Source organism: Delphinus delphis, chromosome Y (assembly GCF_949987515.2).
Source record: "Delphinus delphis chromosome Y, mDelDel1.2, whole genome shotgun sequence".
Classification (NCBI taxonomy): domain Eukaryota; kingdom Metazoa; phylum Chordata; class Mammalia; order Artiodactyla; family Delphinidae; genus Delphinus; species Delphinus delphis.
The window spans coordinates 2,655,089-2,943,446 of record NC_082705.1 but is presented as its reverse complement, the minus strand read 5'-3'; the positions used below and the strand labels follow the sequence as shown (position 1 = coordinate 2,943,446).

General features: G+C 38.0%; 2 protein-coding genes and 1 pseudogene across 2 annotated transcripts; 1 reads left to right on the top strand and 2 right to left on the bottom strand.

The window, feature by feature from the left end:
• Positions 1 to 28,887: 28,887 nt before the first annotated feature.
• LOC132419246 (small ribosomal subunit protein uS10 pseudogene) lies at positions 28,888 to 29,216 on the bottom strand (annotated as a pseudogene).
• Positions 29,217 to 77,070: 47,854 nt separating this feature from the next.
• Positions 77,071 to 280,159, bottom strand: LOC132419245 (carbonic anhydrase 5B, mitochondrial-like). The gene is made up of 5 exons (XM_060003236.1): positions 279,525 to 280,159; positions 276,754 to 276,857; positions 275,192 to 275,378; positions 78,656 to 78,906; positions 77,071 to 77,196 (listed from the first exon to the last, which is right to left on the bottom strand). Exons 2-5 carry the CDS (start codon positions 276,781 to 276,783, stop codon positions 77,071 to 77,073), a joined length of 594 nt encoding a protein of 197 aa, XP_059859219.1. The 5' UTR covers positions 276,784 to 276,857; positions 279,525 to 280,159.
• LOC132419225 (thymosin beta-4) lies at positions 90,159 to 92,296 on the top strand. The gene is made up of 3 exons (XM_060003222.1): positions 90,159 to 90,264; positions 91,300 to 91,413; positions 91,853 to 92,296. Exons 2-3 carry the CDS (start codon positions 91,314 to 91,316, stop codon positions 91,885 to 91,887), a joined length of 135 nt encoding a protein of 44 aa, XP_059859205.1. The 5' UTR covers positions 90,159 to 90,264; positions 91,300 to 91,313; the 3' UTR covers positions 91,888 to 92,296.
• Positions 280,160 to 288,358: the final 8,199 nt, after the last annotated feature.

The following is a 288,358-nucleotide window of genomic DNA, read 5'->3' as shown; positions in this document are numbered from 1 at the left end:
ACTACTATGATGAACAGTATGGGGTTTCCTTAAAAAACTAAAAATAGAAATATCATATAACCCAGCAATCCCACTACTGGGTATATACCCTGAGAAAACCATAATTCAAAAAGAGTCATGTACCACACTGCAGCTCTGTTTACAATAGCTAGGACATGGAAGCAACTTAAATGGCCATCAACAGATGAATGGATAAAGAAGATGTGGTACATATATACAATGGAATATTACTCAGCCATAGAAAGAGATGAAATTGAGTTATTTGTAATGAGCTGGATGGAAATAGATGTTATACACAGTGAGGTAAGTCAGAAATTGAAAAAAAATACCGTATGTTAATACATATATATGGAATCTAAAACAAATACTTTTTTTAAAAAGTGGCTCTGAAGAACCTTGGAGTATGACAGGAATAAAGATGCAGATGTAGAGAATGGACCTGAGGACACATGGAGGGTGAAGTGTAAGCTGGGATGATGTGAAAGAGTAGCATTGACATATAGGCACTATAAATCAAAATATATAGCTAGTGCGAAGCAGCAGCATAGCACAGGGAGATCAGCTCGGTGCTTTGTGACCACCTAGAGGGGTGAGATAGGGAGGGTGGGAGGGAGGGAGATGCAAGAGGGAAGAGGTAAGGGAACATATGTATATGTATAACTGATTCACTTTCTTATACAACAGAAAGAAACACAACATTGTAAAGAAAAATATACTCCAATAAAGATATTAAAAAAGAACAAAATGATATCAGTGAGTGACAAGTGACAATTATGCTGCATATGGTGGCAAGCTTTATAGTGGCCAGTGATTTGATATTCTTCAATTGTACAGATGCATCTGTTTGCAGGTTTTAAGTCAGAATCGGACACTTATTTTAGTCCATGCATGGTCCGCCCTGTATTTTATTTACCACTACCATCCTCGCCTCTTTCCCACACTGCACACTTGTCTCAGTCACAGGTTTGGTAAGCCCACAAGTCAACCCAAGCCAAAATGAGTAAAAATCAAATGTCGCTGGAGAGCTTCTTTGAAAAAATGGAAAGACCCAATGTTGAGACAGCAGAAGACTCTAAGACTGCCCACAAAAAGAAAGCTGCATTTAAAAGAAAATACCAAGTATTCTCCTTAAATTACAGGTTCATTGAAATAGGTGATTCACATTCTCCAAGCTGCTTTGTATAATACATGTTGACTGGTTATCGAACAAAGCCATGAAACCTTCAAAACTGCTTTGCTACACAGAGACAAATCACCCTGATTTAAAAGACAAGCCTGTGGAGTTTTTCAAAAGAAAAAAAAGTGAACACAAAGAACAGAAGCAATTATTGAAAGCCACCACTTCATCAAATGTGTCTTCACTGAGAGCAACATTTTTAGTGGTTAACTGCATTGCTAAAGCAAAGAAGCCTTTTACTTTTGGTGAAGAGTGGATCCTGCCTGCTGCTAAGGACATTTGTCATGAACATTTAAGAGAGGCTGAAGTTCAAATGGTGGCACGTGTTCTTCTTTCAGCTCACATCGTAACTAGATGAATTGATGAAATAGCAGAGGATACTGAGGCACAATTGTTAGCATTAATGAGTCACTGTAGTACACAATCCAGGTTGACAAGTCTACTGATGTTGTCAACAAGGCAACAATGCTTGATTTGTGTGATATATTTTTCAGGAGGATGTGCATGAGGATATATTATGTGCACTTTTGTTGCTAACCAACACTACAGCTGCAGAACTATTGAGGCTTTTGAATGATTACATATCAGGAAAACTGATTTGGTCATTTTGTGTCAGTATATGCATGGAGGGAGTGGCTAAGGTGACTAGATGGCTTTCTGGTTTCACTACTCTGGTCAAAGGTCACTTCTGAATGTGAGTCAATGGACTCTGTCATCCTTAAAGAAATGCTGGCTAGCTGAAAAACATCACCTGAACTTAATAACATTTTACAGGATGTGATTAAAATTATCAACCACATTAAATTACTTGCCCATAACTTATGTTATGTGTAGCTCTGTGAGGATGTGGACCCAGAGCACATGTATCTTCTTTTATACTCAGAAGTGAGATGGCTTTCTAAAGGTAGAACACTGGCCAGTTTTTGAGTTATGAGAGCCACTCCAGAGATTATTCTTAGAAAAAAAAAATCACCACTAACAGCACATTTCAGTGACACACAATGAGTCATACAACTTGCTTAATTGTGTAACATATTGAACCTGCTCAACGAACTCAATTTGTCACTTCAGGGGAGAAGGACAACTGTGTTCAAGTCGGTGGATAAAATGCCTGTGTTCAAAGCCAAACTGAAATTATGGTGATGATGAGTGAACACTGAGATTTTTGATGTGTTTCAAACATTAGCAGAAATTTTGGAAGAGGCTAAGCCAGTGTCTTCTTTCTCCCAGCTGTTGAATGATCACCTATCTCAGCTTTCAGAAGAGGTTGAGCACTAATTCCCAAACACAAATGACCCCTGAACTGGGAAGCAATGTATCTTTGACCCATTTTTGAACAAGCCAGGTGAATCAACTTTGTCCATGCAACAAGATGATCAACTTCTTGAGATTGCAAATGATGGGGGCCTTAAAATTACGTTTGAGACAATTTCAAATCTCCATACATTTTTTTTTTTTTTTTTTTTTTTGCGGTACGTGGGCCTCTCACTGTTGTGGCCTCTCCCTTTGCAGAGCACAGGCTCCGGATGCACAGGCTCAGCGGCCATGGCTCACAGGCCCAGCCGCCCCGCGGCATGTGGGATCTTCCCGGATCGGGTCACGAACCCATGTCCCCTGCATCGGCAGGTGGACTCTAACCACTGCGCCACCAGGGAAGCCCTCTCCATACATTTTGGATGAAAGTCAAAGCGGAATATACTGAGAATGCCACAAAAGCACTTAAAAGCTTGCTTCAATTTCCAACATGCTATCTTTGTGAAACAGGATTTTCTGCAGTAACAGCAACTAAGATGAGATTATGGAGTAGACTGGACATAAAAAACACACTTTGTGTGTCACCATCTCCCATCTCCCCCACATGAGACCATCTATTTCCAGGAAAATAAGCTCAGGGCTCCTGCTGATTCTGCATTATGGTGAGTTATATAATTATTTCATTATATATTAAAATGTAATAATAAAAGAAGTAAAGTGCACAATAAATGTAATGCACTTGAGTCATCCCTAAACCATTCCCCACCCCTCCGTGGGAAAATTGTCCACAAAACTGGCCCCTGGTGTGAAAAAGTTGGGGACTGCTGGTTTGTGTCTTCTATTTCCTTACTGGTCTGTTGTCTAAATACTCAATCCATTACTGAAATGAATGTTGTGAATTCTCCAGCTATTATTATTATTATTATCCAGCTACTGTATATTTACTTCTTCTATTCTATTTGATTTTTTAATAACACAGATGTCTTTACTGATATTCTGTTTGGTAAGACATTGTTCTCATGATTTACTTTAGTTCTTTTTCCACTTTATTTATCTGAAAACAATTTTAGAATTGAAAAAATCCTGAAATATAGTTGATTTACAATTAGTTGCAGGTTTACAGCATAGTGATTCAATATTTTTATAGATTATTTTCCATTAAAAGTTTTTAAAGATAATGGTTACAATTCCCTGTGGTGTAAAATATGCCCTGGTTGTTTACTCCTTTTATATGTAGTAGTTTATATCTCTTACTCTCATATCACTCTTTGCCCATCCACTCTCCTCTCCCTCTTTGGCAACCACCAGTCTGTTTTATATATGTGTGTCTGTTTATGTTTTTCATGTGTGGATTTTTTAAAATTACACATGTAATAATTACACATGTAAGTGATACCATACAGTATTTGCCTTCATTTATTTTACTAAGTACAATATTCTCTAGGTCCACCCACATGGCTGCACATGGAAAAAAAATTTTCTATTTTATGACTAATATTCCATTATATGTTTATGTATATGTATCATATCTTCTTCATCCATTTATCTATTGATGAGTTTTTGGGTTGCTTCCATATCTTGGGTACCATAAATAGTGCTGCTATGCTGGTGCATTGGGGCACAAGTATTGTTTCAAACTAGTGTTTTTGGGTTTTACAGATGTAAGTTCTATTTTTAATTTTTTGAGGAACCTCCATACTATTTCCATAGTGATTGCACCAATTTACATTTACATTATGAGTGTAAAAGAGTTCCCTTTTCTCCACATCCTCTCCAATACTGGTTATCTGTAGACTTTTTGTTGATAGCCATTCTGACTGGTGTGAGGAGATACGTCGTTTTGATTTGTATTTCTCTAATTCTCAGTAATGATGAACATCTTTTCATATACCTGTTACCCGCTGGTATGTTATTCTTTGGAAAAACATCTATTCAGGTCTTCTGCCCATTTTTTGATTGGGTTGTTCATTTTTTTGATATTGAGTTGGTTGAGCTGTTTTTCTATTTTGGAGCTGTTTATTTTTAACAACTTGTCTGTCATTTCATTTGCAAATAATTTTCTTATTCTACAGGGTTTTTATTTTGTCTGTGGTTTCCTTTGCTGGCCAAAGGATTTTAATTAGGAGTTTTATTAGGTCCCATTTGTTTATTTTTGCTTTTTTCTTTTGCCTTAGGAGATAGATTTGTAGAAAATATTATGATTTATGTCAAATTTATGTTTACATTTTCTTCTAGGAGTTTTATAATTTCAGGTCTTACATTATGGTCTTTAGTTTGAGTTTGTGTGTGTGCCTGTGTGTGTGTGTGTGTGTGTGTGTGTGTGTGTGTGTGTGGTGTTAGGGAGTGTTGTAATTTCATTCTTTATTATGTAGCTGTCTAGTTTTCCCAGCACCACTGTTGAAGTGACTGTTTTTATTTTTTTTCCATTGTGTATCCTTGGCTTATGTGGCTTTATTTCTGGGCTCTCTAATCTATTCCATCTGTTATTATACTACTGATATCCATTGTTATTTCCCCTCTTTCATTCTCATTTTGTTTATTTCAGTCCTGTCTCTTTTCCTCTTAGTCTGCCTAAAGTTTTATCAGTTTATTTGTCTTCAACAAAAAACTGTTCTTGGTTTCATTGATCATTTTACTGTATTTTTTAACTCAGTTTTACTTATTTTCTTTAACCTTTATTATTTCCTTTCCTCTGTTGTTTGTTTTCTTATTGTTGTTGTCCTTCTTTTCCTAAATATTTTAGGTACAGCTTATGTTGCTTTTTGAGATTTTTTTTTTGTTTTTTGAGGTAGGCCTACATTGCTATAAGCTTTCTGAGAACTGCTTTTGCTGCATCCCACAGATTTTGGAATGTTGTATTTTCCGTTTTCATTTGTCTTGATGTATTTTCTGATTTCTTTGATTTCTTCAATGTCCCATTGTTTTTTTAGCAGCATGTTGTTTAGTTCCCAGGTGTTTGCATTTTGGATGTAATTTCCTGTAGATATCTATTTAGTCCAACTGGCCTATTGTGTCATTTATTGTGTCATTTAAGACCACTGTTGCCTTATTAATTTTCTGTTAGGATGATCTGTCTATTAATGTCAGAGGGGTGTTAAAATTCCCTACTCTTATTGTATTATTGTGAAGTTCTCTCTTTGTGACAATTAGTGTTTGCTTTATATATTTTGGTGCTCTTGTATTGAGTGCATATATCATAACAAGTGTAACACCCTCTTCTTTTATTGGTCATTTTATCATTATATAATGATCATTTTTGTCTTTTGTCATGGACTTTGATTCAAAGTCTAGTTTTTCTCATATGTGTATTGCTACCCTTCCTTTCTTGTCATTTCTGTTTGTACCTTCTTGTAGGCAACATATTGAAAAATATTTTTAATCCAGTCAGACACTTTATGTCTTCTGATTGAAGCATTTAGTCCATTGACATTTTCTTCTTCTTTAAACAATTTTAAATGTTACATTGCATTTGCAGTTATTACAAAATATTGGTTATATTCCCTGTGCTGTGTAATATATCCTAGTAGCTTGTCTTATACCCAATAGTTTCTACCTCCCGCTACCACACTCTTATATTTCCCCTCCCTCCCACTGATAGAAAATAGTTTGTTCTCTACCTATGTGAGTTTGCTTCTTTTTATGGTATTCCTTAGTTTATTGTATTTTTTTTAGATTCCACGTGTAAATTACCTTATTTAGTATTTGTGTTTCTCTACCTTGCATAGTTCATTTAGCATAATGCTCTCCAAATTCCATCTATGTTGCTGCAAATGGCAAAATCTCACTCTTTTGTATTTGAGTCATGTATACATATATATGTGCAATTGTTAAAAATTGCTGCTATGAATATTGTGGTGTATGTATTTTTTTGAATTAGTGTTTTGTTTACTTTTGTTTTTCTCAGATATATACCCAAGAGTGGGGTTGTTGGGTTATATGGTGTTTCTATTTTTAATGTTTTGAGGAAACTTCATACTGTTTTCCACGATGTCTGCACCAATTTACCTTCCCTCTAACAGTATAATAGGGTTCCCTTTCCTCCGCATTCTCACCAACACTTGTTATTTTTGCTCTTTTGCATAACCATTTTGAGAGGTGTGAGGTAATATCTTATTGTGGTTTTGACTTGCATTTAACTGAATTAGAAATGTTGAAATCTTTACTTTGCCTTTTGGTCATCTGCATTTCCTCTTTGGAAAAACGTCTGTTCAGTTCTTCTGCCCAGGTTTATAATTGAGGTTTCTTTTTCTTTCTTCTTTTTTTTTTTTTTTTTTGATTTTATGTTGTATTAGCTGTTTATATATGTTAGATATTGACCAGTTATAGGTCGTATTATTTGTTAAGATTTCTCCCTTTTAGTAGGATGTCTTTTCATTTTGTTGCTGGTTTCCTTTGTTGTGCAAAATCTTTTAAGTTTAATTAGGTCCCATTTGTTTATTTTTTCCCCTTCCCTTTGGGAAACAGATCAAAAAAATAATCCTTTCACTTTTAAATTACTAACATGTATATACTTATTGTCATTTTTGTTTTACTGTGTTATGGTTGTTGTAGTTTCCTTCTCTGTTCATTTCTTTTTCTTTCTACTCATGTGGTTTGAGGATTTTCTTTAATAGTATGCTTGTGTTCCTTTCTTTTTTCTTTTTTGTATGTTTATTAGAGGACTTTGATTTGTGGTTATCCTGGGATTGATATATGTTGATCCATAACTATATCTACTTCACTAAAGTAGATGTAATATATTTACTTGTCACTTAAGCTCAAGTACATTCTACGGGATCTACACTTTTTTACCCTTCTCCCATTTTATGTTTTGATATCATATTTTACATCTTCATGTCAATCCCTGAATTGTAATTATAGTTTCTTTTACACTTTTTGACCTTTTAGCCTATGTGCTTGCTTATTTAAATGATCTTTTATAATATTGTTTTTTATTGTGGTAAAAGTCACCTAATATAAAAAATACTATTTTTATCATATTTTACTGTACAGCTCAGAGACACTAAGTACAGTTACATTGTTGTGCAAATCTCACCATCATCTATCACCGGAATTTTTCACCTTCCTAAACTGAAACTTTGTCCACATTAAACACTAACTCCCTATTTCCCCTCCCATGCCCCCACCCCCAGCTCTGGACATCTACCAATGTACCTTCTGACTTTGTGTATTTAAGTATTCTAGGTACCTCATATAAGGAATCAGACAGTATTTGTCTGCACCTAATGTATATCAGAATGCATTTTTAAGGTTAACTTAATATATGTCCTGCAAACAGATTGTACATTCTTCATCTTTTTATTTCACTGTACTATACAGTGTGCCCTCACTATAGTCATGTACATACGTCAATCACAATCTCCAAATCCATCCCACCCTCTGACCCCCTTGGTGTTCATACTTTTTTTCTCTATGTCTGTGTCTCTATTTCTGTTTTACAAATAAGTTCATCTATGCCACTTTTCCCTAAACTTCACATGCATGCATTATTATAAGATATTTGTTTTTCTCTTTCTGATTTACTTCACTCTGTATGACAGTTTCTAGATCCACTATGTCTCTGCAAATGACATAATTTCATTCCTTCTTATGGCTGAGTAATATTCCAGTGTATGTATGTTCTCCAATTTCTTTATCCATTCCTCTGTTGATGGACAATTAGATTGCTTCCATGTCCTGGCTATTGTATATACTGCTGCAATGAACCATGGGTGTATGTATATTTTCAAAATATGGTTTTGTACAGGTGTATGCCCAGGAGTGGGATTGCTGGATCATATGATAGCTCTATTTTCAGTTGTTTAAGGAAACTCCATACTCTTCTCCATAGTGACTGTACCAATTTACATTCCCACCAAAACTGTAAGAGGGTCCCCTTTTCTTCACATCTTCTCCAGCACTTACTGTTTGTAGTTATTTTGAAAATGGCCATTCTCATCAGTGTGAGGTGATATCTCATTGTGATTTTGATTTGCATTTCTCTAATAATTAGTGATGTTGAGAATATTTTCATGTGCCTCTTGTCCATCTGTATGTTTTCTTTGCAAAAAAATCTATTTAGATTTTCCACCCTAGTTTAGATTGAGTTTGCTTATTTGTTTGTTTGCTTTTGATATTGAGCTGCATGAGCTCTTTGTATATTTTGGAGATTAATCCTCTGTCTTTTGCTTTGCAAATATTTTCTCCTATTCTGAAGGTTGTCTTTTTGTCTTGTTTGTGATTTCCTTTGCTGTACAAAAGATTTTAAGTTTCATTAGGTCCATTTGTTTATTTTTGTTTTTATTTCCATACTCTAGGAGGTGGGTGAAAAAAGATCTTACTGTGATTTACTTCAGAATGTTCTGCCTATTTTCCTCTAAGAGTTTTATAGTGTCTGGCCTTATATTTATGTCTTTAATCCATTTTGAATTTATTTTCCTATATGGTGTTAGGAAGTGATCTAACCTTATTCTTTTACATGTAGCTGTCCAGTTTTCTCAGCACCACTTATTAAAGAGACCATCTTTTCTCCATTGTATATTATTGCCTTCTTTGTAATATATTAGGTGATCATCGGTGTGTAGGTTTATCTCTGGGCTTTCTATGCTGTCCATAGATGTATATTTCTGTTTTTGTGCCAGTACCATACTGTCTTGAATACTGTAAATTTGTAGTATAGTCTGAAGTCAGGAAACCTGATTCCTCCAGCTCTGTTTTTCTTTCTGAAGATTGCTTTGGTTATTAGATGTCTTTTGTGTTTCCATACAAATTGCAAACTTTTTAAAAAATAATTTTGTGGAAAATGACATTGGTAATTTGATAGTGACTGCCTTGAATCTGTAGTTTGCTTTGGATAGTATAGTTATTTTTATAATACTGTGTCTTCTGATCCAAAAAAAATGGTATGTTTCTCCATCTGTTTGTGTCATCTTTGATTTTTTTCATTAGTATTTTATAGTTTTCGGAACACAGAACTTTTGTCTCCATAGGAAGTTTTATTTCTAGTTATTTTATTCTTTTTGTTGCAGTGATAAATGAGAGAGTTTCTTTAATTTCTATTTTTGATTTTTTGTTGCTAGCATATAGGAATACAAGTGATTTCTCTGCACTAATTCTGTATCATGCAAATTTATCAAATTCATTGATTAGCACCAGTAGTTTTCTGGTGGCCTCTTTAGGATTCTCTATGTATAGTATCATGTCCTGTGTAAACAGTCACAGTTTTGCTTCTTCTTTCCAATTTGGATTACTTTTATTTCTTTTTCGTCTCTAATTGCTATGGCTAGGACTTCCAATACTATGTTAAATAATAATGGTGAGAGTGGACATCCTTGTCTTTTTCCTGACCTTAGAAGAAATGTTTTCAGTTTTACACCATTGAGAATGATGTTTGCTGTCAGTTTGTCATATATGACCTTTATTACGTTGAGGTAGGTTCCCTCTATACCCAGTTTCTGGAGAGTTTTTGTCATAAAATGGTGTTGAATTTTGTCAAAATGTTTTTTCTGCACTTACTGAGATGATCATATAATTTTTATTATTCAGTTTGTACATGTGCTCTATCACATCAGTTGATTTATGTATGTTAAAGAATCCTTACATCCTTGGGATAAATCCCACTTTATCATGGTGTATGACCCTTTTAATATATTGAATTCTTTTTGCTAGGGTTTTGTTGAGGATTTTTGTGTCTATGTGCATCAATGATATTCATAGGCAATATTCTTATCTTTGTGATATCTTTGTTTGTTTGTTTTTTTAATCTGGGTGATGGTGGCCTCATAGAATGAGTTGGGAAGTGTTCCCTCCTCTACAATTTTTTGGAAGAGTTTGATAGAATTCTCCTATGTTGCCATCTTGTCCTGAATGTTGTTTGTTGGAAGATTCTTTTTAATTAATTTATTTATTTATTTTTATTTATTTAGTTTTGGCTGCATTGTGTCTTTGTTGCTGCACGTGGACCTTCTCTAGTTGTGGCCAGCAGGAGCTACTCTTTCCTGCAGTGCATGGGTTTCTCATTGTGGTGGCTTCTCTTGTCATGGAACACAGGCTCTAGGTGTGTGGGCTTCAGTCATGGAGGCACTGAGCTCAGTAGTTGTGGCTCACAGGCTCTAGGGTACAGGATCTTTATTTTTTGTCACATGGGCTTAGTTGGTCTGCAGCATGTGGGATATTCACAGGCCAAGGATTGAACCTTCATTGACAAGAGGGTTCTTAACCACTGGGCCACCAGAGAAGTTTCTGCTGTAAGATATTTTTGTGTTACTGCAATATAGTTTATCATGTTTTTGGTAGGATATTTGCTTTAAAATATTGTGTTTGTTTCTGCTGTACAGCAAAGTGATTAGGCCACACTTATGCATATATCCCCTCTTCCTTGGATTTTCTTTCCATTTAGGTCAGCACAGAGCATTGAGTAGAGTTCCCTGTGCTATACATTCTGTTCTCATTAGTTGTCTATAGATGCTGGAAGACTTTTAATCACAGTTTCAATATAATTCCTTGTGACTGGTCTGACTTTATTTTACATTTTTTCTAGTTCGGTCTTGAATGGTTGTACCTTTGTATGAATTTATCCACTATTTCCAGGTTATCCATCTTATTGGCATATAGTTGCTTGTAGTAGTCTCTTATGGTGTTTCGTATTTCTGTGGTGTCAGTTGTAATTTCTCCTTTTCCATTTCTAATTTTATTGACTTGAGTCCTCTCCCTGTTTTTCCTTGATGAGTCTGGCTAAAGGTTTATCAATTTTTTTTATCCTCTCAAAGAAAGAGTTTTTAGTTTCATTGATCTTTGATATTTATTTGATTGTTTGTATTTCATTTCTTTCTTCTCTGATTTTTATGATTTTTTTCCTTCTACTAACTTTGGGCCTTGTTTGTTTTTCTCTAGTTGCTATAGGTGTAAGATTAGGTCATTTATTTGAGATTTTTCTTGTTTCTTGGGTAGGATTCTATTGCTATAAATTTCCCTCTTAGAACTGCTTTTCCTGCATCGCATAGATTTTGGATCATCATGTTTTTCTGTCATTTGTTTCTAGGTATTTTCTGATTTCCTCTTTGATTTCTTCAGTGATTTCTTGGTTGTTTAGTAGCATATTGTTTATCCTCCAGTTCTTTGTGTTTCTTACAGTTTTTTTTTAACCTGTGTTTGATTTATAATCTCATAACATTATGGTCAGAAAAGATGCTTGATGTGATTTCAATTTTCTTAAGTTTACCGAGTTGTTTGGAAAATTAATAAAGTGGTCTTGTTCAGGATTCAGAGGCAGAAGCAGGACTCTGATCTGTGACCCGGCCTGGACTGTGTGCCTTCTTGCACATGTAACAATTGCTGCTAGCAAGTAAAGCAGTACTTATAATAAGACATGGAGTTGGTCTTGAAATTTCTTGAACCCTGGGGACCTTGTAAGCCCCCCAGGGTGTAGAAAATCTTGTGACTCACATGGTGAAACCAACAGCATTGTAAAAGTGAGTCTAGAGCTCCATTTTTGCATGCAAACTGGAATTATAAATGGAAACTCCCAGAACTCCAATCTGAAGTCTCACCCATGGGGTGGATGCACCACCTGGGACCCTTCCCAACTGGGGGTCCAGATTGCTGTCCCTTGGGATTTTCCAGCAGCTGTTTGGATCTGGAAGTAGGTGTCAGCCCAATTCTGTATACCCTGTTATATTTCTCAAATATTCTTATTCCTTTTCTTCTAATGATTGTATATTAAAATTAATCTAAATCATCTTTCATTAAAGAATTGATTAAAGCTGTTTATTTCTGTATAATGAGTGCATATAGAAAATCCAATTAAACTTAAAACCAAAAGCGGGCTTTTGGCAAAACATTAATTGGAATGGTGAGCAGGATTCACAGAGCAAAATGTCTTTCTTTAAAAAGAAGAAAGTTAAAGTTAATCAGGTTTTCATTCCAGGATGGGAGGTGCTCCCTTACAACTCATTAGCAGAAGAATGGATATATCAACTGGACTGTGTGAGAACTAGGAATCTAAATTAAAGTGGGCCAAACCTTTAGAAGTCATTGAATACTTGTGGCTTGTGTCAGTTAAGAAAGGAAAAACGTTCTGTGCTGGGTCAGAACCCCTGATTCCCCTCTTTGACTACCGTAAACTACATGAAACCAAATTAAAAGTGATAAAAAAAGAAACCAAACTGGAGAAAAAGTATACGGTTTGCAAGGGTGTTTGTCCATGTTACAATGTCAAAATTACATGTTAGCTGACTAAGTCTCCACTTTCCAGTTGGTAACAAGAAAAGCTGCTATAAAGGTTACATTAGCTAAATACTGAAATAAACCTAGGAGGTCTCTGTCTGCCTGGGTATATGTGTATGTCTCAGTATGTGTCTTTGTCTTTGGATACTACTGCTAAGGTGAAGTGATAAATGAGCTCTATTTAATTGGCTTAAAGAAAAGTAAACACTTAACAAATCAAACAATTCTAAATACAAGAGAAATTAAGCTAACTAAATTTCAGGTTCACGTGAACTGGGAAATACTTAGTATTAAATTAATATTTGTTTATCTAATTAATATATAGATTCAGTATTAATATTTGTTTATCTAATTAATATAGACATGTCTTTAGGAGTCATCAACGTTAAGTATAATCCTTTTATTGTGCCTAGGTTTAGTATAAGCTAAATAGGATCTTAATATATCTGCTGCAAATTTGTCAGCAAGGAAAGTAACTCAATCTGAAGAAATTTTAAGAAAAGAAAATGCAAATGAGATAAGAGCCTTGGGTGATTGATGTTTACCAATCTACACAGTGCTGATATAAAGGATAGTTCGTGGCTATTTAAAGAAAGAAGGACTTATGTTTTTAGTTTTAAAAAAAGGTAAAAAAATGGAATTATATTTTACTGAGAGAAAAGGAAGTAGGTCTGATTTACAGGTGGCTGTTTCTGAGTGGGAAAATAAAATGATCGATACAGAATATGATAAAAAACTAAATAGTTGTAGAAAGTGGACCCTGAGAAAAGAGTTTTGTGCATGGTATTAGTTTTCTTGAGATGTTGAACTGCCTATGATAATGATTTTATGTTTCTTTACCTCTTAAATGATCTGTTCTATCACATAAGAAGATTTCTGCCTTTGAAATCTTGTATTGTCACTTTGGTAAAGTAAATAAGTATTATTTCACAATGATCTATGAAGATTATTGCACATGTAGATAAAGCTCACTCTGCTTCTACAAAAAATTAATGTCTCATTCTAAGACTTTTGCTGTCCTGTTGTCCTTGTAACAGGACAATGGTATACTCCTAAGTCCGAAAAATTAAAACCAGTCACCAATAGCTGTAAATCAAACAGTCAGGGCTATGGGAAATCCAAGACAGCCACTTGGCATTTCCCAGCTCCCTGCCAAACCTCATTCTTTATTTGACAGGATTAGCCTTCCCTGGCCACAGGGTTAATGCCCTCACAATCAATTTAAAAAAAAGAATATTTCACTAAATATTAAATTCTAGTTTTCTTAATTGAGGTGTGTGTTTACCAGGATTCATTTCCCTGGTAGTTCCTTGTTGTTATGTTTTATTACTAAAAAGTTTAATTGAATTATTCTAAAGCTTATCTCAGTAGTCTATCTTCGGATGGAGATCAGATGCCCCCGTGACCTAAAACAAGGGGACATAGAATTACACTTGTCAATCAACGAACTGTATATGAATTGGAGCTCATGGCAGAAGCAGCAGGGCAAAAGCGTGTCTTTTGGTTTTTGGAGTAGAAAGTTTGCAGAGGTTTGGAAAAATCAAACTACCTTTGATAATCATTTGTTGGCTTGTTATTGGGCGTTAATTGATACTGAACAAATAACTGTGGGTCATACTCTCATATTAAGTCCTCAAGTGCCAATTATGCAATGGATTTTTAGCTCACCAAAGACCCATAGAATGGGGCACAGCAGGAGTCTAGTATAATTAAATGGAAATGATATATACAAGAGGAGACCAAACTGGGTCCACGGGGTGATGCTGTTTTACATGAAAAGGTTTTGAAATTCCAATGGAAAACCTGAAGCCGGAAGTCATGATTAAACCCAAGATAACCTAATGGCCTGTAAAATGGGGAAAGCCCTTGAGTCTTTAACCAAGACAGAAGAGAAACATGCCTGGTTTACAGATGGCTTGGCAATATATATAGGATCTGTTTGTTACTGGAAAGCAGTAGCCTACAATCCATTCACAACAAAACTGTTAACTACTACTAGAGAGGGAAAAGGCAGTCAATTTACTGAACTGTATGCAGTATATCAATTTTGAAACAAGAAAATTTAACAGAATGTTATATTTATAGAAATAATTCATTCAAAGGAGTTGTGGGGAAAATAGCTATGGGTAGATATTTGGGAAACTGTGCAGAAAACTAATGTCTCAGTTTTTCATGTAGACACCCATAATACACCCAATTTGATGGAACGATGGTATAATTCAATTACAGATGAACAAACTCAGAATCAGACAGTGGAATTCGATCCAGATTCCAGGGATCTCAAAGCATTGGCACTTTGGGTGCACCAGAAATGTGGTCATCTGGGAGAAAAATCTACATACATGTGGGCTCAGGATTAAAGTATTTCTTAACCCAGGATTTTGCAATGTCCAATTTTTCACCATGTTAAACATAGGAGCTTTCCACAATTAAAGGACAGCTGACCCACTGCAAACTGCCTGGGCATATATATGCCCATATATGGCACATTGATTATGTTGGTCTATTAATTCGAGATAAAGGAAGTCAATACGTGTGTATTGCTGTGGACACCTATTCTGGATAGTTAGTAGCAATCCCATTTGGAAAAGTCAACCAGACTAATACTATTAAAACATTAGAGGTAATTAATTTATATTATGGTGTTCCACTTCAAATTCAAAGTGACAGTGGGTCACATTTCAAAGGTAAGTTAATACAAGAATTTGCCCAGGAGTACAATATATAATGGATTTTTCATACCCCTTACTACCCTCAAACACCCGGTTTGATTGAAAGAATGAATGGTTTGCTTAAACAGCAATTAATTTAACTTAGAGAGAACTCTTATAAAAAATGGAAAACTAACTTGAATACTGCCTTCAACATTTCAAATACTAGACCTACCGGACAATCAGAAACTTCCCTGATGAGAATGACTATATCAAACTTACAAACTCATAAAATAGAGACTTATCCAGAAACAACTGAATATTGGGTAATTTTGCCTGGAGGATTAGCACATTTTCAAGCCTCTTCTGAGGCTGCAGGATTTAATTTATATTCTATACCTGAACAAAGACTTACTAAAAGGTGAATTTGTGCTGTATCAACTGGTATCAACATAATGATGTCTCCTGTACATTTTGGACTTATTAAAGAACAGTGGAGTCTGGTCCTTAAAGGTATTTGTGTCCACAGGGGAGTTACTGAACCTGATTTTCAAGGAGAAATTTAGGTGCTTTTACAAAATGAAGGAAATAATGATCTGTTTATTAATAAACATGATCAGATTGCCCAACTACTGATTCTTCCATGTGTGATTGGTAAAGTCCAGAAAGGACAACCTCCCACCCTATTAACTGTTAAGGTTGATGGAGATTTTGGATCCATGGATGAAGCACATTCATTTGGAGCTAAAGTCTGGGTGAAACAACCCAACCGTCCCCCTATATCTGCTGATGTAACTGCACAAGGAAAAGATAACACTGTGTTGGTGATGATCCCTAGACAAGAAAAATGGAAATATGTGCCATTAACCCATTGTTATTCTTGTGAATAGATCGTTTTTGGAGTCTTGACTGTGATGTGGATCATCACCTATGCCTTAACCCTAGGATCTATGCTGCAGTCAAACAAAGAACAGAACCCCCATGCCTCAACTCCAGGATATCTGCTACGGTTGAAAAAAAGGAACATGAAAGAAAACATTGAGGAATCTTCCACTGGAAAAACGTGAGCCAGACCCGAACCAAAGATAGCTTCACCTGCCCTGCAAAGGAGGCCTGTCCTCTAATTATGACTTTCTGTGTTCAAAACCTGTCTGTCTGGTCCAGAGTAAACACTGATAACCCATGGGCTAGAGGTTTTATTCCATCTCCTAATTCCTCCTCTCTTGTAGTCAAATTAAGCCCAAGATATGTTAATGTCTACTAATGAATATACATGGAGAAAATCATTTAATGTATGGATACCTAAAATCCATCTGATACTTGTTCCAGACAGCATTACTAAATGCACAGACACCTGGTGCTCATGGACTTTATATCATTATAAGGTTGTTAACACAAGTTCTACGTGTCAATTTCATGTGTTGCCTATCATTTTTGGAAATGAATATTCGTTGCCTCATTTTGCTGGAAATTACTTAGATTTTAATAATCATCCCCATTTATTAACAGACTGTGAAAAGACTATTGAAGCATTGCTTTGTGGCCTGACTTCCCACATCTGGGAACCCTGTTTCTTAGAGAATTCCATTAACTAGTGTGAATGGACTATATTTCCTCAATCCTATAGTATGTTTTTTAAAGTTGCTCCCCAGTTTATATGTATTTTGACACATGACATTAAGACTACTTCTACTTATCAGCTAGGAAACCCTTTTTCAGGATGTCTAGCACATGTAAATCACTTATATTGGAAAGGGACAGCTTACTTCTTTTCCCCCGTACACAAACAGTTGTTGTGGACTCAAATGTTAATTCTTACTTGATCTATTCCCAATATTAGTATGTCCCTTGAATCTCTGAAATGAATATTACAAAAATCAAATTTATTACAAAAATTTGTAGATACACACAGTCATACTTTGTTAGAACACTGTACTGCTACTACTATCTCAGCCAACAAATTAATGGATGTAGGAGTTAACGTACAGAAGCATCCATGGGATGTGGGACTTTTTTCTTACTCAGTCGCCTCAAGCTAAACAATTGCTCTCTGCCTTGTTTAATCCATTTTTTGTACTATTCATTGTACTCATTTAACTGACTTTGGAATTGTTACTTATCTTGAAAAACTGCTTGTGTTATATTGTCTTATTCTTATGCTCTTCAGCCTAAACAATCCTAGAGGCCGAATATTGGGAAAACTAGTAAAATAGTATCGTTCAGGCTTCAGAGGCAGAAGCAGGCCTCTGCCAGACCTGTGACCTTGCCAGGACTGTGTGCCTGCTTGAACACCCAAGAATTGCTGCTAGCGAGTCAAGCAGCGCTTACAAGAAACGGCGTGCATCGTGGAATTTCTTGAGCCCTGGTGACCTGGCCAGTCTTCTGGGGCCTGGAAAATCTTGTGACTCACATGGTGAAATCAACAGCATTGTCACAATTGAACTAGAGCTGCATTTTTGCGTACAAACTGGAGATATCAGTTTGCAGCCTGGAATTATAAACGGAAGCCCCCAGAACTCCAATCTGAAGTCTCATCCATGGGGTGGACACACCACCCAGGACCCTTCCCAACTGGCACTCCGGATTCCTGTTACTCGGGACTTCCCAGCACTGTTTGCATCTAGATGTATGTGTCTGCCTGATTTGGTGATGCATGCCCTGTTATGTTTTCTAATATTCTTATTCCTTTCCTTCTAATGATTGTATATTAAAATTAAACTAAATCACCTTCCATTAAAGTGTTGATTAAAGCTGTTTATATGTATGAAACGATTGTTTATTTTGCCAAGAAATCCAACAAACCTTAAACCTGAAATCAGGCTTTTGGCATAGCACAAGTTTTGATTTATGACCCAACATAGGACCTCTCCTGGAGAATGTTCCAAGTGTACTTGAGAAGAAAGTGTACTCTGCCACTTTTGTGTGGAAGGTCCTATAAATATCAATTAAGTCTATGTGGTCTAATGTGGCATTTAAAGTTTGTGTTTTCTTATTAATTTTCCGTCTGGATGATCTGTTCCTTGGTATAAGGGGGTTTTAAAGTCCCCTACTATGGTGTGTTACTGTCGATTTCCCCTTTTATGGCTGTTAGTATTTGCCTTATGTATTGAGGTGCTCCTATATTGGATGCATAAATATTTACAATTGTTATATCTTCTTCTTGGATTGATCCCTTGATCATTGTGTAGTGTTCTTCTTTGTCTCTTGAAATAGTCTTTATTTTAATGTCTACTTTGTCTGACATGAGAATTGCTACTCCAGCTTTCTTTTGATTTCCATTTGCATGGAATATCTTTTTCCATCCCCTCACTTTCAGTCTGTTTGTGTCCCTAGGTCTGAAGAGGGTCTCTTGTAGACAGCATATGTACAGGTCTTGTGTCTGTATCCATTCAGTCAGTCTATGTCTTTTGGTTGGAGCATTTAATTCATTTACATTTAAGGTAATTGTTGATATATATATTCCTTTTACCATTTTCTTAGTTGTTTTGGGTTTGTCTCTGTAGGTCTTTTTCCTCCCTTGTGCTTCCCACTTAGAGAAGTTTCTTTAGTTCAGCATGGCCAGAGGAGGCCCTCTCGTGTGTGCCGGGCAGGCTGCCGGGACCCATGCCATCCATAGAGGCCTTGCTATGTGGCACTAGTGTTTCCTGGGACCCGCATGGCCAGAGGAGGCCCTGGCAGGGGCAGGGCTTAGGCCCAAGGCCCTAGCAGGCTCACCAGGGCTTGACAGGTAGGTGCTGAGGCGTGTTCCCTCTCCACTTCCTAAGGAGGCCAGGCAGAAGTCAGGGAAGGGCACCACAATAACGTCCCCACCCTTTGTGTTCCACTCAATAATGATGCCCCATGTCCCTGGTAGCCCTGGCCTTCCCCACCAACGTTTCTGATGTGGAACCCCTCCCCCTGCCACCCCAGGCTGTCTCCTCACCACCAACAGTCATCCCCAACTGGGTTCACCCTCAAAACCTCACTTTCCAGCACCCAGCCTTCCTCCCCACCTCCTCCCTGTGGTGTGCAGGACTGCAGCATGGACTATGGGCACAGGTTCCACTCCTTCCCACCCCCCACAGACTGGTTGCCATGCTCCCCTCCAATCCCCTGATCCCCCAAAAGTTCTCCTGTGTCCCCGCCAATACCCCCACCATGGGTGGGATCCCCCAAGTGTGGGAACCTCTCCTCTCCCACAGCTGCACCCAAGGGTGACGGTTCAATCCTGCCTCCACCCCTCTCCCTCTCTCCTTCCTTACCATGCCCCACTCGGTTGAGTGAGGACTCCCTCCATCCCTGTAGTTGTTCATGGACCCCCACCAGTGCCCAGCAGGTGCTCCATGGGAACTCTTCCAATGTCCCCCTGCTGTACCTATGAGGAGACCCAAACTCCACATCCTCCTACTCTGCCACCTTGATTCTGCCTATTTAATAACCTTTGGGCTTCCCTGGTGGCACAGTGGTTAAAAATCCACCTGCCAATGGATGGATTGGGTTCATCCATTGGGGTCAACCCACTGGGGACATGGGTTCAAGACCTGGACCAGGAAGATACCACATGCCACAGATCAACTAAGCCCATGCACCACTACTACTGAGCCTGCAACATAGAGCCCATAAGCCACAACTACTGAGCCCATGTGCAACAACTACTGAAGCCTGCATGCCTAGAACCCATGCTCGGCAACAAGAGAAGCCACTGCAATGAGAAGTCTGCACATCACAATGAAGAGTAACCCCTGCTTGCCACAGCTAGAGAAAGCCTGTGCACAGCAACAAAGACCCAACTTAGCCAAAAATTTTAAAAATAAATAAATAAAATTTATTTTAAAAAATAAAATTAAAAAAATGACCTTTACTCCTCACTATACATAGCCTTTCCTAGTGAGATTTTCACTTTCTTATAAATTCTTACTTCTTTTCCATTTAGAGAGGACCCTTCAACATTTCTTTAAAAGTAGGTTTAGTATTGATGAATTCTTTTACTTTTTTCTTCTCTGAGAAGATTTATATCTCCTACTATCCCAAATGATAATCTAAGTGGACAGAGTGTCCTCAGTTTCAGGTTTTTCCTTTCATCACCTTGAATATGTCATGCCACTCTCTTCTGGTTTGTAATGTCTCTGCTCAGAAATCAACTGACAACTTTATAGGCATTACCTTGTTTATGACTTACTGTTTTTCTCTGGCTGCCTTTAGAATTTTCTGTTTTCAACTTTTGCCAGTTTAATCAGGATATGTCTTGTCGTGGGTTTGTTTGTATTTATCTTCTTTGGCACCCTTTGTGCTTCCCATATTTGGATATCTCTTTCCTTCTCCAGGTTTGGAAAGTTTTCAGAGGTAAGTTTTTCAAATACACAGTCAATGTCCTTCTCTCTCTCCTCTCATTGTGGAACCCCTTTAATGGAACCTTGGAATGCCTTTATCCAAGAGATCTCCTAAATTGCTTTTACTTTTAAAAAATCATTTTTCTTTCTGTTGTTCTGATTAGGTGATTTCTATTATTCTACCTTCCAGGTCACTTATGCATTCTTCTGTATCATTTATTCTGTTATTCATGCCTTCTACTTTTTTTTTTTTTGATTTCAGATATTAAATTATTTATTCCTAATAGGGTAGTTTTTATATTTTCTACTGTTAAAGTGCTCAGTGGTTATATTAATTATTTTCCACAATCAGTTATCATATTTTTAAACATCTTTATTGGAGTATAATTGCTTTAAAATGGTGTGTTAGTTTCTACAGTATTACAACGTGAATCAGATTTACGTACACATATATCCCCTTATCCTCTCCCTCTTGCATCTCCCTCCCACCCTCCTATACCACTCTTCTAGGTAGTCACAAAGCACCGAGCTGATCTCCCTGTCCTATGCCGATGCTTCCCACTAGCTATCTCTTTTAAGTTTGCTAGTGTATAATGTCCATGCCACTCTCTCACTTCGTCCCAGCTTACCCTTCCCCCTCCCCATGTCCTCAAGTCCATTCTCTATGTCTGTCTCTTTATTCCTGTCCTGCCCCTAGCTTCTTCAGAACATATTTTTCTTTTTAGATTCCATACATGTATTTTAGCGTATGGCATTTGTTTTTCCCTTTCTGACTTACTTCACTCTGTATAACAGACTCTAGGTCCATCCACCTCACTACAAATAACTCAATTTTGTTTCTTTTCATGGCTGAGTAATATTCCATTGTATATATGTGCCTCATCTTTATCCGTTCATCTGTAGATGGATAATTAGGTTGATTCCACAACCTTGCTATTGTAACTAGTGCTGTAATGAACATTGTGGTACATGGCTCTTTTTGAATTATACTTTTTTCAGGGTATATGCCCAGTACTAGGACTGCTGGTGATATAGTAGTTCTATTTTTAGCTTATAAGGAAGCTCCACAGTGTTTCCCGTAGTGACTGTATCAATTTATATTCCCAACAACAGTGTAAGAGTGTTCCCTTTTCTCCACATCCTCTGCAGCATTTATTGATTGTAGATTTTTTAATGATGGCCATTCTGACTGGTGGGAGGTGATACCTCATTGTAGTTTTGATTTGCATTTCTCTAATGATTAGTGATGCTGAGCATTCTTTCATGTGTTTGTTGGCGATCTGTATATCTTCTTTGGAGAAATGTCTATTTAGATCTTCTGCTGATTTTTGTTTTGGATTGTTTGTTTTTATTGATATTGAGCTGCATAAGCTGCTTGTATATTAATCCTTTCTCAGTTGCTTCATTTGAAAATATTTTCTCCTATTCAGAGGGTTGTCTTTTTTCTTCTTTATGGTTTCTTTTGCTGTGCAAAACTTTTAAGTTTCAGTAGGTCCCATGTGTTTAGTTTTGTTTTTATTTCCATTTCTTTAGGAGGTGGATCAAAAAGGGACTTGCTCTGAGCAGGTTCTACCTATATTTCCCTCTAAGAGTTTTAGCATATCTGGCCTTTCATTTAGGTCTTTAATCCATTTACAGTTTATGTTTGTGTGTGGTGTTAGGAGGTGTTCTAATTTCATTATTTTACATGTAGACATCCAGTTTTCCCAGCCCCACTTATTGAAGAGTCTCTCTTTTCCACATTGTGAATTCTAGAATCTTTTATCAAAGATAAGGTGACCATATTTGCATGGGTTTATCTCTGGACTTTCTTTCCTGTTCCATTTATCTATATTTCTGTTTTTGTGCCAGTACCACACTGTCCTGATTACTGTAGTTTTGTACTATAATCTGAACTCAGGGAGCCTGAATCCTCCAGCTCTGTTTTTCTTTCTCAAGATTGCTTTGGCTATTTGGCTATTCTTTTGTGTTTCCATACAAATTGTGAAATTTTTGTTCTAGTTCTGTAAAAAATGCCATTGGTAGTTTGATAGGGTTGCATTGAATCTGTAGATTGCTCTGGTTAGTAGAGTCATTTTCACAATGTTGATTCTTCCAATTCAAGAACATGGCATATCTCTCCATCTGTTTGTAACATTTTTAATATGTTTCATCAGACTCTTATAGTTTTCTGCATACAGGTCTATTGTCTCCTTTGGTAGGTTTATTCCTAGATATTTTATTCTTTTTGTTGCAGTGGTAAATAGGAGTGTTTCCTTAATTTCTCCGTCAGATTTTTCATCATAATATATAAGAATGCAAGAGATTTCTGTGCATTAATTTTGTATCCTGCAACTTTATGAAATTCATTGATTGGCTCTAGTATTTTTCTGGGGGCATCTTTAGGATCCTCTGGGTATAGTATAATCTCATCTGCAAACAGTGACAATTTTAATTCTTCTGTTCAGATTTGAATTCATTTTATTTCTGTTTCTTCTCTGACTGCTGTGGCTAAAACTTCCAAAACTCTGTTGAATAATAGTGGTGAGACTGGGCAACCTTGTCTTGTTCCTGATCTTTGAGGAAGTTATTTCTGTTTTTCACCATTGAGAACGATGTTCTCTGTGGTTTTGTCATATATTTCCTTTATAATATTGAGTTAAGTTCTCTATGCCTACTTACTGGAGAGTTTTTATCATAAATGGGTGTTGAATTTTGTTGAAAGCTTTTTCTGCATGTATTGAGACTATCGTATGGTTTTATCCTTCAATTTGTTATTATGGTGTATTACATTGATCACTTATCATTTTTTAACCAATGTTTTTAATTCTTCATATGGTAAATTGTTTATTTCTATTTCATTATTAAGTTTTTCAGTGTTTTTAACCTTGCTGTTTCTATTGTTGGTAGTTCTTTACCTTTTCTTTTTACTTAACATTCTCTACCTCTACTCCTTTACTTTCAACCATTACCTATTGTCATCTTGAATGCGTGTTGGAGCTGTCTCTTTGTGCACATGCCTCTGGTGAGAGGGCTGGACTTGATGTGGATGCCAATCATGACTTTTCTCAGTGTGTACTAAAAGCTGTAATCTTGGTAGAAGGTGAAATGAGATCAAAGAGTGAGAGCTTGCACTTAATGTGAGGTGAGATTTCTCTCTGCTTAGTGACTTTCATCAATCTATTCCTCCATTGTTGGAGAGAAACCCTGAGTGTTGGTATTGAGCTGGCTCTATTCCCTTTAAGTGTATGTTTTTCCCTTTCACTATACTAGGAACATTGTCCCAGGGAATGGGAGTGCTGATGCAGGGGGCGTCCCTGCATCAGCAAATTTTAACAAATTATAACATTTGTTCTCTCTACAGTCAACTCCGTCTCTCTTCTTGAATCTCTAATTTTCTTTCCAAATATTATTTTATTACAGTTTATTTCTATCTATCTGCATGAGTAATAATATTTTGCCTTGTTCTTTCTTTTGTTATCTCTGTTTTTCTCATTTTCTTTCTTCCCTCTTTCTCTTTTATTACCTCTACATTTTTTTCTTAAATTTGGCCCACTTCCCCAATATGTTGCTTTAAAAAAATTTTTTTCCCCAATTTTGTTTCTTGAGTTTTACACTTGCCAGATTTTTCTGGATCTTTTAATAATGAGAGTTAGGAGCTCTGTCTCTTACTTACTATGATATTGCAAATGCTTATCAGGCTAAACATGGATTAGTTTGGTACACAATAAGCAAGTGATGTATTATGTTTTGCATTTTGTTTCTGCTTTCCTAGTTCATCTCTTCTTGTCTGTTTGATATCTCTATTTTAGCTATCTCTGTGGTTTGTCACTTCTTTTTTTTCAGATTAGTATGTTTGCCCGAGGTTGTACTAATGTAGGTGTCTTGTACTTTATTTCCAGTTTGTATTTCCATTTTCTGTCTCTGACTAATTTTCCCTCTGTCTCTGGATTCCATTCTCTCTTGTTCTCTAGTTTCTCCTGTCTAATGTTTCTTTCCCATATTTGCCCTGTTCAAATTATTCTAAGATTAAAAACCCTTGCAGTATCATTTTGGCATTTTCCACCATTCTGTCATTGAAACTCATTTATTTCAGCCTTCTTGTTCTTTTTCCTTTGGTCTTGGTTACCTGCCTCTTTTTGTACTGATGTTTATTCATCTTTTTATTCTCTTACATTTTTAAAATTACTCCCTTCTGATCGTCTCACTGCTGCTGCTTTCTTCATCACGCTGGAGGTTAGATCCTCTTGCTGATTGGTTTTCTTCATGTACTTATATGTACTGTTAAAAGAAGAGATTAAAGTATAACAGCAAGGGTCAGAAGCAGCACTGCATGCTTTTCTTGCTCTTATCTTTCAGCTTCCTACTTTTTATCCAGACTTACAAAATCCTTCAGTAGACAAAATTAGAAACTGGATTTTCAGGGACATAATGTGAAAAATGGCAGAAGAAAACCCATCATCTATATCTGCTGCTACCTCTGAGGAACAAGAACAGTTAATAAACATAAACTTGATAATTCACTCTGCATCTGCTGAGCACCACACAGATGCCTACACTAAAGCCGTCATGACACTGTCAGTTTCATCAGTATCAAGCACAGCACTGGCTCTGTCAAGAAGTTAGTAATCAGAAACTTTAAATGTAATTTAATGATCATTATTTAAAGATTTAGGTTTTGGATCCTCATACCCTATTGCTGCTTTTTAATTGTAAATTCAAAGATATGCAAGTTAACGTTTTTTGAGCTTGGTTAATTTCTTTTTTGTTGTTGTTGTTGTTGCTATTGTTGTTTTTCTCATCTTTATTGGGGTATAATTGCTTTACAATGGTGTGTTAGTTTCTGCTTTATAACAAAGTGACTCACTTATACATATACATATGTTCCTATATCTCTTCCCTCTTGCATCTCCCTCCCTCCCACCCTTCCTATCCCACCTCTCTAGGTGGTCACAAAGCACTGAATTTCTTGAAGAACCTGAAATATCTTTATTTTGGTTCTGGAGACCCGGACCCATCCATGATATAACCATCAAAGTTACTTTATGCTTCAACTCTTTGCTTTCTTCCAAAAAATTAAGGTATCCCTAGATTTTGAAATGCACTTTTAGAATGTTGCTCTTACATTGTCTTCCCTCTTATTAATGAGTGGATCTGTAATATTAATGAAAAGTGGTTTTCAACTGGTAGTCAAAAGGCAACAATTTTAATTTTTGATAACTTATGGAACATACGGAAAAACCATGCACTTGGAGAGATACAAGTAACCAAGATAAATATCCATTACTAACAATAAATGCACTTCAAAATTTCCAAGGTTATATTAATATGATTTATAAAATTATAAAAAAGACTACTGAGTCAATTTTTCCATATAAAATTTGTAAGAACTATCTTATACAAAATACATAGGTATTTTAGCTTGTAAACACCAACATCCTTGGTATCTTGTCAAATATCTAGTTGTTGATTTATATAGTTTAATGGGCATATCCAAACCTTGCATGATATCTTATCTTTGCCATGAGAAAATTTAACTTTTCCAATTTTATTTTATATTTATTAAAATCTTTTGTATTCAGTTCTTTTCTCATTGAAAATTACAATTTCTCATTGTAGAAAACTGTCAGGTATTACAAAAATTTCTGAATAACACCCCAGATCTTCCTAAAACTTTTCAAAATAAAAGTTCTTTACATTGTACACCTGGAGTTTTGTTTTTTCCCTTCTGTTCTTTATCAAAAACCTAGTGCATGCTGAATATATTGTGCTGAAGCTTGACTTTAGATCGTCAAAATGTAAGAAAGCAATCTAACTTTAGGTTAGATTAATATGTTAGTTATGCTAGTTAATATGTTTAATAACAGGAATTTCTAGAATTTATGTAATATACATTATTGTATACAATGAAAATTTGAATTTTCCACATTTTTTGGTAAACTAATATTTATGGGGTAAATATCAGGAAACAGAATGCCTTGGTTTCTTTTATTAGATTACAAAGAAGGGAGAATGTTTGCCACCTTGGTAAATAGAAGTTTCTAGGGTGTGAGGGAGTATATATCTTTACAACATACAGGAAAAGAAAAATGAAATCCTAATTTGAACTTGTTATTCTTGACCTAAGAAATTTACCTAGAAAGAAGTATCAAAATAGCAAATTTTCTTAAAGAAGCATATTTCTGACTTCTTGCTTTGCTTTCTGGAGTGGCTTAGTTTATATAAATAAATATATGTAATATATAATTCATCATATACATTATACATTATTATTATGTGTAAGTATAATGGTTGTAGGAGTTCTTTATTCTGGATACTGGATGCTTGTCAGTAACATGATTAGCAAATAATTTCTGCTATCCTGAGGGTTTTTTGCTTTCTTGATCATATTTTGATGCACAAAATTTTTAATTTAATGAAACCCAAATTGATTTTTTATCACTTGTGCTTTGGTGTCAATGTACAAATGTTCTGCCAGATCCAAGGTCATGAAGAATTACCCCTATGACTTCTTTTGAGTTTTATAAATTTTGTCCTTATATTTAGGCCTTTGATCCATTTTAAGTTATTTTTGGAATATGATATGTGGTGATGGTTCATCTTCATTCTTTGATATGTGGGTATCTAATTGTTAGCACATTTGTTAAGAGACTATTCTTTCTCCACTGAGTGGTCTTGACATCGTGTTTAAAATCAGTTAATCATAGATGTATATGGTGATGTTACATTAAAAACTTTTTTAACATTTTCTCCCAGAACATTTGCTTTCTGCCTCTATGGATTTATCTAATCTGGATATTTCATATAAATGGAATCATATGATATGTGATCTTTTGTGTCTGGCTTTTTTCACTTAGCATAGTTTCAAGATTTTTCATATAGCACTTTCAGTACTTCATTATTTTAGGTAGATAATGTTCTATTTTTTGATACACCACGTTTGCTAACACATTTAATTGATGGGCATTTGGGTTGGCTGATGTGAATAATGCTGCTATGAATATTTATGTATGTGTTTAATTGAACACCTGCTTTTAATGATTTTAAATGATGAGAGGACATTTTGAGTCATGTGGTATCTATATTTAGCTTTTTGAAGAACTGATTTATTATTTTCCACAGAGGCTATTCATATTACTTTCCTGTACATTCCATACAAGGCACACGTGAGGGTCCAATATTTCTGTATCTTGGCCAACACTTAGTATTTTCCTTTTTTTGTTTATTGACATCCTAGCAGATATGAAGTGGTTCTCATTGTGATTTTGATTTGCATTTACTGAATTACTAATGATGTGAAGCATCTTTTCATGAGCTTGTTTCCTTTTTGTGTATTTCCTCTGAAAATATTTATTCAGATCCTTTGTTTACCATCGTGTTAAACTGTATGAGTTCTTTATATATTCCGAACATGAGACTTTTAGGATATATGATTTGCAAAAAATTTCTCTCATTCAATGGGTTCCACTTTCACTTTTCATGAAAATGGTTTTTAAGTTGAAATTTGTCATATAAAATTAGCTGTATGAAAGTGAACAATTTAGTGGCATTAGTACATATACAGTGTTGTGCATTCACTGTCTTTATCAAGCTCCAATTTTTATCACACAAACGGAAATTCTTTACCCATTAAATAGTTCTCATTTACTACTGCATGACCCTCAGCCAGCACTGCTTTGCTTTTCATCTTGAAGGATTTGCTCTTTCGGGATATGTAATGTAAATGGACTTATATGTTGCTTCGTGTCATGTTTTTCTTTCATTAGCATAGTGTTTTTAAGATTCATCTGTGTAGATTTATTTAATGTACCTCATGCTTTCTTATGGCTGAATAAGATTTCAGTACATGGATATACCATAATTTGTTTTCCATCTATCCCTTGATAGACATATCTTTTTTCCATCTTTTGATTATTGTGAACTGCTGATAACATGACTGAATATGTACTTGTTTGAGTCCCTGTTTTCAGTTCTTTTGAGTGTATTCTCAGAAGGGAATTGAGGGATCATACATTAATTTCATGTTTAACTTATTCAGGAACTGCCATACTCTTTTTCTCAGTGACTGCACCATTTTACATTGCCATAGTCAGTGAATAAGGTTCCAGTTTCTCCACACTCACAAACACTTATTATTTTTAGGGGTTTTTTTATTATTATGGTGATGTGAAGTGGTACAGCATGGAGTTTTTGATTTGCATTTTTTAAATAATTAATGACGTTTAGTATATGTACATGTGCCTCTTTGGACGTTTGTATATTTTTTTGAGAAATGTCTATTAAAATCATTGTCTTTTTGTTTAACAACTGATTATCAATTTATTTGAAATGTTGATTTAGACATCTGTAATGATAACTTCAACCTCAGCTCCATACTGACGGAAGTAATTTGCTTAACAATCTCAGAAGGACTGTGCAGGTTAAGAGTCTCTTGTGGATCCTCATCTGGAAAAAAAACCAAGTCTTAGAAGCTTCACCACAAGTTTTCCCTGTAGCTTTTCTCAGGAGTTTGCACCTCTGATTAGGTAAGCACACACGTTCTCCAAAGCTTTCACACTGCAGCTGGTGAGGATGATTTGAATCCAGTGAATCACTGCCTCTAGCTCTACCGCTGGGAGTCTTTCCAGTATCTTTGAAAGCCATGACTGTGGTAGACAGCTCCCTGATTGACTTGTTCCTCAGAGAAAGAGAACCTCAGTGATTCAGGAGCATGAACTTCCTAACACACTGCAAGGCAAGTCAGTTCAATATCCCCTCGATATATCAACAAACAGTGTGGTTTGTTTGTGTGCAATGCACAAGTGACCAGTGAAGAAATGAATGAAGATGACCCACGTCTTTTCTGAACAACAGTGTATTTTCAGCTTTCTAGAACAGACCTTTTATTAAGTAAGTTCTAAAATATATTACATTGGATAAAAACAGTCCCTGCAGAATGGAGGGGTTCTCCCACCTGTACAGAAGCCACCCCCACAAGCATCACTCCAAACAGTCTCACATGGCCTCCCACCTGGCTCTACACGAGCTTCTTGTACTAGCTACCATGCCCAACTGGTAAGGCGAAAGTTCAAATAGTTTGAGTTTCCAAAAATGTTAAACATCAGGCAGTTACTGATTTGAAACTGTCCCCTGGCAGAAATTAAATCCCTTTCATTTTTATACTTTGATAGGTAGGAGTTAGGGAGGATACCTGTTGTCTCAAAGTTGCCAGGAGGAATTTTTTCACTTTTTATTATTATCTTCCTTCCACCTTTTTTTTTTTTCAAGCAGCCACCTCCTCCCCACCATAAATAACCAGTTCCCTCTACTTGCATAGTAGTCTTTTCCTTGTATTTTTTAGTGACAGGTAAATCCCCAGAACCTTAAATTCAATCACTCCATTGTTCTGTGAACTTAACCTTAAAAAGCCAAAGTGAAATCAGGAACCTACTCTGGTTCTGGGATTGGAAAAGTTCAACTCAATAAGGAACTGCAACTGAGTGGTGATAGTCACCTCCGTACATATTTTTAAGGAACATAGTTTTTCAAATGACACTCTCAGTGAAGACTATTATTTGTCCTTCTCAGGGTTTTGTGTGCATGTATGTGCAAGTATATATGTGTATGTGTTCTTGTGTTTTTCACTTTCATCCACCTCAGATACATTGCCTAACCCAGAGACTTAGCACTGGTCACTTACTCTCATCCCCACACTGAAATAAAGTCATAAAGAGTCCACCTTTCCCATAGTCTTTGAGTTTGTGTACTCCTCCACCCCATCCCTGAAGCCTAGTTCAGATCTCCGAGATAATTCACCACCACCTGTGCAATTACTTCTTGAATGAATGTAGCTGTGTGCCAACAACACTGAAATTTACTTTATATAATTTTCACATTATTAAACAGTCATCATTTCACCCACCTGCCCAAACATATAAAAATGCAGTAATTGTTAGTTCATAAACTGTAAAAATAAAAACAAACAGGTACCAGGCTGGATTTCACCTAAAGGTTGTAATTTGTTAATCTCTGATTTAGCCCATAAGCTTCTTGATGACAGAGGCCTATATTTTAATCTTTGCACCGCCAGTGATGAGGAAAGTGCTAGTTGCTTGAAATAGCAGGTGCTTGATAAATACTTCCAGAAGAGTTGTGACAATTTATCATAGTATCTTTAGAGCCACAGAAGACATATTCATATTTGTCCATATTTAAAAACAAATGAAGGAGAGCTGTGAGATTGTATGAGTTATTTTTTTTTCATAGTAGGAACTTTACATTTCAAAAATCTTCAATACCCTTATTATTTGTAATAGGGAAATTGATAAGGGAAATGCTTGATTTAATACTAGCAGACATAGATTTTAATTTATCCTCAATAATATGTTGAGGGTTTTTTCATATTCCTGACTCTAAGTTGGAACAAACACTCCTGTGTCACGGACTCTGCGTGTACTCTCAGTTAACTTTTACCAAATACAAAGAAACACATGGAGGTGTGGCTCTGGCTGGCTATCAGTCATCAGAGATTCGTATTGACCATGCCACTGATGCACTGGCCACAGATGGTTGTTTTAAACTCCCTGTGCAGTTCTCTCACTGCACTCATGCTGTAGAAGCCTTCTGCCAACAGAATGATCCCGTACAAGAAGAAAAATGATGCAGTTCCATAGATGACACACTGCATCAGTTGTATTCTATGAAAAGAAGAAGATCCCAAGTGGCTAAGTTCATGGCATGGTAAACAGATGTTTTTGGCCTCTGGAGGAAGGCCATTAGGGTGACATCCCTTGCCCTACTGATGGCTTCAGTGGGCTCATGGGGCATTGCAGGCAGGCATCCCTGCCCAGTCCACTGCAACCTGGGCCTTTCTTCCAAGGTGGGCAGCCTTCCCAGACAAGAGAGAAGTTTCCTTTGGGCAGGGGCCCAGTTGCAATCTTTTAATACTTAATACATTAGATTCATTTTACATATAAGTAAATGCAGACATTGAGGAGGTAAGTCAGTCATCCAAGGATACAGGGTTAGTGGCAGAATCAGCCTTTAACTCTGTTCCGATGGACGACATGTTCCTTCCACCACATCAAAATACCTCCTAACAAGGCCTACTGCTTTGTGTTATTCTACTGAAACCCTAAGCAAACACTTAGGGGTTCTTTAAGAAGTAAATTGGGCATGTGCTTTTTGCACTGAGATTCTCACTACACAAATCATTGTACGTAAAGTAGGCTTAAAATGCAGAAAGTTAATTCACAATTAACTTTGTCTTAATTAAGAGACAGAGATCCACGTGACTCTTTACAATCTTTAGCAACCCACTGGAATCACTGGGAGCTTTAGAAAATACTGGTAACTGAGTCCTATTCCCAGAGATTATGATGTAATTGGTGTGGGTGGAAGCATGGACATGGGAATTTTTAGAGCTTTCCAGAAGTTTGAGAGCCATTAATCCAGATCATTAATTAAATCAAAACACCTTTCCCCCATTCAGCCATGGTAAGTATTTCTTGGTCTTCTTTGTACATAGATGTCACTCAATTAATGCCTTGTTCTGCTTAATTGCCCCTAACATTCTGCCCCTTATCACTTTTCTCGCTTCTTTGTATGCCATTTATTGACAGATAAAAAGGAGTAAAATTCCCTCCCTAAGGACTCTTCCAATGTGTTTCCATTATAGTTCTATAAAAATTCATTCATGCTTTTTTCAGTCTGGTGAAGTTTCTTATAACTACAACAACAAAAACAAACAACAACAACAAAAAACAAGCATTGTTAATATTTGCCATTCAAAAAGCAAAAAACTCTGAAGGATAGAGAAAGGGAATAATATTTCAAGGCAATATATACATTGCTGCTGAATTTATACAGTTAAGATATCTATGCATGGGAGTTAAGATTCCACTCAGAATGACTGCAGAATGGGAAGACAGAATTTGGGGCTAAACCCCAGGAATTTCCCTTTTTCTGCATAGAAAGATGCCTGGGGATTTATTCTTCTGCCAAAGAGTTAAAATACTGTTCCTATAGAATTTGACTTGGGCTAAGTCTTCAGTGGGTTTCCAAACATCCGAGGGATGGTCATTTCCTGTGAGAAAACCGGAAGGTATCTGTTATTTGGTGTGATGATCGGCAGTGTCAACCTATCACTTTTCCACCATCCCCTATGTCCATGGTTACTGAGTGCAGGGTGTCCTATATCTGCACCTGGCCATTCCCAGGTGGAACTCTATCTCCAGGCAATAACACCCTGAGTTCCAAACAACTGCCAATATCTTCCATTACTTTTCCTTTCTCTCACAAAGCTTTTCTTTATCTACACACAGTAAACTTTAATTAAAGGCAGTAGTTATCTGCCAAGTGAACACACTGTAGTGTTTTTAGTCCCTAATTTTTTTATTGTACTAAAATATTCATAACATATAATTGACTATCTTAAGCATCTGTAAGTGTACAGTTCAGAGGTATTAAGAACATTCACATTGTTGTTCAGTCATCACCACCATCCACTTCCAAAACATTTTCATCTCACAAAACTGAAACTCTATACTCGCTAAACAATTTACTCCCCATTTTCTCACCCTATGCCTCCTGGCAATCACCATTCTATTTTCTGTCTTTATGAATTGGGCTATGTTAAGTTCCTCACATAAGTTGTATCATACAGTATTTATCCTTTTATTACAGACTTATTTCGCTTAGCATTAAAGTCCTCAAGATTCATCCACGTTACAGCATGTCCCATATTTTCCTTCCTTTTTAAAACTGAATAATATGCTATTGTATGCACAAAATACATTTTTCTTATTCATTCACCCATTGAAGCATGTGTGGGTTGCTTCCTTGTTTTAACTATTGTGAATAAGTCTGCTATGAACATGGATATGCAAAAATCTCTTTGAGACCTTGCTTTAGAGTGTATACTCAGAAGTAGAATTGGTAAGTCATATGGTAATTCTACTTTTAATTTTTAAAGGAAGCAACATACTAATTTTCACAGCAGCTATATTCGGTTCCTAGACTATGGTGATGATTCCAAGACTAATGCACTTTTCAAAACTAATCCAAATGTACTTTATTGTGTATAAATTATAGTTTAATCTGACATTTTAAAAAGCAAAAGCAAAAAATCCTCACCAACATTTATTTACTGGTTTTATTTTTCAAATTAGCAATCCTAATTAATGTGAGGAGATATCTCACTATAGTTGTGATTTGCAGTTCCCTAATGATTATTGATGTTGAGCCTCTTTTCATGTGCTTACTGGCCAATTTCTCTTCTTTAGAGAAATGTCTATTCAAATACTTTGTGCATTTTTGATTTAGATTTTTTTCATTGTTGTTGAACTATACATATTGTTGTCTATATATTCTGGATGTTAATCTGTCATCAGATATATAATTCGAAAATATTTTCTCCTATACGTTTTCCTTTTACTCTTTTGATATTATCGTTTGATGCACAATATTTTTAAATTTTCATAAAGTTCAGTTTGTCTATTTTCCCTTTGGTTGCTTATGTCTTTGGTGCTATATACAAGAAATTATTGCCAAATAAATGTGAAAATTTTATGTCTTTTTCTAAAAGTTTTGTTGCTTTATCTCTCACATTTAGGTCATAGATCTATTTTCAGTTAAATTTTGCATATGATGTTAGGTAAGGATCCAACTTCACTTTTTTCAGGTGATTGTCCAGTTGCCCCTACAGAATTTATTGAAAAAAATTGTCTTTTCCCCACTGAATGAATGGTGTTGGCACCCTTATTGAAAATCATTTGACCATATATGAAAGAGTTTATTTCTGGGCTCTCTATTCTATTTCATGTGTCTATATGCCTATCTTTATGCCCATATCACACTGTTTGGGTTGCTGTATTTTTGGAGTAATTTTGAAATCAGGAAGTATGAGTCCTTTGGTTTTTCTCCTATTTTTTTCAGGATTGTTTTGGCTATTTGGGGGTTCTTTGAGATTCCAAATAAATTTTAGAATGAGTTTTCCTGTTTCTGCAAAACAATATATATGTCTTTCAGTTTTTCACATTGATTACATTAAATCTCTAGATCACTTTGGGTAAATAGCTTAACAATAATAAAACGTCCACTCCATGAACACGGAGGTCTTTCAACTTATTTAGTTATTATTTAATTTCTTTCAGAAATGTTTTGCAGTTTTCATTGCACAAGTCTTTAATATCCTTGGTTAATTCTTAAGTATTTTATTTTTTTGGGTACTACTGTAATTAGAATTTTCTTAATTTCCTTTTCAGATTGAATATTGATACTGTATAGAAATGCAACTGATTTTTATGATTTTATGTGGTGACTTGGTATCCTGCCTCTTCACTAATTTGTTTAAATTCTAACAGTTTTGCTTGTGTGTGTGTGTGTGATCTTTAGGGTTATTTATATATAAGATCATATTATCTGTGAACAGAGATAATTTTACTTCTTACTTTCTTATTTAGAGGCTTCTTATTTTTTATTCTTGCCTAGTTGCTCTGTTTAGAACTTCCACTACTATTAATATGTTGAATATAAGTGGTAAAAGCAGGTATCCTCATCTTAGAGGAAGAGCTTTATTTTCACCATTTAGTGTGATGTCTGATGTGGGTTTTTTATTAACACTTTTATTATGATCAGTAGTTTCCTTCTAATCCTACTTTGTTGAGTTTTGTTTTTATTTTCTTTTTTTTTTTTTTTTTTTTGCAGTACGCGGGCCTCTCACTGTTGTGGCCTCTCCCGCTGCAGAGCACAGGCTCCGGACGCGCAGGCCCAGCGGCCATGGCTCACGGACCCAGCCGCTCCACGTCATGTGGGATCTTCCCGGACCGAGGCACGAACCCGCGTCCCCTGCATCGGCAGGCAGACTCTCAACCACTGCGCCACCTGGGAAGCCCGTTTGTTGAGTTTTTGATCATCAAACCATGTTGAATTTTGTCAAATGCTTTTTTTGCATCATTTGAGATGATTGTTTCCCCCCTTTATTATGTCAATGTGGTGAATTACATTGATTGATTTTTTTTATGTTGAATCATGCTTGCCTTCCACAAATAAATCCCACTTGGTCAATATACTGCTGAATTCATTTTGTTGAAAATGCTGACATCAGTCTTCATGAAGGATATTGGTCCGTAGTTTTCCTGTAGTGTTTTTATCTGGCTTTGGTGTCAGAGTAATGCTGGTCTCACCTGATGAGTTAGGGAGTGTTCTCTCTTGGTCAATTTTTCTTATGTTTGAGAAGGATGGGTGTTAGTCTTTTTAGTGTTTGGTGGGATTCACTGGTGAAGAAGTCAGGCCCAGGGCTTTTCTTTTTTAGAAGATTTTTTGTTACAGATTCAATCTCCTTATTAAGTATATTCATATATTCTTTTTCTTTGTGGTTTAGCCCTGGTAAATTTTGTGTTTCTAGGAATTTGTCCATTTGACACAAGTTATCCAATTTGCTGGCATACAACTGCTCATAGTATTCTCTTATAATCATTTTTTATTTCCATAGATTTGGTAGTATTGTCTCCACTTTAAATTTTGACTTTTAATTTTGGATCTTCTGTCCTTTTTCTTAGTTCATTTATCTAAAGGTTTGTCAATTATGCTAATGTATTCAAAGAACCAACTTTTGGTATCATTGATTTTTCTATTCTCTATTTATGTCTTCACTAACCTTATTAATGTCTTCCTTCTGCTAGCTTTGAGTTTAGTTCATTCTTTTTTTCTAGTTCCTTAAGTTATAAAGTTAGGTTGTTGATTTGAGACCTTTACTTGTCTGCAGCTATAAATTTCCTCCTTACCACTGCTTTCACTGCATCCCATAAATTTTAGTGTGTTGTGTTTTCATTTTTGTCTAATTTTTCCTGTGATTCCTTCTTTGATCCATTGGTTGTTAAAGAGTATGTTATTTGGTTTCCACAATTTCTGAATTTTCCAGAGTTTCTGCTGAAAGATCAGCTGTTAACCTTATGGGGATTCTCTTGTGTGTTATTTGTTGTTTTTCCCTTGCTGCTTTTAATATGTTTTCTTTGTATTTAATTTTTGATATTTGATTAATATGTGTCTTGGCATGTTTCTCCTTGGATTTATCCTGTATGGGACTCTCTGTGCTTCCTGGAGTTGATTAACTATTTCCTTTCCCATATTAGGGAAGTTTTCAACTATAATCTCTTCAAATATTTTCTCAGTCCCTTTCTTTTTCTCTTCTTCTTCTGGAACCATTATAATTCGAATGTTGGTGCATTTATTATTGTCCCAGAGGTCTCTGAGACTGTCCTCAGTTCTTTTCATTCTTTTTTCTTTATTCTTCTCTGCAGTAGTTATTTCCACTATTTTATCTTCCAGCTCACTTATCTGTTTTTCTGCCTCAGTTATTCTGTTATTGATTCCTTTTAGAGTATTTTTAATTTCGATTACTGTCTTGTTCATTACTGTTTGTTTGCTCTTTAGGTCTTTTAGGTCCTTGCTAAATGTTTCTTGTATTTATTCTGTTTCTGAGATTTTGGTTCATCTTTACTATCATAACTCTGAATTCTTTTTCAGGAAGTTTGCCTATTTCCTCTTCATTTATTTGGTCATGTAGGTTTATATCTTGCTCTTTGCCTGCAACATATTTCTCATTCTGCCTAGTTTACAGTATTTGAGATATCTTTTCCCTAGACTGCTGGGTAGTTCCTCTTCCTTCTGTTGTCTGCCCCTGGTGTGAGGTTGGTCCAGTGGGTTGTGCAGGCTTCCTGATGGGGAGGACTGTTGCCTAAATTCTGGTGGGTGGAGCTGAGTGTTTTCCATCTGATGAGCAGGGCCATGTCAGGTGGTGTGGTCATGGATTCAGATAGAGGCCTCCATGAGAGCTCTCAGCAATTAATCTTCCCTGGGGCCAGGAATTCTTTAGTGGTCCAGTGTCCTGGACTCGGTTCTCCCACCCCAGAGCCTCAGGCCCAACTTTTGGTCAAGGGACCAAGACTCCATAAGTCTCTCCTCCTGGCAATAAAGGGGATTATAAAACAACAACAAGACTAACAAAACCAGACAAATGGTAAAAATAAAATCAAACTGCAACAGAAACAAGGAAACACACACACAAAAGAAACAAAAACAGAACCTAATAAATCGAAAAGCAAGAGAACAACCAGAAAAAAGAACCCAAGAATGAAATCAAACAATTAAAAGGAAAACTTATAAAAACACAAAACCAAAACAGGTTGCCAACTGAAGAATGAAGCAAAGAAACAAAACAAACCAACAAAAATTATTTAAAAAAAGAAGAAGGGAAAACCAGAAAGGGGAACAAAGACAGAACAACAGAATAGCAACATAGAAATATAAAAAAGATAAAATAGAAAATATATTAAGAAAAAGAAAGACAAAACCCCAGAGAAATTGTAGAAACGAAATCAAACAAAAACAAGGAAACACACACATAAACGAAACAAAAACAGAGCCAAATAAAACAAACAGCAAGAGAACAACAAGACAAACAGAAGAACTCAAAAACGAAGTCAAACAATTAGGATTAAAACTAACAAAAACACATGAGCTAAAAACAAAACCAAAGCAGTGTGCCAGCTGAAGAATAAAGCAAGGAAACAGAACAAACTGATAAGAATGATTTTAAAAATACTAATAAAATAAAATAAAATGGGAAAAAGCACAGGACAACAGAAAAGCAAAGTAGAAATGGAAATATATAAAAAAGGAAAAGTATGTTAAAGAAAAAGAATGGAAAAAAAGAGAAAAGAACACAACAGAAAAGCAAAGAAAAAATAGAAGTATATAAAAATATAAAAAGTATAAAACACGAGATCCCAAAATACTAAATAAAAAAAAAAAAATACTAAAAGAACAACTAGCAAACAAACAAAAGAAAAAACAAAACATAGCCAGAACCAACAACCAAATGAATCAAAACATAATAAAATTAATAGTAATAATTATGTTTCCCTGGAGTCTCTGCTGTAAATGTCCTTGGACACACCATGAGCCACAGCCCATCTCTGCCTCCTGAAGAGGCTCTCCTGCCTCTGGACTGGCTTCTGGACCTGCTGTGGGCCCTGTGGGGACCACTCAGCATCTGATCTGGCCCAGTTCCTGTGTGTGCCGCCCCCAAAGTCCACAGATGCCAGGGCTAGGCCGTTTTAATTTGTGGAAACACTCATTGTCTACTCAGATATTCCATAGACGCAGGGTCTACCTATAGCCGATCATGGGAATTTAATGTGTAGCTTGTACAGCTGATGGAAAGATATTAGATATTCTTCCTTAGTCACCCCATCCCTGGGGTTCAGCTTTGGTTTTTATCCCCACCTCTGCGTGTGGTCCACCCAAGGAGTCTGGTACTGAGGCTGACTTGGAGCGCTTTGTTCTGCCCCAGTGAGGACAGGGCTTAGAGGCAGTATGACTGCTTGGGTCATGGGAGCCCCAGTGGTGTCAAATGTGCAGGGAAGCCAGTGGCCATGGGCATAAGAGTTATGGCCCTAGTGAGGGCCTTTTCTGGCACCTGGAGTAAGGCAGGTGATGGCCAGCCCTGGCCGCATTTTTTCTGGCAGCTGGCAGCAGTCACATGAGGGCCAGCCCCAAGAGGGCTTTTTTTTTTATTGCCCTGCAGCCATCACATGAGGACCAGCCCTGAGTGGGCTTCTTTTATTGTCGTTCCCAGCATGTGGGGAAAGAGATTACAATAGTGGCTGCTTCCCCTGACTATGACTCAGTGGTAGTGCCCTGCTTCCATAGCAGTCTGGTCTTCCTCTGTAGGCATTCCCTGCTGTGGATTTCCTCCCTCCTGTCCCATCAGTCTGTCTCCCCACAGCCAACAGCAGTTCTCACTCTGGGCCTATACTCCAATCCCCACACACAAGCTCCCAGCCCCCTTGTACACCTACGAACACATGTCCCAGTCTGGGGCCTGCAGGGCCACAGTACAGACTGTCTTTGTATTTCTCACTGTGTCCTGTCTGTTGCTGATCAGCCACTTCACCCTCTTCTGACAGCCTCAAATGCTTCTGTTCTGTCTCAATCGATTTCCCCATCAGAGAGGTGGTTTCCCCACTGGAGAGGCAGTTTCCCCAAATTTGGGAATCTCTCCTCTGCTTCAGCTCCCCCAACCCAGGATGCAGATGACATCCTGCTTCCTTTCCTCCTCCTTCTCCCTTATTTTTTCTGTCCTACCCAGCTTTACAGGGACCTTTATAGTCCTTTCCAGTGTCCAAGGTCTTCTGCTAGTTTTCAGCCAGTGTTCTGTGAGAATTGTTGCAACTATAGATGTATTCCTGATGCATCCATGGAGAGAGATGAACTCCACATCCACCTACTCCTCTGCCATCTTGGATCCCCGTGGGGTTTTTTGGCTTTTTTTTTTTTTGATTGTTGTAGGATATCTGTGCTAAGGAACAGCTCAAGGTGTAAAGTTAAGATCTTCTCATGTCTTTTCTGATCCTGTGCCTTTCCCTGGGCTTGTGCGGTCACTTTCTAATTTCCTGCATATATATGGTTGGTTTTGAATGTCTTAGACTTCAGTGCTGGGCCCCAAAAAGGGAAAAGAGAAAAATTAAGCAAGGGGATGGGTAAGCACTGACCTTTTAAATTCCCTGTAAGTCATTTAAGCCAGAGTGAGAGGGAATTAGAACAATGGGAGAAAGTGCAACAGCAATGGCTGCCTGACTCTAATCCACAATTAGAACACAAATCCTTGATACTTGTAGGACAAGGTTGTTTTTGCCCATTCTGGTTGCCAAAGCTGTGTGCAAGGTGCTCCAGGAACCCATGCAGAGCTGCTTATGATAAGAATGGCAAAGGGGCAGTTGCCGCTGTGATAAGAGAGGAAATTGAATGAAGAGTGGAAATTGAATAAAATTGAAATTGTAAGTTTTTCTCTGGAAGTTGTATTCCTTAAATAGGATCCAGAGTTCCAAAATAGCTACATCAGACGGATTCAGCTAACACAAATGTTGTCTAGATGCGGAGACAGATTCCTGGTGTTTCCTACTCCCACTATCTTCCTAGAGTCCTTACTACACTATAGTTTCTTTAAAAAAAAAATTATGAGGTTGTAATTTAAATACACTTTTAAAAGGAAGCAGGTACTTACACCTCGCTCAGCAGGGCGTGGTCACTGGTGTTGGTGGAGAAGTGTTGCTCAAGGACCACCACGGTGCCCTCAAGAGCCACATACCCACAGGCACAGAACAAGGCGACCCCAGAGAAGCAAAGGAAGGTGGCCACCAGGGAGGCGTAGGGGACTCCTCCCAGACACTTGATGCAGCATTCGAAGCAGCCTGGACTCAGAGGGGAGAAAACGCATCTGTTAAGGGCAAAACACCTTCTAACTTTGTGAAGGCCACACATTAACAGAGAAGGCTTGACTCGTCCATCTTCCCATGCATGCTCTATGGATAATAACTCAATGTCCCAAGGACCAGAGGGGGAGCTGTCGTCATCTCACATTCTGTGGGTGAGGACTCGGGGGCTCCAAGAGGAAATATGTAGCTTAATTTGCTCGGGGTGAGTGGCAGAGCAGCCAACTGACAAATAGTTATGGAGTAAGGCACAATTCTACAAGTTCTTGTTTGACCCGGGGTCGGGTGAGGGGCCCCCTGCTCAAGTAGCAGCAAGCAGCAGTCATCCCACTCGCAATGTCAAAAGAACTGCAGTGAGGCTGTGGTTCTATGAAGAAAAGCGACCGTCAAGTTTCCCCCAACCTTAGCCTTCTGGGGTTTCGGGTACCTATTTTTCTCTTTCTGCAGCAGCCAGTGGCTTTCCCCGAGCCTTTAACCTCCCAGAAGAGTCAAATATAGTAATTACACTATTGCTGGGGTCAGAAAAGTGTCAAGGGAATCATTTTGGAAAGGTAGTGGTCATGTTGGTCCCTAGAAGCACCAAGTCACCCAGATCCGCTCAAGTGGGTCCGCTCAAGTTTCATGTCAATATCAGAAATTAGCTCAACTTTTAAATAAAAATGTTCCCCTGGGCCAGGAAGCACAATCAATTTAATCACAGTCCACCCCCACCTCGCCTCCTCAGAAGGAGAGCCTGCTCGGCCTGCACCAGCTGGCCACCGACAAGAGCGACCCCCACCTGTGTCACTTCCTGGAAGTGTAGTAGTTTTTTTCAAGCACGATCCAGTTACCAAAAAAACTGGACGTTTGGAAAAATTGTGTCCTGGAATTTAAATTAGAGTGGAATGTGCCACAACAAACACCCAAGGGACTGTGGCACATTACTTCTTCCCCCTTCCCCTCCAACCACTCGACAGATCGCCATCCCTGCAAAACCGCTGAGATGAGCATGTTGCCGAAGGTAAGTGGGGTGACTCTGAGGAAGAAGGCTGGAGGAGGGAACCCCAGCACCAAGAGACCTGGACACCGGGTGGCTTAACAACGCTGTTCCAGCCACAGGGTCCATCACTCTTTCGGTGCAGTGGGCTTGCCTAGCTATAGGAAAGCACTCCTGGATGTGGAGATAGTGGTGCCGTTCAGAGTGGATGAAGCGCTACATGTGCAAGCTGGACCCCTTTGCTGGCAAATACTCCCCAGCTGCCTCAACCCCACCGCAGTCAAGCTTTGGGACCCAAGCCTACTGAGGCTTCAAGGATGTGACTCCAGGCCAGGTCATTGAAGCCTTAGGGGTATATAGGAGGTATTCCTTTATTTTATTTTTAATTGAATTTTTATTTTATTATGGAACGTAATTTACAGTGTTGTGTTCCTTTGGCTGTACAGACACTTGATTCTGTTATACATGTACATATATCTATTCTCTTTTGGATTCTGTTCCCATGTAGGTTAATCCAGAGTGTTGGGAACAGTTGCCTGAGTTCAGCTTTGGTCCTGGATGGTAACCTGTTTTATATACATTAGTATGCATATGTTAATCCTAACCTCCTAGTTTATGCCTCCCCCGCAACCTTTTCCCTTTGGTACCCATACTTTTGTCTCTACGTCTGTGACTCGGTTTCTGTGTTGTAAAGTATAGTTTATTTGTGTCAAGTTTTAAACCCCACCCATGAGTGATATCCTATGTTATGTGTCTTTCTCTGTCTAACTTACTATCCTGAATGTGATCAAATTCAGGTCCTTCCATGTTGCTGTAGTGGGCATTTTTCATTCTTTTTTATGGCTGTGTAATACTCCATTGTATAGATGTACCACATCTTCTTCTTACATTCATCTGTTGATGGACAGTTTGGCTGCTGCCATATCTGGGCTATCATACACAGCTCTGCAAGGAACAAAAGGGTGCCTGTGGGATTTTGCAAGGATGGGGTTCTATGCATATATGTCCAGGAGGGCCACTGGCTGATCATAGGGTAGTTCTTAGTGTATTTATTTAGGAAACCTCCATACTGTTTTCCATAATGCCAGTTTATATATTAGTGCACAGTGGGCTTGGCCAGCTGTTGGAAGGCACTCCCCAAGGCCTGAGGGGAATACTGGGGGCATTCCTTTATTTTATTTTAATTGAATTTTTATTTTATATTGGAGCATATTTGATGTATAATGTATTTATTTAGCTGTATAGCGTCTTGATTCAGTTATACTTCTACATTTATCTACTCTGTTTTGGATTCAGTTCTGAAATAGGTTATTAGATAGTGTTGGGAACATTTTCTTATTACAGCGTGTTTCCAAGCATTGTAAATTGTGGAGCAGTGAACGTTGGGGCACATGTATCTTTTTCAATTAGAGTTTTCATCTTTTTCATATAGATGTCTAGGAATTGGATTGCTGGATCATATTTTAACTCTGTTTTTAGATTTTTGAAGAAGCTTTATTGTGTTATTTCTAGTGGTGTTACCAATTACTTTCCTACCAAGGCTGTAGGAGATTTCTCTTTCTTCCACACCCTCTTCAGCATTTGTTATTTGTAGAATTTTTAAAGATGACCTTTTTTACTCTTGTGAGATTGTACCTCGTTGTAGTTTTGATTTGCTTTTCTCTAATAATTAGCCCTGTTGAGTACATTTTCATTTGTCAATTGGTCATATGTATGTCTTCTTTGGAGAAATGTCTATTTAGGTCTTCTGGCCATTAAAAACTCCCAGTTCTTATTGACATTTTTCTGCAATTCTCAAGAAGCTCAAAAACAGAGAGGGGGCAGTTGTTATCTAGAAATGAAGGCTGAGACAGTGAGGGAGGAAGGCAGATTCACGCTTGGTTTTGGTCTTTCCTTTCACTTGTTCTTTAAGGATAGAGCCCAGTATGGCTGCCACCATAGGTCCTCATCTTGGTCAGCAGCCTGCACTTTGCATTCACGCATTCTCACCAGCCCCCTTCTCCCTGACTGCTTTTTGTTATCATCATAAGCTTCTGTTTATGAGCAGGAAGCTTTACATGTGACTCAGTGTACCACTGACACATCAAGGTCCAGCCTTCCTCAGGTGCTACGGACTGGCCAAAGCAGGAGGCAGTAGGAAAAGCCCAGCCTTGATAGTAAGAAGAGCTGAGTTTAAATCCTGTTCCATCTCCTTCTGGCTCAGCAACGTCCAGGAAATTAGTACATTCTCTGAGCTTCTGTATTCTCAGGTTAAAAAAGGGATAATCATTTTTTATAAGGTTGTTGTAAATTTAAATAAAGTAATAGAAGTATCATGTCTCATACTGTGTCTGGGATATAATAGATGCTCATAAACAATAGCTATTATTATTATTAATGATCACATCATAGTGCAGTCCCAATAAATGCAGAGGAACTTCTAGGCCCTGGGATATGTGGTATTCTGAAATGTAACCACGTATGCATTTCTACTTGTATTTGCATTTCTTTCCACTAACTTGTTCCCACAAGAATCGAGTAATGAAGGCAGGTATAACTATTACCATTTTGCAAATGAGAAAAACCTGACTCAGGGAAATCTGTCACTTGCCCAAGGTCACAACAAGTCATAAATTGAGAGCTTTGACCCAATTCTTCTGAGTCTTCCCACCATACCAGAATAAACCAATCAAGCATTATCTTATTTCTGATTGAGGAGAGCAGCAGCAATTTTACTAGCAGATTTGAAGCCGTGAAGAAGCAACTTAGGGTTGGGAAGAGAAGGAGGCTGGTTTACTGGGGTGGCACTTGGGGATTACAGAGCCAAAACAGAAGAGAGTGTTCGCCTTGACTTAGCCCAGGGTTTCTCACCCTTCGTGCTCCTGGCATTTGGGACTGGACCATGCTGTGTTCAAACCCACTGACATTGCCCCACTTTCTTTGCACAACTGAGGCAACGGGCATTGTTGAGATCATTGTCTTCTTCCATAAAGTTTCTCCAAGTCTCTGTTACCGAATTTAAGTTCGTGTGCCTGATGCGCAGTGAGGCCAAACAAACCAAAAGGTCAGAGTGTGAAGCAGAGAAAGGTTTATTGGCAGGGCCAAGAAGGAGAATGGGTGTCTTGTGTTCAAAACACCTTGAACTCCCTGATGGTTTTCAGGGAAAAGTTTTTAAAGGCAAAATTTGGCATGAGGGCTTCAGGGCATGTGACTTTTTTTTGGTTGGTGGTAAGGTAAGAGGGTGGTGCTCCAGGAGTCTTCCATTCAGCCTGAAGTTACCATCCTCCACCTGGGTGGGGGCCTTGGTTCCTGCAGAAGAACTCAGAGATATTGTTATTTTTATTCCTCGAGCAGGAGGTCAGATCCTGCTTTAATCCCTGCATTACTGTTTCTTGACTTCTCCTCCTTTGTGTCTGCATTCCCTTACTTGGCTGATTAGTAACTGTTTGAATCTACTCTTTCGTACTCCAGGAAGGTCTAGGAGGCTGAAGCCTTTTTCCTACAAACAAGAAACGGGGGACCTAGAAAGGTTTTTGTGCTCAGGAGGACCCCATATGGTTCTTCTTGGTTTCTACTCCATAAGGCATCTTTAATAAATGTGGCTGACAGGGACTTCCCTGGTGGCGCAGTTGTTAAGAACCCACCTGCCAATGCAGGAGACACTGGTTCAAGCCCTGGTCTGGGAAGATCCCACATGCTGTGGAGCAGCTAAGCCATGTGCCACAACTACTGAAGCCCACGTGCCTAGAGCCCATACTCCACAACAAGAGAAGCCACCACAATGAGAAACCCACACACCACAACAAAGAGTAGCCCCTGCTCTCCACAGCTAGAGAAAGACTGCACGCGGCAACAAAGACCCAACACAGCCAAAAAATAAATAAATAAAAACTTTTAATTAAAATAAAAAATAAATGTGGCTGACAAATGGGCAGGAAATGATATCTGGCAGGTCATCTACACATGAAAGAAGAAAGCATTATCAAGTCCAAGCTCACTCTGCTCACAGCATGACAGACCAGTAAATCCAGAGAGGAGGTGTTGATGCAAGGAATAGAGACTTTATTCGGAAAGCTGGGCATCTGAGAAAATGGCGGACTAATGTCTTAGAGTGCCATCTTAACGGGTCTGGGTGCTTTTCTTTTATAGAACAGAGAGGGGGAGGAGGTGAGAAAGTAAAGTGAAAAGGCCATAGTCTTGCAAAATATCTCCTGGCTTGGCTAGCACTGAGGAGGGAATGTGTTCATTTCTTCTTTTCTGCAGCCATTCACAGGTGGGCAGGGTAAGACTGTCTCCCTGTGAGCTGAACAAAGGTACTTTAGTTTAATATTCAGGCAGAGGGGCAGGGTTCCCCGAGGCAGGCCATTTTGTATGCTTACAGCTATAGATAGCATCCTTTTAGTAACTATAGTAACAAAAGCAATGAAAAGCAAAGGTAAAAGAAAAAGAAATAGGGCTTCCCTGGTGGCTCAGTGGTTGAGCATCTGCCTGCCGATGCAGGGGACATGGGGTCGTGCCCTGGTCCGTGAGGATTGCACATGCCGTGGAGCGGCTGGACCTGTGAGCCATGGCCACTGGGCCTGCGCGTCCAGAGCCCGTGCTCCACAGCGGGAGAGGCCACAACAGTGAGAGGCCCGCATACCGCAAAAAAAAAAAAAAAAAAAGATCCAACATGGAGTCAGATTCTGTTCTTCGCTGTTACAAAAGTACTTGGACCCAAACCAGGGAGCATTCATTAGAAGATGGCTTTCAGATCAAAGGGTAAAGAAATGGGAAGGAAGAGAGGGAGCAAAGTGAAGAATATCATTAGAAGACTGCTTTATGTTTCATTTGCTTTAGAAATGTTTTGGTATGACCAAGCCTTCTATTCTGTTTCACATCAAACTGGAAGTAATCAAAACAGAATCTGTTTAACAACATTATAAAAGTCATTTAAAAATTAGAAGGGGACAAATGCTTTAAAATCTGCTTTGGGACAGATTTATAGTAAGAATAAAACGCAGAGTTAGGAGATCTATGGGCTTAACTTTGGTAGTATATGCATGACCTTGGGCCTGTAATTCTAGACCATTGGTTCTAGAACCTTGAAATGCATCAGCATCACCTGGGCAGCTTTTTAAAATGCAGACAGATGAGCTCCAGCCCCAGAATTTCTGATGATGCTGCAGGTCTGAAGTGGGGCCTGAGAACTTGCATTTCTGACAAGCTTGTAGGTGATGCTGATGCTGCTGATCCACAGATCACACGTGGAGAACCACTGCTGTAGACCACAATGGTTCAAGTGGTCTCATTCTCCTAATTGGAGGAATTTTTGAGTCTTCCTGGCTGGGACCACAAATCAGACCTCCACGATTCAACAACTGAAGAATCAGGGATCTTTTTATTGCTGAATCACTGGGTATTTGCACATTTATAAGACTGCTTTATTATTAAAATGTCAAGGGCCATTAAACTTGCAAGAGGACTTTAGGGAAACTTTAGAGTTGTATTAAGCAAGAACAGAGTTGGGAAGAAGGTGGGGGGCCTTAATCAAAGCATAATCATGAATAAGGGGAGCCCAAGTGGCCCTGAAACTCTACAGAAATCTGCTGCCATTCAAGGCATCAGCCCACTGGGAAACACCAGAAAATGTACAAGGAAGAAGTGATTGCTTTCTTCATCTTACTTATCATGCTTCTTCTCTTTGTGGATGTGGTTGGTTTTGATGAGTGTTTCTCAACCTCTGCACTAGTGATGCCAAAAACTCAGCATCTGTGCACCGGTGCCGAATTGAATCTTGGAGACAGAGTTTCGGGTGAAGTAGAAAAGAATAGCTTTATTGGTTTGCCAGGCAAAGGGGGACACAGCAGGCTCGTGCCCTTCAAAGGCTGTGTGTCCCAACCCAGGAGGATTTGGTGAGGAGGTTTTGGTTTTCATTTTTTGTTTTTTGCGGTACGCGGGCCTCTCACTGCTGTGGCCTCTCCTGCTGTGGAGCACAGGCTCCGGACGCGCAGGTTCAGCGGCCATGGCTCATGGGCCCAGCCGCTCCGCGGCATGTGGGATCTTACCGGACTGGGGGCAAAACCCATGTCCCCTGCATTGGCAGGCAGACTCTCAACCACTGCGCTACCAGGGAAGCCCGTGGTGAGGAGTTTTATAGCAATGGTTCAAGGGCAGGGTGGCTCATAAGGTTCAAGGTGTGTGCAGGGGCTGCACTCCTTTAATCTGGCCTCAAGTGGTGGGGGTGAGGCCTGGATGGGCCTGGGGACGAGGTACAGCCAAGCCTACCCCGCCGCCCATGGTTTTGGCTTTCTTTCCTGGAATACTCACTAAAATGATGATATTTGTGTAGATCTAAAGGCAAACAGAAAAGATAACATGGGAAAAAATGCCCCCGGACAATCATACCACAGTAAGAAGTAAACCTCAACTACACCTTTAAATATAAAAGACATGACATGTTTGAACTTCCTCTTGATTTCATTGACTTATTCATTGACTTCATTTATTCGTAAGGCAGTTTTATTACCAATATCTCCCCTTTTAATTTAAGCCACTTTCCTCTCAGCCCATCTTCAGTGGGGCTGAAACACTGCATAGGAGTCGTTTGTGGGCTCCAAGGTCATTGGGTTGTTAGCCATGTGCTCTCCCTGCTGAAGATGAGAGCTGGGCTGCTCAAGGCCACCATCCATCTAGGACCCATTGTTACCTGAAAACTGGGTTTGCCTTTTGGTGGGTGTTAGACCAAAAGACACAATCAAGCCAAAGATCAGAAGAAGAAAGGATTTATTATTACTTGCAGCATGTAAGCAGAACACCAGGGATCTTTCCCAAAGCAGTGCCTCCCAAACAGCAAAGCTGGGAAGTTTTAAGCTAAGGGTACATGCATATTCATTCATGAAGGGGTTTGAGCAGAGCAGAATTCAGCATAGAATTGGGGCCAAGGTCGACAGAATCCAAGCTTTAGTTGATTGAAGTCAGGAGGGTCAACATCATCATTCCATCCTCCACCTGGGTGGGGACCTTGGTTCCTGCTGAACTCAGAGACTGGATCAGATTGTGATGTGCATCCCTTGAGGAGGAACTAGGACTCTGTTTTATCACTGAACTATTGTTTCTTGACTGCTTTTCCTTTGTTCCTGTATTCCCTCACTTCCCTTAAGATCATTGATTACTGAGACCTGTTTAAGGGCAAGCACTATGGCCAGGCTTAGATCACAAAATGGCTTAGGCCAAATATGGCTTCTCTTATGTCAAGAAAGCCATGCCTGGTTTTCTTTCTCCAGAGACCCCCTACCCTATCCTCTTACACCACTTCAAAGGCTCGTGACCTGTGTAGTCACACAGGGCCCCGAACTTGGAAGGGCCCCCCACTTGGCTTACTGCTTCGTGGTCACCATCTTGAAATTCTTAATTAGTGAACAAGGGGCCGTGCATTTTCATTTTACACTGAATCCTGCAAATGATGTAGCCAGTCCCGCCTTCATCCTTTGTAGAAACGTGATTCTAACTTAAGCCCCCTGGCGCAGTCTTACTATCTATTAAGGACTCTCTGTAAGCATAAGAACCAATTTTTAAAATAAATAACAGCAACAACAACAAAGATGACAATTTTTAAGAAAGGAAACATCTTCTCTGACACTTTCCAAAATAAAGATGTCTAATACTGGCCAGCAGATGTCACTCTTGCTGAGTGACAAGAGGGGATTTTTAACAGGCCAGCTGGTCTTGAAAGATTTTTGAGCCTCCAGGGAGTCAAGTCTTCAAAGAAGTTTGATCTAAGGATGCTTATTATAACATAATGTTTTTTTTTCTGATGAGAATACTACCAAAAACACTGGAAATACACCATCCACCAACTCTAAGAACTGCAAATAATGTATAAAACAAGTTATTAATTCAGTTAAATAAAAAAAATGTAACTAAATGCCACTTCTTCAGCTAGGGGGACGTATTACTTTATTTCTTATTTATTTATTTAGTTTTTCTTTTTGGCTGTGGCACGTGGCATGTGGGATCTTAGTTCCCCGACCAGAGGTCGAGCCCATGCCCCCCGCAGTGGAAGCACGGAGTCCTAACCACTGGACCACCAGGGACACATTATTTTGATACTGGCTTGTCCTTTCAAACTGGTGGTTAACACAGGGGATATGTAATATTATGACTTATGATAAGAAATATAATTTGGTCTCGGTCCCCATTTCTAGTAGAGAGCCACTAAAACCCTTGGAATTTCCTAAGTGAAAAGAGTGATTAAGGTGTCTTTTGTTATGTTGATGAGGTAACTTTTGGAAGCATCTAAGGACGCTGGCAGGTGAAGCGTTGGGGTGAGGGGGCGGCAGGTTACCAGGGGAACCAAGCGGAGGACCAGAGGTTTGGAACTTTCAGTTCCACCCCCCGACCCCGACTTCCAGGGCAGGGCTGGAGGTTGAATCAGTTACCAATGGCCAATGGTTTAATCAATCATGAAGATGTAACAAAGCTTCCATAAAAACCCTAAAGGATGGTGTTCGGAGAGCTTCTGGTTGGTGAACACGGAGAGATTTGGGGAGAGGAGGGTGCTCGCAGAGAACATGGAAGCTCCGTGCTCTTTCCCCATACCTGCCCTCTGAGTGTCTTTCACCTGGCTGTTCGCGAGTTACATCCTTTTATAATCAACCAGTGATCTAGTAAGTAAAATGTTTCTCTGAGTTCTGTGAGCCGCTCTAGCAAATTAATCGAACCCAAGGAGGGGGGCTGGGAGCCTCTGGTTTACAGCCAGTCGGTCAGAAGTACAGGTAACAACCTGGGCTTGCAACTGGCATCTGAAGTGGGAGTAGGGAGGAACTACACAATAGTCTTGTGTGACTGAACCCTTAACCTGTGGGATCTGGGGCTACCTCCGGGTAGATATTGTCAGCATTAAGTTGAATTGTAGGAGGCTCAACTGGTGTCCAAACAATTGCTTGCTGTATGTGTGAGGGAACCCTCTGCCACGTTGAAACTGGGTCTCAGAACACCAAAAGAGCTTAGTAAAGACATTTGCCCAGTGTGTTCCCTTAGTTTCTTGAAGGGTTGGATTTGTTGCCCAAAAAAACTGTCAAATGTTAAAGTCCAGCAGAGAATTGATGCCTTTCATTCTGCGTCTCATAGCAAAAAATGGCAGAATGAATCCAAGGTTTCCCTTGCATGTGTTTACTAATTTGCAGGAAGGTCCCTGCTGAACATATATACCGTGTTCAAGGTACATCATCCCTGTGTAAATAGACAGGGGTGGCGTGAGATGATTCAGTTGCTAGAAAAACTATTTGTTGCTAAGACCAAACTCCATTTTTAGGTAATGGGAACAGTCTACTCAATATTAAAATGTCACTAGCACTAAGGTAACTGTTCATCATAGAAAGACATTCAAATAGCCCTCACAGTCTCTCAGATGAGTTATTTTATGTGGTGAAAGATAGGAAAGCATTCTTTCAACTTTCACCAGAATTCATTAGTGTGTGCAACACTACAAGATCAGCAAAATTGCAGTACATAAAGCAAATACACCTGCAAACAATAATACAAAAGTAACATGGTAATAATGCCTGGGTTTCATTAAAGAAAATGGTCTTGGTTAGTCCATCATGATCCAACAATCCCTAAGCCAGCAGCCTGGGAAGCTAGCCCTCCAAGTTTCTGGGCTTGGACCAATTATCCAAGATGTATGTGCAATGGACATATAATTTATCATATGTTGTTTTGGCAAAGCCAAAATGCTTATGCTTACAAGAAGATGCTCAATACACAACTATATTACATCAGTAAAAGTTGGAAGGCTAATTAAACTACACATAGCCTTACAAAAGCAGACTGTAGGCCTCAGTGTGTACACACACAGAGTGGACTGGTGGGGCTAAGCACCTTCAAAGATCGCCCATTAGTGATCTTCACTTCTACTCTGCATCAGCAGCCCCCTTCCACAGCCCCACTCTGGGTCACGTCTAACTCATCATCGTTCCGCCCAGCCCCTTAAATCTCAATATATCAACCACAGTCTCCTGTCCTTGCATCGTCTCCAGCACACATTCTCTTTGTGCTTATGGATATCCATCTGTCTTCTCCCCATCCAGCAGCCCACTCCTGGCCTGATTTCTCTACCCAGTGCAGAGTACATGGCTGGCCTTGAACATGTTCTCATCAACACAACAAACTTCCTTGTGCCACTGTTCTGCCACCATATGCAATGGGTGAAATTCCAAGCCAGGCTCCACAACCTGCCCTTGCAGTTTACCCCTGCTGAAGGTCATCCCACTACCCCCAGTGGGGCAGCTTGGTTCCCTCACAAAAGGGCCCCAGCTTGTCCCAGAGGACTGGTGGAAACTTTCCTCATGACTGTCTGAGATACTTAACACTCTTCTCAATCCCCCCACTTAACAATCATTAATATTTAATATGTGTTAAATAGATTTAATATTTCCTCTCTAATATTTAATACTCTTCACCATCCAATAAACACTTTTTGGCTAAAGACATCAGTTCCAGGATGGACCTGGTGGCAGGCCAGAGCCAGTCCCCCACACCAAAACCATGCATAGAATGTATAAGGAACTAAGTTATATTGATGCCAAGCAGCAAAAATGTCTTTTAATAGTAGTAGGGTTGCTGCCCTGAGCTCCAGCCTAACATGATCTGAGAAGCAAGGAGTCTAAGTTTCTGGGCCCCTCTGCCCTGCTGGTCTCCTGCTGCACAGGGTCTGCTGGGCCCCCCAGCTTCAGATGCACCTCTGTGAGGAAAACACAGAAGCTGCAACTCCTCACCTACTGTGTCTCCTTGATCCTATGAATAAGCCTCAACTGGCTCGTTTGCTGGTTCTATAGAAAACTAAGTCAAGGAGTCTGAGTGATCAATCTCTGTAATTCTGTTACCTGCCCTGGCCCTGCCACCTGGCCTGGATGAGTTTCCAACCTAATTGAGTACAATGAGGTCTGATGGGAGATCTGCTGGGGGCTTCTAGAAAAGCAGGTTCCTGTCTCAAGAAAGCATTTTAATCTGTGTACACTGCAACAAACTGCCCCAGGGGCAATAAGATTGCTTTGGTAGTTTAAATTTAGTTACTCTCCTGACTGTTCAAATCACTCCCACTCCCATAGATGCTGGACACTTTCCAAACAGGTGAGTCTAAATAATCAACTTCCCTTTTTTAGAAAAAAATTTTATTTATTTATTCTGGCCATACTGCACAGCTTGCAGGATCTCAGTTCCCCGACCAGGGATTGAACCTGGGCCATGACAGTAGAAGCACTGAATCCTAGCCACTAGGCCACCAGGGAACTCCCTCACCTTCACTTTTAGCAGAATCCTGATGCAGTCTTGGATGTATGAAAACTCAGATAGGACCCAAGTCAAGGGTCTGCTAAAGCAATTCCTTTTATATTTGCTTTTCACGTTTTGTTGTTTCCTAATTTTTCTCCAGCAGATCTGCATTATTCTAATTAGACAAAAAGCTACTGTGTGAGAACTAGGTTCACATCTATCCATTAGTCCTTCCACTCTTGTGAGCCTTAGTTCCTCATTGGTAAAATGAGAGGTTTGGACCCTGTGATAGTTAAATTCATTCCAACCCTGACAAACCAGAATTTGGGGAATCTAAGGAAATGGGAGTCAAGACTGAGGAGGGGGCCACTTAAAATAACAGTAATAATGTGGCCACAGATCTGTATATGTTAACATGGAATGACCTCAATGTAAAGTTTTAAAGGAAGGGTGCAGAATACTGCATAGTATTTGTGTATGTACAAAGAGGCTATCTTGAATGATATGAAAGAAATCAGTTACAGTAATTCCTCTGAGTTGGGGATAGGGACCGGCCTGGGGGTCATTTTCTACTCTTTAGTCCACTTGGAATTTTTACCAGCTGAACTATATTGCCTTCTCAAATCAAGAAAAAAGAAGTAGGAAAGTGCCGTAACAACTTTCTGCCATTTGACTTTTTTTTTTAATTAATTAATTATTTATGTATTTATTTTTGGCTGCATTGGGTCTTTGTTGCTATGCGCAGGCTTTCTCTAGTTGCAGCGAGGGGCTACTCTTCGTTGCAGTGCGCAGTCTTCTCACTGCGGTGGCTTCTCTTGTTGCAGAGCTCGGGCTCTAGGTGTGCAGGCTTCAGTAGTTGTGACACATGGGCTCAGTAGTTGTGGTTTCCAGGCTCTAGAGCGCAGGCTCAGTAGTTGTAGTGCTCGGGCTTAGTTGCACCGCGGCATGTGGAATCTTCCCCGACCAGGACTTGGGCCATATCCCCGGAACTGGAAGGCAGATTCTTAATCACTGCGCCACCAGGGAAGTCCCTGCGGTTTAACTTTATAAACATCTAGAGCACTTAATATATGCTAGCTATTTTCTCCGCATCCTCTCCCTTCAGTGTCACCTCAGCTTCCAAATTGGTTATCTCCAATTTACAGATGATTCTGAGAAGTTATATCACTTCTTAGGGTCATTCAACTTGTGAGCCGCAGAGCTAAGATTTGGGCCTGGATCTGTTTGACTCCAGAAAACATGTTTGTATTTCCCACGTGTTTGTACACAGGGAGATGGAGGCCACGGGTTCTAGATGATTTTTACCCAGAGCAATGAAGAGAGCATGCCTGAGTGAGCTGCGGCTGCAGAATGTGTGTAGCAGAGGACTTGTGGGAATCACAAGCTCGGTGTGCTAGGGAGCCCTCGCTTGCTTCTTATTACTCAGGTGGAGCCCAGGCATTGCTACACCTGCTCTCTGCTTTCCCCTCCACATGCCGGAGGCTGCTTCTGAGAATGCCTGTGTTTCTCGGCCTGCAGGCTATTTTTCTGGTGGTGTGAGGATGTTTGACCCCCCGCACGGGCAAGCCAAAGTGTCAGAAAGGGAATGTTCCAGAAGGAGCACTCAGCCAAATGGGCTAGAGGGGCATCGCAGCTCCCTTGCCTCCTGGGTTAGGCGAAGCCGTAGCCTGCCCTATGCTGGCTCCCCGAGGTCCTCGGCAGGATTGAGCCCCAGCTACCCGCTGTGGCTGCTGGTCAACCCCACCCTTTATTGTCTTCCTTCCCTTCCCAGCGGCTCCTCCCTCTACTGCCAAGTTTCCTGAAATCACTTCCCAGAAAAGTGGCTTGTGTTTGCATCCTTGCTTCAGGGACTGCTTCTAGAAACCCCAAACTATGGTGACAGGAAAAGCACCGTAGAGGAATGACTCCGAGAGGAGGGGCCGACATATCATTTTGTATTAGATGAAAACAAGACGCCACTCATTCTCTTTCGTGTGCACATCAGATTTCTTGTCCACAGACCAGCGTGCTCCTGGACTCCGACTCATGATTTTGCGTGGGTAAGCGCAAGAAGCCCACAGTTTGCATCGGAAGGCACAAGGACACGGGGACAGCTCTTGAACCTTTCTCCAGATCACTTATGGCCCGGCCACGGGGTGACCACACGGAGAGCCCTCTCTGTGATGGAGTGTTGGGCTCCAGCGGCTGCCATCCCTGCCGGGGCCAGAGAGAGGCGAAGCGAGGCGAGGCGATGCGAGGGGAGGGGAGGGGAGGGGAGGGGAGGGGAGGGGGGCGAGTCCGCACCACTTTCGCTGGGGCCTTATGCGCAGAGATGGCGCGGGCACGTCGCCTCTCGCCAGCCCTCCTGCCCCGAGGCCAGAGCACCCCGCCTCACCCCACACCCAGCCTCTCCTTGGGCTGCTCCTGGACCCTCACCGCCTGCCTCAGGCTCCGCCAGAAACCTTGCCACCTCTTACGAATTCTGGTAGATTCTTTCTGCTGTTCTTAGCAAAGTATAATCAAACGTGACTGGGAATTGCCTACTTGAGTAACGGAGCAACTCAGAAACAGACAAATGCCCAGCAATCTTGCTCTACTTGCACTCTTCCGGGCGTCATGACCTCCATCTGTGTACGTGTTCAAGGGAAGGAAAGCTACGTGAGGACTTGCACACGTGCAAGGTACCCGAGAGCGTGAGAACTGCTGGCAATTAAGACAGATTGTTTTCAAGTGGATGGCAAAGCTTATGGTGCTATATATTGCTCGTTTTTCATTGGCTCTTACTTGGAATTTGGGTCACATTGAAGTTTGAAAGTGAGACGACAGATAGATTAAACAACGCTTTCCTTATTCCCACTAACTGTGCTCTCGTACGCTAATACCTCCAGACTACATATTAAGCCTGCAATTTTCTATTGGGCCTGTCCCAGATGCTTGGTCTCATCTCGATTCAGATTAATTTGGTTGTTGACTGTTAAGGAGAGCTCTCTCTACTGACCTCACATTTTTCTTCAAGGTAGACCCTTGCAGTTCTCAAAGGCTCAAAGACTTTTGGTATTTTTATCTTCTTGGTCGCTATCTCATCAAACTGTCCACTTGATTACTAATCAGGGGTTTGTCCTTCATAGCACCTTTCTAATTCACATTTCCACCATCTCTGCCTCTTAACATGAGCACAGAAGATGACAGATTTAGCTGGAATCTTGTACTAGCATCCTAGTGGATTTCCTTACTGGAGATGGAGTACTTCCTGAAGAGCTGGGTCATATTAATCTTCAAAACTGCTCGGGAATTCCCTGGCGTTCCAGTGGTTAGGACTCCGTGTTTTTAATGCTGTGGGCCTGGGTTCAATCCCTGGTTGGGGAACTAAGATCCCACATGACTTGTGGTGTGACAAAAACAAAAAAACCCAGAAAACTACTCTTTTAGCAACTTTCAAGTATACAACACATTATTATTTACTGAAGTTACCATGCTGTACATCATATCCCCATGACTTATTTTATAGCTGAAAGTTTGTACATTTTGACTCCTGTCACCAATTTTGCCCACCCCCTACCCCAACCTCTGGCAAGCAACAAGCTGTTCTCCATATCTGAGTTCAGTTTTTTTGGTTTGGGTTTTTTTTTTAATATTCCACCTATAAGTGAGATAATACAGTCTTTGTTTTTTTCTAACATATTTCATTTAGCATAATGCCCTCAAGTTTCATTTATGTCATAAATGGCAAGATTTCCTTCTTTTTATGGCTGAAGAATATTACATTATATATATGTGTGTAGTATGTGTGTGTATGTGCATATATATATATATATATATATGTATATAAAATCACATTTTCTTATCAATTCATCTGTTAGTAGACATGTAGGTTGCTTGCCTGTCTTGGCTATTGTAAATAATTCTACATTGAACACGTGACTGCATACATCTTTTCAAGTTAGTGTTTTCATTTCCTTTGGATAAATACCCAGAAGTAGAATTGCTGGATTATATGGTAACTCTATTTTTAACTTTTTGAGGAATTTCCATACTGTTTTCGATAGTGGCTGCACTAATTTATATTCTCACCAGTGATGCACAAGCGTTCCCTTTTTTCCACATTCTTGCCAACACTTTTTATTTCTTGTCTTTTTGATGATGGTCATTCTAACAGATATCACTTCTAACAGAATTGATATCTCATGGTTTTGATTTGCATTTCCTGATAATTAGTGATATCAAGCAACTTTTCATGCACCTCTTGGCCATCTGGATGCCTTCTTTGGGAAAATGTCTATTCACAACCTCTACCTATTTTTTAATTGTGTTTTGTTGCATTGCTATTGAGTTATATGAAATCTTTTTGTATTTTGGATATTAATCTCTTATCAGAGAAATGATTTGAAAATGTTTTCTGCTGTTCAGTAGGTTGCCTTCTCATTTTGTTGATAGTTTCCTTTGCTGTGCAGAAACTTTTTAGTTTGATGTAGTTCCACTTGTTTTTGATTTTGTGGCCTTTACTTTTGAAGTTAGGCCCCAAAAATCATTGTTAAGACTGATATCCAGGAGTTTGTCACCTGTTTTCTTAGGAAAGTTTTATGGTTCCAGATCTTACATTCAAATTTTTAATTCACTTTGAGTTAATTTTGTGTACGGTGTAAGACAGTGATCAAGTTTCATCTTTTGCCTGTGACCTTCCAGGTTTTCCAATACCATTTGTTGAAGAAACTATCCTTTGCCCATTGTAAATTCTTGGCTCCTTTGTTATAAATTAATTGACCATATATGCATGGGTTTATTTCAGGATTCTTTATTCTGTTCCATTGATTCATCTATCTGTTTTAATGCCTGTATCATACTATTTTGATTACTATAGTTTTGTAATATAGTTTGAAATCAGAACACATAATGCCTCCAGCTTTGTTCTTCTTTCTCAAGATTGCTTTGCCTATTTGGGGTCTTTTATGGTTTCATACAAATTTGGGGATCGTTTATTCTATTTTTGTGAAAATGCCTTTTAGATTCTCTTGATTTCTTCTTTGACCCATTGGCTTACTAGTCCATTGGTTCAGGAGCAAGTTGTTTAATCTCCACATATTTGTGAATTTCCCAGTTTTTTCTTCTTGTAATTGATTTCTAGATACCATTGTGGTCAGAAAAGATGCTTGATATAATTGTTGTTTCCTTATTGATTTTCCATCTGGATGATCTATCCATTGATAAAAGTGGGGTATCAAAGTCCCCTACTATTATTGGATTGCTTTCTATGTCTCCTTTCAGGTCTGTTAATATTTGCTTTATATTTTTATGTGCTCCTGTGTTAAGTGCATAAATATTTACAAATGCTATATTCTCCTGTTGGACTGATGCCTTTATCATTATATCAATATAATGACATTGTTTTGTCTCTTATTACAGTCTTTGTCTCAAAGTCTAGTTTGTCTACAGTCTTTGTCTAAAAGTCTATTTTGTCTGATATAAGTATAGCTACCCCAGCTTTCTTTTGGTTTCCATTTGCATATAATATCGTTTTCCATCCCTTCACTTTCAGTCCAAGTCTTCCCAACAACCTATAAAGCCTTATGTTACCTCTCTAAGCTCCTCACCTACAATCAATCTGCCCCAGCTCAGTCTTCTCCAGCCACACCAACTTTCCTGCTGTTCGACACACTACCATATAGAACATTTTCTTTACTGTTCATATTTTTTTTAATCAAAGTATAGTTGATGTACCATATTATATACATTACAGGTATACAATATAGCAATTCACAGTTTTTAAAAGTTATACCCCATTTATAATTTTTACAAAACATTGGCTATATTCCCTGTGTTGTACAACATATCCTTATAGCTTATTTTTGAAATATTTATATATTTATTTTATTATTTATTTTGGCTGCACCGTGTCTTCATTGCAGCATGAGGGATCCTTTGTTGCAGCATGTGGACTACTTAGTTGCAATATATGCACTTCTCAATTGTGGCATGCAGACTCTTAGTTGTGGCATACATGTGGGATCTTGTTTCCCAACCAGGGATTGAACCTGGGTCCCCTGCATGGGGACCGCAGAGTCTTACCACCCGCATGGGGAGCTCAGAGTCTTACTTAAGCTGTAAGGGAAGTCCCCCTTACAGCTTATTTTATGCATAATAGTTTGTACCTCTTAATCCCTTAACCCTCTATTGCCCCTCCCCTCTTCCCTCTCCCCACTGGTAACCACTAGTTTGTTCTCTGTATCTGTGAGTCTGCTTCTTTTTTGTTATATTCACTAGTTTGTTGTATTTTTTTAGATTCCACATATAAGTGATACAATACAGTATTTTTCTTTCTCTGTCTGACTTATTTCACTTAGCATAATACCCTCCAGATCCATCCATATTGTTGCAAATGGCAAAACTACATTATTTTTTATGGCTGAGTAATATTCCATTGTATACATATATCTTCTTTATCCATTCATCTGTTGATGGACACTTAGGTTGCCTTCCGTATCTTGGCAATTTTAAATAATGCTGCTATGAAGTTTTATAGCAGCATATATCTTTTCATATTAGTGTTTTTGTATTTTTCAGATATATACTCAGCAGTGAAATTGCAGGGTCATATGGTAGTTCTTTGGTTTGTTTTGGGGGTTTTTCGTAGTTCTATTTTTAGTTTTTTGACTAAAAATTAGTTCTATTTTTTAGTTTTTAGTTCTATTTTTAGTTTTTTGTTTTCCCACCAAAGAACTTTTGTTCTAGCTGTTTCCTCTTGTTGCTTAGAATATTCCTGTGGTAGCCTGCCTCCAAGATGGCCCCCAATGAAGCTCACCTGCTGGTATTCATGCCTTCACGTAGTCCTCTTCCATGCTGAGTAGAGCTGACCTGTGTAACCAATAGGATATTGCACCAATGATGGGCTGTGACTTCTGAGGCTAGGTCATAAAGACATTATGACTTCTGTCTTGTCCTCTCTTGGATCCCTGTCTCTGGGGGGGAAACTGGTCACCTAGTCATGCAGATACTCAAGCAGTCCTGTGGTGGGCCCGAATGGTCAGGAACTAAGGCCTCCTGCCAACAGCCAACCATGTGGGTGAGCCCCCTTGGAAGTGAGTCCTCCTTCTCTAGACAAGTCTTTGCATGACTGTAGTCCCAGCTAACATCTTGACTGCAACCTTGAGAGACATCCTGAGTTAATTAAGCTGCTTCTGAATTCCAGACCACAGGAACTATGAGATAATAAATGTTAATTTTTGTTTTTAGCTTCTAAGTTTTGGGGTGATTTGTTTCCCAGCAGTAGTTAATACAGTTCCTCCCCTAGATACTGACTTGGTTAATTCCCTCACCTCTTTCAAATCTTCTCTCAAATCTCACTCATCCAATGAGTTCCACCCTGCTCTCTCTATTGAAATCTGTGCCTCAAATCATGATTCCTCCCTATCCTGCTCTAATTTTCTTTTTCTCATAGCACTTATCACCTTCTAAAATGACATCTAATATACATGTCAATTATGTTTATTTTTGTCTATTCTGTCTCTTATAACACAACTTATTTGAACACAAGGCTCTTTATCTGTTCTATTCACTGATGTAACCCAAAAACCTAGAAAAGTGTCTGGCACTTAGTAAGTGCTCAAGAAATGTTTGATAATCACTCTGATCAAAACCCTTCAGTGGCTCTTCAGGGCCTATAAAATAAGGTCAAAGCTATATAATTTACAAGATCCTCCCCAACAAGACTTCTCTTTCTTCAAGCCTCTCTCTTGCTTTTTGCTTCTTTCCAATACATACCCTTCCCTTCATCCAAACTCACCTGCACACTATCTTGGCCCTTACTTGTATTCGTCACTCACAGTACTCCCAAGACCATCTTGGCATAGGAAAATCTGACCTACCCATTCTGCTCTTGCCTCATCCGTAAAGACGGTCTTGGCTCCTTTCAGTAAAAGAGATTTTTTTTTGTCCTTCTGTGAACTTGCTCAGTGCCTGGAGACCCCCTACGGTTTTACACTTTACTTATATTGACTTTCAAACTAATTATATGTATATGGACTGTGAACATGTTGACAGCAAAGAACCATTCATCATTCTAATTCAATTCAGAAACATTTATTGAACACCTATTAAATGGTAGTCACCTTGATAAGAATTGGGATACAAAAGAAAAGAAAGGGGGTACAAAATGGGTAAGGAAATGCTCCAATCCTCGGTGTTTTGTGCAGAAGAGAGAATGTGGCCATGATGAAAGCAGCAAACAGCAAAGTAAAGTGAACCTGTGAAGGACATGAGAACTGGCAGCTAAAGGAGCAGACAGACAGCCAGAGGCTGGCAGGAAACCATGGAAAGCAGGTGACTCGAGAAAGCAATAATTAACAGTGAGCAAGGCCACAGGGAGGTCAGGGCAGAGGAGGGCTGAAAAGCACCCACTGGGTGGCAGTGAGGAGGTCACCTTTAGTGTGGAAGATTCCATCAAGATGCTCCCTGCTCATATTTCCAGGGCACGCAGGAAGTCTACATTTCCCAGACTTCCTTGCAGTTCAGTTGGGTGGGCCATGTGACTGATTGCTGACCAGTGGGATGAGGGAGGAAGTGATGTATGCCCAGTCATAAAAATTCCTGCACAATCCTTTACTACCTCTCAGCTTGCTGGCTGGAAGAATGAAAAGGATACAGCACAGAACTTCAAGACAGCTCCAAGGTGGGGCCACAGGCTAGAAGGAACCTGGACCTCTGAGTCACCACATAGAGGACAGCTGCCCAAGAGAGCCATTCAGCCTGCATGGGACTATGACAGGGCAAGAAGTAAATGTTTATTATGTCAAGCCCCTGAGAACTGGAGGCTGTTTGTTACTGCAGCCAGTGTTAGTTTTCTTGATATAGTGACATGGTAAAGAAGAATTTTAACAGTGGAGGGAATAGTGACCAGACTGTTGTGGGCTTCGAAATAAAGGGTGGGGGGCAGGGAAGTGGTGATGATCTGGACAATCTCCAGAGTGGAGCTCAGCTATAAAGTGTCATTTGCTGACATTTCCAGCAGCGTAGGGAATTAGTGCTTCAGCTTTGAGGGGTGAAAGTGTAGGTTCTGGCTTGGTGTTGTTTTTTTCATTTTAGTTTTTAAAATTTTTTAAATTTATTCAAGTATAGTTGATTTACAATGTGTTAATTTCTGCCATACAGCAAAGTGATTCAGTTATACACACACATATACATATATGTATATATATATATATTCTTTTTCATATTCTTTTCCATTATGTTATTGGGTATTGAATATAGTTCCCTGTTCTCTACAGTAGTTGCTTGTTGTTTGTCCATTCTATATATAATAGTTTGCATCTGCTAATCCCAAACTCCCAATCCAACTGCCCCCTGACCCCCTCCCCCTTGACAACCAGAAGTCTGTTCTCTACATCTGTGAGTCTGTTTCACAGATAAGTTCACTTGTGTCATATTTTAGATTCCATATATAAGTGAGATCATATGGTATTTGTCTTTCTCTTTCTGACTTCACTTAGTATGATAATCTCTAGGTCCATCCATGTTGCTGCAAATGGCATTATTTCATTCTTTTTCACTTCATGTTTTAAATTTTCATTCTTTTCAAGTATTCCATTGTATATATGTACCACATCTTCTTTATCCATTCATCTGTAGATGGACATTTAGGTTGTTTCCACATCTTGGCTGTTGTGAATAGTGCTGCCATTAAAATAGGGGTGCATGTATCTTTTTGAATTATAAGTTTGTCTGGATAGATGCCGAGGAGTGGGATTGCAGGAGCATATGGCATCTCTATTTTTAGTTTTTTGAGGAACCTCCATACTGTTCTCCATAGTGGCTGTATCAGTTTACATTCCCACCAGCAGTGCAAGAGGGTTCCCTTTTCTCCACACCCTCTCCAGCATTTGTTGTTTGTAGATTTTCTGATGATGCCCATTCTAACTGGTGTGAGGTGACACCTCATTTTAGTTTTGATTTGCATTTCGCTAATAATTAGCAATGTTGAGCAGCTTTTCATGTGCCTGTTGGCCATCTATATGTCTTCTTTAGAGAAATGGCTATTTATGTCTTCTGTCCATTTTTTGATAGGGTTGTTTATGTTGTTGTTGAGTTGTATGAGCTGTCTATATATTTTGGAAATTAAGCCCTTGTCACTTGCATCATTTGCAGATATTTTCTCCTAGTCCGTAGGTTGGCCTTTCGTTTGGTTTATGGTTTCCTTTGCTATACAAAATCTTGTAAGTTTGATTAGGTCTCGTTTGTTTATTTTTTATTTTATTTCTATTGCCTTGGGAGACTGACCTAAGAAAACATTGGTACGATTTGTGTCAGAGAATGTTTTGCCTGTGTTCTCTTCTAGGAGTTTTATGGTGTCATGTCTTATATTTAAGTCTTTATGGCTTGGTGTTCTTAATATATCAATGTAGCAAGAACGTCCTCATTCTTTTTCACAAATGTAGAGCATTCTATTGTGTGAATGTACAATAGTTTGTTAATTAGCTATGTATCATTCATCATTTAAATTGTTTAACATCTTTTGCTGTTTTAAATATGTACCATACATTCTATCAAAATTTTAATATTCTATAATATGTATCTTTACACTTATCAATTTCATAGGCTTCAGATTTTACTATCTGTGCAATGAGAAAATATTGATGGATATGAAGTTAAAGAGAGAAATTATCCCATTTACTTTTTCCAATGAGGTCACCTAGATTGAAAGCAAAGAAAGCAAAGAACCCGAAAATAAGCCAGTGAGAAAGATGCAGAATGACCCAAAAAAGAACAAAAAAAAAGATATAAGTTACTTTTATTAAGAAGTTTAGCTGCATGTCAAAACAGAGAAATAGACTTCTTATTGCAATTCTCAATAATTGTGTTTCTGTCATGAAATAAAGGAGTTTCCCTGAGACTGTCTGAGCTTCTAGAATTTGGAGCACATGCTGCCTTCTACAAATTGCATGGGTGGGCCCTCTCCAGAGAGAGAAGCCAGCTGTGTTCTTTCATCATATGGTTTCCATACTATAGGTGGTCGGTCAGTTTATTAGTTAGCAGACACAGGGTCAATCAACACCTAGAACCTCGTCGTATCAAAACCCCAATTCTGAAAGTTTGAAGACTTACAGTCGGGCTTTTTCCAAGTTCTAAAAGCAATGGAGGGCTGGCAGCAATCCCATGAAAACAATCTACTTAAGTCACCAGAAGAATGTTTAAATGCCTAAATTCTTGCCAGTGTCTATTCAATTCATGCAGGGCATGCTTAACATTTAATTGAAGCCTTGAAGAGAATTGCATGGAGAAGGCTTTGCTGGGATTAGGAGTTGGTGTCCGGCAATAGGGAAGTAGTTCTTCATTTCTTTTACCACTGCACTGTTTTATTTTAGAAAAAAATTTTTTTTAACCCATTGACACATCTGTTGGCCATGTGAAGGTCAAGTCCAGATCAGTATGAATTAGAATAATTTTTCCTCTATCTCAGGAAATTAGGGCCTGGCCTGGTTCAGGTGATGCCATCCTTGGAACATGTAACCAGTTTCCCCTTTTCTAATCAGGTGTGTATGTGGGGACATGGGCTGATTGAGTTCAGCTCAGTCACTTGTCACTCTTGTCAGCCCTGGAAACACAAAGTGTTGATTCCTTACTCTCCACACCCTGACCTGACCCTGAATCCAAGTGGGACCCCAGTTTAGGATCCCGTGGATGACTGACTCATTTATTCAGCTGGCCTCCTGAGGCAAGAAAAGAAATTGATGGCCGCTTTCCTTTCAAAACCTTCACAGCAAGGCAGAGTGAATATTTTTGTTGATGATAATCTATATTAAATCACATTCTATAGAGCTCCTACTTACTAAGCTCTTATTCTAGAAACTTGGGAAGAGAAGAGTGAAATATGCTTGTGTTGTAAGCAAACCAGATCCTATAAATCTTTCTGTCCCACCCCAGGGTCTGAAGGAGGAAAGAGGCCTTCCTGGGTCAAAGGGACCACTAATACGCCTTGTCACAACGGTAGATCAAAAAATAGCTTTACATTCTGGTCCCAAAATATAGTCACTACCCTTCTACCCCCTCTACACCCAGGTAGATAGCAAATAAGCAAAAACTCAACCTACTACTTCAGAAAAGTTACTAGTCTGTTTTCAGTGGTGTTTATCCATTACAGCTTCATCTGAGGACAGAAATAGTGGCTCTTATTGCTACTGTAAGAGAATTTGAAATGCTTATTAAATATTGCTGAAATAACATTAGACCATGTGATAGTTGAGTCACAGCAGTTAAACCAGTTCAATTTCCCGCCATCTCTGTATCAGCTCCTGTTCTGTAAGGGCAGCCAGCAAACTGTGATGCAGAGGTTCTTTGTTCTCTATTTTCCTCTATGATCAGGAACACTTTTAACCATGTGATGGCCTGATATTTTAGGTTATTCTCCTCTGTTTCTTTTTCTTCTTTCTTTTTAAAAATTAATTAATTAAGTTATTTATTTATTTGGCTGCACTTGGTCTTAGTAACAGCGTGCGGGATCTTCGTTGCAGCATGCGGACTCAGTTGAGACATGCGGGATCCAGTTCCCAAACCAGGGACTGAACCCGGGCCCCCTGCATTGTCAGCGCAGAGTCTTAGCCACTGGACCACCAAGGAAGTCCCTCTTTTTCTACTTTCTTGATGGCTCTACCCTTACTCTTCTCTGCACAGGCATCCTTGATTCCCCCAGGGAAGTGATGATACAGGCAAAAGCAACTAAACACAAGTGGCCAAAATTTTGACTTTCAAAAATGCAAACCTGGGGGCTTCCCTGGTGGTGCAGTGATTGAGAGTCCGCCTGCCGATGCAGGGGACACGGGTTCGTGCCCTAGTCCTGGAAGATCCCGCATGCTGCAGAGTGGCTGGGCCAGCGAGCCGTGGCCGCTGAGCCTGTGCATCCGGAGCCTGTGCTCTGCAACGGGAGAGGCCACAACAGTGAGTGGCCCATGTACAGCAAAAAAAAAAAAAAAAAGTGCAGACCTGGGTATGATACAAAGATCTGGAAAAAGGCACAGCAAAGCTGGGTGCACTTGCCCTGTGATCAAACATAGAGAAGATTATCTGGGATGCGGGGGAGGAAGAGAGTCAGAAGTTAATTGAGAATCATTTAGATGCCAGTGGGTCCCTGAGGAAGCCTGTGTTCTTCACCAGCCAAGTCAAGGAAGAGAGGAGGAAATCATTGAAGACAGGCCTAGTTTGGGCATCTTAAGGTGAAAGGGAGGTGTGCTCTGTCCGTGGTTAAAGCCTAGGTGGGCAGGAAGAGCCCAGGGCTCCCTGTATCCAGCTTGCTGTGGGAGCAGAAGAGATGTCAATTTGTTGTGTCTACAGGAAGTGTAAGGCAGCCTCCAAGAGTTTCTCAGAGCCCTGACTTGACCAAGAATGGCAGAATGTTCACCAGTGCCAGGGCGGGTTGTGCTCATGGTACTACCATCCAGTGGACTTCAACAGGCCTTGAAGTTGGAAACAAGGGCAGGCAGGATGGGGACAGGAATGCCCAAGGACCAAAGACCAGAGGAGAATAAGGCCGGCTCAGTGGGTGCCAGGAAGTAGGGCCACAGTGGGAAAATGATCCCTATGTAGAGGCAACACAAGATGGCAGAGTGAGTTTCTATCCGCTAGTAAGAAGGACCCAAGGAGGTTAAATTCCATTACTTGAAGTTTTATTGGTGCTAAGAGTCATACCAGAAATCTAGAAGTACTTAAGTTCCTGGAGAAGACAGATTGGAGCAGATGGGCGACAAAGAGAACTGTCTTCTTTCTAGCCATGCCATAAGCTCTGTTCTGAGGATGAATGACTGATGGCAAGCAACAGCAGAAGGAGAGGAAAGATGCAGAGAACACTTAGAAAGAAGAAAGAGAAGCTAAGAATGAAGCACTTTATGTGTCCCAGACACAGGAGCAAAAAGGGGTGGGAGGAGAAGAAAGAAGTGTGAAAACAGTGAGGAGGAAGCAGGGGGGCAAGGGCATGTGGACCTGTGGGACCTGATTACTTTGAACTCACCCTTAATGCCAGCTCTGAAGAGCTGGGTCGTTTAGATGTTTACACAGAGTGGAGACACATTTTATACCAGGAAAAAGGGAGAGTTCTCAGTGACTAGAGTGTCCATATAATTCATCTTCTAAACTAGGACTCTTTTGAGTGTGAAAGGGAGTGCCAGGTGGGTGAGATGCTGGGACATATGGCTACTCCCTCCAGGCCTGTGAGAGACAAGGAGGTACTGGCCATCTAAGGGAAATGGCTACATATGGGTTCAATTTCAAATTTATTAATTGGCACTTGAGGTTAGATTTGCCCCAGAAATCCACTAATAGCTAGTCAGCTTTCAGTAAAGACTCTCTACCGAAACAAGCAATATACCTTACTCTTGTCATTCTTATCTAAACTGGAAGTTAAGGGAATTCCCTGGCAGTCCAGAGGTTAGGACTCTGTGCTTCCACTGCCGAGAGCACGGTTTCTCACGGTGCGGCCACAAAAAAATTAAGTAAATAAATAAATAGGAAATTGATTTACCATCACTTCCTGAGTTAAGGAAAGTAATTCTCAAAAGCATCCCTTGGGGGAAAAAGGGAGTCATCTTATATTTGAGTTTCTATGAAGTCTTTCATATCACAAGATCATCCCTAAATTATTTTAACAACAAAATATTTTTAGTGGAAGGTATAATAGTCTGAAATGACCTCAGTCGTTACTGATTTGGGATACCTGTAGAAGTCGCTTTACTCATATCAACTCATCATTTCTCTGAAAACACCTATGAGTAGGTATTGATACTATATCACCCATTTTGCAGAGGAGAAAACTGAGGCACAGGAAGGCTCAGTGCCCTGTCCTGGGTCATAGACAGTGGAGTGGGAGAACCAGAGTAGTGCCACAGCAGGCTGGCTCTGAAGCCCCTGAACCATGCTTCCTCTTGCAATCACTGTCAGTGCGTGTTATTGTGAACAAGCCTTTCTAGAAGCTCTTCAAACGCAATGGAATACACCATTAAGTCTGAAGATCACAAATGTCTACCCAGTGAATGAAGAAAACGTGACTGAGAATAAAATGTTCAGTGGCCCCAAGTTACAAGTGGCTGTATCTCAGATCAACTTAGAAGTGTGATGGAAACCTGGAAGATTCCTTTAGGTGATTCCAAAAGTGCTGAAGGCACTGATGAAGACATCAGTATTGGAAGGTGCATGTGGAGAATCTGAATGAAATATCTTTCATAAAATGTGAACAGGGAAAAATTCTAAAAGTAATTGCTTTATATTACATGTGTATTTAAATATTTAAATATATTTAATGGTACTAAATAGGTAGTTCTCAACTGGGGGCAGTGTTGCCCCCTAGAGGACATTTGACAATAATCAGAGACATATTTTGTCATCAGAACATGGTAGGGACAGGGAGGTGCTACTAGAATCTAGTGGGTGAAGGCCAAGGATGCTGCTCAGTGAGCTTCTGCTGTGATTCTCTGTCCCTAAACGCCATAACACTAAGCCTGGAGAATGAACACTTCACAGGGCGGTGATGTCACTTGTGATTGGATATAACCCACAGTTGATGTAGGAAAATGTTTCTCAAACACGTCCTTGACACTAGTTGTATGAAACATTCGTAAAGAATGGCATGTGTGGTCTTATGATTTGGGAAAATACTGTATACCAAATTCTCCCTTGTAGCTTGGCAATGGACACTTTGTGTAAGTCTCGGAGAAGTTCTGGAAAATACTGGAGTTTTGTTTAATCCAAAATTTTCCAAATTTATTTGATCACGGAGCCTTTAAAAATATCCCTAATGGGTAGAGGGCAGCGATGCTTCTCGTGTTGTCATGCTTGACTGTTTACATGCTGAAATGTGTTTTATGAAGAATTAATTTCATTTTATTACTTTCTATATGACTTTAGAGCAGTATACTAGTTTTCTTTGGGGGTGGGGTGGAGGGAGGTATATGAAGGTTATATTGCCTGTGAATTTCATGTGAGGATAGGAAAGTGGGCGCTGTAAACAATCTGTCAGAAGAAGGTATGGCTCCAGGCAGGTGGAGAACCACTGCTGAGCAGCGAGCTTCGGCACAAAGGAGAACGATGGTGCAGGCTACACCCTCCATCACAGATGAGCTCAAAGAAGAGGAGAGAATATGAGCTGTGGAGTCCTGCTGAGGTTGCAGCATCACAGAGCAGAGCTGGAAGCCACCCAATTCCTCGAGCCCCACCTCCCACTTTACAGACAAGGAAACTGAGATCCGCCAGCTAACATGTCTTGACCAAGAGCCCTCTCAGTCGCCATAAAATGAAGGGTCTTCTTGTGCGCTCCTTGAGTGGATGAACAGAAATTTCCTGAAGCAAGTATTGTCTCATCGTATTGTTTCCACAGAATTTACTATGTCGGTTCATGTTCACAAATCCCTGAAGAGCCATAGAATGATAATATGTTAACTATGTTTCCCTGGGACTCCTCCAATCCCTTGAACTACATTTACCCAACCCCCAGAGCACAGACTTGAAATCGTCCCCCTGGAGACTGCACGATAGTTTGGAAAGAGAATTGGCCAAGAAGCCAGGAAATATCAAACCCCCCAAAATCAGCCTGATTCTTAAGGATAACACCTTTTATATTTCTTTAAACATAAAAGGTATTACATACCGCACTTGCCAGACTTTGTTGAAATGAAATGCGACTCTTTCAAACAATCGTATCAACCCTAAAAGGATCAAAGCTTGCCACAACTGAGCATTTTCAAAAGTGAGAAGTCAAGGAGCTCAGAGGCCTGGCTTTTGCCATGGCTGTTCAGGATGCTTGAGTTTGTCACCTCAATTTTCTGTCTTCCCCATTTGTATAATAGGGATGGAAATGTATTTTCAGTTTTTCTTGGGGTTTTTTTGAAGGTAAAGTGATACAAAGTATTGGAAAGCTCTTTTAAGATTTATAAAGCTTCACAAATATAAGGGACTGTGGTTATGACACATGCACGTAGCTTTTTCCACCCTGAAATGAATGTATTTCAGGTGACTTCTGTGTTGGGTCCCAGACTAATTCAGATTCCTAAGTTTGTTCACTGCCAAGTGGTTTCAGAGTGGCTTACTGATTTATCCAAAGCAGTCTGGCTTCCTCCCTGTGGATGAAACCAGCAGAGAAGCCAGATAGTTCTGGAACTTAAATCCAGATGTTTTCATCATGCTTTCCAATATACACTCAACTGCAGTGGTATTTCTTCATTTCCCCAAAGGATCAGGAAATAGAAATGTTTACACATACAGCATTGTATACTCTCAGTCACAGCAAGTATGCACCTTGACTATTTTGACCTGAAGAGATTTCTGGTTGCTTGGAACATGCTTTCCCAGACAGACAGCGATGCTTAGATTCTGGACATTTATTTTTTCTTCTTTCTTTCTTTGTTTTTTTATCTTGTAAAGACCTCCATCCAAGGACCGCCAGGAACACCTATAGTTGACGTGAACCTATAGTAGAACATGTTGAGCTTATTGCTCTTTGCATCAAGGGTGACTGCCCACCATGGGGAACCATTGGGCATTTCATTAAGAGGTTTTTAGAAAGGACTTATTTTAGAATTTGAGTTTGTGTTAGATGACTTGGAGGAGAATTTATGGAAATGGGGTTTTGTTTTAGAGTGGATACTGTGAATAAGTGAGGGTAATTCTATGATTGGGTATTTTAATCTTATTTATAAGGCAGAAGAACTACATTCAGTCCAAAGCTCTAGGTGGTAGACGCAGCAGTCATCATTTTTGCCAGGAGAGGACATGTTTGTGACCTTACGGTGCTCACATCTTGTTCTGTATTCACATGTGATAACAGGATGGTTTTGTTTTTGTCTTGATCCCTCCTGGTCATGGAGTGGCCTTGTCTGACGTTGATGCTCTGTGCAATATTTATGTTCAGGAAAACACCAGGACCGAGGTCTAAGGCAGGCCAGCGTCTAGAAACTTCAAAGCCTAGTTGATAAGGGGCTGCTTTTCTCTTTCTCAATCTTTAGCATGATATACAATATAGATACAAATCCCTACACACAAAAAAAGCATAACTTAATGAACTTTTATAAGATAAACACCCTTGTAATCACCATACAGGTGAAGAACTTGAGCTGTGCCAACCCTCCTGGTGCCTATCTCGGACACAGCCCAAGGGAATAGATGTACTTTCACAGTAATCACTTCCTTGTGTTTCTTTACCATTTTATCACTCAGTGTCTCTCCTTAGACATTGTAGTTTGGTCTTGCTCATTTAAAAAACTTCTTGTGACTTTTGAATCTTTGAATCCATAGATTCCCCTCTATCCCTTTCTTATAATTTATCTATTGAAAAATTGAGGTCATTCGACCCACTCAATATCACAGTGTCTGGATTTTGCTATTTCCTATTCTTGGGCAATTCAACCCTGACCTTGGTTTTCTTTATTCCCTTCTGCTGTAATCTGGATCCAGAGGTCTGAATGGGCTCAAGTTCAGCGTCTTTGGCAAGTCTGTAGGTGGTGTTGTGTTCTTTCCTCAGGAGGTACATTCTGTCTCATTGTCCCTTAAGTTATTTTTATAAGAAAAATGAATGCTGTTTACAGGTGGGAAATACTGACTTAGCACATCCCCAACCCCCCGAGGAGGCCAGCTGTGCTTAGGAATCCCCCCCAGAGGAAACCCAGAAGACAAGGCTGAGGAGGAGTCTTATAGCACAAAGGGCCAGGAATGGAACCTGGGATTGTACTAAATGTCTGTGGATAATTTCCCTTTTCTGTTAGTTTTATATGTAATGTGGAAATGCGTGTCATTCAGAAAAACTTAAAATAGAGCATGGTGACATCTGGCACAGATCACACATGGGTCTAGTTTTCAGCTGCTACCATCAGATTTGGGGATTTGGGGACCCTGCTGTGATCCAGATCAGGACTGTAAAATGTGGTCACGGTGGTTTACCACACCTTGTATTTTGGGCCAAGTTCCTAGTTGGGCTTAACACCACCAGAGTTACCACTTGTAGGGCACTGAAGTGACTTAGTGAGTAAACCCAAATTTAGGGTCTTCTATTGATTTTCAACCATCACACAGCCTAGCTCAAGTGAAACTAGAAGTAGCTGTTGTCAAGCTCGCAATTTGTTCAGGCTCTCACCTTGCCATTAACCTACATTCCTCATCTGTAAGTAATTTAAATTCACCTGACCTTTTGTTTGGAGAAGGTAGCCGAGTCTTGTCAAGGCAGATCACCCCAAACCTCTGCTGGAGAGATCTGTCTCCAAACCCTCCCCGAAGGACTATCTCTCAACCTCTTGAGTTAAGCCTTGGGGTCGAGCACTGGCAAGCAGCTCTGTTCTCTGGGATTTTGTGCAAGAAGCAGGCTGGGAAAAAGAAAACAAGTTTATTTGCAAAGGAGGGACTGATAGCAACAATGACAGAGGACAAGCTGGAGCACAGACACACTTATTTTGAGTGATACAAATCCTCAGGGACCACAGCCTTAGAAACAGAAAGTAGCTAAGAAACATGTACCAAACAGGCCTAGCATTTTATATTTACATGAGCCAAATCATACTCCGTTATCCACATGAAACTCTCTGAGGCTACACTAATAGAGTAGCCACTATCCACATGTGGCAATTTAAATTTCAATTAATTAAAATGAAATAAAGGGCCTTCCCTAGTGGTGCAGTTGTTAAGACTCTGCGCTCCCAATGCAGTGGGCCTGGGTTCTATCCCTGGTTAGGGAACTAGATCCCACATGCCGCAACTGGGAGTTCGCATGCCACGTTAAGGAGCCTGTGAGCCACAACTAAGGAGCCCACAAGCCGCAACTAAGACCCAGTGCTACCAAATAAATAAATAAAATAAAATGAAATAAAATTATTCAGTTTGTGTGTTGTATTAGCAACATTTCAAGTGTTTAGTAGACACAGGTGGCTGATGGTGACCATTTGGACACCCCGGACATATAATATTTGCATCATTGCAGAGAGTTCAGTCGTCCAGTGTGTGTCTAAGTGTGCAGCAAAGTGGTGTTTGTACTCTCTTCTCTTCATTAAATATGCCCCTAGAGTCTTCTTTCTGATCGTTCTCCAAACCCTCTGAGGGCACCTTGCCTATTAAGACCGCTTCTCTGAATGGAGCGAAAGGGAGCTAGGAACAACTAAGCCAGCGGTCACTGTCAAGCAAAACTCATTATTTTCCATTTCTTTTATTCCCAGCCAACCCCCTGCTGCCTTTACCACCTGCTCACAGGGTCTCAGCAGTCCCCAACCAGGTCACATGCTGTTTCCACCAGGACACATTTCACACATGTGAAGGCAGGATTTCCAGAGTGAAGGAGAACTGAACACTTCTGGGATGAGGTTTTAACAGCTTCCCCATGTGTGAGGCCCAGGCCATTCCTCTTGGGACTGATCTCAGATCATATGGTTTCCAATGTTTTGAAGGCAGCTTTGAATACCGCTGGATATTTTATAGGCTGAGGAAATTGGAGCCTCATTTTAGGTATATTATAAAGGATCTCACCAGAGTAAAGAAGAAAATATGTCCAGATTCAAAGCAGTTATTTATAGAATGGTCATTCTCTTATTTTTAAAGGAAATACTTGTACCATATAAAATATGGTGCATATTTTATGGTGCCATATAAAATACATGCCACCACAGTCAGGAAATAGTTAGGAATAAGAAGGAAAAGAAGAATTGATAAAGAGGAATGGCTCCTTTTTAAATGTTATTTTGCGGAGTTCCCTGGTGGTCCAGTGGTTAAGACTCCACGCTCTCAATTCAGGGGGCATGGGTTTGATCCCTGGTCAGGGAGCTAAGATCCCGCATGCCACATGGTACAGCCAAAAAAAAAAAAAGTTATTTTTCTTAAAATACACTTCATATAACATATGTGTGTGTGTGTATGCATGTATGTGTGTTTGTATATATGCAAAAATTGCAAGTTTTTTGTTTGTTTCTGGGCTCCCCATTAATATCAAGAAGATCCTAGAGACAATGATGAATCAGACATCCGTGAGAACACCGGATATCTAGAAAGGATCATCAGTTTGGGTGCAGCTGAGCAAACAACTTGTTATTCCAGATTTAAAAGACATTAAAATAAAATGCCTTTTAAGTGACTCCCTTTTGGGAGACCCTAGATGAAAACCATTTGGAAAAGACACTGACTGAAGTGAACACATAATGGACTCTATTTCCCCCAGTGATAGTTAGCCATATTCTATTTATTTATTCATTTATTAAATTACTGGTTTATTATTTTATTTATTTATTTATTTTTAGCTGTGTTGGGTCTTCTTTGCTGCACACAGGCTTTCTCTATTTGTGGTGAACACGGGCTACTCTTTGTTGCAATACACGGGCTTCTCATTGCGGTGGCTTCTCTTGTTGCGGAGCATGGGCTCTAGGCACGGGCTTCAGTAGCTGTGGCACGTGGGCTCAGTAGCTGTGGCTCACGAGCTCTAGAGCACAGGCTCTGTAGTTGTGGTGCACGGTAGTTGCTCCATGGTATGTGGGATCTTCCTGGACCAGGGCTGAGGGTGGGCCAAAGCTCCAGGGTCTCGGCGAAGGAGAGGAGCTTAACCAAAGTTTGGTTGTCAAGCATTTTGTTCTGATGGATCAGTGGGTACAACAGTTCATTGAATCATTTTTAAGGTAAAAAATGGGAATTTCGAGACTGTGTCTGGCCTTGTCATATGTAACAAGGGTTTGTTCACAAGTCTTATCTAAGTCCTGTGGGGAAAGGTGGTTCTTTGCAGTAAGCCTTTTCCCGGAACACGAAAGCATGGGGTTATTTCTTAACTTTCTGCAGTTTTCCAGGTGCATAGGGCTCAGGCAGAGAACAATGTTGTCATTGGTGAGAGAAGGAACAGGGCATGTTTTTCATGGCATATATACTTTTGTACTTCTGAATTTTATCTACCCAAAAATTAGAAGTTTGTGGACTTCCCTGGTGGTCCAGTCATTAGGACTCTATGCTTCCACTGCAGGGGGCACAGGCTTGATTCCAGATCAGGGAAGGTCTGCATGCCACACGGTGTGGCCAAAAATAACCCAAAAAACAAAACTAAGAAGTTTAAACAAATGCAAAATTTTAAAATAAATTTTAAATGAATAAGTAAAAGATCACAAATTCCAGAAACCTCTTTCCTTGCTACCATTGAGAATTCTTCCAAAATGGCTCTGGATACAGAAAGGAGTCTTGGGGAGTATTTCTTAAAACTTTGGTGAAAGTGCTGAGGTTAGGAACTATCCAGTGTTTTGAATACTCCCTTCTGAATGTCCTCCCTACAGATATGAAGGGCGCTTTGGGCGTGAAGGCGGCACACTGCTGGGTGCAGAAACCACCTCTATCTGTCTCTGGGTTTAATTTCACAGACAGGCATTGTACTCCCCACGAACGTGCTGAGTTTTCTTATCTCTATCTCTCCTACACTAGAACAAATCATGAAACAGGAAGCAAACTGTAGCCCAAATGTATGCAAATAGAGAATTCCTGTTCCTCTGCTGAAAGGGATTTTGCTGAAGCCCAGTGGTTGTCACATGGAGCCCTTGTTAAGCAGAGTGAAGACAATTTTGTAGAGTTGGAGGATTTTCTATCACCACTGGGAACTAATCTTTTTTTTTAATCTTCATTTTCGACCTCAGCCAGAAGTCTCACTATTCCCTTATCAGCGTGCTACTGTTCCATCCTACAGGTGCTTAGGCAGCATTTACACACCCAAAGACGCTGGCCTTGGCAGGACCCAGGTAGTACAGAGCATTTGTTAACTTGATCTGCCTCTTCTGAGCACCAGAAACTTGATTTCAATCACCCGTTAAAGTTCACGAGTCCAATTCTCTTAACAGTACTTAAAAGGGTTCTCTTACTAAAGATAGCATAATAACAGAATAATTAAACCCACTCTCGGGAAATGAACTATCTACAGCTTTCTAGATTAAAAAATATATATTTATTTATTTTTGGTTGCATTGGGTCTTCATTGCTACACACGGGCTTTCTGTAGTTGCAGCGAGCGGGAGTTACTCTTTGTTGTGGTGCGTGGGCTTCTCATTGTGGTGGCTTCTCTTGTTGTGGAGCACGGGCTCTAGGCATGCAGGCTTCAGTAGTTGTGGTGTGCGGGATCAGTAGTTGTGGCTCATGGGCTCTAGAGCACAGCCTCAGTAATTGTGGCACACAGGCTTTGTTGCTCCACAGCATGTGGGATCTTCCCAGACCAGGGCTCGAACCTGTGTCCCCTGCATTGGCAGGATGATTCTTAACCACTGCTCCACCAGGGAAGCCCCTATGCAGCTTTCTAAATACAGTTGTCCCTCAGTATCTGCAGGGGATTCGTTCCAGGACATCCCACCCACATCCCTTTGGCTACCAAGATCCACGGTTGCTCAATAATAGAACGTGAATTAAAATCAGACACCTGGACTTCCCTGGTGGTGCAGTGGTTAAGAATCTGCCTGCCAATTCAGGGGACATGGGTTCGATCCCTGGTCCGGGAAGATCCCACATGCCATGAAGCAACTAAGCCCGTGCGCCACAACTACTGAGCCTGCACTCTAGAGCCCGCATGCAACTACTGAGCCCATGAGCCGCAACTATTGAAGTCCACGTGCTCTAGGGCCCACGTGCCACAACTACTGAAGCCTGCGCAACTAGAGCTGGTGCTCCACAACAAGCAAAGCCACTGCAGTGAGAAGCCCATGCACTGCAACGAAGAGTAGCCCCTGCTCGCCGCAACTAGAGAAAGCCTGTGCACAGCAACGAAGACCCAACTCAGCCAAAAATGAATTAGAATATAAATAAACAAAACATATTATAAAAAGTAAGATAAAGTCAGATACCTGGTGATTACCTAAAAACAATCCACAGTACTGGAACTGCACTTAAATTGACAATTTAGAATGTTATAAACATCACTGAGTGAAAGTAGATACAAAACAAATAAGCAGGCTGTTTGCTGATAGGCTGGAACCCACAGTCTGCAGGAAAACGTGTCCCTTACTCCATCAGCTTCCCCCTCTGGGTCTCACTGGTGCTTGGCGCACAGAGGCTCTGGAGGCTGAAGCTGTCAGGGCAAGCCAGCGCGTAGTAAGGCCCAGCTTTCAGTTCAGGCCCCTGAGTCCTGAGGAGCTTCAGTGCAATAGCTATGTTTTCCAGTTTCTATATTTGATGCTTTGATATCTGAGGCCTTGCTGATGCTAGAGGGATCACCTCTCCCAGGGTTAGTCAATTGCTAGAGAGAACAAACAACAGGGAGCATGCCTTTCATGTACAAACCAACCAATCCAGAGCTCAGACCCCAACGACTTCCTTTTTGGGATTCTTAATACTCTGAGCTACTATTCCTCTGCCCTAGTCACCCCAGGGCCACGTACCAGACAACTGGGGGAAGCCTCTATGCCCAGAGCCTGCTGAAATTATCCAAAGTGGCCAATCCTAAGCCTGCTTATGTTGCCTCACCCATTCCTTCCCATGGAAATACAACAAAGGTTCTGTCCATGTCTTCCCCTGCTCTCTCTGCCTCCTGACCACCCCTGGTGCTTCCCCATGTGGCCGTGCATGGCATGCCATGTCTCCTCTTTTTAGGTATTTGTGAGTATAATAAAATTCTTCCTTCATGATAGCCATTTCCACGTCTGTGTGTCTTACCATACTTGACTAGACTAAAACCTGGGTATCCTTAAAACACTCAGCATCCAGAGTGGACCAAGGCAGGGAGCCTGCAGGAGGCCTGTACCTATGGAACCTGCAGGAGCTCAGAGGTGCTGTGCAGAGTATGGTCCACAGATCTTCAGTCCAGTTCTCCAGGTGCTAGCTGAATGACGTGGCAGGAAAGCACTTAACCTCACTGACCTTTACTTTCTCCATCTAAAAACGGAGATGAGGGTCCACCACAGAGACTTCTATGGGAGATAAATGAAGCACTCAGCAAATGTATAGTCACATCACACTCTTAAATGTTTAGTTCCTTTCCTGAATTTCCCTTAGTTGTTTGCCTTTATCTTTTTACTCCATTTAAAATACATTCTTATCAAATCTCACATTTTAACTGATATTTATTAGTATTATTTGCTTTTATCCTTTTATACCAGTGCCTAAAAATAGAAATGTAATGCAAACCACAGAGGTAATTTTAAAGCTTCTAGGATCTCCATTGAAAAAGTTAAAAAAAAAAAAAACCACACAGGTGAACTTAATTTTGAAAACATTTTATTTTACCAAATATATTCAAAATATTGTCATTTCAACATATAATCAATGTGAAAAGTTACTAAGTCTTGAAAATATGTTGTGTATTTAATACATACAGCACATATCAATTTGGATGCTAACTTTTCATCAGAAATACTTGATTTGTATATTTTACACTTGAAAATGTAGATAACATACCCAAAAGTCAAATTCATAGAAACAAAAGGAAAATGTTCATTGCCAGGGGCTGGAGGGCGGGGAAAAATAAGGAGTTATTATTTAATGGGTACAGAGTTCTGAGGATGGATGGAGGTGACAGTTGCACAACAGTGTGAATGTAGTTAATACTACTGAACCATATACTTAAAAAAAGGCTTAGAGAGTACATTTCATGTTATGTGTATCACACAATGAAAAAAAGAGTCCAGTGGGTCCCGTGCCACTACTAACAAAAGAGGTCCCCTCTCCCATGGAGGCCTCGCGATGTGGCCTGTGCTGACATGAAACTGTCCCTTTAACTCCAGATGAGCCCACAGACAGGTCTGGCTCTCACCTGAGTTATCTGCAGAGTCTTCAAGTTCCACGAGGAAAGAGTACCCGTTATTCCAGACGCGGAGGCAGGTGGTCGGGTCGTAAGAGACGGTGAGTGGTTCTAAGCCAGGATCGTAGACACTGTCCCTCCACCGGTCGTTGATGGGCGACTGGCACTCACCCCCCGGGACCAGGTCCACGCTCTCCCAGAGAGGGTGCACTAGGAGAAAGCACATCGGGTCTGTCCTCGAGATGACACTAGCTGGAATCCCACTGCGGGGATGATATGGTCCCATGTAAGCGTGTGTGCTGGGTTCACCTCTTACGTGAGCCAGCTGTGAGGATTAGGCAGCCATCCTGCAAAGCCTGGGTAGAATGTTAGCATTGCTAAGGCCCCTGGAGTCCTACCACATGAATAGCTATGACACTGTATATATTAAGGTGTACACGCACACTCTGTCCCACACGGGTGCTGATGACATCACTGACGGTGATTTTTCTACCAGAGTCAAGCGCCAGGTCTTTGTGGCAAGTCCCTGATAAATCTCAGGAAACTTCTTATAACAAAGAAAGAGCTATCCACGCATGATGGATGGAACCCACATGTATAATTCGGATGGTCCAGCTCTCTGCCCTTTAGAATCAGCACGGATGGGCAGAACCGAGACCAACAGGAAAGCTGGACAAAATACGAATCAAGATAAATCATTACCAACGACCCTCTGCACCTCACCCCACCACGGAGAATGAGTCTGAGGACTGGCGAAAGTGACAAGGCAGCTGCTGCCCAGTCAGCCCCCGCTGTGCATGGCAGGGTCACTGGCACTCCACTTGTCGTAAAAAACAAGCTTGCCTCTGGTTTCCTCTTACAGAGGAGACGGTTCTCTTCCTGAGATAGCTGCCCAAAGCAGGATCTTAACCTTGGATTTTTTGGTACAAGTGCCCCAGCGGGATAGACACAGAGTGCTCCAAGGCAGTTTCTGGACCAGTGGTTCTCAAAGGAGGGAGCGATTCTGACCCCGGGGGACATTGGGCAATGTCTGGAGACACTCTCGGTGGTCAAAACTGGAGGAGGGTGCTACTGACATCTAGTGGGTAGAGGCCGGGATGCAGCTAAACATCCTACGTATTTAGGCTGGGCCTTCACAGGAAAGAATTACGTGGCCCCAAATATCATTAATGCCAAGGTTGAGAAATCTTGGTCTAGAGCAAAAGACAATAGGCAAACTCAGGGCATTTCCTCTTTTTTCCCCCCCCCGGCTCAAGTTTTTCGTATAATGCGGTAATCTCATCTCTAGAGAGGTCCGAGCCCAACGTTTTGGGTTTTCTCCCTTAGTGTTAAATAACTTCTGAACAACAAGAACTTACTTTAGAGAAGGAGGACTTTCTGTTTCAGAAATCTAAAATGAAAAATGCATATGAATTGGTACAATAGTCATATCGTTATCAGATTAGAATGCAAGTTTCTTGCAGGGAGGAGCCATACCTCCCTCCCTTTTTCTTAAGTCTCAGCTTTTCCATTTGTAAAATGATCATCCTAAAACCAAGGTTATGGGGTTATTGAGATGATTCAATAAAGCAATACACAGTATCTAACATTACAGATGTTAGTTTCTGCAATATCTCTACTTACTGCCCCTGTTGGGTTGCAGACAGGGGTAGGGGGCAAATGAAATGTTAAAAAATAAAACTCATAGCTTTGATATTAAATGGTCAATCTTACTAGCTAAGTGGCTAAGTTACTTCTCTGAGTCCTATTTTTCTTCTCTACAAAACAGGAGACTAACTATACCTTCACAACAGTAATATTTGGGGGATTAAAATGCACATACAACAGTGCCTGGCTCTGACAAACACTCTGTAGATGTATCTGGCACTTGTTTAATATAATAAAATACTGGTTTGATATATGTGACCCAAACTAAAACTATGTTCCTATCTATCTACCTATCTATCTATAGAAAAATAGAAGCACTGAAGTCCAAATGTATATTCACACTCTGCACTCAGGACTGTAAGTAGTTAAGAAGAGGAAGCCATTGTCATGACTGAGTAAATTTAGGTCCTTGGAAGCCACACACTTTCAAATCTAAATGGATCTTTAGATAACAAGAACTAACTAACAGACAAGATGAACAGTCATCATTTACCACTGCCAATGTTACAACAAAACCAGGGATGCCATTTTGTGTTATCACTGAGAAATATTCAAGAATCGATATCATCTTACAGTTCAGAAAATACTGCCCTTAAAAGACTGAATTTTATGGAAGACTGAATTTGGCTTTCTTTTTTCCTACAATACATTTTTCCTTTTGAAGTATGGATTATCTTATGTCTAGCACCTAAAATCATGTCTAAAAGACTATGGACCCAGAATTGAAAGTAAGAAGTTTTGTTTTGTGGTCTTGACTCTGCTAACCAGCTAAATACCCTTGGGCAGGTCATTTAACATTTCCATGCTGAGTTTCAGCCTCTGTGAAATACATGCAGATAAATCTGCATAATGGTGCTTTAAGGATAAAAATGACAGAAAAGATTAGACAATCCTTTGAGAAAGTTAAAAAAAACACCAGATAAATATGAATTACATAAGGAATTAGTAAACCCTAAAATGTAAGATGACCCCTATAAGCTGGTCTTTTTTTTTTTTCCAATAGACATCCAAATGGCTGGTTCATTTGGGTTGGTGCCTAAACACTTTTAAGGTAAGCTACTGTTGTAGACTGGAATTTATGCAAAAGAAAAGATGCAGAAGTAAATGGTAAATTAAACATCAAAAGCAGAGTTATTCAGTTCATTGATTCCCAGGCTGTTTTTAATTCCATTGGTGACTTTCTCTACTTGGCATAGTATAAAACTAGAATTTATGTATCCTTTTCCAGGTGCTTCCACTTGCCCCATGTTTGGCCTTTGTGTGAAAGCACAGCATCCACTTCTTCTTGCTTTGATGGAAACTATGGGATTCTTTCCCTGGGAAGGCTCTAGTGAGGACAGGCATCATAGAGAACTAGAGAAATGGGTAGAGATGCTGGTAAAGACTTGCTCCTTCACTGACCTTGGTATGTGCCAGGTAGTTCTGATGGGCAAGTAAGCTGATCACTGCAGGCATCCCTTAGATAAGAAAAAATAACCTGGCAAAAAGGAAGGGAAGAGAACTGATGTGTGTGATCCTGGAAAAGCTTTATCAAAAGTCCAGGCTCTTGTTCAACTGGTCCAAAAAGATTTTCAGTGAGGAACACAGAGGGACGGACACACACACACACACACACACACACACACACACACACACACACACACACACACACACACACACACGCTGAGGCTGAGGAGCAGAGAATAGAGAAGCAGTTTATTCAGGGCAGAAGCAAAAGGAAACAGAAAAGAGTGCCAGTGTCCTTGGGAGTGGGAGTCACCCCACAGGGTTTTTGGATCCCCTTTGATGTTATTTTTAGCCCTTTGAATGGGTGAGGTCTTTTTGATCCGGGTGTAACATTCATTGAGGGTAGGGTTGAGGTATGGCCTGGATTGCACCAGCTGGCATCAGTCCCCAGTCTTGCACATTTGTTTTATCAACCCAACCGAACATGTACTCTAAGAACTGTTTTCCCTTAAATTTTCCCTTATTGCTCAAGCACCACACGCGGAAGTTCATACAGGGACATAAGCCACCTGTGCATTTTTCTTGCACATGCTCCATGGTTTCCATCGGGGGTCCCCAATCCCCGGGCCCCAGTCCACTACCGCTCTTCAGCCTGTTAGGAACCAGGCCGCACAGCAGGAGTGAGCAGTGGGACAGTGAGTGAAGTTTCATCTGTATTTACAGCCACTTGCCAGAGCTCACATCACTGCCTGAACCATCCCCACACCCCATCCATGAAAAATTGTCTTCCATGAAACCAGTCCTTGGTGCCAAAAATGTTGGGGACCTCTGGTTTCCATGGTCTGAGTTTCTTGCTCAGATGCTACAACGTTTCTGTTTTAGATGCCATTCCTCCATGTGTCATGACATCATAAAGTGCAAAACAAGGAGGTAGTTTTGCGTTCTGCCTAATTCCTATACATGAGGAAGCTGTCCTTGGGTCAACCCCGCGTTTCCTGCCTCACATGCACCTAGGTTCTAAGAAAAGCCTGAGGCACTGGGAGTGCTCAGGGAATGAGAATGAGAAGGCCAGGGTAGACTTCAAACTTGGGAACCTTATGTGAAGTGAAAACATGGGGCTTTGTGTGACTACACAGGTCACAGGACTATGAAACCAGCCTTAGAAAGAGGAAGTTGTCAGCGTTAGCCAAGAGGTTCATCTTGGCATGCTTTGAGATTCCTCTTTAATTTGGCTGGTTGTCTATTACCTGTGGTTTACTTTTCTTATCATACAGTTAGTATTTTCTGCTGATGGTGCAGAGTCATATTCTATGGAAAATCTTTGATGTTCACAGACAAAACACATTAAATATATGAACATTTATTACTTGCTAGTGATGATTTTGCTTCACAATGGAATAACATGTTACAATTGTTAACACAGAAATCCATTGGGAATATGTATTGCTTCCTACTTCAATATATTATTTGACCTCCTATTTTTTAACCATTGTAATATGAATGACTGCTGGAAAAATATTAAAGAAGTAAAAAGTTGTGTAAAACTAGTAATACTCTGGATATAGAACTGTCTATTGCAAGTACATTTTTAGGAGGATGCAAAGAGAGCAGATAGGGTTTCTATAATATAACTTGAAAATTGGGGCAGGCAAATTTTTAATTTATATGATCTAGTATTTTAATAGTTATCTATAAATGTTTTAAAGATGGAAGACCTTGGTGGTTTAATGAGACAGATTGTAACTTTATGCATTGGCCTATAGAAAAAGGCTAAAGTCCTTAGTTTAGGATTAGAAAAGTATGTAATTCTTAAATGAGATGGCTTCTTAGCCAGCTAGTCAGAGTTCAAATTCTGCCTCTGGCTTTCACTGTGTGGGCAGTGACATATGATTTTGGAAATGTATTAATATCTCAAGGATTCCCACATCTGAGATGGAGAAAAATAACAGTGTCTCTATCATAGGGTTGAAGATTAAATGAGGTATTTCATGGGAGGCTCCTTGGTATACAATAAGCATTCAAGAATGTTTCCTAATATTACTGCCATGATTATGGTCATGATTATTGTTCTTTCTATTATTGTTATTATACCACTTGGCCCTGCCTGCCTCTCCACTTTATTACCTGTCAGTTTCTCTTATTCTATGGAAACCCCATTGAAACAAAGCTAGTCCTCACTTCCTCATGTACTTGAAGATTCTCTGGCTTCTTCTTCTTTTTTTTTTTTTTTTGCAGTACACGGGCCTCTCACTGTTGCCATCTCTTCCGTTGCGGAGCACAGGCTCCGGACACGCAGGCTCAGCGGCCACGGGTCACAGGCCTAGCTGCTCCGCGGCATGTGGGATCTTCCCAGACCGGGGCACGAACCCGTGTCCCCTGCATCGGCAGGTGGACTCTCAACCACTGCGCCACCAGGGAAGCCCTCTGGCTTTTAAGTTGCTGTTTCTGTGCATGTAGGCAGAGTAACCAGTTGGAGGGGATGTTGTAGAGGCAAATTCAAGCTGCAGAAGGGAACCGGGTTGAATGAGATCCCCTGTAAAGCTCCTTTTGGCTCCAAGATTCCATCAAATCAGTAAAATCAACAAGAAAGTTGTAATAGAGAAGAACAAATATTACTCCATATTGGATCTGTTTCTTTTATTTATTTATTTACTTTTCTCTGTGTTAGGTCTTTGTTGCTGCGTGTGGGCTGTCTCTAGTTGCAGAGAGTGGGGTCTACTCTTCGTTGTAGTGTGTGGGCTTCTCACTGCGGTGGCTTCTCTTCTGGCAGAGCACAGGCTCTAGGTGCACGGGCTTCAGTAGTTGTGGCTCACAGGCTTAGCTGCTCCACAGCGTGTGGGAATCTTCCCAGACCAGGGCTTGAACCCATGTTCCCTGCATTGGCAGGAAGATTCTTAACCACTGCTCTACCAGGGAAGTCCCTGTTTCTTTAACCTTGGTATTCTATTGCTTTTGCTACAAGTTAAGAATGTTGCCTATAGCCTGAAATATACAGGATAACCCATTCTCAAGGCTCTGACCTTTAAGGGTGTAATGTTTTTCACCCATATGGAGATAAAAAATTGCAGAACAGAGAATATTTGTCTTGTTGGAGGTTTACAAGAACACTGTGACCTAACCTATGTGAACAGATGCAAGAACAAAGGACTCCAACACCAAGAAGTTTGGAACAACCAGCCACATCCCCTCCCCTTTAAGTATAAGAAGGCTGAATTCTAACTCAGGGAAGATGGGTCTTTGGGACAGTAGTCCACCATCTTTCTGATCTGCTGGCTTTCCAAATAAAGTAGCTATTCCTTACCCCAACAACTCATCTCCTGATGTTTTGGCCTCTTGTATGGTGAGCAGAATGAGCTTGGATTCAGTAACAAATTTAGCAGCCCAGGGTCCAACATTCTCGAGAATGTTCTTTGACCCTCCTCTGCTCTCCTGGTACTGCCCCCTCCTTTTTAGCCCCCTAGCTGAGGGAGCCTTCTGTTCCATTGCATAGTGTACAATGTGGAGCCCTCCAAGCTGGGAATCCTGGTAGAAATGGGCCTCCGTGAGCACATCGACTTGGTAGTCAGATGTCGAGCAAGTTGCTTCAATTCTCTGAGCCTCGGTTTCTTCAGCAGTCAAATGGGAGTATTAGTAGCCACTGCACAGGGTGAGAACTGAATCAGATGTTGTACACAAAGGGCTTTAACAGAGGGTCTGATGTACAGCTAGACCACTAAATATCACCTCCCTGTCATCAAGGGGAGACTTGGGCTGGGTCTTTAAGGAGATTTAGATGAACAGGTGGAGCTTGCGGGGTCATAGGGGAAAGTGGGCTGAGGTAGGTGGGGGCAGATGGCAAGAGGCCCTGAAACATGGACAAAGGGACCTGGGCCTGAGAAAGCAAAGAGTCGGGAGCCTTGCTTAGTTCCCATTCCCCCTCCTCTTCTCTGGTCAGTACTCCGCATAAAATGTAATAGGTTAAAAATAACAGGATGAATTTTCCTGAACTCAGATTTCAAGTGCTGTTTCCCCAGCTTTGGAAATAGCTACAAATCTGTCCCTGCCCACCCTGGAAAGCAACATAAAACACAGTGTACCCTGACAATGCTGCCTGGTTCCACTGGGCATGGGCTTCAACGTGGCCACCTTCCAGTGCAGGCCCTCTTGGCATGGTTTTCACGGGGTCTGTGCCCCCCGCAAAGAGAGGAAGGCAGGGCCTGGCCCAGGTGGGCTGTCTACTCATTTTTCACTAGACAGCCCTGAGCCCAGAGTGCACAATGCAACCTGGAGCTGCCTGATCTATAGTTCTTTTGTCCAGCATATGGTAACCCACTTAAGAACTGTAGCTTCTATGATGAAGACATCATCCCTGACATCTGAAATATTAGTACTAAAAGGATTAAATTATCTGGAAATGAAAGCACAGTGGCTAGAGTCACAGACTCAGAGTTGGCCGAGCTGGGGCCAAGGACATTCCTCACCGAAGCCAGTCACTTCCATACCACGCCTTCAATGTTTATTGAGCAACTGCTTTGTATCAGGCATTGTCAGAAACAAAGCAGCCTGTCTCACACTCTTCCTGGAGCACACTCAGGGCAAAGGGGTGAAAACTTTTCTGTACCCTTAACATCAATAATACAGAGTGGCTACTCGCTGAGTTATCACAGCACTGGATTTCTAAGCCTCAGTTTCCCCATCTATAAACCTCTCCTCATGGAAAGGCTGTGGGCATGAAAACAGTCTTAAAACTCCTATTACTTCACCTGACTCTTACAAGGCATCAGCCACTGGGAGGTGCTATTTTCAATTTGCTGGAAAGCTACCAAAATATCTCATTTTACTAGTACTTCTGAGAAATAGCTAATGTAAAAAACATATAAAAGTTTAGTTAATACCAAACCCTGAAAGAACAACTCTTAGTCCATATTAGATCTTTCACTTTTAGTTTAAACTTTGTGCTTTGTTGCCTGTGCTTTGTAAAAGAATGTTGTCTACAGACTGAAATATACAGGATAGGTTATTCCCAAAGCTCTCACAGCTAAGGGTCCATTCAAAGGATGTGAGATCAAAAGTTGCAGAACAGAGAACAACAATTATCTTGTTGGAATTTTACAGGAATATCATGACCTGACCTACATGGACAGCTGTAAGAACAACGAATTCCAACACCAGGAGGTTTGCAACAACCAAACATGCCCCTCCCTCATCTTGCCTTTAAAACTGTTTTGCTGAAGTCTTTAGGAGAAATCAAGGTTTTGGGGGCATGAGCAACCTGACTCCTTGTATGGCCCTGCAATATATCTTTCTCTGCTCCAAAGTCCAGTGTTTCATTATTGTTTGGCCTCACTGTGCGTTGGACGCATGAACTTGCATTCAGTTACAATAATAATAATGACAATAATAATGATAATAATAATTTTTTAAAATGCTTACTATTATGTGATTTCCAAGCATTTCAGCCTCCCAACAACACTGTGTGGTACATACTAAAATTATCCCATTTCACAGATGAGAAAATTCCAGCACAGAAATATTAACAGGCCAGAGTCACACATGTCTTAAGAATATTGCCTGGAAAAAAAAAAAAAAGTATATTGCCTGAGTTTGCATTTGCTTCCATTTGCCTCCTGCTACCCCTTCCACTCTCTCTAGATTCCCGACAAGTTGGCAAGTCAAGTCCAACAATGTAGACTCTTCTTTTCACCAGTTGCCTTCCTCTCTTTCCCTTCCTTTCTATCCATATCTAAACACAGCAGAAGGCTGCTTTTTACAAAACTAAAAAAATTCTCTAAGCATTTGCAAATTTCTATTCATTAGTCCCCTTTAGATACACTGTTCTGCAAAGCATAACCCTTTCTAAGAAAAAGACCTTGGGTAACTAAACAAAGAACAAAGCGGTTTTGCTTTTTTTTTTTTTTTTTGCTTACCCCCCCTCCCCCACAAGTCTACAAGGATTAAGCCAAAACCTGATGCTATCAATGACTAACAGTGCACTCTGGGAGGAAATTAAGTTGATAACTGGATACTCTGTGCTTTCCACAGAAGGCCTCTTAGATAGTAAAGATGTATACCTCACGCAGAATTTTAATAAATGCAGGTTCTTAAATACATAGGAAAGCACCAAAATCATTACCTTGAGTTATCTGTTCTTTGTGTTTGCCAGTAGTCTTTTACCAAGATGCATGACTGTACATATTCCTAGACAAAAATCACACATACACTGGCTCTCCCCAACCTCCAGAGCAGCTTCTCAGAGCTCCTATGCAGTTATCTCTTAGGCTCTAGTCCTGAGAAAGACCGTGAATGAAACAAACTAACAACTCATGCTGTATGTTTTCCTTTAAATGGAGAGGAAGAAGCAGCAATGAGTTGGTAGTGGTATTCTTTTCTAAACAGGAAACATTGGAGGAAAGAAGTGATATTTGACAGGCTCTGATTGACAGAAAGAAAAATAGAGAAACTACAGAGATGGGGTCAGTAAAATGCAGCTGTCAGTTGAAACCCACCAAAAATCCACCCTGCCACATCTTCTGTTTCTCAAATGAAGTGGACCCTCACACCAATCTCCTAGGATGGGGTCAGGGAGACATGTAACTAGAGAGGTGACATCCTGCACAAAAAGTCTTTTTGCCTGCACAAAAAGTCCAGTATCCCCACTTGTGAACTGGGGAACCAGACAGTAACCTGCCCCTACCCCCCTCTCCCTCTCCACTGAAGAAGGAAGGCCAGTGGAGGAAAAAATGGGGAGGTTTGAGGTGCTCCTGCAGTGGCTTTTAAGTGCTATATAACAACAGACTCTAATCCCAAGTGAGACAAAAGCCTCTGCCATAAACATGGTTAGCAACGAGTTTCTGGAAATATTTTCTGAGGATGCAGGGAGGGAGGAGTATTGTGCATACTACTTTACCTTAAAACAACAACCTGGTTCATTTTCCTTTCACAGGCCATGTGCAGCGTGGCCCACCCCGGCATGGTATGCATGGTATTTGCAAGTAATTTCAGCTGTAAGAAGAGGAGTCCCTAGTATTCACAGAGTCAGGTGCCATTTTGAAAACTGCTCCTCTCTACCTAGAGCTCCCAAATTTCCGGATGTAACTTAGAAGTGCACTTCAAAATGGAATCCTGCTCTTTCTGTCTTACTTCACTCTGTATGACAGACTCTAGGTCCATCTAGTCTCTACAAATGACCCAATTTTGTTCCTTTTTATGGCTGAGTAAGGTTCCATTATATATAATGTACCATATCTTCTTTATCCATTCCTCTGTTGATGGACATTTAAGTTGCTTCCATGACCTGGCTATTGTAAATACTGCTGCAGTGAACATTGGGGTGCATGTGTCTTTTTGAATTACGGTTTTCTCAGGGTATATGCCCAGTAGTGGGATTGCTGGGTCACATGGTAGCTCTATTTTTAGTTTTTTAAGAAACCTCTGGATATATGTACACATACAGCTGATTCACATCGTTGTACAGCAGAAACTAAGATAACATTGTAAAGCAACTATACCCCAAGGGGAAAAATAAAATGGTATTGTGCTCCAAAAACTCCATTCAAAATATAGAGTTTGATTTTTAAATTCAACCTTCAGAGTTTTAGGCATAATGGAATTGCAGTCTCTGGCCTTCAAAACCAGCCTCCTTAGCAATTCACAATTTAGGAAAGTAATGAACAGGAAAGTGAAAAAACTTCCTCCTCATCAGGCAGGAAGTAAGTAGCATAGCTTGAACCTGACTGACTTTTTCTAAGGGAGAGGTGTTGTACTCTATAAACTCCAGATAAATTAACAACGAATCAGCAGCTATTAGTTATTTGGTTTCGGTGCTCACCAAAATTGTAGCGATAAAAAAATTTGCATGCTACGGTAATAAAGGTTTTTTTTCTTAATCATTTATGGTGGTTTACTTCCCACGCAAGTCTAGGAGGATGCCAGCGAAGAGACAAAGAGGGCCGGGGTGGGGCGTAGGGCTTCCACTGGCCTGAAAGCTGAAATCACGGGAATCGCACCGCTGCAGTGGGCGAGGGCCTGAGGCGAGGGACACCGCACCCTGGCTTGGGGATGTCTGCAACGGACAAAGGCAGCTTCGCAGTAAAGGAATGCCAGTCCCCCTAGGTACCACCCAGGCCTTTAGTTATCACGCTCCGGTCCCCAAGAACAGGTTTGCGCGGCTGCTGCAAAAACCCATGATGACAGAACAGACATACAGGGCTGGGGACATACATTATGAAGGAAGTGTTGCAGGGTGGGTTTTGCGCGTTTTATTTTTCCGCCCTCGCTGCGGTTAGGTGCGTGGGTGGACGCGGGGTGTGGGTCCCCAACGCCAGCCAGGCCCAGGACGCCGTTCCGGAGACGCTGCGCGAAGAAGTTAAGCACGCCGGCGGTGACGTCACCTCATTTACATAGGAGCGCGCATATAGCGGCGCCAGCCGGGCCCCGCCCGGCACTCGGCGGCGACTACTGCGGAGGCCGGACCTTGTTCGCTTGTAGCTCGCTCCGGTGAGCCCTGGGGCCCCTGCCACTTTGCTCCCCTTCCCGCCCCGCGCCCTCATTGCTGAAGCCGAGCACGAGTCGTCTTCCCGGGAAAGGCTGCCCCTGGGGAGCTTGGGGGTGCTAGACCCTTCCAGATGCTGGGTAACGGGGTCGGGAACTCGGTGATTTTTTTTTTTTTTTTAATATTTAAAAACTTGGCAGTTTTGCTGTGGCAGCTCCGATGGGAACATTTTTTTCTTTCCTCCCCCAAAAGCATTCTGCATGCCTCGTAGGCGATGATGAATCAGGAGCAGCAAGATCCTTTGTTCCCGCTCACACCCACCCAAGCCCGGAGCTCCACAATGACATTTTTTCTCTCTCCTCCTATGGCTTTATGGGCTGTATCTGTTAAGGTTTAAGGCGGCTGGGCTATAATATGAAATGTTTAAAACGCCCTTCTTGCAGGGGGATGTGTGCAGAGCTGCGGAGTGGCTCCTAAATGCAGATCAGCGTTGATCTAGAGGGTGTGGGGGGCAGCTTTGTGTGCGGCTGGCTACATTGTTGAGCGAAAGGAAGGAAGCGGGTAGGGCGGTGGTCGGTGGCGCCCGGCAGCAGCTGCCGCCTTTGTGAGCAGAGAAGAAAGCAGGACGGCTCGCATCTTTGGGGAAGAGGCCACGTATAGAAAACGGAAACATTTTGTGCAGCCTTGGCTTCATTTTAAGAAATCTACGTCGATTTTCTTCCCCTTAAACTTGAAATGGTTTCACTTTTCTGTAATGTTGAAACGCTGCAAGTAACTAACCCACAGTGGTTAACTTCACTGTTCCGAAAGATTTGGCCTCCTAGTGTGGGCGATCTTCCCAATTTGACCCCCCGCGTTTTGAAATACTAAAGGCGGGGAGGGAGGCTCTCATTTTTTCCTGTAGAAAGAGTATGATCTTTAGCCCTGAATGAAAGCGGAAGGAGTCAAAGTGGGTTTTCCGGCAGGAGACAGGAGGGCAGAGGCTTGTTTCTGAGTCGGGAGGCCTGCCCTCAACCTCCCTCTTGGCTTTGTACCTGCAGCTTCCTCTGCAGCCATGTCTGACAAACCCGATATGGCTGAGATTGAGAAATTCGATAAGTCGAAACTGAAGAAAACAGAAACGAAAGAGAAAAATCCACTGCCTTCACAAGAAAGTAAGCCTCCCTCCCACCCCCGTTCTTTAGAAAAGGCCGAGCGGGAGTGGCGGGGTGGGTAGGAGAGGATGGGAGGGGCTGGGAGAATTGGGGTGGGTGCAGGGAGTGCGGGGGAGGAGCTGACAGTTTTTTGATTCACGCGGCATGGAAAGGTTAATTGAAAATTGCCTTGCAGTCAACAAACACGGGGCTTTAATAATCTAATAATTGAGTGTTTAATATACCATATTAATATGCAAATACCTTTATCCTTTTCTCTGTTCAAATGTTGTATATCACATAAATATTTCATAGTGGAATGCCTATTTGTGCTTGTAGAAATTTGATGAGGAGAGATGTGTTTAAACGAAAGTACTGAAATCCTATGCTCGGCTATACTGAATTCGCACCTCCAGCCCCCTCCATCTTTTGTTTTTGTCTTTTTCTTTTCCGGTCGCAGCGATTGAACAGGAGAAGCAAGCAGGCGAGTCGTAATAAGGCGTGAGCCTCCCATATGCACTGTACATTCCACGAGCATTGCCTTCTTATTTTAATTCTTTTAGCTGTTTAACTTTGTAAGATGCAAAGAGGTTGGATTAAGATTTAATGACTGTGCTGCCCCTTTTCACATCAAAGAATGGAGGAGAACTACTGACAACAAAGGCCGCGCCTGCCTCTCCCATCCGCCTGTCTGGCTGGGAGGAAAAGAACTTGCATGTTGGTGAAGGAGGAGGCTGGGTGGGACGACAGTGAAATTTAGAGTAAAGAGCAAGGTGGTCCAAGGTGTCTTGCGGGCTGTAAAATGCAGTTAAATCAGAGTGCCATTTTTTTTTGTTGTTGTTCAAATGATTTTAATTATTGGAATGCACAATTTTTTAACATGCAAATAAAGTTTTAAAACCTACCTCGTGTGGCTGGTGTCTGGAAGGCTTATTCCCAGATTAAATCTATGCAAAGGGGCCTGCCTCTTGGCCTCACTGGGGAAAAATAAATGACAGACATCTGGTGATCTAGGTAAATTACGTTATATCATAGAAAAGGGTTTCACCTGGGTATGTGAAATCCCTTGTCTAGACTAGCTAGTTGGTACATCATTTTCATAGGCTGAATTCATGTGAGGTGTATTAAAGACTTCTTAAAAATATATTTACAATCTTGGTTTTGATAAGGCAACACTTTCTATAACGAAAAAAACGAAATGGGAATATATATAGCAAAGTATTTCTGGTATCAAATTGAACTTGGTTATTTTACCAGTTACTGGCTTTGATACAAATAGAATTCAAGCAGTCTTACTAGATAAAAAAATGGGTGGAAACTGCATTTTTAACAGAGTCTTAAAAAGGAAGTTAGTATTTGTGATTCCTCATTGTGTAACGGCTCACTTTCTATTAGAATTCAACATTTAAATTTTCTTATACAGTGAAAAATACATATACCATTAATGAATATGATTTTAGGATAATTAAGTACTGTTAATTCAAATAAATTAAAATATTTGGATTTTTAAACGGGTACCAGTAGCATTGTGCTAAGTTTAATTCAACATGAATTAATTGGCTCATTTCCAGGTTTTTATTGTCTGATAATCCTCAATTTGAAATGCTTTCAATGATAGGAAAAGGAAAGCCTTTGTGTTTAGTCATTTTAATGTGCAGGAAAAGAAGGAAGTAAATTACCTTTTTTTTTCTAATAGTCTTAACACTATTAATCCTTAATGGATTCCGAGGTTCTCTAACAAAAACAACTGAATTTTTAAATGAAAGTTTATGCAAAATCTCAAATTTACAATGTAAATATCCAGGAAGGTAAACTTTTCACCCAAGAATTGACATATGAAAACATCTTTCTTGGGCTTCCCTGGTGGCACAGTGGTTAAGAATCTGCCTGCCAATGCAGGGGACACAGGTTCAAGTCGTGGTCCTGGAAGATCCCACATGCCGTGGAGTGACGAAGCCTGTGCGCCACAACTACTGAACCTGCGCTCTAGAACCTGCGAGCCCCAACTACTGAGCACATGTGCCACAACTACTGAAGCCCATTCACCTAGAACCCGTGCTCTGCAACGAGAAGCCACTGCAATGAGAAGCCCGAGCACCTTAACTAGAGAAAGCCCGCACGCAGCAACGAAGACCCAACACAGCCAGAAGTAAAATAAAATAATAAATTTTTAGAATAATAATAAAATGTCTTACTTGAAGTTGGGGTGGGAATGAGGGTGGGGGATAAAGGTGAGTGCAAATTGTTGATTATTCAACTGGTTGATTTCATTTCCTTTGCTAAACACATTTTGAGAAATGCACAGGAAACCATTTAAACTGGTTTAGGTAATCAACCAGACCATCAACTAGAAGCCTTGATCTGCGTTGCAAGGGAAGGGATGGTGGCTGCAAAACCTGAAGTGCCACATCCTGCTTGATGAGAAAAGACAAGGACAGTGAGCACAAAGTTCAGGGAACTTTCTCAAGCTGAAGCCTGGCCCTCCAGCCCTGCATTTTCTCTTCTTGCCTCTAAGGAAGGGTGTGGCAAAATGAAAATGTGCAAGGCACAAAGATAAACCAAACCCAGGTAGGTTTTTGCTGTGTGCATTTTTCAAACAAGGCAAAGATTGTAAGAAATTACCACACAGAAATTAACATACCATTGTAAAGCAATTATACTCCAATACAGATGTTTAAAAAAAAAATTACCACAAATCCAGTATCCTCAATTTAAAGTAAGTGGATACCTAGAGGAGCAGGATTATTCATGAGATCAAGTAAAGGCAAAGAAGGCCTTTTTTCGTTTGGAGGGCAAATTATTGAATTTTGGCTACTTGATATGTGGGTTGGGGAATCCAAAGTTTCTGCCTAAATCAGATTTGCTTTGTATTCTTAATTTTGCACATGGCAGGTGAAGGTGGAGTGGGGAAACTACATTTTAAAATTTAATGTGAGGAGAAACCATTGTTTTGTTCTGTTTTCTTTCCCCAGGAGTGTGAGATAATTTTGCCACTTGTGGGTATTTATGAATCAGTATGGGAATTTATTGCCGTGGTATTTAGGAGATTGCAGTGAACACTCTTTCTTACAGACAGAAAGGGGACAAGAGGTTTACCATTAAAATGAAGGGTCATCATTGGATTCTCATAACCATTAGATTCTCCCCACACCTTTGTGAGTCAGGTAACGTCTCCTAAATGCATGAGGAGGATCTATTCATTTCCCTCAAAGAACCAGCTAACTCAAGACAGAATATTTTCTCTTACTTCTAAATGAATGGTTCCAAATTCATACTTTGGAAAGAACAGTTCATTTTGGGAATAATATTAGCCCCCAAATAAAGGTAAAGTATCCTGAGCCTTAGCACAGAATTTAAGCTCAAAATACACTACTTAGTTAGGATAACAGAACAGGTCACCCCCAGATATGCCACTTTTTGATATATTGACTATTTTGAACTGTAGACACACTAAAAACAGCAAATACAGTGAGAGGCTTTCACTGACATCCCCTCAGCTGCCTAAAGACAGATCCTCCAAAAAGGATACAATTGTTATCAACACATTCTTACTCCCACCCCAGGGAGTTTCATTAACTAAGGGAGATCGACTCTTCATCACAGAAGAGACTAGAAGACAATAGTACACTCAAAGTTGTCACGAACTATGCTACCTCTCATCTATTATTTTAAAAATCACTCTCCCCTGAGAGACCTATATCCTCTCCCCTTTCCTTATTAATGTGGTATTTAATCCTTGGTTCCTTATTAATGTGGTATTTAATCCTTGGTTCCAAAGTTACCCACTTTTCCTGGTTGTTATACATGTATATATGTTAATATATTTCTATTTTATTTTTCTCTTTTTAATCTCTTTACTACCATGTTCTCAGAAGAGAATTCCAAAGAGTAGAGAAGAAATCTATTTTTCTCCCTTATATTAACCTTGAAAGTACTTATTGCTTGATTACTCTAGCAGCCCTCACTCTGCCCCAGGAGGGCACAAGAAAAATGTATTCTTCCCTCTCCCTCCCCAGACACAAAAGTTCTCAATTTTAGATTTCATTTCCAAGAGTGACTTACACTGTAATCTAAGAGAATTAAACTCAGCAAATTGGGGTTCCAATACATTTTATTTACGTATAATGAGATGAGATTTATGGATGTCAGTATTCTAGTAAAAAATTACGTAATTTTCTGCTTCTGAGGTCCTGACATTGCCTGACTCCAGCCCATCCAAAGACTGGTTGCTTTAACTCAGGACCCGAGTGTCCTGTCAATAAATTCCTCTCACGTTAGCTAGCTGGAATTGGTGTATATTGTCTGTCACCTCTCAGTCACTTGCAATATGCTTTTTTGTCTTTTTTTGGAATTTTATGTCCTTTTATTTATTTATTTTTTAACATCTTTATTGGAGTATAATTACTTTACAATGGTAGGTTTCTGCTTTATAACAAATTGAATCAGCTATACATACACATATATGCCCATATCTCCTCCCTCTTGCGTCTCCCACCCACCCTCCCTATCCCACCCCTCTAGGTGGTCACAAAGCACCCAGCTGATCTCCCTGTGCTATGCGGCTGCTTCCCACTAGCTATCTGTTTTACATTTGGTAGTATATATATGTCAATGCCACTATCTCACTTCATCCCTGCTTACCATTCCCCCTCCCCATGTCCTCAAGTCCATTCTCTACGTCTGCGTTTTTATACCTGTCCTGCCCCTAAGTTCTTCAGAACCACTTTTTTTTTTTTTTTAGATTCCATATATATGTGTTAGCATACGGTATTTGTTTTTCTTTCTGACTTACTTCACTGTGTATGACAGTCTGTAGGTCTATCCACCTCACTACAAATAACTCAATTTCGTTTCATTTTATGGCTAATATTCCATTGTATATATGTGCCACATTTTCTTTATACATTCATCTGTCGATGGACACTTAGGTTGCTTCCATGTCCTGGCTATTGTAAATAGAGCTGCAGTGAACATTGTGGTACATGACTGTTTTTGAATTATGGTTTTCTCAGGGTTTATGCCCAGTAGTGGGATTGCTGGGTCACATGGTAGTTCTATTTTTAGTTTTCTAAGGAACCTCCATCCTGTTCTCCATAGTGGCTGTATCAATTTATATTCCCACCAACAGTGCAAGAGGGTTCCCTTTTCTCCATACCCTCTCCGGCATTTATTGTTTGTAGATTTTTTTGATGATGGCCATTCTGACTGGTGTGAGGTAATACCTGTTTGTGATTTTTTATGTCAAGTTCTTTCCTGCCTCCATGCCCTACATATGAAAAGGAGTAAAAGAGAACAGGATTTGCAGAGAGACCCTCAGGATAGCTAAGCTCTATCAAGGAGTCTGTAAAGTCCCCCAAAAGAGTACATAAGTGATAGAGAAGAGAGTAATTACAGAAATAAATGAGAGACAAAAAGATCTAGGCAATACAACAAAATGTCCTAGATGAGAAAATATTTTCCCAGTCAATGAAAGGGCCTACTGAACAAAGCTAATGTTGTTCCTACATGGTAAATATTTATTTAACTGTCATTATTTAAAGCACTTAATCTTTTCAGGTAAAGTTTATCCATGGTGTTAGATTCATGCCAAGTAAGTCTTTCTGTTACAAGTCAGAGTTTAAGAACTCAAATGCATAAAGGCTAATGACAATTGATTAATGGTCAAAAATCGTATCTCTAAGTAAATTGACCTGAACAACTACTGCCCCAAAGGGTGGTAGTACAGGTTCCCTGCTGGTTCAATATCCACACTCAATGTCCACAGATAAAGTTTTATTGGTACACTCCCAAATGCATTCACTTGAAAAATGTCTATGACTGCTCTTGTGCTAAAATGGCAGAGTTCAGTAGCTGCAATAGAGAGCAAATGGCCTGCAAAGCTGAAAATATTTACTAACTCTTTATAGAACAAGTTTTCTGCCCTCTAATTTATACAAAGCTATTTTCAGAAGGAGAATTTAGGCACAGCATGAAATGTTTAGACACACAAATTACCACAGTGAATTGATATGGAACATAAACCTAATGTTTCATGTGATATTTCTAATGTATAAGCTGGGAAAGTGAAAATATGGAGATTAAAGTAAAAAAACAGACATCAAGAACCTAAACTTTGAGCATCAGGAAAGGGCATAGAATAGAACAAATGTTTGAAGGCATGTATTTACAGTTGTCATGTTTCCTTTCTGTATTAGCATGTTACTCTTTCTGAAAGTGGAGGTATGCAACCAGAAGGCAATCGTTAACCTTTCCTGTTTGACTAATGGATGAAGGATACTCAGCTTTGATACCAGTCTGAGTAGGCTGTGATGAGTGTAACTTTTTTTTTTTTTTTTTTGCGGTACGCGGGCTTCTCACCGTTGTGGCCTCTCCCGTTGCGGAGCACAGGCTCCGGATGCGCAGGCTCAGCGGCCATGGCTCACGGGCCCAACCGCTCCGCGGCATGCGGGATCTTCCCGGACCGGGGCACGAACCCGTGTCCCCTGCATCGGCAGGCGGACTCTCAACCACTGCGTCACCAGGGAAGCCCGAGTGTAAGTTTTGATAGCTAATATCTTAAACACACTTTGGAGATCCCATGAAAAGGCTGAGTATGTGTCTATATGTTAATGACCCCCTAGAGGTGCTGTGGTCAGGTTCACTTTTTAGTTTGGACATATTTCAGTCCAGTTGAGATGGGATAACATTTTCAGTATTGTTATTGAAGAGAATGGTCAGTGGTGGAGGAGAGACATGGGTAAGAAAAATAGTTACCCTTTGTAATTTCCAGTTTGCATATGTGTATGTGTCTGTGTGTATCTAATGTTTTATTTTGAAAGTCTCTTATTATAGAAATTCATATATACAATTTATAAATATATAATAAAGATACATCTTTGTATATATTTGTGTTCTTAAACATTTATTGATAACTATTATATGTGGTAATGAAAGATTTGGATATTTCTCATCTTAAGTTTTTTATTGCTACATAAGAAATTGCAACAAACTTAGGATCACAAAACAACACGTTCATAATGTCATAGTTTCTTTCTGTTAGAAGTCCAATGATGGCTCATTGGGTGCTTTGTTCAGTGTCGCACAAGGCTAAATTAAGGTATTGACTGGGTTTACATTCTCATCTGGAATCTCATTTTTCTTCCAAGTTTCTGTGGTTCTTTGCAGAATTCATTTCTTTGAAGCTGTAGAGCTCATTGTGGCTTGCTACTTCAAGCTCAGCAAGAGAAATTCTCTGTGATTCAGAGAAGAACTTAAGCCCTTTTATAGAATGCCCAGCTGATTAAATCAGTCCCACCTAAGATATTCTTCCTTTTGATAACTTAACTGATTGGAACTTCGGTTATGTCTTCAAAATTCCTTGCCATAATATAATACAATCAGGGCATGACAGCTTTATTATATAACCTAATCGTGGCATAACACCAGGTAACAAAAATCATAGATGTCACTATAGAATTTTGCCTATTTTACTTCTGCTCAAGTAAAGCATGCATTCCAGAGTCAGAGGGTGCTAACTCTGAATCTTAGCTCTCCCACCTACAAGTTCTTTGACTAAACAAGTAACTTAATCTTTCTATGCTTTATTTCCTTTAACTGTAGACTCAAGATTATTCTAGCACCTACTTCTTTAGCCTAGTGCTAAAATTAAATTGAATAATATTTATAAAGGATATAGTACACTGGCAAATAGCAAGTGGGGAGTAAATGACATATTCATTTTCAGACAATAGAAAAATGATGTTGAACAGCTCCAGAATTTTAATCACTGGATCTTCAAAAAGAAAGGCAAGAGGGGAAAAACTAAGAACATGTTATCCCTGATGTTATAATAGAAAGGGCTTACTTTGGTGGTGATTTAGAATAAGCTAATTTAATACATAGTGCATTAACACAAAGTGAGACACTATAGGTGAAAGTCTCTACCTTCAATAACTATTATTTGAGTTTAAATCTGGACAGCAATACCTGCTTAATAATTGTCTTTGGATAAATTGAGTGATTAGTTTCTTTAAAAAGTCAAATCACTTGTTAAAGCAAATAATTTCTTCCCCGTTGCTGTTACCCACAGAGCTATTTGAACATGGCAAATACTTAATGTGCCCACATGACCCTTCCTTTCTATTCTAATTGAGGATGAGATCTATTATTATGAAACCAAGAGAGAAAGTCTAACTGTAAGAACATTTGCCAAAGATCTTGATGAAGTTGTGTAGCAAATGGAGGAATACAAATATGAAATCCAGGATTCATAGTTTCTGTACTGAAGAATAGTTCTTATCTACCTCCTAGTCTCAAGCTAAAAGCCTATTATTAAGCCTTTCTCTGAAGAGAAGAAGGACAAAAACAATATCCACAAAACAAGAAGAGCCTCCCCAAACACCACTCTAAATCTTGCCCTTGGAAGTAAAGTCAAACAGCTTCCACTTATTACAGACTTCCTAATATGTGGAAAAACCACAACCCCACGTTACCTCATGCTTACAACAATGGGCAGACAGAAACCACAAGGTGTGGGCTTTTGTCTTTCTCCTATATTGGCTTCTTATTCTCCAGAATGGCTTCTAGCCTGGTAACAGGGAGAGTGCCTGCTGGCTGAGGAACACTCTGCAGAGTGGCTGGTATGGCTGTGGGTGGTGTCTGGGGAGCGTGGGAAAGGAAAATTCCTGGGAGCCAGGGCTGTGCTGTAGGTCTAGTAACTCAGCCATCCTGGAAATCTTGACATGCCTGGTGCTTTGGGATCCTTGGACTTCCTATCAGAGTAAAACAAAGAGCTAACCATTCAAAGCTTTCTGTAAGAGATTGTGAGAAATGGGATGGGGAAAGAGTTCAACCTACATTCTGAATCTCATTTTTAAGTGATAGTAAGACATCTCTGAATTGAGAGGGGAAGTCTGCATTCTGACACTGATATGCTTCTGACACCAACTGCAAGTTCAAGGGCTTCCCAAGACTAGTTTCAGTAATTCGCTAGAACAATTTACTGAATTTACAAAGCTATTATAATTACAGTTATACTTTATTTCAGTGAAAGAATACAGATTAAAATCTGTATTTTAATACAGATTTTAATGGATACGTGGGGTAGAATCCAGGAAAAAGTTGTCCTTACCAAAGAGAGATTTGTTCTTGCCTTTGGTTATTAGGGGATAATCTCTAAACTGTTAAAATGTGCTGCCTATCAGGCATGTCTTTTTTTACCTGGAGCATTGAGCAGTCAAATAGTAACAATGTGGTTTGGGGTTAGGTCTTTGTGTCACATGACATCAGCAGGGTCTCTTGACAGGATGTAGACTTCAGAGTGAGATCATACCACCGTGATGAAACCCTAAAAGAAATCTCTGGACACCAAAGCTCAGTTGAGCTTCCTGTTTGACAAAATTCTTTGCGTATTGTCACACATCAGTATCTGGAAAGTAATTAACTTGTCCATGACTCCACTGGGAGAGCACAACTGGAAGCTTGGCAATTTAGAATTCTCCTCGAATTATTATTACTAAGAGAAATAATTAATCGACGGGGTGCTGATTCAATTTTAGTCTTATATTTCTGGATTGTTGGAGCTACTTAAGCAGCTGGCCCGTAGGTGGACTCCTTAGAGCACATTTGAACACCTTACAGAGAGGTACATTTTACCCAAGGCTGTACCATCTTTCTGGCTCTGAGAGTCCCTGGAATGCTGGTGAAAGGATGCTAAGTCAACCCTCCACATCACTTATGTGTTTCCATGAAAGATATAATAAACCATGTTTCTCTATACTGTCTGAAGATGGGTCATGTGGCAGGGTCTCTCTTGACAAAGGCGGCCAGGAAGTGACTCTCTCCTCCCCAGAGACAGAATTCTCAAATTGCTTTTTTTCTGCTCAGTAAGGGTTAAAGGAAGTGAAAACTGTCATACTCTTCTGCATGCTGTCTTTTCAGACAGAGCAGAAAAGACCACCCATACGTTCTTCTAAATGTTTGTTAAGAAATGATTGAAAATAGCATGCAAAAAATTGTATCTGTATTTGCTTCTTCTTCTTTATCTATGAAATGAAAGCAAAAAGTGACATAGTATTTGCATTTGAAACTGCAGTACTATTAAAGCTGTGTCTACTGGCTCAACAAGTACACAATACTCTAGAAGCATGAGCCCTTCCCAGAAGCCAACTCAGCCATTTCTTAAGTATGAAAAGAACTGGGGCATGTGGTAAAATACAATGTTAAAAATTGTATTTTACAATTATAACAAGAGTTTTCTCTGTACTCATACTGTACTCTTATGTGCATGTGATTTTTTAAAAACAACAGCATGAAGTAGAGTGATTAAAAGAATCTGCTACAGAATGTGAAACCAAACACTTTTCCATTTCCTTTTACAATTTTGAAGAGCTTTATTCCCTTTTTCTTTACTACACTACCTGAGGCATTTTAAAATCTAAGCAGGTATGAACTCTGTGGGAAATTGAAGCTGTATTTTATTCAGCTTTATGTCCCAGACAGCCAGGAGTGGTAGTACTAGGATTTGATAAATAAAAACCATTCTTTCTTTAATTGGTGCATTTTCTTTACTTAGGATAATATCAAATTTGAATTAGAGGCAAATACGGGGTGGCTAGTATTATTTGTCTGGTTTTAAGCTAGGGAGAAGTTCAAAAAACATTATTCTTCTCTTTTTTCTTTTTTCTATAAACTGGGAGATTTAGTTAGAAAATCTATCTTCAGCTACCATGGTGGCTTGACAGCCCTAGTTTTCTGTTACTTCCTGTTGTTTGCCTTTCCATGGCCTATTATGGCTAAACATTACAGAGAATCCCCTAAAACGTGAGGATTGATTTCATCAAACTATCTCTGGCATGAATATGACTATGTTTTCCTTATCTCAGAACTGGAAAATTAAGACCCAGAAGTTGTTAAGATACTTCTCTTTCCCAAGATATTTATTCTGCATATACATACAGTATTTGCATTCAGAAATTAAAAAGAAAAAACAAAACACAGATTTCTGTTTCTTTTGGTTTGAAAAGCCTTCACATAAATTTTGATGATTTTTATTTCCTCCAAACCTTAGCTTTATTGCCAGATTCTACTAACTAAATTCCAATTATAAAACTAAGTAAACCATCTAACTTTGTGATCAGGGCAGGGCATAAAGGAATTACCTAAGTAATTAAAATCTTATATTTTAATAACTGAGCCTTTTATGGCCTTTCTCCTCTGTTAAAATTGCTTGATGTCTCCTTGCTTGAATTTTTAGTTTATTCTGTTTTTAGCAATATTACTCAATCAAAAAAAGAAAAAAGGCAACAACTTTTTTAACTTTAAAATTTTTGTGACCTCCCACAAGAAACTATGATTATAAATTAGAAAGGGAAGAATCTTGCAGCTAAAGAATTATATTCATTTAATTTGCAAAATACAGTCGTATTATAGTTCTTTAAGTGCCCAGAAGTCTAAGTCCCAGAGGTAAAAAACTGTTAAAAACAATCATTTAAAAACTTGTTAAAATGGAAGAAAAACTTTATTCAAGACTATGACAGTAGGAAACAGAGATTGAGCTCAACCCCAAACACTCAGGGACAGGTGTGGATTAATAGCCAAGGATATGAAGGGTTAGCAGATGGAAAATTATTTAGAAGAACTTGATTAGTCATCAAGGTTAGGAGAATTCTTGCTAAACTGGCCTAACAGAATTCTTGCTAAAGTCAGGCCAAGGACTTTCATATCAAGGGAAGGGGAAAAAGAACTTGATAATATATATGAAGGGTGGGATTTCTTTCTCACTGACTTAGCAGGATGCTTGCTAAGATTGGGCTATGTAAGCTCAGTAAGGGCAGGGGTGTAGACCTAGTTGAGAAGACGACTGAGAGGAGTCTCACTAAAATTTGATCAAGAGAGTCTTTTTCAGAACCTCTCGTTGCTATCATTCAGCCTCTTAGATTCTTCCTTCATTGTTTTAAAATTGCCTTCAAATGTTTAGATTTAAGGGAAGAAAATTTGCCCAACTATTTATCTCACAGTACTGACTACACAGTAATAATTCAAGAATTACTAGCTCATTTACACTTTGTTCATTGTCTTGATTCTTTTTTTGTCTGAAAAGAATACAATAGGTGTGCAAATATATAATGGGAATATTAGAAGGAGAAGAATGAGAGAAGGAACAGATAATATATTTGGAGAAATAATGACTGAGAATCTCAGATACCAAAACACAGGTCCAGTAATCTCATGGAACACCAAGCAGAATAAACTTCCAAAAAGCTACATCTAGGGATTTAATATTAAAATTGCAAAAATTTAAAAAGAAAAGAAAAAATATTGAACAAAGGGCAAAATACCTTACCTATAGCAGAGCAAACAATATAATTTCATCCAGCTTCTCCGAAGAAACCAAGCAAGTGAGAAAAAAATAGGATTTGAATATATAAAGTGTTGAGAGAGAAACAACACACCAATCTAGATTTCTGTATCTTGAAAACAATTCACCAAAGTTTAGGAGAAATAAATATTCTCAGAAAAACAAAAAGTAAAAGAATTCATTAACAGTATATTAGCTTTGTAATGTATGTTTTTTGTTTTGTTTTGTTTTGCGGTACGCAGCCCTCTCACTGTTGTGGCCTCTCCCACTGCGGAGCACAGGCTCCTCACGCGCAGGCTCAGTGGCCATGGCTCACAGGCCTAGCTGCTGAGCGGCATGTGGGATCTTCCCGGACCGGGGCCTGAACCCATGTCCCCTGCATCAGCAGGCGGACTCTCAACCACTGTGCCACCAGGGAAGCCCTGCAGTGTATGTTTTTAAAAAAATTATCTAAAGAGAGGAAGAATGATATAGGTCAGAAACTACATAAAGAAATAAATAGCATCAGACAAAAAATAATGAAGATAAAATAAAATTTTCTATTTTTCTAAAAATCTAAAAAATGATAGTTTGTTCAAAATAATACTAACAAAAACGTATTTACTGTGTATGATGACATTTACATGCTTGGGTATGCTTAGGTAAGATAGCAATGATACAAGGGATACTAGGTAGCCATTAGGAATATTTGGTTATTATAAGGTATCAAAATACCCACATCATCTATTGTAACAAATGTGCTACTTAACTTTGCTATGAACTTAAAACTACTCTACAAAACAAAATCTATTCTTTAGAAAACAACACAAGACATTACAACAGAATTTTTTCCTTTTTTGGCCATTCTTGTATTTCCACATTTGGAACAATTTGTGTCAAGCTATTCCACTGACTTCTTCATGTCTTATAAAAAATGAAGAGTGTGTTAAGACATCATTTTATAGGCCTGAAAGCTTTGTATCTTGCTTCTTAAAAAAGCTGGTACTATCTGTGTAGCACTCTTAAAGTTTTCTGCAGATAGCATAGGAGGAAGAAAATTCATTTTTCTTTTTAAATAATAGATTTTGGAACATGTCTGTGATAAATATAGATAGGATACATCTAGCAAATGTAAAATTATCATCAGTTTTGTAAAGGTACGGAAAGAAAACAACATATAGATTTGACTTTAACAGAAGTCAAATCTTATGGAGAAAGTAACATATAATCTAACAGTAGATAGAAATGAATGAAGAAGCATAGCTAGAGAACCAGAAAATAATTAAGAATTTTTAAAATTGATGATTTTTCTCTAGAGCTTAGAATAGTTTGGCAACTTTTTAATAATAAATACTCAGTGGTTTTCCCATGAAGCTTTAGACATGGGAAAGACTGATTCCAGCATAACAGACCACTATGTGTGCCTGGGAGTGTTCTAGGTCTTGGAGATACATAATAATAAAACACACAAAGTTTCTGCACCCAATGAGCTTGCAGGGACACTGAGAGACAGAGAGACACACACACAACACACACACACACACACACACACACATACACACACGCACACACATATGTAATATGCTAAATGTATTGAGAAATGCTTTCGAAAAAAGAGAAATAGGGCAAAGGACATGAAGAGAGGATTGGGGGTAGGGATCCTTATATTTTATGCAAGTCATGATCATCAAGATCTTTAATTTAGTCACCATTCTTTCTCTGCACAGATGAAGAAACGGGGGCACTAAGAGATGGCCCAAGGGTCCCCAGCTGGCTAGTGCCCACTAGGAATAAAACCCAGCTGTTATGACGCAAAACCAGTTCTCTTCCCTTTTTCTTCACCTTTGGCTTGCCCCCAGTTGGAAATGAGTTGCTGCCATCAGATTTTCAAGTTTATTATTTCTTCTCTTTGCAATCTATTTATACTGATTTTCTTATGAGTACAAAATCAATTCCCCTAATGACAGCAATAATAGTACTTAAGATGTAGGAAGGGTTAATTTACCAGTTGGTGACTTCAGAGTTGTCTACAGCTGGTCTAGCTGACTCTGTGGCTGTTAAGCATTCATGACACTGCCTAGCACTCTTCACCGTGAGGTGACACATTGAGGAAGAGTGCATTGCTTCTCTAACATTAATATACATGCGAGTCAGCTGGGGATCTTGTGTAAATGCATTGTTGAGAGTCTCTGCTTGGGCCACCCTGAAGGAAAGAGTGACATGAATGAGGACGCAGTTTGGACAGATTGCAGAACCACTCTGGCGAGCAGACCTACTCACATGCTCCATTAAGAATCTGCTTCTGTTACTCTTTACATGTGTGCATACTTGCAACCTTGCTACAAAGTTTGCTGTCAACAACTTCAACTGATACTGCATATGTGAATGCATGTCTTGGGCACTCAGCTTCTCAGGAGGGAAATTCCCCCATACCCGCTCTACTGTGATCTGGCTGAACTTGGGAGAACTGGCTCCCCAAGCCTTTTTTGCAAGCTCAGTTTCTTTTAGAGGAAGATGTTTATGATAAGAGAAAATTAAAATGGCATCTCTATGTGGATAAAGGTTGAACAGTTCCATTTATTCTCATGGAGGCAAAATCAGTTCTGATGGGTATAAGATTTTACAGCTATATGGGGCTTTATTTCCATCTGAGACTTTGGACCATTTAGTCTGTGTTCATTAAGAGCCATTGAGGGATGTGAGGATGGGGTGTTTACTGGGTAGTAGATATCTGACTTTGGATTTCTAGGCATCTGCCAAAATCTTATAGGCTGCCTGACTCCTTCTATGGTCAAGACTTGTCACCGCCAGGGAAAATGGCCAGTCACTCTGGAAGAGTTGGACTCTCCCTGACACTCTCAGTAAGGAAGGACAAATGGAATGCTCTGAGCCACCAACTGATAGCCCTGAAGGTAGAATTTCACTCTGTGTAGTTTTGTTCAAAGTGGAACTAAAAGGGTAGCAGGTAGAGGTGAACCTCCTTTATCAGTTACTAGCATGCTTGTCTATGGCTCAGATAAGTTATCAGAGGAAAACAAAGACTAGTTTCCTGGTCAATGTCAGCTCCAACCTGTAACAGCCTCCCAGTCTTGGGGAAGGAAACAGTAAAAGCAAATACCCTCTTACTCATCACCAAATCTCAAACCATTCCAATATCTCAAGGATGAGGCTTCTAGGAGTAAAATGTACCTAGATCAAGTGGGATTTAGCCCACAAATGCCAGGATTAATAAATCACATTAGTAGAATGAAGGAAAATAAACACATGATCATTTAAGTTGACACAGAAAAGGCATTTGACTAAATCTAACAAACTTACATGATAAAAACTCTGAAAAAGCTAAAAATAGAGGAAAAATTCTTCACCATGCTAACAGGTCTTTATAAGAACCCCACAGCTAAAATCTCTTTTTATTTTTATTATTTAATTGGAGTATAGTTGCTTTACAATGTTGTGTTAGTTTCTGCTATACAATGAAGTTAATCAGCTATACATATACATATATCCCCTCCCTCTTGGACCTCCCTCCCACCCCACCCCCATGCCACCCATCTAGGTCATCATAGAGCACTGAGCTGAGCTCCACAGCACTAGCTATCTATTTTACACATGGTAGTGTATTTATGTCAAACCTACAAATCTTAATGGTGAAAAACTGAAAGCTTTTCCCCTAAGATCAAGAAAAAGACATGGATGTACTGGAAGTCAACATTGTTCTGGAAGTTATAGTCAGGGTTATTAGACAAGAAAAAAGAATGAAAGCATCCAAATTAGAAAAGAATAGGTACAACTATGTCTATTTGCATATTACATGATTCTACATGTAGAAAATGCCAAAGAATCCAAAAGAAAGATACTAGAGGTAATAAATAAATTCATTAATGTTGAGACCAAAAATCACATGGAAAAAAAATTTGCTCTTTGTTTATACCAGTGATGAAAAATCTAGAAAAAAATTAAGAAACCAGTTAAAATATCTTAAAGTATCTTAAAAATTTAAATGTGTAGGAACACATGTAACCATGGGAAAGAGAGACTTGTCCACAAAAAAATACCCCCAAAATTGCTGAAAGGAATTAAAGAAGATCAAGTAAATGGAAAAAAATCCCATTCTATAAATAGGAAAACATTATTTTGGCAATATATGCATTTATTTATTAATTTTTAAAGTAAAATATGTATTTAATTTTGCTCCATGTCTTTTTCATGATTTGATAGTTCATTTCTTTTTACTGCTGAATAATATTCTACTGTATGGACGTGCCACAGTTTATTTACCCATTCACCTACTGAATGACATCTTGCTTGTTTAAAGATTTGGCAAATGTAAATAAAACTACTATAAACACCTGTGTGGAGGTATTTTATGAAAATAAGTCTTCAGCTCATTTGGGTAAACACCAAGGAGTGAGATTGCTGAATGTGATGATACAAGTAAGTATAGTTTTGTAAGAACCCACCAACCTGTCTTCCAAAGTAGCTGTACCATTTTCCATTCCCACTAGTAATGAATGAAGTTCCTGCTACTTCACATCTTCACCAGCATTTGCTGTTGTTAGTGTTTTGAGTTTTGGCTATTTTCATATGTGAGTGGTAATATCTTCTGGTTGTTTAATTTGCAATCCCTAATAACATATGATGTTCAATGTCTTTTCATGTGCTTATTTACAATCTGTATATCTTAGTTAGGTGCCTGTTCAGTTCTTCTGGCCACTTTTTAGTTAGTAACTACAGAAAAGCACAAAGCTGTAAAGCCAGATGGCCTCACTTGACTCTGAGAAGGTTACTTAATGTTTCAAAGTTTCATTTTCTTCATTTATAAAATGGAAGAGAAAAAGTCCTGCCTTGAGGATGGCTAAAAAGATCATGAGAAGAAGTGTATAGGCAGTGTCAGCTCTGTAGCAGCTGCTTAATTAGAGGGACCTACTTATTTCTCCTCAAATTCTGTTTCTTCCAAGTCCTTTACAGTAGCCCCTAAATAGCTTTGCTCCTGGCCATGTAAAAATGAGGCTTTCCTCAGAGTTCTCAATGGAAAACTCAGGGAAGCTGCTCAGTATGTGGCCATGAATAATCCCAGACCCTTGCTGGTTTATCAGATCACTCTGATAGTGGGTCAAGGCAGTAGAAACTGTCCTCACGATTATCTGGTATGAGAGAGTGGTGAATTAAGTTAAAAATTATCAATTAAAATTTTATATGTTTATAAAACACTTCTTGTATATGTAATACTTTGTCAAATGCTATAGAATAACACACACACACACACACACACACATACACACACACACACACAGAAAAGGGAAATATGCAGACACCAGGCAAAAAATAATAGGATGTGGCTTGGACCTCAAAATGACCAGTCCTTTTTTTTAATTCCATGGAAGATTCCAAATGTTATTAACATAACAAGTACAACAACTACAATAGCCAATATGTTCTGTACTGTATGCCAGCCATTGTACTAGGTGCTTGGCCCACATGACCTGACCAATGCTCTTAATAACCATTTGAGACTTCTATTGTCATTCTAATTCTAGACTTGAGAAAGTTGAGCTTTGGAGAAGTAAACTCATTCAAGAAACCTAAATCTAACTCCAACTTTCTTTTCTCTATTACACACTACCTCAGCTGAAAGGAGATGCTTAGGATATTGGAACTGGATGGTACTTGCCATTTGGTCCAACCTGTACTTCCTAAGGTTATGAGAGAAAATATTTCTGTGCTGAGATGGAAAGTGGTTGCTGACTTAGTTGGTGAAATGTGGGAAATGGTCAGCCTTGAGAGCAAGCTGCAGACATGCCAGGCATACCGCCGCTGCTCGAAGGGACTGTGCCTACTTGTTCCCCTCCTTGTTTCATTCCATGGGAGATAAATTACCAGGGCCCAGAGATCAGAAAGAATGTAAAATGAGACAAGCAAAGCTGTCTCCCCCCTGCACGTTCAGGTTATTTTGGATGATTCTGGGCTTATGGGTTTCCTCCCAGGGAAGTTAACCTTGAGCCGAGACAGTCTGTAGATGATGTAAACCACCATCTGGCAACCAACCTCCCTTTTTCTAGTCTATATAATCTGCAACTGTAGCATAATAAAATTTGCCTTGCAACCATCAGTTGTCTTGGTCCTTCTGACCCCATTCGTCGGTGCTATTTCAGTTCCTTACCCCACCCCTTCTGACCCTGGGCGGTGAAATCCTTTCTCCAGCTGGTCTGCGGCAGTGAAAGGCTATGAATGGTGGGAAAGAGGCCTTCTTGGAAAGCCTGGTCATTGTTTTCCTCTTAGAAATGCTGAAAACTGTAGATAAATAGTTCCACAGATTCTGGAATATGTTGAAGACCTACAGACTATCTGAAAAGAGTGATATTTAACCACACCATGAGCTTGCATCAGAAAAAGACTTCAAAGATTTAAATACCAGGCTGTGAAAAGTTAAGATAATATGCAATAAATTAAGACAATAGAGTAACTGACCCTTTAACGATGAATCTCCCAAGTCTTCAACATGAACTTTGTTCAGAAGAAATGCACACAGGAGAAGTTGCTGTGCTAGTTGCCCTTGCCAGTGCCCTGTACCCCATCATACCAGGAAAGGATCCTGCTTTCCTTATGTCTCCCAGGCATGATGCTCAAAGGTGAACATTTGAAACTGTCCCACATTCCCCTGCAAAAGGAACTTGGTAGCCACCTTCCCTGGAGTCCACAATGTAGGCAACATGTTATAGTTTGCTGGCCTACAAAGCCTGCCCCAAATTCTGCAACCCTCCAAACCTGAGGTTAAGGGGAATAAAGGAGGTTTGTTCTCATTTTTGCCTTTTTTTACTCCCTTATACCCTGCATCCCAGCGTGAAAAATGAGGCTATGGTTTCCCGTCCAGTGTGGTCAATGGGCAGAAGGTAAGGACAGGGCTTTGTGATGTAGTCAAAGTTTGGGAGAAGAGTCCAGAATGCCACCTGCCGTGATGAAATCAGCCAGAGGTCATAATACTCAGGGACACTCTTCAGAGCACCTATCTACTGCATGTGCAGACCTAACCACAGTATCACTCATTATAAGAAGAATACAATACAAATAGGTTATAATGTATTCCATCAAGCTTGAAATGTTGTTTCCCAATCGTTGGCTGACCTTCCACACAAAACTGCTGAAGAAACAGTTTCCATGGCATTTGTGGCAAAGTTATAACTACAAGAAAGATATAAAGCTAATTTAAGCCTACCATGGTGGCTTCTTTGACTCCAGGCACTTCAGTGACAACAAATATGTGCTAAAGGGCCCATATGTGTTTGTGCCTTTCATCTGTTTTAATCTCCAGACAAGCAAAGAGCATACACCAGAATTAAGGATATGCTGCGATGATATTACATGTGAAAACATAATTCTTGATTAGAAAATTAGAAAAATATAGCTTGATTGTGTCTGCAAAAGCCAGTGCTGTGTCACTGCATGGTAGAGATCATTCACTTGTGTAATGTGGAGGAACCAATAGTGCTGCTTCCACATTGTAGCCCAAAATACTGCAGTCCCCAGCTGTTATGAAACATTGCTGAGCTTCAAAACAGGAAGTACAATACACCGCCGGTAAATAAAGCTCTTCCTTCCCTCTTAGCAGGCTTCAGAACTTCCTTATCCTCAGTTCCAAATCCTTTAACAGATGTTTACTTGTGAGTTTAGATTTTCCTCTCCCTCTCTGAACTCCTCTAGGGGTCAAACAGTATGAATTGGGTTTCTATCATTTACCTCTCATTTTGTTAAAAAGTAAACAGAGGAATAAGCAATGATATTTGCATTGTTTACCTGAAAACCTTGACATCACAGGAAATAGGACTGTTTGACCTTATGTGTCTTGATCCTCTAAATATTTTGAGCTGGAATCTATTATCAACATTACTTTTTCCTTGAGTGAGAATTTCCCTTTAAATTTATCGCTGACACATCCTGTTGTTGTTGTTCAACAACAACAAAAACTAAACTGGTATCCTTAATCAGGCAATAATATTTTGTATATGAATCTCTGCACACATACTACAGAGTGTAAAACACAGCTTGATCTATAAATAGATTAACAACTACAATTCATGCTAGGCAAATGGGGTAAAAGTACTCATTTGCTCATTATCCAATTTGAGGAGAGAAGCAAAGGAGGTTCTTGAAAGACATTGCAGCTAATACATATTTCATTATTTTGTCTGAGAGTATGATGATAACTCCAGAATCCTATTGATAGGTATATTAGTTTTGTATTGCTGTTGTAACAAATAACCACAAAATAAGCAACTTAAAAAACACACACAAATTAATCACCTTATAATATCTATAGATCACAAATCAGACATGGATCTCTTTGGGCTAATATCAAGGTATTGGCAGAGTAGTATGCCTACTCCAGAAGGAAAAATCTATGCTTTTGCCCTTTTGCAGCTTCTAGAGACTATGTGCAGTTTTTGGCTCATGGCCCTTTTTTCCATGTTCAAAGTCAGCAAGAGCAAATCAAGTCCTTTCCGTGCTGCCATTTCTTTGGTTCTCTTACATGGTCACATATTCCTCTTCCACTTTTAAGGACTTGTGTGGTTACATTAGACCAACCCAGATACCCCAGGATAATTTTCCTGTTTTAAGATCATGTAATTAGTAAACAATTCCATCTGCACTTTAATTCCCTTTGCCATGTAAAGTAACATATTTACAGGTTCTAGAGATCAGGATGTGTTCTTTGAGGGAGGGGAATCTACAATAACAGGCAAATATATAAAATATATATAAAAATATATTTTTATAGAATTATAAGTCTCATTCTCTACTGCAGTAAGACTCTTACATTTACTAGAGATTGAAAAGCAGATAAATGTTCCTTTACAATACATTACATAATATGAAAAATATTGAGTACTACTATTCACAGCAATGTTTCTGGCATCTTCATGTTTTTCAGGTTCTTACTAGGGCCCTAAAAGATATGCAGGGACAATATTAATATTCACATTTACAGACTAAAAAAATTGAGGCTCAGAAAATTTAAGGATCATTCAACTATTCAGCTGCATTCAGAAATAAAAGACACACTTTTTCCTATTTTTCACCCTCTAGGCTCTCACCCAGGGAGGGCTGCCCAACTCACCATCTTCTCTTGCCTTTAAGTTAAACCCAGCTTCCTGGTGAGTCCTGAAGCTAAACAGTGGCATCATGACAGGTCTCCCAGTCTGAGCTCGTCCTTGGTAGGAGTACTCCCCACTCCCACCTCCACTAAAAGTCTGGCTTATCTGGTAAGCCTGTGCACAACCAGAGTTTTGAGTTTTGAGTTAGGCTAGAGTGATATGTAGGAGAAGAGTGCTATCGACTGATTTGTATCTCCCCAGTTCAGTGTGCCTATATTTGGAGACAGAATGTTTAGAAAGTGATTAAGGTTAAATGAGGTCATAAAGATAGAGTCCTGATCTTCTAGGTTTAATAACCTTAGAACACAAACCAGAGAGCTAGTTTCTACTCTTCCAGTGAATATATTCACAAAAAAAGTAGTTACATGAGCCGTCAATTAAATAGTAGCTTCCTACAAGCCAAGAGAAGACACTTCAGAATAAAATCTACCTTCTGGTACTTTGATCTTGGACTACACAGCTCCCAGTATTCTGAGAAATAAATGTTGTTCTATAAACCAACTAGGCTGTAGTATTTCGTTACAACAACCAAACCCTACTGATACAAAAAGCATTGATCCTACTTCACAGGTTTCTTTGCAACACTTATAGGAGAACTGAAATCAAACTTTGAAAATGGAAAGCAGAACTTCAATACACTTTGATTGAATACTATCAAAAATCCTTTAGATCAACATTGCCATTTCTTCTACATCAGTGGATGACCTTTTGGTGAGCCCTGCTTTTAACTCTGTGTTTAGTCACTCCCTGTGACACCTATGATCTTTTCTGATCTTTGTAGCCAACACATGTTATTTTCCATTTTGTTGATGATAACCATCCTAATGAGTATTAACTGGTAACTAATTATGATTCGGTTTGCATTTCTATGAGAACTAGTGATGTTAACTGTTTTTTCATGGTTGCAACACCTTGTTCAAAATTACTTCAACATATATGGGAGAGATTATTTCTGAACTCTTAATTCTATACCATCACTCTCAATGTTCATGTTTATGCTAGTACCAAACTCTTTTGATTAATGTGGATTTGTGTAAATTTTTAATTCAAGAAGTATTAGTCCTTCAAATTTATTCTTTTTCAGTATTATTTTAGCTTTTAGGAGCCAATTTCAATTTCATGTAAATTTCATTTTTTACCTTTTTCTTTTCAACAAAACAATGTTATTGAAATTTCAAAGGGGTTAACTATTCATTTTTTATAAGACATGAAAAAGTCATAGGAATAGTTTGAGACAAATCATTGCAACTGTGGAAATTCAGGAATGACCAAAAAAGAAAAAAGTCCTCTGTAATCGTGTCATATGTTGCTTTATAAAGAGTAGATTTTATTTTGTAGAGTAGCTTTAAGTTCATGGTAAAATTGAGCAGCACATTTTTTACAATATACCACCTATACTGACACATGATAATCACCCAAAGTCCATAGTTTACATTAGGGTTCACTCTTGGCATTGTACATTTTTGAAAAATATGTAATGGCATGTATCCACATTTATAGTGATCCACCTATTCATCTCTCCTCCGTCTCATCTCCTGGAAACCACTGGTCATTGTACTGCTTTCATATTTTTTTTTCCTTTCCCAGAATGTCCTATAGCTGGAATTATACAATATGTAGGCTTTCAGATTGGCTTCTTTCACCTAGTAATGTGCAGTTAAGTTTCCTCCATATCTTTTCATGGTTTGATTGCTCATTTCTTTTTATCGATGAATAATATTCCATTGTCTGGATGAACCACATTTTATTTTTTTGTTCACCTACTGAAGAGCATCTTGGTTGCTTCCAAGTTTAATGAACATGAATAAAGATTCCATAAATATCAATGTGCAAGTTTTTGTGTGGACGTAAGTATTCAACTCCATTGAGTAAATACCAAGGAGCGTGACTGGAGGATCATATTGAAAATTTTACAAGACACTGCTAAGCGGTCTTCCAAAGTAGCCATACCATTTTGCGCTTCTACCAACAATGAAGGATAATTCCCCTTGCTCCACGTCTTCACCAGTTTTTGGTGTTGTCAATTTGGGGTAGTTTTGCCATTCTAATGGGTGTGTAGTGATATCTCACTGTTTTATTCATCGGCAAATCCCTAATGACATAGGATGTAGAGTATCTTTTCATATGTGTATTTGCCATCTGTTTTTGTTCTTTGATGAGGTATCCATTCAGATCTGAGATTTATATTTCCATTGGAACTGTTGTCAGGTATTAAGCTTTCATGTCCACCTGAAAAAGAAAGGAGAGAGAGTAGTCACCATAGTCTCCTCTTCCAACTGTAGCAATTAAGCCAGAGAGCATTAAGTGGGCAGAATATGTTACAAAAACTCAAAGCTCATCACATTACATTGGTAAATGTCACATTTCAGGCCTGGTTATAAACTTGGACCCAGGAATGCGTGTATATTGCTAATTCCATGTGTTCACATATTCAATTTTGAGGGGAGGAGAGATGACAAAGCAGAATAGATGGAAAGTTCAGCCAAGCAAAAATATCTTGCTCAAAAATGGATGAAACAGGGCCTCCAATCCACAGCCAAAGAAGGCTGGACACTTTCCCCAGGTGCAAAATGTTTTTGTATTTAAGTTTGGATAGGTATAAGGGAGAAGTGTGAGAAGACAGTCTCTGTAACTAGTGGAAGATAACCCTGTCTGCCTGCCTTGGGTAGTTTCACTCTAACATGATCTGGCACCCATCCGAGGCAGTCTAAACTTTCTGAGAAACTTGATTTTCTGTTCCTACTGCCTTAGCCAAACTAGGACTGAGGTGACTGAGGCAAAGGAGCAAGGGGTAGGGATTAAATTAGGAGTAGGGGGTGGAAACTGTTTACTCTGATATGCTTAACAATTCCTCCAACAGCAAACTTTAATCATGATTCTTAAGAATCTTTTGGGAAGACAAGTTATTTATTGTTTATTTTTTAATTAACAAACTTTATTTTTTAGAACACTTTTATGTTCACAACAAAATTGAGCAGAATGTACATAGAGTTTTGATATCTCCCTACCCCCTCATACATATCCCACCTCTTCCCCATCAAAAGCCGTCATCAGAGTGTTACATTTTTTAGAGTGGAAAAGTCTACACTGACACATCATCATCACAGAAAAACAATAGTTTACATTGGGGTTCACTCTGGTGTTTGCTCAGTCTATGTGTTTTGACAAATGTCTAATGACACGTGTGCACAATTACAATATCATTCACAAGCATTTCACTGTCTAAAATTTCTCTGTGTTCTACCCATTCATCCATCCCTCCTGTTTAACCCCTGGAAATGACAGAGATTTTTATTGTTTCCAAAGTTTTGCCTTTTCCAGAAACATCAGTATGTAACCTTTTCAGATTGGCTTCTTTAATTCAGTAATATGCATTAAAATTTTCCTCCATGTATTTTCATGGCTTGATGGCTCATTTCTTTTCAGTGCTGAATAATATTCCATTGTCTGGAATATAAAAATCATGGTTTGTTTATCCATTCTCCTAGTGAATGACATTTGCTTGCTTCTAAGTTTTGGCAATTATGAATAAACCTGCTGTAAACATCCATGTAGGTTTCTGAGTGGATATAAACTTTCAACTCATTTGGGTAAACACCAAAGAGTGTGATTGCCGAAACTTCTTCCAAAGAGGCTGTGACATTCTGCATTTCCACCAGCAATGAATGAGAGTTCCTGTTGCTCTACATCCTCACCAGCATTTACTGTTGCCAATGTTTGGGGTTTTTGCTGTTATAATAGTTATGTAGTGGTATCTCTCTCTCTCTTTTTTTTGTATTGAAATTCCCTAATGACATATGATGTTGAACATCTTTTCATATACTTACTTGACATCTGTCTAACCCAACATCTGTAGATTTAAAGAATCATGTACCACAATGTTCATTGCATCTCTATTTACAATAGCCAGGACACAGAAGTAACCTAAGTGTCCATCGACAGATGAATGGATAAAGAAGGTGTGGCACATATATACAATGGAATATTACTCAGCCATAAAAAGAAACAAAATTGAGTTGTTTGTAGTGCGGTGGATAGACCTAGAATCTGTCATACAGAGTGAAGTCAGAAAGAGAAAGACAACTACTGTATGCTAACACATATATATGGAATCTAAAATAAAAATGGCTCTGGAGAACCTAGGGGCAGGACAGCAATAAAGATGCAGACATTGAGAATGGACTTGAGGACACAGGGTGGGGGAAGGATAAACTGGGACGAAGTGAGAGAGTGGCATGGACATATATACACTACCAATTGTAAAATAGATAGCTAGTGGGAAGCAGCCGCATAGCACAGGGAGATCAGCTTGGTGCTTTGTGGCCACCTAGAGGGGTGGGATAGGGAAGGTGGGAGGAACACGCAAGAGGGAGGGGATATGGGGATGTATGCACACATATAGCTGGGGATATATATATACATATACATATAGCTGATTCACTTTGTTATACAGCAGAAGCTAACACAACAATGCAAAGCAATTATACTCCAATAACGATATTTAAAAAAATGGGTTGTTGTTTTCTCACTTTTGTGTTTTAAGCATTCCTTGTACATTTTGGGTATAATTTCACCCTTGAAAGTTTGGTAGTATTCAGCAGTGGAACACTCAGGCCCTGGTGTTTGCTGTTCTAGAAAGTTATTAATTATTTATTCAGTTTCTTAATAAATATAGACCTATTCTGATGGTCTGTTTTCTTCTTGCATCAGTTTTGGCAGACTTCTCTTTCAAGGAATTTGTCCATTTCATCTAGATTGTCAAAATTATAGTCATAAAGGTACTCATAGTATTTCTTTATTGTCTTTTCAATGTCTGTTGGAATCTGTATTGATGTTCCTTCTTTCATTTCTGTTATTAGTAATTTGTGTCTCTCTGTTTCATGTAAGCCTGGCTAGAGGCATATGAATTTTATGAAATCTGGCAAAGAGTCAGCTTTTCATTTTTAAAAATTTTCTCTATTGATTTTCTGTTTTAAATTTCACTGATTTATGTTCTAACTTTTGAATCATTTCCTTCCTTCAGATTACTTTGGATTTAATTTACCCTTCTTTTTCTTGTTTCTTTGGTGTAAGCTTTGATTATTGACTTTAGATCTTCTGTTCTAATACATGCATTCAGTGCCATAAAGTTACCTCTAAACATTGCTTTTGCTGCATCCCACAAGTTTTGATAAGTTGTATTTTAATTTTCATTTAGTTCAAAATATTTTACAGTTGCTCTTGCAATTTCTTATTTGGCCATTTGTTATTTACAGATATGTTATTTAATCTCCAAATAGTTTTGGATTTTCAGGTGTCTTTCTGTTCTTAATTTCTGGTTTAATTCCATTGTGGTCTGAGAGTAGACATTGTATGATTTCTATTCTTTTAAATTTGTTGAGGTCAGTTTTGTGACCCAAAATGTGGTCTATCTTGGTTGTTTATATGAGTTTGTGAAAAATGTGTCTTCTGCTCTTGTGGGATAGATTAATCTATATCCATTATATCCAGTTGGTTGATGGTACAGCTGCGTTCAACTGCATCCTTATTAATTTTCTGCCTACTGGATCTTCGCATTTCTAATAGATGGGTGTTGAAGTCTCCAACCATGATAGCAAATGCATCCCTTTCTCTTCTATTAGTTTTTGCCTTACATACTCAGACCATGTTTTGTTAGGTAATAAACATTAAGGATTTTTATGGCTCTTCGGAAAACTGACTTCTTTATCCCTAATAACTTTCTTTGCTTTGAAGTCTGCTCTCTCTGTCTGAAATTAATATGACTTTTGCTTTCTTTTGATGAGTGTTAGCATGGCATGTCTTTCTCCAATGCTTTAGTTTTAAACAATTAAAATCTGTACATTTAAATTGTATTTCTATAGAGAATATGTTGTGGGGTCTAGCTTTTTGCCCCACTCTGATGATGTCTGTCTTTTAATTGGTGTATTTAGACTATTGTTGCTTAAAGTGACTATTGACAAAATTGGATTAATAGCTGCTCTATTTGTCACTATTTTCAAACTTGTGGTCCTTGTTCTTGTTTCCTATATTTTTCTACCACATTTTTTCTGCCTTTTCTGGATTTAATTGAGTATTTTATATGTTTGCTTTTTTCCTTCTTTCTTAATATATCAGTTATACTGCCACTTGGACCATTTTGGTCATCTAAGACCACTCCTCTTACCCTAACATGGGTTCCTTTCTTTGCTACAGATCCAACTGTACCCTGGAAAGCACAACTTCAGCTTCTAACTTAATTGCTGCAGCTTGTGTAATTTATCTTGATAAGATTATTGTATTCCTGAGTCTGAAGCAATTTTCCCCAGTAAGTAAGCCCATCTTATATGTAGGCATTATGTTTAAGAATAATTATTCAGTTAATAATTCTATGCTATCTCATTTTTCTTTAAAAGAATACCAAATAAAGGAAGACTTATCTCTTTAAATGTTTGATGAGATGTAAAATGAAGACAAATGTGGATTGCAGTCTTCTTATTTGGTACAATTGCCTAAAAACAAACCAAAAAAGAATTCTACAATGTTGGACGGGTACAAGCCTTTCTTTTAAGAACACCAAGTGTCCAGGTTACAAATCCCTGAAGAAATTCTTTTTCTTAACTATCAGGAGAGTTGATTAATTTCTTTTTCCTGGTTCAAATATTTGTGAGCTACCTCACAGAAGGAAATAACTCAATATACCAATATCAGGATCAGACTGAGGTGTAATCTTTAGGTCTTTTCTGAGTCTGTGATTTGTTTTGGCTTGTGTAATGACTTTCTAAATTCATTTATATTTGCAGTTGATTTAAAAAGTTCTGTTGCTTAAATACCTGGCTCCTAGAAAACTAAAAAGGGAAAAACCCTTTAAATCCTCTGGAAATTGCTTCACTTTGAGGGAATAATGTACAACAGTGGGGGGAAGGAGTTCCAACAATGACTTCTGCCATCTGTGTTTGCGCCTCGGTGATCAGCAGTGTCATTCAGAGGTCAGAACACAGATCCTTGATAATACAGGACAAACTTCTGATACCTGTGTGCAAATTACTCCAGGAATATGTACAGGGCTGCCAGTTGCAGGATTAGGTAGTGAGTACTTAGCAAACAGCTGAAATTGACAAAAATTGTGCATCAAATCAACAAAAAGAGCTGCATATTTTAGCAAATTTAACTAGATTCTAAAGGAAATTCACATAGAAATGTAATATCAATGCATCATTATTTTTTGTGTTAATATCTATACTTCATAAGACACAAAATCTCATTTAATTTGGAGTTAAAGATTTCAATTTAAAAACTTCCTCTATTTATTTATCTCCTTTATTTATAAGAACTGGGAGAAGATACTTTGGATTGAAAGTTAAGTATAGCAGGTGGTGGAACATAAAATATTTTCTACTGAGAGAAGTTTTAAATAAATAGTTTTACCTTTTTGGTGAGCCTGGGGGAATTTAAAAACCTCTTTCCACAGTTTCACTTTTTAGATCTGACTGACATTAAGGTGCAAGGCCTTAGTGGTGCTTGTGGGAGGTCCAAGTAGCAGGTTTAATATGTAGTATAAGACAACTAGATTTATTACAAGGGGACTGAAATACTGAAGAAAGAAGCAAAGAGAAAAGAAAAGACAACAATTAAAAATAGATCTCCACCAGAAATATTTTTGTATACAAAAAGGAAGTGGACTTCAGAAAGCCAGGTCACAGACTTTTGCACAGAGATCTTGCACACAGAGATATGTGATTAAAAAATAGTATTATGAGCTTAAGTTTGTTACGTTTTATAAATAGGGTGTTTCTATAATTTGGTTCTATACTGTAGCACAGATCCTGCTATCTAAGACAATATCTTTATGTCCCACAAGCAAAAAAAAAAAATGTATGTTTTTTATGTGTATCTGATTATCTGAAACATAAGGGAATGGATCAGGTGTCTAACGTTTGGTATGGAATGCTGATATGAGAGCTCTTGAGCACAAAGTTGGACACTGAAGAATTTCTCCACATCAGTTAACATGCTCTCTTTGGGCTTAGGAGAATATTTTCAAGAATCTACATCCCAGTGTCCTGGAATCCACTTGGACACACCATTCATATGGATTCCATATGAGGAGAGGAAAACTCCAGAAGCAGATGGGAGTGGGATTCATTGTCAGTGTTGTAATTTCAGAGATTGCAAAAATAGCATGAACCAATATTGGCAATTGTCCTGCTACAGAGTACTCCATTCATAGTCACATAGAAAACACTGTATTTCAGAGGCAGATCTAGCTAGTTCAGGGACCCACCAAGACATGGGACTTAAGAAACCAAACAGATACTCACATCTTGTAATAAAGAGCAGAATTTTGCTTGAGGACAAAAGAAAAATCACTTTTAAAAAATTTGATATAAAGGAAGTTGATATGACCACTTTCATAAATTTAGATTCCTCAAATGTTAACACAGGGAGATTTAGATGGAGGTTAAGTGATGGTGTAAGGCCGGCATCACACTTAGGATTTTTCATAAGTAATTGGAGCATAAACCAAGCAAAAAATATCCAAGGATATTTTTTTCTAAGTTCTAAAATATCTAAGTTCTTCTTAGAGTTCCTTTAATAAACAATGGTGCTGCTCAAATATTCTCCTAATCCAAGTGTAGACAAAATTTCTGGAGATACTTTTGGTTGTCATAACTGTGGGAAGTAGAGGATTTGATACTAGCATCCCTGAGTAGATACCATAGATGCTACTGGGAATCCTCCAGTGTATAGCCCAATCCCCTCAGAAAGAACAATATTAACTAAATTTTTCATAGAACCAAGATTGAAAAATCCTTATACTAACAAATGTCCTAAACATAAACCCATTTGAAACCATCCTTAACTGATCAAATGAACCAGAATAACAGTTTTTTTTTTTTTTTTTTTTTGGTCTGTGTTGGGTCTTCACTGCTGCATGTGGACTTTCCCTAATTGTGGTGAGTGGGGGCTACTCTTCATTGTGGTGCACAGATTTCTCATTGTGGCGGCTTCTGTTGAGGAGCACAGGCTCTAGGGCACGTGGACTTCAGTAGTTGCAACATACAGGCTCAGTAGTGTGGTGCACGGGCTTAGTTGCTCCATGGAATGTGAGATCTTCCCTGACCAGGGCTCGAACCCATGTTCCCTGCATTGGTGGGTGGATTCTTAACCACTGCATCACCAGGGAATTTCTCACAATAGCAGTTTGATAAAACAAAATATAACAAGTAACCTCAGTTAGAAATCTATTCTCCCTCTTTCTAACCCCACAAAAAATTGTTGAATGAATGTAGGTATGACTTTTAAAAAAGAGACTCTGCAAGAAATTTTCTTAAATATGTTTCACTGTAATATCTGCCATTCTCCAGGTGCTATTTTGTGCCCCCAAATTATTGAAAACACTGTAATAATTAAAATGTACCTGCATTAGTGCCTCTTGGCTAAACGTATTGAAATACATGTGAGGAGAAACACATAACAAGCCTTAAAAAAAAATCTAGCTTGTTTGATTATCACTCTACAGTTTAAGGAGAAAGATTGGAATTTATGCTAAAAATGCCTTTAAATGCAGTATATATAAATATTCAAGCCCACTAAAATAATACCTCTTCTAATAGCTCTGGACTTCTTGTTCTTTTGATTTCTTGTCGAGGAAAGGAAACTGTGCTCAAGGTATTCTAATTCTAGTCTGGAGAGTTTTGTGCAAAGAGAATTAGTCACATTCAATGTGAGACTTGGGGTTTAAGACAATCACTGCCCACCACTTATTCATGTGACATGGATCTTCAGTTTCTTCAGCTCTAAAACAAAGGTCCTAGGGTCCTTCCAATGATAGTAATAATAGCACAAAAATAAATTACAGGCTGACCTTGATATTTCTATCAAACACTAAATGTCTGTGTAATCATTTTTACCAATTCATAAGTCACTAAGTGATCATATCGTAAAACCAAGATTTGCTTATTAATAAAGCAAGATTTGCTTTATTAATTAATAAAGAAAAGAATAATTGATGTACCAACCATAGAAAGATTGCAGAAAAGACCCTCTCACCCTCATCAGAATAAATGAAACCAGATACCTATGACAGAGGTTTGATCATTTACTAAGCATCCAATCCATTTGTTATTCTGTAAAGGTTGGTGTTAGGTATTAGTATAATTGGTGGTCATTCTTGCGTTGCATATGGCCTTGGAAACTCCTCTATAATACCTCTATCTTAATATTAGTCTGATAGTACTGATAGTACCTCTATCTTAAAATCAGTCTGAATGTTAGTGTTAACCAGGATTTTCCAAGCAAATCTGTATGCAAAATAGATGGCCTATAGAGAAATAGAGAAGTGGTGCATATGCTTCTAGAAGTATATGATTGCCTCTTACTAGCTGAGATCAAGAGAAAACACAAGGCAACAGCACAAAAATCACTTTGTGTTTTTATTTCTTCTATAGGAAGTCTCTTATTGAAAGCCACAGAGCCTATAGGCAGCTTGCAGAGAAGAATGCGATCCACACTGTGCCAAGAATTTTTCAAGGAAAGCCAAGGGTTTGTTTGTTTCTCAGCCAGGGCTATTCCTCTGCTTATACCGCCCCGCCCCCCCCCCCCCCCCCCCACCGACACACACCCAGAGCACTTGACTGCCAAGATTATTCTTTAGCAGCTGGTTTCAATTATTTCAGGGATCGCTTTACAGTCTTTGGTTTACTCAAGACTTTGTCTTGTCTTTTCTTCTCTTTGGGCTTGAATTTAAATGGAACATAAAAACCAAAGGCAATGATTTCCAAACTCATTTTATCTATTCATTCATCTCTTTGTTTTTACCTCAGCAATAGTTTAGGAAGAAAGAGATTAATATGATGACAGAAGTACAGTTTAGAAAACTTTTACCTCGTGGCTGTAGCTATATAATTGAGCGTAGCCTATAGAGAATGCTCTATAAATGATGCAAAAGGTGTTTTTGTTTGTTTGGTTTTACTTAATAATGCAAGTGTAACCTGCTTGCAAAACTTGTGGACTTCATCTGGACTTCATCTTTGGGCCTGTCAGATTCACCATTTACGTGTGTTCAGTAGAGATAAATACCAGCAACTGGCATTGAGACCAGATTCTTAAGAAAAGGCAGCTAAAAGCTATTCTCCTTTAGCTTCATTTCCCAGGAGGGCTCACTCAGCTGCCTTAGTAGAGCGGGTATCTTCCTTCTCTAAGTGGTCATTTTGGAAGTTTGAGGGATTGTGGCTCAAGAGAAAATTACTCAATCTGAGGAATTCTTTAAGAGCCACATAGAAAAGGCCCCAGACCCAGGCCTCTCCTTAGCTGCATCCAGTTTGCGGTGTTTTTCATGGTTGCAATCAGAAAAAATAAATACAGTGTGAGAAATCAAACGACTTTTGTCCAAGTGGCAAAAGGACAGTGTCTAACTTAACACTAGAGTTAGACAGAAGCCAGAAAGGGTGTCTGGTGTGAAAGTTTCTGGCTGCAAGATCTACCTGACTGTTGCCCTCAAAGTGCGACTATCACATATTTGCAGGAACCCCCAGAAGCTTCCTGTTTCATGTGTCTCCTGAGAAGGATTGCATAGTACAGTACAAGTTACATTGCCTGTGTGCTGTTTCCAAGCTAGGAGAAAGAAGAACTTGTACTTTGTATTTTAAGATATTTATGAATACTTTCCATCAATAAGTCTCTCCATTATTGCACAGATACCACAAGACAATACAGAGGAGATTGTAGATCCAGCTTAGCCATTCCATCGAGGCCTTAAGGAGGAGTTGGGACATCTCCAAGGTTAAAAGCAGTGCAGTTTGGCAGGGGCACCTCCAAGGAATCTTGGGGCTGAGATAAGGGAACATGATTGACCTACGGTGAGATGCTTCTCCAAGATGGAGTCAGTGGGATTGGCATGGGTATGTTGGTTTGTGAGGCTAGAAGGCTGGCAGCCTTTCTTGCTGAGACTGGTACTTACCAATTCTCCTCCAGGGTAAACAACACTGCAGTGAACATCTGTTCATAGATTTTACACTGTATCTCTGAATATTGGCCAAACATAGGACCCTGGAAATAAAAATTTCAAGATCAAAAGGTATAAATACTTTTGAGGCTGTTAATGCCCATTGTCAGAGTGCCCTCCAAAATGGCTATACCAGTTTACAGTCACATAAGGTTTTCTTTATCATGAAAAGATCCTCAGTACTGAGGACTAATAGCACCCATGCCATGTCTCAAGTGAGAGTGAAAAGCACAGACAAGCTCCCTATCTGGAATTTCAAGATCCAAGAGGAAAACTGATTGGAGGTACAGCTGAGGGTACTTCCCGAGGTTGCTCTAGAAGGAAATGACCCCTCCAGGACCATTTTGGCAGAATGACTGACCTTTCCCAAAGTGACCAGCATAAAATGCCCTCAACTTGAACATGAAAAAGACATATACTTCATCCAAAAGTTCCCTTAGGTCCTCCAAACCCACACTTCTGTATTCAAGTCAGGGTTTGTGACAAGGTAGCCAATGAGGGTTTGAGGTTTCAGTAAGGAGAGGGCGCATGCAAAAGTGATTAGCTCTTGCACAAAGGGAAGTGAATGTACAAGTTGACCTTTGAGGTAATTCAGTTGGTGCACACCATGCAGTGAGCAGCTCAGGGTGAACCGATTCTGGCCCTCTTCTGCTTCTGGCTGGAACTGACATCATCATTGTTTTTCCCCTGGGGATAATATCCATTGTCTTCCCAAGGGATACTTGTGGCTGAATTGGTGCTTATCAAAGGTTTGGGAGAGAGGACTGACAGTGTGTGCAAATGATTGATAGGGAGCCCCAGCCCACAGTGTAGCTATCTAAGAGGCCTTGGGTTGCTCACAGAACGAGGCTGGGGTTAATAGCTTTCATCCTTCCAGAGTTCCTGGGGTGATTGTGCAAGAGACTCGTGATCTGATCACAAGAGCAAAGAGAGTGCCTCTGTTGCTGATAACAAAGAATTACACAAGGCCTGGAACAAACACCAGAGTTTTAAAACACTTGGTGGCAATTCAAGCTGCAAAGCATTTTATCATCTCAGGCCATCACTGAGAGGGGCCCCTGAAGCTACCCCTTCCACATCCTTTTACAGGCACCGGCCTTTTGATGGGGCTCTGAAAACCCCCTGAGCTGTAGCTGCCTTAGCAGAGTGTTTAAACTGGTCTGCTTACAACAGGACAAATTGGTAGGGTGGCAAGAAAGAAAAGTGAAATTCAATCCAATGCTGGGACGGAAAGTTCTTTAGACTCAAATGTTGCTGACACTGGGGTGTGGCTTCTTCACTAATTAAGTTCTGTCAAACCAGGGTTGAAAATGTCAGCCCCTATTCAGGGCTTGGCTCTTCCAGCAGCCAATAGTGGTGGACCTGGGACTCTGCTTGAAATAATGAAGAGCAAGTTTGAAACACCATACAGCTGATTTCAAGATTTCCTCAGGCAGACGTTGAAAACACAATGTTCTCTTTTTGGGGCAATGTGAAGGGCCAATCTCAAGTGAGGTTTCGCAGCATGTTCTGCCCATATTTGGCTGTAATCTTGATGCATTCAGCTTGTAATACATGTGAAAAGCAAAGCCTTGAGAAGGGTTTTCTCTCTACTTGTTGTGAAACAAGTCCTATCTTGATGTTTTTGGGGCTTCCTGTGAATATACTTTGTAATAATAACAATTTGAAAATGTTTCAACTGTAACTCCTGGCTTTACATGAAAATACATGAAAAACAGTAATTAATTTTCTCTTGTGAAACAAAAAACCAGAAGGAGTTTATAAGATTAGGAAGATATTGGAGAACATAGAATGCCACAAGCTTTATTGTATTTTATCTGTAAAAAATAAGTTTAGGCTATTGGTTTCTCAGAGATTAAGATTCCAGGAAATAAATATATACTTCGTAAATATTGCTGAGGCGGATGATCAAGTCTTGAAGAAATGCAAGACACAATATGATAAGCTTTATTGTATATTCTCATTGTGATAAAAAATACTTAAAATTTACCATTTTAACCATGTTTAAGTGTACAGTCCAATAGCACTAAGTAACACAATTCTTTGCAATCATTATCACTATTACCAGAACTTTTCCATCATTCCTAAACTGAAACTCTATATCCATTAAACAATAGCTGCCCATTACTCCCTTCACCCAATCCCCAGATAACCTCTACTTTTTGTCTTCATGAATTTGTCTGTTATAGATCCGTAACAGTCCAATCATACAATACTTGTCCTTTTCTGTCTGACATTTCACTTAGCATAATGTTTTTGAGATTCATCCATATTGTATAAGAATTTATTCTTTTTTTGGCTGAATAATATTTTATTGTGTGTATAGACCATATTTGGTTTATCTAGTCAACTGTTGACGAACACCTTTGTTATTTTCACCTTTTGGTCGTTGTGAATAATGCTACTAGCAACATTGGTATGGAAGTGTTTGTTAAAATTCCTGCTTCACTTCTTTTGGGTATATAACAGTTACTGGAATTGCTAGTAATTCTTTCAAACCATGTGTATTTTAAAAATTTTATTTTATTGTACTAAAATTATATAACATAAAACTTACCATTTTAATAACTTTATATATAGAGTTTAATAGATTTAACTCCATTCACATTGCTGGGCACATCATCACTATTCATTTCCAGAATATTTCATCATCCCCAAACTGTGTACCAGTTAAACAATAAGTCCTCATTAGTTCCTCTCCCTAGCCACTGGTAGCAACTTTTCTACTTTTGTTCTTAAATTTGACTGCTTTAAGTATCTCACGTGAGCAGAATCATATATTCGTCCTTTTATTGCTGGCATATTTCACTTAGCATAATATTCTCAAGTTTGATTCATGTTATAGCATATGTCAGAATTTCATTCCTTTTTTAGGCTGAATAATATTCCATCTATTACATCTATTTTGTTTATCTGTCAATCAACTTTTAGATGTTTCCAACCTTGGCTATTGTGGATAATGTTGCTATGAACACTGCTGTACAAATATTTGTTCTATACCCTGTTTTAATTGCTTTTAGGTGTATACTACATAGGAGTGGAATGGCTGGGGCAATGTTAATTCTATGCTAAATTTTTTCACAAACTACCATATTGCTTCTCATAGCAGCTGTACTGACTGACAGTGCAAAATGTTCTAATTTCTCTACAACCTTGCCAAAATTTCTTATTTTCTGGTGTTTCCCTTCTGTCTCTCTTTCTACCCCTGTCTCTTTTTGTCTCTCTGTCTGTCTCTGTTTGTCTTAATCTCTCTCTCTCATAATACCCATGCTAATGTTGTGAAGTGGTATCTCACTGTGGTTCATATTTGAATTTCCCTTGGTTTAATGATGCTGAACATCTTTTTATTTCTTATTGGCCATTTGTACATTTTCTCTGGAGAAATGTCTATTCAAGTCCTTTGCCCAACAGCATTGTTTGTTTTTCTGTTGTTGAGTTGTAAGAGTTCTTTGTATAGTCTAGCTATTAATCACTTATTAGATATAGGATTTACCAATATTTTCTTCCATTCTGTAATGTCTTTTCACTCTCTTGATAGTCATTTTATGTACAAAGATTTAATTTTGATGCAATACAATTTATCTGCTTTTTCTTTTGTTGCCTCTGCTTTTGTCATTATATTTATGAAATCTGTCAAATGTAATTTCTTAACTTTTTGCCTATGCTTTTCCTGAAAATTTTATACTTTTACTTTTGTTTAGGTCTTTGATTCACTTTAAGTGATTTTTTTTGTCTGTCAGTCCATAAACAGAGACATCCTTTCATTTATTTATGTCTTCTTTAGTCTCTTTCAGCAATAATTTGAACTGTTCAAAACCCGAGACTTTAGTCTTTTAGTGAGTTTATTCCAAAGTATTTTATTCTTTTTGATGTTTTAACAAACGAAATTGCTTTCTTAATTCCTTTTTGGATCTTTCATTGCAATTGTATAGAAATGTAATTGATTTTTGCATATTCATTTTTTTTGTCCTGCAACTGTGCTCAATTTTCTTTTTATTAGTGTCAACATTTTGTTTTTCAATCTTTGGTGTGTTCCACCCAAAGGATTTGAAGATTTTACCATCTGCAAACAAAAACTCTTACATTTTCCTTTCCAATTTGAATGTATTTCATTTTTTTATCTTTTGACTAAATATTCTGGTAGAACTTCCAATAGTATAGAAATAGTTAAACACAAATATCAAAAGCTGGCATCCTTTTTTTTCTCAGATCTTAGGGGGAAATCTTTCAATCTTTCACCATTGATTATTGGACTATCTGAGGATTTTCCATATGGTACTTATTATTCTGAGAGAGATTCCTTCTATTTCTAGTTTGTAGAGTGTTTTTTTTTTTTTTATCATGAAAGGATGTGGATTTTCCCAAATGCTTTTTTTTTGCATTAATTGATATGAGTTTTTGAGGTTTTTCCCCTTTATCCTGCCAATGTGACTTTTACATTGATTGGTTTTCATATATTAGGCCTTTCATTGAGGAATTAGTTCACCTGGTCATTGTGTATAAACTTTTTAATATTCTGATTAATTTGGCTTACTGAGATGTTGTTGAGGATTTTGCAACAATATTCATCAGGGATATGGGTCTGTTGTTTTATTCTCTTCTTGTGTCTTTGGTGTCAGGGTAATGCTGGCCTGAAAGAATGAGTTTGGAAGTATGATCTCTTTGTTCATTTTTGAAGGAATTTGAGAATTGTTGGTGATAATTCCTAAAATGTTTGGTAAATTTTACTAAATGTTTGGTAGTATATCCACCTGGGTACAGGACACTTTTTGTAGAGAATTTTTTTTATTGTAACACCATCTTTATTTAAAATATGATGCTAAACTTTCTCTTTTTGTGCTATATTTATTTTTGTTGTTGAAGTATAGTTGATTTACAATATTTCTTAATTTCAGGTATACAACATAGTGATTCAGTATTTTTATAGATCATTCTCCATTTAAAGATATTAAAAAATAATGGCTGTACTTCCCTGTACTATACAATTTATCCTTGTTGATTATTTATTTTATACAGTGGTTTGGATCTCTTAATCCCCTACCCCTAACTTGCCCATTCCTTCTTCCCTCTCCCCTCTGGTACCCACTAGTTCATTCCCTATATCTGTGAGTCTTTTTGTTTTTGTTGTAATATTCACCAGTTTGTTTTATTTATTTAGATTCCATATATAAGTAATACCATACAGTATTTGTCTTTCTCTGTCTAACTTATTTTAGTAAACATAATACTCTCCAGGTCCATTAATGTTGTTGCAAATGGCACCATTACATTCTTTATGCTGAGTAGTATTCCATTGTATATATATACCACATCTTCTTTATCCATTCATTTGTTGATGGACACTTAGCTTGCTTCCATGTCTTAGCTACTGTAAATAATGCTGCTATGAACACTGAGGTGCAGGTATCTTTTTGAATTAGTGTTTTCATTTTCTTTGGATGTATACACAGAGGTGAAATTGCTGGATCATATGGTAACTCTATTTTTAGTTTTTTTGAAGAACTTCCACCCACCAATTTTAACCCCATCAACAGTGTTTAAGGATTCCCCTTTCTCTACATCCTAACCATTTTTATTTGTAGACTTTTTGATGATGGTCATTCTGATTGGTGTGAGGTAATATACCTCTCTGTGGATTTAATCTGCATTTATCTAGTAATTAGCAATGTTGAGCATCTTTTCATGTACCTGTAGGCCATCTGTATATCTTAATTGGAGAAATGTCTATTTAGTTCTTCTGCCCATTTTTTGACTGGGTTATTTGGGGTTTTTTGATATTGAGGTGTATGAGCTGTTTATATATTTCAGAAATTAAGCCCTTGTCATTCACATCATTTGCAAATAGTTTCTCCCATTTTATAGGTTGTCTTTTTGTTTTGTTTATCATTTCCTTTGCTGTGCAAAAGCTTATAACTCTGATTAGGTCTCATTGTTTATTTTTGCTTTTATTTATGTTGGCTTGGGAGACTAACTGCAGAAAACATTGCTTCAATTTATGTGAAAGAATGTTGGTGTCATGTCATATTCAAGTCTTTAAGCCATTTTAAGTTTATGTTGGTGTCATGTCTTATATTCAAGTCTTTAAGCCCTTTTAAGTTTATTTTTGTATAGAGTATTAGAGGGTGTTCTAATTTCATTCCTTTACATGTGGCTGTCCAGTTTTCACAACACTACTTAGTGAAGAGACTGTATTTTCTCCATTTTGTATTCTCACTCCTTTGTCAAAGATTAATTAGCCATAGGTATGTGGGTTTATTTCTGGGCTCTCTATTCTGTTTTTGTGCCAACACTATGCAGTTTTGATTATGGTAGCTTTATAATATTGTCTGAAGTCTGGGAGGGTCATGCTTCCACGTTTGTTGTTTTTCTTCAGGATTTTTGACAATTCTGGGTCTTTTGTGGTTCCATATAAATTTTATGATTATTTGTTCTACTTCTGTGAAAAATGTCATTGGTAATTGACAGGGATTGTGTTAAATCAAGAGATTGCTTTGGGTATTATGGCTATTATATTAATATTAATTCTTGCAATCCAAGAGCATGGGATATCTTTCCATTTCTTTGAATCATCTTCAGTTTTATCAATGTTTTGTAGTCTCAGTGTATAGTCCTTAACTTCCTTGGTCAGGCTTATTCCTAGGGGTTTTGTTGTTGTTGTTGTTTGTTTTGTTTTGTTTTGTTTTGAGGCAATTTTAAAAGAGATTTTTTTTTTAATCTCTTTCAGGTATTTCCTTGTTAGTGTGTAGAAATGCAAAAGATATCTGTATGTTACTCTTGTATTGTGCTTCATTGCTGAATTTGTTTATCAGTTCTAGTCATGTTATGTGCAGTCTTTAGGTTTTCCTCTATATAGTATCATATAATGACATATAATATAATGACAGTTTTACCTCTTCCCTTCTAATTTGGACTTTTTATATCCTTTTCTTGTCTGATTGCTGTGGCTAGGACTTCCAATACTATTTTGAATAGAAGTGGTGAGAGTGGGCACACTTGTCTCATTACAGATTTTAGCAGGAGGGCTTTCAGCTTTTCATCATTGAGTATTATTTAGGCTGTGGGTTTGTCATAAATGGCTTTTATTATGCTGAGGTATGTTCCCTCTACACTCATTTTGGTGAGAGTTTTTATCATGAATGGATGTTGTATTTTATCAAATGTTTTTTCTGCATCTGTTGAGGAGATCATGTGGTTTTTTTGTCTTTCCTTTTGTTGATGTAGTTTATAGCATTACTTGATTTGTGTATGTTGAACCATTCTTGTGATCCTGGAGATAAATCCAACTTGATCATGATGTACGATCATTTTCATGTGTTGTTGGATTTTCTTTACTAATATTTTGTTGAGGATTTTTGCATCTATATTCATCAAAGATATTGACCTGTAATTTTCTTCTTTGATAGTGTCTTTGTATGGTTTTTGTATCAGGGTGATGGTGGCTTCACAGAATAACTTTGGGAGTGTTCCCTCCTTTTCAGTCTTTTGGAAGAGCTTGAGAAGAATTGGTATAAGTTATTGTTTGTTTATTTGGTATAATTCCCTAGTGAAGCCATCGATTCTGGAGTTTTTCAGGGAGTTTTTTTGTTTTTTCTTGTTTGTTTTTTGTTTTCAGATTCTATTTTATTTCTAATGATCGATATTTTCATATTACCTATTTCTTCTTGATTTAGTTTGGTGAGTTATATGTTTCTAGAAACTTGTCCATGTTTTCTAAGTTGTCCAATCTATGGCATATAATTGTTCATAGTACTCTTTTATGATTATTTGTATTTCTGAGGTTTCAGTTGTTATTTCTCCTCTCTCATTTCTTATTTTGTTATTTGGGTGTTTTATTTTTCTTTTTGGTGAGCCTCCCCAGAGATTTGTAGATTTTGTTTATCATTTCAAAAAAACCAGTTCTTGGTTTGAATTGTTTTCTTAATACCTTTTTCTGATTGTTTGCTGTTAGTGTGTAGAAATGCAACATTTATTGGTATATTGATTTTGTATCCTGCAACTTTACTGATTTCTTTTGTTAGTTTTGACAGTTTCTGCTGGAATGTTTTGGGTTTTCTATGTAAAAATTCTGTCCAAAAAAAAAAAAATCACCGCTTTATTTCTTCTATTCCAGTTTAGTTGCTTTATATTTCTCTTTCTTGTCTGATTGCTGTGGTTAGAACATCCAGTACTATGTTTAGTAAAAGTGGCAAAGGTGGGCATACTTTTTCCTGATCTCAGCTTTCAGCTTTTCACTGTTGAGTACGATGTTAGCAGTGGACATTTCATATATGGCCTTCAGTATGTTGACGTACATTCTATCTATACTGAATTTGTTGAGAGTTTTTAGCATAAATGGATGTTGAATTTATTCTAAAGATTTTTCTATACTATTGGGATGATCATTTTCCTTTGGTTAATGTGGTAAAATCACATCAACTGATTTTCAGATTGAACTATTCTTGTGTCCATGATTCCACTTGATCATGATGAATAATCTTTTTAATATGTTGTTAAATTTACTTTGTTAATATAGTGTTGAGAATTTTTGCATTTATGTTCATCAGGGATATTGGCCTGTACTTTTCCATTCTGTGGTGTTCTTGTCTGCATTTGGTCAGGGTAATGCTTGTCTCAAAAAGTGAGTTTGAATGTGTTCACTTCTCTATTTTTTGGAAGAGTTTGAGAAAGATTGGTATTAATTTTTCTTTGAATGTTTGTTAGAATTCATCAATGAAGTCATCTGTCCTAGACTTTTATTTGAGGGAAGGTTTTTGTTAATGAGTCAGTCTTCTTGCTTGTAATTGGTCTGTTCATATTGGCACCTTTTTATGATTCAGTCTTGGAAGGTTGCATGTTTCTAGGAATTTATTCATGTCTTGTAGCCTATTTGTTAGCATATATTCTTCATAGTAGTTGCTTATGATTCTTTGTTTTCTGTGATTTCAGTCGTAATTTGTTCTCCTTAATTTCTGATTTTATATTTTGGGCTCTCTTCTTTTTTTCTTGGTCAGTCAACATTATTTATCTTTTCAAAGAATCAGCTGTTAGTTTCATTGATATCTTCTATTTATTTGTTAGTATCTAACTTATTTTTGGCTGTGTCAGGTCTTGGTTGCAGCACACAGGATCTTCTCTGAGGCATGCAGGCTCTTTGTCGTGGTGCAAGTTGTGGTGTGAGGGTTTTCTCTTCTCTAGTCATGATGTGCAGGCTGCAGAGCACATGGGCTCTGTAGTTTGTGGCATGCAGGCTCTATTTGAGGTGCGTGAGCTCAGTAGTTGTGGCACTTGGGCTTAGTTGCCCCACAGCATGTGGGATCTTAGTTCCCTGACCAGGAATTGAACCCACATCCCCTGCATTGTAAGGTGGGTTCTTTACCACTGGAACACCAGGGAAGTTCCAGTCTCTGATATATTTATTTCTGCTTTGATCTTTGTTGTCTCCTTTCTTCTACTATTTTTGGTATTAGGTGATTTCCATTTTTCTAATTTTTTGATGTGTAAAGTTAGGTTGTTTATTGGAGATCTTTTCATTTTTTGAAGTAGGTATCTATCTTTATAAATATCCATCTTAGAACTGCTTTATCTATATTCCACAAGGTATGTTGTATATCCTCTTTTATTTGTGTCAACATATTTTTTTATCTCTTTTGATTTCTTATGTACTGATTAGTTTTTCAGTAGTGTGTTGTTTAATCTCCACATATTTTTGAATTTTTGAGCCTTGTTCTACTTAATTTGTTTTTAAGTAGAAAATAGTCATTCAAATGTAGTCAGAAAGAATGCTTGATAAGATTTAATCTTCTTAAATTTAAGGCTTGTTTTGTTGCCTTGTATTATTGTCTGTCCCGAAGAATGCTTCTTGTGCACTGAAAAAAAAACCTGTGTTCTGTGTTTTTTGGATAGTGTGAGGCAGAGGAAGAGTGCAGGGGTGACATCCACTGGCCTCTGTCTTTAGAGAGTCCCTAAGTTAAGTCCCTAGATGAGCGAAACCAGAAGCCTTTCCCTCACATGAGATCTCCAGGAAAAGCAAATAGGCCTCTTACAGAAAGACAAAGTGCCTCAGTCTGCTCTCTCTCTCTCTGTTGTGCCATGGCCTGGGTATTGTAGCTGTTTGAGAACCATTTCTCTGTTTGTTACAGACCATTGGGACGTCCAGGCATAAGCCCTGCTGGCCACCGAGTGAGGTGACTCAGAAATGTCCTCTGGGTGGCAGCTAAAAAAATAAGAGGTCAGATGAGATCTAAGCTCCTTCCTGTAAGATGCTGTATCCTGAGTGAGGCAGAAAAGCGTAAAAGGAAAACATCCATTGGCCTCCATACCCTGAGAGCACGTCAGTAGCCCTCTAGATGTGTGTCAAGCCATTATCCTGACCCTCAGGCTGAAATTCTGGGATAAGGAAATTGGCTTCTTTTTCAGAAAGATTAGGTGTGTGTTTCAATCTGTTTTCTGTTCAGTGCCCTGGGAGTGGTGGGGGTCTACCAAAAACTGTCTCTCTGATTGTTATAGTCTTGAGGGACCCAGGAATGCAAGCCATTCTGGCTTCTAGAATCAAGGGCCATTCCTTGGGTATCAGCTGTAAAAACAGGAGCACTGGATGTATATAAAAGCTTTCTTCCAGGAGATACTGATACTCTGGAGCACAGTTGAGGGAGATCTCAAGGTAGCACCCAATTTTGAAATGTCTGTTACAGTGTGTGTTTACTTAGAAGCCTGTCGCTCAGGCCACAGCTATGAAGATAAATTAATAGGCCTCTTTCACAGATAGACTGGGCCCTCAGTCTGTGCTTTTCTTGTGCCTTGCAGTTGGTAGCCAGTTAAGAACTTTTTCTCCATTTACTATAGTCCTGTTGGATTCATGAACACAAGCCTCTCTGGTCACCAGATCCAGGTGATCTATAGGTGACATAGATCCCCTGTAGGGGCAGCCACAAAAAAGGGCACCATTGAAGGGAATAACCTTTCTGGAAGACACCTGTGACCTGGAGCGAGGCATTATACCCCTAAATGTATGTTAAAGTAGAAGTCTGCCTCTCGGGCCAGTGTTTTAAGGTAAGCAAATAGACCTCTTTCACAGGAAGTGTGGGCATCTTTAAATCTACTGCCTCTGTGATAGACTCTGTGGTGAATGAGTCTTAGTCCTTTAAGAATTATTTCTCAACATGATAAAGACTAAATATGAAAAACCCACAGCTAACATCAAACTCAATAGTGAAAAACTAGAGACTTTTCCCCTAAGATCATAGAAAAGACAAGGGCAACTACTTTCACCACTTCTAACATAGTTCTAGCCAGAGAAAGTAGGCAAGAAATAAAAATATTAGGCACTCAAATTGGAAAGAAAGAAGTATAGCTATTTCTGTTTGCAGAAGGCATGATCTTATATAAAGAAAACCCTAAAGGTTCCACAAAATAAATGACTCAGAAAGTTTGCAAGATAAAAAATAAATAATAAAAATCAGTAATAATTCTATATACTGGCCATTAGAATTCTGAAAAGAAAATTACGAAAGAATATTATTTTGTCCAGTATCTTTTAAAACAGTGAAAAGAATAAAGGAGAAAAAAACCGTGCATCTCTACAATCTTTTAAAATTACATAAGTCCATTTACTGTTGTTTTTCTACATGGATTTGAATTATAACTTGCTTTCACTGTGAAGACATTTTATCAAGAATAAATTCGTACAGGTTTACAAAAATCTGTGAAGGCTTTATTTTAAATTATTTTTTTAAAGCAATAGTTCAACTGCATATAGAATTCTTATTTGACAGTTTTTTTTTGTTGTTGTCAAGCATTTTGAATATATTATCCCACTGACTTCTGGCCTCCACTGTTTATGCTGAGAAGCAAATGTTCATCTTATTGACTTGTCATGCAAACAAGAAGCCATTTTTCTCTTGCTCCTTTCAAATTTTTCTCTTTGTCTTTGACTATGATAGGCCTGTTTGTGGATCTCTTTATCTTCCTTATAGTTCATTTACCTTCCTGGATGTTTAGGTTATTGTTTATGAATAAAATGAAAAATTTTCATCCATATTTCTCATTTCTGTGTCTCTTTCTTGTGATATTCATTTCCCTGAATCTCCCTTCATTTTTCTTCATCATTTTCTCTCTGTTCTTAATGTTGTACAATCTCTATAGATCTATATATTCAAGGTGATTTATTCTTTCATCTACCACTTCAAATTTTCTGTTCAGCCCATCTAGTGAGTTTTAGATTTCAGTCATAGTTGTTTCCAACTCCACAATTTTTACTTAATCTTTTAAAATAATTTGTATATATTAACTGATATTCTCTATTGGATATGATATTGCCATTATACCTTTCTTTACTTCTTTAATAATGATTTCTGAACAAGTTAATACTAGAAACTTAAGTTCCTTTTCTGATAAATATGACATGTGGTCTCTCTCCCATGCAGTTTTTGTAGCCTGCTTTTTCCACCCTTTTTATATATCATACTTTCCTGTTTCTTTGCATGCTTTATAATTTTATTTTTGTTATGTTTATCTTTTCTAAGGAAGTAAAATCATTTGCAATTTAATGGACAAACATCATTGGTAATTTCATCTACAAATTAATATCCAGCATCCTACATCCTACAGTCCAGGTTTTAATCCATGGTAAATAGTAAATCAAACAAAGATGCACTTCCACAGATAATTAAATACCCTTAAAATAGTTTGGTAAACAGTGCTTTAGAATGACTTTGAAAGGACATACAGTCATCCTTTTGTTTATTTCCAATTATTTATAACTTATTTTTTCAAAATGCCACATATACGGAAGGCATAACATTTTTCAGAATGCCACACATAAAGCATTCTGGGTAAAGTTCAGTGGAAGAGAGTTTTATGGATCTTGGTCTGTGAAAGTCCCTTATAATTCTCCCCAAAGTTCTATGCCTGAAAATCTTCAGCAACCAAAGAAAAACCTTGATATTTCAATATATAGAAGGGTCTGTCTTTCCATTGGCAAACTTTGACAATGCACCCAAGGCAGAGATGGTCCCTTCTTGGCCCAGCAGTTTACTAGATTGTAGGCAGCAATCTGCCAGGGACCATGTGTCAATGTTCTATAGTAATTTGAAGTTTTGAGAGATGTGACTGCCACAGCTGGCCACAGCTCCCCAGTCAACATTTTGTTAGCCGCAAATACTTTAAACGTTGCAGTGAACAAAACCAAAAGCCCCCACAGGCCACCTCAAGCAGAGGAAACCACAGACATACTATCTGCCTTCCCCAGCTTGAGTTGACCCAATTAAGTTTTCAGAATTTGAAGTCCTGTGACCTTAGCAAAGATTCAGCATGCAGTGCTGACTGAGCAGGCAGGCACAGAACTGCAGTTTTTGACACAGGCTATACCAGTTCTGAGTCTGTTTTCCCACCTGTATAGTGGGGATGAGACAATTTAACTTATCTATACTACAGAATTGTTTAAAGATGAACAAAAATTGCATGTTATAAGGACTTTTTATAATAAGAGTAGTTATTATTAAAAGCATGGATGCCAGCCGAGATGCATGCTTTATATATATTAACTCAAATCCCATAAAAAGCCACACAGCTGTTGGTTATTAGGTATGTATATGACAAATACTGTTATTTGCATATCAATCCCCTCTTACAGTTTGGAGTAGATATTTGACTTGATATGGGAGTAAGACCTAAGTAGAAGTCTTGTTGGGACACTGGTAAGCTCTGAAATGCTTTTATTCCCCTCAGAAAAGGAGAATGAGACAGTTAATGGGCCTTTAACCTATTTTCTTCCCATATTCCTTCTGCCTTGAATGTAGAACACATAAATGTAACCCTGAAAGTGAGAGAAAAGCCAAGAGAACTGCAGAAACGTAGGTCTAGCCATACAGGGTGGAACTTTTGAATGAACATGGATAACTCCATATCTCCTGTTATGGTAGAGAATAAAGGCCTTTAACTTAAAGCCACTCTTAATGGGTTTTGGTTTCTTGTCACTGAATACAATACTAAGTTATGCAATGTTCTTAAAGCAATAAAAGGACTATTCCTGCAAGTGTTTGATTAGTTACTTAATGCCATCTTCTTTATGAAAGCCCAGGGTTCTTAACTCTAGTCTCTGGCTTTTCTCATCAAACAAAAGTGGCCTCTATAAACAAATAAACAGAAGATTTAATAATTGTGGTGTTCCAAAGACAATGATATTTCAAGAACAAAGCACGACCCTGCCTGAAAAAGTTTCAGCGTTACATCCCCTACTGGACTCTTAATCTCCCTCCCCACCATGTTGCCATGGTTATGAAATTCCTGAGCCCACCTGGGCGACACCCACCTGGGCAATGGGACCTGTCCCAAATAAGCAAAGACATCTGGCCTGCCCCACTCCCACCCTACACAAGGAAGGTATATGTGCCTCGACCAATCAGTAACTGAAATTTTCACCTAGGAGCATTCCTTTGTTTTCTGGCTATAAAAACTGATCAATAATAGCACATGTTCAGGCTAGACTCTCCCAGATGACTAGGAAGTCGGTCCGCTGTTCTGGCAGCAACCCTTCCCTCTAATAAATTCTATCTTCTTTACATTCTGCCTTGTGTCTGGAAATTCTTTTCCAACCTGCATTCAGACGAGGCAATAACTATCTTCCAGTGGTCAAAAAAACAAAATAAAGCATATGTTGATTTTCAAAAATAAATTTGGTCCTTGACATATAAAAACTGCTTCTAAACACTTAGTCAGATATTTCTTTAAATTATAGAAATATTTTTGAATTAAATATGTACAAACTTATTACTTAATTTATCACATCAGACATTTGTACCTGCTAAATGCCTGGCTTGGGGAATATAAATAAAAATAAGACATATGGCATTCATTTGGTCACATTGTTTGGAGCTGCTGTCATATATTGACTTCTGTTGACTTATCCTCAATTCACAGACTACTTAAGCCTAAACATGACTAAGACAACTCAAGTTTCAGATGAGGAAATTGAATCTTATACACATGAAAAGAAGATTAAGACTCGATCTCAGGCATTTGTAGTAAAACTAGTAGTCCTAACACTCTCTAAATTATATTCCTCACACATAGACACACTGTTTCAGGGTTAAAAGCCTTGTTGGGAGAATACTCAATACTTAGAAGAAAAATAACCTGGTTATTAGCAAGTATTTACAAGCATACTCAGTTTGAAGGAGTCTCCTAGGATTTTTAACATTTCATCCCTCAAATACCTCAATGTCACCTAGTGACATTTTGCACGTGAAAAATTGTGGCTCTGTTTACCTCACAGTTTAGCAATTTGCTTAGATTATACATTAAAAAAAAATAAGCTTAGGTCATATACAGAAAAATATATAACCTAAGCAAATTATAGAGCTTCATAATATCATAAATTACCACCAGGAAATCCTTTCAACTGAGGTAACTAAATGGGCATGCATTGGGGGGCTAGGTGGGTATCTGGAGGGCTGGACGAAATCACAATGTATTGTTTACATATAATATTTATTTTACTCCAAATTATATACATGAATGACTACCTAGTTTGAAAAAAAATCTTTGACCACTGTGGTTTACTTTGTCTCTGGACTCTGTGAATACCTAATTGTTGTGAAGATATTTGGAGGTGACTTGGAAGGCAAATTGGCATGACACTGACTCTGGAGTCAAATTGACCTACCAATCCCAATTTTGCTGACCTTTGGCAAGTCATTTAGGCTTTTGTAGTCTCAATTTCATCATCTATAAAGTGGGATGACGATAGTATACTTAGGACTTTATAGGATAACCCATTTAAGTTAATACAGTACTTGAAATATGCTAAGCACTCATAGATTTTAACTAATTTATCAGGGCCTTTTTGTACCTTTTACTCAACAACAAATAGAAAACAAATAAATTTTAAAATGAGAAATGGATTTAAATAGATATTTCTCCAAAGAAGATATACAAATGGCAATAAGTATATTTGGAAAAAAAGGAAACTAAGTGTTGGTAAGGATGTGGAGATATTGGAATCATCATACATTGTTGATGGGAAATGGAAATGATGCACACACTTTGGAAAATGGTATAGTACTTCTTCAGAAAAGGAAACATTGAATTAATATATGACTGCAGATGCTGGGTAGAGGATAATGCTAAGAGAGAAGTTAATTCTAACAGACAAATATTAATTTGAAAATTACCACATATAAGTGAGAATTTAAAGAAAGAGAAAATATTTTAAAATACCAAACATAATAAAATAATTGATCTAAAAACTTAAATAGAGATTTCAACAGCAGACTAGATCAAGTGTAAGAAAGAGATCAATAAAGTCAAATAGGGCAGCAAAGGTCATTCAACAAGAGGGACAGACAGAATGAGATGTGGAAAAAGAAGTAAGAGAATACAAATATTGGATGATATAAAAAATATGGAACCTTACAAAAACAAACTCATAAATACAGAGACTTGATTCGTAATTGCCAGGGGAGGGGAGGGAAGTTATGTATGTAGATGGAAATGGGTCAAGGTGGTCAAAAGTTAAAATCTGTGATAATGTTATATGTAAATTAGGGCTCAATTACAGTGTAAAAATATTAAAAAATGAAAAAGAGTGTAGATAGCTTAAGGGCTTATGGCATACCACAAATTGGACAATATATGCTTTATAACAGTCCTAGAAGAAGAAGACAGAGACCACATTTTTCATTGCAAACTATATTACAAATCTATAATAATCAGAAACAGTATGGTATTGGCATAAAAACAGACACACAGATCAACAGAACAGAATTAAAACTCAGAACTAAATCCACATACATACAGTCAACTAATATTTGACAAGGTGCTAATTATATAAATGGGGAAAGGGTAATCTCTTCAATATACAGTGTTGGAAAACATGAAAAATAAATCTGAATTCCTTTCTTACACCATACACAAAAAATTAACTCAATATAGATTAAAAACTTAAATGTAAAACCTGAAACTCCTAGAAGAAAGCAAAGGTAGTTATTTTTTGTCATTGAACTTGATAATAATTTTTTGGGTTTGAAACTAAAAGCAAAGGCAACAAAAGCAAAACTAAACAAATGGGGGCACATCAAAGTAAAAAGCTTCTGTATGGCAAAGGAAATGATCAATAAAATTAAAAAGTAACCTCCTAAATGAGAGAAAATCATATTTACAAATCATACATCTGATAAAAGATTAATACCTAAAATATGTAAATAACTAATACAATTCAATAACAATAAAACAATCAATATCATTAAAAAATGGGCACAGAAACTACATTTCTCCAAAGAAGACATACAGATGCCCAACAGTTACATGAAATGTTGCTCATCATTACTAATCATCAGAAAAATTAAAATCAAGAAACAATGAGATACTTAGCTTACGCCTGTTAAAACAGCTATCATCAAAAAGTCAAGAGGTAACAGGTATTAACGAGGATCTGGAGAAAAGGTAATCCTTGTACACTCTTGGTGGGAGTAGAAAGTGGTGCAGCCACAATGAAAAACACTATGAAGTTTCCTCAAAAAATTAAAAATAGAATTACCACATGATCCAACAATCCCACTACTGGGTATATATCAAAAGTAATGAAAACAAAATATTGAAGAGTTATCTGCACTCCCATATTCATTGCAATACCAGTTACAATAGCTAAGATATGAAAGCAACCTGTGTCTATTTCTTTAAAAAATGGATAAAGATGTAGTATATATACAACTGAACCTTGAACAACATGGTTTGGATCTGCACCAGTCCACTGATGAGAGGTGTAATTTTTTTTCTTTTTTCAATAAATACATAATACAGTACTACACAATCCATGGTTTGTTGAATCTGAGGTTGCAAAACCACACATGCAGAGAACCAACTATAAAGTTATACTTGTATTTTTGACTTCACTTGCAAGAATGTAGATGGACTTAGATGGTATTGTGCTAGGTGAAATAAATCAGACAGAGAATTCAAATACTGTATGATATCAGTTATATGAGGAATCTAAAAAATAAAAAAATCAAACTCAAGGAAACAGAGGTAAGAAAAGCGATTGCCAAGGTCTTGGTAGTTGAAGAAATAGGGAGAGGTTGGTAAAAGTTATAAACTTCAGCTGTAAGATGAATAGTATATGCGGATCTAAAGTATACCATGGTGACTAAAGGTGATAATCCTGTACTGTATACTGTTTTTTTGAAATTTTGTTAGAGAGTAGAACTTAAACATCATGAAAAAGAAAAAAGGGGACAAATATGTCAGGATTGTGAGGATGGGTGTGTCAATTAATTGGATGTGGGAAATTCTTTTACAATGTATATGTATATCAAAGAATCATGATGTACACTTTACATATTTTACAACTTTGTCAGTTATAACAAGTAAAGCTAAAAAAAGAATAACATAATAAACAACAACGAATAAATTAAAATGAAGATTAAAAATGTTTTCATATTTTGTTATGTATTATTTGTGTGAAAATTATTATAAACTATAAACTTATTACAGTACAGTACTATATAGCCAGTTGTGTCAGTTGGGTACCTAGTCTAACTTTGTTGAACTTATGAACAATTGGACTTATTAACGTGCCCTTGGAACTGAACTTGTTCATATGCAGGGGACTTACTGTATTCATTGGCTCTCCTAGGTCTCCAGCTTGCTGATTGCAGATCAAGAGCCTTTTCAACCTCCATAAATTCCTTCCAATAAATGTCTTTATACATACATATGTATAAAGATATTAGTATCAAATATATTTATATTTTATAGAGAAGAAAAATTCATCCCTAGAGAAGGACTTTCACTTTATCAGCACAATGAGGAAATGATTTTTTTGTTTCATCTGCTTAATGAATTCCATTTTTCTTAAAAGAACAAAAGAATATTTTTAATATAAAAACATACCAGATATTAGATAGCAGTAAGAAAAGGACTGAGAAAAATTCAATTAAAGGTTTGTATTGGCTAAAAAATTCTAGTTTGGCACTTGCCTAGTGGTGTGTAGAGAAAACAGTCTATCTCCAGTAGCTACCGAAAGGAAACAAACACAAGAAAGAAATGGAAGCCTCAAAATGCTAATATCTCTTCAGAGACTTGGAGCCCTTTTCCAGAAGCCTGTGCTTCTCTTTGTAGTCTGGTTGCTATGGCTCTGTCTTCAATATTGCAAAATGCTGTCAGATAGACTCCAGTAAGTGGTTCAATGAAAGAGTTGATAACCAGGGAGGCTCTTACAGATCCCTATCTTTCAGGCTCCCCTCCCAGCCCCAAGCTTTCTGATTAAGCCTTTACACCCACCTTCTCTGGCTTCTGGAGCTGCCAGTGATTAAAGCAACACAGGAAAAAAATCAAAGAAAATGCCACTAGGAACACATTAGCCAGTTCGTGCTGAGGTTCCCAGGGGCTCCATGGAATGGGAATGCCAAACTGAAAGTGGGCTGAATTTAGAGGTCTAAGGTTAGACCTCGCAAATCTTCTACCTGGATAGCACATGGGGCAGGTTAAGATGTGGCTGTAGAGTCTCCCTCTTCAGGTGAATTGACCTCATGGTGATTGACATGAATGCTCATATTTAAAGGAGGCTATTTGCTGGGGAGAGGAATGCAGGGAGATTTTGCAAAAGCTTTCAGACAAATAAATGGTGGCAACCCACCCTCTCTCTCCCTATCTACGAATGGACCTGGAACTATCTATGCCTTGGCCTCTTTCCCTTCCTTCTCCGTGGAAGAGGGGTTCCCCTTCCATTTGATGAGACTCCAAGGAGCCTCCCTGTCTCTGTAAATCAGCTTTATTGAAGTATAACTTATATACAACAAATGGCATCCATTTAAAGTGTACAATTTGTTGAGCTTTGGCACCATGAAACCACTGCCACAAACAAGGTACAGATCTACTTTCTGTCATTCTATGTTAGTTTGCTTTTTCTAGAATATCATGTAAATGGCATCAGGCAGCCTCCTCCTCTTGGGTGTCTGGGCTTTTTCACTCAGGATAATGATTCTGAGAAACATCCACGTCATTGTGTGTAGCAGTGGGTCATGCCTTTTGCTTACTGAGTTGTATTTTGTTGTATGGATGCACCACTTTTTGCTTATCCACTTTCATGGTGGATTGCTCGTTCCTAACTTGTGGCTCTTGTTTCTTTTCTATCTTTAATTGCTTCCTTTCTTCTGCCCGTACCCCTATAACACAGAGATATGCTCAAGTCTCTACCATCTTTAAAAAACACTCTCTGGCCCCAGCACTCTTATGTGCTCAGTGTCAGAACATGGATGAGATGGGCTTTTCTGGGGTATTTTGAGGATTCCTAGTTATAATCCAAATAAATCAGTCAGGCAAATTCAAGTGGTCTGTCACAGTCTTAGACAAGCCATCCTTTGCAGACATGGTTTATCAAACTGGCACAACTTCTCAGGGCTGGCCTACTGTCTCTACATGTGGCTGCTTTAGACTGGGATTCCCTTGGGTTAACTTTCTTCCTCTTTCTGGGCCAAATATCCATTCTGTGCCTCAGTTTTGCTCTTAGAAATCAGGGAGGATCTTTACCTATAATTATTTAAAATTAATGAATCAAGTAAAAGTCAAAGAATATTGATTTGGGCAGGAAAAGACAGTGACTATATTTTGAGTATCTCTATCTTGTCTTTACATGCACTTTAGAAACACTTGTAATTAGAATCAAGGATAACCACTTGTTTTAAATCATTCAGTACAGGACAAGTTATATCACTAAAATTTAAGTGTGAACTGGCATTATGTGGTGCCATGATATACACTACATAACGTGTGAATATGGCATTAGGGATATACAGAATGATTTAAGGTAAAATTGGTGAACTGCCACGTCCTGGTACAATGACTAGTGCATAGAGGGTACTAAACAAATATCAAAGGACTGAGTCCCCTCCACAGTGAGGCAGACAGGTGGGCTAGATGCTGTGTCACCCTTACCCGTCTAGGTCTTTGTTGGGCACTGGGTTGGCAACGAGACCTGGGGGCTGCATCAGACTGAACAAGAGAAGGTGGGATGATGAGAACGAGGTGTTCCCACAACCCCAGAAGGAAATGGTTGTAGTGACCGTGAGAGGCCAACCAGAATTCTCTGATAGCATTTGAAATCACAGCCTTTGCAGTAAGAGGTGACAGGACTCACGGCTGTGGGACTCTTGACGACAAGTCATTAAGCCTCCCTGGGCTTCAGTGTTAGCATGTGTGAAATGGGTGAACCAGCGCTCAACTCCAGTGTTGCTTACGAACAACATGAAATGATGGGTGACTGCCCATGCCCAGACTACTGTAGGTATTTAGAGGCAGTGACGATGGTGATGTTAATATTTCAAGGAGGTCTCTTTTTTGTTGTGTTTCTGTGGTAGAATAATGGCCTCCAAAGACGTCCATGTCTTAATCCCTGAACCCTGTGAATATGTCACTTCACATGACAAAAGGGCTTTTGCAGATTGGTTAAATTAAGGATCTTGAGGTGGGAAGATTATCCTGGATTAACCTCATGGGCTCATTGTAATCAAAGGCTTCTTATAAAAGGGAGGCAGAGAGAGATTGGAAGATGTGATATTTTGAAGAACGAAGAAGGGGCCATGAGCCAAGGAATGCCAGTGGCCTCTAGAAACTCAAGAAGGCAAGGAGATGGAGCCTCCTCTAGACCTCCAGAGGAAACCATCCTTGCTGACACCTTGATTTTAGCCCAGTGAGGGCCAAGTCAGGCTTTGGACCTCCAGAATCGGAAGAGAAGAAATGTGTGCTGTTTTAGGCCACTAAGTCTGTGGTAATTTGTTACAGTAGCCTCAGGAAACTCACGCAGTCTTTAAGATAAAGTCAGTGTGATTAGCAAGGATTTCAATTCCTTAATCTTTGGTCATCACCATTAACGGGTTCCCAGGGCAGATACATAGAAAGGACATTCCAAAAAGTGGATGAAGTTTTCTACTAATTATAGCCATGACCCCACACCTCTGAGTGGGAACTCTAGCTTTGGAAATCTTTCCCAGGCCCTCAGTGGTCCTAAAGGAACTGAGGAATCTTGAAAATGACATTTAAGTCAATTTGTGAAACATTAGTGTTTCAAAAGCTGTGTTTTGTTTACAGCTTTAACTTTGAATTTTCACCTGCTGAGAATTGGGTCATTTAAATTAAGATACTTGAGAGAGAAATGATTTTTTGTTTTACCACATTCTCTGGAAGTTATAGTTTAAGTTAATATATTGCTGCATCTTTATTCTGAATAGTACTCCAGGTACAAAGCTTTTGGTGGAATCTAGAATACTATTTAATGTAACTCAGTCCTTGGTGGTGGGAAAATTGATTTGGATGTATTTCATAGAATGAATCTGAGGCAGGAGATAGATGGGCTCCAAACTAGACATTTACAACCAGCCTCCTCTTTGCATTTCCTCAGGAAGGAGGCAGGTGGGCTCTAGGCTAGATATTTACAATCAGCCTACTGTTTGCACTGTGAGATGGAAATAACAACAGGGACAGGAAAAATAGCTGGACTTTTTTTCCTGTGGTCACTTTAAGATAACAGTTACGGCAGGGACAGAGGGGCTAAACCCTGTTTGAGTAATAGATCAAGAAGTTATATATTTCCCATCCTTGGGGCAAGGGAGACACTACACATGCCCAGAAAGGCCCCTTGGAGCCTTTGAAAGGAGGGGGCACCACCCCATAATAAGTGTGGACATACATCCTCAGGACTCTGTTGTGCGTTCCATATTAGTAAAAAGCTGTGCATATTGGGGAGACTCCTAGGGTCAGTCAGGTTTGAAAAAAGAAACAAGAAAATTGGCTAAAGGTAAACAAAGACCCAAAAGAACTATCCTACACAATAAGTGATTTAAATCACCTCTTTACTGCCACTCCTTATCAGAGGGGATGCCCATGCACTTTCTCTCCAGGTGTATATTTCTGCCTATGTCAGTCAAATAATCAACTGCTTTTCTCTGTGTTCTCCCACTTGTGCTTGTCTTTAATAAAAATCTTTGTACCTTTTTTTACCTTTTTGCCTCCTTGAGAAATTCATTTTTCAATGGGGGCACGGCCAGGGGAATTTTGTTTCTAGCCCCTGGTGGACTAATGGCTAGCGTTCCTGGTTTTCATCCAGGCCACCTGGGTTCAATTCCTGGACAGGGAACTAAGATCTCACTTCATGCCAGCATTCACTGCTGTCTCTCTGAGATCAAATCCTGGATGCTTTTCACAGAAAATATTACACATGAGTAGGAGTCTGTTGATTTCCATATACATAATTTCTTGCTCATCTAGTTAATATCCTAAATACCTATCATAAAGCCTTTTATATTTTATTAACTTCTTGAGATGTTCAAGAAGTCGTGTGCCAAAAATAAACTTTTTCATCAAAAATTTTTAAGAAATGTAACTGAATAACACATGTTTAATATTAAGAAAGCTAACACCCATACTAGCATGGTCACTTAGTTTTTTCCTAATAGTCTTTAAACTATATTTTCTTGATTGTATTTTGCCTGCTCTCAAAGATAGTTGACTATATTTATGTGAGCCTATATCTGAGCTCTCTGTTCTGTTTGATCTATTTGTCTGTTCTTTTATTAATGACCCACTGTCCTGATTACTGTAGCTTATATTAAGTCTTGATTCAGATAGTGTCAGTCCTCCAACTCTATTTTTATCCTTCAGTGTTATGTTGGCTATTCTGTGTCTTTTACCTCTCAATATAAACTTTATCAACTTTATCAGTTTGTTTATATTCACAATATAACTTGCTGGAATTTTGACTGAGGTTCCATTGGACTTACAGATGAAATAGACTGACACCTTGACAATATTGAGTCTTCCTTTCCATTGTATTACATTTGCTCCTTTGTCAAAAATCAGTGACTATTAGCCCTTTGATTTTTTTATCAGAATTTTGTAAATACTCTTACATAGATTTTGTAATATTCTGTTAGATTTATTCCTAGTAAATTTAACTAGTTTAAGTTTAGTGCTAATATAAATAGTATTGTGGGGTTTTTCTTGAGGGGGTTATAGTTGATTTACAATGTTGTGTTAGTTTCAGGTGTACAGCAAAGTGAATCAGTTATACATATACATATATCCACACTTTTTAAGATTCTTTTCCATATAGGTAATTACAGAGTAATGAGTAGAGTTCCCTGTGCAATACAGTAGGTCCTTATAAGTTATCTATTTTATATATAGTAGGGTATCCCAATACCCAATTTATCTCTCCCCCCATTTTCTGCTTGGCAATCATAAGATTGTTTTTTTTTCTATATCAGTGACTCTGTTTCTTAAGTAAGTACATTTGATATCACGTATATGTGGACTCTAATAAAAAATTGTACAAGTATTGTGTTTTTAATTTTCCAAATTTTACTTGTTCAGTGTTGGTATTTAGGAAAACTATTTACCTTTGTATATTAACCTTGTATCCGGCAATCTTGCTATAATTCCTTATTAATTCCAGAAATTTTTGGTAAGTTTTTAAGAATTTCAACATAGTCATGTAACCTGTAAACAATTTTTTTAATATTGCAATCTGTGTTCCTTCTATTTATTTACTTTTCTTGTCTTGTTGCATCAGCAAAGACTTCCAGTGTGATGTTGAAAAAGGATGATGAGGGGACTTCCTTGGTGGCGCAGTGGTGAAGAATCTGCCTGCCAATGCAGGGGACACAGGTTCGAGCCCTGGTTAGGGAAGATCCCACATGCCGCAGAGCAACTAAGCCTGCGAGCCACAACTACTGAAGCCCAGGTGCCTAGAGCCCGAGCTCTGCAACAAGAAGCCACTGCAATGAGAAGCCTGTGCACTGCAATGAAGAGTAGCCCCCTTTGCTGCCACCAGAGAAAGCCCACATGCAGCAACAAAGGCCCAATGCAGCCAAAACTAAATAAAGATAAAATTAAAAAAATAATAAATAGAGTGATGAGAGGGATATTCTTGTCCTGTTCCTGATCTTACTGAGAAAACTTCTAGTCTCTCACCACTAAGTATGATATTAGTTATAGGGTTGTTGTAGATAATCTTCATTAAGTTGAGAAAGTTTCATTCTCTTCCTAGTATACTAAAAGTTGTTTTTTAGAAATGTGTATTGGATTTTTTAAAGTGCCTTTCTGCATCTTTTGACATGACCATGTGACTTTTTAACTTGTCAGTGTAATGGATTACATTAATTTATTTTCAAATATTGAACCAGCCTTGCATACCTGGGTTAAAACACACCTGGTTGTTGTGTCACACACACATATATATATACATTTACATTGTTAAATTTTATTTGCTAATATTCTGTTGAGGATTTTTGTGTATTTATTTATAAAATATATTGGTACACAGTTTATTTTTTTGGTAATGTCTTGTCTGGTTTTAAAATAGGGACAATATTTGCCTTACATAATGAGTTAGGAAGTAATTCATCTGCTTCTATCCACTGAAAGAGATTGTACCCACTTGGGTACAGAAAACCCATTTGGGTCTGCTGTTTTCTGTTTGGAAAAGTTATTAATTATTAATTCAATTTCTTTAATAGATATAGGCCTATTCAGATTGCTGATTTGTTCTTATGTGAGGTTTAATGGATTGTGTCTTCCAAAGAATTAGTCCATTTCACCTACGTTACCAAATTTGAGGGCATAGAGTTTTTCATAATATTCATTTATAATTATAATGGTTTTAATGACTACAGAATCTGAAGCAATGTTCTCTTTCATTTCTGATATTAGTAAATTGGTCTTCTCTTTTTTCTTAGCTAGTTAACCTAGAGATTTGTCAATTTTATTGATCTTTCCAAGTTTTTATTTCTGTTCCAGTTTTTATTATTCCTTTCTTGTCATTGTTTACTTTGAATTTAATTTGCTCTTTTTTTCTATTTTCCTAACGTGGAAACTTAGATGATTGATTTCAGATCTTCTTTTCTAATGCATGCACTCAATCCTATAAATTTCCCTCTAAACACAGCTTTTACCACATTCCATGAATTTTGATTTCTTGACTTCTGATATTGATATCTACTTTCGTGGACATATTTGCTTGATATATTTGGGGGTTCTGTTGCTTGGGGCACTTTTTTATAATTATTATATATTTGGATAAATTTATTATTTTATTAGTATAAAATGTTTTTCTTTGTCTCTTGTAACAGTTTTTAACATGAAGTTTATGCTTTCTAATATTATAGTGTTCCAGCTTTCTTTTTGTTGACATACTCACATAATATTTATTTCATTCATTTACTTTCAACTTATTGTATCTTTGAGACAGAAATACACCTCCTGTAGGCAGCATATGAATCATATTTTATATTTATTCTGCCACTCAGTGTCTTTTGATTGAAGATATTAATCCATTTATATTTAAGATGTTACTGATACAGAAGAACTTACTTTTGCCATTTTGCTATTTTGTTGGTATGTCTTATACTGTTCTTGACACCTCATTTCCTCCCTTACTGCCTTTTTGGGAGTTTGGTTGATTATTTGCAGTAACATGTTTTGATTTCCTTTTGATTCCCTTTGGTGTTTTTTTAGATTTGATGGAAGTATGGTTAACATGGGGATTACACTTAACATTTATAACAGTATAGTTTAAATTGACCCCAACTTATCTTTAATAGTGTACAAAAATCTGTTTCTATATAACTCTGTCCCTCTTCTTTATGTTGTTCTTGTCACAAATTCTATATTTATTTATTGTTTATTCAATAACATGATTTGTTGGGGTTTTTCTTAATTTAAAAATGTTGTAGGAAGTGAAAAGTGGAATTACAAACTAAAAGTACAGTAATATTGGTTTTTATTTTTACACATGCAGTTATTTTGGGAGATGTTATTTTTTCAAGAGTTTTCAATTTACTGAGTATAGTTCCATAATTTCAACTGAAGAACTACCTTTGACATTTTTAAGTGATATATCTAGTTGTAACAAACTCCCTCCAATTTTTTTATGACAATGTCTTAATTTCTCCCTAGATTTTGGAGGACAAAACTTTTGTTATATAAAGTCCTTCATTGCCATATTTTCTTTCAGTACTTCTAATGTCATTGTGCTACCTTCTGGCCTACTTTGTTTCTGATGAGAAATCAGCAGTTAATCTTATTGAAAATCCCTTATTCTTGGTGAGTCACTTATCTCTTCTTCTTTTAAGATTCTCTTTTTGTCTTTCCATAATTTTATTATAATTTGATCTCTTCAGTTTGATCCCTTTTATTTACCTGACTTGAAAAGCTTGGATGTATATATTCCTGCCTTTCATAAAATTTGTAAGTGTTTTGGCCATTTTTTTTTTTGCGGTACGCGGGCCTCTCACTGTTGTGGCCTCTCCCATCGGGGAGCACAGGCTCTGGAAGCGCAGGCTCAGTGGCCATGGCTCACGGGCCCAGCTGCTCTGCGGCATGTGAGATCTTCTCGGACCCGGGCACGAAGTGTTCCCTGCATCGGCAGGCGGACTCTCAACCACTGCGCCACCAAGGAAGCCCTTGGCCGTTATTTTTTTAAATATTCTTTCTATTCTTCTTTCTCTCTCTTCTATGACTCCAATGAAGGAAATTCTAGTTTGCTTAACAAACTGATGCCTATATATCCTTTAGGCTCTGTGACCTTTTCTTCATTTCTCTTCTGTGCTCCTCAGACTGAACAATTTCACTTGGCCTATTTTCAAGTTTATTGATCCTCTCTTCTGCCCACTAAATCCACTACTGAACCCTTCTAATGTTGTTTTTATTTTCACATAGTTATTGTATTTTCACACCTAGATTATTCTTGATTTTGGTTTTATAATTTCTATTTTTATTGGTACTCTCATTTTTATACATTATTTTTCTCAATTTCTTTAGGTTTTTTTCTTCATGTTTTTCTTTAGCTACTTGAATATATTTAGGACAGTTATTTCAAAGTCTCTGTAAGTTAAAAGCTGGTTACCTCTAGGACACTGTCTATTTTGTTCCTTTGAATGGTTCACACATTCCTGTTTCTTTGTCTGCTTTGTAATTTTGTGTTAAAAATTAGACATTCAGGTAATATAATCTGAAAATCAAATTCTCAGCCTCCACCAGAGCTTGCTGTTCTTCCAATTGTTGAAGTCTGCAGTATCCTATTTTTCCCAGTGATTTTTTTAGAGAATGATTCCTTGTTGTGTGTGGTTAATGAAGTCTCTGTTTTTAGGTTGTGTTCATTTGTGTTTCAACTGAGATTTTCTTAAAAACCAGAATTTCTTAAAACTCACCCAAAGCCCAAAATTTCTCTCAATCTTTGCTGGTTGGCTTTGTGATGGGAGCCTTCTTCAATATTTAGTTAATGAGCTTATGGATAAACTCAAGATGAAAATTTAAGTGTTTTTAAGGTCTTATTCTGGATATAAAGTCTTATTCTAGCTTCCTAAATTTCTTTATAACACAGGTGTTCTGAAAGCTCTAATTGTAAAACAGCTTACTCTCTGCCCTTTCCTCTTTGACCTTATATGGGTCATTGCATCTTCCAACTATAATTTTTTGCCTTAACCATCTGTGGATTATTTATCCACCTTCACATATTTTGAAATGGCTGACACTTTTCTGCCCTGAGTGAGTTCTGAGCTAGGCAAACAAATGAATGACATGTGTTGGTCCTTTCTATAATTCAGAGACAGGTAAAATAAAACATGTACGTAACCTGTGAATAATATTGGCTCTGCTCCCTTTGGAATCAGGGACCAGCATTCCACAGTATGAACATGGATTAATGTCTCCAAGTCTACCCCTAAGCCACTGAAGAATGATGCAAGTGCAAATACAAAATTGCAAAGTTTTGTGCATATTAAAATTGCTTTTTAGGACTTCCCTTATGGCCCAGTGGTAAAGAATTTGCCTTCCGATGCAGAGAATGCAGGTTCAATCTCTGGTCAGGGAACTAAGATCTCACATACTGTGGGGCAACTGAACCCATAACTACTGAGATTGCAGGCCTCAATTAGAGAGCTTGTGTGCCACAAAATACAGAGCACACGTCCTCTGGAGCCTGTGTGCCAAAACTAGAGAGAGAGAGAGAGAAAAAATAAAACACACACACCATAGCTAGATAGAGAAGCCCACTTGCCACAACTAGAGAGAAACCCACATGCCACAATGAAGAGCCCACATGCCTCAACTAAGATCCAATGCAGTCAAAACATAAAATAAATAAATATTTTGAAAATTGCTTTTTTCTTGATTCAGGATTTACTTTGTCACTGTAAGCCTTTGAGTCTTTTCCACAGTTCTGACAAAATTGGTTCTGATAGTTTTTGCTTGTCTTTTGATACTTCTGTGAGATAATAGGGAGCTTCACTGGCCTACTCAACCATTTTGTTGACCCTCAGATGATTTTTAAAGGAAATTTTTTTCTGTTTCTCATCTTCCTGCAGAATTTTGCACTCTACCCTATTATTAGAATCCTTATCCCTCCTCACATTTATCCAATCCTCCATTCAGGATAACAGAAGGGCTTGAATTCCTACTCTAAGAAGCTACTTCAGTGATGGTAAGACTTCAGTAAGCATCAGAGTCACCTTCAGGGCTTGTTAAAGCATTGATTCCTGTGCCCCATTCACATGTAATCTGAGCCTGTGTGTCTGGATTCAGATCCATGAAACTGTGTTTTGCACAAGTACCCACATGATGTTGATGTTACTGGCTCATTGATCACACTTTGAATGGTATTGATGTAGTTCTCAAACCCTGTATTTGAATAGCAACCTCAAAATCCTTTAGTCCAGCTATTCTCAAACCAGAAGTGATTTTCCCCTCAGGGGATACTTGTCAATGTCTGGAGACATTTTGGTTGCCATCACTGAGGGAGTTGTGTTGCTGTTGGGGTCAAGATTGGCAACCCATGTGCCAAAAAAGACCTTTTCAAGTTGTCTTGTTTGATCTTTACAATGTTCTAAAATACAATGTAATGAGGTATTTTATAATATAATTGGCTTAATATTTGGTGTCTTACACCAAGTTTGCACGTGCTTTTTTTAAATTTCCTACCTGGGTCCTGAAGTCATCTGAATCTGCAAACTTCTGATCTCATCCAAGTTCTTTATTTACAGGAGAGAAGGGGGTAGTGACATGAGCCAAACAACTTATTCAAGGTTAAATAGTGGAAGTACACATGGAATCCAAGTTTGTAATGGTTACCACAACTTCAGTGTGAATCATACCCATGTTGTATACTCTCATACAATTAGATATTTTCCTATTCTTTATTCATGCATCTATCCTCTCAGCACACTGTTTTTCCACTTCTTAATAGTAGAATTGGACATATGTCATATTTGACATATTACATTTACTTGACACCCCTTTAAATGCTTAGAGAGAAATGATACAGCAACAAGTTCTACATTTGAAATACCAAATGAAGTTTAGAATTTGTACTACACAAGATAGCTTCCACCACAAAGAATAATCTAGGTCCAAATGTCAATAGTAACAAGATGCTGTGTACTAGGGCAATTTAAAATCTATGCTGTATTTAGCATAATCATAGCAACAACAGACCTCAGACCCAGTCAAAATCCTGAAGAGATTAACACGAACTCCTGACACTAAAGGCTTAGCATAAAGAAAGTGTACCTATTTCCAAGCATAATGCTATTAACCTTAGTCTCCTTCTGTGCTACAGCAAATGCCCAATTTTCAACAACAACAAAAACACAAAGCATATAAAAAGACAAAAAAAAAAACCCCAAAATGCAATCCCAAAAGACAAAGTAATCAACAGAATCAGATACAGATATGACACAGACATTGGAACTACCTGATAGGGAATTTAAAATAACTAGGATTAATAATTAATTAAAAGTTCTAGTGGACAAAATAGACAACAAGATAGATAATTTCAGCAGACAGATGGAAACCATACAAAAAATCAAGGGAAAATGTTAGAAATGAAAAACACTGTAAGAGATAAAGAATTCTTTTGACAGGATCATTAGCAGAATGGTCACAATATAAGAAAGAATCACTGAACTTAACTATATGTCATAGAAGTATCCAAACTGAAATTCAAACAGACAAAAAGAGTGAAAAAGAAAACAGAACATCCAAAAGCTGTAGGACAATGTGAAAGTACTAACATGTACACATTTATAAAGTCACAAAGAAAAGAGAATGAGAAAGGGTCAATAGAAATATTTGAAATTCAATGTTGGAAGATTTTCTGGGGATACAAAAGTGGGGTATTTGATAAAAAATGAGGCATTGGGTGTCATGGCAGCTTTCCTGGGAAAACAGTCACTTGAAATCTGAGCAGAAGAGAACTGGGCAAAGTATGTGTATATGTTTTGGAGTTCCTAGAAGAGGGGAAATCATAAGTTAATGCCTGAAGAAAATACAGAATATAATTCCTTGGCAAAACCAAAATATTCAATTATGAACAAATCATATTCTGTAAGGTAGAAATATTGTAAGAAATAAGGTTAGAATTCATCAGAATGGGTTACAACAGGATTGTCAAACTTTATTCAGGGACAAATAGTAAATATTTTAGACTATGAGAGTCATATGATCCCTGTTACAACTACTCAGCTCTGCTTTGTAGCAGGAAAGGAACTAAAGACCATACAGAAATGAGTGTGGCTACAGCTGTGTTCTAATGAAATTTTATTTACAAAACCAGGTGGAACACTGAATTTGGCCTATAGACCATAGTTTGCAGACCTGACTTAGAAAAACATGATGAACATCCAGCCTTCAGGGTCCCAAAGATAAATATGTCATATGCCCTTATCTGACTTTAAAAAATGTTATAACGATTAATATCAAATATATACAAAAGTATAAAGAATATTAAAATAAACTTCTAGGTACTCTTCATTCAACTTAACAATTTTTAATGTATGACCAATCCTGTTTTTGTAAGAGCCCACTCATTTTCCCTCACCTGTGTTATTTTGAAGGAAATAGTAGGTGACATTTGTAAATATTATCAAGATCCAAATAAGTTCATGTATTATAATTAATAACTCTTTTAACTGTATTCTGATCTACATATTTCCTTTCCATATCATGTTTCTCCTTGCAATTTATCTGTTAAAAAAATCTACTTATGAAATTTGAAATAGGTTTTTGAGGTCTCACATGTGTTTTGAGCCATAATTAGAAATTTATTTTGTAACTAATCCTCCAACTCTGCCACCTGCAGTTTTCCCAAATGTAAAAAGCCAAATCATAGCATGGGACTGAGGAGAAAATATGAAGACCACCAATATTTCTTTGATCATCGTGAAGTCAGGAATGAAAGTGGATCAGTTTGAACTACTGGGGGAATCTCCTGGAAAGCAGAGCTTTATTTTGGGTGTGAAAGAGCCTGATGCAGGAAACTCAGTCAACATCACCCATCCTAATTGCCAAAAATGGTATTTGTTCCAACAAGATTCTTGAAGTCCCAGGAGGTGAGCCAATTATGTTGATCAAAAAGCATTATTCTTGTTAACAATTTATACCACTGATGGGCTTGTCCTTTTGCAGATCTGGGGACATCCCTAGAGCTGCTTCTCCCCTAAGAGTGTTTTGTTCTAGTATCATTCCATGCACAACCTCACAATAAGCTCATCCTCTTCCTTACATTAATAAAATACAAATGAATGCAGTTTATTAAAAATTCCCAATAGAAGGAAAATTATATAACTTGTTCCCATATGAAAAGTTATAACCCTATAGGTTCCAGATAAAACTGAAGTTAAGATCTGAGACACTGATATCTGAAAAATTCTTGCTGGATTTCTGAAACCTTTAACACGAATACTGCAAAATATGCAATTTTCTTTCCTAAGGACCTTTGGATAGTGTAAGAGAATTTAAAGGAAATTGAGCTCATTTTCCAGAAAAATGGTAGTAAATAAGACTTGCATGTTCTTAAGGAGAGGCAAGCCAGGGAGAAGAGAAGGGTGGTTCTTCATTTCTTCATATACTTCATGTCTCTTAATTTTTGTATTTTATTCTTCATATCTTTTTATTATACCTGGGTTTTTCTGTGGCCCAAACTGCCTGGTAAGATACCACCAAAACCACACTTTCCCTGCCATCAAGGAAGTTACTCCTGCCAGATTCAACTACATACTAGGAATCCTGGGAAAGGAACTTGAGAAATTGAAACCTACATCATGAATTGTCAACAGAAAATGTAATTGCTATGATTCCCAATTATTCACCAGATGGCTCACATTTCCCAAAGTCCCCTTGTTAGTTACTTTTTGATATTTCTTTGAATTTTTTTTTCAGTCATCTTCCTCTACTGTAAATTTTATTATTTAGAGAAAAATCAAATCTGCTTTATAAGCATTGTAAGTCTTTTCAATTCTATCCCCAAACTAATATAGACTGTCCCTGGTTCCACCACTTTGGTTTGGATCTGCTGAAGGAGTCTTACAACTAGACTCTTTAAAATGGACAATTGTAATCCTGAGTTCCAGCTACATATCCTTGTCTCTTCATAATTTAATTAATTTGTTAATTGTTAAATTAAACAATTTAATTCTATAACTCTCTTGGAACTGGCCAACTTCTGTCCACTAATAATCAAACTAGGCCCAAACTGGATGTCCTCAGATGACACTGAACTCAAATTGACCCTTTGTGTCTACTCCTGTCTTAATCCCAGTACTGAACCTTGGTCATTGCTGAACTGCAAGAATGTATGCATGCAAAATTTGAGTGCATACATTCCCCCCACATTTTCCTGGCAGTTGTTTTCCCATTTTGGTGGAAGGAGATCAATTTTGTGAATGGAAATGCATATATACTTTCACTAAATCTAAGAGTGACATATAATTTCTTTCATTTGAACCTCCAGATGGATTTTGTAAAAGTCATTAAATACCACCAGAAATGAAAGCTTCATTTCCTAGGAGAATAAATATATCTACACACACACAGACACACACACGTGCAAGTAAGTACATGTATGGGAAAGGGATTACGTTAGTGAAATATTAAACCAAGTGTCAGGGTCCATTTGCCCATTCTTGTTAGGATTAAACTGAAAGCTGTTTATCTCCTGCGAGTCGCACAGGGATACATCTTGGCTTTACTTCTGAAATAAATTTTTGGCACAGTTTCATTGTTTGGGATACAGGATCCAAAACCAAAAAAAGAAACCAAAAAAAAAGTCTTTAAGCAGTATACAAAAATTATGGTCCTCAGATCTTTATCTATCCTGGTATTTTGAAAACTTGCTTTAAAAGAAATAACATAGGCCAGCAGTAGAAGGACAGGAAGGAAGGGGAGGCTGAGAGAACAGCCAGGAAGCTGGGACTAGCAGCTGCTCTGTTTTTCTGAGCAGGAGGAATAAAATTAGACAAGAGTTACGAATGCACTAGTGTAAAATAACAGCATGTCTGAGCAGGGCAGGGTGGTAGCGAGTCCATTTGCTTGTGGGTAAAGGACAATTAAAATCAGTTCATGAAAAGTTCATCAAGAGGAATAGAGTGAAGGTACTCAGAATGAGTACATTTATTTTTCTATGAAATAATGTGGAAAATCGGGATGCACAATTAAAAAGAACTATGCAGATGTAGAAATAATGTCTGGTTACAATATGTACGAAAAAACAGAAACAGAAAGCTTAGTTCAATGGATATAAAATCAAGCTGGAAGAAAATTCACAAAATATAAATGAGTATTGTGAATAGTGGAATTATGCTAATTTATTTTTCTTTTAATTTTACTTTTATGAATTTTCTAAATTTTCTTTTGTTAGCCTGTATGGAAAAGAATATTGAAATTATTCTTAAATTAATTAATGAAAGTGAAAATCCCATACATTCATCTGTAATAATACTTGTCAGGTAGGACAATTGTCAATCATTATGTTGGTGGTAACATGGCTATGTTGCTTAATATTTTATCTAGGTAGCCATATGGAGAAAAGTTAACATTTTAGCAGATGGTACCAGAATTCCTTTGTAGGGGAGACTTGACTTTCCTGAAAAATTGAAAAGAAGGTTTGCCAAGTCCACTGTAGTTAGTCCCAAGGCCTCAGTACTGATATGGTGCTCATTTCATATTAAAGAAGCGAGAGAGAGGAGCAGTGAGGCAAAAGCTTTGTGAGACTTGTATTAGTCAGTGTTCTCCAGAGAAACAGAAATGATAGGATATATATATATATGTATGTATATATATGTATATATATGTGTGTGTGTGTGTATAAATGTATATATTTCTATTCCCCCTCTTTGTGTGTGTGTATATATATATATATATATATACACATATATCACATACATATACAGAAGGAGGTATTCCATATATATCTATATTTAGATATATTTATGTATATATGCATATATATTCATATATAAACATATATAATGAGAGAGAGAAATTTATTTTAAGGAAGGAGTTCACATAGTTGTAGAGGTGGGCAAGTCCAAAATCTGCAGTACAGGACTGCAGGCTGGAGACCTAGAAAAGAGCTGATGTTACAGCTCAAGTCTGAAGATACTCTAGAGGCAAAATTCCCTCTTCCTCAGAGAATCTCAGCCTTTGCTTTCTTTAGTCTTTCAACTGATAGGATAAGGCCAATCTACGTTATGGAGGGCAATCTGCTTCACTCAGTCTACTGATTTGTACATAATTACACCTAAAAAATACCTTAACAGCAACATCTAGGCTGGTATCTTACCAGATAACTTGGCACCATGGACGGGTAAGTTAGTCATAAAATTATCACGGTGCTGGAGCTGGGGAAATGAGTAGTCATTAAGGCTGGGGATCGAGGAAGACATTTAAAGGAAAACATAGACCTACAGCATATTTTTGAAGTAAGTATAACTGGAATCCCTAATCTTTAGCAAAATTTTTACTTCCTATGTTTGACTAGATTTCACTGAGACATTGATAAAGGGGTAAGTTTCTCATCAAGGTTAACTCACAGCTGTAGCTAGGTTAGCCTGTGTAGGTAGGGATCTGACTGAGATCTGACTCACATGTCCCTTCAAAATATGATCATAGTCCATTGGTACTGTGCCTATCATTTGTCTTTATCTTTGCTCATTCACCACTACCACTAAGTTGGGTGTTGTTTACTTGAAATAAATAGGCTGCCAGATATTTCTCCAGCAAAGTTGTGTTTATTCATGATCATGAAAGAGTTGCAATAACTGTATCTGCTATCATGATGGGTGAGTCACCCACAGCAAAGGAAGGAGAACATTTTGATAGAGAGGATTTCTTGGCTGAGTCCTTGCGAAGAAAAAAGAAGAGCCTCTTCTTCCTATTGGGCTGTGCTATTGTCACAGGGTATGAAAGTTCCCTGCTGCTCTCCCAACTTCATTTAATTGAGGTTTCTATTTGTTTATTTTTCACAGAATTTACTGCTTTGCTCACCACCTTCCCTTGCTAGGGTAACTCCCTGTCCTTATGTGCTTCATAGTACATGCATTGCAAAATAACAAGTGTTTCAAGAGCTATTTCACTACCTCAAGTTGCATTTCATACACAAGATGACCTTAGAAGTTAGCTCTTGGATATCATGTTGTGTGTTTCATCTTGTTGCAACTTCATCCCTTGCTTTTTTCAAGTGCCAAGTGAGAAACATAAGTTACCCATCATGGCCCCAAATTAGTCAGATTCTGAGTGGCTGTGACAATAACCGGGTACTTTTTAAGAGACAGCAGTTGACCAAGGCCTTGGAAAACACTCCAAACAGGTTGCTCAGACCTGCCTGTAGGAGTGAATGTAGTCATTACCAAGCAAGGAAGAATGTCCCATAGCCCATTCTAGACAGCCAGGAATCTTCCTCTCTTAGTTTGTATATTAATCTGCCAGTCAATTCAGGCATAGCACAACTTTATCCAGTAACCTGATGCCTTCCAGGGCTGAGGTGTGCTGAGTGTCGTGATGGTCAGGATAGCCCTAGAAAGAAAGAGTTTACCATGGTAGGTACCCCAGACAAGACAAGTAGTTAGAGTTAGTAATGCTCCTCTCGAGGTAAGTTTCCTTGCAGGGCTTTCTGCCCTGGGGTTCCCTGTTGACTCTGAATAATTTAGTTCAGTCCCTTGTTTCAGTAGGACTCCCTGAGGCAGTCAGTTTTGTTTGTCTTTCACTCATTTTATCAGCCTCATGAATGTAGAGGGCATCGCAAGATGCTCTGCATGGAAACTACAGGAACTGAGGCCATTCTCTGCTGTCTAATAATTGGCAATATAAGCTGTTATCATAGGCTCAGCAGTCAGCCTGGATCCAAAGCTTTTATAGCAGCTTGCAAAGGTAACATTGGGAGTTTGTCTTCAGGATGAGGGAAGAAAACTTTAAGGAGAAGTTCTGAAAAACAAAGATCATTAAGGTCCCCTGCCCTCTCACATGTCTTCTCTGGTGCTCAGGTTTTAGTTTAGTTTTGTTTTTTTTTTATCTTAACAGTGTGTTAAATATGGTAATTGGAATTTCACATTTAAAAAAAATCATACTTTACTTTTATCTAAATTTTTCATCTGGAAAGATTGCACAAGAGCAACAAAATTACTTTTAAGAAAAATACTTTAAAATAACTTTTGAATTGCAGTATAGTTGCTTTACAACATTGTGTTGGTTTAGGTATACAGCAAAGTGGTTAGTTGTATATTTTTTTTCATATTTATTCTATTAAAGGTTATTAGAAGATATTGAATATAATTCCCTGTGCTATATAGTAAATCATTATTACTTATCTATTTTTTGTACAGTAGTTTGTATCTGTTAATCCCACACCCCTAATTTAACCCTCCCTTCCACCCCTACTCTCCCCTTTGGTACCATAAGTTTGTTTTCTGTGTCTGTGAGTCTGTTTTATATATAGATTCATCTGTATTATTTTTTAGATTCCACATATAAGTGATATCAAATAATATTTGTCTTGCTCTGTCTGACTTACTTCTATAATATTCACTAATATTTTCTAGGTCCATCCATGTTGTTGCAAATGGCAATCTTGCATTCTTTTTATGGCTGAGTAATATTTTATATATATATTTATATATATATCTCATATTCTTTATCCATTCATCTGTCGATGGACATTGGGTTGGGTTTTGACTATTGTAAATAGTGCTGTTATGAACATTGAGATGCATGTATCTTTTCTAATTAGACTTTTTGTCTTTTCCAGGTATATGCCCAGGAGTGGGATTGCTGGATCATATGGAAATTCTATTTTTAGTTTTTTAAGGAACCCCCATACAGTTTTCCACAGTGGCCATACCAGTTTACAGTCCCACTGATAACTGTAAAAAGGTCTTCAGGGAAGCCCTGAAGACCTTTTTTGTGAAGCGAAATTGAAAAGAAGAATGAAGGCCTGGGACATCCAACCCTGGCAGTCAAAACTGTGCCTGTCCTGTTTGCTAAAATCCATACTTTGCCTCAAAAATACTGTGTATCGGGCTTCCCTGGTGGCTGAGAGTCCGCCTGCCGATGCAGGGGACACGGGTTCGTGCCCCGGTCCAGGAAAATCCCACATGCCGCGGAGCGGCTGGGCCCGTGAGCCATGGCCGCTGAGCCTGCATGTCCGGAGCCTGTGCTCCGCAATGGGAGAGGCCACAACAGTGAGAGGCCCGTGTACTGCAAAATAAAATACTGTGTATCATAGAAATATGTACAATCTTAATTCTCATTGTATTTAAATGTAGATTTTATTCTGATATAGAAAGAATCCAGGTTTAAAAAATATCAAAGAGTTAAAAAAATACTTTTCCATTATGGTGTTCCACATCAGTGTCACTTAAGAAAAAATTTCTTAGTTTTTGATGTAAAGGGGAGGAAGAAGTTGTGTGAATTATGTTAAGTTAAAGGTAATTTAACATAGTTCAAGAAATGAGTCTATAAAACTAACTTAAAATTTTTCCTAATTTTTGAAATGGCAATTCTATACAAAATCCAGCCTAAGAAAATGCATCAAAATTCATCAGAGCTCTATAAACAAAAACAAGCATTGCAGCACTATTAGCAATACAAAATAAATTAAAAATAGATATACCCCACTCATCCAATAAGAGGAATTCATTAAGCACTATGAATAGCCACTTTAATGTATTAAAGCTATGAAGAGCTATGCTAATTTGGGAAATGTTTCTGCTTTAAGAATAAGTGAAACAATCAGGAAATTAAAAACTAGGTAGACAATGTAATTCCAAACTGTAAAAAGTGTATGTGAATCAAAAATATAAAGGAAATACATCAGTTATTAAAGTGGCTGACTCTGGATGTTGATTGTTTTCTTCTTTCTGCTTTTCTTTACTTCCCATGTACTTCTGCAACAATGCTAAGCTTAAAACACATGGTTAAAACAAAAAAGAGATCTAGAGTATAAGCCCAGAATATGAGCATCTGATCCCAGCCATCAATTATTTTACAGTTGTTTTGGAATAAATGTTAACCTCTACACTTCTCTTTTCTTCTTCTAATTATGGAATATCAAATTTAGCTTGGATATTCAGTTTTTGAAGTACCCAGGTCTTTTTCTCTTATACCTGTTTTTAGATTATTTCAAAGGTTAAATGAGGTGATTTTCATGATTGAAATAATATACAGCAGGGACTAGGGTAGTGCTAGAAGTTATGAATGCAAAGGAGATGACATTTCCAGTATTAACACAATTTGTTGAAAGACTGCTAAGTGCAAGGGAAACATCTATAGATACTAATAGATTGCCTTTACATTAAATTTCTACTTTAATTATTTGTCTTTTTTCTTGTGTTCCTATGGATAATGGTACTGACTATGAGCTTGAACTTTCTACAGTTTATAAAATTATAGAAAATGCTATAATTGTATTTTAGAGGCACAATATTATTTGAATAGGCATCTCATTATTATTCAGATATATTTTAATATTAACAGGGCTCAAAATCTTTGAATGATGCATAGTTTCCTAACATTAGTCATCATATTTAGTGTAGGGGGTTGATTGTGGACATTCTGTTAGTTTCTTTTGGTAAATTAAATTGGATTGTATTTTCCCATGCTGTGGATTTTCACAGTCTCTGTGTTCACTGAAATCCAAAATCTACTTATGTGGTGGCTGAAAAATGTGTGATTTCTTTGATATTTATTCCTTTAAGTCATAAAATCTAATTCATCTGAAGTTAAGAGTGGTTATACTGGGACATCCCTGGTGTCAAAGTGGTTAAGAATCCACCTGCCAATGCAGGGGACATGAGTTCGATCCCTGGTCTGGGAAAACCCCACATGCCGCGGGGCAACTAAGCCCCTGCGCCACAGCTACTGAGCCTGCGCTCTAGAGCCTGTGAGCCACAACTACTGAGCCCACGAGCCACGACTACTGAAGCCCACGCGCCTAGAGTCCGTGCTCCGCAACAAGAGAAGCCACCGCAATGAGAAGCCCGCACACCACGACGAAGAGTACCCCCACTCGCCACAGCTAGAGAAAGCTCAGGTGCAGCAACGAAGACCCAATGCAGCCATAAATAAATACATTTAATTTAAAAATAAGAGTGGTTATACTAACTGATTTGTTTCTAACAAAAAGAATGTGGTAAAAGTGACTGATGGTATGTGACTTATGAGACTTATCATGTCCTTCTCTTTGCTCTCTTTCATAGCTCACTCCTAGGGTAAACAAGAGACCCTATGGAGGGTACACAAGGCAAGGAATAAGGTCCTCCTGCCAACAGGAAAGTGAGTTAGACACCTTGAAAATAAATACAGTAACTCTGTTAAGTCTTCAGACGTCTGCTGTCATGGTGACATAATACCTGCAATCTCATGAAACTCTGAGCCAGAATTACTTATCTAAGCTGCTCCAAGATTCCTAACCCAGAGACAGAATGACGTAGCAAATGCTTATTGCTTTGAACCACTAAGTTTTAAAGTTATTTGTTCAGCTTATCATGAACTTTATAATTAGAAAACTATCTTGAAAGGTTTTAAATGTAAGATGTGTAACCCTAAGGAAACAGACTCTGTCTTCATGTAGCTTATAACTGAATTCCATTAACTGACCACAAGAGAAGAGGAGAATCAGTAAAACATGTTTGAAGTTGAGAAAGACATTTACTGTCACTTAATCTCAGTTTCTGAAATGGAGAGTAATACCTACTTTAAGATTTGTAGTGAAGTTGAAAAGTAATATTAAATGAAGTACCTGACATGGGGTTACTACTCCATAAATGCTTGCTATTATTATAGCGGTAAATTTTCAACACTGAGTTGTTTTTTGTGACTTTATATTAGAATCCCTGCATAATGCCAGAAATGTTTAATTATTGTACACGTATGGGAGGCAGCATTTCACTTATAGTTTTTTGTTTGTTTGTTTGTTTGTCTGCATTGCGTCTTCCTTGTTGCATGCGGGATTTCTCTAGTTGTGATGAGTGAGGGCTACTCTTCATTGCAGTGCGCGGGCTTCTCATGATGGTGACTTCTCTTGTTACAGAGCACGGGCTCTAGGCACATGGGCTTCAGTAGTTGCAGCATACGGGCTCAGTAGTTACAGCATGTGGGCTCAATAGTTGTGGCTTGCGGGCTCTAGAGCTCAGGCTCAGTAGTTGTGGCACACAGGCATAATTGCTCTGCGGCATGTGGGATCTTCCTGGACCAGAGATTGAACCTGTGTCCTCTGCATTGGCAGGTGGATTCTTAACCACTGAGCCACTGGGTAAGTCCCTTCAGTTATAGTTTTGAAAAAGTAGAAACTTTACTAGAAAAACTCCGTTGTCTTTCAAAATGACTTTTGTAAAAATCTCTTAGGGAAATTAAAGTGCCATGTTTTAGATTTGATTCTGTGCCCATCAACTGGTAGCTATAAACATGTATTTTCATTACTAATAATTAAAAAATTAATAGACATTAATAAATGTATTAATATAAATATCCCACATCATTATACCAACATACAAAATTCTACCACACATGGATGGAAGGTGGATTAATATTTCTTATTCTGGATCAACCACATGTGTAATGTGTTATTCCAAGGCAATCCTTTTATTGTTTAGATGCATAATTATGCATCATTATATTATTTAATCCAGAATTCCATGGGTTCCCCTTTCCTTAATTACATTATTTGCTTTAACTCCATTGCATCAATTATGTTGATTCCTTAAGTGATTGACACCAGGGGAACTGACTCACTTTGTTTATCCTCATCTGCTCTGATATGATGGGAATAATCAAGAGAAGAAGCTCAGAACCTAAAGTTTAGGTAGATGAGCAGCAATTTTAAGAGCCCAAATCTAGGTAATTGATATATAAGGTGAAATAACTAGATGCCTAGGAACAAGCCAGTTATTTCTCATCAGAGCAGCTCCCCCTCACTGCCAATTTCATTATATGCATAATTGTATTTCCTGGATTACTCTGTTGTTATGACAGCCATCACTGTATATCACCCAAAAATCTGGCAGTGAAATGTACTAGGAGAATAGCATACATTTTTCATATTTTTCCAGGTTCATTTTTTTCATGGTTTCATGTAGCAGTCCAACATGAAACACTGATTTGAGCAGAAAAAATCACAAGACATATTCTCCCCCTTTGAGATAGAGAAACAGTTTTTGTGACTGAAATAGCAATTCACCATCAAATGGAGTTAATACACTGCAAACCATCAGACTCTCTTTCAAAGAAGGGAAAGGGATTGCTCTCAGCGGTCCTCTGTGGAGCTCACGTGCATCACTTGCTCCTGACATAAGCAGAATCAGCCTTCAGATTTCAAACTGAAGGGAGTTTGAAATGTGGGGAGATTTCAAGTGAGGGGTGATATTTCTGCACCTTTTCCACAAGGAATAGGTAAATGTTGAAATTCACGTGCTGTTGTCTATTAAATTCACGAAGTAAATTTGGGGGCTCCTGACTGAAGACCAGTTGCCCCACCCCCTCTCTTCTTAGAGCAGTTACTAGTTGGGCTTTGATGAGACAACTATTCTAATTATCAGAATTGCTGGCATTCAGAAGTCTGAAGACTGCAGTTAAATACAGAACACTAAAACTAAATTTAAAACATTTAATAATCTAAGTCATTAAGAATTAATAATATGATTCTCTAATTCAATAACTTCACTAACGATACCTCCTAAAAAGAATTTAGTGTTAAGAGTTCATAGCAAGTGGAAAGATATTCATCCATTTATTTTGTTTAATTTGTAATAATAGTCCTTATTCTCTATGGAAAGAGAACACAAGTGAACATTCTGTAACAAATGGAAGTGAGACACAGAAGTGTCCCATTGTTTAGTAAATTGCTGAACTAGTGTGAATTTTAGCAATTATTTCCTAAATGCAAAGTACATTTTTTACAATATCAAAATTATCTATACATATTAATCCCTGTTTAACAATACCCATTGCTAAAACTAGAATATAATGTTAACAATTAGCAAAGAATTTCAAGATTTGAGGTTTTATATCTGTATTTTTGGGACTTTCCTGGTGGCGCAGTGGTTAAGAATCCACCTGCCAATGCAGGGGACACGGGTTCAATCCCTGGTCCAGGAAGATCCCACATGCCACGGAGCAACTGAGCCCGTGTACCACAACTGCTGAAGCAAACGTACCTAAAGCCTGTGCTCCACAAGAAGAGAAGCCATCACAATCAGAAGCCCACACACCACAACAAAGAATAGCCTACACTTGCTGCAACTAGAGAAAGTCTGTGCACAACAATGAAGTCCTAATTCAGCCAAAAATTAATTAATTAATTTTTAAAAGTCTGCATTTTCAACACTGCAGATAATCTCCTGATTGCAACACACTCCTTAATATTTTTTTTAGTGGAAAATCATTCCAATAGACTGGACAAACTTTCTAAAATGAATGATTTTTTTTTATCATTACAGTCCTAGGATAAAACTGATGAGTTTTGGAAATGGAAAGAAAATAAAGATGAAATGAATTAAATTATCTTTGAATCCAAAAGTAAAATAGAATGACATGGCATTCAATTTATTTTGCTTCATGTCAACTACTTGGCCTCTCAATGGTCTCATTAAGAACATATTCCAGGCTCGAAGGGAAGATGGCGGAAGAGTAAGACGCGGAGATCATCTTCCTCTCCACAGATACACCAGAAATACATCTACACGTGGAACAACTCCTGCAGAACACCTACTGAAGGCTGGCAGAAGACCTCAGACCTCCCAAAAGGCAAGAAACTCCCCACGTACCTGGGTAGGGCAAAAGGAAAAAAGAATAAACAGAGACAAAAGAATAGGGACGGCACCTGCACCAGTGGGAGGGAGCTGTGAAGGAGGAAAAGTTTCCACACACTAGGAAGCCCCTTCGCGGGCGGAGACTGCGGGAGGCGGAGGGGGGAGCTTCGAAGCCGCGGAGGAGTGCACAGCAACGGGTGCGGAGGGCAAAGCGGGGAGATTCCCGCACAGAGGATCGGTGCCGACCGGCACTCACCAGCCCGAGAGGCTTGTCTGCTCACCCGCCGGGACGGGCGGGGCTGCGAGCTGAGGCTCTGAGGCTAGGGTTTCGGTTTCGGACGGAGCGCAGGGAGAGGACTGGGGTTGGCGGCTTGAACATAGCCTGAAGGGGTTAGTGCACCACAGCTAGCCGGGAGGGAGTCCGGGAAAAAGCCGGCACCTGCCGAAGAGGCAAGAGACTTTTTCTTCCCTCTTTGTTTCCTGGTGCGTGAGGAGAGGGGTTTAAGAACGCTGCTTAAAGGAACTCCAGAGACGGGCGCGAGCCGCGGCTAAAAGCGCGAACCCCAGTGACGGGCGCGAGCCGTGGCTGAAAGCGCGGACCCCAGAGACGGGCGCGAGCCGCGGCTGAAAGCGCGGACTCCAGAGACGGGCGCGAGCCGCGGCTGAAAGCGCGGACCCCAGAGCCGGGCGCGAGCCGCGGCTGAGGGCGCGGACCCCAGAGACGGGCGCGAGCAGCGGCTGAGGGCGCGGACCCCAGAGACGGGCGCGAGCCGCGGCTGAGGGCGCGGACCCCAGAGACGGGCGCGAGCCGCGGCTGAGGGCGCTGACTCCAGAGACGGGCGCAAGCCGCGGCTGGAGGCGCGGACCCCAAGGCGGGCGGGAGACGTTGGGGCTGCTGCTGCCGCCACCAAGGGGCCTGTGCGCGAGCGCAGGTCGCTCTCCACTCCCCTCCTCCGCGGAGCCTGTGCAGCCCGCCACTGCCTGGTTCCCGGGATCCGGAGACGACTTCCCCGGGAGAGCGCACGGCGGGCCTCGGGCTGGTGCAGAGTCACGCCGGACTTTGCCGCCGCAGGCCCGCCCCGCATTCCGTGCCCCTCCCTCCCCGCCGCCGGCCTCCGTACGCCAGAACCCCCGAATCAGCGGCTCCTTTAACCCCGTCCTGTCTGAGCAAAAAACAGACGCCCTCCAGCGACCTACACGCAGAGGCAGGGCCAAATCCAAAGCTGAGCCCCTGGGAGCTGTGAGAACAAAGAAGAGAAAGGGAAATCTCTCCCAGCAGCCTCAGAAGCAGCGGATTAAAGCTCCACAATCAACTTGATGTACCCTGCATCTGTGGAATACATGAATAGACAGCCAATCATCCCAAATTAAGGAGGTGGACTTTGGGAGCAAGATCTATGATTTTTCTCCCTATTCCTCTTTTTGTGAATGTGTATGTGTATGCTTCTGTGTGAGATCTTGTCTGTATAGTCTTGCTTCCACCATTTGTCCTAGGTTCTATCCGTCCATGGTTTTTTCTTAAAATTTTTTTTCTTAATAATCAATTTTAATTTTAAGAACGTTATTATACTTTACCTTCGTCCTTTCTTTCTTTCTTTCTTTCCTTCCTTCCTTCCCTCCTTTAGACAACGAATCATCCCAAATTGAGGAGGTGGTCTCTGACAGCAAGATTTATGATTTTTCCCCCTTTACCTCTTTTTGTGAGGGTGTATGTGTACGCTTCTGTGTAAGACTTTGTCTGTACAGCTTTGCTTCCAACATTTGTCCTAAGGTTCTATCCGTCCTTTTTTTTTTTTTTTTTTTTTTCTCTAATTAAGAATTTTTTAATTCAATAACTTTATTATACTCTATTTTATTTTTACTGTATCTTCTTTCTGTTTTCCCTTCTTTCCCTCCTTCCTTCCTTCCTCCCTCCCTCCTTTCGTCCTTCTTGCCTTCTTTCCTTCCTTGCTTCTTTCTTTCTTCCTTCCTTCCTTCCTTCCTTCCCTCCTTCCTTCCCTCCTTTAGACAACGAATTATCCCAAATTGAGGAGGTGGTCTCTGACAGCAAGATTTATGATTTTTCCCCCTTTACCTCTTTTTGTGAGGGTGTATGTGTACGCTTCTGTGTAAGACTTTGTCTGTACAGCTTTGCTTCCAACATTTGTCCTAAGGTTCTATCCGTCCTTTTTTTTTTTGTTCTAATTAAGAATTTTTTAATTCAATAACTTTATTATACTTTATTTTATTTTTACTGTATCTTCTTTCTTTTTGTTTTTACTTCTTTCCCTCCTTCCTTCCTCCCTCCCTCCCTCCCTCCTTTCGTTCCTTCTTGCCTTCTTTCCTTCTTTGCTTCTTTCTTTCTTTCTTCCTTCCTTCCTTCCTTCCCTCCTTCCTTCCCTCCTTTCCTTCTTTCTTTCCTCATATGTCTACTAATTCCCTCTACTTTTTCTCCCTTTTATTCTGAGCCGTGTGGATGAAAGGCTCTTGGTGCTCCAGCCAGGAGGCAGGGCTCTCCCTCTGAGGTAGGAGAGCCAACTTCAAGACACTGGTTCACAAGAGACCTCCCAGCTCCAGATAATATCAAACGGCGAAAATCTCCCAGAGACCTCCATCTTAACACCAGCACCCAGCTTCACTCAACGACCAGCAAGCCACAGTGCTGGACAACCTGTGCCAAACAACTAGCAAAACAGGAACACAACCCCACCCATTAGCAGAGAGGCTGCCTAAAATCATAATAAGGCCACAGACACCCCAAAACACACCACCAGACGTGAACCTGCCCACTAGAGAGACAAGATCCAGCCTCTTCCACCACAACACAGGCACTAGTCCCCTCCACCAGGAAGCCTACACAACCCACTGAACCAACCTTAGCCACTGGAGACAGACATCAAAAACAGGAGGAACTACGAACCTGCAGCCTGCAAAAAGGAGACCCCAAACACAGTAAGATAAGCAAAATGAGAAAACAGAAAAACACACAGCAGATAAAGGAGCAAGATAAAAATGCACCAGACCTAACAAATGAAGAGGAAATAGGCAGTCTACCTGAAAAAGAATTCAGAATAATGATAGTAAGGTTGATCCGAAATCTTGGAGATAGAATGGACAATAGAATGGACAAAATGCAAGAATCAGTTAACAAGGACCTAGAAGAAATAAAGATGAAACAAGCAATGATGAACAACACAATAAATGAAATTAAAAATACTCTAGATGGGATCAATAGCAGAATAACTGAGGCAGAAGAACGGATAAGTGACCTGGAAGATAAAATAGTGGAAATAACTACTGCAGAGCAGAATAAAGAAAAAAGAATGAAAAGAACTGAGGACAGTCTCAGAGACCTCTGGGACAACATTAAACGCACCAACATTCGAATTATAGGGGTTCCAGAAGAAGAAGAGAAAAAGAAAGGGACTGAGAAAATATTTGAAGAGATTATAGTTGAAAACTTCCCTAATATGGGAAAGGAAATAGTTAATCAAGTCCAGGAAGCACAGAGAGTCCCATACAGGATAAATACAAGGAGAAATACGCCAAGACACATATTAATCAAACTGTCAAAAATTAAATACAAAGAAAGCATATTAAAAGCAGCAAGGGAAAAACAACAAATAACACATAAGGGAATCCCCATAAGGTTAACAGCTGATCTTTCAGCAGAAACCCTACAAGCCAGAAGGGAGTGGCAGGACATACTGAAAGTGATGAAGGAGAAAAACCTGCAACCAAGACTACTCTACCCAGCAAGGATCTCATTCAGATTTGATGGAGAAATAAAAACCTTTACAGACAAGCAAAAGCTGAGAGAGTTCAGCACCACCAAACCAGCTTTACAACAAATGCTAAAGGATCTTCTCTAGGCAAGAAACATAAGAGAAGGAAAAGACCTATAATAACGAACCCAAAACAATATAGAAAATGGGAATAGGAACATACATATCGATAATTACCTTAAATGTAAATGGACTAAATGTTCCCACCAAAAGACACAGATTAGCTGAATGGATACAAAAACAAGACCCTTACATATGCTGTCTACAAGAGACCCACTTCAGACCTAGAGACACATACAGACTAAAAGTAAGGGGATGGAAAAAGATATTCCATGCAAATGGAAACCAAAAGAAAGCTGGAGTAGCAATTCTCATATCAGACAAAATAGACTTTAAAATAAGGACTATTAAAAGAGACAAAGAAGGACACTACATAATGATCAAGGGATCGATCCAAGAAGAAGATATAACAATTGTAAATATTTATGCACCCAACATAGGAGCACCTCAATACATAAGGCAAATACTAACAGCCATAAAAGGGGAAATTGACAGTAACACATTCATAGTAGGGGACTTAAACACCCCACTTTCACCCATGGACAGATCATCCAAAATGAAAATAAATAAGGAAACACAAGCTTTAAATGATACATTAAACAAGATGGACTTAATTGATATTTATAGGACACTCCATCCAAAAACAACAGAATACACATTTTTCTCAAGTGCTCACGGAACATTCTCCAGGATAGATCATATCTTGGGTCACAAATCAAGCCTTGGCAAATTTAAGAAAATTGAAATTGTATCAAGTATCTTTTCTGACCACAACGCCATGAGACTAGATATCAATTACAGGAAAAGATCTGTAAAAAATACAAACACATGGAGGCTAAACAATACACTACTTAATAATGAAGTGATCACTGAAGAAATCAAAGAGGAAATCAAAAAATACCTAGAAACAAATGACAATGGAGACACAACGACCCAAAACCTGTGGGATGCAGCAAAAGCAGTTCTAAGGGGGAAGTTTATAGCAATACAAGCCCACCTTAAGAAGCAGGAGACATCTAGAATAAACAACCTAACCTTGCACCTCAAGCAATTAGAGAAAGAAGAACAAAAAAACCCCAAAGCTAGCAGAAGGAAAGAAATCATAAAAATCAGATCAGAAATAAATGAAAAAGAAATGAAGGAAACAATAGCAAAGATCAATGAAACTAAAAGCTGGTTCTTTGAGAAGATAAACAAAATAGATAAACCACTAGCCAGACTTATCAAGAAAAAAAGGGAGAAGACTCAAATCAATAGAATTAGAAATGAAAAAGGAGAGGTAACAACTGACACTGCAGAAATAAAAGAGATCATGAGAGATTACTACAAGCAACTCTATGCCAATAAAATGGACAATCTGGAAGAAATGGGCAAATTCTTAGAAATGCACAACCTGCCAAGACTGAATCAGGAAGAAATAGAAAATATGAACAGACCAATCACAAGCACTGAAATTGAAACTGTGATTAAAAATCTTCCAACAAAGAAAAGCCCAGGACCAGATGGCTTCACAGGCGAATTCTATCAAACATTTAGAGAAGAGCTAACACCTATCCTTCTCAAACTCTTCCAAAATATAGCAGAGGGAGGAACACTCCCAAACTCATTCTACGAGGCCACCATCACCTTGATACCAAAACCAGGCAAGGATGTCACAAAGAAAGAAAACTACAGACCAATATCACTGATGAACATAGATGCAAAAATCCTCAACAAAATACTAGCAAACAGAATCCAACAGCACATTAAAAGGATCATACACCATGATCAGGTGGGGTTTGTTCCAGGAATGCAAGGATTCTTCAATATACGCAAATCTATCAATGTGATAAACCATATTAACAAACTGAAGGAGAAAAACCATATGATCATCTCAATAGATGCAGAGAAAGCTTTTGACAAAATTCAACACCCATTTATGATAAAAACCCTGCAGAAAGTAGGCATAGAGGGAACTTTCCTCAACATAATAAAGGCCATATACGACAAGCCCACAGCAAACATCATCCTCAATGGTGAAAAACTGAAAGCATTTCCACTAAGATCAGGAACAAGACAAGGGTGCCCACTCTCACCACTCTTATTCAACATAGTTTTGGAAGTTTTAGCCACAGCAATCAGAGAAGAGAAGGAAATAAAAGGAATCCAAATCGGAAAAGAAGAAGTAAAGCTGTCACTGTTTGCAGATGACATGATCCTATACATAGAGAAGCCTAAAGATGCTACCAGAAAACTACTAGAGCTAATCAATGAATTTGGTAAAGTAGCAGGATACAAAATTAATGCACAGAAATCTCTGGCATTCCTATATACTAATGATGAAAAATCTGAAAGTGAAATCAAGAAAACACTCCCATTTACCATTGCAACAAAAAGAATAAAATATCTAGGAATAAACCTACCTAAGGAGACAAAAGACCTGTATGCAGAAAACTATAAGACACTGATGAAAGAAATTAAAGATGATACAAAAGGAAGGAGAGATATACCATGTTCTTGGATTGGAAGAATCAACATTGTGAAAATGACTCTACTACCCAAAGCAATCTATAGATTCAATGCAATCCCTATCAAACTACCACTGGCATTTTTCACAGAACTAGAACAAAAAATTTCGCAATTTGTATGGAAACACAAAAGACCCCGAATAGCCAAAGCAATCTTGAGAACAAAAAAAGGAACTGGAGGAATCAGGCTCCCTGACTTCAGACTATACTACAAAGCTACAGTTATCAAGACAGTATGGTACTGGCACAAAAACAGAAAGATAGATCAATGGAACAGGATAGAAAGCCCAGAGATAAACCCATGCACATATGGACACCTTATCTTTGATAAAGGTGGCAGGAATGTACAGTGGAAAAAGGACAGCCTCTTCAATAAATGGTGCTGGGAAAACTGGACAGGTACATGTAAAAGAATGAAATTAGAACACTCCCTAACACCATACACAAAAATAAGCTCAAAATGGATTAAAGACCTAAATATAAGGCCAGAAACTATCAAACTATTAGAGGAAAACATAGGCAGAACACTCTATGACATAAATCACAGCAAGATTCTTTCTGACCCACCCCCTAGAGTAATGGAAATAAAAACAAAAATAAACAAATGGGACCTAATGAAACTTCAAAGCTTTTGCACAGCAAAGGAAACCATAAACAAGACCAAAAGACAACCCTCAGAATGGGAGAAAATATTTGCAAATGAAGCAACTGACAAAGGATTAATCTCCAAAATTTACAAGCAGCTCATGCAGCTCAACAACAACAAAAAACCAAACAACCCAATCCAAAAATGGGCAGAAGACCTAAATAGACATTTCTCCAAAGAAGATATACAGACTGCCAACAAACACATGAAAGAATGCTCAACATCATTAATCATTAGAGAAATGCAAATCAAAACTACAATGAGATATCATCTCACACCAGTCAGAATGGCCATCATCAATAAATCTAGAAACAATAAATGCTGGAGAGGGTGTGGAGAAAAGGGAACCCTCTTGCACTGCTGGTGGGAATGTGAATTGGTTCAGCCACTATGGAGAACAGTATGGAGGTTCCTTAAAAAACTACAAATAGAACTACCATATGACCCAGCAATCCCACTACTGGGCATATACCGTGAGAAAACCGAAATTCAAAAAGAGTCATGTACCAAAATGTTCATCGCAGCTCTATTTACTATAGCCCGGAGATGGAAACAACCTAAGTGCCCATCATCGGATGAATGGATAAAGAAGATGTGGCACATATATACAATGGAATATTACTCAGCCATAAAAAGAAACGAAATTGAGCTATTTGTAATGAGGTGGATAGACCTAGAGTCTGTCATACACAGTGAAGTAAGTCAGAACGAAAAAGACAAATACAGTATGCTAACACATATATATGGAATTTAAGAAAAAAAAAAATGTCATGAAGAACCTAGGGGTAAGGCAGGAATAAAGACGCAGACCTCCTAGAGAACGGACTTGAGGTTATGGGGAGGGGGAAGGGTGAGCTGTGACGGGGCGAGAGAGAGTCATGGACATATACACACTAACAAACGTAGTAAGGTAGATAGCTAGAGGGAAGCAGCCGCATGGCACGGGGATATTGGCTCGGTGCTCTGTGACAGCCTGGAGGGGTGGGATAGGGAGGGTGGGAGGGAGGGAGACGCAAGAGGGAAGAGATATGGGAACATATGTATATGTATAACTGATTCACTTTGTTATAAAGCAGAAACTAACACACCATTGTAAAGTAATTATACCCCAATAAAGATGTTAATAAAAAAAAAAAAAAAAAAAAAAAAAGAACATATTCCAAACTAGAGGTCCTAGAAAATTAAACTGGTTCATAGCAAGTTTGGAAATCTTACCCAGAGTAAAATCAGGGATGTATTATATTGGAAATAGCCAGAGAAAACTGCCCACTTTCTATAGCATTAGTTATTTGGCCTCCCTTGTAAGGAGTTACATCAACCACAAGCCGCAAGTAAGCAGTTCTACATTACTAGTTAGTCTATTAAACTAAGGACTGTATTTTGATAGCAGGGCATCCAACTGTAACTCCAAATTGTAGTGGATGAGTCGTGCCACCTGCAGTTATTGTCCTTTCTCAGGCCTTCATTCAAACAGTTCCCTTCACTTATGAGGAAAAATGGACATTGCTGTACTGTGCTCCAAATTTATATATATATAAATATCTTAAATGCCAAACTTCTCATTCTCTTATGTTTGTACTGTCCAAAACAGAAATCATTAGTCATATGTGGCTATTAAAAATTTAATCAATTAACATTAAATAAATTTTCTTATTTGCACTGTGAACTTTTCAAGTGCTTAATATCTCCATATAGCTAATGGCTACCATGGTGGACAGCATAGATTAGAACATTTTTAATTACAGCTGCAACCTCCTAGATGTCATTGTAATAAATAAAGTACAAGGAATAAGAAGTAACCAAAAACACAATAAATGCTGGAGAGGGTGTGGGGAAAACTGAACCCTCTTGTACTGTTGGTGGGAATGTAAATTGATACAGCCACTACGGAGAACAGTGTGGAGGTTCCTTAAAAAACTACAAATAGTATTACCATATGACCCAGCAATTCCACTACTGGGCATATACCCTGAGAAAACCATAATTCAAAAAGAGTCATGTACCAAAATGTTCACTGCAGCTCTATTTACAATAGCCAGAAGATAGAAGCAACCTAAGTATCCATCATCGGATGAATGGATAAAGAAGATGTAGTACATATACACAATGGAATATTACTCAGTCATAAAAAGAAATGAAATTGAGTTATTTGTAATGAGGTGGATGGACCTAGAGTCTGTCATACAGAATGAAGTAAGTCAGAAAGAGAAAAACAAATACCATATGCTAACATGTATATAAGGAATCTAAGAAATAAAAAAAGAAGGTCATGAAGAACCTAGGGGTAAGAGGGGAATAAAGACGCAGACCTACTAGAGAATGGACTTGAGGACACGGGGAAAGTTCTGGATCTGACATCCACCTCCTCTGCATTAATGAACACCTTCATTCAGCTTCCCCGGGGGAGGACCAGCTACTGCCTCCATCTGGACAGATGCAACAAAGAGAAGCTGGGCTGAGAGCCTGTGTGCTGCTTTAGGTTTACATAACTTTTAGAAAGTCAGATGCCTAGTAAAGAATAAAACAACTAAAAACCAAAGCCATGTGCGCTGAGGACTTGTATTTCCAAAGGTCCCAGGGGACAGCCGATGAAAACCCTGAACTTCCGAGCTGTACCTGGCTGCCCAGAGAATTTGCAGACAACAAAGACCTCTGATTTTTTCCCCCAAGCTCTTAGCTTTATGTGGAACCAGGGTAAGAAGTTTCCCTTTTGTGTCTCTAGACAATTAAAAGATGATGTAGGCAATGTGTTTTGATCTCTCAGCAAAACTATGAAATGTTTTTTCTTCTGTTGAAATATCTTTTCAAATAACATTTCAACATATTAATAAGGGCAAATGCAGAATCTGTGTTTTTTCCACCTTAAAAAAATACAAAAACAACTGCTCTTTTCTGCTTCATTAAGCTAAACAGACTTGACAGAAGGCTGGCCTTTCCTGCTACTGAGTAATCCCATGTAATATGAATACAGCCACCAAAGGACTAATATTTGCTAATTATCTCCCTCAACTAGCTTTCCTGTTAACCATTTTTAACTTGGGTTTCCCCTGGTGGGTAGGAAACACTGTATGGTGTGGCTGACCAGAGAGGCCCTCTGTAATCCCCGGTCACTTGATAGGCAAAGCGCGAACCTTATCTTTGTCCGGCAGGTTTTAGGAGCCCCAGTGAGAAATAGAGTAAGCCAGAAGGCAGGGCACAGGACGAAGAGGGGGGCAGAGTTTTGGCAGAAGACTCCATGAGAGACACAGAATGGAGTCACATGGGCCGGGGGGCAGGTTAGGGTGTTGAAAACAGCACCCTCTCTTCATGCTAGTAGTTCTCAGCTCGGGCTGCACGTTAGAATTACCTGGAGAACTTTTACAAGGCACGATGCCTGGGCTGGGCCCCACCCTCAAAGTTTCTTGTTTAGTTGGCCCAGGGAAGGATGTAGGCATTGGGTATTTAAAAGTTTCCCAAGTTACTTTAAGAACACAAGGGTTGAGCAGCACTCTCCTGGACCATGGTTTCTCATGCTCTCCATTATGGACATTTGGGATAGATCATTCTTTGATGTGGTACTGTCGTGCAAACTGTAGGCTATTTAGCAGTGTCCCTGGCCTCCATTCACTAAGTGCCAGTACTATCAACAACCTTTATTTGTGATAACCAAAAACTAAATCCCACAGACATTTCCACATATACCTGTGAGTCAAAATTTCTCTCTTCCTCCCTTTCTTTCCCTCTCTTCCCCACCTTTTCTCCATTTCTCTCCCTGTCTTCCTCCATTCTTCCCTCTACTTTTCTTCCATTCTCCCTCCCTCCCTTTCTCCTTTTCTTCTTGTTCTCTCCCTTACTCCTTCCCTTGCTTCCTAGCTCCATTGGTTTCTCTCTGTCTCTCTCCATACACACAAACACACACACACACACGCACACACACACACCACTGAGATTCACCATCTTGGGCACTTGTGTTCAAATAGTAACCACACAAAGAGTACCCTGGGGTTTGGAGTTTCAGTTCTTGACGTCAAAGAGAAATCTAAGAAATGAAAGAGCTGTTTAATTTTCCATCCTCAGCCTAGAGAAGGGATTGGTCCTATGATCCATAAGTGTATACTTAAATATCTTTCCTCTGGTTTATATTAAAGGCTAAATTGTTTCTACAGAATTTATTGTCTGTATTTGAATTCACAAATCCATGGCCAGAATTATGTCTATAATATTATAAACCTATCTTTGATAGATGAGAGAGACAAATTCTTCTCTCTTTAATCTAGCTAATTGTTTTTTCCCTATAGGTAACCTCTTTCCCTCTACACTGCCAGAGAGATAGTTTTCTAGCCCTGTGCTGTCTACTAATCATAGTAGTTAGTCACTAGCCATATGTGATTTGTGAGATTTAAGCAAATTAATGCAAGTAAATAAAACTTAACAACTTAGTTCCTCAGTCACACTAGCTACATTTCAGTTGCTTAGTCACATATAACTAGTGGCTACAATATTTAAGTGTCCTCTATTTTTCACTTGACAAACTCCTACTCATCTTTCAGATTCAGTCCAAGTGTCTCTCCACCTCCTCTCTTCTCTCAGTCCTTTGAATCCCAAATAGCTGTTTCATTTTCTGCTGCCCTGAGACTTACATACTTTATTAAATTCCTGTCTAAAAACTATACACTTGTAACATTTGATCATTAACTGTTGTTTACCCCTCTGTTTCGTATACCTAACTTGCAGTTCCTCAATGTCAAGGAATAACTATTCTTTGCATCCTGAAGCTGGAAAAGTACAGGTAGTCACATATCAAATGAAATAATCAGCCAATAAATGAGATGGCTTGATTGAACATATATAACACCATGGAATTCCAACGTTCTATACTGCCATTAAGTTGACTGCATCTCTTCAGCATAAGGAAACTTGCTCTTTATTTTCTGAGTACAATGAGCATATCAGTCAGTAGAGGGCTCTTTATTATAATAGAAGATAAATTCATTTAAAGGTTGTATCTAATGGGCTGCTAATCATAAAGAGTAAGAAAGAAAATAAAGAGGAAGTTTATCGTTCTCTTATTTAGACTTTCTGACTTATAATTAAACAAAAATATCCAAAGAGAAATAAGATATAACTGGAAAAAAAAAGAACTAGCATAATATTATAGGTACCTAATATTTCTTCCCTAGATTATTCTTGAATTTATCTAAATAGTTTTTGTCTGCATTAGTAAATCCACAGTTGTATCTTACAACTTTCTCTGCCTCTAAGTGATGAATATCGTGTCCAGCTCCTTGTTGTTATACCTGTAAAATAATCAAGATAAAAATAAACAGAAAAAAATAAAATAAAATAAACAGAAAACAGATGGCTAGACCAGGGGAGTGGGGAGAGTGGTGTATGAAACATCACAGAAACATAAATATTAGTTAAATTACTATTTAAGAATTTATTCACTTTTTATTGCTGGTATAATACACAATAATAAATTACATGACTTGAAACAACACACATTTATTATCTTAAAATTCTGCAAGTCTCACTTCAAATTGTCAGTAGGGCCACATTCCTTCTACTATGCAGAAAATTTGTTCCCTTGCCATTACCAGCTTCTAAAGACCACCTCCATTCTTTGCTTCATGATCTCTTCCTCTGTTTTCAAAGCCAGCAACATCAGATGAACTTCCTCCCATACTGCCATCTCTCTGTTCTCGATCTGACCCTTTTTCTACAGCTTTCTCTGATCATGCCTTGGAAAATCTCCATGTTTAAGGACTCGTATAATTAGATGGTTTGCCCCAGCTAATTCAACTTAATCTCTCCATCTCAAGGTCAGTACCCTTAATCACTTCAGGAAAGTCCCTTTCACCAAGTAAAGTAACATGTTCACAGGTTCCATGGATTATGTTGTAGACTTTTGAAGTCCTTTTTTTTTTTTTTTGTCTTTTGAGATTACATTGTAGATCTTTGAGGACCATTATTCTACCTACCACAAAGAGTCACCCATAGAAATTAGAAATACATAGAGAAAATATTCTATATGGCCCTGGTTGAAAGAGCACATAAAACACTGGCTTATACTGGTTTTCCCCCCTTAAATGGACTGTTGATTAATCAAATTGAAACAGCACTGGCTTAAACTTGTTTTGCTTCCTTAAAGAGGTTGCTGATTGATCAAACCTGGAGTTATTTTACATAGACAGCCCTGTGCAGGCACAGGACGAGAACCCAGGTCTCCGGGATGACCCTGGAACCATGAATCTTCAGTCTCAAAGAATAGAAATGCTACCAGAGCTCTTCACAAAGCAAGAAGTCTTTCAATAAGGAAAACCTGGCTTCCAGCAGAGTGAGTAGCTTGTATGGACTGGTTCAAGACTAGGCAATCAGCTTCCAAGTTCAAAATTCCCGCAGTCCCTTAAATTTCACACAAAACCCTGCATTCCTGGATCCAGAGACAGATGAGCACTGCCTCCTGTCTCCTTGCGGGTCGACCTCACAATAGAGCTCTTTCTTTTCTCAAAAGCTGGTGACATAGTTTTGGCTTTTACAGGCATCAGGTAGTGAGTGCTTGATCGTAATAATTTTGATGACCTTGAAGAGACTTTTATCTTGTGACCCCCCTGCCCACTGGCATGGCATGGGTCCTCACTAACAAGCTAAGTGGCCTCCTAGATGAACTTGTCTAGAGGTTTGTTTGTCAACTTTCTGCATCCCAGCCACGGCACTCCAGGTGCCTCAGCACTATTTTCACTTCTGAGAGAAGAAAGAGGACCTGAATCAAGACACTGGATAAATGACGTAGTTAATACATGCTTGTTACTAAATTGTATGAACCTCATGAAGATTATGGGTTAGAGTTCTACCTCAGAGTAATTTTGCTTGGGTTAGAGTCCTGAAATTTGGGTCCGAGTTTGGTTAGAATCCCACCCTAGGGAAACAGTATAAAAGGTTAGAACTGCTGAGCTTTTCAAAATGTCACGTTAGAGTTCTGAACCATGGGCTAAAGTCTCAGAGTCTTTGATTTCTTTGTCCATTTTTGTCTATGTCTGATTGTTTTATTTGTTAGGATTGGCTAATAAGGGTTTGCTCTTGGATGGCTGTAGCAAAACTTTATTAAACTTGATATTTATGAGGGTCCTCTGACTCAAGAGATAAAATACTAGAAATCTTGCCTCACAAAGGTATCAGATTTTTTCACCCATGACATGTAGTGGTCTCATAGGAGTCCATCCCAGAAGAACATACCCTGTTCCTGGGTTAGAGGAACTTCCACCCATGACACCTCCTTGAAGTCATTTTGCACTGGTCATCCTGAGAGAAATCTTTTAAAATTAAGATGTAATAGTATATGTGACTGCAGTCCCTTGGGATGTATTCTTCAAAATTGGTCCATGTTTAGGTAAGAGCCTATGAAAACAAAGAAAGTTATTTTCTTTTGTAACATTACCTAGCCCCAATGTTGTCTGGAGTTGGGGGAAATGGCCCAAGAATTGGTCTTGAAATTATAATACCATTTTATAATTATACTTATTTTGCAAAAGTAAGGAGAAATGGAACAAAATCTTTTATCGCAATCATTTATGTCTTTAATGACTTTATACTGGAATAAGAATTTGCAAAATACATGTAAAATTTTGGTTCAGAGGGAAGAACCTGAGAAAAAGTCTGTCTTGCCTCAGCTAGAGTCTAATGTTGATCTCCACTTATTACGTTTGGTTCCTCCTTCAGTGCCTCCCACAGTTTCCCACTGTATGAAGAGAGAATTCCTGCAAGTAGTGCTGAAGCTTTCACCAACAAACCTCCTAGGGCCACAGGTCCAGCCCTAGCCCTCTGCCCTTCCTTACCATACAGTCAAAATGGATCTGTCTCCCCTCCTTGTACCTACAAGGGTACTCAGTTTGGTCCAGAGGACACTCTGCCTGAGGCAGGGCAATATCCATTGAGATAAGTTCCTACATGTCTAGATGACCAGGGTCAACACAAGGAATTTTTATATATGCACTTCCCCTTTCCTACCTCTGAACTATATAATTGGAAGTATAAACATGCTATTCTACCAAGATAATCCTAAAAAGATGGAAACCTGTACCTTCTGAGCTATGCTATTACAATTGGGAGGAAGCCTTGGTGCCTGGACAGAGTTTTACTACTACTGAGTTAGACTTCTTGGCTCTTTTGGCCTCCCTCCAGTGCAACCATCTGTCCTTACTTTGGTAAAATTCTGTCCAGGTACCAAGCCTTCCAATTTAAAGAAATTCATTGAAGAGGCATGTGAAGAGACATATAAAAGCCTCTGATAACCACCTTTCTTAAAGGTCAATTAATCAGACCTGGTCAACCCCCATATAACACTCCAGTCATGCTGGTACAAAAAACTGGGACTTGTTATTACTGTTTTGTGCACCATTTGAGAGCCATTAAACAAATTGTAGGGGATATACATTAAGTGGTGCCAAATTCTTAAACTTTGCTTACAACTTCATCTCGAGACTTTGGGTAGTTACAGTCTGGGATTAAAAGATGCTTTTTACTGCATATCATTAAGTCCTTGGGTCTCAGAAACTGTTTGTCTTTGAATGGAATGATCCAAAGACTAATATAAAATAAAAATATTGTTGGATAGTATTTCCACAAGGTTTTAAGGATGATACACTACCTTCTGGGAACAGTTTGTCAAAGACTTAGTGGACCTCTAATTAAATTAGGGAGTTTTAATCCAATACATGAATAACAAGCTAACTGGTAGCAGAACTAAGGTAGCTTCAGACCAAAAAACAATGCTCACTTTAAACTCCCTGCCAAACTGGAGATATAAAGTCTTCAAGGCAAAAGAGTACAGTTCTCAAATAACTAAGAATTTCCATGATTTCAATTATCAAAATAACAAGGAAATGTACTGCTTAATTTAAGGGAAGTATGAGTAATGGTGGCTGTACCCACTACCCGAAGGCAATAGCAAGGATTCTTAGGAATGTCTGGTTTTTGTTGTATTTGGATTCCTCACTTTGGACTCATAGCCAAACCCCTATTTGAGGCTCGTAAAGAAAATAATAATGAGTCATTAAACTGGATTTTGGAATGTCATAAGGCCAATACTGGTCTCCCAGATATTAGAAATCCGTGTGTTTGAAAGTGTGAGTGTGAATCTTGCAATGCTAAATTAGAATTTAGGTACTTCCAAAAGGCCTGTAGCTTGCTTTTCCAAACAACTGGACATCACATCTCAAGGATGGCCAGTTTGCCTCTGGGCTGTAACTGCAACTTGTGACCTTTTACAAGAGACTGAAAAATTTACCCTGGGCCAGCCTACTACTGTGCATATGCACACTCCACATTGTGTTCTACCTTTACTTGAACAAAAGCATGGCTATTGGCTTGTTTTGGGGAGGCTGTGTAAATGCCAGGCCATAATACCTTACAGCTAGAATCTAAAATTAAAGATGGTATCCGCTCTAAACCCAGCCACTCTGCTCCCCAGTATGACAGAAGAGTCCATTCATGATTGTATGCAAATAATTAATGATGTATGTTCTAGCAGACTTGGCAATATAGGATAACAGCAAGGTACTATCTGGGAAGTGAGTCTTGGTAACACAGACCTTCATTAGCAAAACTAGAATTTAATATTCAGTGAAACATATATTTTTTTTCCATTGTGAGGGTATTAACCCCACAGCCAGGAAAGGCTTTATCCCACCAAATAAAAAGTGAGGCTTGTCAGGAAACCGGAAAAAGGTAAGCAGCCATTTTGGATTTTTCCATAGCCCTATTTGATTGACAGCTTTTGTTTACCCATTTTAAATTCCCTGATTTAGAACTAGACTGTTGCTGTATTTTAAGGACATCAAGATGGCAAAAGTCTGGCAATGAGGGGTTAATTTTTGTAGAAGCAGAATGAACTTTATCTACATACACCATACTCTATATAGATCATTGTGAAATACTACTTATTTACTCAACCAGAGTTACAAAAGTATTTTAAAAGCAAATGTAAATCACTTAAATGTAAGGTAATTCACACAGTCTGTTATCAAAAGCGGCTTCCAAGAAAACTCTGTTCTCTTAACAGAGAGTGAGAATTAAATTCCAGTCTGGTACCAGCTTACTGTTAATAACAAAATTTATTTACCTAATTAATTTTAATTCAATCATAGAAAGCCCTTTTTATAAATCTCGAAGAGTTAACATTTTTTGCAAAGGCAGTTCAACATCTTAAGTAAACTTGAACCATGTATAAAACTCTTCTCTTGGGGTCCATTTTCCACAAACCTTTTTATCATTTTCTGTATGTATCACTTTATTTTCCCATTCAGAAACAGGCACCTGTAAGTCAGTCCTAATTCCCTTTCCCTTAATAAAATGTATCCCATTCCTCATACCTTTTTTACTAAAAACATACATCCTACTTTTCTTAAGCAACCATGAACTGTCTTTTTTTTTTTTTTTTTTTTTTTTTTGCCGTACGCCGGCCTCTCACCTTTGCGGCCCCTCCTATTGCGGAGCACAGGCTCCGGACGCGCAGGCTCAGCGGCCATGGCTCACGGGCCCAGCCGCTCCGCGGCATGTGGGATCTTCCTGGACCAGAGCGCGAACCCGTGTCCCCTACATCAGCAGGCGGACACTCAACCACTGCGCCACCAGGGAAGCCCATGAACTGTTCTTTATATCAGCACTCCATAGATTGGTAAACATAAATCCAAATAATAAATTCTTGAAAAATGTGCTTTCTTACGGAAATATCTGTGTGGCACCAAACACATGTATTAATAGTTCCAAACCTTTTGTTTGTCTGTAAAAGGAAGCCAATATTCAGTAATTAATGTTTCAGTATCTTATTTTATTTGGAAATAGCCTAGTTATTTAATAAACTTCCATCCTTTAACTTAATTTAGCACAGCTCTAAATTTTCAAGTTGTCAAATATCTGGAGAGATTATTCTTAAATAGACATTCCTAAAACATAACTATTCCTAAATATTCACTGAAAGCTATCTTCTTTGCATTTTTTTTCCTTAAAAAGTTTCTTCATATCAAGATACCTTCCTTATTGACAAATTTGCAACAGATATAATAAGATCTTATTTAGCATAATTAAACCTAGGCAAATAAAAGTATTATGCTTAATGTTGATAACTCTAAAGACATGCCTATATTAATTAGTTCAACAAACATTAATACCAGGTATTAATTTAATATTGACTATTTCCTAGTTCACATGAACCTGAAATTTATTTAGTTTAGTTTTTCTTGTATTTAGAATGGTTTGATTTTTATGTGCTTACTTTTCCTTTAAGCCAATTAAATAGAGCTCATTTACAAATTAACCTCAGCAACATTATCCAAAGACAAAGACAAATACTGAGACATACATATATCCAGACAGAGATCACATAGTTTTCACTTGAGATTTAAAGTGTCTCTTGCCCCCCACCCCCTTTTTTTCCCTTGGCTTGAATTTCTACTAATGAACCCAAGGCTGAAGTCTCAGGCAAAGTGGGCTGTGTTTGTAGCTCAAGGACATAAGAGTTAATTTCAATTTTTCCTACGCATATTTTTGTTCTCTCAGAGTCAGAATTCTGAAAAATATATTTTAACAAGCTAGCATTTTCTAATGGCACCTGCAAAAGAACTGGTTTTGCAATTAAAAAATAAGTTTTATTTTAACCAATTGTCTCCAGAGTCTAAAGAATACTGTGGCCATACTGTCCAAAATCATCTCTCTCTTTCTGTGGTCATGGTTTTATAGCTAAAATTTAGACCAGATAGTGCTCAAATTGGCCCTCACAACAGGGGCAAATAGGCTGATAAAATGATAAAATATTGTTGCAGCAGGGACTGTCCCTCTGATGAGGTGGGGTCTTAGTTTGATCAGAAGAATCTGAAGGAGTAAAGGAACTTGCAGGAGTGGGGGAAGATTGGTTCACCACAGCCCCCTCACCCACAGAGTTAGGAGAAGTTAGAAGAGGAGAGTTTAGAATATCAGGAGAGTTAAACTCAGTCCATTTTCCCATCCTGTGGCAATAAAAATCTAATTGTATTATAATCTAGAAACCCATTTTCAGGCCATTTTTCAATCCCTTAATTTAAATAAAGTCCAGGCAATGTTGCAGCAGGACCTAAGTTTTTCCTTTCTCAGCCCATCTGGCTTAGAAAAGGGATCCTCCCATGTTGAGCAACCTGCAACCCAGAACAGCACTCCTAGAAATGAAGTCCAGAGTCCCAGAAACATTACCAGGAGGCACCTGAAGGAGTTTCAGGGTGCCCTCTGAATTTCCTTCAAATCCTGTGCTTGATGTGATTTTGAGCATCCTCTATTCCCTCATTGATCTCTGACCAGATGTGCCGGGTTGACCCAGTCCCTTGTGTGAGGGGTCCTGATAGGGGATGTTTGCATTCCCAGGGCTCTGCTTAAGGTGAGAATTGGAATCAGCTTGAAAGTGGCCAGCCCAGGGACTTACCTGGTGGTCCAGTGGTTAATACCCTGCACTCCCAATGCAGGGGAAGGTTACTTTTATTTTATTTCCATTACTCTAGGAGTTGGATCAAAAAAGAACTTGCTGTGATTTATGTCATAGAGTGTTCTGCCTATGTTTTCCTCTAAGAGTTTTATAGTGTCTGGACTTACATTAAGGTCTTTAATCCATTTTGAGTTTATTTTTGTATATCGTGGTAGGGAGTGTTCTAATTTCACTCTTTTACACATAGCTGTCCAGTTTTCCCAGCACCACTTATTGAAGAGGCTGTCTTTTCTACATTGTATATTCTTGCCTCCTTTATCAAAGATAAGGTGACCATATGTGCATTGGTTTATCTCTGAGTTTTCTATCCTGTTCCATTGATCTATATTTCTGCTTTTGTGCCAGTTCCATACTGTCTTGATTACTGTAGCTTTGTAGTATAATCTGAAGTCAGGGAGTTTGATTCCTCCAGCTCTGTTTTTCTTTCTCAGGTTTGCTTTGGCTATTCACAGTCTTTTGTGTTTCCATACACATGCTGCAGGGGGAAGATTAAACAGAAGAAGAACCCCAAGTCTATTGCCCTGTTTGTTTGGTGGCTAAGGTAAAATTGGGAATCTTCTGACGATTTTATCTGACACAGGCAACAACAAGTTTGGCAGTGGTGGGAACACAGTTTAGGAATGAGGTCCAGAAAATCCTTCCCTGAAAGGGTGTGGAGATGTGAAGTGAGAAAGAGACCTTGTTGTGTGAGTAAAGTAGGAAAGAAGAGCGTAGTAGAGGGTTCCATATGGGACAGAGAGAGATAGAGAGAAAGAGAGAGACCCCTTGGGCTTCTTCACTGAGCAGACTGAGATCGTGCCCTGCAGGTCTTGAAAAGAGGACAAAGCAATGAGCAAGACAAAGAGGGCAAGAGCAAGAGTCAGGGGCCTCAAGCTGCAGCTGGGTGAAGCCCATGATTTACCTTGAATTCCAGGTTTCAGAACCAAATGTGATCTTGGGTGGCCTCAGTCTGCAGCAGCTTGAAGCAAGATTTCATTTGGTTCCCTGGCCAGAGATTGAAGTCAGGCTGTGGCAGTGAGAGTGCTGAATCCTAGCCACTAGACCATGAGGGACAGTGGTCAGTGACAAGACCCTGAACCATTGGCTTTGTATAAATGAATTCCCACAAAGATATAGAAGGTAGTGAAGCAAGTGAAGTGTTTATTAGGAGGCAAAAGGGTATTTATAGATAGATACACAGGCAGACTGAGAGAGAGAGTTGCACCCTCGTTGTAGTTTGAATCGTTTTATAGGACATTTCTACCAGGTTTCCTCTGGACAGTCATCTTGCTTTGCTGGGCTCTGAGTTCATATTTCATTCATTTCAGGGTCCTCCCCTGTGTGCGTGTGCATCTCTTAGCCAAGACGGATTCCACTGAAGAGGGCTGTCGGTAGGTCAACATCACCTCTACGGGGTGGCATCCCCTCCTTTTTGACCTCAGAGGAGTCTCTCTGTGCATGTGTAGTCAGGAAGGTCTCCTGACCTTAAGAATGAGATATATGTAGTCTCTTTATCTTTTATCTGGGCAGGGCTCTCCTCCTCCCTGCTCCTGCCATTACTGTTATCTTAAAAAGTGTCCAGAGGAGGTAACGTCCAACTATTTACCCTATTCCTGTTGTTATTTTTATCTGGAAGTGTAAACAGGAGGCTGGCTGTATATGTCTAACCATCTATCTCCTGCCTCAGTGTTCTTAGAACTGACATCCATGTGCAAAAACCAACACATAAAAATAGTACTTTGAGGAGGTCCTGTGTATCTGTGACAACAGGGAGTTTCCTTATTCACTTGCTGTTGTTTAAGTTGACAACTTCTCCATTGTATATCTTTGCCTCCTTTGTTTGTCATAGATTAGTTGACCATAGGTGCGTGGGTTTATCTCTGGGCTTTCTATCTTTTTCCATTGATCTATGTTTCTGTTTTTGTGTCCATACCATATTGTCTTGATTACTGTAGCTCTGTAGTATAGTCTGAAGTCAGGGAATTTGATTCTTCCAGCTCCATTTTTTTTTCCTTCAAGACTGCTTTTGCTATTCGGGGTCTTTTGTGTCTCCATACAAATTTTAAGATGATTTGTTCTAGTTCTGCAAAAATTCCATTGGTAATTTGATAGGGATTGCATTGAATCTGTAGATTGCTTTGGGTAGTATAGTAATTTTCACAATATTAATTCTTCCAATCCAAGAACATGGTATATCTCTCCATCTGTTAGTGTCATCTTTTATTTCTTTCATCAGTGTCTTATAGTTTCCTGAGTACAGGTCTTTTGTCTCCCTAGGTAGGTTTATTACTAGGTATTTTATTCTTTTTGTTGCAATGGTAAATGGTATAATTTCTCTTTCAGATTGTTCATCATTAATGTATAGGAATGCAAGAGATTTCTGTGAATTAATTTTGTATCCTGCAACTTTACCAAATTCTTTGATTAGCTCTAGTAGTTTTCTGGTGGCATTTTTAGTATTCTTTATGTATAGTATCATGTTATCTGCAAACAGTGACATTTTTACTTCTTCTTTTCTGATTTATATTCCTTTTATTTCTTTTTCTTCTCTGATTGCCATGGCTAGAACTTCCAAAACTATGTTGAATTATAGTGGTGAGAGTGGACATCCTTGTCTTGTTCCTGATCTTAGAGGAAATGCTTTCAGTTTTTCACCATTGAGAATGATGTTTGCTGTGGGTTTGTTGTATATGGCCTTTATTATATTGAGGTAGGTTCCCTCTATGCCCACTTTCTGGAGAGCTTTTATCATAAATCGGTGTTGAATTTTGTCAAAAGATTTTTCTGCATCTATTGAAATGATCATATGGTTTTTATTCTTCAGTTTGTTAATATGGTGTATCACATTGATTGATTTGCGTATATTGAAGAATCCTTGCATTCCTGAGGTAAATCCCACTTGATCATGGTGTATGATCCTTTTAATGTGCTGTTGGATTCTGTTTGCTAGTATTTTGTTGAGGATTTTTGCATCTATGTTCACCATTGATATTGGTCTGTAGTTTTCTTTCTTTGTAACCTCTTTGGTTTTGGTGTCAGGGTGATCATGGCCTCGTAGAATGAGTTTGGGAGAGTTCCTCCCTCTGCTATATTTTGGAAGGGCTTGAGAATGATACATGTTAGCTCTTCTCTAAAGGTTTGATAGAATTCACCTGTAAAGTCATCTGGTCCTGGGCTTTTGTTTGCTGGAATATTTTAATCACAGTTTCAATTTCAGTGTTTGTGAATCATCTGTTCATATTTTCTGTTTCTTCCTGGTTCAGTGTTGGAAGGTTGTGGTTTTTAAAGAATTTTTCCATTTCTTCCAGGTTGTCCATTTTAGTGGCATACAATTTCTTGTAGTAATCTCTCATGATCCTTTGTATTTATGCAGTGTTAGTTTTTACTTCTCATTTTTCATTTCTAATTCTGTTGATTTGAGTCTTTTCCCTTTTTTTCGTGATGACTCTGGCTAATGGATTATCAATTTTTTTTATCTTCTCAAAGAACCAAAGTTTTATTGATTTGGGAGATTGTTTCCTTTATTTCTTTTTCATTTATTTCTGATCTGATCTTTACGATTTCTTTCCTTCTTGAAATTTGTGGGTTTTTTGTTCTTCTTTCACTAATTGCTTTATGGTAAGTTTAGGTTATTTATTCGAGACTTTTCTTGTTTCTTGAGGTAGGATGTTATTGCTATAAACTTCCATCTTAGAACTGCTTTTGCTGCATCCCATAGGTTTTGGGTCATCATGTTTTCATTGTCATTTTTTTCTAGGTATTTTTTTTAATTTACTCTTTGATTTCTTCAGTGATCTCTCAGTTATTTAGTAGCATATTGTTTAGTGTCCCTGTGTTTGTATATTTTTTACAGTTTTTTTTCCTATAACTGTTATCTAGTCTCATAGCATTGTGGTTGGAAAATATACTTGATACGATTTCAATTTTCTTAAGTTTACCAAGGCTTGATTTGTGACCCAAGATATGTCTGTCCTAGAGAATGTTCCACAAGCACTTGAGAAGAAAGTGTATTCTGTTGTTTTTGGAGGGAATGTCCTATAAATATCAATTAAGTCCATCTGGTCTAATGTTTCATTTAAACCTTGTGTTTCCCTATTTATTTTCATTTTGGATGATCTGTCCATTGGTGAAAGTGGGGTGCTGAAGTCCCCTACTATTATTGTGTTACTGTTGATTTCCCCTTTCATGGCTGTTAGCATTTGCCTTATGTATTGAGGTGTTCCTATGTTGGGTACATAAATATTTACAATTGTTATATCTTCTTCTTGGATTGATCCCTGGATCATTATGTAGTGTCCTTCTTTGTCTCTTGTAATAGTCTTTATTTTAAATTCTATTTTTTCTGATATGAGAATTGCCACTCCAGCTTTCTTTGATTCCCATTTACATGAAATATTTTTTCCATCCCCTCACTTTCAGTTTGTGTGTGTTCCTAGGTCTGAAGTGAGTCTCTTGTAGACAGCATATATATGGGTCTTGTTTTTGCATCCATTCAGCCAGTGTGTGTCTTTTGGTTGGAACATTTAATCCATTTACATTTAACGTAATTATGGGTATATACATTCCTATTACCATTTTCTTAACTCTTTTGGGTGTATTTTTTAAAAGTTTTTTAAAATAACATTTATTTCTTAAAAGTTAACATGTGCATAAATAGGAAACCAAAGAACACAAGAAGCAAAAACAAAGTCACCCATCTTCACAAGTAGTTTACCATTTGATATGTCCTTTTAGGTCTCACTTGTGTATTTTAACAAAACTAAGCATCCATTTTTACATAATTAAGATCATACAGTTATGTATCATGGTTTTTCACACATTGTGAATATTTACCATTTCAAAGTCCCAAAGCTATGAGTATTTTGATAACCAAAAATACACTACACCAACTCAATCTGGAAGGGAAAAAAACATCCTTTCTTGGTGACAAAAATTTCAGAAAAGACCAAAATGGCAACAGGCCTCTGGATAAACATATTGGCAGAGTAATGATTAAAATACTACATTCCCTTAATGTTCAATTTAAATGAAACATAAAGCAACAGAGTACACAAAGTATAATTCTTTTAAGAGGATTCATTATCCAATCTAAACTATTAAAGTATTAGCAAGGAGGTATGTTTTCATTGAATTACTTAAAAATGTATTCCTATAGTACAGCTAAGAGATGCACACACATCAATGGTTATCATCAAAATATAAACAGGAACACATCCACATACTTCCCTCCCTTTTATACTTCCTTCTGCCCCTCTGCTGGCAACCTAATGAACAAGACCTTGTGTATATTTCTCAAAGATGGTTTAACAATTCCATGTCCAAGATGTTTCTTTTTTTTATCAATTATAAATTCCCTTTTGTTGGTTTTAGGAAAGGCTGTGTCTTCTGGGAGGGTCTATGTTAATCCACCTCTTGGAGCTAGATGTAATTCTGTACTTAGTAGCTGATATGCTGGAGGAGGCATAAGAGGAAGGGTGAAGTGAAGGGCTCTTGGCTAATATCTCCATATCTGGAAAACAGTTTTAGGTTATATCCATAGGTCTAAATGTGCATGTTTGTAAAGTACCAATGCTTATTATGGAGAGGTTTATTCATTATTTTACAGCACCTCTGCTTTTTAGGAGTCCTGAGGTGACAATGTATGATAAAAAGCTAGTGAATTAACAAATTTGTAAATATTTTTGTTATAACTTGGGTTTATTTTTGTAGGTCTTTTCCTTCTTTTGTGTTTCCTGCTGAGAGAATTTCCTTTAGCATTTATTGTAAAGCTGGTTTGGTGGTGCTGAATTCTCTCAACTTTTGCTTGTCTGTTAAGATTTTAATTTTTCCTTTGAAACTGAATTAGATCCTTGCTGGGTAGAGTAAACTTGGTTGTAGGTTTTTCCCTTTCATCACTTTAAATATGTCCTGCCACTCCCTTCTGGCCTGCAGAGTTTCTGCTGAAAGATCAGCTGTTAACCTTATGGGGATTCCCTTGCATGTTATTTGTTGCTTTTCACTTGCTGCTTTTAATATTTTTTCTTTGTATTTAATTTTTGATAGTTTGATTAATATATGTCTTGGCGTATTTCTCCTTGGATTTATCCTGTATGGGACTCTCTGCGCTTCCTGAGCTTGATTGTTTCCTTTCCCATATTAGTGAAATTTCAACTATAATCTCTTCAAATATTTTCTCAGACCCTTTCTTTTTCTCTTTTTCTTCTGGGACCCCTATAATTCAAATGTTGGTGTGTTTAATGTTGTCCCAGATGTCTCTGAGACTGTCCTCAATTCTTTTATTCTATTTTCTTTATTCTGCTCTGTGGCAGTTATTTCCACTATTTTATCTTGCAGGTAACTTATCTGTTCTTCTGCCTCAGTTATTCTGCTACTGATTCCTTCTAGAGAATTCTTAATTTCATTTATTGTGTTGTTCATCATTGTTTGTTTGCTCTTTAGTTCTAGGTCCTTGTTAAACCTTTCTTGTATTTTCTCCATTCTATTTCCAAGATTTTGGATGATCTTTACTATCATTATTCTGAATTCTTTTTCAGGTAGACTGCCTCTTCATTTGTTTAGTCTGGTGAGTTTTTACCTTGCTCCTTCATCTGCTGATTTTTCTCTGTCTTCTCATTTTGTTTAACTTACTGTGTTTGGGGGGTCTCCTTTTACAGGCTTCATGTTTGTAATTCCCTTTGTTTTTGGTGTCTGTCCCCATTGAGTGAGGTTGGTTCAGTGGCTTGTGTAGGCTTCCTGGTTGAGGGGACTGGTGCCTGTGTTCTGGTGGGTGGGGCTGGATCTGGTCTTTCTGGTGGGCAGGACCCTGTCTGATGGTGTGTTTTGGGGTGTCTGTGAACTTAGTATGACTTTAGGCAGACTCTCTGCTAATGGGTGGGGTTGTGTTCCTGTCTTCCTAGTTATTTGGCATGGGGCATCCAGCACTGGAGCTTGCTGACCATTGGGGGGAACTGGGTCTTAGCATGGAGACAGAGATCTCTGAGAGAGCTCTTGCTGACTGATATTACATGGGGCCAGGTAGTCTCTGGTGGGCCAGTGTCCTGGATTTGGCTCTTCCACCTCAGAGGCTCAGGCCTGACACCCAGCTGAAGCACCAAGACCCTGCCAGTCACATGGCTCAGAAGAAAAGGAAGGAAAAAAAGAAAAAATAATAAAATAAATTAATTAATAAATAAAGAGAGCAACAAAACCAACAAACAAATCCACCAATGATAACAAGCACTAAAGACTAAACTAGAATAAACATAAAAATCAGAAACAAATCAGTCACAGAAAACAAACCCCAAGTCGGCAGTTGCTCCCAAAGTACACCTCCTTAGTTTTGGGAACATTCATTGTCTGTTCAGGTATTCCACAGGTGCAGGGTTAATCAAGTTAATTGTGGGGATTTAATCCACTGCCCCTTATGCTACACAGAGAAATTTCCCTTTCTCTTCTTTGTTCACCCAGCTCCTGGGATTCAGCTTTGTTTTTGGCCCTGCATCTGTGTATAGGTTGCCCTCAGGCATCTCTTCCCTGCCCAGACAGGAGGGGGTTAAAGCAGTGGCTGATTAGGGCTGTCTCGCTCACTCAGGCTGGGGAGAGGGTGGGGTACGATGGTCATAATTGGAATGTGGTGGAAGCCTATGGTGGCAGAGGCTGACATGACATTTCAACAGCCTGAGGTGTGCTGTGTGTTCTCCCGTGGAAGTTGTCCCTGGATCTCAGGACCCTGAAAGTGGTGTGCTGCACAGGCTCCTGGGGGAATGGCGATAGTGACCTGTGCTTGTACACAGGATTCTTGGTAGAAGAAGCAACAGCGTTAGCATTTCATGTCCGTCTCTGGGATCTGAGCTGATAGCCGTACCTTGTGCCCCTCTATGGAGCTCGTTTAGGCAGTGCTCTGAATCCCCTCTCCTTGAACACCCCAGAATAATCATCTCTTGCCTCTTTGGCAGGTCCAGACATTTTCCTTGACTCCCTCCTGGCTAGCTGTGACGCACTAGTCCCCTTCAGGCTGTCTTCACACAGCCAACCCCAGTCTTCTCCCTGTGATCTGAACTCCGAAGCCCAAGCCTCAACTTCCTATCCCTATCTGCCCTGGGGGGTGAGCAGACAAGCATCTCAAGTTGGTGAGTGCTGTTTGGCACCAATCCTCTGTGCAGGAATCTCTCCACTTTGCCCTTTTCACCCCGTTGCTGCGCTCTCCTCTGTGGCCCTGAGGCTTCCCCCTTGCCCACCCCCATCCCCACCAGTGAAGGGGCTTCCTAGTGTGTGTAAAGTTCTCCTCCTTCAGAGCTCCCTCCTAGATGTGCAGGTACCATCCCTATTCTTTTGTCTCTGTTTTTTCTTTTCTCTTTTACCCTACCCAGGTACATGGGAATTTTATTACCTTTTGGGAAGTCTGAGGTCTCTGCCAGCATTAAGTAGGTGTTCTGTAGGAGTTGTTCCACACGTAGATGTATTTCTGACGTATTTCTGGGGAGGGAGGTGATCTCCACATCTTACTCCTCCACCGTCTTGAAGGCCTCCCCCCATAAATTTTTGTATACATCTCTGAATATTTCCTTGTGAATATAGACTGTTTTAAGTTTGTCTTTACCCATTGCCAGATTTCCCTCCATAAAGACTGCTCCAGGTTTATTCCCCATGTGCAACCTACAAGTGTACTGATTCTGGATACTGCATGCCAATTTGAGGGATTAAAAATGTTATTTATCTATTAATGGAGATTTATAGGATATTGGTCATTATTCTTATATGTCACTTTTCATGTCTCTGTGAACATTCAGTCATTTTATTGTTTTTGTTTTTGGTTTTTTTGTACTCTACAGCAGTACATTGCAAAGTCGTATAGTTAGAATTAAAGAGCATACCCACAGAGCTCAAAGTGTGTTCATTAGTGTAATGCATTGTTAAATATATTATCAGAGCTTTTTCATCACAACAGCAGAAACACTGCACCAGATAAACAATGACTCTAAGTTTTACACTCCTCCAAACATTGGTAACTTCTAATCTATATTTGGTCTCTATAAAATTGTTTATTCTAAATATTTCATAGAAATAAAAAAAATTCTGGAAATGTATAGTGATGATGCTTACACAACTTTGTAACCGTACTTAATAGCACTAAATTTTACACTTAAAAATGTAAGTCATGTTATGAATAATTAAAATACATAATTAAAAACAAAAACAAAAGGAATGTCTATATCAAGCAGAACAAATGCTTTAATCCATGTATATAAACCTATTTGTTTTTAGTCACCAGTAACTTATTTTTAAATGTCTTAAACCTTGCCTAGAGTATAAATTAATTTTTTTGGTTGGTACATAATTTCACACATATACACTAAGTTATTTGATCATTTCAAATTCCATCTGTTGTGGTCAACTGGGAAGTATTGATGGGTTAGGAAACTTGCTCGTTTGTCTGTTTAGAATAAGAGCTCATATCATGAGATCTACCCTTTTTAAATTTTAAGTGTACATTACAGTATTGTTAATTATAGGTATAATGTTGTACAGCACATCTCTAGAACCTATTTATATTCCATAACCAAAACTTTATATCCATTGAATAACAGCTCCCCATTTCATACACCCCTCAGCCCTTGGCATCACCATGTTACTCTCTGTTTCTATGAATTTGACTATTTCAGATACATGCTATAAATGGAATTACAAAATATACTTCTACAATTGACTTATTTATATTGGATATTTTGTGGAAGATCCTTAAGGTTTATCCATGTTGCACATATGGGAGGATTTCCTTCTTTTTTAAAGATTGAATAATACTCTATGTATACACAAAATTTTCTTTATCCATTCATCCACTGATGGAAATTTTTTTCTGCATCTTTTCTATTGGGAATAATAGTGTAATGAACATAAGAGTGCGGATATTTCTTCAAGATTCTGATTTCAAATCTCTTGGATAAATATTAAAAGGTGGTGTTGCTGAAACACTATATTCAATATTTTGAGGACCACCCATATTATCTCCCATAGTTGCTGCACTATATTACAATCTCACCAGCAGTTCACAAAGGTTCCAGTTTTACTACATGTTCACCAATTCTTGCTAAGATATGTATATCTTATATATACATATAAAAGGCATAAGGTGATAACTCATTGAGATTTTAATATACATTTCCTTGACCATTAGTGACATTGAGCATACTTTCCATATTGCTGTTGGCCATTTGTACGTATTCTTTGCCAACAGGTTTATTCAGGTAATTTGTTCAATTTTTTAAAATTGGAGTATAGTTGCTTTACAGTGTTGTGTTAGTTTCTTCTATACAATGAAGTGAATCAGCTATATGTATACATATACCTCTTCCCACCCTCCCTCATCCCACCCAGCTAGGTCACCACAGTGTACAGAGCTGAATTCCCTGCACTATACATCAGGTTCCCACTAGCTATCTGCTTTACACATGGTAGTGTATATATGTCAACCCTAATCTCCCAATTCATCCCACCCCCCCAACCCCCATGTCCACACATCTGTTCTCTACATCTGAATCTCTATTCCTGCCCTGCAAATAAGTTCATCCCTACCATTTTTCTAGATCCCATATATATACATTAATATATGATACTTGTTTTTCTCTTTCGGATTTTGCTATTAAATTATAGATTTTTCTTACATATTTTTAATATTAACCCTCTATGAGATAAATGATTGAAATTATTTATTCCATTCCAGAGGTCTACTTTTAACCCTGTTGATTGTTTCATTTACTTTGCAGAGCTTTTTAAAGTTTGATGTAATCCCATTTGTTGATTTCTCCTTTTGTTGCTTGAACTTTTAGTGTCATATTTAAGAAATAATTGTCAACAATAATGTCATGAAGCTTTAGATTTTCTTAGAGTTTTACAGTTTTAGGTCTATGTTTAACTCTTTAATTGATTTTAAATTGATTTTTGTGTACAAGTAAGATGCGTCCAGTTGCATTTCTTTTTGTGTGCATATCCAGTTTTCATAGCACCATTTGTTTGTTGAAGAAACTATTTCTTCCCCACTGTTTATTCTTAGCACCTTGGTTAAAAATTTGTTGGCCCTGTATGTGTGTATTTTTCCTGGGGTTTCTAAATGTGTTACTAGTATATGTTTTACTTTATGCCAGTACCATGCTGTTTTGATTACTATAGTCTTGTAATATATTTTCAAATCAGGATATATGATGCCTCTTGTTTTGTTCTTCTTTATCAAGATTGTTTTAGTTATTTAGGGTCCTTTGTGATTCAACATAAATTTTATTCAATTTCTATTTCTCTATCAAATGCCATTAGAATTTTGCTAGGTTTGCATTAAATCTGTAGATCACTTTGTGTAGTATGGACATTTTAGCAAAATAAATCTTCCAATCTATGAACATGGATTTTTTTAAAAAATTTATTATGCCTTGAATTTCTTTCATTAATATTTTTCAGTGTATAAATATTTCTTTTTTTGGCTAACTGTATTTCTAAATATTTTACTATTTTTGATGCTATTGTAAATGGGATTATATTCTAAATTTTTTGAATAATTCACTGGTAGTTTATAGAAATGTAACTAAATTTTTGTATGCTTATTTTGTATCCTTCAACACTTCTGAAATTTTTTATTCTAACACTGTATGTGTATAATCTTTGGGATTTCTACATATTAGATTATGACATCTGTGAACAGAGATAATTTTGCTTCTTCTTTTCCAATATAAATGACTTTTACTTCTATTTCTTACCTAATTATTCTGGTTTGTAAAACAAATTGTACACATACCCTTACATGTCTTCTAAGAAAATATTCCTAAAACAATTTACCTTCACAATGAAAAGCTTTTTATCTCACCTAGTACATATTGTCCATACTGACTCTTCAAACATTTTTGCCTTATTACTATTTTTTAAATAATCAGTATTTAATGCAATTCTTTATAAAATATAAATATACTCTGTAAAGTATCACATATTTGAATATCATAAAAACATCAAATTATGACAAAAGTTTGTAAACACTATCAAGTTTTGTACTTATCATGTGACAATAATAGTTTATAGTCCAAAATTTAAATTCATGGTTGAGTGTCTAATAGGAAGTATCTCATAATTAGTATTAAAATATGTTTATTTCATAGGCTTCTTTTACAACTAGACAACATTTTCTAGAAGTCTTTCTTACAGATATGCCAGTTCAAGATACAAGGAAACAAACTGGGATTATTTATTAATTGAGGAAAAGATAATTATAGTATAAGCATTTGGTGTTCAATGGAATAAACAATATTTACATATATTAACTTGAAAAGAAATTACAAACATGAACTCACATTACAGAAACATGAGTATGTGCTTGAAAAACATACACAAGTCTAAAAATGCATTTATTTATATGTATTCATATACATAGACACAACACTCCAAACAGTTAATGATGTTTACTTCTGTTCATAAGATTTGTTGGAAACTTGCAATGAAAATATTTTACTTTATGACAACAAAACATTTGTTTAAGATCCTTCTCTGTCAGTCATGTAAAATCTAGCTGATAAAATTGGTGATTTCCATTTATTTTCAATCATTCCATCAATGATAGACAGTATGTCAGGAAATCCGAATATCTGCTCTTGACTAAAGTAGAGATATAGGCTTCTGGGAGAGTAGAAGGGTCTAGATACTTTGTCACATCCAGGAGGAAGCAACCCCAGTCAGTTAGGGTTTCCACAGAATCCAGCATAAGATGGATTCTTTCTGGCTCTGACCAAGTACTCTGCTCTGTGTCAGGTGCAACAGAGACTAGGCCTAGAGTATCACACAAGTTCTCACAGAATATGTTGTTTTCACAAGGAGTTTACAGCTACCTAGAGAATCCAGAAATAAATAAAGTCATTCAATCATCATTATGCACTATAGGACAAAGAACCAAAACAGAAGGTAGGATTCTATTAAAATCAGAGAGAAAACAAGGATCCTTACTAACATTACATTAACTAGTACAGTCCTAAGGCTGATATAAGAGCATTGCCAGTGGAAATGAGAATACCAATAGATTTATTTGGAGATGATGTAATTGTCTATCAGGAAATCCCAAGATAATTAAAACTTGGTTACCTTTACAGGAGTTTAATAAAGTGACTGTTTTAGGATAAATACACCAAAGTAACCAGCTTTCCTCTTCTCTAAATAATCACAAGATATTTGAGGTGTTCAGTGAAAACTACTCTAACTTATATTCCAATATAACTTTAATTTTAAAATGATCTATGTGAATAAAATTACAAATTTAACTCTTCTATTGGGAGAGATTTTTTCCCAATTAACATATTAAGCATCTTTGCTAAAGCATAGCATAAATTTTTAAAGTTATACTAGTGGATCCTGGTTCAATACTTCTTTTATAAATTAATGTGTATAGTTAATTGTTCTACTTTTAGTGTGTAGGTACACACACACATACACTTTATATTATTACAAAACTACAGAAATGAAAAAGCATGGCACTAGACATAAACTATATTTTTTCATTGATACAAAAAGTGATTTTAGAAAAATAATCCCAATATATATTAAAAGATAATGTGTGAAAAGATATTATAAAGGAAGCATGATAAATCAGAAGTGAAGAGACTATTCATCCAAGAGTAAGAAAAAATTGGCTACAAAGGGAAAGGTACATTTAAGTCTTATCCATGCAGGTTTAAAGGAAACAACTTTATGGATGAAATCCCCAGAGGACAGTGTTTTGGCTGCAATTAATAAAATGCAATTGCTTCTAAGAAATAACTATAAAACATTTTTAAAAATAGTGGAGAAAATATTGCCACTTTATCATTTTTGGAACAAGGAAAGATAAAATTTCAGGATAAATCAGGGAGACGTGATAAAAGGAATAAGATCTGACTACAAAAAATATATATACTTATGTCAAAAAGCACACCCAGTATCAAGATTAAGATGGCAGAGTAGGAGGACATGGAACTCACCACCTCCTATGAACATATCAAAAATACACCTACATTTACAGCAATTCTCAATGAAAACTGACTGCAGACTGTTAGAAAGCTAACTGCAGCCTTGGTATAACCAAGATTGGAAGAAAGGTCTACACAGAATTGGGCAGGATGGAAAGAGGAGCAACTGGGTGATGACCTGTGCCCTTGGGAGAACATTAAGAATAGGAGGAGGACCCTCCCTGGGGAGTGGCCTGTTTAAGCCACATATTGTGCACCAAGCCCTAGGGTCTGACACTGGGAGAAAGAAAACCTGTGAGACTAACAGGAGGGCTATAGAAATACCTGAACTCAGCTTGTGAAGAATGTGCATACAATTTTCTTATTCACAAAAGAAGGTGGAGAAAGCAAATTAAAACTGCCCAGAACTCTGGCTGGTTTCCCCCAATCACCCAGACTCTCACCTCGTCAGGATCCACTTGCTTTACAGTGCAGCTCCACACTACAGCAAGGGCTGCCACAGCCACGGGAAATATTCAGCTATGAGAGACTGTGCCAGTTCAGATCCAGAGTGGTATCTGAAGAGGGCAGGAGCAGAATTACTGACATTTACATAGGTAGCACATCAGAAATCATCCAGATCTCTGACAGCCCATGTCCAGAACCATGCCTCTTTGCTCCAGAGCTTCTCCTCTCTAAGGTGAAGGTACCAGTACTGGGAGGGGAGAGAGCATATACTTAGAGGGAACAGACTCAGCTGGGATCCTAACCTAAGAGCTTTTGCACCATCGATTTGAGACCCACTCTCCACCACCATGAATGCTATAGAGAGACACTTTCATACAAGGACATCACTTCAAGACCACCATAAGTAACTGTTTCACCTATAATCATAGAGACAGAGGAAATTAAGCAAAATGAGAAGAGAGGAATTTGTTTCAATTGAAAGAACAAGAGAAAACCCTGAAAAATAAACAAATGAAACAAATAATTTATCAACTAAAGATGCTAAAGCATTAGTAATAAGAATGTTAACTGAATTTGGGGAAAAAACAGATGAACACAGTGTGCACAAGTGATCTGGAAGATACAGTAGTAAAATTCACCCAATCAGAACAGCACAAAGAAAAAGTTTTTTTAAAAAAAGAGAAGAGTTTGGGGGATCTCTGGGACATCAAGCATACCAATATTCACATTATAGGGGTTCAGAAGAAGAATAGAGGGAGAAAGAGGTTGAAAGTACATTTGATGGAATTATGGTGAAAAACTTACCAAATCTGGAGAAGGAAAGAGATATCCAGGTATAGAAATCACAGAGGGAGCTAAACAACATGAATGTAAGTAGACTCACACTGAGACATATCATAATTAAAATGGCAAAGTTAAAGAAAAAAATTAAAGGTAGCAAGAGAAAAATGAAGAGTGATAATCAAGGATATCCATAAGGATATCAGTTAATTTTTCTGCAGAAAACTAACAGGGTAGAAGGTAGTAACATGATATATTCAAAGTGCTCAGGAGGAAAAACTTGCAACCTAGGATACTCTACCCAGCAAGATTATCATTTAGAATAGAAGGAGAGAGAAAGAATTCCTCAGACAAGTGAAAATGTAAATTATAGACCAACCCTAAAAGAAATGTTAAAGTTTCTTCGATATGTGGAAAAGAAAAGTCTGTAATCAGAAGCAAGAATCTATATGAAAGGAAAACTCTCACTAGTAAAGACAAATATATATTAAAGACTAAGGATCAACCATTTTATAAATTATCATGAAGATTAAAAGACAAAAAAATTGTAAAATCAACTATAACTATAATAAAGAGTAAAGGAATAAACATGAAAATGTAAAATATAACATCAAAAACACAAAATATGGGGTAGGGTAGTAAAAAATGGAAACCTTTCAGAATATGTTTGTTTAGAATATGTTTGCCAGATTAAAATAAGGAGATATAGGTCAACATACATAAACCCCACAGTAACCACAAATCAAAAACCTACAGTAAGTACACAAAAATGAAAAATGAACACAAGCATTACCATTAAAGAAAATCATTAAACCAAAAAGGAAGTAACTAAAAGAAGAAGACAAAAACAGAAAGAACTACAGAAACAACCGGAAAATAAGTAACAAAATAGCAATAAGTGCATACCTATCAATAATCATTTTAGTGTCAATGGACTAAATGCTCCAATCAAAAGACATAGGGTGAATGATTGGATAAAAAACAAGACCCATCTATATGCTGCCTATAGTCATTAACACACACCAAAAGTGAGAGGATAGAAAGATACTATATGTAAATGGAAATGACAAGAAATTCTGGGTAACAATACTAATATTAGACAAAATAGACTTTCAAACAAATTCTGTAACAAAAGACAAGGAAGGGTATTATAAAATGATAAAGGGATCAGTACAGGAAGGGAATACTATGCTCTTTAACATAGTTGCACCCAATACAGGAGCACCTAAATATATAAAGCAAATATTATCAGACATAAAGGAAGAAATTGACATAACACAATAATAATTGGAGACTTCAACAACTAACTGACCTCAATGGACAGATAATCCAGAGAGAATATCAGTAAGAAAAACAGTGTTCTTAAATGAACCATAGATCAGTTGAACTTAATAGATATCTACAGAATATTCCATCCCAAAACAATAGAATTCACATTCTTTTCAAGTGCACAGGGAATGTTCTTCATGCTAGATCACATGCTAGACCATAAAACAAGTCTCAATGAATTTAAGAGGATAGTAGTTACATCAAGCATTTTTTTTTTACCACAATGATATGAAACTAGAAATCAGAAAGAAATATGGGAAAATCAGAAACACATGAATACTAGAGAAGATGCTATTAAAAAACCAAGGATTCAATGAAGAAATCAAAGAGGAAAACAGAAAATACCTCAAGCAAATGAAAATGTAATGTAATTCTCCAAAATCTATGCAAATTAGGATACTTGGAATGCAGTGCAAAAATCTATGCAATCTAGGATACTTGGAATGCAATGAAGCCAAAGAACTTCTAAGAGGGAAGTTTATAGTGGCACCACCCTTTCTCAAGAAATAAGAAAAATCTCAAAGAAACAACCTAACCTACCATCTAAAGGAATTAGAAGAAGAAGAAGAAAAAAAAGAACAAAGTGAAAAGTCAGGATAGGAAGGACATAATGTAGGTCAGAGAGGAAATAAAGACAAAAACCAAACCAAACAAAAACAACAACAACAAAAACACAATAGAAAAGATCAGTGCAACTAAGAGCTGGTTTACCAAAATGATTTTAAAAAATAACAAAACTTTAGCCACTCTCATCAAGGAGAGGACACAACAAAACAAAATAAAATATGAAAGAGGAGAAGTAACAATTAGTATCACAGCAATACAAAAATATCATGAGAAAATACTTTGAATAGTTATATGACAAAAAATTGGACAACCTAGAAAAAATGGACCAACGTTTAGAATCATACAAACTTCCAAGACTAAATTAGAAAGAAAGACACAATCTGAACAAATCAAACACTAGTAGTGAAATTGAATTTGTAATTTAAAAACTCCTAAAAAACAAAAGTCCAGCAACAAATGGCTTCAAGGGGAATTCTAACAAACATGTAAAGAAGAGCTAATACCTATCCCTCTCAAACTATTCCAAAAATTTGAAGAGGAGGGAACATCTTCATTTACCTGAAGAAAACAAAAAACATTAATTCAAAAAGAAACATACATCCCAATGTTGATAGAAACATTATTTACAACAGCCAAGGTATGGAATCGACCTACATGTTCATCAACAGATAAACATGTAAAGAAATATGTGGTATAGGAATACAATGGAATATTACTCAGACATAAAAAAGAATGAAATTCTGCCATATGCAACAATGAGAATGGACCTAGACGATTTTATGCTTAATGAAATATGTCAGATAGAGAAAGACAAACACTCTATCACCTATTATTGGAAATAATTTTTTGTTTGTTTTAAAAATAAAACAAACAAATATAAAAAAATGCTAACAGACTCACAGATATAGAAAACACACTAGAGGCTATCCCTGGGGAGAGGGAGAAGGAGAGGGGAAAGATTGGGGTAGCAGAGTAAGTGGTACAGACTACTATGTATAAAATAAATAAGAAAATACAATAGAAGATGGGGAAACAGAGTCATTATTTTGTAATGATGATAATGTGTAATCAATGAAAATATTGAACAATATGTTGTACACCTGAAACTAATATTATAAATCAACTATAATACAATAAAAAATAAGCATCAAAGTTTTAAAAATTTAAAATGGTAAAAGTAGTCTGAAAAACAGCTTCAAGCAGAAAGCCAGTGTGCCACACATTAACATAAAAATAAAAAAGAAAAACCTTAAGCTTATAGAACACCAAAAATCATGCTCTCCAAAGTTAGAATAGAAGCCAAGTCTTATACTATGTAAAAAAATGTTTATCCTCACTGGCTTTTTAAAAAATGGAAATTACCGTTATCTAGCAATTTTTCATCTACTAAGATACAAATACAATTTAAAAGATAATTTAAATGCTGGCAGAAAGATAAATAATTGCAATCCAAAAAAACTAAAAACCAAAACCAAAATTTGGCTGTATAATCAAGGAGGCTGAAATATTCGTTCTAGTTAACATAAAAGTGTTACCTTTAAAAATTATTTTAAGAAAATATTCAAATACATGGACAAAGACACTTGTGTAAGAATAACAATTCGATTGAAATAGCAAAACAATGGAAACAATGATTATAATACATTGTTTCCAAAAATGAGTATATTATATTGATTATTATTTTGTACCTAATCAATACAATATTACATTATATCTCATATATAATACAATGTATCTCATAATAAAAGAGTTAAATAAAATGCAGCATAGTCATGATGTAGCTACTGCAATTTTTTTAAATTGAAAAATAGTTGCTGTACAATATTATATTTTACAGGTGTACAATATAGTGATTCACATTTTTTTTTTTTTTTGCAGTACACGGGCCTCTCACTGTTGTGGCCTCTCCCATTGTGGAGCACAGGCTCAGGACATGCAGGCTCAACGGCCATGGCTCACAGGCCCAGCCGCTCCACAGCATGTGGGATCTTCCCAGACCGGGGCATGAACCCATATCCCCTGCATTAGCAGACAGACTCTCAACCACTGCACCACCAGGGAAACCAGTGATTCACAATTTTAAAAGGATATACTCCATTTATAGTTATTATAGAATATTGGCTATACTCCCCATGTTGTACAATATGTTGTTGTAGCTTATTTTATACCTCATGGGTTGTACCTCTTAACCCACTACAGTGTGTTTATTTCTGGACTCCATTCTGTTTCACTGGCATATATGTCTGTTTTTTGTTCCAGTTCCAACTCTTTTGATTACTGTAGCTTTGTAGTATAGTCTGAAGACAAGGAGCATGATTCCTCCAACTCTGTTCCTCTTTCTCAAGATTTTTTTTTGCTATTCAAGGCCTTTTATGTTTCCATACAAATTTTTGTTCTAGCTCTGTGAAAAATGCTATTCGAATTTTGATGGGGATTGTATTGGGATTACCTTGGGTAGTATGATCATTTTAACAAAATTGATTCTTCCAATCCAACAGAGTATACCTCTCCAACTCTTTCTGTTTACTTCTATTTCTTTTATCAGTGTGTTATAGTTTACTGAGTACATGTCTTCTACCTCTTATGTAGGTTTATTCCTAGGTATTTTATTCTTCTTTATGCTTTTGTTTATTCCTAGGTATTTTAGGGATGATAATGGGATTGTCTCTTCAATTTCTGTAATAGTTTGCTGTTACTGTTTAGAAACACAACAGATTTTGTAAATTAATTTTGTATCCTGCAACTTTACTGAATTCATTGATTAGCTCTAGTAGTTTTCTGCTGGCATCTCTAGGATTTTCTATGTATAGCAGAATCATGTCATCTGCATTTTTTTCCTTGTAGTTGATGTCTACTCTCATTGTGTTATGGTCTGAAAACATGTTTTATATGATCTCAATTTTCTTAAGTTTACTGAGGCTTGTTTTGTGACCTATCCTGGAGAATGAATGTTCCATGTGCCCTTGGGAAAAAAAATGTGTATTCTGTGGCTTTTGGATGAAGTGCTCTACATATATCAATTAAGTCCATTTAGTCTAATGTCTCATTTAAGGCCTGTGTTTCCTACTGATTTTCTGTCTGGTTGATCCGTCCGTTTGTGTATGTGGGGTGTTAAAGTCCCCCACTACTATTGTCTTACTGTCAATTTCTCCTTTTTATGTTTGTTAACATTTGCCTTAAATATTGAGGTGCTGCTATGTTAATCACATATATATTTGCTATTATATTATATCTTCATGTACTGATCCCTTGACCATTAGGTAGTGTCCTTCTTTGTCTCTTGTAACAATCTTTATTTGAAAGTCTATTTTGTCTGATATAAGTACTGCTACTCCAGCTTTCTTTTGATTTTCATTTGCATGGAATAGCTATTTCCATCTCCTCACTTTGTGTCCTAGATCTGAAGTGAATCTCTTTTAGGCACCATATATACATGACTTGCTTTTGTATAATTTTGCCACTCTATGTCTTTTGTTTGGAGGATTTAGTCCATTTACTTTTTTTTTTTTTGACTTTTTTTTTTTTAACATCTGTATTAGGGTATAATTGCTTTACAATGGTGTGTTAGTTTCTGCTTTATAACAAAGTGAATCAGTTATACATACACATATGTTCCCATATCTCTTCCCTCTTGCATCTTCCTCCCTCCCACCCTCCCAATCCCACCCCTCCAGGTGGTCACAAAGCACCGAGCCAATATCCTTGTGTCATGCGGCTGCTTCCCCCTAGCTATCTACCTTATGTTTGGTAGTATATATATGTCCATGACTCTCTCTCACCCTGTCACAGCTCACCCTTCCCCCTCCCTATATCCTCAAGTCCATTCTCCAGTAGGTCTGTGTCTTTATTCCTGTCTTACTCCTGGGTTCTTCATGACATTTTTTTCTTAAATTCCATATATATATGTTAGCATACGGTATTTGTCTTTCTCTTTCTGACTTACTTCACTCTGTATGACAGACTCTACGTCTATCCACCTCATTACAAATAGCTCAATTTCATTTCTTTTTAAGGCTGAGTAATATTCCATTGTATATATGTGCCACATCTTCTTTATCCATTCATCTGATGTTGGGCACTTAGGTTGTTTCCATCTCTGGGCTATTGTAAATAGAGCTGCAATGAATATTTTGGTACACGACTCTTTTTGAATTTTGGTTTTCTCAGGGTGTACGCCCAGTAGTGGGATTGCTGGGTCATATGGTAGTTCTATTTGTAGTTTTTTAAGGAACCTCCATACTGTTCTCCATAGTGGCTGAACCAATTCACATTCCCACCAGCAGTGCAAGAGCATTCCCTTTTCTCCACACCCTCTTCAGCATTTATTGTTTCTAGATTTTTTCATGATGGCCATTCTGACTGGTGTGAGATGATATCTCATTGTAGTTTTGACTTGCATTTCTCTAATGATTAATGATGTTGAGCATTCTTTCATGTGTTTGTTGGCAGTCTGTATATCTTCTTTGGAGAAATGTCTATTTAGGTCTTCTGCCCATTTTTGGATTAGGTTGTTTGTTTTTTTGCTATTGAGCTGCATGAGCTGCTTGTAAATTTTGGAAATTAATCCTTTGTCAGTTGCTTCATTTGCAAATATTTTCTCCCATTCTGAGGGTTGTCTTTTGATATTCTTTATGGTTTCCTTTGCTGTGCAAAAGCTTTGAAGTTTCATTAGGTTCCATTTGTTTATTTTTGTTTTTATTTCCATTTCTCTAGGAGGTGGGTCAAAAAGGATCTTGCTGTGATTTATGTCATAGAGTGTTCTGCCTATGTTTTCCTCTAATAGTTTTATACTTTCTGGACTTACATTTAGGTCTTTAATCCATTTTGAGCTTATTTTTGTGTATGGTGTTAGGGAGTGATCTAATCTCATACTTTTACATGTACCTGTCCAGTTTTCCCAGCACCACTTATTGAGGAGGCTGTCCTTTCTCCACTGTACATTCCTGCCACCTTTATCAAAGATAAGGTGTCCATATGTGCGTAGGTTTATCTCTGGACTTTCTATCCTGTTCCATTGATCTATCTTTCTGTTTTTGTGTCAGTACCATACTGTCTTGATTACTGTAACTTTGTAGTATAGTCTGAAGTTACGGAGCCTGATTCCTCCAGCTCTGCTTTTCGTTCTCAAGATTGCTTTGGCTATTTGGGGTCTTTTGTGTTTCCATACAAATTGCGAAATTTTTTGTTCTAGTTCTGTGAAAAATGCCAGTGGTAGTTTGATAGGGATTGCATTGAATCTGTAGATTGCTTTGGGTAGTAGAGTCATTTTCACAATGTTGATTCTTCCAATCCAAGAACATGGTATATCTCTCCATCTATTTTTATCATCTTTAATTTCTTTCATCAGTGTCTTATAATTTTCTGCATAAAGGTCTTTTGTTTCCTTAGGTAGGTTTATTCCTAGATATTTTATTCGTTTTGTTGCAATGGTAAATGGGAGTGTTTTCTTGATTTCACTTTCAGATTTTTCATCATTAATATATAGGAATGCCAGAGATTTCTGTGCATTAATTTTGTATCCTGCTACTTTACCAAATTCATTGATTAGCTCTAGTAGTTTTCTGGTAGCAAACCAGAATTTAGGATTCTCTATGTATAGTACCATGTCATCTGCAAACAGTGACAGCTTTACTTCTTCTTTTCTGATTTGGATTCCTTTTATTTCCTTTTCTTCTCTGATTGCTGTGGCTAAAACTTCCAAAACTATGTTGAATAAGAGTGGTGAGAGTGGGCAACCTTGTCTTTTGCCTGATCTTAGTGGAAATGCTTTCAGTTTTTCACTATTGAGGATGATGTTGGCTGTGGGCTTGTCATATATGGCCTTTATTATGTTGAGGAAGGTTCCCTCTATGCCTACTTTCTGCAGGGTTTTTATCATAAATGGGTGTTGAATTTTGTCAAAAACTTTCTCTGCATCTATTGAGATGATCATATGTTTTTTCTCCTTCAATTTGTTAATATGGTTTATCACATTGATAGATTTGCGTATATTGAAGAATCCTTGCATTCCTGGAATAAACCTCACTTGATCATGGTGTATGATCCTTTTAATGTGCTCTTGGATTCTGTTTGCTAGTATTTTGTTGAGGATTTTTGCCTCTATGTTCATCAGTGATATTGGCCTGTAGTTTTCTTTCTTTGTGACATCCTTGTCTGGTTTTGGTATCAAGGTGATGGTGGCCTCGTAGAAGGAATTTGGGAGTGTTCCTGCATGTGCTATATTTTGGAAGAGTTTGAGAAGGATAGGTGTTAACTCTTCTCTAAATGTTTCATAGAATTCGCCTGTGAAGCCATCTGGTCCTGGGCTTTTGTTTGTTGGAAGTTTTTTTTGGTTTTTGTTTTTTTACGGTACGCGAGCCTCTCACTGTTGTGGCCTCTTCCATTGCAGAGCACAGTCTCCAGACGTGCAGGCTCAGCAACCATGACTCACGGGCCTAGACACTCTGCGGCATGTGGGATCTTCCCGTACTGGGACACGAATCTGTGTCCCCTGCATCGGCAGGCAGACTCTCAACCACTGCTCCACCAGGGAAGCCCTGTTGGAAGATTTGTAATCACAGTTTCAATTTCAACACTTGTGATTGGTCTGTTCATATTTTCTACTTCTTCCTGATTCAGCCTGGCAGGTTGTGCATTTCTAAGAATTTGTCCATTTCTTTCAGATTGTCCATTTTATTGGCATAGAGTTGCTTGTAGTAATCTCTCATGATCTTTTTTATTTCTGCAGTGTCAGTTGTTACTTCTCCTTTTTCTTTTCTAATTCTATTGATTTGAGTCTTCTCCCTTTTTTTCTTGATGGGTCTGGCTAATGGTTTATCTATTTTTTTATCTTCTCAAAGAACCACCTTTTAGTTTTATTGATCTTTGCTATTGTTTCCTTCATTTCTTTTTCATTTATTTCTGATCTGATTTTTATGATTTCTTTCCTTCTGCTAACTTTGGGGTTCTTTTGTTCTTCTTTCTCTAATTGCTTGAGGTGCAAGGTTAGGTTGTTTATTCGAGATGTTTCCTGCTTCTTAAGGTGGGCTTGTATTGCTATAAACTTCCCTCTTAGAACTGCTTTTGCTGCATCTCATAGGTTTTGGGTCGTTGTGTCTCCATTGTCATTAGTCCATTTACTTTTAAGGTAATTATCAAAATGTATGTTCTTATTGTCATTTATTAATTGTTTTGGATTGATTTTTTTTAGGTCTATTTTCTTTCTTTCTTTTTTCTTTTTTTTTCTTCTCGTGATTTGATGACTATCTTTAGTGTTCTGTTTGAATTCCTGTTCCTTTTTTGTGTCTATATCTACTATAACTTGTTGGGTTTTTGTTACCATGAGGTTTTTATATAGCAGTTTATATACACATGATTGTTTTAAGTTACTCATCTCTTATTTGTAAATGCATTTAAAAAAATCTGCATTTGTACTCTTTTTCCCTCATGATGACTGTTTTTGGTATCATAGCCTACATCTAATTGTTTTTTATATCCCTTAACTGCTTATTGTGGATACAGATGATTTTACTACTTTTATCTTTTAAAGTTCTTACTAACTTTGTGTGTGGCTGATTTCATAACTTTACTGTATGTTTGCCTTTACCAGTGATATTCTTCATTTTGCAATTTTCTTATTTCTAGTTTTCTTTTTCACCTACAAGTGTTCCATTTGTTGTAAAGCTGGTTTGGTTGTGTTAAACTGTCTTAGCTTTTGCTTTTCTGTAAAGCTATTTATTTGTCCATCAAATCTGAAGGACAGCCTTTTTGGGGAGGTGGCCCTGGGCTAGTGCTGGGTCACTGGTGGGTGGAGCCAGGCTGTTCTTGCCCCCTGATAGGAGAAGCCAGGTCCTGGGTTTAATGATGGACTACTGGTAGGCAGAGCCATGTCCTGGAGTCTGGCTATAGGGCCCAGGGATGCCTGAGTTGGTGTCAGGTCCCTGCTGGGGGTGATCCAGTATCTGACACAGTCGGGTATGGGATCAGTGTTACCCCAAAGTTTGTGTTGGCCTGTTAGTGTGAAGGGTTGGGACCCAACTGGTCCAAGGATAGAGTTTGGCCTGCTGTTGGTGGGCTTGGTCTGCAAGCTGTGGGACTGTGGTTTTCTTGCTTCTGGTGTCTGGTCCCTTGTGGGTGAGGATGGTCTAGAGTCCAGTGGGAGTTTCTTGGAAGGCAGGGCCAATGCAATGACTACTCACTGATTGGTAGAGATAGGCCTTAGTTCTCTGGGTGGGTAAGGCCGTGTGTAGAGGCCTGTCTAGAGACAGCTACAGGCTCAGAAAGTCTTAAGGCAGCTGGTATGCTGATGGGTGAGGCTAAGTCCCTGCCCAGCTAGTTGTGTGTCCTAAGGCACTCCAGCACTTGTATCTACAGGCTGCTGGGTGCGTCCAGTCTTGGCACTAATGAGGTAGAGGAAGGAACCCAAGATGGTGGCTGCCAGCAGTGATGTCCACACCACAGAGTGCTTCCAAATATGGCTTTAGCCAGTGATATATGACCAGGGTGAGCTGCAACTTCCCCTTGCCTCTCCAAGACCAGCAGATAGCTCTGGCTCAGGCTGCTATCAAATTGCTGCTTTTGTCCTGGGTCTTGGTGTGTATGGGATTTTGCATGCACCCTTTAAAACTGAAGTCTCTATTTCTCCCAGTCCTTTAGCGCTCCTGAATTTAAGCCCTGATGGCTTTCAAAGGTAAATGCTCTGGGGGCTCATCTTGCCAGTATAGAATCCCCAGGATGGGAAGCCTGACATGGGGCTCAGAAATCACTCCTGTGGGAGAATCTCTGCAATATTATTATTCTCCAGTTTGTGGATCTCCCACCCAGGGGAATGGGACTTGATTACATTGTAAGTCTGTCTCTCCTACCTATCTCATTGTGGTTCCTTCTTTATGTCTTTCATTGTAGATCTTGTCTGGTGTGTTCTGATATTATTCTTTGATGGTCGTTCTGCAAATAGTTGTGGTTCTGGAGTGCTTGTGAGAGGAAGTGAGCTCAGGGTCTTTCTACTCTGCCACCTTGGCCACACTCCTCAATCCATTATTGAGGGTGCCATATTAATGTCCCCAAAATGTTATTGTATTATTGTTTACTTCTTCTTTTAGTTCTCTTAGTGTTTGCTTTATATATTTAGGTGTGATTTATCTACTGCAAAAAATTTTAATAAACAATGTTTTAATGATATAAAAAAGCTTGTGATATCCGAAGCAAAAAAGAGAGCTATATATGCAACATGTATACAATGATCTCACAATGTACAGTAAAGGTTATATAGTATGATTGCATTTTGCTTGTATAGGCATAAAATTTCTATGAGAAAGCAATGTCAAACATGTATTCTTATGTCTTGTTGGCCATTTGTATGTCTTCTTTGGAGAAATGTCTATTCAAGTCCTTAGCCTTTCTCTAATTTAGTTAATAAGTTTTTTTTGTTTGATTAGGGGGAGTGCTATTGAGCCATAGAAGTTCCTTAAACAGGCATACAAATGACCAATAAGAAAGTGAAAAAATGCTCAGTATCTCTAGTCATCAGAAAAATGCATGTCAAAGCACACTGAGATGTCACATCACACCAGTTAAAATGGGTATTACTGTTTTAAAAAGCAGAAAACAAACAACTTGTATGCTGTGGGAATTCAAAATGGTTTAGCCTCTATGAAAAATATTATGTAAGTTCCTCAAATTTTTAAAATATATTACCATGTGACTCACTGATCCCACTTCTATGTATATATTCCAAAGATTGAAATCAGGATCTCAAAGAGATATTAACATTCTCAGGTTCATAGCAGCATTATGACCATAGATAGAATGGATAAAAAACTATGACATACAGGTGCAATAGAATACTATTCAACCTTAAAAAAGAAGGATATCTGGTCATATCTGACAATATTGGTAAATTTATTTTTTTACTGTTGTGGCCTCTCCCGTTGCGGAGCACAGTCTCCGGACGCGCAGGCTCAGTGGCCATGGCTCACGGGCCCAGCTGCTCCACAGCATGTGGGATCTTCCCGGACTAGGGCACGAACCCATGTCCCCTACATCGGCAGGTGGACTCTCAATCACTGGGCCACCAGGGAAGCCCCCAATATTGGTAAGGACATTATGCTTGGTCATATAAACCAGGCACATAGAGACAAAGACTGTGTATTTCCACTTGTATGTAGAATTTAAATAGTCAAACTCATAGAAGCAGAGAGTAGAATGGAGGTTTCTACTCTCTTGGTCTAGGGTTGGGTGGGAGAGGAAATGATGAATTACTAACCAACAAAGTTTTTATTATGCAAGATGAATAATTTTAGAGATCTGGTGTATAACATTACATTTACAGTCAACAACAATGCACAATGTACATTAAAATGTTTTAAGAAGATAGATATTATGTTGTGTTCTTACCAAAATAATTTTTTGAAATGTTTATAATGATGTATATAAAATTTTAATTGTGGTTATATTTAAGTCTTGAGAAAATGACTGTCACTTTATTTACCTTTTTAAATTTTTTTGTTTTGCTTTATTTCTTTATATTTTTTCCAAAATTCCTATTTCCAAAATGTTTCTAAAGAATAGTATTTTTATGATTAAAAGATATATATCATACTATATATAAAAGGTCTATAAACATATTTTGACAAATTTTATATATTGTGTGATATATAATGTATTATTTATATGTAGATATACATAGTTTTTCCTAATATACACAGTCAAAAATATTCTGATAGAGCTCAGAGAAGGAGACCTCAAGGTAGTTTGATATTACCAGTGGTTGTTGATGTGGTGTGCCTGCTAGATGGAGACAGGCTAGGCATTGGCTCTTCAGTAAGATTATGGACAGCAGGGAATTGTGAAAGAACAGCATATACTCTGGCAGAGGCACAGAACTCCTAGAAAGATTCAGTATCATGTATTTATTGTCTTCTGTGGCAGGGGCCAGAAATGAGAAACACACGAGAAAGAGAAGGGATAGAGCAGGGGACATGGGTGAGAGTGAGTGAATCTGGATCACTTCAGGACTCCTTATGCCCTGGCCAGAACTCACCTAAGCAGATGTCCTCCAAGTTCACTTTATTACTCTGTGCATAGTAAACAGTCTTGCAGAGAATAAATATACAAAATATGATTATTTGGGGAAAAATTAATAAACAAAGCCAAAACTTTATATAAACTGTCCAGAGAAAAATAACAAAGGTGCAAATAAGTTATTCTAGAATATTTTTAAAGAAACATAACAGTGGTTATAGTAGAAATTTTAAAACTCAAGAAAATAGCATAAAGTTCTAATAAATTTGATAACAGATAAAATAGTTTTCTTAAAGATGTAAGTCTTAGAATTTTCACAGGAAAAATAAGAATGAATAAACCAATAGCTCTTAAAGTAAATAAGTAGATAGCCAATATCAGTCCACCCTTCCTAATTCCATTAAAAAGATCCAATTCCCAAGGAAATTTTACCACAGTTATAAGGAAGAGATAGCACTCATTTTTTACAACAGAAAAAGAAGAAAAACTCCCTAATACTAAAATTGGGTAAGTTCAGTACAAGTACAGATAATTTTAAATCAATCTCATTTATGCACTGTGCAGCATGAACCATAAAGTTTATAGTAGAAAATAAAATCTCAAGTACAGTTTCTCCCATCACACTGATTAAATAGTTTAATTTTAAAAATTCTATCAATGTCATATATCATGTTAAAGCAGTATAAAAACCATATTTTTTTAATTTGCAAAAAATAAATCAACAAATGTCAGCACTACCTGTGATAAGAACACTTAATAGATTAGGAATAGAAAAGAATTTCCTTAACCTGACAAAATATATCTGTTACAACACTTAACAGACATACTTTATGGCAAAACTTTGGAATCATTCTCATCTATATCAGGACTAACAGGATACTCATTGGTCAAATTTTATTAGAGTTTCTAGGCAAGTCAAAAAAGTAAGAGTTCTGAAGTTTTTTTTTTTTTTTAAAGAAAATAGAATAGTCCTTATTTATAAACAATATGGTTACTCCATAGAAATTGTATGAGAATCTAAAACAAACTTTTATATAGATAAAAAAGTTTGGCAATGTGCTGTATACAAAATGAACACAAAGGGATTTTAGGATCCCTCCAGAAAGTAATAACCAATTAGAAAATATTTTAGAATAAAGTTCTTACTTACCATAATAATAAAAACTGTAAAATACCTAACAGTGAATATACAAATTATACAAGGTTATAAAGTGGCAAGTCCATCAGTCTGGCAAAATGGAGAAAAGGGAAATTTAATACCTCTTTCATGTAAGTAAAAATTAATAAATTATGCTGGAATGGAATATCTCACTCTACTTCTGTGGATCTGTAAGCTAGAGAAATTCTCTAACAGGTGCACAGAAATAACTCCAATTTTCTTTGCAGAAAAAAAAAGTTTTAATGGTGAAAAATGGAAGTTAACATAACTGTTCATCAACAGCAGAACAAGTAAATATGTTGTGGTATGCTCAACCATAGAATATAGAGCAGTTCAAGAGAGAGAACTACAACAACATGAGTAAAATATAAACAACAAATGAAATGATAAGATGTTGAATGATACTTAACTATGATGTCATTTTCAAAACTATAATATGGCTATTGATAAAAACATGTATGATGATAGTACAAAATTAGCAGAAGATTGATAATGGAAGGGGGTTGCAGCTATTCTGGCAGAAAAAGGGTATAATTAGGTGTACATGGAGAAGGTCAAAAAAGTCAACATCTGATACAATTGAAAATTTTGTATGAATATCTGTTATATAACTATATTAATAAATGTTTGAAATATTTTTGTAATAAAAATGGGACAGATGAGAGAATAAAATTATTTTGGTCAATAGAAAACTTCTGGGAGGAATCGTATTTTCCCTAGAACATTTTCCATTACTTGTGTTCTGTAACAATACCTATCCTTTGATCTCATAGTCTATAATATGGACAATTTTTACTCCTCACTATTACTTTTAGTAAAAATGACATTTGTAGAAAACTTTATTTTTCATTGTGGTAAGATGTTTTTAATTTAAAATTTATTATTTTAACCATTTTTAATTGTACAGTCTGTAGCATTAAGAACATATACTATTATGCAACCAACACCATGATCCATCTCCAGACCTTTTGTCTTCTCCGACTGAAATTCTGTACTCATAAAACAATAAGGCCGGGCTTCCCTGGTGGCGCAGTGGTGGAGAGTCTGCCTGCCGATGCAGGGGACACGGGTTCGTGCCCCGGTCCGGGAAGATCCCACATACCGCGGAGCGGCTGGGCCCGTGAGCCATGGCCGCTGAGCCTGCGCATCCAGAGCCTGTGCTCTGCAACAGGAGAGGCCACAACAGTGAGAGGCCCACGTATCGCAAAAAAAAAATTAAAAAAAAAAAAAAAAACAATAAGGCCCATTCTCCCCTGCCCCAATCCCTGGTAATCATTATTATATTTCTGTCTCTATGAATTTTACTACTCTAGGTACCTCATATAAGTGGAGTCGTGCAACATTTGACTTTTTGTCTCTATTTCACTTAAAACAATGTCTCTGTACCATGTGTAAGAATTTCCTTTTGAATAGCTGAATAATAATGCATTGTATGGATACACTACCTTTTGTATATCCACTCATCTGTTGATGTATACTTGGTTTGTTTCCACCTTTTGACTGTAATGAATAATACAGCTATGAACATTTGTGTACAAACTTCTGTTTGAGATCCTGTTTTCAATTATTTTCACGTATACTCAGAAGTGGAATTGCTGTACATTATGGTAATTTTATATTTAAGAGTTTGAGGACTGCCAAACTGTTTTTCTCAGCAGCTATGATTCTTTTACATTCCCACCATCAATGTATCAGTTGCAATTTCTCCACATTCTTATATCAGTTATTTCCTTTTCTTTTTTCATTTTTATAACCATGCTAATTGGTGTGAAGTGATATCTTATTCTGATTTGCTTTTCCTTAATATTTTGTATTTATTGGTGTACAAATCTTTTGTTCTTTTGTCAAGTTTATTTCTCAGTATTTTATTATTTCTGATATTATCTTAAATGGAATTGTTTTCTTAATTTGTATTTCAGAGTGTTCATTGTTACTATTTTGTTTTAATTTTATTAGAGTATAGGTAATTTACAATGTTAGGTCAGTTTCAGGTGGCAGCAAAGTAAATCAGTTACGCATACACATGTATCCAATTTTGTTTTAGATTCTTTTCCCATATAGGCCATTACAGAGTACTGAGTAGAGTTCCCTGTGCTTTAAGTAGGTTCTTTTTAGTGATCTATTTTATATACGGTAGTGTGTATATGTCAATCCTAATTTCCCAATTTATCCCCCCCCCATTTTTCCCTGGTAACCACAAGTTTGTTTTCTACGTCTGTGACGCTACTTCTGTTTTTTAAGTAAATTCATTTTTACCCTTTTTTTAGATCCCACATATAAGAGATATCATATGATATTTGTCTTTCTTTGTCTGACCTACTTCACTCAGTATGACAATTTCTAGGTCCATCCATATTGCTGCAAATGGCATTATTTTGTTCATTTTTTTGGCCGAGTAATATTCCATTGTATATATGGGCCATTTCTTCTTTATCCATTCATCTGTTGTTGGACATTTAGGCTGATTCCTTGTCCTGCCTATTGTAAATAGTGCTGCAGTGAACACTGGGGTGCATGTATTTTTTTGAATTATGATTTTTTCTGGGTATATGCCTAGGAGTGAGATTGCTGGGTCATATGGTAGTTCTATTTGTAGTTTTTTACGGAATCTCCATACTGCCTCCATAGTGGCTATACCAATTTACATTCCCACCAACAATGTAGGAGGGTTCCCTTCTTTTCACACCCTTTCCAGCACTTATTGTTTGTAGAAATTTTGAAGATGGCCATTATGACTGCTGTGAGGTGATACCTTATTGTAGTTTTAATTTGCATTTCTCTAATAACTAGTAATGTTGAGTATCTTTTCTTATGCTTTTTGGCAATGTACATGTCTTCTTTAGAGAAATGTCTATTTAGGTCTTCTGCCCAACTTTGGATTGGGTTTTTTTTTTTTTTTCTTATTGAGCTCTATGTGCTATTTGTAAATTTTGGAGATTAATTCCTTGTCAGTTTCTTCATTGGCAAATATTTTCTCCCATCTGAGCATTGTCTTTTCATCTGGTTTCCTTTGCTCTGCAAAAGCTTTTAAGTTTAATTAGATCCCCTTTGTTTATTTTTGTTTTTATTTTCATCACTCTAGGAGGTGGCGCAAAAAAGATCTTGCAGTGGTTTATATCAAAGTGTGTTCTTCCTGTGTTTCCTTTAAGAGTTTTATAGTGTCTGGGCTTACATTTATATCTTTAGCTCATTTTGAGTTTATTTTTGTGTAAGGGAGTTTATTAAGTTTATTATGGTGTAAGAGAGTGTTCTAATTTCATTATTTTACATGTAGCTGTCAAGTTTTCCCAACACCATTTACTGAAGAGACTGTCTTTACTCCATTGTATATCCTTGACTCCTTTGTCTTAGATTAGGTGACAATAGGTGTGTGAGTTTATCTCTGGGCTTTCTCTCCTGTTCCATTGACCTATATTTCTGTTTTTGTGCCAGTACCATACTGTCTTGATTACTGTAGCTTTGTAGTATAGTCTGAAAACAAGGAGCCTGATTCCTCCAGCTCTGTTTTTCTTTATCAAGTTTGCTTTGGCTATTCTGGGTCTTTTGTGTTTCCATACAAACTGCAATTTCTTTGTTCTAGTTCTGTGAAAAATGCCATTGGTAATTTGATAGGGATTGCATTGAATCTGTAGATTGCTTTGGGTAGTATAGTCATTTTCACAATATCAATTCTTCCAATCAAGAACATGGTATATCTCTCCATCTGTTAGTGTCATCTTTTATTTCTTTCATCAGTGTCTTATAGTTTCCTGAGTACAGGTCTTTTGCCTCCTTAGGTAGATTAATTGCTAGGTATGTTATTCTTTTTGTTACAATGGTAAATGGGATTGTTTCCTTATTTCACTCTGATCTTTTGTTGTTAGTGCATAGGAATGCAAGAAATTTCTGTGCATTAATTTTGTATCCTGCAACTTCACCACATTCATTGAGGAGCTCTAGAAGTTTTCAGGTAGCAATGTCAGGATTTTCTATGTATTTTTTATAGTATCATGTCATCTGCAAACCACGACAGTTTTACTTCTTTTCTGATTTGGATTTGTTTTATTTCTTTTTCTTCTCTCCTTGCCATGGCTAGGATCTCCAAATGTATGTTAAATAAGAGTGGAGAGAATGGACATCCTTGTCTTCTTCCTGATCTTAGAGGAAATGCTTTCAGTTTTTCACCATTGAGAATGATGTTTGCTGTGGGTTTGTCATATTTGGCTTTTTATTATGTTGAGGTAGCTTCCCTTCATGTTGACCTTCTGGAGAGTTTTTATCCTAAATTGGTATTGAATTTTGTCACACCTTTTTCTGCAACTATTTAGATGATCATATGGTTTTTATTCTTCAGTTTGTTGATGTGGTGTATCACACTGATTGGTTTGTGGATATTGAAAAATTCTTGTATCACTAGATTAATCCCAATTGATCATGGTGTATGATCCTTTTAATGTGTTGTTAGATTTCTTTTGCAAGTATTTTATTGAGTATTTTTTTGTCTATGTTCAACAGTGATATTGGCCCATAATTTTCTCTTTTTTTGTGTGATATATTTCTCTGGTTTTGGTATCAGGATGATGGTGGTCTTGTAGAATGATCTTGGGAGTGTTCCTTCCTCTGCAATTTTTTGGAAGAGTTTGAGAAGGATAGGTGTTAGCTTTTTCTCTACATGTTTGATAGAATTCACCTGGGAAACCAACTGGTCCTGGACTTTGGTTTGTTGGAAGATTTTTAATCGCAGTTTCAATTTCATTACTTGTGATTGGTCTGTTCATATTTTCTATTTTTTCCTGATTCAGTCTTGGAAAGTTGTACCTTTCTAAATATTTGTCCAGTTCTTCCAGACTGTCCATTTTATTGGCATCTAGTTGCTTGTAGTAGTCTCCTATGATCCTTTGTATTTCTGTGGTGCCAGTTGTAACTTCTACTTTTTCATTTCTAATTTTATTGATTTGAGTTCTCTCCCTTTGTTTCTTGATGAGTCTGGCTAAAGGTTTATCCAGTTTGCTTATCTTCTCAAAGAATGAGCTTTTCGTTTTATTGATCTTTGCTATTGTTTTCTTCCTTTCATTTATTTCTGCTCTGACCTTTATTATTTCTTTCCTTCTACTAACTTTGGCTTTTGCTCATTCTTCTTTCTCTAGTTGCTTGGCATGTAAGGTTAGGTAGTTTATTTAAGATTTATCTTGTTTCTTGAGATAAGGTTGTGTTGTTATAAACTTCCCTCTTAGAAACTGCTTTTGCTGCATTCCATAGGTTTTGGATCATTTTGTTTTCGTCATTTGTCTCTAAGGTTATTTTTTTAATTTCCTTTTTGACTTCTTCAGTGATCCATTGATTTTTTAGTAACATATTGTTTAGCTTCCATGTGTTTGTGTTTTTTACAGTTTTTCTCCTGTAACTGATTTCTAATCTCATAGCATTGTGTTTGGAAAAGATGCTTGATATGATTTTAATTTTCTTAAATTTACTGAGATTCAATTTGTGACCCAAGATAAGATCTATACTGGAGAATGTTCCATGTGCACCTAGGAAGAAAGTGTATTCTCCTGCTTTCAGATGGAATGTCCTATAAATATTAAGTTTATCTGGTCTAATGTGTCATTTAAGGCTTGTGTTTCCTTATTTATTTTCTATCTGGATGATCTGTCCATTGGTGTAAGTGAATTGTTAATGTCCCCCACTATTTTTACTGTCAATTTCCCCTTTTACGGCTAGCATTTGCCTTATATATTGAGTGCATATATATTTATAATTGTTATGTATTCTTCTTGCATTGATCCCTTGATCATTATGTAGTGTCCTTCCTTCTCTCTTGTAAAACACTTTATTTAAAAGTATACTTTGTCTGATATGAGTATTGCTACTCCAGCTTTCTTTTCATTTCTGGTTGCATGCAATGTTTTTTTCCATCCCCTCAATTTCAGTCTTTATGTGTCCCGAGGTCTGAGACTGGTCTCTTTTAGATAGCATTTATACAGGTCTTGTTTTTGTATCCATTCAGCCAGTCTATGTCTTTTGGTTTGAGGATTTAATACATTTAGGGTAATTATCTGTATGTATATTCCTATTGCCATTTTCTTAATTGTTTTGAGTTTGTTTTTGTCAGTCTTTTTTCTTCCCTTCGTCTTTTGATCTCTTCTCTGTTTCCTTCCTAGAGCAGTTCCTTTAGCATTTGTTGTAAAGCTGGTTTGGTGATGTTAATTCTCTTAGCTTTAGCTTGTCTGTGATGCTTTTGATTTCTCCATCAAATCTGAATGAGAACCTTGTTGTGTAAAGTATTCTTGATTGTAGGTTTTTCCCTCTCATCACTTTAAATATATCATGCCATTCTCTTCTGGCTTGCAGAGTTTCTGCTGAAAAATCAGCTAATAACCCTATGCAGATTCCCTTGTTTGTTATTTATTGCTTTTCCCTTGTTGCTTTTAATATTTTTTCTTTGTATTTAATTTTTTTAGTTCGATTAATATGTGTCTCAGTGTGTTCCTTCTTCAGTTTTTCCTGTATGGGATTCTCTCCATTTCCTGGATTTGGGTGCCTATTTCCCTTTCCATTTTAGAGAATTTTTCATCTATAAACACTTCAAATATTTTCTCATGTTTCTCTTTTTCTTTTTCTCCTGGGACTCCTGTAATTTGAATGTTGGCATGTTTAATGTTGACCCAGTGGTCTCTGAGACTGTCCTCATTTCTTTTTATTCTTTTTTCTTTATTTTTTCCATGGCAGAGATTTCCACCATTCTGTCTTCCAGTTTACTTATCCATTCTTTGCCTCAGTTATTTTGTTATTGATTCCTTCTGGTGTACTTTTCATTTCAGTTATTGTGTTGTTCATCTGTGTTTGTTTATTCTTTAGTTCTTGTAGGTTTTTGTTGAACTTTTCTTGTATCTTCTTGATCCATGCCTCCATTCATTTTCCAAGATCTTGGATCATCTTTACTATCATTACTCTGAAATATTTTTCAGGTAGGTTTCTTAACTCATCTTCATTTAGTTGTTCTTATAGGTTTTTACCTTGCTCCTTCATCTGCAATATATTTCTTTGTCATCTCATTTCATCATACTTACTATGTTTGTGGTCTCCTTTCTGCAGGCTGAAGGATTATCATTCTTCTTGTTTCTGGTATTTGCCCCTTGTGAGTGAGGCAGGTCCAGAGGCTTGTGCCATTATCCTCTTGATAGGGCCTTTGACTGGTGTTGTGGCAAACAGAACCTGCCCTGGATATTGAGTGGGGGCTTCCCTTTTCTTTGTGGTTGTCACTGCCCTGTCAGGAGTGGGGTCTGCTCCCTAGGTGTTGGAGTAGAGACCCCAGATCTGTTTCTTAGCTGTGTTTCTGATCTGCAGCACAAGGTTTGTGGGATCAGAGCACTCCCACTGAGGATGAAGCCATTAAGTTTTTTTTTCCTCAGGAGATGTTCACCTGTGAATGTGCTCTATTATGTCCCCTTTTGCCCATTGTGTGGGCTCACAAAGTACACTGTTGTTGGCACTGCTCTCAGTTCTGCCTTATCTGTGGGTATAATGGCAATTGGCCCTGGTGACTCTCAGATGTTGTTTTCACTAGGCCACCAGCACAGACCCACTAATGTCAGGTCCCAGGACTGCAGTAATCATGCACCTGGACCTGCTGTGGGAGCTATGGAGGCAGTTCAGACTCTGGCCTGGCCCAACCCCTGCATGTATGTGCCCACAGAACCCACAGCTGCTAAAGCCAGACTTGTCTCAGCTGCAATAGCACTTTTTATCTGTTTGAATGTTTTGCTGGCCCTGAATTTAGGAAGCTGTCAGTGGAGGTGTAACTCTGCAGTTCACACAGCCACGAGGAGAGGTTTCAGCTCTTCTTCCTCACACAGCCACTGGGGCTCAGCTGTGATTTCAGCCCTTCCTCTGGGTGGATTCCCTAGTAGGGGGAGCTATCCGTGCCCTCTGGGGACAGTGCAGGCAGGTCCCAGAACCCGATGATGGATTTCTTAGTGGGGAGGGAGCACTGTCACTATTTTTAAATGAAACTGATTTTTACTTGTTAATTTTATATTCTGCATTTTTGCTGAATTGTATAATTGTTCTAATAGGTTGGGTGGGGGAATTTATATTTTCTGTATATAAAAATTATAAACAGAGGTGATTTTACTTCTTCCTTTCCAATTTGGATGCATTTTAATATCTTTTCTTGCCTAATTTATATGGCTAGAACTTCCAATAGTATATTGGATAGAAGTGGGCATTCTTGTCTTGTTCTTAGAGGAAAAGTTTTCAGTATTTCAGTGTTAGATATGATGTGGGCTTTTCATACATGCCATTTATTATGTTGAAGTAGTTTCCTTCTATTCCTGGTTTATTGATTGATTTTATCATGAAAGGCTGATGACTTTGGTCAATTGCTTTTGTGTTTTTTCTTCATCCTTTTACTGTGGTGTATTATACCAATTTTCTGTTATTAAACAATTCTTATATTCCAGGAATAAATCCCACTACATTTTGATGTATAATCTTTTAACTTGTTGCTAGGAGGAGTTTTGATTCAAAAATCACAAGAGATGTTGATATGAGTTGTCTTTTTCTTACTGTGCCTTTATCTGGTTTTGCTCTCTGGATAATCCTGGCCTCAAAGAATCAGATAGGAATTGTTCCCTCAAATTTAATTATTTGAAAAAGTTTGAAAATATTTCCAATAATGATTGGTGTTAATGTTTGATAAGAATTCACCTGTGAAATCACCTTTTCCAAAATTTTGTTAAGAATATTTTGATTACTGTTTCAATAACAGTATTAGTTAGAGTACTAGTCATATCTTCTATTTCTCCATGATTTAGTCTTGTTAGGTTGTGTGTGTCTAGGAATTTGTTTATTTCATATATGATATGCAATTTTTTGGCATACAAATATTCATAGTTTTCTCTTATGTCTCTTTATTTCTGTAAAATCGATTGTAATATTTCTGATTCTATTTCTGATTATAGCAATTTGAATTTCTGTTTTCTTAGCTAAATATTTTCTAATTTTGTTGAACTTTTTGAAGAGTTAGTTCTTTAATTAACTCATGTCTTTGTTGACTTTATTTTTTAAATTTTTTTTTATCTCTGCTCTAATCTTTATTATTTTGCTTCTGCTAGCTTTGAGTTAATTTGTTCTTTTTCAATCCCTTAAGATATAAAGTGAAATAGTTGATATCTTATTATTTTTTAAATGGGTTTACAGCTCTTAGCTCTCTTAAATTTCTCTCTTAGTCCTATTTTCACCCCATCCCATAAACTTTGTATGTTTTGTTTTCATTTATATTTGTCTTGAGATATTCTCTAATCTCCTCATTTGTTTGCTTCTTTAACCCATTTGTAGTCTAAGGGTGTGTTTACTTTCCACATATTTGTGGATTTCTGAGATTTTTTTCACTATTTTTAGTTTCCTTTTTTGTGATCTGGAATTATATTTAGTATGATTTCAATCTTTTTAAATTTCCTAACATATAGGTATTTTATGGCCTAATATAATGTTCCAAGTGCACTTGAAAAAAATGTTTATTTTGCTATCCTTTAATGGAGTATTCTGTATCATTAGAAACAATCAGTTTATATTATTGTTCATGTCTCCTCTTCCCTTACTGATATTCTTTCTGATTGTTCTGCCCATTATTGAAAGTTAAATATTGAAGTGTCCTATTAGTCTTATCAAACTTTTTTTTTTTTGCTTTTAATTGTGTCAATGTTTGCTTCTCGTACTTAGAAGTTCTGAAGTTTGGTACATGTATGTTTATAATTATTTTATCTCTTTGATGAATTAACCCTTTCATTGATATATAGTGCCCTTTTTGTCACTTATAATAGTTTTTGGGTTAAAGCCTATTTTGTTTATACTACTATAGCCACTTCTGCTCTCTTTTGGTTATGATTTGTTTGGACTATCTTTTTCCTATTTTCATTTTCAACCTATTTACGTTCTTAGATCTAAAGTGAATCTCTTGTAGATAGTATGCAGCGGAAGCTAGGGATTTTTTTCCCCCTAATCACCCAATCTATGTCTTTTGACTTGGGATTTTAATCAATTTATATTTAAAGTAATTGAATTAATTTAAATTATTGAGAGGAAGGCACTAATTAGCGCTATTTTGTTTTAAATTTTGAATGTCTTAGAGCTTCTTTTGTCTCTCAGTTCCCCTCCCCCCACCTTCTGCCCTACTGTGTTTAGTTGATTTTTTTATAGTAACATATTTTTATTTTATTTTTAGTTCTTTTATATTCTACAGCTATTTTCTTTTTGGTTACTATGGGAACCTAGTAAGACATCCAAAAGTTAAAAGAATTTACTTTAAACTGATAACAATTAACTTCAGTCCCATGCAAAACTCTACTGCTTTATTATTCCACCCCAATTTTATATTATTACAAATTACATTTTTCATATACTGTATACTCATTAACATAGATTTGTAACTATTTTTATGCTTTTGGCTTTTTTAACCCAGTAGAAGAATGAAAAGTAGAGTTAAAAGCCAGACTTATAATAAGGCTAGTTTTATATTTGTCCATGCATTTATCTTCAGTAGACAAATTTTTTTGTGTGGCTTTTGATTAGTTTCTAACATACTTTGATTTGAACCTGAAGGACTCTCTCTACTATCTCAGTAGTATGGAACTATGTCAGCTTTTGTTTATTTGGGAATATCTTCATTTCTTCCACATTCGAATGACATATTTGCCTGATATAGAATTCTTGGTTGACAATTATTTTTTCTTTCTTCTAACACTTTAAATATAAAAGTCCACTGCCATCTCTCCTTCAAGGTCTCTCCTAAACAATCCACTGATAATCTTATTGAGGATTTTTATGTGACTAACTGCTTTTCTCTTACTGGTTTAAAGATTCTTTGTCTTTGTTTTTGGTAGTATGATTATAATGTGACTTGGTGTGGTTTTCTTTAGAATGATCCCACTAGAAGAATGCTGAACTTCTTGAATTGTGTGTGTGTGTGTGTGTGTGTGTGTATAATAAATTTTATATCATTTATCAAATTTGGTAAGCTTTTTTTCATTGTTTCCTCAAATAAAATGTCTGATTTTTTTCTCTGGGACTCATAATGCATATTTTGGTTTGTTTGATGACGTCTCATGAGTCCCATAGGCTCTGTTCACTTTTTGTCATTCTTTTTTCTTCTCAGACTCAGTAACTTCAAATATCCTCTCTTTGAGTTCATTAATTACTTCTACTTTATCTAGTGTGCTGTGGAATATCTCTAGTGAACTTGCTAATTCAGTTATTGTATTTTTCTGCTCCAGAATTTCTGAGCAGTTCCTTTTTATGCTTTCCATCTCTTTGTTGACATTCTCATTTTTGTACAGATCTAGTTTTCATGATTTTGTTTATTTGAGTTTTCCTTAGCTATTTTGAACAAATTTAAGATATGCAACTTGGTTGCTTCCATATCTTAGCCATTGTAAATAATGTTGCTATGAACATTGGGGTTCATGTATCTTTTTGAATTAACGTCTTTGTTTTTTTTCAAATATATACCAGGAGTGGAATACTACCCAAGGCAATCTACAGATTCAGTGCAGTACCTATCTATTTCTGATAGCATTTTTCACAGAACTAGAACAAATAATTCTAAAATTTTATGGAAACTCAAAATGCCCCAAATAACCAAAACAACTTTGAGAAAAAAGAACAGAGGTGGAGGAATCATGCTCCCTGACTTCAGACTTATACTACAAAGCTTCAGTAATCAAAATAGTATGGTACTGGCACAAAAACAGAAATTTAGATAAATGAAACAGGACAGAGAGCCCAGAAATAAATCCACACACTTATGGTCAATTAATCTACAACAAAGGAGGCAGGAATGTACAGTGAAAAAAAACCAGTCTCTTCAATACATGGTGTTGGGAAAACTGGACAGCTACATTTAAAAGAATGAAGTTAGAACATTCCCTATATCAAAATTCTGACAAGGTTAAAGGCAAATTATCTCAATACAAGATATTTTTATGTCTCATGATTACCGATATTCTAATGGGTAACTTGTTTTCTTATATCAATACATGCAGTGGGAAAAGGCTATAACAGTGCCAGGGACACCATAGTCAGTTACCTAAATATTGAAAATCAAGTGGTTTGTGCTATATGTAAGGCCCACAGAATGACTTGTCTAGATTCTCTCTACACTGCTGTTGTGAATTTTATTACCCTCATTGACTGGAACCTACAAAACACAAAGTAACAAACAGGTTAGAGTGTCATATTTTTATGCTGGATCCCAATTATACACTACGATTTCTATAATTGTTATGGACTCATGAGTACTACCTAAAAATGTGCAGAATTTAAAGGTCAAAACCTTAGTTAGAGACAAAATCATCCTTTGCAGAATTCTGGCAAATATTCAATGGTCAGTACTATGGTACAATGTGGGGACTTACCTGGATACTTGCAAATCCCCTAGTCAACATCACTTTTTTTTTTTTTTTTGCTGTACACGGGCCTCTCACTGTTGTGGCCTCTCCGATGCGCAGGCTCAGCGGCCATGGCTCACGGGCCCAGCCGCTCTGTGGCATGTGGGATCTTCCCGGACCGGGGCACGAACCCATGTCCCCTGAATCGGCAGGTGGACTCTCAACCACTGCGCCACCAGGGAAGCCCCAACATCACTTTTTGATACAAGAATTCATAACATCTTATGGTCACTAATACTGATAAAAACACTATTATTTCACACCTGAATACTTTCACAAAAATGTGACATGAACATGTCTCAAGTTTACCACCATCAATTTCATCAGAAATCTGCAATCAGATAATCTGGGCAATGAAAAAATGTATATCATCACTTATCTACACACTAGCAAAGTCCCACATTCACTCCCAATGTGTGATTCACCGTAATTTCTTAAATAGACTTGCAAGACATATGGGGGCAGTAACAGTGATGCACATATTTCCATCTACCTGGACACTCGACTTATCACATGTCCATTATCATGAAAACAGACAGGAACCCTGAACTCTACCTTTGCTCTTGCATAATTTCAAGGAAAAAACCCCTAATTAGAGTCAAGTTCATTCTTTATGAGACACCTAGGAAATCCTATAGTCAATAATGAGTTGATGGACAATATGATACTGCCAAGACATGTACAAGACACATAATTAATAGCACTGCTAGATTCATGTTCCCTTAAATGAGAAACTATTAAAATACTTGTTGACTGCTATTGGAATAGATAAGTAATTTCTACCTGACTACCTGTAAAACACACGAGTAACCTGGGAATTCAAGGCACCATTGTATTTACCTGGTTATCTGAAAAACAGAAAGCCTGTTTTGAGGAAATGGCCCATATCACCATAATACCTGAAAACCAGCCATTCTCCTGTTACTAGTCTTGTTAGTTTGACGATAATCTCTTGACCAAACACTTCTTTTCTGGTCACAACTATAGTTAAAGACTGATATTTCTACCAGGACACAAGCAAAAGTCATGAACACAACTATCATTAGAAGAACTATCAACTCTACCACTATATTTGTGGTTTCTTGGATAATGCCATAATTCTTGAAACCATCATCTCTTCATCACAAAATCCTATTATCACGGATGCAGAAGAAGCCTCATGGAAAAATATCTACATGCCTGCAAATCCCTCATTTCTAAGAGGGTTATACAAAAAGTTAGGGCACAAAGCACTCACATAGTAAGTAGTATAGATAGAGACCCTACCATTTCTTACTGGCTTACTTGGGAAAAAAACAGTATCAACAATTGGCAGCAACATCAGCATAACTAATCTAAATATATCTAAATCAGAGGTCAGTACTGTGGTTAAGACACACATCATTTCTTACATTGATAGATACCAGAAAAGTCCCAGGTTGACTAAAATTGTTAGTCAAAAATTTTAGTCACTACTGTGTCTTGATTAGAATCTGAAGACCACATGCAAACAAATGTAGTAAAGGGCTCAGCTTCTACCTGAAATCCTACAACAACCAAGAGACAGCATCATTATGTGATCCCTAAACTCTATTTGTACACTTGTGGAATTCTAAGGTCAACTGCCTCAGTAGGGACACAATTATATCCTGACTGGGCACCTAGAAAATTTTCATGTCAATGTTGATGTGAAGTATAACACAGTTACTACTTGATTACCTGCATAACAATCAGTCACTACTAGAATTAAACATACATTCCCCCCCAAAAAACAAACAAAGAAACAAACAAAAAAAATACATTCCCTCTAAAGAGAAATCCCTTAATTGCATGCTATGTGATTTTGGTAGTGACCAAAAAAAAAAAAAAAAATCTTACCTAAACACCTAAAGCATGGTATTATGTTTCTTTTATGCATTCAGGTAAGAAAAGATAGTAGACATCTCTTAGTCACTGCATATCATCTCTAAAATAGGAATAATTAAAACTTCATAATTATTGCCATTATTATGTCCTGCAATATTCTTACTTTAATGTCAGAAATTAAAAGCAAACAAACAAAAATAGCAGAATTCTGATACCAGCAGTATTAACCTAGATAATTGAAAACGGTGCAGATAGTAATGTATAAATATACACATCATCTCTTTTCTAAATACAAGCAAAATTGCTAATGGCATACATTGTTAGTTTTACCATCATCATCACATTGGAAATGGAAAATTTTAAAACTTATTTGACATCCATGGTTAGAGATACATCAGTTTGGAAAACTTCAGTATCCCATGGCCACTATCATTCCTTCAGAACCCATACAATCTTCCTGAAAATTTAAAATATGCCAGGGGGATACCAGACATAATTACCTTTGAATGAATACCTTTTAAAGAACTCCACATAGCTGGTTATTTAACAATTAGATGGTCTGTTCTGGGATTGAGGAAAACACCATCACTTTCCTGGATACAATTAAAGTCTCATGTTGATTATGATGATATAGTTCATAGGAATCTCTTGATGGAATCTGAAAAACATATGAGGTAAACTAGTCACAAACCTGGAACCTACATACTCCCAATGCCATTTAGGGAACTATCAAAATTTACCGGAAACTTGTAGAACTCCAAGGACAAAACATATTTTGAGAGACCCTCATCTCTTGCTTTGTCACTAGAGAAATTCATGGTCACTCCATGGTCAGGAGATCATGATCAGCGACTTGGATATCTACAAATGAGGTCTCTAGTGCCATTGAATGTGTTTGTCTAAATAAGAAATATTTATAGTCTCATCATAGTAATATTAATGGGGAAAACTTTATTCCTTATGAATACCTTCAACAAACACCAGTACTACAAAAGGTTGGGACATAATAATTACTTTCCTAGATGTATGAAAATTAAGTCTGTACTGTAGATTTGGCCCATCTCTTCCCTTACTAAATAGCAGCTTATCCCAGAAATAACTTTTTCTAGATTCATAATAATCTCTTAAATTAAATATGGAAAAACACGTGGTGGCAAGCATGATTACTAACATATATTCTTCTGCTTGGACATCTGAAAAATCTCATGGGTACCACCACTGTTATGTGAACCATCAACTTTACATGGATATTTCCAAATTTCCAAGCAAACACAAGAGTGAAAGCATCATCACTTGATGACCATCTACAAAAAATCCTTGGTCAGTATTGTGGTTACAAACAGTTAGGGAAGTCACCTGGAAACCTGCAAATCTCTCAAATGTTAACATAATTAAAGACTAATTTCACCCCCCCAAAAAAATCTGTTGTCTTATGGTTACCACCATTGGAATGAGTAGCTTGGTTTCTTACCTCAGTACCTGAAGTGAAAAGGGCAAAGGAATATCATCATCAGTTACCTTTATCTAAAAATTATATGGTCTGTACTGTGGCTAAGCCTCACACACTTACATGAATACTGTGAGATTCTTCCCTCACTATCATCAACTTCATTAACATAATTTCATCAGAACCTGCAAAAATCATTGTAATACACATATTTACTGCCTCACATTTTAAAATCTGAACTCAACACTATTCTAATGTCTTTTATCTTTTATCTACAGTTTCATGAACACAATCTGAAAAATCTGTTCAAACTTAAGGTCAATAGTGTTTTTTCTAGTTAGAGGAAAAAAATAATCTCTTACAAAATACCTGCAAAACTGGTGATTGCAAACAGCATGATACCTTACCTGGATACCTGCAGATTCTGAAGTCCATCACTGGGTTCAACACAACTTGTTTTAAAACAAGAATTAAGAAGAATTTCTTTTGTTTTTCATGTTTTTTGGTGTGTCATATCTTAGAAATCACTGTCAACACCCAATGTCATGTTTTCCCCTATGTTTTCTTCCAGAAGTATTACAGTTTCAGGTCTTTCATTTAGGTCCTTCGTCCATCTTGAATTGATTTTACTGTATGATGTAAGATAAGGGTCAAATTTCTTTTTTTTTTTTTCTTGGATGTGGACATCTAGGTTTTATAATGTTGAATATATTTCTTTTTCTACTGTGTATTCTTGGTACCTGTATATGTGTGGATTTATTTCTGGGCTCTATTCTGTCCCACTGTTCTATATGTCTGTATTTATGTGAGAACTATACTATTTTAACTATTATAGCTTTGTAATATGTTTGAAAATCAAAACATTTGATGTCTCTAGTTTTATTCTTTCTCAAGATTGTTTTGACTTAAATTATAGTAAAATTCTATTCCTGTAAAATAGGATTTCTTTTTTTAAAACAAAATCACAAAACATTTTATTAAAAACTTAAAAATAGGGCTTCCCTGGTGGCGCAGTGGTTGAGAGTCTGCCTGCTGATGCAGGGGACACAGGTTCATGCCCTGGTCCGGGAAGATCCCACATGCCGCAGAATGGCTGTGCCCGTGAGCCATGGCCGCAAACTTAAAAATAATTCTCACAAGATTGGAAAGCCAGTAAATAGTCAAAAAATTCAAGACACAGAGAAGTATGTTAAGTTAGGTAGCTTTGAGTAAATAGAGAGGTAAGAAAGATGTGTGTGTGTGTGTGTGTGTGTGTGTGTGCGTGTGCGTGTGTGGGTGATTGTTAGTACATTTATGGCTTCTAGCTGTTAATCTTTTTGTTCTATTAATGATAGTTGAAAAATCTAATTTGTGTTTATATGTAGCTGGAAAGACTCAAATGAATCTTATGCTAAGTAGTCTAAAAACTAAAATTATTTACTGAGGTGTGCTATGTAGGTGGAGAACAAAAAGAATACAAAAGTTTTTTCTTGTTTTGCATTTGATGCAAAAAATACTCAAATGTTTATAAATTCATGAATTACATTTTTAATACACACCTGCCAATGAAACACACTGCTTTACATGTGTAATAAGGTTGTCTGCTGGAGTTCTCAAGATCATAAAGCACAGTCACACCATCTGAACTACCTGATAACATGCTAATAATAAAAAAGTTCACTTTAATTTATCATTTTATATAGTTCATTTATGACTACATATTTCTGAAAATTACTGATCTACAAACTCAAATTTATTATGCCCATAAATAAAGAGTAAATCTTCATTAGTATAGACTGAAATTAACTAAAAATTTTAATCTATTATTTGTGGAAGAATGAATATAGAAAGATTCAATCTGTGATCAGTGAGAATTAATCTTCATGATTCCAAAAAGAAAGGACAGAAACAAGATGGCAAAAGATACTTCTTAATTAAGAAAGTGAAATATTACAAAGTCATAAAATAGGATTTTAAATAGAGCTTTCTTTGAATCTATAGATCACTGTATGTAGAGTACACATTTTTTTTTTAACATCTTTATTGTGGTATAATTGCTTTACAATGGTGTGTTAGTTTCTGCTTTATAACAAAGTGAATCAGTTATACATATACATATGTTCCCATATCTCTTCCCTCTTGCGTCTCCCTCCCTTCCACCCTCCCTACCCCACCCCTCCAGGCAGTCACAAAGCACCGAGCCGATATCCCTGTGCCATGCGGCTGCTTCCCACTAGCTATCTACCTTACGTTTGTTAGTGTTTATATGTCCATGACTCTCTCTCGCCCTATCACAGCTCACCCTTCCCCCTCCCCATATCCTCCAGTCTGTTCTCCAGTAGGTCTATTTCTTCATTCCTGTCTTACCCCTAGGTTCTTCATGACATTTTTGTTTCTTCTTAAATTCCATATATATGTGTTAGCATACGGTATTTGTCTTTTTCTTTCTGACTTACTTCACTCTGTATGACAGACTCTAGGTCTATCCACCTCATTACAAATAGCTCAATTTCGTTTCTTTTTATAGCTGAGTAATATTCCATTGTATATATGTGCCACATCTTCTTTATCCATTCATCCGATGATGGGCACTTAGGTTGTTTCCATCTCTGGGCTATTGTAAATAGAGCTGCAATGAACATTTTGGTACATGACTCTTTTTGAATTTTGGTTTTCTCAGGGTATATGCCCAGTAGTGGGATTGCTGGGTCATATGCCCAGTAGTGGGATTGCTGGGTCATAGTTCTATTTGCAGTTTTTTAAGAAACCTCCATACTGTTCTCCATAGTGGCTGAACCAATTCACATTCCCACCAGCAGTGCAAGAGTGTTCCCTTTTCTCCACACCCTCTCCAGCATTTATTGTTTCTAGATTTTTTGATGATGGCCATTCTGACTGGTGTGAGATGATATCTCATTGTAGTTTTGATTTGCATTTCTCTAATGATTAATGATGTTGAGCATTCTTTCATGTGTTTGTTGGCAGTCTGTATATCTTCTTTGGAGAATTGTCTATTTAGGTCTTCTGCCCATTTTTGGATTGGGTTGTTTGATTTTTTGTTTGAGCTGCATGAGCTGCTTGTAAATTTTGGAGATTAATCCTTTATCAGTTGCTTCATTTGCAAATATTTTCTCCCATTCTGAGGGTTGCCTTTTGGTCTTCTTTATGGTTTCCTTTGCTGTGCAAAAGCTTTGAAGTTTCATTAGGTTCCATTTGTTTATTTTTGTTTTTATTTCCATTACTCTAGGAGGTGGGTCAAAAAGGATCTTGCTGTGATTTATGTCATAGAGTATTCTGCCTATGTTTTCCTCTAAGAGTTTGATAGTTTCTGACCTTACATTTAGGTCTTTAATCCATTTTGAGTTTATTTTTGTGTATGGTGTTAGGGACTGATCTAGTCTCATACTTTTACATGTATCTGTTCAGTTTTCCCAGCACCACTTATTGAGGAGGCTGTCCTTTCTCCACTGTACATTCCTGTCACCTTTATCAAAGATAAGGTGTCCATATTTGTGGGGGTTTCCCTCTGGGCTTTCTATCCTTTTCCATTGATCTATCTTTCTGTTTTTGTGCCAGTACCATAGTCTCTTGATTACTGTAGCTTTGTAGTATAGTCTGAAGTCAGGGAGCCTGATTCCTCCAGCTCCGCTCTTCGTTCTCAAGATTGCTTTGGCTATTGGGGGTGTTTTGTATTTCCATACAAATTGTGAAATTTTTTGTTCTAGTTCTGTGAAAAATGCCAGTGGTAGTTTGATAGGGATTGCATTGAATCTGTAGATTGCTTTGGGTAGTAGAGTCATTTTCACAATGTTGATTCTTCCAATCCAAGAACATGGTATATCTCTCCTTCCTTTTGTATCATCTTTAATTTCTTTCATCAGTGTCTTATAATTTTCTGCATACAGGTCTTTTGTCTCCTTAGGTAGGTTTATTCCTAGATATTTTATTCTTTTTGTTGCAGTGGTAAATGGGAGTGTTTTCTTGATTTCAATTTCAGATTTTTCATCATTAGTATATAGGAATGCCAGAGATTTCTGTGCATTAATTTTGTATCCTGCTACTTTACCAAATTCATTGATTAGCTCTAGTAGTTTTCTGGTAGCATCTTTAGGATTCTCTATGTATAGTACCATGTCATCTGCAAACAGTGACAGCTTTACTTCTTCTTGTCCGATTTGGATTCCTTTTATTTCCTTTTCTTCTCTGATTGCTGTGGCTAAAACTTCCAAAACTATGTTGAATAAGAGTGGTGAGAGTGGGCAACCTTGTCTTTTGCCTGATCTTAGTGGAAATGCTTTCAGTTTTTCACCATTGAGGATGATGTTGGCTGTGGGCTTGTCATATATGGCCTTTATTATGTTGAGGAAGGTTCCCTCTATGCCTACTTTCTGCAGGGTTTTTATCATAAATGGGTGTTGAATTTTGTCAAAAGCTTTCTCTGCATCTATTGAGGTGATCATATGGTTTTTTCCTTCAATTTGTTAATATGGTTTATCACATTGATAGATTTGCATATACTGAAGAATCCTTGCATTCCTGGAACAAACCCCACTTGATCATGGTGTATGATCCTTTTAATGTGCTCTTGGATTCTGTTTGCTAGTATTTTGTTGAGGATTTTTGCATCTATGTTCATCAGTGATATTGGCCTGTAGTTTTCTTTCTTTGTGACATCCTTGTCTGGTTTTGGTATCAAGGTGATGGTGGCCTTGTAGAAGGAATTTGGCAGTGTTCCTGCATGTGCTATATTTTGGAAGAGTTTGAGAAGGATAGGTGTTAACTCTTCTCTAAATGTTTCACAGAATTCGCCTGTGAAGCCATCTGGTCCTGGGCTTTTGTTTGTTGGAAGATTTTTAATCACAGTTTCAATTTCAGTGCTTTTGATTGGTCTGTTCATATTTTCTATTTCTTCCTCATTCAGTCTGGCAGGTTGTGCATTTCTAAGAATTTGTCCATTTCTTTCAGATTGTCCATTTTATTGGCATAGAATTGCTTGTAGTAATCTCTCATGATCATTTTTATTTCTGCAGTGTCCGTTGTTACTTCTTTTTCATTTCTAATTCTATTGATTTGAGTCTTCTCCCTTTTTTTCTTGATGAGTCTGGGTAATGGTTTATCTATTTTGTTTATTTTGTCAAAGAACCACCTTTTAGTTTTATTGATCTTTGCTATTGTTTCCTTCATTTCTTTTTCATTTATTTCTGACCTGATTTTTATGATTTCTTTCCTTCTGCTAGCTTTGGGGTTTTTTTGTTCTTCTTTCTCTAATTGCTTGAGTTGCAAGGTTAGGCTGTTTATTCGAGATGTTTCCTGCTTCTTAAGGTGGGCTTGTATTGCTATAAACTTCCCCCTTAGAACTGCTTTTGCTGCATCCCATAGGTTTTGGGTCATTGTGTCTCCATTGTCATTTGTTTCTAGGTATTTTTTTATTTCCTCTTTGATTTCTTCAGTGATCACTTCATTATTAAGTAGTGTATTGTTTAGCCTCCATGTTTTTGTATTTTTTACAGATTTTTCCTGTAATTGATATCTTGTCTCATGGCGTTGTGGGTGGAAAAGATACTTGATACAATTTCAATTATCTTAAATTTACCGAGGCTTGATTTGTGACCCAAGATATGATCTATCCTGGAGAATGTTCCATGAGCACTTGAGAAAAATGTGTATTCTGTTGCTTTGGATGGATGTCCTATAAATATCAATTAAGCCCATCTTGTTTAATGTATCATTTAAAGCTTGTGTTTCCTTATTTATTTTCATTTTGGATGATCTGTCCATTGGTGAAAGTGGGGTGTTAAAGTCCCCTACTATGAATGCATTACTGTCAATTTCCCCTATTATGACTGTTAGTATTTGCCTTATGTATTGATGTGCTCCTATGTTGGGTGCATAAATATTTATAATTGTTATATCTTCTTCTTGTATCAATCCCTTGATCATTATGTAATGTCTTTCTTTGTCTCTTCTAATAGTCCTTATTTTAAAGTCTATTTTGTGTGATATGAGAATTGCTACTCCAGCTTTGTTTTGGTTTCCATTTGCATGGATTATCTTTTGCCATACCCTTACTTTCAGTCTGTATGTGTCTCTAGGTCTGAAGTGGGTCTCATGTAGACAGCATATATAAGGGTCTTGTTTTTGTATCCATTCAGCCAATCTGTGTCTTTTGGTGGGAGCATTTAGTCCATTTACATTTAAGGTAATTATCGATATGTATGTTCCTATTCCCATTTTCTAAATTGTTTTGGGTTCGTTATTATAGGTCTTTTCCTTCTCTTGTGTTTCTTGTCTGGAGAAGTTTCTTTAGCATTTGTTGTAAAGCTGGTTTGGTGGTGCTGAACTCTCTCAGCTTTTGCTTGTCTGTAAAGGTTTTTATTTCTCCATCAAATCTGAATGAGATCCTTGCTGGGTAGAGTAGTCTTGGTTGCAGGTTTTTCTCCTTCATCACTTTCAGTATGTCCTGCCACTCCCTTCTGGCTTGTAGGGTTTCTGCTGAGAAATCAGACTGTTAACCTTATGGGGATTCCCTTGTGTGTTATTTGTTGTTTTTCCCTTGCTGCTTTTAATACGCTTTCTTTGTATTTAAATTTTGACAGTTTGATTAATATGTGTCTTGGCGTATGGGTTTATCCTGGATGGGACTCTGTGCTTCCTGGATGTGATTAACTATTTCCTTTCCCATATTAGGGAAGTTTTCAACTATAATCTCTTCAAATATATTCACAGTCCATTTCTTCTTCTCTTCTTCTTCTGGAACCCCTATAATTCAAATGTTGGTGTGTTTAATATTGTCCCAGATGTCTCTGAGACTGTCCTCAGTTCTTTTCATTCTTTTTTCTTTATTCTGCTCTGCAGTGGTTATTTCCACTATTTTATCTTCCAGGTCACTTATCCGTTCTTCTGCCTCAGTTATTCTGCTATTGATCCCATCTAAAGTACTTTTAATTTCATTTATTATGTTGTTCATCGTTGCTTGTTTCATCTTTATTTCTTCTAGGTCCTTGTTAACTGTTTCTTGCATTTTGTCCATTCTATTTCCAAGATTTTGGATCATCCTTACTATCATTATTCTGAATTCTTTTTCAGGTACACTGCCTATTTCCTCTTCATTTGTTAGGTCTGGTGCATTTTTACCTTGCTCCTTTATCTGCTGTGTGTTTTTCTGTCTTCTCATTTTGCTTATCTTACTGTGTTTGAGGTCTCCTTTTTGCAGGCTGCAGGTTCATAGTTCCTGCTGTTTTTGATGTCTGTCTCCAGTTGCTCAGGTTGGTTCAGTGGGTTGTGTAGGCTTCCTGGTGGAGGGGACTAGTGCCTGTGTTGTGGTGGATGAGGCTGGATCTTGTCTCTCTAGTGGGCAGGTTCACGTCTGGTGGTGTGTGTTGGGGTGTCTGTGGCCTTATTATGATTTTAGGCAGCCTCTCTGCTAATGGGTGGGGTTGTGTTCCTGTCTTGCTAGTTGTTTGGCATAGGTTGTCCAGCACTGTAGCTTGCTGGTCGTTGAGTGAAGCTGGGTGCTGGTGTTAAGATGGAGGTCTCTGGGAGATTTTCGCTGTTTGATATTATGTGGAGCTGGGAGGTCTCTTGTTGACCAGTGTCCTGAAGTTGGCTCTCCTACCTCAGAGGCAGAGCCCTGACTCCTAGCTGGAGCACCACGAGTCTTTCATCCACACGGCTCAGAGTAAAAGGGAGAAAAAGTAGAGAGAATCAGTAGAATTATGAAGAAAGAAAGAAAGAAAGGAGGGAAGGAAGGAAGGAAGAAAGAAAGAAAGAAGCAAAGAAGGAAAGAAAGCAACAAGGAAAGAAAGGAGGGAGGAGGGAGGGAGGAAGGAAGGAAGGAGGGACAGAAGGAAAAAAACAGAAAGAAAGAAGATACAGTAAAATAAAATAAAGTATAATAAAAACATTTATTTAGAAAAAAAAAAAAGGGACGGATAGAACCTTAGGACAAATGTTGGAAGCAAAGCTATACAGACAAAATCTTACACAGAAGCATACACATACACCCTCACAAAAAGAGGTAAAGGGGAAAAAATCATAAATCTTGCTCTCAGAGACCACCTCTCAATTTGGGATGATTCGTTGTCTAAAGGAGGGAAAGAAAGAAAGAAAGAAAGAAAGAAAGAAAGAAAGAAAGAAAGAAAGAAAGAAAGAAAGAAAGAAAGAAAGAAAGAAAGAAAGAAAAGAGAAAGAAGGTAAAGTATAATAGTTATTAAAATTAATTATTAAGAAAAAAATTTTTTTAAAAAACCATAGACGGAGAGAACCCTAGGACAAATGGTGGAAGCAAAACTATACAGACAAGATCTCACACAGAAGCATACACATACACATTCACAAAAAGAGGAAAAGCGGAAAAAAATCATAGATCTTGCTCTCGAAGCCCACCTCTTCAATTTGGGATGACTCGTTGTCTATTCATGTATTCCACGGATGCAGGGTACATCAAGTTGATTGTGGAGCTTTAATCCGCTGCTTCTGAGGCTGCTGGGAGAGATTTCCCTTTCTCTTCTTTGTTCTCACAGCTCCTGGGGCTCAGCTTTGGATTTGGCCCTGCCTCTGCGTGTAGGTCGCTGGAGGGAGTCTGTTTTTTGCTCAGACAGGATGGGGTTAAAAGAGCCGCTGATTCGGGGGCTCTGGCGCACTCAGGCAGGCGGGGAGGGAGGGGCACGGAGTGCGGGGCGGGCCTGCGGCGGCAGAGGCCGGTGTGACGTTGCACCAACCTGAGGCCCGTCGTGCGTTCTCCCGGGGAATTTGTCCCTGGATCCCGGGAACCAGGCAGTGGCGGGCTGCACAGGCTCCGCGGAAGAGGGGTGTGGATAATGACCTGTGCTCGCACACAGGCCCCTTGGTGGCGGCAGCAGCAGCCTTAGCGTCTCCCGCCCGTCCCTGGGGGCCGTGCTTTTAGTCGCGGCTCGCGCGCGTCTCTGGGGTTCGCGCTTTTAGCCGTGGCTCGCGCCTGTCTCTGGAGTTCCTTTAAGCAGCGCTCTTAAACCCCTCTCCTCGCGCACCAGGAAACAAAGAGGAAAGAAAAAGTCTCTTGCCTCTTCGTCAGGTGCAGACTTTTCCCCGGACTCCCTCCCGGCTAGCCGTGGTGCACTAACCCCTTCAGGCTATGTTCATGCCGCCAACACCAGTCCTCTCCCTGCGCTCCTACCGAAACCGAAACCCGAGCCTCAGCGCGCAGCCCCGCCAGCCCGGGCTGGTGAGTGACGGTTGGCACCGATCCTCTGTGCGGGAATCTCCCCGCTTTGCCCTCCGCACCCGTTGCTGTGCACTCCTCCGCGGCTTCGAAGCTCCCCCCTCCGCCTCCCGCAGTCTCCGCCCGCGAAGTGGCTTACTAGTGTGTGGAAACTTTTCCTCCTTCACAGCTCCCTCCCACTGGTGCAGGTGCACGTCCCTATTCTTTTGTCTCTGTTTTTTCTTTTTTTTTTTTCTTTTGCCCTACCCAGGTACGTGGGGGGTTTCTTGCCTTTTGGGAGGTCTGAGGTCTTCTGCCAGCCTTCAGTAGGTGTTCTGTAGGAGTTGTTCCACGTGTAGATGTATTTCTGGTGTATTGTGGGGAGGAAGGTGATCTCCACGTCTTACTCTTCTGCCATCCTCAAGGTCCCCCTGGGCTGTATTTTGAAGGTAGAGTTGGTAGGACTTGCCGATGGATTGAATGTCTAGAATAGACATTTTAACAATATTAATTCTAAAAAAAATAAGTGGGACTAAATCAAACTAAAATTTTGTACAGTGGGAAAACAAGAGTGAAAATATAACCTGTGGAATTAAAGAAAATATTTGAAAACTGTATATTTGATAGGAGGTTAATTTACAAAATTTAGAAGGAAAACTATAACTTAATAGAAAAATATTTTTTTCTAAATGGACAAGGGTTTTGAAATGACATTTCTCCAAGGAAGATAAGTATTTGGAAAAGATACTTAACATTACTAATCATCAAGAGAATGCAAATTGAAACTAGTATGAGATTCCACCTGACACCTATTAGAATGGCTATTAACAAAAAGATAAAACGTAACAAGTGTTGGTGAGGATGTGGAGGATTTGAACTCTGTATACACTTTATGGGAATGCAAAATGGTGCAGCTGCTATGGTATGTCGAGTCCCAAGAAATTTTAACTACAATTACCATATGATCCAGCAAGCCTAATTTTGATATTTATCCAAAAGAATTGAAATCAGGATCTCAAAGATATATTGGTGCCTCATGTTTATTTCAGCTTTATTCACAATAGGCAAGATGTAGTAACATGATTGTTCATTGATAAGTGAAAGTATAAGTAAAATGTGGTATATACTCACAACAGAATATTATTTAGCCTTAAAAAGAAAGGAAATCCTGAGATGAGTGACAATATGGATGAGCCTGGAGGGTATAAGGCTATGTGTCCAGTCATACAAGGACAAAGATTGCCTGACTTCACTGATAATGAAATACCCAAAATCTCACTCACATAAATAGAGAGTAGAATAGTGGTTGCCAGGAGCTAGTGGAAGGGGGGGAAATGAGGAGTTGCTATTCAAGAGGTAAAACATTGTTATGCAAGATAAACAAGTTCTAGACATGTACTGTACAACCTTGTGCCTATAGTTAACAAAACTGTACTGTACACTTATATATTTGTTAAGAGGATAGAGCTTATGTTAACTGTTCTTAATCTTCACAGACACACACACATACACACATACAAAGTTCTTCAGGCAGAAGGAAAATTATATAGGTCAAAAACCCAATTTTACACAAAAGAGGAATATTGACAAAGAAATAAATAAAATTAAGTCTTTTTGCCTTAAAAAATTATAAAAATCTTGTGGTTACTAATATTGCAAGGGACACTGCATTTCTTATCTGAGTATTTGTAAACAAAACAAAACAAACTAAACATGGCATGAACAAATGTCATGGACACCATCATCAATGTCTTAGAAATCTCTAATTAGAAGATACTGAGGGTGAATAAAGCTCACACAATCTCTTCTGTGAATACCAGCAAAGAGCCATGTTTGCTACCATTATTAGATTTACCAGCAGCTTGACAAAAACCTGCAAGAACATATGGAGGTGAGGTACGAGATAGATGGGCACCTGGGCTGGACAGCTGGTGTTTCTTTGTCAAGTGGAGTAAAATTGAAGCTTGGTTCTCACCCAGACACTCCAAGGACAAAGCTAGTGGCAGAAGCTCAGCTCTGCTGAAGTAAAGAGATAAGATGACCACTCCCGAGGTCAAGGAAAACTTCCCTGTCTGCACATGTGCAGGAAGGCCCCTTGGGGGGTCAAAAAGAGAGGGGACGCCACCCCATAATAAGAGTGGGCATGCACCCACAGGCCTCTGCAGTGGGATCCATCTTAGCAAAAATTGTGCACCCATGTCGGGGAGGGTTCTGGAACAGTCAGGTGTGAAAAAAGAAACAAGATAATTGACCAAATGTAAACAGAGACCCAGGAGGACTGTCCTATATAAGTGATTTAAATAACCTCTTTACTGCAGCTCTTCCTCATTAGAGAGGATGCCCATGCACTTTCTCTCTTAGAGTATGTTTCTGCCTTGCTTCAGTCTTAAATAAATAAACTGCTTCTCTGTGTGCTCTCTCACTTGTGCTGTGTCTCTAATAATAAATATTGTACCTGTTTCACAGTTTTTGCCTCCTTGAAACATTCTTGCTTTAAAATAGGGGAAAGAGCTAGGGCAACTTTTCTTCTAGCCTCTAGCCCCTGGTGACCGACGGGTGAGGATTCCTGGTTTTCATTCAGGCTACCCAATTCAATTCCAGGACAGGGAACTGAGATCTCTCTTCAGGGCTCCTCACTGCTATCTCTCAGGGATTAGAAACAACCATGATAGGGCCCACAGTTTCATCTACCTGGACTCCGGCAATATCCCATGACCAAGTAACATTATTATATGAACTATGAACTCTAGCTGGTATTTGCAGAATCCAAGGTTAATGCCTAGTTAGAATCAGACTCATTCTTTACAGGACAACTAGAAAAATCCCATGGTCAATACTGAATTGAAAGATAACCTATTTTTTAACAAGCACATCTGTACAACCATTAGTCAGTGGCAGTTGTTTAATCCACATTTCCTCTAAATAAGAAAATGTTAAAACACATGCTGGCTCCTATTAGTATAAAATATAATGCTTGCATTAAATATCTGTAAAGAAAAACATGATTAGTAGAAGAGTTTGGAACAGCATACTTACCTTCTTAGACATCTGAAAATCAGATCTTCACTGAAATACCAAGTGTCTAGAAATCATCAAATCTACCTAGATATTTGCAGATTTCCAAAGTAACACTATGGTTAGCGTCATCTGCATATGGCTATATACAAAAACCCATTGGTCAGTACTTTGTTATGAACAACAAAAGAGCTTACCTAGATACCTGGAGTTTATTCAAACTCTAACAGGATTAAAGCCAGATAACATCAAAGCAAGAAATTTGCAAGTCTTTTGGTTACCACTCCTGATATAGAAACATTGTTTTCTTAACTCAGTAATCGCAAAAACAGGTATATGTAACAGAGGTATATTATCACAGTTATAAATACACTTCATATGTATATATATTTCTCACCCATTTACCAGAGCAAATCTTTTTATACTATGTAAAATTTTTGCTGTGGTATTTGTGGCAACTTAAAATTTTCTATCAGTAACTTAAACTTTAAATTTCATGGCGTTCTTGCTCACCAGTTTCTTTGAAAACTAAGATAATGTCAGGGCAGTGAAGCAGCACCTAAAGCTCCTCTTTTTAGATCCACAGTGCGGGAGTCAATATTACTGAAATTCTGCGTTTTTTAAGATTGTCCATAGAGTAGTCTAAAAAGCCTGAAACAATGAAGTTTTGTGGGGTTTTTTGTTTTTTCGTTTTATTTTGTTTTGCTTTGTTTTGCTTGTTTTTTATGTTTGGGGAGATCTCAGCTTAACACTTCTTTATTTCTGTTTGCATTCCTAGTTTTATGAAATCTTCCCAATAATATACCAAAATTTAAATGGAGCACTTATAAATCTAAAATCAATACATCACTAGGAATCTCTTCTTTTTTAAAGGAAATATTGTATTTCTTCCTGATGATTCATAACTTTTAATTACTTCCACTTACCAAATCTGCCAATGAAGCCATCACCCAAGAGAAACAATATCATTGTCACAACTAAAGCCCCAATAAGATAATAAACTATCCCTGACAATGTTATTTTGCTTTGTAAGAACTTCATACCTTCCCTACTCTGTTTTTTGAGTTACTGGTGAAAAAAATTACCATTTTTTGATGGTAATGATCTTTTTACATACATAGAATAAATTCAAATGTAACTGTATTCTCATTGCAGGGAATTAAATATGTTTTAGAATCATCATAGTATGATACCAACTGGGTTTTTATATCCAAAACTCATGGGGACACATTCATCTGGGGCATTCTCTTTCTATTTTGACTTAACTAGAGAAAATCGTTTATGGTCATATTTATTGGTAATGTGGCAAAAGAGTAACTTAAGATTTTGTCTTTCTGTATTTATTAACATCTATCTGGTGATAATACCTTATTTTAGGCTGACCCAATATTTTGCTGGTAATGGTATTTTGTGGTGTTGTTATTAAAGCTTTGGCTGTAGCATGAGCTAGTCTAGAATTTTTGCTCTATTTTACTTTCTTTTTCTTCCTCATTTTTTTTTTCAGAAAGATATTGCTGTGATTCAAAGGGAATGGCCAAACATGTCACAAAGTACTAATATAATGGAATACTGTGCAACAATTAAACTATAATAACCTTTGAAAATATTGATTAGTGCACTAAAAAGCCTATAAAATAATGATGCCTGGAGATAAAGGATAAAAATGTGGTATGCATAATATAAATCCAGTTATATTTTAAATGCATTACACATGTAAAAAAGTTGCAAAGAATTACACTGAAATAATAATTGCCGAACAATAATTACACCATTATTTCTGATGGTAGAATAATGGATGATTTTTACATTCTTCTATAGATGTTTTATAGCTTGTGTTTTCTACAAAACAAAAAACAGAAAACCCCACAAAAAACCATATCTGCATTATTAGCCTGAAAAGACCAAAAGCTGTCTTTTAAGCTTCACTGTATTCCACTCATGACTCCTTTTTTAGAAAAAAACAATGTTGTCCAGGGGACTGCTTGAGGATTAAGTGGGAAAAGATCTATTCCTTCAGTTAACTCTATTTTCACAATTTTATCTGTACCCCTAAATTTGCAGATACCTTTATTATTACTTATATTTATTCCCACAACACTTAATAGGCCTCCAGCAAGCAGCTGTCAGGGCAAATCATTGACTTGTCAGCTATGTGGAGTAGGATTTCAAGACTTATGAAGCCTTATGAAAAAGGATCAAGGGAGAAGCATGAACTCTGTAATACAAAAATTAATAAAATAATACAAAAATGAGATAATTAGGATCCTGGCTTAGCCCTGGAAATAGGCTGTAGGAGCCAATTTCTCAAATTACAGCGAGGTTTCTAAAGTATAGTTTAGAATAAATTTGCTTGACAATAAACAACTGTAATGCACAGAATTAGCAAGAAGCTCATTTTGTCAATTAAAAGATCACTGGAATTTGATACAGTAGATATGAAGTCTGGTTCAAATCATAAAGCAAAATCTCAGTATCTGAAAATTGTATTTAATTTAATTTAACCAATAACTCAGCAAAATATTATGATGTAGAATGCAATTTTAGTTGAAAAGGTCTTATGAAAGAGTCAGTGGCTGTAGGCAGTAATCAATATATCTGATTATCATGGACTAGTAACACTTAAATTTCAGCATTCCTGCTTCCAGTTACATACTGGTCATGCTTCCTGAGTTTGGAGAAGTAATCACTCCTGTACTCAATAAAATTAAAATGTTGAGCAAACTTAAAAACAATAATTTTTCTTGGAAAAACAGATAATTGAGGTCACAGGGCAGATCACCACCCCTAAAACTTGTAAATTCAAGAATTACAGCACACTAGGAGCCATTAAATCCAGTAAGTGGTAGGAACACCTAAACTGTAGTTTACAAATCACTGGAGGCTGAATGTAGACTAGTCTGATAATTTAAAAACTCACCTGACCTGGTATTTAGGTTTTGTCTCCAGGTGGCCAATCAGATTCTCATGTTGAAGATCAGGGAAAGAAACAAACAAAAAAACTCTGCTCAGGCAGAGGGAGAGAAAAGAAAACCAGAGCATTGCTCTATACTTTATAACAAAGGTTATCCTCAGGACAAGCCACCAGAAGCTTATCTGATAATTGAGAGCCCTGGGGGAAAGGAATTAGGCAACACAGGCCTCTATACCCTTCCTGATTTTACTTGAAGAGAGAAAAAACAATAGCATGTTAAAAACAAAAAAGATCTAAGAAACACTTCTTAAGGTGACATCCCAGGATATCATGCCTACTGAGAAAAACTGAACTTTAATCATAAGATTATAGAAAACTTCCCCTCCCCAATGTCTTATTACTACAGCAAGAGGGGTTCAGGATAGTAAGTGGATCACAACTTAGAGACATTCCAGACAAATACCATACTTAAGATGATGTTCTGAAGATAGCCTTATGACAACAATGAAGGAAAAAAAGAAAACTATAAGAAACTGAAGCCAGTGGCACTTCAAGCCCAGAAACTAGCCAAGTTAACAGAAACCCCACACTAAAAGCCTAAGTTCATATTACTAGATACATCATGTCTGACTTTCAACAAAAAAATACAAGGCATGCTAAAAGAAAGAAAAAAAATGTAGTCTAAAAAGACAAGCCAGTCATCAGAATCAGATTCAGTTGGGAATCTAATGCAACTTCATTAGCAATTAAAGAGCTCAAATGAGGAAAGGAGACACATGTAAAAACAGATGGGTAGTGTTGAAACTTTAGAACATGTTTTGGGACTTAATAGAGCATAGGTTCTTTTGTCACAGTGCAGAAAGAATTCAGCAAGAGGAAGAGTGACAGGTCAAGAAAGAGTTAGTATATTATGCTTATGAGATTTACAAGCAGGCAGGAGAGAAGGTGCTGCCCTGAGAACTTAGTGGGCTACAGTTTTATAATCAAAGGAAAAGTGCGGAGGGAGAGAAGACCACCTTCTTCCTCATTCTTGAGTAGATATTACATTTTCATCGTCAGTCTCTCCTCCACATTAGGTGGGGGAGTTTTCGTGCCCCTACATGGTCAAGCTGGGACTGTCATGGTGCTTCTGCTATCAGCAGAAGTGTGGTAACATATACTAAAGTATAATAAATCATTTCAGGTTTCAGGATAAGATCACCTTTTCCCTATATTTTTGTTTTTAGCACATGCAGAGAAGCATGTCTTAGAAATCATTAATTTACTGAGTTCACTGGGCAGAACATGGGTCTCATTCCACCATTGTTTTATTGTTTGGGGGCATGTCTTATGTTTCTGTTGCATGGTTTTGTGGCCAAGCAAACCTGCTTTCTTGAGTGATCACTAACTTAGAGGGTCTCCCATAATTTTTTCTCTACTTATAATTCCTTAGTGGGATTAACTGTTTAATCACCTGCTTTGTCACTTTACTCCATCTCTATGAGTGTAAGCTGGAAGAGAGAAACTCTAAGAGGAGTCAAAAGAAATGTTAAAAATCAAAAGCATTGTAACAAAAATTTAAAATATCATTGATGTCTCATCAGTAGACAGGGCACAGCTAAGAAAAAAACAGGGACTGGAGGATATGGCAACACAAACTTTTCAGACAGAAATACTAAGAAAAAACTATGAAAACATAAGAGAATATACAAAACAATAAAACTATTTTAAAAGATATACCATATACATCATGTGAATACCAAAAAGGAAAAAAAGAGAAAAAGGAGAAGAAGAAAATTTTAAAGTAATATTGGTTAAACATTTTTAAAATTATTGACAGATACCAAGTTCTCCAAGTCAGTAAAAAATCTACACCTGGCATATTATATTTAAACTGCAGAAAAATAAAGATAAAGAAAAAAGTTAGAAAGAAGCTAGAGGAAGAAAGATCCTCTTACCTATTCAGGCAAAAAAGAGAATGAAGTGAAACGTTTAAAGTTGAAAGGAAAAACGATTAAAAAACCCCACCACTTACTGGATTTATTTTGTCATCACAGTCACCATCCCTCCACCCCACCTTTATAGAACATTAACTGATAATAGATTTGTGTTGGCTGAAAAAAAAATGCACAAGCTACAGGTTGAAAATTATGTTTTATTCAGTGGAATTTCTGAGTACATAAGCCCAAAAGACAGACTCTCAGCTCTGAGAGACTGGAGCTAAGGAAGGAACCAGGATACACAGCAGCTTTTGCAACAAAAAACTAAGTAGTCAAAACCTCAAAAGATTTCAAAGAAAACCGGACATCTCAAATTAATGAAGTCAATGCCTTTCTATGTATGGGAAGATGCAAGGATCTGGGCTCATAGAAATCATTTCTTTGATATACACGTTAGCTCTTTAGGGCCATTATCCTGCTTTTCTCCATCCTGAGTCCCCTCAGGGTGCACAGCAGGGGGTGGCTGCAGTGATTGATGGCTTGTTGGCCACAACACTCTTTGTTTGCTGATAGGCAGGAGACAGTCTTCAGCCACAACTGTAATATATTTTAAATGTACCCTGATGCGATTTGGTACACATGTACACCATGAAGGAATTCTCACATGAGTTTAACATTTCACATACTAACTTTTTTTTTCTTTTTTTTGGTGAAAACACTTAGTTCTATTCTGTTAGCAAATTTTAATTATACAAAACAGTATTATCAAATATACTCACTATGTTATATATTAGATCCTCATATCTTATTCACCTTATAACTAAAAATTTGTAATCTTTACCATCCTCTCTCCCTTTCCTCCACCTTTCACCTCTAGCAACCACCTCTCTATTCTTTGTCTCTATGAGTTCAACTGTCTTTCTTTATTTTAGATCCCACATACAAAATATATAAGGCAACATGTGTCTTTCTCTGTTTGGCTTATTTAAGTTGGCATAGTATCCTCCAGCTTCATCCATGTTATCACAATTGGCAGGATTTCCTTCCCTTTTAAGGCTGAATAATATTTCATTGTATTTATATAGCACATTTTCTTCATCCATTCATCAATTAACAGGTATTTAAGTTGTTTCCATACCTTGGTTATTGTGAATAATGTTATGAAAAACAGAAGAATAAAGACATCTCTTCAAGATAATGATTTATTCCCAGAGGTGGGATTGATGGTTCATAAGGTAATTTTATTTTAATATTTTGAGGAACCTTCACACTGTTCTCCATAGTGCCTGCACCTGTTTACATTCCCACCAACAGCACACAAGGATTTCCTTTACTTCACATCCTCACCAACATTTATCTCTTGTATTTATGCTAATGGACATCCTAAGAGATATGAGATGATGTCTCATGTTGGTTTTGCATGGTATTTTCCTGATAATTAGTGACATTGGGCACTTTTTCATGTATCTGTTGGCCATTTGTATGTCTTTGGAAAAATGTCTATTCAGATCTTCTGCCCAGTTTTTAATTGATTTGTTCGTTTTTTTGCTATTGAATTTATGAGTTCTTTATGTATTTTCCATATTAATTTCTTATCAGATACAAGATTTGCAAACCTTTTCTCCCATTCTGTAGGTTGGCTTTTTATTTCATTGATAATTTTCTTTGTTTTGCATCAAGGTTGGTTTTTTGTTTTTGTTTTTATATATAGCGTCACTTATTTATTTTTACTTTTGCTGTGTTTGCTTTGGTTGTCAAATCCAAGAAAGCATTGTCAAGACCAATGTCAAAGAACTCTTCCCATGTTTCCTCTAGCAGTTTTATGGTTTGAGAAATTATGTTCAATTCTTTAGTCCATTCTGAGTAATTTTTGTATATATTTAAGATAGGAGTCCAGTTTTATGTTTTTGTCTGTGTATATCCAGTTTTCCTAACACAATTTATTTAAGAGACTATTATTTCCCTATTGAATTCTAGGTACCAATATCAAAAATTAATTGACTAGGGCTTCCCTGGTGGTGCAGTGGTTGAGAGTCCACCTGCTGATGCAGGGGATACGGGTTCGTGCCCCGGTCCGGGAAGATCCCACATGCCGTGGAGCGGCTGGGCCCGTGAGCCATGGCCGCTGAGCCTGCACATCTGGAGCCTGTGCTCCGCAACGGGAGAGGACACAACAGTGAGAGGCCCACATACCGCAAAAAAAAAAAAAAAAAAAAAAAAAATTAATTGACCATATAATCCTGGTTTATTCTGGACTCTCCATTCCATTCCACTGATCTATATGTGAGTTTTTATGCCAATATATATTTTTTATTACTACAGCTTTGTAATATCGTTTGAAATAAGAAACTATAATACCTCCAGCTTTATACTTCTTGCTCAAGATTGCTTTGGCTATTTGGGATCTTTTGTGGTGCCATAAAAATAGATTGTGTTTTCTATTTCTGTGGAAAATGCCATTGAAGTTTTGATAACATTAACTCTGTAGGTTACTTAGGGTAGTATGGACATTTTCAGAATATTAGTTCTTCCAACTTATGTACATGGAATACCTTTCCATTTATTTGTTTCTTCAATTTCTGTCATCAGTGTCTTACAGTTTTCAGTATACAGCATTTTCTCCTCCATAGTTAAATTTATTCTTAGGTATTTTATTTATTTTTTTGATGTTATAGCAAATGGAATTATCTTAATTGATCTTTCTAATAAGAGCATTGTTCATTGTTAGTGTATAGAAGTACAACGAATTTTTTATATGATCTTATCCTACAACTTAACTAAATTCGTTTCTTAGTTCTAACAGTTTTTGGTCAAGTCTTTAGGATTTTCTAAATACAATATCATATCTACAAAGGGTGACAATTTTACTTATTCCTTTCTGATTTGGATGCCCTTTCTTTTCTTTTCTTTTCTTTTTTCTCCTTTATTACTGATTTATTTTTGCTTGTTAGGACTTCCAGTACTATGTTGAATAGAACTGTGGGAGTGGGCATTCTTGTCTTTTTTTCTGATCTTAGAAGAAAAGCTTTCAGCTTTTTATCCTTGAGTATGGTATTGGTCATGGGCTTGTCATATATGGCCTTTGTTATGTTGTGGTACATCCCCTCTATATCTAATTGGTTGAGTGTTTTTATCATGAAAAGATGTTGAATTTTTTCAAAAGCTTTTTTTGCATCTATTGAGATAACTACATAATTTTCATCCTTCTTTTAACTAATGTGGTGTATTACAGTGACTGAAATGTGTATGTTGAATCACTCTTGTATCCCAGAGATAAATCCCACTTGATCATAGTGAATGACCCTTTTAATGTTCTGTCAAATTAAGTTTGCTGGTATTTTGTTGAAAAATTTTTATCTATGTTCATCAAGGACACTCACTTGTGATTTTCTTTTCTTATAGTGTCCTGTCTGGCTTTGTTATCAGAGTAATATTGCCTCATAAATTGTTTGGCCTTATATATAAATATAGCAATGTTCTCTCCTCTTCAGAATTTTGGAAGTGTTTGAGAGGACTGGTATTAATTTTTCTTTAAATATTTGGCAGAGTTTTCTATGGAAGCTAGTTGGTCCTGGTCTTTTCTGTGATGGGAGGTTTTTTACTATTGACTTAATCTCCCTACATGTAATTGGTCTGTTCAGATTTTTTATTTATTCATGATTCAGTCATCATAGGTTTTTTTCTAAGAATTTATCCATTTTTCTAGGTTTTCCAATTTGCTGGCAAATAATTGTTGACAGTGGTTTTTAATGACCCTTAGTACTTCTGGGTTATCAATTTCTTGTCTTTCATTTTTTTGTATCTTCTATTTGAGTCTTCTTCTTATCTTAGTTTTTCTAGGTAAAGTTTTGTTGATTTTGTTTATCCTTTCACAAAATCAGCTCTTAATTGCATTGACCTTTTCTGTTGTCTTTTTAGACTGTATTCCATTTATTTCTGTCTGATTGTTTCTTCTGCTTATTTTTCTCTTCTCTTTCTAGTTCCTTGAAGTATAAATGTAGGTTGTTTATTTAAGGTTTTTTCCTTAATATATACATTAATTATAATAAACTTTCCTCTTAGAAATGCTTTTGCTGTATCCCATAAGTTTTGGATATTGTGTTTTCTTTTGTATTTGTAGCAAGATATTTTTTTTACTTCCCTTTTGACTTCTTTCTGGACTCATTAGTTATTCAAAAACATTTTTAATCTCCACATATTTGTAAATGTGTCAGTCTTCTTCCTATAGTTGATTTTAGTTTCATAACATTGTGTTCAAAAAAGATAGTTAATATACTTTCAATCTTATTAAATTCGTTAAGACTTGTTTTGTGACCTAACATATAGCCTATCCTGGAGAATATTTCATATGCCCTTGAGAATACTGGATGCAAAATTATTTATAACTGTCATACTCTCTTGGTGATTTGACACTTTGTTATTATATAAAGACTTCCCTCTCTTCTTCTTTCCTCCTTTCTTCCTTGCTCTAGCTCCAGGAACTCTTAAGTAAAATGCCACCACTGAACTCTTGAAGAATATGTTTTTTCAAGGGTGGAATTTCCTACCAAGGAAACAGGAAAATGCCGTTGGCAATAAGCTGAAGGCTTATTCTGATTTACTCCATTTGGCATGATTTTAATGAGTAACAACTTACACACATGTGTAGGCCACACCAACATGGAGTAGATTTATAGTGTTTGAAAATACAAGTACAAGTTAGTCCAGATCCAAGCACTTAGCCTCATATTAGTCAAAACTATAGTATCAAAAATAAACAACAGGAAAAAAGATATTACTTCTGTTGAATTTAGTTGGAAACACATTCCAATTTCAGTGTAGCTAGACTTCACTGAAAGGTTTTTCCTGCAAGTTGAGTTTCAACTTATTATTACTATTTGGATTCTTTGTATATATGTGTAGTTTCAGATATCTTAGTATGGTTGCTACTACTGTTCTTTTATGGTTGGATACCAGGACTCATTTCTGAGTGAGTAAGTGACAACCAAAATGATGACAATTCAGTCCTTGTGAGCCCAGGACCCGAGCAAAAAATGTTATTTGATGCACATTTAAAGGAATTCTAGGAAAAAGCAAACAAACATAACAAAGGAATCTTTAACTTATACAATATATTCTCTACTAGTTATCCCCAAAACGAGGCTAAACTCCTCACTTTCCCAGATACTGAAAATGCAAAGTAAAACTTCTGAACTTTCCATGTTTAGTAAGGCCAGGAGGCATGGGAGTCAAAGACATGCCTTCATTAGCATTGTATGCCTGAAAAATTCTTCAAGTGCATCTGCAAATGACTCAGCAGAGTTTTCTGGAACAGCTAAGGATAGACTGCTTTCTTCAGGAAATTATTTATTTGGTTGCTACATAATACTGTATATTAATTCAAACTCATAACAAGTGAAGCTATTTTGGAAAAATTTTAGCAGCTTGAAAGCTTCACCAACCCATGACCTAATAAGGAAAGAAGTGCCACAGTTCTATGCAACTCATTACTTGAGAGGAAGAAAATAATATTAATCAAGATGTTGCTATAAAATCTTTGATCATATTGTATAGATTTAAGACTTGAAAGATAAATATTATAGGAAAAAAAAGAAGTTGGCTGAAAATTTGAATAAGCCCTTGATATTTAACAGTATCAGATATGTCCAATATGATTCCCAATATATTGATAAGGGCATCCAAAAGCAAAATATAGTCCAAATAGACATCATATGACTTAAGAATATCTTTCTTCATCTTCTAAATTTGCATATGCATACATATGTATTTGCATATTGTAGGAGTGGAAAAACTTTTCCTTTTCCTTTTCTATGTCTATTCCATCCATCTATGACGGATGGAAAAGTTAAATTAACACAAGACAGATTAACAGGGCCAAAATATCCGATTTTAATTTCTTAGGTATGTATGCATGGAAGTTTTACAAAACTGTGAGAGTCAAAGAGATAGCCAGATGAATGAGACTTACATAGTACTGTGAGCTAAGAAAAGAGTTTGAGGTTTGGAGCTTCTAAATGGAGGGAGGCAAATTTTGAGAAGGTGTGGGGAGGAAGTATATTGTAAATAAAACTTACCCTGTTACATGTATAAGAGTCTCCTTGGGGTAAAAAAAAAGTTATATCTGGGAGTAGCTCTCTTTCTGGTATAGATATCTTTTGTAATGGAAATTTTCTTTTTAAATGTGTTAGATTTCCTATGGAAAAAAGGAAATTTATACTTTATTTTAGGCTCATAAGGCAGAAATATAGAGTCTTCTGGGTCCCAATTGCCTTCAGGTCAAACTAATCCAGATGCCAAAGTGACATATTATGCAGTAGCATGTTGTGAATGCCTTCATTTCCCTCACCTGAAACTTCCCTGGAAGTTTCACATATTGAAACCTGACCTGGCAACTGTGGAGAGAAGCATTGAGTTAGTAGCTGGGTGGTAAGAGATCTGCAAAAAGAAAATGAACAAAGATTAGAATGAGAAAAAATAAAGATCAGAGAGGAAATAAATAAGATAGAGATCAAAAACAATACCACAAACTATATATGGTTGGTAGAATTCTACAATTGAAAAACAACTTTCCAAAATTTCTGGGATGCAAGAAGGGCAGTTCCAAGAGGGCAGTTTATAACAATACAGGTGTTCCTCAAGAAACAAGAAAAATCTTGAACAAACACCCTAACCTACTACTTAAAAAAATTAGAAAAGAAAAAATAAATCCCAAAGTCAGCAGAAAATGGAAATAACAAAGATCAGAGAGGAAATAAATGAGATAGAGATAAAAAACAATAGAAGAGATCAATGAAACAAAGAATTGGCTTTATGAAAAGATAAACAAAATTCAGAAACCTTTGGCCAGGCTCACCAAAAAGAAAAGAGAAGGCACAAATAAACAAATTAAGAAATGAAAGAGAAGAAATAACAATGATACCACAGAGATACAAAAAATCATAAGAGAATACTATGAAGAGTTATATGCCATCAAATTGGACAAAGTAGAACAAGGAACACTTTTCTAGAAACGTACAAACTGCCAAGATGGAATCAAGTAGAAACACTTTGAATGGACCAATCACTAGAAGTGAAGTTGAATTCAATTTAAAAAAAAAAAAAAAAAAAACCTCCAAGCAAATTAATTCCAAAATGGGACAGCTTCACAGGGAAATTCTACCAAAGAGGTAAAGAAGAGCTAATATCAATCCTTCTGAAACTATTCCAAAAATTGAAGAGAATAGAACACATCCAAATTCATTCTACAAGGCCATTGTTACTCTGATGCCAAAACTAGACAAAGACATAGCAAAAGTAAAATTATAGGCCAAAATCTTTGATGACTATAGATGCAAAAATCCTCAACAAAATATTAGCAGATTAATCCAATGATATATAAAGGAATCATAAACATGTCAAGTCAGATTTATTTCATGGTTACAAGGGTTGTTTAACATTCATAGATGAATCAGTGTGATTCACCACATTAACAAAAGCAAGGATTAAAATCACACAATCATCTCAATAGATGCAGAAAAAGGATTTTTTAAAAATTTAACATCCATTTATGATAAAAACTCTCATCAAAGTGTGTATAGATGGCACTTATCTCAACATAATAAAAGCCATTTATGACCCCGCAGCCAACATAATACTCAACAGTAAAAAACTGAGAAATTAAGCATAGTGTGGGGTAGATAAGTTTGACTTTCCATGATCCCCTTGTATGAAGTGAAGATATTATATCCACATTTTGGGTGGTAAAGAGCAGCAAAAGCAGAGGTGGGACCACTATGTAAAAGTGACTGTGATATAGTTAGGTGTAGGACTGGGAATGACATGATTAGAGGGAGGGAGACATGAGGAAGGAGTACTATAAAAATGGTGAATACAGTAAATAACACATCCTCAAAGACCATGGGAGAAAATGGTATTTCTTCCTTTATCCCATTTCTTGCTTCTGTTAAAACGAGGGTAGTATGGCTGCTTCAACTGAAAGAGGGAAAAATAGACTGATAGAAAAATAAATACAATTAAGTACTGATATTAAAACTTCCTAACTGAATAAGACTACTTGACAACTTCAGTAAATTACTGCACTCAATTTGTGTGTTGTATTATTTCCAAAAAGCAATAGACCTGGGCATATTTACTCCATTATTTTTTAAAAACCCAGTGTATTTCTTAAATACACTTCCTGCTGTAGTTATTGTAATTTGGTGCTCTGCTAAGTGTTACTGAAATGTTGGAGAATGGTGGTTGAGAATGGGTTGGAATGTGGGTTTGTGTGTGAAGACTAGAGACCAGTGCATGGAGGAGTGTATCTGCCCACACTCCTTGCGATTTACACTTGCACAGTCCCCCTACCTCCCTTTGGGTTTCCTCAGTGAGCTCAGTCTCACAGGGGAACACAGGGTGCCAGTGTAGAATATGTCACAGACTTCTCCCTCCTAAAGGTTATGGGAGGTTGCTCACTGCTGGAGAGCTCTTTCTGGAGCCAGAGTGCTTCTCTGGTACATGCAGTCTACAGTGGGCAGGGCTGGCTTGGACCACAGAAGAGAGCTATCAGGCAAAAAGCTGAGGTGCTGGCATCTGTAATTCAGTTTAGAGGGCACTAGGGGTACAGTTGGGCCCCAGTGACCTGGAAACCCCATATGCTTACCTTCACCTCCCCACTTTCTCAGCCAAGGACTGAGACTGTGGCTAGGATGAGGGAAAAGTTTACTGCCCCTTAATGAAAAAACTTTAGAAAGCTAGTTTGGAAGCATACCACCCATTAAGTCATTGTTCTTATACAAACATGTTTTTGGAGTTCTTAAAACATTTATAAAGTGTCTCAGAACTGAATTTCTTTGTGACTTGGGTTTGACTTAATTCTGCCTGTACTCAGGGGTTTATGTCCAGAATGTCCTCCTCATTATCCTAATGACCCTTTGGTAGTCTGTCTTTGAATAGGGTGGAGCACATTTCAGAATTTGAAGCATTTGTTCTAGGATTTTCTGGCACAAAAAAGTATGCAATGGATACTACAAAATTAAATTAATAAAAGAAAATGGGCCAAGGCATGCCTGCAAAATCTCAGTCTTTCTTCTTATTCTTTATCTGATAAAAGTTCAGTTATCTAAACAAAGGAAAGTATGGACTGGATCACATTTGTATCACATTATAAAATTACAGACCAAATGAAAAAATGTAATGGACAGACCAAACTGCATAGGAAACCTATTTGCTTCTTCACTTCTGTTCATCTAAGTGTAATTCTTAGTCACCCTTGTGAGAAATTTTTAAACATAGAAGCTCTTAGATTCATTGGTGGAAACTTATCAAGAGCTAAAACAGTCAGACATTTGGTCACTCCAAAAAAACCAGAAAATTGACTAGTGATGTCAGTAAGTTGGTGGAAAAGAAAGCCTCAGGCCCTGGAAGACACCAACTTAACAACAATATATGGACCAATTTAACTTTGTGAAAATTCCAGAAACCAACTAAGAAGTTGCAACATAGCACATGAAAACAAACCCAAGAAGACCTGCATCAAGGTGAGTAAGAAAGCTTATAACATTTACCCACAATAACCCCTTCCTACCTACACAGTGTGCTGCATTTGGGAGAAAACTTCCATCTCTTGTCTTCTTTCATGGGAGGATAAGAAAAGAGTAGAATATGCATCCAACATTCTACATTTGGGAACTGGTTTCTGTCTCACCTATACTGGAGCACTGAAGGGAACAGCAGTATACTTTGGACACCTGGAGGTCACCAAGAACAAAGGTGAACAAGGGTTTGATATAGCACCAGAGAATCTGCAGTACCACAAACACACACTAGGACAGTAAGAAATTATGCACTGTCATAAAGAAATATGGGACAGACCTCTTTAACTGGGAAATTAAATGCACAAGCACAGAGATAATATATCCTAGAAAAAGTCTGAGAACCCCCAGAATCTCTTAATTGATAAAGTTCTTCCCCTTTATGAAGCCAGTCCATTAAGACTGGGAGAAATGGCTGTTTTGTCAATGCCCAAATCTCAATAAAAGATTACAAAACATAAAAAGAAACAGGGAAATATGGGCAAATCAAAGAAACAAAATAAAACCAGAGAATGGCCCTAAAATTGAGATTAATAATTACCTGAAAAAGTTCAAAATACGCATCTTAAAGATGCTCATGAGGTAAAAGAGAATACAAATAGACAACTAAATAAAATTAAAGCATTGATGCAGGGATAAAATGAGACTATTGAAAAGAGATCAGAGGTATAAAATGAGCCAAACAAATTTTGTAGCTGAAGAATATAATAGAATTGAAAAATACACTATAGTAGTTAAAGAACAGACTGGATCAAGCAGAAGACATAATGAGCGAATGTGAAAACAAGTCATTTGAAATTATTGAATCAAACCAGCAAAAAGAATATAAGAATGAAGTGAAGAGATTATAAGAGACATGGACACCATAAAGCAGATATCAAGAATATAATCTAAAAATAATATAACTAAAAGAATTACAGAAAACAATGAACAAAATGACAATATTAATTCCTTCCCTATCAATATTATTCAGCCTTCAAATAGGCTATCCTGTATCTTAGAGTTCTACAAAGAAACTGAACAAATAAGATTTATATATATCGAGATTTAGATATTGATATTTAGAAACAGATTATGAGTCAATTACATGAGAGATTGGCTCATGTAATTACAGAAGCTGAAAAGTCCATGATCTATTATCTGCAGGCTGAAGGCCCAGGAAAGCTGTGGTGTAGTTCTAGTCCAAAAACAAAGGCCTGAGAAACAGGTGAGGCTATGGTGAAGATTTAGGTGTTAGTTCTAATGTCCAGCACCCAGGAGTATTGATGTCTGTGGACAGAAGAATATGTCTGAGGGCCAGCTCAAGCAAAAAGCAAATTTATCCTTCCTCCATCTTTTTGTTCTACTCCAGCCTTCAGGTGACTAACCTCTTCCAGAAACACCCTCACAGACACAACCAGAGTAATGTTTTCTCAGCTCTCTGGACATACCTTAGCCCAGTCAAGTTGACACAAAAAATTAACCATCACATCCTGTCACATATTTCAACATAGATAAACTTTGAAGACATTATGCTAAGTGAAATAAATCAATTACAAAAATAAATAAATAAATTCTGTATGATTGCACTTATATGAGAAAATTAATTTAGTCAAACTCAGAAAAAGTGTGGTATAAGTGCCTGGCACTAAGCTTTTTGATTATAATGTAAGTGCCCGATTTTAAGCTTTTGATTGCTCAGGCATCTATTTCAAAAAACATCTATCTTAAATAAACATAATGCCAGCTATATGACACAACTACTGCCAAAACAACCAGATATGAATTTAGGCTATCTCCACCCATGAAATTTGTCTTTTAGAAAACCCTAGTAACTGACCCTGCTTCTCCCCTCCTTCCAATTCCCACTCCTATGCTTTAAAATAGCCCACAAGGGAAGAACCAACAAAACCTTAGACACTTCACCCTTGATTCCCAATAAAGGCAGAGCTACATGTCCCCACACACTCTCTCTCATTACCTGTGACTTCACTGTGTAGCCCCTGGCATGCTGTGTACCCTGCAGGATCTGAGTAATAAATCTTGTCCTTCAAAATTCCCTACAGTTTTTTGCTGAAGTGTGTCCTGAGATCTTAATAAGAACCACAAGAGGTGGTCCAGCCACAACATGGCCGCAGTGGGGGCAATGGCTGTGGTGGCCCTGGTAGAAGTAATAGGGGCTCGAGTGTGTCAGGCATTCCTAGCCAATAACATTGCTATCAATAGACTGTAACTAAAGTAACGAACAGAAAATAGAATAGTGGTTGCTAGGGGCAGAGGTGAGGGGGGAAACAGAGAGTTATTCCATAGATACTGATTTTTGTTTTTCCAAGATGAAAAGATGCTAGAGATTTGCTGCATTATAATCTGAATATAGTTAACACTACTATACACTTCAAAATGGTAGAGGTGGGGCTTCCCTGGTGGCGCAGTGGTTGAGAGTCCGCCTGCCGATGCAGGGGACACGGGTTCGTGCCCCGGTCCGGGAAGATCCCACATGCTGTGGAGCGGCTGGGCCCGTGAGCCATGGCCGCTGAGCCTGCGCGTCCGGAGCCTGTGCTCCGCAACGGGAGAGGCCACAGCAGTGAGAGGCCTGCGTACCACAAAAAAAAAAAAAAAAAAAAAAAAATGGTAGAGGTGATAAATTGTGTGTTTCCAGTTAATGGCTTAGCTCTAAGAAAATCATTTGGCCTGTTTGAGCTTTGATATCTTCATATGTTAAATGTAACTATAACTATGTCAGAGAGTTTTTGGGAATTAAATGACAGTGTTCAAAAGAATGGAGAGGAACCACAGTGTTTAACCAGTTAAATCTGGTTAAACACAAACTTTGGAAATGTGCTTCAAATCCCAGTTATGCCACTTAAAAAAATTATGTGGCCTAGGTTTGTTTACCTCTCTGTCTCAGTTCCTTATCTGTAAAGTGTCCATAGTAAGAGTACCTTTCTCAAAAATTTATTGAGGGACTTCTATGGTGGTCCAGTGGTAAACAGTCCACCTTGCAATGCAGGGGAAGCGGGTATGATCCCTGGTCAGAGAACTAAGATCCTACGTGTCTCGGGGAACTAAGCCTGCGTGCTCAACTACTGAGCTCACACGCCTCAACTAGGAAAAGAAAACCCACACACCAAAACTAGAGAAAAGCCCACGCAGCACAACAAAGAGCCCATGCACAGCAACAAGATATCCCACATGCCTCAACGAAGATGCCAAATGCTGCAACTAAGACCCGATGCAGCCAAAAATAAAATAAAAACAAACTTATTGAGATGCATAAATGAGGTTTTAAATGTAAAGTGGTGTCCTACATTGCCTGACACATGATATGTGCTACAGAGGACTCATTATTTGCTTTTGCAATGCTTAACACAGGGATGGTCTGTAGGTGAAATTTAATCAGTGTCGATGTTCTTTTCCACCCCTAGATAGGCTAAGGAATTTGCCAAGTAGACTTTTCTCTCTTCTTCTAGCACTTTCTTCCTTCCTCCTTATCCCTCTACACAATTTCTATGACAGCCTACTAGTAAAATTCCTAAGGAACACACTTCTGAGATTCTTGCTTGCTTGATTGTCACAAACTGCTCAAACACATTGCCTGCCAATGCCAATTACCTTCTTCTAACTGAAAATTACTTCATTGAAACTCCTCTTCAGTCTGAGGAGGAAGCTGGATTAGGCTGTTCTTTGCACATAAATAGGACCAGGAATCAGTGAACTCATAGGCTGGCAAGAGACCCAGGATGGGCCTGCTGGGAATAGATTAATTGTGCCACTTAAGTTTACCTTTCAGGAATTGGAACCAGTAATATAGAAAAAATCTGCCAGTTTGAGGTGCAGAAAGACAGCTGAGGTGATCTGTGGAGACTAGCTGAGTTGTGTTAGTGTTATAGAACTTGAATGAAGACCCCAGGGCTGGGAGAGCAGCCTGAATTCTAGAATACTCCTCCACCTGCAGGCTCTGAGACAGAGAACTATTTCAGCATCTGTGACCCTCCATTTCCCTTACCTGTGCCAGGGGCATTCCAATACCCAACCTCTCTTATTTTAGTAGTCTGAAGGAGCATTTGTTTCTTGCATCCAAAAGACTCTGTTAAAAGAAATTGAGGGCTTCAAAGCAAATCTGCTGAGACATGACCTGAGAGGATTTATCTCTAGGGGAACAGATGAAGGCTCTGTGTAATACTCTGATTTCTCCTAAGCAAATTCTAAGACACCAAGTTATGAATTTAGGTTTTTCCAAAAGAGATAATCAGCAATCTCCCAGCCCGTAACATCCAGATGGTAGCTGTAGGGAAGGAATTCTGCAGACAGCTCAGGCCATATCTGTGCATGGGTACTGCTTATGAATGACAGTCATACTGAAGACACTGTCTGACCTGAGTGTCCTTCCTTTATTTGAGGTTGTGGGGATTAATGATCTCTTTTACTGGGCAGTGGAGTCCCTTTGATATATGGTCCTTGTCCATGAAAGAGTGGTAATTAGACTCCCCCTCCATTAAAATGCAGGGCCTTATGGTTTCCTGGAGACCTTAGGGTCCAGCTGGGTTTGGATCTCAGCTCTATAACTCACGGCTGAGCATGTTACTTATATTTGTAAACTTTAGTATCCTCATCTGTCAAGTGATAAAAAGATCTTCCATTCAAGTTTCATGTGAAAATTAAATAAGAATTATTTTAAAAGTAAAGTGTTTAATAAAATCACAGGAAATGTAATAAGTTTTTTAAGGTCCAGGAGGCCATATAAAGGAAAATGGAATTTCCTATTTGAGTAATTAAACAGCCTTGGGTTGGACCAACACAGAGCTGAACTATTTATTAGCATAGATATTAGTAAAATGAGATTTTTTGTGGAGTTAACATCACATTGCTCCTTTCTGATAAATATGTGGTACAATTATTTGGTTTGTGAAGAAATTACATATTGTTTGTTCATTGCTTTATCAGAAGGATCTTGCCAATAGAAGATCTGCATTAGAATTTTAAGAACTGGGTGTTTCCCTGACTATTCCACTGCATCCTTGCTGACATGGCAGTGACATTTCACCCATTTTTGTTTCACAGCATTAGCCCTTGTGTCTTTAGAACTGACTTAGCATCTCTGAACCTTTGGGATGTCCAGGCATCAGAGATGAATCCATCGAAGACAGCCCATGACCTCTTGAAGGCCTAACTATCAGGATCATCCCATCAGTGATAGACAGAAGGACACATGCACATCCATTCAGCCTTTGACCATCCTCGTGTCTCCAGCGAAGAAGAAACTGAGAAGGCTGCCTGGGCGATCTGAACAGTTGTCCATAACAAATTGGTTGGAAATGGGGTTCCTGACAAGTAGGAAGAAAGCCAGCAGCTGACTCAGATGGGAAGGCTGCCGGGTGTGTAAATGGTCAGTCATCATTCTCGTCTTGCTGTATAGCCTCAAAAAGATGAATCACTCCAGGCTACCCGGCTCTCCTGCGAGGTGTCCTCTTGGGTGATACCCCTGTGCCTCATTCTGAGCTCTGTTCTCCACTCTCACATTTCCTGCATTGACTCTGCAACAAACTTGAGGTCTTTCTCTGGGATCAATTTCATCAGAAGAGGAGAGGGTGGAAGAAGAGGAAGAAGAAAACCCTGCACACTGATATATTCCATGTTCTTTTTAGAAGAACAGGAGAATGTATGTGCATTTCAGGATTCAGATTCCTATAACCAATTACCAATGAAACATTACATAACTAAATTCCAAAGCATAAATGCTCTATTTTGAGTGACAGTAAATAGAGCAGTCAATACATAGTTATTGTTCTCCTTGAAGAAAAGATTGTGTCTGTAATTTCTCTATTGTTTATTATCTCTACACAAATTGTTTTCAATGGGGCTCTGAAAGGGAAGTTCTGTAACCCTATCCCTAATTTCCTTGAACTTCTCCCACAGCAATTCCAATTTAGGAAGACCAATTGTTTTTTACTGTGATAAGTTGTTCAAGTGTTGCTCAGTTGAATTTATGCTATTTAACATGGTGTTAACTTCCACTCCACCACTTCACCCCAAGTATTCAATAAAATAATTTTTAAAGATTTGAACTTACATCAATATTCTCCTGAGTGTTGTAGATAAAAATACTTTCAAATTACTAAAATCAGAGAATATTAGGGTTGAAAGGAGCTAATTTAATGTTGTTGTTTAAAGAAACTGAAAAATCATCTAATAAATAGAGGATAAGAACCCTCATTTGTAATCCCAAAAGTTGCAGTCTTGTCATTAAGTTGTTATTTCCTATGGAATTTACAGTCAACTTAAGCATCACTTAACACTACTTGTTAAGTGATAGCTTCCCAAGATGTTCCTTTTCTCACTAAATTTAACTGTAAGTAATTTGGGGGGAGGAGTGTTTGTTTTCTTGTTCTAGCAGCTGTTTACAGAACACTCAGAGTGGAAAACTAAAAAGTGTGGGAGGACTTTGCAGGCATAAATTCAAATTCTGTCTCAGCCTGGATCATCAACATTATTTAACTCTGAATTATCCTGACCTTTGGATATGTATAATTAGGCTGTCTTCTGGGAACATTGGTGTCTCATATTTCTGGGGACAGGTGTCTCCACCACCTTTTATCATTAATAAAATTTAATGATAAATACCTATATTTATAGGAATTTAGAAGCAGTCTTTGAATTTGGGTAATATAAAGCATCCCCCTCTTTCTCAGCCATTAATTGGCTGAATAAGTCAATATTCCTGTGTTATCTTCTCCCTACAGCAGGAATATGTCTGGTTTACCCATTGCTATATCTGTTACTGAGCCAAATTTGGGTTTGTTCACCCATATGCCCTACTGACACCAGGTTGTACTGAAGGAAAGTGCAGCATTTATTGCAAGTGCCAAGCAAGAAGTATGGACACCTGATACTCAAAAGACCCAAACTGCCCATTGGGTTTCAGGAAAGCATTTTTAAAGGACAGGTAAGGGAGGGGTGTCCCAGGGTATTTGATCAGCTTGTGCACAATTCTCTGGCTGATGGTGAGGTAACAAGATGGTGTCCCAGGGGTTAACATTGTCAATCCCCAGGCTCCAGGAGAGCTGGCTTATGGCATGTTAGGAATCCTGGTGGGTATGAAAATTTGTGATGAAGCAGGACTCTTATGGTGCCTTCCTGGGACAAATCCCACCCATGTCCTGCATGGGGTCAATAATCTCACCATGCAAGCCTGTTTATTCCCTGAAGTAGGCAGACTGTCAGACCTCCAGAGGGTGGCTGGATCCCTGCAGAAGTGGCTTTAAGGATAGTTATTCTTCCGGAAAGTACACCACGTCTGTGTCTAGTTTGGCTTTTCAGTTTCCTGGACTCATTTTTTTGAATAGAGGGAGCAAAACCTAGCTAAATACTACAGCTCAATCAAACCTCACTGCTGAATCGCCATTTCAAATGGTTTATATCATTGAACTCCCCCAACTCTCAGGAATTTCCCTTGGTTCACTGTAGAGGGTAGCTCTTTGAGCCCAGGAGAATTCTCACATTTTGCTGTTAAACAGCTGTTTCCAGAGGTCTATTATCCTCACACCCACACAAGACTAGAAATAGCAGAGTGTGATTCCCCTTACAGTCTGTGCTTTCAAAGGCACAGTTTGCTCAGTCCTTTCTTTCCATCTTTTTCATTTTCCTTTTTGGTAAACAAGGGAGTAGGCTATTCTGCTTAGTTAGTTACAAGTTATTTTCAAAATGCTTAATTTTTATAGAGTACCTTTTATTAAACAGCTAGCTCTCTGGCAAAAACAAGATTGTATTATGAATTTAGAATCATATTAGAGACACCCAGGGCTTATTCATGAAGATTTGTGGTATACTAGGACCTAGTTACCACAGTTTCTGCTTCTTTTGAAAGCTTTTTCTTTCAATCCTTACCCTTCCCTCCTCTTTCCCTCCTTCCCTTCCCTCCTCTTTCCTCTTTTTTTCTTTACTTCTTTTTTTTGTAAAGCAATTTTTTTATTATGGAGAGACACACATATATTTATAAAAGTTTTCCATTTTAACTATTTTTAAGTGTGAAATTTAGTGCTCTAACTACGTTCACAGTTAGCCAGCTAGTACCAGTATCTCCTTTCATAGCATTTTCAATCAACCAAACAGAAACTCTGCAATCGTTAAGAAATAATATTCCATTTTCCAGCCTCTGGTAATATGGAATCAACCTTCTTTCTCTATAAATTTCCCTATACACTTAAGTCTTGAACAAAACAGGGGTTAGGGGTGCAGACACTCCATGCACTTGAAAATCTGCCTATAACTTTAATGTCTGCTTTGCATACTAGGTTGTGAAGTACTGTAGTATGTACTTACTGAAAAAAAATCTGAGTATAAATGCACCCTCACAGTTCAAACCACTGTTGCTCAAGTGTCAACTATATAGCTATTTTATATCAGTGGACTCACACAATATTTGTTCTATGTCTATCCTATTTTTCTTAGCATAACATTTTCAAGGTTCATCCATATTGAAGCATGTATAAGAACTATACTACCTTTTATAACAGAATAATATTCCATGGTATAGATACAGCACATTTTTTTAATACATCTGCCAATGGACAGTTGGGTTGTTCCTACTTTTTGGCTATTGTGAATAGTGCTGCAGTGACATCAGCAAACAAGTATCTGTTTGAATCCTTGTTTCCAAATCTTTCAAGTCTATTGTTAGGGCTGGAATTGTTGGGTAACGTGTTAATTCTATGTTTAGAGGAACTGCCAAGCTGCTTTCCTGTGGTGCACTGGGGCTGCAACATTTTACCTTCCCAATAGTGCTATATGAAGTTTCCAGTTAACTACTTTCTTGTCAACACTAATTATTTTATTTTATTATAGCCTTTTAGGTGACTGTGAAGTGTTATCTCATTATGGTTTTGATTTATATTTTCTAAATGACTAATGATTTTAATATGCTCTTAGCCTTTTTACATCTTCTCTGGAGATATGATTATTCAAAATAATCATTTTAAAATGTTTGTCCTTTTGTTGTTGAAGTTTAAGAGTTTTAATGTATTCTGGACATTTATCTTTTATCAGATTTGCAAGTATTTTCTGCCATCCGGTAGGCTGTCTTTTTATTTTTTTTGAAAGTATCCTTTAATGCAGAAAAGTTTTATATTCTCATGAAGTCCAATTTGTCACTTTTTTCTTTTATTATTTCACCTTTGGTATCATATGTAAGAATCCATTGCAGAAACCAAGGTCATGAAGATTTATCCCTATATTTTCTTCTGATAATTTTATAAATTTAGCTCTTCTATTTAGATTATCCAATTTGAATTGATTTTTATATATGGTGTGATATAGGTGTTCAACGTCACTCTTTTGTATAAGGAAATCTAATTGTCCCAGCACCATTTGTTGAAGACATTATTCTTCCCACATTGAATTGATTAGGTAACTTTGTTAAAAACTAATTGGACATTGGACATATCAGTTTATTTCTGGGTGTTCAATTCTATTACATTTTTGTATAATTTTATTTGTATACCTATAACACTCTGCTTTATCAAATTTTTATAGTAAGTTTTGAAATCATGAAGTGTACATCTTCCAAAGTTTTCTTTTCCAAGTTGTTTTGGTTGTTCAGGACCCCTGGCAATTCCATATCCATTTGTGAAATGTGTTTTATGTTTTTCCAAAAATAGTGGTAAATTTTCCATCTAATCTATAGATCATCTTGGGCACTATTGATATCTGAATAGTATTCTCTTCCTATTAATGAACATATGAGATGTCTTTCCATTTATTTAGGTCTTTAATTTCTTTTAGCTGTATTTTGTAGTTGTTAGAGTACAAGACTTTCGCCTTCTTCATTACATTTATTTGTGTGTATTTTATTCTTTTAGATTCAATTGTAAATGAAATTGCCCTCTTAATATCTTCTGATTTTTCACTGGTGGTGTATGTAAACACTGCTGATATTTGTGTATTATGTACCACACACTTTGCTGAATTTATTAGCTCTAGCAACTTTCTGTGGATTTGTTTGCATATGCTGCATATAGGATTATGTCACCTGTGAACACAGTTTTACTTCTTCCTTTCAAATTAGGATGACTTTTATTTTTCTCACATCTAATTTTTCTAGCTATAAATTCAAGTACAAAGTTATGTACTTGTAATAAAAGCAGACATTCCTGTCTTGTTTCTGACCTTGGGAAAATCTTTCTGTACTTTAGTGTCACTATGACACTAGCTAGTAGTTTTTGATAAATGCCCTGTATTATGTTGAGGAAGTCCCTTTCATTCAGAGTTTCCTGAACATCATTATCATGAACTAGTATTGGACTTGGAAAAAAAGGGTTTATTACATCAATTGAAATGATCATGATTTTTTCTTTAATTCTATTAATGTTTTTCTTGAGTATTTTCCAACAACAACCACCACCACCTATTCTTTGATTTACTGGACACTAACTGGGTGTCCTATAATTCAGTTCAATTCTGATACTCACTACCTGGAGTTAGCATCAGACTCTACAGTTTAAGGGCTCACTTCAAAATTCTCACTTCAGATGCCAGTCACAAATACTGGGTCCCCAGGTCACCCACACTTTTTTCCTATGTGTCTATATAGTTGGAGGATTTTCACAACCTCCTCAGATTTAATAACTTGCTAAATTGTCTCACAGAACTCAAGGAAACACTTAACGTTTTACAATTTATTATAAAGGATATAACTTGGAACAGCCAGATGGAAGAGATGCATAGTGTAAATAATAGGTACGTGTGTATGGAGCTTCCATTCCCTCTCCAGGTGTACTGACCCCTCAGCACCTCAGTGGTGCTTGTTAGAATTGAAGAACCTCAGTTCAAATCCCAGAACTGCAGAGTCAGAATCTGCTTTATAACTCAATTTCCAGGTAATCTGAGTGTACACTACAGATTAAGAATTCTGAATACAACCTCAAGTATGCTGGTGAGGAAAAGATCTCTATAAAGAGATATTTCAGCTGAGACCTGAGGGATGAGAAGTCCCCAGGCATGTAAAGATCACTGCAAATAGTAGTCCAAGCAATGAGAACAGCAAAGAAAAATGTATTGAGATAGACAAAGGGACGTTTCTAATACAATTCCAGGGACAGCTTGATATAGCACACTGTCTGCCAGGATTCACTGCCTTGGTCCTTAGAGGGACGATGTCTATATCAAAGGCCAGGGCTGCCCCTTACCCTTGGAAATAAATGCCATTTTTCTTCAACAGGATTTGGTGCCAATAAATTTACAGATTTCTATGCATTCCCATTCTTTTTAACATTTTCAGTATTATTATATCTTAACACAATGAAGCAGATGCAATCTCAGAAGGTATATTATTATTGATTAGTTAACTCCAAATCTTTTTTAATTTTCAAAAATAGTCCAGGGTTTCTTATCATAAACTTAAAAAATTTACCACTCACATAATATTATTTGATTGTAGATAAATATCTTTTATTGTGAATCAGTCCCAAGTTCTTATGAGTCCTACTAGTTTCATGTGTCCAGATATACACAGCATTGCATTTTGAAATTGTTTCTCTAATTTATAGCTATACATATATAAGACTGGACTCTTTATTTTTCCAAAAAGGTGATTTTTTTTTTCTGTTTTCTATAACTGGAGACTTCCCGATGAAAATCTTAGAATCATCTTTGACTTTTGCTTCTGTGTATTCATTCTGTTACCAAATCTTACCTTTTCTCCTTTCACCTTTTCCCTCCAATTCCTACTGCCAAAACCCTAATGCCCAATTTTTACAGCAAAATCCTAGACTCCTAGCACCTATGGATTACAGCTAAGACTTCAATTCTATGAATATATAGTATAGCTTCATAGTTTTCCCAGAAATTTTTTTGCCTCTTGAACTTCCGAATGAAATGATCCCTACATTTATTTGCCAGAATAAATAAAATGCTGAAAAAATTCCTCAGCTGTATACGTCTAAACTCCAAACAGCATTTTTTACAACATGTAACATATGGGCTGATGTCAAATGTCATACTTTGAATATAATAGTCCTGTCTCAGTCAATTCCAAATTTTGTAAATAATATTTAAACTTACTAAAATCTGGAAATACAGCCTTGCCCTTATCTTTCTCTCTAAATACCTGCTCTTTCTGGCAATTTAAAACCTGATGGCTCCTATGAGCTGCTCTCAACTCTTTGATTTCTAATGTAAACATTTACAATACTCAGAGGCTAATGTTTACTAAACTGGTAACTCTGATGTTAAGTCCCATACAATTCATTGTAGCATTTAAGAGTTACTTTAAATATCAGTTTCCTTTTTTATATGTATTAAAGACAGACTGTTTACAAAAATGACACTTCTGTGGATGTTCGGTGGGAAAGGAAATTTAAAGGATTTAAAACATTGCCCATGATCTTTGACAAAGTCCTGACACAGAAAATGTTAAACACCCAGTCAAATGTTTGAAACTTTCACTGTGGAATGACTTCAATTTTCTGTCATTGTGGACTTTCCACAGTTATACTTAACAGTTTTTGTGTTTCTTGTATCTTCTTCTTTCTCCAAAAGCTCAAACTAAATGAAATTTATATAAGTTGTTTCATTTTCCAGATATTTTTGCGTGTGATCTTGTTCAAGTTGGGTAAAATGTGTACATTTACAGCAGTTTCATTAAAATTTTTGAAATATCTTCTTTTGGTTTGAAATTCAACTTTAAATTTAACCAAATAGTGGTCAGTTGGTTTCATGATTTAAGAACCAGGGAGAAATGAAGTCTCTCCCAACTATTTCTTCAAGAAGGAGAAACTCTACATGGTTGAAAATAAAATGGAGTTTTCAGATCTCAAATCAAGGCTGACCTGGTAAGATATGATATTTGCAATGGGGGAAATAAAGAGTTTATAAATACAAGTGGATGCGGGTAACTGCTTTTATCTCTATAACAGGTCTCAGCAAACTAAGGCCAAAATTGGCATATGGTGTATTTTTGTTCAGCCTGAGAACTAGGGAAGATTTCACAATTTTTAATCTCTGAAAAATAATCAAATGAAAAATATTTTATGACACTGGACTGTTACATAAAATTTTAATTTTAGGACCCATATTTAAAGTTTTATAAACACATGCCCAAGCCTATTCATGGTTACAACAGAGAACATATGCTTTTGCAGAATCTGAAATATTTACTATGTGGTACTTTACAGAATCCCTACTCCACAGGCTCTTTTCTGTCACTCTTTTTGTTTTTTTAACCCTGGTGGTCAGAGTCATGAGGTATCTCCCTCTCAGAAGATTTAAAATATGGTTTATTTGAATGTTAATTTGTGTAGATTTGTAACAGTCTAGGTACTGAGCAGGAGCTAGACACAGCCAGTGGTGAAGAGATACAAAGCATGGGTATTTGCCTCAGATGCTTTGAGAGAATTGCCAGGGAGAAGATACAGTTTTCAACATTTGTGATCCTGTTTTATTTTATTTATTTATTTGGCACAACAAGCAGATTACCTGAGCCCAGAATGATAAACAGAACTTCACTAGAATAAATCACTGGAAAATGGGTGCTGACCACCCACAAGCATAGAAAGCAGACAACTATAAAGAAGATCCCTCTTGCACTGTGATGTTGGATAATATGTAATATGGGACAGGTATGGTGAAACTTCTCTAAGCAGGAAACACAGAGAACAAAAAGACCTACAAAAACAAACCCAAAACAATTAAGAAAATGGGAATAGGAACATACACATTGATAATTACCTTAAATGTGAATGGATTAAATGCTCAAACCAAAAGACACAGACTGGCTGAATGGATGCAAAAACAAGACCCATATATATGCTGTCTACAAGAGACCCACTTCAGACCTAGGGACACATTCAGACTGAAAGTGAGGGGATGGAAAAAGATATTCCATGCAACCAGAAATGAAAAGAAAGGTGGAGTAGTAATATTCATATCAGACAAAAAATACTTTAAAATAAAAGAGTTTTACAAGAGAGAAGGAAGGATCATTATGTCTACATAATGATCAAGACATCAATATGAGAAGAAGATATAATTATTGTAAATAAATATGCACTCAATATATAAGGCAAATGCTAATAGCCATAAAAGGGGAAATCGACAGGAACACAGTATTGTGGGGGACTTTAATACCTCACTTACACCAGTGGACAGATCATCCAGACAGCAAATTAATAAGGAAATACAAGCTTTAAATGACACAATAGGCAAGATACATTTAATTGATAATTATAGGACATTCCATCCAAAAACAGCAGAATACATTATCTTCTCAAGTGCACCCAGCAACCAGAAATTTATTATGACTCAGACCAGTTCAGTTTCAGGAGAATACAGTCAATATCGGAGGAAACAAATTAAACTTACAGTAAAAATATATTTATGAAGCAGTTTCAAGGCAACAGATTTAGCTAGATTAGCATTACTAATAAATTCCTTGTTTAATGTGCAAAATAGGGTCAAAGAGAGTAAACCCAAGGAGGAAAAGTTGAGAAAGCTAGAATCGGTAAGCAAACCAACACTGGAAAACTCTGTGTGAATTCACTGTGAATGGTGGAAAATACATAACTACTTAGCAGATATGCTTAACCATTTCATTAAACTCATGTCTCCACCAACACACACATTATCCTCTCCGATCATCTCAGGGGTTCTGTACCAGGGTTACTTGGCCCCCCAGGGGACACTTAGGGATGCCATGCAGCACCTGCAGTGCAGTCCACCCCGACAGCACAGGACGACCCACACCCATGGCAGTAGCGCCGTGGTGTCAGGGAGGACCATCTGCTGCCTCACTTGATCTGCTGGGTTCACAGCGGAGCACACACTGGCAAGCTGGTCAGCTAGAAGCACCTCTTCTGTAATTTGTAACGAGGGATGGAATATTCCAGAGTATGAAGCTACTGAACTGCTTGCAGACATGAATATGCAAATTCCAGAATGTTCAGACTCACAGAAATAATTCGCAGTCCGTGGATCAATTTTAGTAAAAAGACAGTTGCTGACAAAAAACAATAAAGAACAGGTTCAAAGTATTTGAAACTTGGGAGTTCTTTGACCTATTTCTGCATGACATCATTTTAACAAGTCAAAATCGATGAAGAAAACACCTTTCCACACGGCACCGTGGTAATCATTTCACAGTATGTACGTGTATCAAATCATCATCATGTACATCTTAGACTTGGGTCAGTTATATCTCAATAAATCTAGGGGAGAAAAAGGCTTTCCATATTTGAACAAACAGAAATAATGGGTTATGCTCTCAGTTCTCAAGGCGTCTAATCCCAGTCTGGAATGCCACTGACATCAGAGCTGCAGACACATGTGACTGTTAGGAAACAACCAGGCTTCTGTTCTCTCCAGGCAGCCATGTACTCACAGGCTCGGTTCCAGGTTCTGTAAGTGCAGGTGTAGAGGCTGAAGGGCCTTGCTAGCATGGACCTCGGAATCTGGAACCTTCTCCACTGTGCCTTGCATGGAGAGGCTTGAAGAATGACCCTCAGGCGACTCATCATCACCATCTTTAGCTTGAAGTCTTGATCAGCTCCCAAGTAACTTGCAGGAACCTAATAATCCAGAGGCAAAATGAGGACAGAGGAGGAAAAGCCTTAAACAACAGAGGTGGCCGATCACGTGGAAAACATCATTCAGATTATTAGTATGGGGGAGGGGGAGGTAAATACAGCAGGAGTGGAGTGAACCAGGCAGAGGGTAGTAGGAGGTGAGGTCCAGAGGTAGTGGATGCCATATCAAGGAGACATGTAGGCCATTGTAAAGGCTCTTTCTCTAACTCAGGGTTTCTCAGCTTCGGCATTGTTGACATTTTGACCAGATAACTCTGTTGTAAAGGACTAGTCTTTGCACTGTAGCATGTTTAGCGGCACACTTGGTCTCTACCCACTAGATACCAGTGGTACCTTCCTTCCATTTGTGACAACCAAAAATGTCTCCAGGCATTGCAGATGTCCCTTGGAGAAGGGGAATCACCTCTGATTGGGAATCACTGTTCTAAGAGAAATGGGAACACAATGGAGTTTTCGGAGTAGAGGAGGGACATACTCTGACTTACATTTTTTTTTTTTTACATCTTTATTGGAGTATAATTGCTTTACAATGGTGTGTTAGTTTCTGCTTTATAACAAAGTGAATCAGTTATACATATACATATCTTCCCATATCTCTTCCTTCTTGCATCTCTCTCCCTCCCACCCTCCCAATCCCACCCCTCCAGGTGGTCACAAAGCACCGACCTGATCTCCCTGTGCTATGTGGCTGCTTCCCACTAGCTATCTACCTTACGTTTGGTAGTGTATATATGTCCATGCCTCTCTCTCGCTTTGTCACAGCTTACCCTTCCCCCTCTCCATATCCTCAAGTCCATTCTCTAGTAGGTCTATGTCTTTATTCCTGTCTTAGCCCTAGGTTCTTCATGACATTATTTCTCCTCTTAAATTCCATATATATATATATTAGCATACAGTATTTGTCTTTCTCTGACTTACTTCACTCTGTATGACAGACTCTAGGTCTATCCACCTCATTACAAATAGCTCAATTTCGTTACTTTTTATGGCTGACTAATATTCCATTGTATATATGTGCCACATCTTTATCCATTCATCCGATGATGGACACTTAGGTTGTTTCCATCTCCGGGCTATTGTAAAAAGAGCTGCAATGAACATTTTGGTACACGACTCTTTTTGAATTATGGTTTTCTCAGGTATATGCCCAGTAGTGGGATTGCTGGGTCATATGGTAGTTCTATTTGCAGTGTTTTAAGGAACCTGTTCTCCATAGTGGCTGTATCATCAAAAAATCTAGAAGCAATAAATGCTGGAGAGGGTGTGGAGAAAAGGCAACACTCTTGCACTGCTGGTGGGAATTTGAATTGATTTACATTTTTAAAAGCTCATTCACAGTGCCCTACTGGAAACTTACCAGGATGGAAGAAAGAAGCAGGGAGCCCATTCAGGATAATCCAGGGGCTGGAACTAAGGATGTCACAATGGACGTGGTGAGAAGTGGCTGGGTACTGGATGTATCTTGGGGATACAGACCATAAGATGTGAAGGAAAGCAGTCAGAGATGACTGGCAGATGCTTGGCCTAAACAACTGCAAGGATGGTCTTGCCACGAACTGAGATGGGAAGACTGTGTATGGAAAAGGTTTTGGGTTGGGAAATCAGCAGCTCAGATTTGGGCATGTGGAGTTTGAAATGAAATTCCAATAATTCAAGTGAGGAAATATGGTAGAATATTCTACCTCATGGTAGAACGAGGATGAACCCCTGAACAAAGAAACAGAACCCGGCACAGGAGCTGGCAGCGAGGGAAAGATGGCACTCTTACTACTAATTCTATTGGGTTTGAGGTGGCAAGGGGTCAGGCGAGAGGAAAGGTCTAGGGAGAGTTGGCAGTGCAGCTCTGGTGCTCGAGAGGTTGTGAGGCTAGAGAGAGAAGGAAATCCCCTCCCCCCAGGGTTAACAGGTATATAGAGACCAACAAAATGGAGTTATTAAGGAGGCCAAGAGATGGAGAAGGAATGGTCAAAAGCAACCAAGGAAGGAATGGAGCATGGAAGGTCAGGGGCAAGGAGGGTTCCAGGGAAATCCTAATAGAAAGAAACTTAATTTAGCTAATGCTAGGCTACAATACGTGTAACAATACGTGAGATTATTAATGTTCAGGTATGTGCTTCGGAAAAAAAGATGCTTATCAGAAAAATGTTTATGAATTTGCACATAGACTATAAACTGCAAAATTTAGCATTACAAATAAACTAATACTCATTATTAAATAGGCCCCAGGTGAACCCTGGAACGTATAAATGTAGAATACATTTTCTCAATAAGTTATATTTTGTTGTACAGGCACAGGAAAGGTGTGACCATGAGCTGGATGGGCCCTGGGGAAGGTAAGCTTTCTATGCTACATGCCCTTTGCTATCACTGATTATATATGCTCTTGGGTTTTACTTACACCGTCCTTATCTGCTGTTTTGCAGACAGAAATGTGTGAATGAACAGATTCTAACAGCCTTTTAGAATCACTTGTAGATTGTGTATTTATTAAATGCTTTGGCTCTTCAACTCTGCCTGGTTAAGCCATTTGTACTTATGCAAAACACCAAAAAAACCCCCCCAAAACAAAGCACAGAAACCTACTAAAGGTTACATATTGCATTGAAAAAAAATTCCTTGATTCTTATCAGATGGACCCTTCACTTTCTTGCCTTCTGATTTAGAAAGGAAGACAGCGTTTTTGCAATTCTCTGAAATTTAAATTAGAAGTTATGTTTCCTTATCTGACTGAGAAAGTTCAGCTTGCTCCTCTCACCCACTTCTTCTCTATGATCCCAATATAGGGTTGCCAAAGGTTACATTTCTATAATTGCTTAGTGTGCTGCAATTGCTCCAGCACACTAATTGCTCCAGTGTAATGATATTAAATGCATTTCCCTCTTTCCATCAGATTTCCTCAATATTCATATTCAGTCAAAAGGAACTCAACTCATTGTATTCCAACTACGAGTGGTGGCAGCCTTTTGCCTGGCTCCAGGGACAACGGGGCAGGCGTGCACAGGCACAGAAATGGTGCCCTTGCTGCTTTCGGCATTTAGGTGCATTTCAGACCTGGTACTGAGTTTACAATTTCTGAGTGAAGTAGGAAAGCCCTAGAAAGTTGAAAGGTTTTCATTTCCAAAATACTCAAGAACAGTGTAGCTCTTTGTCAGGACCAGAAGGGAGAGTGGGGGCATGGGGCTGGGGAACATTGGTTCACTGTGGACTTCAGTGCAGGCTGAGAACAGAGCCCCTTCTGAGGGATGTGCAGGGGCAGCTTATGGGTAGCGTGTGGACAAGCTTCCTTCACCAGAGACTTCCAACTTCTCTCCATACCCCAGCAAGACTTTTAAGCAGCAGAGTGGAGATGACCACTGTCAGCAAAGGAAAAAGGGGAAGCAGAAAGCAATGTGGTTTTCAGTGGTTGACAGAGAATGAACTCTACTCGACATAAGGTGTACACACCTTCATTATCTCCCCATATTTCTCAAGCTTTCTCAGCAAAAGTAAACAAGAGAGAATCACACTAATAATGACTTTCCAGCATCCTCTGAGCAGTAGCTTTCAACTCACGCCACAAAGAATTACAGCCACCAACAGCGTCCGTATTTGGTAGGTTCCTCCCCTCTAGCTCCAGGACGGGGCACAAAAGAAAAAAGAAGAAAGAATTGAGGAGTAGAGAAGACTCAAACTTGTCCACATGATATAGCTGCTGATCCCCTGCCCCGGGGGTGGTTGTGAATCCGTCCGTAGCCCTTGGTATAGTCAGGAAGAAAATCAACAACGCAGATATGAGTGAATCCAGTCTGCTAGGCCTCGGTTTCTGAAACTGCAACCCCCTTACTTCCCAGACTCTCTGGGACAGCTGTTCTACCTTTAAATGCACAAAACCGTAAGGGGGTGTAGTTTTCTGGTGACCCTCAGAACGGAGGAACAGGATTAGAGCAGAGGTGGAGCGACTCCCTGCCTCCCATACCACCATCGTACAGAGAAGCCCGGCCGGGACTGCGGCCATCCGAGCGAGGCCAACAGTTGTCCCGGCTCCGGGGCCCACTGCAGCGCGTGATCGTGTCTATGAAAGGATCCCTGTTTTCTCTGCAGGCCTACGCTCCCCTGCTGCCCACGCTCCACATCGCCGCCGGACTTTACCCGAACGTTCCCCAGAGTGGGAACCACTCTGTTCGCTACCGGGGTGAGAGGCTCACGCGCGCGGCCATCTTGGCCACGCCCCCTTGTGCCTAGCCGCGCCCCTCACGCCGGGACACGTCATTTCGCTTATTCACGTCACGTCTCCGCGCGACCGGCCCACGTACCGACGAAGCTTAAAGTCCCGCCCTGGCCACGCTCCCCGTGTCGGAGCCCGAACCTGTTTTCCACCCAGCTCTGCACCTGCTCTCTGTCCTGACTACGCCCCTGCTGCCATCGTTCCTGGCCTCCGGCCGCGGTCACGCGCCGGCGCGCTAACTTGGCCGCACCCCTGGCCTCGCCGTGGGCCCACCCCTCCTTGGAGCCGGACCATCTTTGTTGTACACCTTAGAACTGTAAGGCACTCCCCCACGGACATGCCGCGCCCACGTTCACGGTAAGTCCTTACACTGCACCTACACCAGGGACCTCCTTTCTCTTACGTCACTTGCATCCCATACGCTACTCCGTGGCCCCGCTTCTTCATCGGCGTCCACGCCCCTGATCCGAGTCCTTTCACATTCCTTTTATCCTCTGGGCCACGCTCGTTTCTGTCCACCTCTCCCGCAGTCTCGACCAAGCCTGTCTTGCCTTTACGAGCGGCTACGCACCGATTGAGTCCCACATTTTCACGTCAAGCCTCTGTGTTCCGCCTAGGCCACGCTCTTCCCGAAGTGGCCGTCGCTGACGCTCCTTCCCACGGTGTCCAGACCCCGCCCCTCAAGCCCGGGTTACGTTTCATCCCCTCTATAGTCCACTCCCCTCTGTCCTGGCCAATCCCGGCGCTCCGCCCACGCCGCACTGTACGACCCTGAGGTACCCATTGATCGCGCTAACTCCGCGCATGCGCATTTCCCTGCATTCCGCATTCAGTCATGGCCACTCCCTGGGTTCCCAGGCCATGCCCTTCTGTTTGGACTCTGGCCTGGTCCACGCCTCCTGCTCTCCCTCTGCTGGCCGAGCCTGGTCCTGGGAAGCCGCAGAGAAGCGGGCGGGCCTCACGAATTTCAGGAGAAAGTCGCCCGGGTCTCGGAGCTAGATGTTAGTGGCGTGTATAGGGTGAGACGAGCCTGCAGATCTCTGCTCCTCGCCTAAAAATGGATTTTTTTCATATTTCTCCCAGTTCCAAACACCAGAAGTCCAACAGCAGAAACCGGATAGGAAACGTAACTGAGGACCAACTGGAACTGTGTTCCTACCAGCTTCCCAGGCGACTTTAAATGCTAGCGGGCTGCATGGAATAAGCACACTCCTCTACTTCCTGATGGATGTCTCCATCAGACGACTTTTCTAGGTCCCTCGTGCCCTCCTGCTGTCTAGGACCTGTGGAGACAACACCACACTTAGATTTCTGCTTCTGGCCCCCTACTTTGAGATTAATTTTCTTTACTCTCTCCATTTACAATTCTGGGTCCACAGGAGAAAAGTGAAGAGGTTATTACCAGCTTTATTTATTTATTTTTTTCCTGTCCAGAAACCTCTTGAGTGGGCGCTCCTAGGGGAAGGGCACTTTCCATTAGCCATTCAGTTATTCATTCATTGAAGTCATATTTATGGAGTACTGTGTTCCAGTGAGAAGACAAACTTCAAGGAGCTTATAGCCTGAAGTTCCCCAGCTTGGGTTTGGATGGGACAAGAATTGATGAGAAAGTTAGGGAAGATGTGGTAAGGGGGTCGGTTATAGGTGGAAAAGGACTTGGTAAGTGCTGGTCTCTTTCTTTTAAATTGAGGGATAATTGACATGTTACATTTTATTGGTTTCAGGGGTACACATGATTCAATATTTATATAATTGTGAAATGATCACCACAATAAGTCTAGTTAACATCCACACATAGCTACAAATTTTTTTTCTTGTGATGAGACCTTTTAAGGTTTACTCTCTTTGCAACTTTCAAATATGCAACACAGTATTATTAACTGTAGTCACCTTTCTGTACATTGCATCCCCATGGCTTATTTATTGTATCAATATGACTGGAAGTTTGTAGCTTTTCGCCACTTTCACCCATTTTACCCACCCCCACACCCTGCGTCTGGCAACCAGCAGTCTGTTCTCTGTATCTGTGAGTTCGGTGTTTTGTTTTTTGTTTGTATGTGTGTTTTTTAGATTCCACATACAAGTGAGATCATATGGTATTTGTTTTCTCTGTCTGGCTTATTTCACTTAGCATAATGCCTTGCATGTTCATTTGTTTGTTTTCGAGAAGCATAGTTTTTCTTGATTTTTAGTCCCAACGGAAATCCTGATTCCTAATCATAATGATGCTATGAACTAAGTAGGAAACAAGTGTCATGAAGTGTGTCATAAAGAGTTTCATACAGATCCCCTCAATGTAAACTGTTGCCACAGTCACAAAGCACAACTAAATCAATTTTGTGAACCACCCAGACTTTCCTGTTTATTTGAGATCACAGGCCCTTGGTGGTATGGCTTAGCCAGGGCAGCATTTAGATCATAATTCCCCACGATGGCAAGTAAGTTTTAGCTCACATGTCGACTGACTGAATAACTGCATTGGGAAGTTTTGTGGCTGAGTCCAGGGTCTGAAGGAAAATGTTCTGTAATAGATTAACAATGTCTGTTGTGGGTCCAGGATGGATGAGTGGTTGCAACAACCTATCTGGCATCTGATTTGTAGTAATAGAGGTCTTGCATGCACGTCTTTTAGGCGGTCTTCAAAAACAACATTTCGTACTGTAAGTTTTTGATGTTTTCAGACAGTAGAAAGATCAAGGTCACTGTCACTGGCCAAAACTTAAGGGCAGAAACTTTGATGTGTTGATTACTTCATATGCTTTGTATATCAAGCAGAATGCGGGTAGCTTAAAATTCTGTTATGAAAATGAGAGCATCTAACCTGAAAGATACATGGTCCCTCTACCTCTTCGTAGAGGTTGGTAAAGGCGGGTACCTATTGGCAGGGCTAAATGTGACTGGGTGACACTAACTGGCAGCCAGATATAAGATTAAGAATGGAAAATACTACTCTATAGAGCATGGTTGCAATAATCTTTAGCCTAGAAAGAATATCATGACTTGTCAAAACTGTGAGAAAACTTTTTTTTTTTTTAATTTATTTATTTTGGCTGCATTGGGTTTCCATTGCTGGGCATGGGCTTTCTCTGGTTGCGGTGAGCTGGCGCTACTCTTTGTTGTGGTGTGCCGGCTTCTTATTGTGGTGGCTTCTCTTGTTGTGGAGCACGGGCTCTAGGCACACTACTGAAGCTCTAGGCTTCAGTAGTTGTGGCACACAGGCTCAATAGTTGTGGCTCGCATGCTCTGGAGCGCAGGCTCAGTAGTTGTGGCGCACGGGCTTAGTTGCTCCACTGCATGTGGGATCTTCCTGGAATAGGGCTCAAACCTGTGTCCCCTACATTGGCAGGTGGATTCTTAACCACTGCGCCACCAGGAAAGTCCCGAGAAAACTCTTAATACAACACCCAAGAGAAGTTGGAAAGAAACATTCAGGAAGAAATGTCAGTAAAGTCCTGTTTTTACTACATGGGAATTATTTTTTTTCATTTTTATTTTTAAAATTTTTATTTATTTTCATTGAAGCATAGTTGGTTTACAGTGTGTTAGTTTCAGGTGTACAGCAAAGTGATTCAGTTATATATATTTTTTCAGAGTATTTTCCATTATAGTTTATTATAAAATATTGGATATAGTTCCCTGTGGTATACAGTAAATCCTTGTTGCTTATCCATTTTATGTATAGTGGTGTGTATCTGTTAATCACATACTCCTGATTTATCCCCCACCTTTCCCCTTTGGTAACCATAAGTTTCTTTTCTATGTCTGTGAGTCTCTGTTTTGTATAAAGATTCATTTGTATTATTTTTTTGATTCCACATATAAGTGATATCATATAACATTTGCTTTCCTCTGTCTGCCTTGCTTCACTTCATATGATATTTTCTAGGTCCGTCCACATTGCTGCAAATGACAATATTTCATTCTTTTTTATTGCCGAGTAATATTCCATTGTGTATCTATACCACATCTTCTTAAGCCTATCGTCTGTTGATGGGCACTTGGGTTGCTTCTTGGCTATTGTAAATAGTGCTGCTGTGAACATTGGGGTGCATTATCTTTTCAAGTTACAGTTTTCACCTTTTTCAGATATATGCCCAGGAGAAGGATTGCTGGATCCTATGGTAGCTCTATTTTTAGTTTTTTAAGGAACCTGCGTACTGTTTTCCATAGTAGCTGCAGCAATTTACATTCTACATAGGACTTATTTTAATGTATTGGTCTTCATGCAGATGAGACACTCAGACAGGTGCATATGCATCCTGTTTATGAAATTGTCCTTTAAATTGCTACCTTAGGAATATAAAGTTGGCAGAATTACACTCACTTAGTTTGTCTGAATTAATCTTTATTTCCAAACATTAGTGATTAACTTTCTCTGAACTAGAAAATTGTTACCCTGTGTGAAAAAAAGTCAAGGTTCATAATGGTTACAGTTGTTGATTAACCTACAAAATTTGATGAGCCTTCTAATATCATAGCTTCAGATTTTTTTCCTCATCTTGAAAAGGGCATAAGATACAGGAGTGGAGACAAAAATTTTCCAAAGCCCAGGGTTCTTTGTTTATCAAAGATACTGGGAGTTGTTTTTCTCTGGCTGGGAATGTCAAAAAAATTGCAATATACCTCGTAATACTTCATTTCCACAGTCTTGAGCTCCTTAAACTGCCCATTTATGATTCAAATAAGTCAATTCAGTGTAATTAAGTTACCAAATATTCATGGGCCGTGAGAAATGCAAATGGAACCAAATATAGTCCCTGCCCTCCAGGAGCTTAAACTTTGTAGGACCCAAAAGCAAATCATGTTGGCAATAGACCCATGTACAAATGTGAACAAAATGCTATGGGAACACAGGACAAAGAGAGAATAAAAAGTTAGTAGATTAGACAAGTCCGCAACAAATAGTAACAGCTAAAAATCTGTAACAAAAACAAAAGAAAAGAAAGATTTCTAGAAGGAGCTGATCGTTGAGATAGACCTGTAATAGAGGTTAAGATGTTTAAAGATAAAAAAATGAAAGCTCACAGTGTTCGAGGTTGTATAGGTTTACAAAATACCTGTTTGTGACAGTGAAGCAGAACAATCAGCTTCAAAATTTAAAAGCTACATTGGTTCTCCCTGCTACATCTTGTTTTATTGCAGGTAAATGGAGCATACATAACCCCCCACATGTGTTTACAACTCTGATGTACTTTAAAAGGCATCTTGTGTGAATCAAAAGAACAATTCACGTGTTTTCTTTTCGTGTGGTCTCATATTTAATTCACCCTCCAGAGCAGTAGATCAATAGTTATGTGCCAAGAAACTGCTTTCCAGTAGTGTTGTGGAGTACGAAAAAGCACAGAGAAATCAATTTCTCTTTCCTGTCTCAGGAGACTTAGTGCCTTTCATATTGCTCATGGCTACAGTAGTCTCAGCTTTTTATCTGCGTTCCCTAAACTCTAAACATTGGCAGTAAATAGGACCATATTCAGAATGATTGAAAATGCTTTATTTGCCATCATTACCACTGTTACTGATAAATTATTAAGCTCCTATTTGTGAAATTGCTGAAATGAGCATTGTATGAAGCAAGTTTGATATGAATTCTCTGGAGGTTTAATACTTAAAATTGTGCCTGAAAATAAAGGCTAAGTATGTACAGGATTTTGAAAAGTGGAAGAAAAAAAACCCAATATGTTGAGAGGCAAGAACAATAGCATCTAGTTCTGTGTTCCACGTCTTTTATTGAACTCTCAAGCTCTTTAGTTGTTAACTCATTTTTAGCATGTTCCAAGTGATCCAGACCTTGTAAGACTCTTCATATTTTAAGTCAAGTTATTGACGGTGTCTTATTTTATCATTATACGTTTTCTCTCTCTATTCATTTGACAGACCTATAAAAGTCAGTATTTTAAATCATTTCATTTTTGGCTGCTGTTTCTTTTGCTAATGACAGTACTCTTCTAAGCAAATACTGGGGTATAGAAAAATAAAACTGTAACTATAGACTATTTAGAAAACAGAATGAGATCACTGTACATCTGTACTTCTTATGTCATGTGGCCAGAACAGTAGTCCGAGGAAAATTCGTAGCCACAGATATTTTCACATTAACTGAGAAAGATTAAAAATAAATAAGCCTACTAGCCAACTCAAGAGTTATAAAAAGAACAAGAAAACCAGTATGACAGAAAGAGTAAAGACTTAATAAATGTAAAGATGGATGAATCAGAAAGCAGAAAGAAAGGAATTAAAAATTCAATGCATGATCTTGTTGTTTGATTAAACAACAAAAAAATAGGTAAATTTCTGGAAAGAATAGAGGGGAAATGAGAAAAAAAATTAACATATAACTAGAAAATATAAAGGGAATGTAACAGTGAATGGAGTATTTTATGGGAAATATTGTATAAAGTCCATGAGAAAACTGGAACATCTTAATGAAATGAATGCTTTTCTTGGATACTGTAAACAGCGAAAAGGGACTCAGAAAGAAATACGAAACCTGAAATTACTGACAATATAAGAAAATTTTAAAAGAACTCTTCCTCCGAAATATGTATGGTCCAGAATCTTCAACTCTGAATATTTTATTTCTTCTACATTTTCAAGTATTTGTAAACATAGACAATGTTAGAAATCTTTCTGTACCATTTTCAACATGGTAATACGAGGACTGGAGAAAAGAATCAGCGGTTGAAAGGGAACCTAAATATTCTTCTACAAAAATGGATTTAAAAACCTAAAGAAAGAAAAACACAGCACCTAAGTCCAGAAGCATGTTAGAAATCATCAAACTGAGCTTATCTAAGGGTTGGATCAGTGTAAAGAAATTTTAAACTATAATGTACCAAGTGGTAAAAATTCTCGGATCATATTAATAGATACTGAAAAGGCAGGTGATACAATTCAATATAGGTTATTGAATACAATTCAATAAAGGGAATTTTCAGTAAACTAGGAATAAAATAAATTTGATATATCTCATGATCTATCAATTTTAAAGTGACTCACCAGGGAATTCCCTGGCCATCCAGTGGTTAGGGCTCCACGCTTTCATTGCCGAGGGCACGGTTCGATCCCTGGTCGGGCAAGTAAGATTCCGCAAGCCATGCATCCACGGTATGTGTGGATGCATGCATGCATAAATAAATAAATGAATGAATGAAAATAAAGCAACTCACCAGAAAGGGAGCAGCTATCCCTTCAGGGTGAGGAAGAAGACAAGAGCTCATGTGATTGCCACCGTGATGTTTCCCTGTTCCCATAGGGCCACTACAGTGAGAAAAAACAATAACATCACACGAGAACATACAAGAAGATCCAAGGCTAAGGAAGGTGTGTTTCAACTATTAAAATATATTCACAGTGGTCGTTCATGCGGGTAGTAGTATGGGTATTTTGTACTTTTCTCTTTTTGCCTCTCTGTATTTTCTGTACAGAACTTCTATTCTTTTTTCTATTGTTTTTAAAAATGAGACAACAAACATTGAGAAATCATAATTCAGAAGAGAAGAGATTTTCTTCTCTTTTCAAATGAGTGGCTTATACTGACAAAAACTCAGCATTTTACTGTCTTCAAGCCTCGTCACATAAGTGACCAAGTAAAAGCAGAAGAGAGACATTTGATATAGTTATGAAGTTTTAAGGCGAAAAGAAGGCTGAATCAGATTTCTATCTCGCTAACAGGGCTTTGTTCCTTGATGCAAATAATCAGCTTTGTTACCATCTCTGTCTAGTCCCTCCCCGCCCCCAGGATGCCTTTATTTAGTCTAACATTTCCTAAGATAACTTCATCTAGTCTGACTTTATTTTCAGGGGTCAGTTATGCGGGCCCTTATAGGAAATTTCCATTTCATCTAATAGTGAAATTTCTGGAATGACTACTAAGCTAACTTTTGGCCAATTCTCTCTCTAGTACAACTTTTCCTGACTCTGTGCCCTGGCAACCAAGGTGAAGGAGATGAGGAAAATCTCCTTAAGTGGAGTTAGCCAACAACAGTGGGTCATCTATGATAAGCTATCACCCTAACCAGGAAGGGGAAATGAGAAGTGTAGCTGTTGGTATTTTTCTTGTTGCTGCTTTAAAAATCCAGATTGTCCGTTTAACAGCAGGGTCACCCGATCTACTTTTTCCATTCATGGTTTTCAAGCAATGAGGTGGAATGTGGGGACTGAACACATGGAGAGGCGGCGTGGTAGAGAGGAAAGTCCTGACACTGACCTGCTGGGGGGCTTGATCAGCACCTGTAGAATGCCCACTAGGGGAAAGATTCTTCTCCACTCACTGCCGTAGTCCTCAGAGCATCTCTGAGGTTTCTTTACAATTTCAGTTTTGATCAGTGATGACCCTGAGACACAGTCGGGTTCAGTGTGGTGGAGATAGGGTTCAAGTGTAAGTCATCCAGGCTGGTAAAGTGACACCCATTCCACTCCCTGTTGCCAGCAATGCCTTAAATACTGGATCCTCGGTTTCCTCATATGTAAGATGATTATACCACAGCAACTGTGGGCTGCTGTTTTGAGGATTAGAGAAATAATTCAGCAAAGCTAGTTCATGGTCGGTAGCTCCTAATTACTGTCGTGTAGCTGCACTGAGCAATGTAGTTGCTTAGCCACATGTTTCTACTTAAATTAAATTAACTTAATAAAAGTTCATTTTCTCAGCAGCACTAGCCCCATTTCAAGTGCTCAACAGCCACCTACGCCTAGTGGCGTTGGTATTGTATACATAGTATATAGTGCAGATATAGAACATTTCCATCATCACAGAATG

Bases quoted from the DNA above. Each gene is read 5' to 3' on its own strand.
- LOC132419225 (XM_060003222.1), top strand. From the start codon at position 91,314: ATGTCTGACAAACCCGATATGGCTGAGATTGAGAAATTCGATAAGTCG. The intron at 91,414-91,852 runs GTAAGCCTCCCT...TTCCGGTCGCAG, and splicing joins TCCACTGCCTTCACAAGAAA to CGATTGAACAGGAGAAGCAA.
- LOC132419245 (XM_060003236.1), bottom strand. From the start codon at position 276,783: ATGGGCTCCCTGCTTCTTTCTTCCATCCTG. The intron at 275,379-276,753 runs GTAAGTTTCCAG...CTGGATTATTAG, and splicing joins TGCTTCTTTCTTCCATCCTG to GTTCCTGCAAGTTACTTGGG. The intron at 77,197-78,655 runs GTCAGCACAGGC...TGTTCTCTCTAG, and splicing joins AGTTAAAGGGACAGTTTCAT to CAATTGACTAACCCTGGGAG.